Genomic DNA, 224,535 nt, shown 5'->3' on the forward strand with positions numbered 1-224,535 from the left:
ATCCCCCATGCTTTCTTTTGCTTTTTAAATGCTGCCTCGCAATTCTGATCCCACCATGGTTTCGGATGCTTTGGATATCTGGTTGATGTTTTCCCCATTGTTTTTTCAGCTGCCTGAATAATACTCGAAGTGACAACTTCGACTGCATCATTGATATCAGCAGTATTGACCATTTCCTCAGTGATGTTAGCCAAAGAGGAAAATGCAGGCCAATCTGCCGTTTCAAGTTTCCAGCGTGGTGGACGGGCTGTTTCACAGCTTTCTCTGCCTCGATATTTTAAAAATATTGGGAAGTGGTCACTGGAAAGTGGATTAGATCCAACCTCCCATGTAAACGCTGAAAACAAGTTTGGACTAGCTAATGATAAATCAATGGCAGTGAATGTTCTTGTTGGGGCATGGAAGTATGTCACTTCTCCAGTATTAAATAAATATAGTTGGTGATTACCTACGAATCTCTCAATGGCTCTGCCTCGACGGTTGATATCGTGACTGCCCCACATTGGATTGTGGCCATTGAAATCACCAAGTAAAAGGAAAGGAGTTGGCAGCTGTTCAACCAACGCATCCAATTCATCGTCATTGACTCTGACATCTGGTGGCAAGTATATGGAACAAACTGTGACAGTAACGCCAATAGATATTCTGACTGCCACAGCTTGCAGCTCTGTTGTTATTTGTACCGGTAAGGACGGGATGCGGTTTGAAACCAGTACAGCCACACCTCCACTGGCGCGGTTGTGGCTGTCATCATCCTTACGGTAGAGATCGAATCCTTTTAAAGAAATTTTTTCTCCAGGTTTTAGATGTGTTTCCTGGAGTGCCACGCAGAGAGATGTGGTAGATGATAAGTGTTTAACATCAGAGAAGTTGTTGCGGAAACCACGACAGTTCCATTGGATTATTTTGTAATCCATTATGTGTTTGTTGAGGCAGCATTCTTCGCAAAAGTGTCCCTCTTCAATTTCACAGAGGATTTTCCTTTTGGAGGTGAGGTTGGTTGTGTCACCTCCATATTAGTCTCTTCATCAGAGATATCAGAGAACTCACTCATAGATTGAGCCTCTGATTTTTTAGATTTAGAGAGAGCTGCTTTCACTCTCTGTTTGTTTAATGGGTTCTTACTAGCCTTTTTAGAACCCAGGTTTCTGGTTGTTACCCCTGATTTACTTACAGAGGTTTTAGTCTTTGTGTTCTCCTTTTCTTCTGACTGTGTATTTGCGATCAATAAGCATTTTGCATGTCGGGTAAGAGATTCACTTGGGGATACAGAAATATCTGTTTGAACCCCACATGTCTTAGTAGATTTCACCACGGCAGCAAATGTCTTTTGTTGCAAAGGTGCACTAGGAGTGACCATGCAACGAGCCTCTGGATATGAGATGTTTTTCACAGTTTTTACCCGTTGAATCTCTTTTTCTCTTTGCCATGCAGGGCATTTCCGAGAGTAGGCAGGATGGGCATCTTGCAGTTCACACAGTGTGGAGTACTTTTACATTCAGTACTGTCGTGACCTTCAGTTCCACACTGTGCACATAAGCTTTTGCCTCGGCAGGAGGTCTGGGAATGTCCAAATCGCTGGCATTTAAAGCAACGCAGCGGATTTGGAACATACGGACGAACTGGGCAGCGCAGATATCCTGCAGTAACGAAGGATGGTAATGTCGAGTTGTTGAATGTGAGAATCAAATGTTTTGTGAGTATCAACTTGCCGTCTCGACGAATTGAAATGCGTCGGACAGAAGTGACACCTTGGTCCGAGAGGCCAATCTGAATGTCTGATTCATCTTCAGACATCAGAGTCGAACTCAGATATCACACCACGTGATGAGTTCAAACTTCCGTGTGGTGTGACCGATATTCCCATGTCTCCAAGAGTCGTCATTGTCAAAAGCTTTGTTGTTTGTTGAGGAGAGGCTGTTTCTACTAGTAGATCCCTGACCTCAATTTTTGGATTTTTTTTAAATGCCCGATGGTTGATTCAAATAGCTTTTGAATCAAAAAAGGAGAACACTTAGCAAGAGGTTTTTCTCCAGTTGCATGCACTATTAAGTAAGCAGGCTGACTGGAGGTCTTTTCTTTGGTTGTTTCTTTTGGGTTTTTGGAATCCATGTTAAAAGAATTTATATTCGGCTCCTAGTGACCCCACCCACCATGGGGCCCAACAAGGGGATGCCGTCACATGGGAGACTCCCATAGACCGTCACACCAGGGTTTCCCAGGAGCTATACCCTCACAATACAGTCGAGAAGAGCACATCTTGTCTGACGTGTCCGCCCGGTCTGCATCGATCGGTTGACTCCAAGCCGAGGTCAACAATGACTCAACGACCAGCCGATTGACTCAAACGGAGCCTGATTTGAGCCTCCCGTTTATCCGAAGCAGGGGCCAAAGCAGTGTGTTGGGGACGTATGTTGCCCCTCAACTACCAGGATCCCCCTTTCCGGCATACGGGACACCACGCACGGCAAACACGTGGGTGGGCGTTCAGATCCCAGCGATGGTAAAGAAGAGTTACTAAACCATCTCTGGGAGGTCCCCTCACCATGGACAGGAACCCACATCGAGGGGACTTATCTTAGTCATCCAGAAGATTACAATGTTCTGTGTAAGTTGGTCTGTGATTAAACTCACAGACCAACTTACATTAACAAAAAAGGAAACATTTCTACAATTACTCAAATAAAAAAGATCAGATCAAGACTACATCAGATAATGTCAAGATACAGGATTAATTCTCAATGCAGAAATGCTACAATATATAAAGATTACTTATATTGTTCATCATTTGAAGAAGTTAAACACACAATCCTTAATTTAGACAGTAAATTACTATATATCTCGGGAGATAAGAGGACAGTTGAATCATAAAAAAAGGTCCCCAAAACTCCAGGGTCGTCTTATACAAAAAACTTACTGAAATTTATATAAATTAAAACCATTATAAAAAATGGACAAACCGTAATTATTTACCAGTAGAGAGTAGGGTATGTCCACAAAATAGAATAACCCATACACGTTTTTGTGAACAGTCAAGGTCATTACCCGAATGCCCGAATCAGTGCAAACGTTTGCAACAATAGCAAGGCAGAAAATAAAATTTGTTCATTCGAAAAATTACGAATAGGACATAATTCCGTATATGCTATACAGTATTATTATCCAGATGATGATCACTGATCTAAACTAAATTCATAGGGTATTGATAGTTTGGGGGTCATCTTATAGGACAGATATGTGCTAAAACTATGAAACTTCGATGAAAATTTATACCGCGTCTTATCTGCTGAGATATACGATAGTTCTACAAGAGTTTTAATATAAATCAAAATTTGTGCAAATCAAGACTAAGATTTAAACAGGAGATAGATATAAACTCACAAAGCTAGAACACCAGTTAATAACTTACACAAAAACCTCAGTACCTACTCCAGCACTCAATTTACTAATCACACAAATGTTTTAAGCCCAGTTTAGGGACCTTCAATTGGGCATTCCAGTGAACCCAACATATCCAGAATAACTTGAAAGTAAAAAGCATTCTGTAGGAACATTCCATTGGAGAAGTGATGTAAATATTTAAATTAAATATTTCTTTACAAATTTTCAAACATGAAATGAAAACGTAACCTACAAGAATGCCCCATCAGCAAAGTGATGTAAATTTAAATTTATGTCACTAATAATTTTTAGTGTAAATTGAGAATTAAGTGCAATCATATAAAGAACACAAACAGGCATGCATGCACACTTAGAGATATGAATAATTTATTTTATACATTTTATTAGAAATATAAATAATGTTTATAAAGAATAATTATTGTTTAAAATGTAAGAAAATTTAATAAGTAAAACAAACCTTGATTGTTTATTCTTTTTTGGATCTTCAACTGCAAAAATGTGTACTGTTCCATGATCACTTGATACACACAAAAGTGAAGAATTAAAATTGAAATTAATACTGTAAGTAGAAAGTACACATTAATATGATCTATTGTTACCCTAGCTTTAAACCCATCAAAAATGATGGGAAATATAAAACATATTTCAAATCTATTTAATGATATAATTTAATGTAATTTTTCATCTCATTAAACTAAAGAATATTACAATCCTTATTTTTTCTAGAAATTATTATTATAAAAAACCAAACCAATCTTTTGTGACAAAACAAAAAATAATGAGATTATCTCAGTAATAAGTGAACTAAATTCATTAATGCAAACCACACTTATTGTTACTTAGTTTGGAAATAATTTTCTCATGAAATGCATCTATTTCTAAAATACTGAACTCAAATATTTCTAGAATACTATTTAAAATATTCATATTCTTCAAATTATATATTATAAACAATATTTTAAATTTGCTTTTCAAGTTCAGAAAAGTTGTATGAGTACTAACTGATATGATGAATAATCTTTCATTCCAAATGTTCTTTTTCTCTTCAGTTATATCACAGGTCTAAATAGATTGGATAATTCACTATTGTGATATAAAACTAGTCCATATAATCTAGCAGTTCCAGTTCTTGTTTAAAGAATTATTAAAACACTATAATGATAATGCATACTATCATATCAATTATCTGAGAATTGTTTTCTGTAGTTGAAGTTAGACTGAAAATTTGAATCACTCTCTATATTATTATTCTTTTTAAAAAGTATCTTTACTGTTTGAAAACCTGTGCTTATCAAATCAAGATCATGTCTTCAAAAGATCCACTCTTCAGAAAAAGCATAATCTTATAATTAATTAACTAATGAATGAAATATTTATTCTATTCTATCATGCATACGATTCATTTTATTTTATCATCAAAAGTAGATTCAGCCATTTCGAATAAAAATTTCTAGCTTTTTTTCAAGTTTGATAATTTGTTCTAATATATTCTCAGAAATAGGATCAATTTATGTTTGATACTACTGTTAGAGTGGAATAACTGGAAAACCAAACCTAAATGTTTTTGTAATTAAAAAACAATTTTTTTCTATTGATGAATACCCAACATTTTCCTGCATTGTACACACTATACAGTACATGAATCACTCCATGATTCTTAATCTTATAAATCTCAATATTTCAAAAATTCATTTTTACACAAATGTGTATGCAAATATTTTTGAATCATTAAAAAAAAATTCAAAAATTTTATATTTTATCATCATAAAATAATTATTAGCAGCTAATTTGTACAATTATTCATAGTCACTAGAATGTAGACTCATTAGTGGTTAAATGAACACTGATAGCTGAAACTTCATGCAGTTACCTGACCAGCAGGATGACTGCATGAAGTTTTCCCAGTTTTCTTCATGTGTCTAGCATATAAATAGGAACCAGTTTTCCAAAGAAAATCCTCCCAGAAGACATGCCCTTGCATTGCATTGCTTTATCCTCATCAAATCAACCAATTATTCAAATGCAGAAAAAGAATTTATGCATGTTCATGCATTAATAAAAGTTCAAGCCTACTGTTAGCACTAGGCTGCAGTGACAGAGAATCAAAACATTTTGCCAATAGTATGAGAGAACTCATGTTATTGGAAAGATTTTATTATTCTCTTGGCAACAACTAATGAAAAGTAGGCTTTAAGAGTATTAAACACAAGATCATATTATTAAGCAATCACGTGGCTTCTTTTCCATCTTTATTTAATTTAATTTATATTCAATTAAATAAAGATGGAAAAGAAGCCACGTGATTGATTAATAACACGATCTTGTGTTTAATACTCTCAAAAATTCAGTATAACACGGTTTCAAAACAACACATAAAAGTAGGCTTTAAATTTTATTGTGTTTACAAAATTTTTCACAAAATATGTACAATTATTTGAAAACATTTATTTTCAAAGGTTAACTTTATTTCTAAATATTTTATAAACTGACAAAATCATATTATGCAATTTACAAACAGCTTTTGCAAACTAAAGTTAGATTGCTAACCAGAAATAGGAACAGTTAATCTAAATAATGCATTAAGTGTCAAGAAAATACATAAGTGAAAACTAAACATTATAATATAAATAGAAAATATGAATCATTTGAAATTAGAGAAAATAATAAATTTCACTAACTCAATTCATATCCATAGTACCATAATTAGAAGTTGCAATTACTTATTACATTCACGCCACAACAAACCATTATTAAAACTTAAAAGTTCATACTTTTAGAATACCAAATAATGCCATAAGTATGAGTATGGGCAATTTTGGTAATTAGGCTAAGTATGAATATGCTATTTTAAAAGTATATAAACTTGTTTTGATATGTTTTAACTAATGGTAAAAGCTTACTTAAGATAACTATTACAAATCAACAGTTTGACTGAATTAATATTCCAAGTCAAATATATCATCTCAAATTTAAAAAGTTAACTAGTGTAAGACATTTAACTAATAAAATTATCGTTTTTGACAAAGATAAGTAAAAAACTAAACACAATTCTTAGAATAAACAAAACATCAAATAAAAAGTCTATGACTTATTTTTACAAGCAAATTAAAAATGTAGAAATAACCAAAGTCAACATTAAACCATCCATAATTTTAAAAGCATATAGGGTTTTTTCTTAATTTAATTTTAAAAGCTGCCTAGGTATCTTTGTTCTTGTTAGTAGGTGTGTATCTAGGGTGGACCAAAAGTCACTTTACCATAGAAAGAGCTTGCCTTTGTGAAGAGAAAAATGGGGGTCATTTAAAAGATGTTATCTTTCATGTTTAGGCCAAAAAATCTCCAAGATGTGCAAGATGTGTACATTATAATAATTAAAAGAAACTTATAAAATAATTAAAAGTAAAAAGTTATTTCATTTTTACAAGGTAAAGTGACATTTGGCCTACACTATACTTGATTGCTTCTTGTTCCCTTTAAAATTGTTGAAAGTAAGTATAAAATTTGAAATAATGGAGACTTACATAAAAATATAATTTTGAAGTCTTTTAATTTTCCTGTTTTCACAGACCAATTCAGAAGTAACAGTTGAATAACTTGAAGAAATAAAAACCTTCTAAGACATCATGAAATAGATTATTAAAAATTATCACAATGTTAAAACTTGATCAAAATGCCAACCTTTTATTAGAGGTTATGGCATTTTTGCAATAAAATAATGATAAAAATTTTCACAATATCTACCATGTCTTGTAGCATATTTAACTGCTTCTAGCCCTCTTGTGGTCCTTTTAGCAGTTAAATATGCTATAAGACATGGTAGATATTGTGAAAAATTGTAATCATTGTTTTATTGTGAAAACTCCGTAGCCTCTAATAAAAGGTCAGCATTTTGATCAAGTTTTAACTTTGTGATAATTTTTAATAATCTATTTCATGATGTCTTAGAAGATTTTTATTTCTTCAAATTATTCAACTGTTACTTCTGAATTGGTCTGTGAAAACAGGAAAATTAAAAGACTTTAAAAATAATATTTTTATGTAAGTTCCATTACTTCTAATTGAAGAAACTCTTGGGAAATGTCATCTTTATGAGTATAAAATTGTTTTGGAAAACTTATCACACACAAACTCATACATGATTGATCAGAAAAATTTTATAATATATAAAAATGTAGGTCATTCTTATACCCCTCCATCCAACTACTTGTGAGTGAAGAACTTTCCCTGGTTAAGTTAGTGGTGTGCAGGGCTGTATATTCTCTTGCTAAGTTTAACCATTTAGTTAACCAGGTCAAAAGACATTATTTTCACAATCCACTTCATAAGAAGGAATTGGTCTTCATATCACCAGCCATCCCATATCTGGATCCCCTTCTCTACTTGTACACAGACTTTTCAGGAAATTTGGTTATATACTGCTTCTAGCTCCCCAGTCCAAGTTGCATAGAATCTTTTCAATAATCAAGACAAGATTACACTTTTTAGAAAAACCTGGAGTTTACCTTTACAAAACTTGCTAAATGGGTCTAAATTATTATATATAGGAGCCAGTGCCAGAATGTTATGCCTCCATCTTGCAGAGCATTGTTAAGATGTGCATAGCAGATGCACAACAGAACTAGCCAAAAAAGTCATAGAATGTAACTTTGATCCTCTTTGGTTGCAAATTTCACTGGTAAAATGCTATGGGGACAGGCAAACCTTGTTCATATGGGAATCATTGTTCATTACACTAATACTGCAGTGTAACTCTCCCACACTTGATATACTAAAGTTGTGGGTTGTGCTATTCAACCTTCTAAAATCATAGATTGTGCAGTTTGTGATAAAACATCACGATATCAATGGTACTCCAGTATACTTATTTATTGTTTAAATTATTGTTTATTTTGTTACCAGTTATTTTTTGTATATTAATTCTGTTAATTTTATTAGTAATAGTCATTGTATATCATATTTATTTCTGTAATATCATATAACTTTGTAATTTTATATTTGTAATTCTATGTTCATGCTCATGTGAGGAAAAAATTTGAGTGTTCTATCTCTATCATCATCTAAATGTGCTTAGATTTCTAGTATTCTGTTTGCCATATTGCCTGAAGAGGACACTTATAAACTGTCAAAAGTACTCATGAATTAAACATTCTTTTCCATAATGCCAATAGACAGTTGTTTGAATTATCTCTTATTATCAGAAAGACTTTATTAACTAAGAGAACATAAATGTATTTTGAGCTTATTTGCCCCTAATCAGTCCTATCTTTTACAGGTATTCTTTCTATCTTTTCTGTAAAAGATACAACAGATGAAGAGCAAATAAGTCCAAAATGCATTTCTGTTCTTTTACTTAATAAAGTCTGATCAATCACCTGAGTTCTTGTGTGTTAAGTTCTCCAAAGCAAGTTTATAGTCACTTTCAACAATCTGTATTTGTTTATTTCTTTCTTCTATGTAATACACCACCTTCCAAGCTGGTGACAGCCTCTCTGCATCCTTATGGTTGATGCATCATCTCTTATTGGCTGCTTTAAATATTTCTAATACTTCAAGAGTTCTAATGTGTTTATTTCTATAGTTGGTATGTATCATCTCTACATCATCTAAAAGTGCTTCGACCCTAGTTAAGTTGCAAACATGGCTAATATGGTGTTAATTTCTTTTTCTCAATAATATGCTTATGTTCCTTTCAATCTATATGACAATGACCTATAAGTTGATCCCATACCATATATTCTATTAAATACATCCTCCCAAACTCTATGATCCATTGTAGGAATTTGGTACAATTCCAGGACTATGTGCATTTATAGATCTTTATTATTTCATAAAATTTTGTATGCTGAAGGTCTGTATAAGTAGCTTCAAGTTACATTATTGTATTTCCAAGTTTCACACCATTAAGTTTTATATCATATTCTATTATAATGCAGCACAGCACCCCATTAATCTTGATGTCTATTTTGTATCTAATGGCAATATTCCTGTATAATCTGTAAAAATAATTGCTTAATTATTTTTTCAAGGGAACCATGCTCTGCAGCTATTTGTTCTATTTTTTTGCATTCTTTGAACTTGTTTAAGTTACTCAAATTGGGTGAATATACTTGAATATATTTCACTAATCCCCTAAAATCCCAAATGCTACTATTTTATAGTTATATGGATCATTGCAGTTGGCAAGGATGAAAAAAGGATTGATAGCCTTGCTTCACATATATATTGGTATTAATTTTGTTCTTCCTAATATACAGATGTATTGTCTTCCTGCTCTAATTTTAGCACCAGCTTGTTGCTAATCTTTGACAAAACCTTGATTTTCCAGATGATTAGTATATCATTGATTACAATTTATGTAAAATAATGTATGAGAGGATGTTAAAAATGTTTTTCTAGGGATCATATTACTAACTCATAAAGGTAACACGATAAAAGGCTGCAAATCAGTTTCTTCTATAATTAATTCTTCAAGGAACCTTGGTGTAGATATATTGTCCCAACAGGTAAGAGGAACAGCTTGTTTGTTTGAAGGCTGGCATATCTGATGACACAGTATCCATCTCATTATCTTAATGTACTTGTTGTGTAAATTTTACACAATTGTTTGTAAGATTTATTGTGTAAATAAGATTGATATGTTTTAACAGTGAGGCAAATGTTTGCCCAGCTCTCTTCACTCACTTGGCCCAAGCTTTGCTCCTTATTTCCATATAGACTATTCATAACAAAAAATTTTGTGATGACTCATCAATTCCCAGAGCTGGTATTTCCATTTTTCAAGTATATAGTGTATCTATTAATTTCATTGCACTTTTGTTTATATATATGTGGGGCTAGTGGTTGAGAAAGACCAAGTTGTCAGTTACTGAAAGGACATAGATAATTGCATATATAAAAAGATATTTTGGATTATACTATTTTTTTTAATAAAATTATGCAAAATTTAGCAGCTTTTTTAACAATAGTTAAAATATTAAGAATAAAATGGAAATATTTATTATCTTGATCATAAAATCAACTTTACATTTAAATGATTCAATAAAATAAATATTAGTTTAAATAAAACAGCAAAAGAAGCCAAATTTTAATATTTTAAAATGTTTTGAAAATACAAATTTTGTCATCAGAAAGTAATAATTCAAACACAAACTAAATCAATAAAAATTTAAAACTTGTTTCATATGATTATAAATTGTTCATACTCAAAAATAATTTATATTTATATTTATATATATATAAACCTTAAAAATATTTATTAAATAAAACAACACAATGTTAGAATGTTAATGGAAAATTAAAAGAAAAATATTTAACAATTAGCAATGACTAAAAAATAGAAAAGGTATTTTGTATTGTAATGAAAATATTTAGATGTCACTTTAGTAAATTTGAGTAACTCAAATTAAATAAAGTTTTCTTTTAGATCCCAATTTTTCTTGTAGATAATGTACAGCACATTTAATCTCAAATAATAATAATTTAACACTTATAAATTAATATTTATACAATTGAGAAATTAAAGTAACATAAAAAGATTTAGATAAATTTCTACACTGGAATACTTTATAATAAACATACCTCTCAGGAGCACACTGGTAAAAGGCAGTGAGGTACGTTTATTATAAAAAGATTTATTTCAAGTTATTTATAATAATGAAAGAAAAATTACTGACCAGTATATATTTGCACTATTTGCTCCTCTCCTTAGTTCATTCATCAAAAACCCATTGGATGTGTCAAACACTCGAATCAGCGTACCCTACAAAGTATTCATAATTTTAATTTATTTATTAATTTTTCTTTCTTTATTTTTAAGCTAAATATATATAGAATCATAAATTAAGTAAAAAATAAATTAATTTAAAAAAGCAAAAAGTAAATATAAATATATATCAAACTGATTTTAGATTAATTTCCAAACTTAGCAAATCTACCAAATTTTGATAAAAGTAATAAAATAGTTCAAAACAAAAATTCTAAATTTTTGTTGTCTTTTCATATAATACTATAAAATTAAAACATCTATAATCATTATTCAGCACTGACTAACTCCAAATCAACAGACTGTAAATGGATTCATACTGTTTTTACCATACATTTGCTAAAATTTACTTAAATCTATATAATTGTACAGAACTGAATTTTAAATTAGCCATACTAAACACTAATCAACTTTGTCAATATTAATTATTCAGAGAAGTAATAAGACTAATACATAGATAACATTAATTACTTTCTTAAATAAATTTTGACTATAATATCATTTCCTACATTTTAAATCTTTTGGTTCTTTCACACATTATCAAAACTTAAATAAAATTATAAAAAAAAACAAAAATATAATGATACTTGATATACATATCAATAAAGTGAGAAATATTATTATTAAAGTTTTGTATTTTAAATAAAATTTTCAAATATAAATAAGTTCAAATTATGATATCATTTATTGTTTTCAGATAAAGATATATGGCAACTTTACACGGATATCAAAATTTGGAAAACTCATCTAGGGAAATGTAACAGCTGCGTATCACAGTGGAAATTTAAAACTTGATTATCCAATATATCATGAAAAACTATTATTCTAGCTCAAAGACAAACTATGTTTTTTTATTCTTTACGGCAGTTATTGCTATTGATTTGATAGAACTAAATATTCTAAAACAATAACTTTGGCAACAATTAAAAAAATTGTTCTATGTCAACTCCATTTCCAGTTACATACTAAAAACCAAACCTTCTGTGTGTTACAATTATACAAGTGAAAAATTGAATAAAATGCTTGATGACATTAGCATAATAAAAAGTAGCAATTTTGAATATTTACAATGTATAAAATTAATAAAATAATTAATATAAAACTGATTTTAAAATTATACTAAGTATAAATTTAATCCTACCTTAAATATTATCATATGGCAATAACTACTTTTGGATTAAACAGAAATTTATTTTTGAATAGAATATTTCATACCTTTTCTGAAGCTGTGGCTAATTTATTACCAGGTAAATCCAAAGCTATACAACTCAGAGGTGCTTCATGTACAGAAATGTCTAAAGGAGCTTTTTCTGTATTTGCAAGATCAACTATCTGTACATGACCAGTTTTCCGTCCCGGAAAAGCCAATAAAGAGTTATCACTACTAGGACACAACACACACAATCCTATACAAAAATATCTTTCAGTAAATATTAATTTTATTAACAGTATTATTTTAAACTATTAAAATAGATAAAATTACATGTTTCAGTTTGAATTGATATATATCCTTGAAATACTAACATAAGTTTATATCAAAAAGTAATTGTTAAATAGTTTTAAAGTTATTATAATTCAGAAAAATCATCTCCAAGATTAGATACTTTAATCATTTCATATTTTAAATCAATTTGAAAAACCAAAAGTACATTTAAGAAATAAAGATAACTCAGTTTAAGTAAGATGTGAATAATGTCAATGATCCAACTCAATCACCTGAAGATTCTCTACTGATAACCAGAATCAAATTCAGTTTATCCATAAAACTTATAAATAACATTTTCAATACTAAAAAATTATCATCAATCAAATATCATTTTTTAATTTTTAATAATGTATTGAAGAGTAAAAAGAAACAACGTTTTGAACATGGAAAAAAAAACATATGTTAATATTTCTTAAAAGTATTTTATTTTGCTATAAATATTTCTTATAACAACTGATATCAAAACAACAGTGTGTTTAAATGACTACACATAAAATAAACACATAATTTACTGTATAAATATGAATGAATTTTTAAAAAATTAAGCAATCAAATATTCATGATTCATTCATTCACTAACCATTACAGTTATCTATGGTTTTTGTTATTTTAATGATAATTATTGATTTCAAAACTTGCTGATAATTAAAAACTATTATGAATTAAAAAGTTTCTACTAAATATATAAATATATACTATTATTTATACAGCTGATGCAATTTCAAATTTGACAGTATTACAACAGAAACTGATCTAAATATAGCTTCCTAAATATAAAATGAATTGTTTATTCAAGTATAAAAATTCAGTATTTTAAATTGTTTTGTCTTTTATACTCTAAAATAATTGATAAATTTTTATGCTTTCATTCTCTCTATTTTTAATGTTATTCAATACTGCATATTCAAGAAATTTTTTGCATTTATATATCAACATGCTTCAGAAAAATAACTATTACTAATTTTTTCCAATATTTTATAAAGCATATGTTTGACAAATCCAAACCTTATATTTTTAACATGTATACATTTCTTATAATTGTAAGCCATGCTGTGGTCCCAGATCCAAGGTTCCTAGCTGCCAACGATAGCCCGCCTCATTAGACTAGCTGCCAACAATAGCCCGCCTCATTAGACTATATGCAACGTCACTATATGCACACAGAAGAAAAGGGTATTGCCAAGTATATATATCTTATGTAAGCTTTCTCGGTCATCAATTGATCAAAGTGTTAGCCATTAGTTACCCTCAATATAGTCAAGTTATATTCTTAGTTTAGTATACCCTGTTATTATATATATCTGCCATGCTATGTATGTATGTATATATATATATATATAGTAGACCCTCCTATAACACAGGTTCATATAAAATGGATTCATATAACACAGAGGAAAAATTGCAATCATGTTCATATAACACGCTAAAAGAATGTGACAGATTATAATGGCCAACTCATGTCTCGACATGATTGGTCGAATCTGAACCAATAGTGAACATTGCACAAACCGCTGAGTTTAAACGAGCAGCGAACCTACTAAAAACATTTATTATTCAATGGCCATAAAAATTATATTTCTATTAATGATGTCTCCAAAGTTAAGTTATTCTTTCTACGAAAAATTCGCTGATCAGGAAACGTGTTTGCCATTTGATGAGCCACTCCATGATGAAAACAAGCTTAAGCAATGGCGTCTTTGAATAGTGCGCACTCCGTAAATATTCATACAATTTTTTGTTTATAGCATAGTTTATATGGATTATTCCCAAAAAATTATACATGATTTGGAAATGTTTGAGTCAAATTAGTCTAGAATTGATTAATTTTATGGAAGAAAACCTTTCAAACAGCTGTACCCCTAAACTGCACAAGTGCCGGGCTGTGAATGGCTCATGTATTTGTAAAATCTAAGTGACTCGTACAACATGGAATTCATATAACACGGAACGTATCTACCATATTATGGGGGGTCTACTGTATATATATATATATCTTATATGCTTAAAATTTTATATAAATAAATAGTTTAGTTCATAAAAGGGATTTGTCTGAGCCTCCATCAAGCAAATCAACACACCCCTCTGCTACATGACAATATGAATACAATTCTTTGTACTTAATATTTCCCGATTCATCTACTCAGAGTTGAGTTAAAGATTAATCCATTGTGTATCTTGTGAATTAAGTTGCAAATCTTATCTTAACTGGTGTCAGGAATCCTGATAAGATGAAAGACCTGACATATTTCAATCTTCTTATAACATAACATTAAGCTGTCCCGACAATTCTCGGGGCCATGTCCTCTGACCTTGAGCATTTGACCAGAGATATCTCATTACAATATTGGTACATTTTTGGAACTAGATGTTGCTAGTTGTTATATTTTTTAAATTAAAACTAACTTCCAAAATATATATATTTTTTGTTTTTATATTTATTAATATATCTATTTTGTTTGTGAAAAAAAAATAATAATAATTTCGGACAATACAATAGCCACGATTATTTTTTAAAAAACGTAAAATTTTCGTTAGACTTTACATCGACAAAAATTCAACATGGCGGCCACACACAATAGAGAAAAATTTCAACATGGGATAGGTTAAAGCCATCCTAGACAGTGGGCGGAGTCTCACTGACCCTGATCTCACAATTTATTGTTCTACCATATATAATAACACATTATGTATAAAGAATATAATAAAACAATATAATTCATTATATAACATTATACTATTCATTTCTGAATAAAAAAACTAAATCACACAATATATACGTGTGTGTGTTAAAATAAAGCTTAAAATAAAAAAGAAATTGCAATTTATAAATAATAAATTCCTACCTTTTGAATTTGTGCATGTTTCAAATATATGAAGTTGCTGTGGATTCTGAGTAAAAGTATAAACTTTTATCATTGTCTCCAGTACAACAACAATTCTGAAAATATTTATACAAATTTTAACAATAAAAAGCAAAGTTATTAAAATGCATTATTAAAAATTAAAATTTACCTGTCTCTTCTTAATTTAACAGCTTTCACATCACTTGAAAATTCTAATTCAATAACATGTTTTTTCTTCAAATCATCCCATACCATTACTGAAATTTAATAAAACAAAAACTTTTTGTAATTTTCATTGATTTGCCACACCTGATCAAATATCAATCCACAATAATAATAATTTTAAAAAAATCTCACTGGCATGAAATCATTGATAAATGTGTGATCCCATGTCAAGTGGACTAATTTGACAAATAGTCCCCTTGACAATCCTTAGAGGACATCTTATCATATAACTATTCATTTGTTTCCCAAAGGACAGCCTCTAAACTTATTTTGTTTATAAATTGTAATGACTTAAACATGGAACTTGAAATTTTACATATTGAGTTTGTCAACTTTTATTCATTATTATAAAGCAAAGTACTAAAGCCAGGCTGTTGAAATTTTGTTAGATAGTTGAAGACCAAAAGTTGTATCATAGTACCAGATCTTAGAATTTTATTCCTAATTATTTTGTTTTTATAGCTTGCAAAACTTGGGCATTTGGGCACTGGCAAAATTTTCTTGTGGAAACACCATTACCACTAGAAAATTTACACCAATCTACACATATTTAATTAATAATTTTACTAAAACATTTAAAATAAAAACAAATTTTTTATGAATTACTTTTCTCAAGTGTTTTAACAGTTTCATATTATTAACATGTTAATTGTTTGATCATTCAGAAGAAATTCACCAATATCTTTGTATTTGAAAAATGTCATCAGTAATATATATATATAATTATCATTCTGATTTACTTTGAGCTAGCGCCCAACATATTAAATTGAGTGTCTGATGAAAAACAAATTTGGATTTGGATGGCAAAAGTATTCACAAAATACTATTAAGAGTAAACATGTATGGTAAAACCTAATTGATTCATTAAATTTTTCATCATGTTAAACAGAAACTGAAATAAGTAAGTATAGCTTTTAATCAGTAATTCATACCTTTGTTTGGGGGATATCTAGGTCGTTTACCTCCACCAACTAAAGCTAAATAATTACATCTGAAGAGCATTTCAACATAACCAATACCACCATCAGCAAAATCTAAAAAATACAAAATAATTACATTTGTAAATATTAATATTTTTAGCTTAAGATATTTCTTATTGAATAAAAAAATATCAATAAATGAATACTTATTTTCATACAATGTAATTATGCCGAAAAAGCATAGACTGCCAGATTATGTTTAAATGAATGATTTAAACATAATAAATGAATGAATGGATGATTTATTAACATTTATGATGTATTTGTATAAAACTTTTTTGTTGTTTACAATATGATTCCAAAACATTTTAAATTTAGTCGCTGTCTTGTATTTTAAACGAAATATTTATTCTATACTGTTTATATAAATATGCTTTTTTTAAAAAATTAATAATGAAGTGATTACAAAGCTGAAGTTTTCATAATATGTTTATAAGTTCTTTAAAGTCACAATAAGAGTTCATAATCAAATGTCCTTAGAATTTAATTCACAAAAAGTACATTATTCCTGTTTTATATATAAATACTAAATGCACTGTACATATTTTGCACATTGTTGATGTGTTTTATTTTTAGTAAAAAAAATTCATAAAAATAACAAAGATCTTTAATATTTTTAATTTTGTAACTTTAATTTTATTTAACTACTTAATTTTTGTACTAAAAGTTTTTTCTTTTTATCAAATTACTTGCTAGTCTTGGATTACTCAGAATGCTGTCAATTTTTGGCTGACAAGAAATTATGTATGAACAATAAAAAAAAAAAAAAAAATATGACATTTTAAAATACTTTCTGTACATATATTTCTTAACAAAAAATTAAAAGATTAAAAATTTACAACCTTGTTTTTCTTTTTCTTTTAGTGGATCACAGTTATACACACGAAATCCATTTTCCATTCCACATGCAAAACACCCTGGAAATAAATTTTTACATTAAAAATTATATATTATTATTTTCAATTAATTATAATAGTGTTAATTTTTAGACTATTTCTTGTACAACAGATATGCACAACAGATAAGTGAGCAATCTAATATGATTATGGTATATTTTATATGCTTTCAAAGATAGAGTTAATGGATTGTCAACAGTTTACATCAAAATAATTTTGTAATAACTGTAAAGTAATTTAAACACTAGATCACAACCCACATTAATTGATGGCTGGATGGCTGAGTGGTCAAGGTGGCAGCTTACCACTCTAGGGAACCTGGGATTGAATCCAGATAGGTTGAATAATCCTCAGGAATTTTTCAAGATCATCCATCTGGATGTCAGCCCTGTCGCTCATCACCCAGCCATCCCATTGTGGACCTGGCCAAACCCATAACAAGCTTGCTAAAAGAGGCCCTCTTAGTAACCACAAGAGGGCAGAAAGAGATAATCCTTTGAGTCCTAACTCCAGCTTTATCTAATATTCCTTCTAGAATTGCAAGATTTGGTACTTTGCACCAAATTTGGCTATCCTGTTTTTAGTTTGGCATAAAAAAATATCATAAAATAATAAAATGGAGAAAACACTGAGATCGGCGTTATATGTACGTTTTCTTGTCGCAAGCACTTTTGACAAACCTATAGTCATCGTCATCAGGCGAATACAGAAATTTACTAAAAATTAAATGGAAATATTCTGATGAACAGAATGCTTAAAATTTAAATTAAAACTTTTGTCAAAACCATTAAGAACATGTAACAAGTATTCAAATGTGTTTGAAATTGAACGAGCTGTAAACTCCATGGTAAGTGAAGCAGCACATGCATGGATCTAGGTTCACGCTATACGTATACTGGAGGATGCTAATAATTGCTTAATCGCTTGTACAGTGTGACCCATTCATTGGGCAGGTCGAGGGTAGCAGTGTTGCATGTATCCAAGGTGGTAGTAAGAAGATATTCCCATATAAAAACGAGTTTCCAATTTTTACAGCTCGAGCATAATTGATTGGGACTATAGCGGGTTGTAACCCTGCTCAAGTACCTTTTTCGTAAGTTCTGTGGCGTGCCTACCCCTCACAACATCCTCTTGGCGCTCCGCAAGGTGGCTGGCAAGCATTCTAGTAGTGGCCTGATATACCTTGTGTTTACTCCTGTTGCAAAATTTTCCAATGGAACTGCATAGACCCCCCCAACTTCTCGAGATTAGAAAACTTGTCCGTATCATTGCAAATGAGCTTGCATAGGTTTGGAAGTGGGGATAGTGGTAGGACAAGGTTACACTACTTAAAAATATGGCAAATGCGTATAGAAAGGGGTCCAAGGTATAGCAACGATGTTTGGACCACAGAAAATTCCCTCTTACTGCATAGCAGAGGGCTTGGAAATAGTGATTTTTTTTACCATATTGAGCACATGCATAAATTTAGCATACAAAAAACTAGCAGTGCGTACCACCAAACTGATGTTGTCTCGTTCAATGTTTACCAGCGCTTGTGAAGATGATAGTAAGAAAGTCATTCTGATGAGGGCAGCAATGGCGGCATTAACATATTGTGAAGGTTGAACGGCCTCTGCTAGGATAATGTGTGGTGCCATGTTAGATTTGTAGTGAACCGAGAATTGTGGTTCTTCAGGAGATTTACATATGTGCAAATCTAAGAACATTATTGCAGCATCGTTTTCTTTCTCCCAAGTAAAATTGATGAAAGGATATATACTTGAGAGCATAAAGGTGAGAAACGTCTCATCTGTGTCTTCCCACACTATGAGAATATCATCAATGTAACAGAAATACAACTGCGGGTGGTGGATGACAAGCGGGGAATTGAATGTTCTGTGCTCAATCTCCCTCATAATGCATTCCGCTAGGATAGTGGAATTCATTATGAGAATGGAATCATATTTAGAATGGAAACATCTGAGGTTTCCAAGGACAAAGAAGTTCAAGATGACTCAGTCCACAAAAAAAGTCATGGTAACATTTTTCTAGGATAATATAGGCATTTTTATTGTTGATTTTCTGGAAGGAGAATCACTGGTAAATGCTATCTGTTCTTGTGAAACCTTGGACTGACTTAATCTCCACACAAGCTTCTTTGATTCCTCATTGCAGGTGTCATTCTTTCAACAATAATGTCCATTTTCACAGTCTCCAACAAACATATGCCAAATTTCAGATCTATGTTGTGAACACTGACCATCCACTATACAGCCCAATATGGCTTCCTAGCAACTTTCACCTCTTTCCCACATTGAACATTGGTGATCTTTCAAAGATCATTAATTTTCAATGAAATGGCTAAAGAAGCAGCATGACATTTCTTTGTATAGTGAGATTCTTATTCTATACAGAAAGGTTTGATAAATTAGTAAGAAGGTGGGACAAATGTCAGAACATTGAAAGGAAGTAGGTGAAGTAGGTTAAAATGTAGGTTACATTCACTGAAAAAATGTCACAAGTAAATAAATTTTTTGTTACATAAATATGAACACTAAAACATTTGAATTAATATTTAATACAGATAAATGTACTCATATTTGTCTAAGTGCTATTTTTATAATTAATAAATTTTTAATTTATCAGGCCCACAAAACTAACCTAATATCCTTCATTTAAAATAAATGTTTTTGAAATTTGATATTCCAATATTAGAGTCATTAAACTAAAGTATTTAAATTTGATAGATCTTATGCTGGCTTCTAAAAGCAAGCATTTTATTTTGTATCTAGGTTAAATAAAAATGGAGCAAATAAAGTCTGTAATTCTAAGTTTGCTTTAGGAAGATAAATTATCAACAAAATTGTAGGATAAAATATCTAAGTATAACTATATTAAAATGTCTAGTTTATTCAGTCATAATTTTAAAGTAAAGATAAATTAATAATTATTAAAATTAATTATATTTATGACAGTTATTTAATCGAATTTCCTCTGTTAGCAAGACATGCATAGGCAGTCAAAAACTTCCTGAAATTGCTCTCCTGACAGTGAAGGTGATTATTTGTGGAAGAGAAATTACAATGTATGTTCATAGCTACAATCGGTCCTGACATATTTCAGTGCATGGTGGTGTTACTGTTCTACTGTTCTGTTTCATTTAGATATGAGTATTTGTCTTTCAGCACCATGTGGCAATTCAAACAATGTGTGAACATCAAGTTCATATACATATATAAAACATAGGTTTATCCATATATTTTGTATCAACTGGATAGATTATAATCAAAAAAATTTATTAAATTTCATTGCTGGATTTTTTAAGGTGTGTTTTTTTTAATAAAACATAGGTTATTGAACTTAACTCAAAAATTAGTTTACGGATATATAGGTTATTTCACTTGACTACTTATAGCCAGTTTTTTTTTTTTTTAAATTAGACACAGTACTAGGAAGACATTTATGATTAGACATTTCATTGTTTAAAAATATTGTACTTTGGGAGCAGTTACAATTAATTCAATGCAACTAGTAATTTTTTTTTAAATTTAAATTGTCAGGTATACCATAAAAGCAATCTTAACATTTAGTGCCTAATTTAAAAAATTTGAATCCCAGGTAAAAAAATTTTTTGGGGTCCAATATTATAAAAATACAATCACATTTCTTAATGTTTTTACACTCTTTAGGACTGCATTACAAAGAAATTATTTACCATGCTTGTGCAACACAAAAACACTAAAACGTTAGTTATCAAGAAAGAATACTGTATTCACTAATCAAAACCTTGATAATACAAGTAAATAATTTAATGTAAATTCAACAAATGTTTTTGATCTTACACAAGATCATCTTCAGATCAACAACTAAATTAGAATGCTTAGAACTAATTTCAAAATGTTTTAAATTCTGGAGTAAAATATAAAGATATAAAACATAAAATTAAATAAATACAGATTAGGTTGTTTAATCTTTATTTATTCCTACTCCAAAATTTAAAAAATTTTGAAGTCAATTTGTGAAATATTCCAATTTAGAATATTGCTGACCTGAAGTAGCTCTTGTGTAAGATTGAAAATGTTTGTCGAATTTACATTAAATTATTTACTGGAATTATCAAGATTTTGATTACTGTACTTAGGTATAGCTATTGATCTAGTTAATGTCAAAAAGTTAAACAAAACTGCAAAGTCAAACATGAAAACAAAAAAATACAGTATATAAAGAAAAAATATGAGAATGTAATAACAACACATCCCAAAATAAAAGATCAGGATAATAGCCAAAAGGAGGTTAAACCTTTTGGACCTTTGAACTTTTCTTGTTTCGTTTTGACTTTTGGCTCTCTCATTTTTTGGAGACTTTGTGTCAAATAAGTGTTGTGGAAGTACTTTCAGTTGGAAACATAAGATTGACAAATAGTTAAAGAGCATCAAACAGACTATAAAACTGATTTAAAGGACAATCTTTTGTAGTTAAAAATGTTGAAAATCAGTATGTGAAAGAAATATACTTAGGGCTAGCACTAATCTTCTATATATCTTAGCCAGTATTGATTACAGAGTTCTAAATCTGGTTATATATTAGTAAATAACACCAACAAACCTTCAAAATTAAACCAGCAGATATACTTTAATATAAATATGCTACAACAAGTGCTTTTGATCCTAATTGGGATCTACTTCAGGTCAATCTGCTTTGATCCTAATTGGGAAGATTTAGAACTCCGTAAGCAATGCCGGCTAAGATATATATATAAGATTAGTGCTAACCCTGACAAGAGTCAAGGCTAAACTCAACTTCTTATTTGAAATATACTTATCTGATACTTAACAAAAAACTGAAGTGCTGAGTAGTTTTGACTCTGCAGTTAACAAAAACAATCTGTGAAAAGCATAGAATTGGCAAAACTCAGATTTATGATCTTTGTTCTAAAAAATAAGCCATCCAAAATTATAGGGGCAGATGCAGAGGGTGCATATGCACTCCCTGAAATCCTAAGTAGAAAAGAGTTTTCCATAATTTCCATAGTAAAACTACAGTACAAGGTATTGATATTGACATGAAGCACACCCAATAAATGTAATTTTTGTATCTGCCCTTGAATTAGCAAGTCAAAGTAAATCTACTCCCAGCAATACGAAGATCTGAACAACAATGTATGAGAATGATTCACAGTAATGAGAGTAAAAATCATTCTATTGTCAGGATCTATTTTATAACAAAAGCTTTCAAGCTTGCTTGTCAACAACAGTTGACAGATTTTAAGGCTTCTACAGGATAGTTGAAAAATTCAGAAACCAGAACTAGAATTCTTTTAAAAATGTGTGTGGAGAAGCTAGAAATGTTGATCCTAAAATTGTGACAAACTGAAAGGGAAAATTAAAGAAAATTGTTTTTGGATATGATTCTCGTGATTTGCAGAATCATGATGAGACAGCAATATTTTACAGAATTTTATCAAGCAAGTCCTTTGTACTAAGACACAAAACTGTTCAGGAGGAAAAATTTTTAAAGATGGACATTTTTTTCTATGTTGTAATATAAACAAATTTGAGAAACTATTTATTATAAAAAATCAGAATCACACAGTGTTTTGACAAAATAAATAAATAAAAGCTGCCAGCAATGCAGGAGTTTAATGCAAATTTCTGGACTATAGCCACAATAATAATGAACTGGCTATATAACTTCAATAGAAAAAAAATAAAAATGTTTTTTTATTTCTGGACAATGCTACAAACAATCCCTACATCACACTTATGAACATTAAATTAATGTTTTTTCCAATTAACGTTTCCTAACTCAATTTTGCAGCCCTTAGATTCCCTTACAGCCATAGGCTCTTTTGACTTTCAACTCTTTAGTTGATGATAATGAACTTTAAAACAATGTGTATGATTCCTAGGATCATGCACACAGTTAAAGCTCCTTATCATCAACTAGAGTTGAAAGTCAAGAGTCTACATGCCAAAAAAACCAAAACTATAGTAATTGTTGCAAAACAATCCATGTGAAACTATATATCTCTAGCTTTTCCAAAGCTAGACATATATATGGAAAAGCTACAGATATATAGGGCTTGTAAGAAAAATAAGACCATAAACTTCAAAGATAGCAACACCCTCCCTCTAGCGTGGTGATCACTATTTGAAGTCCAGCAATAAATATTACATGTAACATCTACAACCAATCAGATGACGACTCTTCTTCTAAATTACGACATTTAATTCACACCAGTTTTTTTTTTTTCAAACATATTTAACCCAATGATGATAGCTAGTTATCAAAAATGTTTATCATTAAATATTTTTCACTTTTTCTGAAGTTTTTGGTTTTTTGTTTTAAATACTATTAACTTTAAGCATTTTCTTAACTCATATGCTTGTTTAGATTTTTTTTATACCTTCCATAAAGGTGTGCTTATAAATGCTTTTTATATAAAATATTTAATACAATAATTTTTACTGGGAAAGGCAATGTTTAATAAAATTAGACAAAAACTTCTGATTGCAGCACCGGGGTGAAATTACTGCTATCTGGAACCTATAACCCCAGTGCATAACACGTATACACCATACAAATATAGTGCGGTTGACAAACGTTTTCGAGCTATCACTTCGCTCTTCCGCAGGCCAACTGGTTTCCTGAATGGAGTGTATGTCTCTTGGTGGGGTCAGGTGTCTTTCCAGTGAATTGTGTCCTCCCTGCCATGCGCGGTTGTGTGCTGGATGGGGGTTGTAGGGGGTTCGGCATCCAAAAGGGATTGCCATGCCTGCGATAAGGTCATCTCCTCCTTCTGGTTGACACAGGTGGCCACTCAGCCGATGTTGTAGATGGCTGTGACCTCCAGCCACGTGTTTCGGGCCTTCAAGCCCCTCATCAGCAGTAATACTGCTGATGAGGAGCTTGTAGGCCCGAAACACGTGTAATATGTGTACAGAGAAAATTACTACAAGTGATATAATGAAGAAAATTTGTTTTTTCTGAGCTAATTCTCATTCTTCTGTCAATTGGTGTAAAGTCCTAATACTCATTATTAGGACTTTCACCAGTGTAAAGTCCATGTAGACAATTAAAAACAACAGTTGCATTCATTTTATATAATAATTTTAATATTGTTTAGTACCTTTTCCTCTCCACAAATATTAGATGTATGAGGAGACAGAGATATTAAGCATTATAACATATCGTAAAATAAATTTGCTTTAGAATACTGTCAATCTTCCTTATAACTACATATTAAATCTTTTACAGTTTAGAAATAATTATTTGTAGCAAATTTTAGTTTGAGGAGAAACAGTAGTCTAATGAACAAGAAAGATCAGTGTTTTTCAAGCTTTTTTTTATCCCACAACACACTTGAACCTATAACTAAATTTTTGTGGAAAAAATCACATGATTTAAAGTTGTGTTTGTAAACATTCTATCACCATATTACTTGCCACTTAACTTAATTCTTTTTGACTTTTGTAAATTAAATAAAACAGTATTGTTGTTCCTTAAAATAGCAGCAGGTTACAACAATAGTTATTTAAATTAGTAATTTTCATTTGCATAACAAAAGCAATTAACATCAAGTCTTGATTTGCATTTAAAAGTGACATAATAATTGCCTTTAGAAACCTGCACAATGTGCTGCTATTTCTAAGTTAAAATAATTTGTCCTAAATATGGAGAATTACAGATACATTTTTGATTTAAAGAAAATTTCATTTTAAATGAAATAACCTGGTGTTATGCACATATAATTTTGTGCATGTAAGAAGCGATCAACGAGGTGATGGTGGAGATGGGAAAAGACTCAAACTCTTGATGTACCAAATGTGAGATCCACTAGTAAATCCACATTTGGTGATTGATACCACAGGTGGTAACAATCACCTCTTTATGCAGGATGGAAGTTTGGAAATATTTTTGAAAGACTGCTAACGTCTTGTAAACGTCAGAGTCCTAACCAGTTAGAATAGTTAGTTGCATTCTAACTCACAATGAATTTTGTATTAGTTTCTGACTTTCTCAGTGGTCTGAAAGTAGGAGATATACTCAACAGGTTTCATGAGTGCTTACTTGGGGAAGATGACGAAGTTAGACACTTAGATTAATTGTAATATTTATTAAAAGCTAAACAATACCTATACAAGATTAATAATAAGTAAAAATAACAATAATAAATGAATAATTATACAATCTCTTTGGAGAAGTTTCTATTCTATACTCTAACAATTCAATATGATTTGACAAGTGAGAGAGTTTACATAATAATATTAATTTGTTACCTGATACATAATATATCCTTGGAGATTGAAGTGTTGCAAGAACCTTACATCTTTGGAGACAAATGTGGAAAATTCTGTGGCGTAACAATTCAGCACTCGGTGAGGGCACCAAAATATGTGGGAATTAACACTCAGCTAGGGATCTCAGCTTAAATTAAGCAAGAGGCTAAAGGGCTGTTGATACTCAACCTAAGCCTAAGAACAGTGGTTATAGGGTTGCTGATACATGTCCTAAGCATTGGTTGAAGGTGATACTTCTCTTTTTATACCTATTAGTGGACCAATGAAATTGTCTGAAACTTTTGCAATGTTTCTGTCACTCAGGGAAATAAGGTGTCTCCAAGCCAATATCTAAGTGATGCATCTTAAAAATATTAATCAAATAAATTCATTCGAAAATTCTAAAATGTCCCTTTTCAAACTCCAGGTTCTCACAGAACAAAACAAGTCTGAACTTAATAGGTGGTAAATAAACAGTTAAAACTTAAGTCACAACTAATACAATAAAGATGATTAATTGACAAGTTACATGAGTCAAATAATAAATATTTTAGTGTCAGCAGATAAATGTATACAGTATTTCTTGAAATAAAACTAAGTCTGTCTGAAAAGTTTATCTTTTATATCTTCTACAATTGTTTATATAATAGCCAATTTTATTTAGATCAATTTTCAAAAATTTACTCAAATAAATGCTTAATCCTACATGCAATGAGCTCTCAATGTTTATTTAAGAATAATCTATAAAATTTCATAAATAAAGCAAAATTAATTTAATAAAAACTTTATTGATCTCCCAATTTCAGATGTTTGAACTCAGTCAAGATAACTGACATAATTTACACACATCAAAAAGCTTAGTATTAATTTAAATTTTTCTTTATTTAAGATCAGCCTTAAAACTAAATTAAACAATGCAAACTTCAGATATATTTATTTCTATAGTATAAATTAAAAAAGAAAAAAATTATTTGTACAAGGGGAGAGAGGGGAAAAAACCTATCTTACAACTACTGCTAATGCTCTTACACGAGTCTGTTTCTAATAATTCTTATCTGCAAACTGTTTACAGAGAATAAAATGTAAAGCAGAAAAAATGAAAGTTTGTAGATAACTTTTAAAAGATTGTCACATATTTCACTCTCTTATTTACTATCACAAATTTAATTAACTTTGTCTGTTAATAATATAAGCATAAAACCAAGTAACAATATAACCGATATCATCTTTGATAAATTTTCATCTTCCAGAAAAATTATAAGATTTATAGGCTCAATTAAATTCGTTCATAGCTTTATGAATATCCTTATTAGGTAAATGTTCACCTAGGTAGCCCGATGGCAGCACCTCCGTTAATGGGGTGCCAGTCATTTTCACCACTTTTTTAGCAAAATTGATGTTTTATTTCGTATTTTTTACATAAATCACACCAACCCACAATCGTCAACCCTTGGCATGATATTCGTCTCCGAAGATCAGTTTTTAACACATCAGTCTACTACTATCCTACACGCTTCGCACATAGACGTGCGCAGCTATCGCTTGCACCTCAATGCCTGGGTGGGGATGAGCCCCCACACCCCCTAAAACTACATAACATCAAGTACTCCATAAACAGTCAAGTGGACTAAATTGTTAAACACAATACTGCCATTAGGGCTACCTAGGTGAACATCTACCCATTATATTATTATTCAGAAAAATATAAAATGAATATTTTTTGTTTCCTTGTTAATACAACCTGACATTACCAAATTCCTAAATATATTATTTATTTTCAACCTCAGAAAACAACAAAAAAGAAAAATTTAAAGCTTAAATCAATTACTTTAAACATTTCAAAGAGAAGATTAAATCTTCATTTTCATCCTCCTTTCTTACATATAATGAAAACTTTAAAATATTGATTTTAAAGTCAAACGTCAATAGAACAGTATGCTGTTTCTTTTTTAAATTAATAACAGGAAAAATAATGAAAAAAATCAATAAATTGCACATTTTGGTGTCGTATCAAACGATAAAATTAAATTTCGCACGAAATACAACTGCCATCAAAACAGTAATTTGTACGAAAGAAAACAATTGTACGTTTTCAATTTTCGTCAATATTTTAAAATTTTTAACCGGCTTCAGAAGCTTATAAATGCTATCGGCTTCTGGAATATCTTAAATTAAAATTAATAACATGATGTCGTTTTGTTTTTTTTTTTAAGTCTGGTGAAAACTACCATTTAACTCTTTACCTTGATCCTGGTTAAAGCCAGCGTATAACAATCCATTTCCGTACGGGTTTGATAAACCCAAGTTCATGATTAACTACGCTATTATACAAATTCACAAAATAAATTGGATTTTTGATATTATAAACAACAATCTAGCATTTCGCATCAAACAAGTCCGCCATCACTGCCCCCAAACCTCTCGTGACATTAGCGTTGCCAGATGTGCTGGAAGTAAAAATCTTCTGTCGCTTAAGTTTCTTTTTTTTTCCCCCGCAATATTTCGCATATTTTCATCTAAACCGATTGTATTTATGTTTTAAGTTGAGATAAAAGTATTAAAATTATAAAGTTACTAAAATTGCTAAATTGAATGTTGCAAAAATAAAAATTGTAATTGTAATGTTTCGTGTTTTTAATTTGAATTACGTCAAAAGCGCGTCTTCTAAAAGAAGAATAAACGAAAACAATAATGGATTTTTAAAATAATTTAAAATTTAGGAAATAAACAATAATTCGAAAATATAAAAATAGTATCGGAATTTTAGTCGGAGACGGAAATGTCTGAGCTAAACTGTTATTGTTGAGATGCCCGGCTTTAAACCTTGTTCGGTTCCTTATATAGTCGGGTGATCGCCCCAGTGAAGACGGATGGCCAAATGGTCAAGGTGGCAGCCTACTGATCTGGGGGACCCGAAATCGAATCCGGACGGGTCGAAAAATCCCCAGGAATTTTTCAGGGGATTGGTCCGTCCGGATATGTCGGGTCCCGTCTCTCACCATCCGGCCGCCCTATTGTGGGCCTGGCCGAATCTATGATGAACTTGCTAAAAGAAGCCCCCTTAGTGTCCAGGTGGAAAGAGTTTTTTTTTAAAAAAAAAAAAGCAAACTGACGGGCGTGCACTACAGACACTAAAGGCGTACGTTTGTGAGGATAGATGGTGTATGGAAGTACGACACTTGCAGACATAGTCTACAATTCTTACCTGACTGTTTTTAATACAAATCGGAATATTTTTGGGTAGAAATAAACAAATTAGGACATTCTGAAGAAAATTTTCCAATCGGAACAAAGTATTCAAAATCGGGAAATAGGCTATTCACGACCGTAGTCACAATCATTAAATTACATAGAACTTCCTTTTGAGAGAAGGCAATATTCCGAAACTTATGTGTAAATATGAACTTGGAGTTCACTCAGATGACGACCAAAAGCTATTTTTCTTTTGTCAGAAATAATTAATTTTCTACGTAATACATGCAATAACAACTCCCTTTCCTCTGCCAAAACAATTGTCTTTCTTTGCTGATTTATACTTTGCAAACATGCGCACGACAGATACGAGTTTATTCTCATTGGCTGCCCGTTTCTGCAAAATTTCCACCATTTTATCCACTGCTACTATAAAATACAGAAGGATTTTTTTAATATATATATAGGTTTTATTATTCTTGTAAGCAGAGTTTAAAATCTGCTATTCATTAGCACCCCTCCCCATAAGCGGCCGGATGGCCGAGCGGTCAAGGTTAGCAGCCTACCGCCCTGGGGACCCGGGATCGAATCCGGACGGGTCGAGAAATCCCCAGGAATTTTTCGGGGGTGGTCCGTCCGGATATGTCGGTCCCCGTCCCTCACCACCCGGCCGCCCCATTGTGGGCCTGGCCGAACCCATAATGGGCTTGCTATAAGAGGCCCTCTTAGTGCCACAGGGCGGAAAGAATTACAAAAAAAAAAAAAAACCCTCCCCATTAACTCCACATCTGCGATGGTCAAGAATTCGGAGAACTGAGGGGTCACGAAGGGGAAGGAAAAGCTTGGACAGGGAGAGAGGAGAGAAAGGTCACCACTTTTTAGACCGGACATGTGTGTAACAGACGTTGAAGTCATCTGTTCTTGTGATCGCCTTACTTTTTAGTTTAATTATTATATTATTAAATTTTGTAATATTACAAATTGGCGCAGTCGACAGGATTTCAGTACCCAGCTGTATTTATATAGTAGAATCATGCTTTTTAAATTTTTGGTTCAGAAGACCGAAGACTCCTACATTATCTCCCGATATCAACTAGAAGGGGAAGACGAATGGACAGAAATCGACCAAGAATTTCAAGGAATCGAAAATCATCCCGCAATTTCGACCTCGTCGGTTTTTCAAACTGCTATCCGGACGATGACGAATTATCGAACACTATCTATTTCATTATCGGAGACAGAAGGTGAGCTCTATCTTAACAAAACTTTAATACGATCGGTCGCCTCGGACAGTTCGTCTGACCCGAAGTCGGATGTGTTGGCGCAAATGGTTCAGTTGCAAAAGCTGTACATGAGCCAACAAGCCGAGACGTTGAAGATTATGAACTCTTTTCGGCAAACCATCGAAAAAATGTCATTAAATTCATCTCGCGATACGATCAACATAGAAAAATATGATGGAAAATCGGAGGAAGCGCGTGTTTGGATAATTTCATACGAACACGCGTGTGCATCTCACAATTGGATTACAGACGAACAAAAGATTCGTAACCTTCGAAATTATTTGGAAGGAATTGCCGTGAAATGGTACAATTCTCGAGTATTAGATAAGGTCGGTGATAATTGGGAGGAATGGAAAAACTCTTTTCTTAGTGCGTTCGGACAGAATCGGATCCAACTTTCCATATTAGCGGATATGTGGGAATATCGTGGTGGTTCACTATTGGAATATTATTTTGAAAAACAACGGCGTATTCAACTTGCATATCCGGATATTGGGGAACAAAGCTTTATCACCATGGTAATACGTGGACTACCGGCGGATATGCAAGCTATTCTTCTTCAACACAATTTAAACGACAAAGAAAACTTACGTGTTGGATTGAGCAAATTGGTACCTACAAAAAACTCTGTACCGAGGAAAATTGAAAAAAGGAATAATATTCATGATAACCGAAGTTTTACCTCCGTGAATGAAATTGATAATGGTCCAAAAAACGAGTAAGGAAGGGTTTACCGATCCCTCAGACAAAATCGGATCATTGTCTAGTCACAGATCATAATGATCCCCGCGTGAAATCGAGGCCAGTCCACCAAATCGACAAACACAAGTGGAAAAAAACCAAGAATGGCCGGTTGATTGTCCCGAAAAATATTCAAAACAGCATTATGAAGCGGTATCATGACGATCCGGACAGTGGGGGTCATGATGGGTTTTGGAGGACTTATTACAAGTTAAGGGCACGGTTCTGGTGGCCTAACATGAGACAAAGTATCCAACGTTACGTGCAGACCTGTCCGATATGTCAATCCGTCAAGTTTAAATACCGACCCCGTCAAGACCAACTCTATTTGCCCCCACAATCGAAAATACCCTTCAATACAGTACACATTGATTTTGCGGAGCTTCAGAAACGCAGTGAAGGGGTAAGAATGACTAAATCATTTCTAGTGGTCATAGACGAAGCTACACGGATAACTTATGCTAAAGCTATGAAGGAGGATGTGCGTAGTGTCATCCGTTATTTGGATAATTTACCATTATTCAATAATGTAACTACTATCATCAGCGATTGCGGATCTACCTTTAAATCGGACAGTTTCAAGCAATGGGCCAGAGACAGGAATATCACATTAAAAACCACATCACCTTATCATGCTGCCGGGAACGGAGTGTGTGAGAGAAAGATACGGGATCTCAAGAAATTCCTTAATTGTTATCCAGATTTCAAAGGTGGGTGGAAAAATTGCTTGGATGCTGCAGTTCGCCACGAAAACCGAAGCTACAACTCTTTTTTAGGTTGCTCTCCATTATTCAAATGGCAACGAACAGTTGTTAAGCTGGAGGCTGACAGCGAATTCGGAATTATAGATTTACAATCGTATGAAAAGGAGCGAACCGAAGAACAACGAAAGAAATATAGAGAATCTATCAAAAAATATTATGATAGGAAGCATGCAGGACCATTGGTAAATATTAAAGTTGGATCCTGGATTTTAGTTCAGAGTGGTATGAGGGGAAAACATCCGAACATTAAAGGACCGTATCGTATCGATAAAATAATATACTACGACAACATTCCTAAAAATGTGATGTATAGAACGGAAAATGGAACTAAAAAGATAGCTCACCTTACCAATATAAAATTGTATCATCACAGGGGTGATGACAAGGCTAAGAAGGGGGGTGTAAGCAGAGTTTAAAATCTGCTATTCATTAGCACCCCTCCCCATTAACTCCACATCTGCGATGGTCAAGAATTCGGAGAACTGAGGGGTCACGAAGGGGAAGGAAAAGCTTGGACAGGGGAGAGAGGAGAGAAAGGTCACCACTTTTTAGACCGGACATGTGTGTAACAGACGTTGAAGTCATCTGTTCTTGTGATCGCCTTACTTTTTAGTTTAATTATTATATTATTAAATTTTGTAATATTACAATTCTGTTGAAAAGTTCCCGTAACTTTCTCATCGCCACAGTCTCAGAATCAAGATTAAAGCCGTCTTTATTAAGATTACGGTTATTTCGGCCGGCGAGTGGTTATTAACAGTGGTGATATTGGAAATAGTTAACAAAGGGTTCGCTAGCAAAAAATTTTTTCCTGACAATCACCAACAAACGAAATGAAAGTTTTGGCTAGAAATAAATACAATACCTTTTCTTGTGATATATCTAATAATCAGTGGCCTATTTAGAACGTAACAACCCTGGGCGAAGACCAGATAACAATAGCATGTTAGTGCTGTCGATTTTTTTTTTTTTTTTTTTTTTGCAGAGAAATTTTTCACCCCGAATGGCACTGCTGATAATAGACAGATGTCATCATCTATCGAAATACAATATCCTTTTTATTTCGCTCTCCATAGCCCGACACGTGTTCCACAGCCATCTTGTATTATCTCACGCGCGTGAGATTGTGGGACCTCTCGTATGACTGGATCTAGTTTCAAGAACTCTCTTGAATCGATTGTGATTAAACCTCGTTTCGGTCGAGATTAAAACGGTCGAGAGAGATCGCACCAAGACATAGTCCCCTGACCTTGCTCACAATCTAGATTGAAATGCTCGGTGCGAACGGAGTATAAGACTCTATAGTAGTATTACAGAGTTTAATACGTATATTTTAATATTTTAAAAAAAAACAAAAACAAAACCACCCTGAAAAAATGTACCATTGGTTTAACAAGGTTCGGAAAACTTGGAAATTTTAACAATGGGTTCGGGCGAACCCGTTCGGAAACCTGAAAATTTTAACAACAGGTTCGGCCGAACCTGTGCGAACCCGCTGAATATCACCGCTGGTTATTAATATTCTATCTCGACAATAGAGTAGACAAGCGACAAATCGAAAGAAATGAAAAAAAGATTAAGGAAGAACTTTACGGCAAACAGATGAATAATAAAAATATATTCGAACGTAATTTAAATCTAACAAACAATATGTTTTCAATATTCGTATTTATTAATATTTTATCTCGATACTTCGAAATCATTTTAAACTCTTTTACCACAAAACTTTATTAAATAAAACACAAAAGTGATATAGTACGGCTTTTTTTTTTTGTAATAATAAATTTTTAAAATAAATTTTTAATTTAATGTCATCTTACTATACAGGGGGATACGGTACCGAATTAATCTCTACCCCGAAAGCACAGTCAAGTTTACGTCGTCTGCCCGAAAGATGTTGAGAGCGAGGATAGCGATTGTGTGCTCTAGTTATGGCGTCGACCTGTAAGTATTTTGATGAAGATGCCGTGTTCAGAGTCAACAGAAGGGGACTTATAGATTTTGGATTAGTGATTGAAAACTCAGAGTTTATCAGCAGCGACGAGGAAGACTTAGATGAAGTAGAATTACCAGAATGGGAACGAATGAAGAGAGGGCACGTTCGAGTTGCTTGGCATCCCAAGGGCCAAGAGGAAGTTCTTCCAGAAAAGAAGGTTTGATCAATTTTTTTTCTTATTATGTTTAACTAGTAAATTGATGCATAATAATAATAATAAAATCTCGTTCGAATTCATTCGCTGTTCTAAAATGCATCATTGGAACGCGAAGATAGCCGATGAATGATAAATAGATGTTTTCTTTTAAACTGAAAATTTAATTGTAAAATCAGATTTAAAATGAATAAATATTATTAGAACAAAATATATTTGCATTTATGCGACGAAAAATAAGCATGTTTAAGTGCTTATTTATTTGCTTTCAATTTCACAATACAATTTGGTGTGTAATGGCTTTGCCTTTTAAAAAAGGAACAAGATAAATTACATTTTAGTGCAAGAAGTAGAATAACAAGTATCGAATGACTGTGGCTTTCACAAACAATTAAAATAGGAAATTGTATGCAACAAGAGTAAATTTATATTTAATTTCTGGTATTCTGAATCTTCACAAAGCTGGTTATAGACTATTAAATAACACCATAAAACCTTCAAAAAAAAAACAAAAAAATACCAGTACAAAAATAAATAAACTTTCACAACCTATTTATTTTTAAATATATTTTTGTGCTGATATTTTTTTGAAGTATGGTGTTATTCAATAATTTTATAGTGTTAGCGAGGTTGCAGCCAAAGTTTTCGTCTCTAAAACTTCAGCTGCAACCTCGCTATTCTTTATTAAAATCAAAAAAATTGTAAAAATATATTTGGTCCTGGATATTTTAGAATTTTTTCTTCTAGTATTCAATTTATTGTGAATATAAAGTGAAATTCATAAAAACTTTTAATTTATGAACATTTTTTGTTAGAAAGTTGAATTTTCTTTAATTTTTTTGATAAAGTTTAATAATGAATCTATTAGATTTGAATAATATTTTTTAAGATTGATTATTATATTAAATATCTAATGTAATGTGTAATTCCAGTTTTGAGAGCAAACGTGTCAAGAAATTTAAAATTAGTAAGATATGAACTCTGTTATATTCTTGTAATATTTGTTTAAAATTATTTTTCTTTATTATTAATTAAAAGATGTTTTATTAATTTAGCTTCAATTCAGCTGTATATTTATATTTGCATTAAGACTTTATTCTGTATTATAATTGTTGTTCAAATTTTGAAAGAAAAAATTACAATACATACATACATACATATAAAAAGAAGCAGCAATTAGGATGATTACAATTTTAATTACATTATTATATACTCCTGATACAATTCGAAATATTTTCAATTGTAAATTTAATGAATGATTTTCTTATTATTTAAGTGTTTTTATAGTTTATACATAATTTTTATCAGTTGTTTTTTGTTTATTAAACTTTATTAGTGTTAGATTATCATTATTATGTTGAAAATATTTACATGGGTTGTATTTAATATATTATGATAATTTTAACATATCACTATTAGTATTTCATTCATAAGATATACAGAACCTTACCTGTTTGAATTATTTTTCTTTGTTTATGTGAAAATAAATACTGAAAAAGTATTGTGTTTTTAAAATTATTAGCTGAGAATGAATCAAAAAATGTTCAAAAACATTTAATAAAATTTATGAACTGATAAATACCGTATTTACTCTCACATAAGACGATCTCGCATATAGGACGAGGTGTGACTTTAAAGGTCAACATAAAGAAAATTAGATTTATTAACACATAAAATATCAAATGCCTGTAAATGTATACATTATCTCACAAAAATTACTGGCATTTTAAACTTTAAGGAAAAATCTTGTAAAATCGACATAATTTGTTCATGTAAAGCTGGACAATTGGGAACCTTTTTTGCCAATACTTAATAGTCGAATCCACTCTCTATCTATTACACTTAAGAGTTCCTCCAAATTCTGATTTCCGATTAATCATGTTTTCATGTGGGAATGGATTAAAACTTATATTGGACTCCCATGTGATTTTGGAAGTTTAATCTGGAATTGAATTCAAAAGCTTTGCTTTTTCTATTACTATTCATCTTTACTCCTGACAGTACACAAAAACAATTTAAACAAGTCAGATAAAATACTTTTGTTTTTAAACACCAGTGTGTGAGCATATGATTAAAAGTGCAAATAAGCTGTTTACAAAAATTATTGCAAAAATGCAAAAATCCTTTGCTTGCGTGTATAGGATGACCTAGGTTTTTGAAGCAGTGAAAAATGAATAAAAACCTCATCTTATACACAAGTAAATATGGTATTTGAATTTAATTTTTTTTCTAGAAGAAACAATATGAATTTACTTTCAAGTACAAATATTTCTATGCATTTACATATTTTTTTTTAATAAATTGTTTAAAATATTTATAAATTGATAAGTTCAAAGCACTGTAATTTTAAACTATTAATTGCAACTTAATAATGAACTTTTTAAAAAGTTTTCAAAAATTAGCATACATAAACAAAAAATATAATATATGGCATATGTTTTTTTCTGTTTTTTAATTTTACATTATAAAATGAAAAAATAAAATTTAACAAAAATTTAAAAAAAAGATATGTAAGAAAATGTAAAAATAAATAATACATAAAAAATATACATAAAAGGAAATGACAGCTGAAGAATAAAATGAATAATAAGCTTTAAATATTAACTTAATCAGTAAGCTTCTTTGTGTATTTGAAATAAAAATTAAAATATCTTAAAACTTTCTGTTAAAATGATTTGTTTTTGTACTTATTAATAGCAAAAGATTATAATTTGTAATATAAGCTATAATGTTATCAAAATTTATCTTTCCTCTCTGGCTAAAAATAATTTCTTTTTCTTTAAATAGGTTTTTCTCTCCTGTATTAAAATTTTAACTTTATTCTAACTGCAAGCATATTCTGCTATAATTGAGTTGTGAAGAAAAAATCATTATTGATTTTTAATTTTAGATGGTTGACTTAAAAGTTGATTTTTTTTAGTTAAAATTTAATAAACAACATTGAATTAATTTGTAATAAACACCAATTCCAAGACTTTCTTTTATTATTACTAGTTCAGTATACCCCCTGGTGCAGCTTGGTCTAAGAAGCCCTTGTGCCATAAAAAGGCAATCAACCAAATGAGTAAACTTCCTTATTTTCTACAAATAAAGAAAAAATATATTTCTCTTTTAGACAATACATTACGAAATGTGTCTTTTTATCCAGAAGTCCTTTCTCACGCAGTTGAGGGATAAGACAATTCCACGGCGGAGTTGACCTTTTATTTGAGGCTTCTCGTCCGCCTCATGATGTAAAATAGTCCAATAATTCCCTCTAGCAGTGGCGACACAATTTAAAAAATAATTTACAATTTTTAAAAATAAGCCAAGACGATTGGTTACAAATAAAGAAAAAATATATTTCTCTTTATTTGTAACCAATCGTCCTGGCTTATTTTTAAAAATTCCTTATTTTCTGTTTCATCAACTGTTTAAGTTACTCATGGTTTGAGAATATTAAGCAAAAAATATTTTTAAATAATCCAAAAATTAGAACTCAAATTTTATGTACCCACCTGACTGGACTTTGTCAAAAATAGTCCCTTTCTCCAGTCTCATACAGTTAGTCATGCTGTAGCATCCACAGTGTAAACAATGTCTATGTTCACAGTATCTGTATAAATATCGTACAATGCTAAGTATAACTTATTTTGCTTAATATGGCTGTGTAATTTTTAAATTAAACTGTATCATAGGTACGTATGTACTGTACATAGGTAAAAATAAACATAGAGTTCAGTATTATCCACAGTTTCAAGCATCTGTGAGGATTTGGAACCTATCTCCTGCAGATATAGAGGAATATCATATATCATTGACATAATTGAACAAATATGTCACACTAACCTTGTATAGCTTTGCAGTTAATATTTATAATGTAACACTAACATTTTTGATTCATTCTGGGATCTTCTTTAGGTGTTCTATAAATTTTTCTGGTGCGATCTGAGTTTGATTCCAATTTTTAAACATTCCAGTCTCCAATGCTTCTATCTTTAAAATTTATTTTTTAAAATTTCAAAATTTAAATCTCCAAAAGACATGTGCCTGGCACTGACTGTTTATAGCACCGCATCATACATAACCTGCCATGCCTTTTTAAAAAATAAATTTCGAGGATAGACGCATTGGAGACTGGAACATTTAAAAATCAAAATCAAATTCAGATTACACCAGAAAAATTTATAGAACACCTGAAGAAGATCCTAGAATGGGTTGAAATTGTTAGTGTTATGTTCTAAATATCAACTGCAAAGCTATACAAGGTTAGTTTGACGTATTTGTATTTATTATCATTTTGTTCATTGGATGGATTTGATAACTGAACAAGTTATTGAAAGAATAAGGGATTGTCAATTTTTTTCTTATATGTAGAGATCCTACTTATTATTTACTTAAATAATTATTTATGGATATCTCTTCATTCTTATTTATAGTAACATTATCAAACATGTGAAGCTATTATCATTGATTAAAAATAGCATTTTAATGACAATATCATATCTAATGCAAAGTCATTTATTAAAATAGAACTCCAATAAACTTAACTGAAATTTTGTGTTTCAATCAAAATTTAAAATTTTAATATTGTTCAATTTAGAGCTATATTGACTTCTGCATTAGTTTATTTGGTTTGTCTTACAAGGTGAAACTAAAATACATATATTTTAAGATAAATTCACAGAAACTTTTTGAAGTACTGTAATTTCATGCAGATAATCTGTGGCATCTGTTGCCAGAAAATTGTCAGAATGGAAAGTCTTTGCATTATCTGTCCTACTAGGCTACCATATATTTTGTGCCTCTGAAACAGCTGTTGAAAGCATTACACTTATATATGTTTGAGATGGCACCTTCTAAACTGCAATGTTTTTCTATCATGCTTCATTGTAAATGTAATTATAAAACAAATGAAATGAATAAATGGAATACTGAGAGGAACCTTTAAACTTCATATGTTAAAGAAATGTCAACATAAATAAATAACGACTAACCCGTTACAAAGCTATACATCCACCAAAGCCGAATTATCGGGCTAGAGTCGGCTATAATAAATAAATAAGTAATATGACAAGTTTGGCATTAGAGCTTGGCGTTAGGTGCCATCTCTTACTAAACTTAATAATTAAAATTAAATTAAATGAATAATTTTAATAATTTGGAACTGGAGGAAAAGAAATTGGCCCGAAGCGGGACTCGAACTTGCAACTTCTGCTATCTGTGCAGACACGTTACCAGTTACGCTACCCGGACCTTCGGTCTGATCGCCTCCTCCAGTATATATAAGCTAACACGATGACCATCAATGGCCAAATTGTCATATTAATTATTTATTTATTATAGCCGACTCTAGCTCGATAATTCAGCTTTGGTGGATGTATAGCTTTGTAACGGGTTAGTCATTATTTATTTATATTTATACGTCTTGCTGGGGTTGCGATGGCCGGTTGAGTGCCTTGGGAGGACGTGGACACTTGACGTGTCCCCAGCCGGCATTGTAATGGCCGTTGATGGTCGTCGTGTTAGCTTATATATACCGGAGGAGGCGATCGGACCGAAGGTCGGGTAGCGTAACTGGTAACATGTCTGCACGGATAGCAGAAGTTGCAGGTTCGAGTCCTGCTTCGGGCCGATTTCTTTTCCTCCAGTTCCAAATTATTAAAATTATTTATTTAATTTAATTTAATTATTAAGTTTAGTAAGAGATGGCGCCTAACTAGGGATTGCAATCAGCAGTGTTTTGAATCCAGCTGGATTTTTGCTGGATTGAAATCATTCCAGCTGGATCCAGCGCGGATCCAGCATGGATGTATTTTTGGTGCAATAAAGTGTTATCTATCTATCTATCCTGCAATTTATGTTTTTTTAATGAAATAAAACATTTTAAAAAATACTTTAAAAGCTTTTATTATTTAGACTGGTCGCTATAAATCAGTAAAACTTCTTACACATTTAGGTAGTAAAATTAACTTTGGTTCGGTTTAACACTTGAGATAGAGATAATTAACTTTAAATGTTTAGTTAGATTATAATTATAATGTAATCTTTAAGTTAAATAATAGCAAAGGTAATTCTACTAATTAATTTATATTAATATATTATAATAATGTAAGGACGGATAATCAGTGGCTAAGTGGCTATCAGTCTTACCAGTTTTCATATATATAGGCTCTACATATTAGTCTGTAGTTATTTATAGGTATGTAAAACTATGTACTGGAAGTAGAATAAGTTAAATAAACTACACCTTTATCAATCCAGCAAAATTTAATAAAATAATAACGTTTTCAATCGTTTTTAACGATCTTCCTCGGTTACAAAAAAAATAGAACATTAAATATAGAACATAAAATGTGTTCGGAATAAATATGAAAATTAACGGAAAACGCCCAAACAGACAAAATATAGATAAATAAACAAAATAAATAGCGGAAAAAATATATACAGGGTGTTTTTTTTAAACTGACGGTACTCAGAAACATCTGTAGAGCAATCTAGCAGCCGGACTGTCGCCAAATTTGGGAGAGTGACTAAGGACGACATGGAAAAGAGATTCCGTGAAGAAAAAAGTAGTACCTAAATTCGCCGGTAGAGGAGGATTTGGCGCTGTTGTAGCGAAAAAGCTACCAGCACTTCACTGAAGAAAGGGTCATCAGTCGCTTTTTTCCACTTGCATGGCCGCCTCGCTCCCTGGATCTAACCCCATGTTACTTTTTCCTGTGGGGTTACTTAAAGTCCAAGGTCTATCTTGGTAGTGTCCCAAACTTGATGACTTTGAAGGACAACATTTCTCGAACTGTGATGAACATTCCTGCGGACATGTTACGTTCGGCCATAGAGAACACGGTGTTCAGGATGCAATGAGTTGTCCAGCAGGACGGTGATCACATTGAAGAAGGGAGAAGGTTATTTGCTGATTAATTAAACTTTCGTTATTACACTGAAACCTCTGTCTGATTATTCATTCGTGTGTTTGTTAATTGCAGCTGGATTTTATGCAGATTCTTAGCTGTTTTGCTACAACAGCGCCAAATCCACCCCTACCGGAAAATTTGGGTACTACTTTTTTCTTCGCGGAATCTCTTTCCCATGTCGTCCTTAGTCACTCTCCCAAATTTGGCGACAGTTCGGCTGTTAGATTGCTCTACAGATGTCTCTGAGTACCGTCAGTTTAAAAAAAAAACACCTTGTATATAAGATCCAATGAAACCAGCATTGTCCGTTAATAACATTAATTAATGTAAAAGGATCTCCACATGGTAGACAATGAGTCTGCATCTCTATGGTTTATACAACCAGTTGTCATGTGCGCCTTGCAGATTTCCAATCTCTCAAGATGTTTGACCGTTTGCCTATTTGTCGTCGTTTTTATAATTGCCGCTTGATCCCATTGGACGTTACCATCCTTCTGTCTTGCGTATGATGCCAGCGCAGTGTTGTCAAGATTCTTACTGATTGTATATTTGTGCTCTTGAGCCTTTGTTTTAAACTGCGCATCGTTGCACCCACATAAACAAGCTTGGAATTGAAACGTTGGTTGTGTAAAGGCACCGAATATATACCCGTTGTTGAATTCTGATCCTCTTTCTTTTTATCGTTTCTTAAAAGTTTGAAAACAGTGGGATTACGTCGGTATACAATACGAAAATTATTAGACCTGGCAGTACATCTATGTATCTTGTTTAAAAATGGGATGTAATTAAGCACTATTCTTTTTATATTTATTCCAAACACATTTTATGTTCTATAGTTAATGTTGTATTTTTTGTAACTGAGGAAGATAGTTAAAAGCGATTGAATACGTTATTATTTTATTAAATTTTGCTGGATTGATTAAGGTATAGTTTATTTATGAGTAATTTAATTATTAGTGTTAGTAAAGTAGTGAGTAAGTAATTAGTAGCAGTCTAGTAGTTAGCAAAGCGGCAACGCGACGACGTAGACTTTTTCGCAATTATTTAGAAAGTTAATTGAGTATTTGCGGATCCGCAGCGCTGGATCCAGCACCAAGTGCTGGATCCAGCAGGCCGAAGAATGCGCTGGATCCAGCTGGATTGCTGGATGAGGGATCCAGTAATTGCAATTCCTACACCTAACGCCAAGCTCTAATGCCAAATTGTCATATTAATTATTTATTTATTATAGCCGACTCTAGCCCGATAATTCGGCTTTGGTGGATGTATAGAAATGTCAACCAAATGGCAATGTTCTTATTGCTTCATTTGTTTTATTTATTTATATAATAACAAATAATAATTATTATTTGTTATTATTATATCTTAACAATAATTTAACAACTTAAATTATTAAAAATTATTATTATTATTATTATTATTATTATTAAGTTTTTAACACAAACTGACTACTTACATTGACATAACCAAATAGCAAACAATCTAAAGCTTGCACATAAACACAAACTACTACACACTCATGCTACAGATACACACCTCAGATGGTCATACAAATAACATATACAAAATATATTATGACTGAGCCATAATCACAGACAATGCAGTCCGTCACAATAGACCATACATCACATTCATTGACAAACAAAACAAAATCACATGCATTATAGATAGAGCTGTACCAAATATTCACAACTGAACAAAAATACATACACTGGAAAAATTAATAAATACAGTAGAGCATCGATTATCCGACCCCCGATTAACCGACTTATCGGTTAACCGACCGCATTCCAGTCGGCAAATTCAAATGTCCGCTAGTGATGTGGCGCTACAATATTTGGTTGTGTCTTGGCTACTTTAATATTATTTTTGTTAAATTTTTGCATGTTTTAGCTGGCAACACTGGCTCGACCATGAAAGGGAGGCTAGTATTTAAACCAGGCCTTAACACACTATACTAATAATGTATTTTTTCATACTTTTCGGTTATTCGACTTTTCAGTTATCCGACCAACCCCAGTCCCCAATTAAGTCGGATAATCGATGCTCTACTGTACTCAGAACTCATTTACAAAATAAAGTGCCTGTGAAGAATGGATAAGATACTTATTTTTTTAATACTTTTTGCACATGCTATCATACCACATACATTACACAAAAGTCTGGAAACATTAGGGCTTTACAACAACACATACATCACATTACAGAAAGCTGCCATTCTAAACATGTCATATAGGAAATTCTTAAACACAGATACATACATGAACAGCATGTAAACAAAACATTTTTTTTCTGTGGTTATTTCTTAATTTTTTCTGGCTTAGTATTAGTGCATATGCTTTGTAGAAAACACTCCACCAACATCACAGTAATAATAATAGTAATAATAGTAAAATAAATATAAACTCAGAAAAAAATTAAATAGAAAATAATTTTAACGTTCATAATATCTCATGATGTTAATCATGAGATGTTATGAATGTTCAAATCCCATTATAATGATATCCGATATTATAAAATCCCATTCAAGTTGATCACTTAATTGTTATTTGCTATGGATTATTCAGAGCTTAGTTCAAATAGACATTTGTTTTTGAAAACAAAAGCAGAATGCAAAAAAAGATTGCATATTTTTGCATAGTGAATTTGAATCTTGCTGCTATTTTACAAAATAATGGCAGAATGAGCAATCATATTTGATCCTCAGCAAACATCTTTAACACAAATTGTTTATGATTCCTTCATCTATTTATTTACTGAAAAGAAAATTCTAGAATTAATTATAATAATTACAAGAATAGAAATAGAAAATATATTCTTAGTTGCAGTGTTTAAATTTTTCTTTCTTACCTTTTTAGAAATATGCCATTTTGATTAGGGGACAATATTTTTTTCTAGTAGAATATTTCAATATACAGGGGAACCTCAGTTAATGATCACCTTACATAATGAGCACCTTACATAATGAGCAAAACAAATTGTAAAAAAATGACTTGCTTAACGAGTGACATTTCGTATAACAAGTGACTAGGAGAGGGGAAGTCCTCGATTGTGCCCATGCTCCATCAGTCTGTGTTTAGCACTCGTTCTGCTAGCACTTAGTGTCGTTTGTGATCACACATTTTTCCAAACCCGTGTTCAGACATATTAGAGAGGTTGAGGTGCAAGTACAAACATTAAACTTGTATGGCAAGCAGAAGTACACGTTTGATGTTTTAAGTCCAAGTAAAAGACTTTGCGGCACTTGTTCACAACATCACCTGACTCAGTGAATGTCACGCATTGACTCACGGGAAATTTGTTGAAAAAATGGCGGATACATTTAACATTGAGGGTTATCAGTGAAGGTAAATAAACAAATTAAACTGTTTAAAAGTAGTTATAGGATGTTTAATAACACTAAATAATTATTTTTAATTAGTGGTGTGTCTCCTACCATACAATTGGACGATAGGACTACCTCATACTTTTGTCGAGGGACGTAGTGGCTTATGTAAATTCAAAAGCAGCTCAGAAAATTACTTTTTAGAAAATTTACAAACGTATTATGCTGTTGATGGTAGATGATGCTGTGGAAGAACAAACCTACCTTAAGATAAGCTATTATGAAGACAAATACATGTCAAACCTGTCTTTATGCGCTCTTTCTATGTGCGATCTTTATTTGTGCGAAAAAATTGAATAATTAAATAATTTCTGGATTAAAATTGTCTGTTTCTTTACAATATTATTCATAAATGCTTAAATAATCATTATTTTAATAAAATATGTCATAATTTTAACCATAAACACAAAAAAATGAAGTTTAAGCCGTCTGTCTGCCGTTCACATTTTGGGCTGGATATGTGCACCTCGACCTCTATTATGTATAAACATAATATGTATTAAATTTAATGACCAATTTCAAATTAAATTTTAAAAATGTCTAAATTAAAAATTAATTATTTATAATTATTAAATTTAATAGGAGATGGTAACATAACTGCCTACATCTAGTCAAATTATTTAATTCCTGATATTTAATTATAGCCTTTATATAGTCCAAGAATTTGGTATATTGTTTGGCATGTTTATCAGACATACTATCTGTGATTTTTTTCTTGTTTTTTGCAAATAAAATTCACATTCCAGGTTGGTTCATTCCATGGTAGAAGAAAAGATGATGATGATTTGTGCTTTTTAACAATGTATATTGTATAATTTTCTTTGAATAAACATTATATGTAAAATATTTCAGTATTTTTTTTATCGTATTTTACATTAATTTATATGGGAAAAATTGTTTTGCTTAATGAGTGTTTTGCATTATGAGTAAGATTTTGGAACGAATTATGCTCGTTAAGCGAGGTTCCACTGTATTAAAATGTGATTGTAATTTGCAAAACAGAAAAACTTGCTAAAAAGGCCATCACTCTTTCTGCTTTTTACCAGTATTTTGCTTTATGAACTAAGCTTAAAATTAAGACATTAAAATTATTTTCTATTTAATTTTTTAAGAATTTTATTTTGATGATGATGATGATGATGATGATAACTCTCCCTTGGTCACCACCTAATCATGGTGAGAGAGTCCAGTAATTTTACTGATCTGTAGGGCAATGCAGGCTGGAGCACAAGCTCCTTGTAGGGACACCCATGCTAGTAAGGTCTACTAGGGAGAAATGAAGCTGAGAGTGACCACACTCACATTCTATGGAGATATTTACAGTAAGACCCCGCTTAATGTGGGAATATGTTCCTAGACGACAAAGCACTAAATGAAACAGCATTAAACAAGGTCATTATAACACAAAGTAAATAGGAAAAGAGGAATGCACAACCAAAAATAAACAATTTTATTTTAAGTTATTTTTATATTAATTTGCATAATAATATATGTTAAACTAGCAGGTAGGCCCGGCGTTGCTTGGGCAAAAGTAACGATAGCGAAGATTAAGATTATTACATTATAGTCACAAAAAAAGAGTAATTTCATCAACGAACTAAGTTTTTATAAAGAAAGGTCAAATTTGAAAATCAAATGTTCTAATATTGTTTGATTTTCACGACGTGTTCTGATTATATCCTTCGATTTTCATCGAATGTTCTAAAGAAAAAAGGTTGAAACAAACCGAACTAATCTGTTTAAATTTGAAAATTGAATATGTTCCAACATATTACTCTTTTTCTTTTTTCTTTTTTTTTTCCAGTGCCCGTAAATCTTGCACGTCGCTTTCTCTTGTTCTCCATTGTTACTTAACACTTTGGTACTTAAATCTGGTACCCTAACTGTGTACCAAATTTCAACTTTCAACTCCTAACCGTTTTAGTGAATATTAAGATTATTACGCTATAGTCAACCTTATCCGTTTTCACAGAATGCAAGAATTGGGTCCTCCCTGTTTCCAGATTAATTACAGAATATTTAGATAGGTCTAAAAATATGTTCGATTTCACGCAGAAACGAAAAAAAACTGCATCTGCATCTTGCACATCGCTTTCTCTTAACATTTCCGTTGTTATGTAACACTTTCATCAATGATGGAAGTGTTAAGACTTAATCTTGTCCCTCTCCCCTGTGGGGAGGAATTTTGAAAAATCCCTTCTTAAGTATGCGTTCTCGTGACGTACCCTAACTATGTACCAAATTTCAACTTTCAACTTCTAACCGTTTGGGCTCTGCGCTGATTATTATTATTATTATAAACTCGTCTCGATTATATATATAGATAACACACAAATATATGCACACAAAAATGTAAAGTTCATTTTTTGTGATAGAGTTGTGTAGTTTCATTTGTCACTTTCTTTTTCTTTCCTTAAGCAAATGTCAGTAGCAAGAAATTGCATCCAAAATGCCTCATCTTGCTTTTGCACTCCTTTCAAAATCTGGATCATTCGCTACAATTTGATCAATGATTTTGATTATTGTTACCAAACTTTTACTAAGGAAGTCTGTAGAGAAATTCTTTGGGTTCTGTTTTCAGAATCATTATTTTCCAGTTTTACATTAATTCTGTTCTGCCAGTTGTTGAAGGTTGTTGTTGGTAAGGCTCTCACCAGAAGCCTGTAGTAACTCCTCAATATCCTGCTCGTCTACATCTCCTAGTCCTGCTGTATTGATTAGGTTGATACAGAGATAGGCTGTTCTTATTAAGAATTTTTGGATACCTTCAGCCATAACTTCTTCCACACTCCGTTCATGCACTTATCAGTTAATTCTTGCCAAGCGAAATAGATATTGCGTATGGCATCCATAATGATATATTTTTTCCAAAATTGCACCAAACAAACATAGATTTAAGGGAAGTACAGCGCTACGACAAATTGCCACCTTTTGCTGATTGGTGCATGTTTGGAATAATTGTATTATATACGAATCAGTGAAATGCTAAGAGAATTTGAATCAGTGTAAAATTTGAGCTTTTATTTAGGCTTCGAGCAGACTGTGTTATATTGAATCAGCATTAATCAAGGTAGCGTTAAACGAGGTGTTACTGTATTATGGTAGTAACCAGTCCTAAGTGTGATACCGGCTTGGATGTTGCCCAGCTTAACAGGATAATGCATTTGTGGGTTAGGCAGAGGCTCACATTTGAAAAATAGGCCACAGTTTCCTTTGATTACTGGTGGTGAAAGCAGTGCCAGCCCAGGCATACAATTTTGTATCATTTAAGTTTTTGTAACTTGGCTGCATGTTTTTGTTTGAGAGTCAATGTATTCTTGTATTTGCATATCATGTTTGTGTTGTGTGTGTTAATTTTTTCGAATAATTTCCTAACTTCTTTCATTAAGTTTGGGTGTTGTGTTATGTTTTTAGTATATAATGTTATCCTGCCTAGTTGTTTAATTATTTACTTGTGTTTGTAGTCTTAGTTCTAGATAGGATTATGATTTGTGTGTATTGTGATGGTATCTGTGATCATGGTGTGCGACTAAAGTTACTGTACCACAATAAACTAATTTATATCTGAAAGTATTGATTTTAGTTAAGTGTGTTTTGACAATTTGTCTGTACTTAGATAATGTAAGGTTTTTCCTTAGTTGCATTGATGTGCATATTTTTGGATATTCATGGTCTTTGTATGAGGCTAATCTTGTATATTTAGTGACTGTTTCTTAGAATAAATTTGTATGTGTTAAAATGAATTCTATGACTAAAGTGTCACTGATTATAATTGCTCGATTTATATGCCTTTGTGTCCTTAACTTAATAATTTCAACTTAAATCGTCAACTAGGACTTAACTGTTATTAGGACTTATTATACTGGATAACTGGTTCTGCAAATTAAATAAACAAAGTCAGAAAAACAGTCTTTATTTATCACTTGTCTTTATTACCACAGGTGATAAATAAAGACTGTTTTTCTGACTTTGTTTATTTAATTTGCAGAACCAGTTATCCAGTATAATAAGTCCTAATAATAGTTAAGTCCTAGTTGATGATCTAAGTTGAAATGATTATAATTGCTATTTATATTTTCATTAGTGCATGTAATGCTGTATACTATTTTCATGATTGACTGTTATTGAGATGATATGAATGAGTGTCTGATCAGTTGATTTAGTGTTTCTGTATTGATATCTGTTCTGCAACTTGTTTGATATGTTTGAGTGTTGTTTGTGGAATGAGATTGTTGTGCATGGTTGTTCTTTTCTGGTCAACAACCCTTTGCCCTGTAACAGTGAGATGACTAATTTTGGTATGTAGTGTGTGTCTGTATGCTGTCATGTCTATTTCCAGTTTTTTGATAATATGATAGGTGCAGATTATGAATTTGTTTTTTGAGTCCACTCCATCTAACACTAGCTTAGGAAATCCTTGAAGTGAAGAGCTGTTACAAGCTCTCTAATTTGTCCAAATGTTTTACATGTCTACCAAATCATCATGCATAAACTAAACATGATTTCAAAATTCATTTATTCTGGCCCATGTTATAAAAAAGGTTGCCCACTGTAGACTAGATTTATAACTTAACCCAACCGATAGGAATTAACTGGCATGTTTTTATGATAGTTCTGTATAGTTGACAGGAGTTTTAAAAAAATCCATTAAAATATTTGATATATTTATTCTGCGTTTATTCTGCTCTCCTCATCTTATATTACTTACGGATTTCAATGTTAAACCGGTGATATTACGATTTAGTATGTCCCATCTGTAAGGGGATGAAGAAAAAACGTGTACAATTCTAGTACAGTGTTAAAAAATTAACTGTTACTTTGGCAGCATCATTTACAACCAAATTTAATGAATGAGACGTACAATGGTACAAAAAAAGCTGTAGAATTTATTTTCCTTAAATTTACGATTTATGTATCGGTTGTCATAAAAATTTCTTTCCACTTCTTTCCCAAGACTACAGATATCCAAGTACAAAGTAACTAGTTTCGACTTATTTCTATTTAAGAAGTAGTTAAATAATTAAGCGATTAGGGAATTAGAAACATAAATAAAACCCTGATGAAAGAGCCGAAATTTTACTTAAACAGAAGCTTAACCCAACCAATCTCTTGCCGAGTACAGTGGGGTCTGATCTCTTCATAATATTAGATGTAATAAAGACAGAAATTTTTCCAGTTCAATGAGAGTGACCGAAAAGTTGTAAATTTTGGAAATTTCCATGGACACTTGGTCCTAAAACGAATTAGTTAGAAAACGAACGACGGACAATCTGTTAAGTTTAACATATTTAGATTTTTACAGCTATGGTGAGAAAAATAAAATAAAACACTTACTGGAATATAAACAGAATGAAAACAAAACACCTTGGTATTTCCAGCAAACAAGTAAAATTTAATAAAATAAAAACGTTTTCGACTATTTTTAATAGTCCTCTTCAGTTAGACTCTTTAAATTGAAAATGGAACATAAAATAGAATGTTTCTTTAAAAAGAATTAGAACAAAAATAGAATGCCAGCAATAACATCATTTAAATTTAAAATAATAAAATAAAAATAACATGAAATAAAAGTAACATAAAAATAGTACAAATTAAACAGTAAAATAAAACAAAGTATTAATATACAGTAGAGACTCATAAATCGGAACCCCGGTAATCGGAATCGCCGGTAATCGGCACGATTTTCAGTCGGACTGTGTCGTGCTGAATCGAACGTTTTTGATACTAAATTTACTTCTAAAGTATAATTTTCATGTTTTTATATTCTTCAATATATTTATTTTGTTTGTACAAAATGCAGAAATAATTTTTAACGATACGATAGCCTCGATTATTATTATAAAAATTTTCGTTAGGCTTAAAATCGACGGAAATTCAACATGAAGCGACACGCAACGGAGAAAAATTCAACACGAAGCGACATGCAACGGAGAATAATTTGAACATTGGACAGGTTAATATATTTATTCGTACGTAATGGGTAATCGGAACAAATCCCTAATCTGAACAACCCCAGTCCCCAATTGATTCCGATTTTCGGTTCACTACTGTAATTAATTGTTGTAATAAAAAGATTTCCATGCACTAGAAAGACTATCAGCATCTCTATGGTTGATGCAACCTTTGGTATTATGCGCCTTGAAAATCTCGAGTTTTTCAATGTATTTAATAAGATGTTTGTTAGTGGCAGTCTTAATTATAGAAGCTTTATCTCAATAAATATTGATATCTTGTTCTTTTGTGAAGGATGCCAGTACAGTACTGTCCAAGTGTTTAGTAATTGAATATTTATGCTCCTGCAACCTCTGTTTTAAAGACCTCATGGTAGCACCAACATAAACTAACTCTGAATTAAAACGGCAGTCAGTTAATGGAATTGAATATACTCCTGATGTGTTGTTTCGATTGAGTTTCAACTTATCGTTCCGTAGAATTCTGTAAATCATAGGATTACGTCGATAGATCATTTTAACATTGTTCTTGTGAGCTATTTTCTTAAAGATGGAATGTAGGAAAGGAATATAGTTGAGAACTACCTTTCGGTCTTGGTTGGTGGTAGTAGGATGTTTATTTGTTGGATTACAAAATTTATCAATAAGAGCATTAATCTCCCGTAAATGATATCCCTGTTGTACAGCTATTGTGCGTATGTAATTTAGCTCTTTATATGTGTCGTAAATACTTGTACAGTGGGTATAGGCCCACTTTATCCAAGATCTAAAGGCTGCATGTTTAAAGTTGCTGGAATCGAATGAATTTTTTGGAATAATAATAGGAAGATAGCTAGGCTTTCGATAAATGTTCGTCCATATTTCACCAAATTTACAAATGATGGATAGATCCAGGAAGTTTACATTCAGGTCACTTTTTTGTTCCAATGATAGCGTCAAACCATATGGGTTGTTATTCATTTTGTTAAGGAACTCACTAGCGTTATTAATATTCCTCCAAATGATGAACACATCATCCACATATCTTGCATATAAAATTATGTCATTGTTGAAGATAGGCAGTACTTTATTTTCTAAACGTCGTAATACTAGTTCACATAATACTGGGGATATTGGGCTCCCCATTGGAACTCCTCGTTGTTGTAAATATGTGTTGCCTTCAAATGCAAAAAACGAAGTATAACAAATTAAAGAAGAGGAGGATTATTAAATAGTCTAAAACGTTTTTATTTTATTAAATTTTACTTGTTTGCTGGAAATACCAAGGTGTTTTGTTTTCATTATGGTGAGAAACGTTTAAAATCTACAACAACCCTGTTGCGTCCTTTGATATATACTAGTGATGCGACAAAAGAGGCATTTGACATTGACCGGTATTGACATCCTTGGGATTTGGCACGCACACACCTACCTGGACCGTCTCTGATTCCATTTATTAGCCACTCGTAGGGAGCTACAGTATTTCACTAAGTGGATTGTTTTAAGATTTAAAAAGTAAAGAATATTTTGTTATTTTTATGTACGTTTCTTCACAAAGTTATATTTAATTATAAGTTTCATTAAAAGTATATTCATACAATTGAAGAATTTTTTGTACTAGGTATGTGTATTCGTCACACATTTTGTTTTACCAAGTAAGTTTTTCTGATCATTTTAATTTTAGCCCTTATATCGTGGCTAGTGATTCAAAAATTTATTTTAAAAAAGTTTTGGCTCAAGACCATATAATGAAAAAGAAAACATTATTAAAAGAGAAAGACCAATGCCTAAATTAAATATAAATACGTCAACAAAAAATTTCGACATTTTGATGATAAAATTTATGACGAATGACGATTCTTTCGTAAAATTGAAGCATTTTGGAAATCAAAGAGGAATAGAATTTAACATTGGTAGACAATATAAAATAAATATTGAAAATTATAACGAGATAATTACGATTAATAGGTATATCTAAATTAATAGATGTTATATGTTTTTTCTCAAAGCACGAATTGGCATTTAGAGGGCATAGGAAATTTATTGAATCTAATAACGGAGGTAATTATATTGAACTTTCTTATTTATTAAGTACGTCAGATAATCTATTAAAAATACATTTAAAGAAGTATATGGTTTTTACTGGCTTATCGAACAAACGAATATGAACGGGCCCTGACGCGCAATTAATTGATTGCCCCTGAAAGTCGGCTTCTTACAGAAACACAGCTTCCTTATCATCAAATGTCACGGCACGCCACTGCATAAAACGTCTTTCCATACACAGAAAAGAAGGTGATACCTCATCGGTTGGTACACTCTGAGATATCTCCTTTCTTAGGAATTCTAACTATAGTGCCCCTTCTCCAATCCTCTGAGACTGCCTACATTGCCAGCATCTGTTAAACAATAACCTTAAACATGTCCAACATGGGCTGCCCTCCACGTTTCAAAATCTCAGCTGTAATTTCATCAAAACCAGCAATTCTTTAGGCTCTTAATCATAAGCTCCACTTCTTCAAGGGTAATATCACCAGTGTCCATTTGAAGCTCATTCTGTGTATCCTCAATATCGAAATTGTATATGATGGTCGGTTTTGTTTGATTAAATGTTCATCCATCTCTCGTTCTGCTCATCTTGAACAATCAGAAGCTTCCTGTTTTTGTCTTTTATTGGAACGCTAGAGTTACTCCTCATCTCAGTCAATTCATTGACTATTTGGTATAGGGTCTTGGAGTCATTCCGATCGGAAGCTTCCTGCACTTCAGCACCCTTTCATTCAAACCATTCCTTGTTTTTCAAAAGCTTTTCTTTACATGTCTATCCAACTCTGTTTATCTTTGGCTTAGTTCCACCATCTCAGTCATTGTTTTAGCCTGGTCCCTTTTAAGTTTTGCATCTTTTTTCTCATCAATCAACTTCCACAAGCAATCTTGGATCCACTGATCCTTTCATCTTCCTCAATGTCTTCCAATGATGTTTTGGGTGCACTCCATGGTAATGTCTCTGAGGTTCCCCCAGAGATCTTCTATATCTGTCATCTCTCCAAGAGGGGCGAAGTGACTTTGCAATTCCAGAGTAAATGCTTCGGCAATGATTGGATCATTTAATTTTTCTCTCACGAGTGGTCTTTTTAGCATGAACTACCTTTGATTACAAAGTTTGAGAGTAATATCCTTAACTAGGTAATGGTCAGATTTAATATCTGCACTTCTGTCAACCCTCACATCATGCAATGATGACCTCCACTTTTTATTAATACAAATAAAGTCTTATTTTATTAAAAGTGTGCCCATCTGGTGACTGCCAGGTCTTCTTATGGATAAGTTGATTCTGGAAGTAGGTGTTCCCAACACATAAACCATTGTGTTCACAAAATGATGTTAGCCTTTCTCCATTGTTACTCATATTAGCAGAGGATGCATGAGCACCAATCACAGTCTCAAATCCTTGACGATCACTGCCCAACTGGGCATTGAAGTCCTCGATCAGGACCCTCAGGTCATGATTCGGGATACCATCAAAGACATCTTGGAGCTGCTCATAAAATTCATCTTTTATTACGTCCTCCGCATCGTTTGTTGGCACATAAACCTGCACCACAGTCATGTCCATAAGTAAAGCGAGCTATAATAATCCAGTCACTGAGGGCCTCCATCCAAGTAGTGCTTTTATTACTTGTTTACTCAGAATAAGACCTACTCCATGTTCATGCCATTCTTCATGGCCTGCGTACAGAATGGTCTTGCCATCACTACTGATTCAGCCGTTTGTCGTCCATCTAACCTCACTGACACCAAGGATGTCCAACCAGTTTTCATCAAACGTCTGTAATAGCTGAGCGAGTCTTCCACTCTGATATAGAGTATGCGCATTCCATGTTCCAATTTTCATAATATTTCTGGAGGAAAAGATAGTTTCCAACATCAGACAACGTTGTCAGTTTCCTTCGATGTCATCACATTACTTGGAGCTGAAGTTCTGCTCATTTGATCAAAATTTCTGCTTATTCTTGCTGTTTCTGTAGCACTCATAATTTTTACAGGGACGGGTTGCTAACCCAACATCCAATTTTCCTCCTTTTGCATCCGAGCTCAAATAGTTATTAGCTAAGGAAGCCTAAAATTTTAACCTGCTAAAATTTAGATAAAATATGGCACTTAATGTCTATCTCTAGTACCATATTACTTAGTTTCTAATTATTAATTATAGCATAATATTAGTCCGATTAATTATGGCACAAGTTTGGATTTTTTTTTGTTATAAAATGATGTTTGTTAAATAGATATGTTGTTACTTTTTGATAGATATTTCTGAAAGTTTAATTTTTAATGAATGTGCATTTTGTTTATTGATTTTGACTGTTGATGTCCCTGAAGATATTTTAGGAATCTGAAAGCACTGGTATAATTTTCTGTTTTTTTTTTTTTAACAAATTATACCAGTAAACATTTCACTTTTTTAATTTGACATTTTTATTTTCAACTTTAATGAAGTTGTGTTTTAAGCATTTGATATTTTGAATTAAATTCTATTTATTCAATGAATATTAGTATAAAAATTGAAAATTTTCAGATTACTAGAATTTTTTTTTTTTTTTAAAGTCAAATGACTATTTTGATTTCTTGATAATGAAAAAGTTTTTGTATTAATAAGTAAAAATTATCAAATTTTTTCATAAATTAAAATGGATATAAACAATTAGAAGAATGTCTGTAAATTTAATGTAAAATTTATAATTTATTAATAAAAAAATAATAATCATAATTCTTATTTATAGGTTTTAATATCTAATGTTTTTTTAATTATGTTATATATACACAGTTTAGTTTTATAAGAGAAATTTTTATTATTATAATTTTTAATTTTATTTAGATATTTGAAAATATGTATTGCCAAATTTATTAATTTTTGTGATAAATTTAATTTTATTTTAACTTGATAATATATCTTAACTATAAGTTTTAATGTTTATGAACTTTCTGTATATCTGAAAAGTTTCAATTACAGGTAACCCCCATATAACACGGGAGTTACGTTCTAAAAAATTGCCGTGTTATACGAATCCATGTTATATGAAACAAAGAACTAGTGCGAAAAGGGGGGTTAGGTTCCAAAAATTAAAAAGCATGCTGTTAAATCATTCTTTAAATCGGATTTATTATTCACAAGTCGAAAGGCCCAATGCAGGCATTGGGGCATACAAAATTACAAATAAAAATAATAATATACTGAATATTTTACTGTAAAAATATAAAATAATTTATATTGTTAATTTAAATAATAGCTAGGGGTGCAGCTAGTGACTATTTTTGGCATACAGTGATAGAATCCTGTTTATCAGGTTTATATAGTAGATTTTTTCATGGGTAAAATACTTATTTATTATTTAAGTAAATATTTTACCAGAGGATTATTCATCCTATATGATGATCTCAGCTTGAGCATCATCAACTGGTAACAATTTTTATTACATTTCATGTTGTATGAAGGTTTTACCTAATTCCCAAACCGTGCTATAAAAATTAGAGTGAACCCATGCTATAAAAGCACCGTGTTATACGGGGTATGTTCCCAATTCTCGAACTGTGTTAGAGTGAATCCGTGCTATAAAAGTGCTGTGTTATATAGGGGTTACCTGTATCTATATTAAGTTTAGAAATAATTGTTTTGAATTTTTTTGAAAATGTTAAAAACGAATGTTTAGAATTGACTCCACTCTGAAGATGATTAATGTAGCTGAATGTTTTCTTAATTTTATATGTAGTCATTTTCAGCTGTAATAAATTTTTGATATTTTAAAAATTAAACATTCTTCTTTTTACAAGTAGTATTTGAATTAAAATGCAAATTATAAAATTTTATACAGTAAATACTAAAATTATAAAATTGTTTATCTTCAATGCAAAAATTTTTACTTGTATTTATGTATTATAAATTGCAGAATTTCAGTTTAAAAAGTATTAAATAAATTTTTATTAATAATTAAAATAGTAAAAAACAAAATTCTATATTTGGAATCATTGGATGAATCTTAGTTTTATAAAAAAAAAATTCTGTCAACAAATAAATTATCTGTGTTGGTTGATCATTGTTTATTTTTTAATTTAAATCTTAAACCTGTAATTTTATACTTTTTCAAGAAAGTGATCTGTGAAGATCAAATCATTTTATTATAAGTATTACAACAACAAATCATAATTTAAATATATCTTTGAAGAAGGAATATCATTTTTGATTCAAATATTAGTATAAACTTTTATAGTATTTTCTGAGTTATTGAAATATTAAAATATTTTAATTAAATTGCTTTCATTTTAATTATTTATAAATAGTAAATAACTTCTGTCATTTGAACCAACTGCCAAAGTTAGAATGTATTAAAATTTTTAAGAATTGTTAATTGTAAATATGAATAGCTTAATGAGAAAGTTTTAGTCACTTTATGTATTTTGTTAAGAAAAAATATTTGTTCTTGAAAAAATATCTATAGAAGTTAGTTTTATATGTAAGAATTTCTTGCTTGTGAGAAGTTAACATATAATCTAATTTTGATAGGTAAAGTTATATGATCGATCATTAATGCCAGGTGATGTAGTAAGAAGGTTAATCAAAGGAAAAGATACTCAATTGGGCTATTGTAGGAATACGCATGTTTTAGCTGCAGTACAGTTAATTGGAACAAAGCAAGTGATTCCAGATATAAATAGCAAAGACTTGATTCCACTTGAGGTAATGTAAATATCTAGTTTTATTATAATAATTATTTAAATTATAAATTTTACATTTTGCTGGAATTTTTTTCTTTTTAGGAATTCAGTGCAGATATTGCTGTTTTTCTTGATTCTTGGGTAGGAATGGTAAAAATAGTGAAGTCTGATATTACTGTACAATGTAATGATGGTTCAAGGTAATTAAAAAAATTGTTTTTATTATTCCAATAATACAATTGTAATTAAATAGTTTAATGTGATATTTTCCTAATATAAGCAAAAGAAATATTTTGTTATTTATCATAATATATTTAAAAGAAAGTATCTGAACAGATTTTTAAATTTTATATTCAAGAATTATTCTTTAATATAATTTCATATGAAAGGTAGTTGAAGTTTATTATCATTACATTTTCAAAATTAATTTAGCTGAATTATATAGGCTAATTATTTTGGATTTTATATTTATTGGGAATGGATGGGAATGAAGGAATAACAAAGGAAGTTAATGGTGAAAGCTCTTAATCTGTCATGTGTTTTTCCTGAATATTTTTGTGTTGACCTCATTTGACCTGACCCGTTGACCATGAACATATTTGTTTCATCAGAACATTTTATAAACATCAGCTGTCTCTACTTGTACGGAATTCCAAAATTAGTGACTCACATCAAAAGAATCATTTTGTTATCTAGTTTTCGCATAGCAAGATATTACAATTCTAGGAATAGTTGTTTACAAGAAATCACAAAGGAAAGTAGACCGTTAGTTCATCTCTGTTTCAACATGGCAATGACAAGTAGAAATAGCGCTCTGAATAAGTCAGAATTGATCAAATATTTATTTAATTTAGGTTCCAGTGAGTCTGAATTTTCAGACAGCAACAACAAGTACATACAAAATGAAAATGTAAGTGATGATAGTGGTGATATTGATCATGAAATACCAACTACAAGTGGATGCAGAGGCCGATCACACTGTAGTACTCGAGGAAATAATAGTGCAAAATGTTCGTGATTTAGTAGTGATGATGGTTGGATCCATATGAACTTCAGAAGCCCTGAAGTAAACAGTTTCACAGGACCAGCAGGAATCCAATGTAATTTACGGAGTGATATTATACCATTTGACTGTTTTAGTATATTTTTTGATGATGAACTTGTGGACAAGGTCATTAAAGAAACAAACAAGTATGGTGATAGTTTGATGAACTGTGACGATTTACGGGAAAATATTCATATAAAAAACTGAAAACCAACAACAAATCCAGAAATTAGAGAATTTATAGGACTTATAGTGGTCATGAGCATTATTAGAAAACTGTGCCAATGCATGTACCAATTGAAGATGTTTTTTCTACACCATTTTTTTTAAGTGCAATGTCAAGCAACAGCTTTTTGCTTTTATTGTCATTGCATTTTACAGACAATAATCAAGTCTCAGGTCGTGATGATAAACTGCATAAATTACACAGTGTTATTGATGATTTACGCCACAGGTTCAAATATGCTTACATCCAGATGAAAATGTCTGTGTAGATGAAAGTCTTATGTTATGGAAAGGCAGACTGGGATTTAGATGATATGTACTGAGCAAGTGTGCTTGTTTTTGCATAAAAAGCTTCAAAATTTGCTAGTCACGAACAGGATATGTTTGGGATTTAATAGTTTACACGAGAGCTACAATGAAATATGGAAATTTTGAAGGTGGCAAGATGAGAAAGTTGTGCTTACCTTATTAGAACTGTTGCTTGGTAAGAATCACAAGGATTTTTTAGATAGGTTTTTCACCTTACCGACCTTAGCAAAAATTCTTCTGGAGAAACAAACATATGCATGTGGAACCGTGAACAAAAATTGGATTGGAATGCCACACAGTTTTCCTGACTGTAAATTGAAGGGAGAGGAATTTATAACCTGTCAGAAAGATGAATTGTCTGTGTTTTGTTGGAAAGATAAAAGGGATGTGACAATTCTAAGTATGATGAGTAACAACGAATTCTCTGATTCTGGTAAATGTAATAGATCAGGAGATTTAATAATGAAGTCAAATTGCATTTTAGATTATAATCATAATATGGGTGGAATCGATCTGAGTGACAGAGTGATACATAATTATCCGTGCATGAGAAAAATGGTGAAATGGTGTAAAAAAGTGTTTTTTTATATGCTGGATATTACACTATATGATGCTTGTGTTTTGTATTGCCAACATATGAAAAAAATGATATAATTTCTTGATTTTAAAATATCTGTTATTAGAGAAGTGATGGAAAAGTTTCACACAAGCAGACATGTAGCTCGCTGCAGTTGACTGTCACATGAAAATCCATTACGTTTATCTGAACGGCATTTTTCCAGTTTTATACCACCAACAGAAAAAAAAATCCAACCAGAGTGTGTAAAGTCTGTTCGGCAAACAAAAAGCAAGTAGAATCACGCTATCAGTGTGTACAATGTTTCGTTCCACCGTGTGTTGTTTTTGCTTTGAGATTTATCATACTAAAACTAACTTCTGAAATAAAATTTTTTGTTTTTACATTTCCTAATATGTCTAATTTGTGTGTATAAAATATAAAGTAATTTGGAATGATACAATAGCCACAATTATTTTTCTAAAACGTGTGATCACGTTAGGCCTAACATTGAAAAAAATTCAACATGGAGTGACATGCGATGGAGAAAATATTCAACATGGAGTGACTAGGGATTACAATTGCTGGATCCCTCATCTAGCAATCCAGCTGGATCCAGCACATTCTTCAGCCTGCTGGATTCGCAAATACTCAGTTAACTTTCTAAATAATGGCGCAAAAGTCTACGTTGTCGTGTTGCCGCTTTGCTACGTGCACTATCGCTCAGCGGCGAGAATGACGTTGCCGTTCAGTGCAGCACATGCTACACCTCCTCTCTACACTGCACCGCCCGCCCTTTTGCCTCTGCTGATCTAATTGTTAGTTGACTTTCCGTTCTCACTAAATAAAGTGTATTCGCGCTAAATAAAGTAAGTAACTCCTTTCCTAGTCCTGGTGCATAATTCTAATTTACGGTCAATCGTTCTGTCAATGAATCACATGATGGAACGATTTATGATTATTTGATGACCCTGAAACCAACTAACGTAGAGGCAGAAAGGGCTTTCTTCGCAGTGGGATATATATGCAGTTCATTAAGAAGTAGGTTGGGAGACAACACCATTAATACTATTTGTTTCTTGAGATCCTACTTCCAGAAAAGTCAAAAAAATAACAGAAGTGATTGATTTAATTTTATTTAATCCTTTAAAATATTCTGTTCTAGACAAGATTAATATTTTATAACTTCTACTCTAATTGTATTAAGTAAGAGTTTTTAACTTTTATTCTATAAGTGGTTAGTGGGCTAGGCTAGGAAATTTTATTGTGAAAATTAGCGAGAAACTGAAACTACCTAGTTAGTTAAATAGTTAATTAAATTAATGAGTATCAGTATCTTAGATGTATGATGATATGAATGTATGTGATTCATGATTGTGATAATAATAACTAACTACTAGACTACTACTAATTACTTACTCACTACTTTACTAACACAAATAGTTAAATTAGTTATAAATAACTACAGACTGATATGTACAGCCGATATAAGAAAACTGATAAGACTGATAGCCACTTAGCCACTGATTATCTGTCCTTACATTATTATAATATATTAATATAAATTAATTAGTAGAATTACCTTTGTTATTATTTAACTTAAAGATTACATTATAATTATAATCTAACTAAACATTTAAAGTTAATTATTTCTATCTCAAGTGTTAAACCGAACCAAAGTTAAGTTTACTACCTAAATGTGTAAGAAGTTTTACTGATTTATAGTGACTAGTCTAAATAATAAAAGTTTTTTCTTAAGTATTTAAAAAAAAATGTTTTATTTCTTTAAAAAAGGACCATAAATTGCTGGATAGATAGATAGATAACGCTTTATTGCACCAAAAATACATCTGTGCTGGATCCAGCTGGAATGATGTTAGTCCAGCAAAAATCCAGCTGGATTGAAAACACTGCTGGATTGCAATCCCTAGGAGCGACATGCGACGGAGAAAATATTCAACATTGGATAGGTTAATGGTAGTTGAAAACTTGAGTGGGAAAGCCATAAAAATGCAAACCTAACTGTGCTTATTTGAATGAAAATAATAATGCACTTACTAAAGTCTACAAAGTGTCTCATGGTATCCAGTAAACCCAAAGGAAACTGGATGAACTTTGGAGAATTGTGATAAAAATCATCAAAGTTTATAAGTCAAAAACTTTTCAGAAATTAATCAAGTGAAGAAAACAGGAACATCATTTTGTAGTTCCTGAAATGGCAAATCAAATGATATAACATAAGCTACACTAAACCAGAAAATCCTTGTGAAAACTTCACAAAAATTGGGAGTCAAATTTTAATACACTTGAGTTCTGGAGACCATTGTTAACTCTTGCTTATCTTAATTATCTTAATTTTGTGTTATTGACTTTTACCTTCTGAGTTCATGAACTCCTGAAAACTTTCTATGGATCCCTGGTTAAGAACTGCTACTTTAGTTAATAGGTGAAATTTATGTTTATTCCTAGCAGACTTTGATTAATTTTTTATCATTTTATAAACATTGTATTGATAATGTTATGAACTAATAAATGAGTGAATCATTGAATTACTCAAATAGAATATTGGTAATTTTATATTTTTAGGTGTGTATTATCAGATGATGATGCTTTCAATTTAGATGATATTCTGGATAAAAGAGACAGAGTAAGTTAACTTTAATAAAATTTATACATATATATATATATAATATTAATGTTTATAGTATGATTATCAATTTTTTTAATAACAGTTTGTATTTTAAAAAAATTCTTTAAAAAGTATTTGAACGTAAGTTTCTTATTTTTATATTAATACTTAATGAATGCAAATTATTGAAGATGATATACTAGTCACTGAGATAACTTACTGGATAACTGGGGTAACAGTTAAATATGTCTAAATGAAAGTTTACTTTCTTTTCCACATTCACATACTCTTAAGACTCAACAACCTATCTTTGAATCCATTACTAAAAATAATAATAAATGCATAGTCTACCAATGCAACTTTATACCACCTCCTACAGAATGATAAAGATTCTACAAATGACAAATAGAGCAACAGAATGTAAATCATCCTGAACATAGACAAGGAGACTGAGACTGGCATCTGCACAGTATATGTTGGTTACACCTCAATCAGAGGCTCACTGGACATTAAAAGGGGCTCTCTCTATGCTGGAAAGTTGCAAAACTTCCCAGCACAGAGATAGATTGGCAGGCAATCAAAATAAACCAAACTGTTCCTCACCTCTTCCATGTCAGCATTGTGGTGAGATGAAAAATTTATAATCAATGTATTACCAATGTGTGCATAAACAGCAGGGACAAGGACTACCTTTCTCCTGCCTGGCAATGTTATCTCATTGTATCACATCAACTGTCACAGTTGTAAGCAGTCTTCCCTGCTTGTTTACTTTATCCAAATCTAGCCTTTCATCCTTCCATCAGTATTGGATGGAAGGATGATATACAGTATTTCATTTACAGATATACAGATATACAATACTAGTGCTTCATTTTTGACTTTTGACACTTGAGAGTGACCAGAGAACCAAAAATGCTAGTGTTCTTCTAAAATTCCAGAAAAGTGATTAAGTTTGAAAGTGCATTAAATGAATGATATCATTATTATAAATTAAAATTTGTTAAAACTACAGTTTAAATGACTATTATTATTCCATATGAAAAAGAAACTCTTGAAATATGTTTTTAAAACATTATATTTATTATTATAATAATTTAAAAATAAATTTGTTATATTTGTAATAATGGACTTACAAAGCCAAAGTCAGATGATCTGCCAAATCATCAGGCTACAATAAGATTAAGTTAAATTAAATTTTGTATCTAATTATTATCCTTATTATATTTTGATAATTTAGCAGATTGGCTTTAATCAAAAATTGGGTTTGTGAAATTCTTGTTTATACACAAAGCTAAATAATGTAAAGCTATTTTTTTTATTACAAATACAATAATTGGATTATATTGGATTTTATGTTCTGTCATGAAAAATATATTAAAAAAATTATTAGCATAATGATAAATATAATGATAGTAGTTCAGAGATTAGTTGGTTATCTTTGATCTTGAATGTTGGATAAATCAAACTGGTTCTGTTTTTTTCTTATCATGTTGTAACTTGTAACAAGTAAAAAATGGCATTTTATGTAACTTTCAAGGACCCTTAGCATTTTTGCTAAAATATTCCGTATTAACTTAACCATTTTAATTTTGTTTTGTTTTGAATTGTAATTTCTAATTTTGTTTTGTTTTTGCAGGATATTCTATTCTAAAACCATTTTTAATAATATAGTGTTATCTGTGAATGGAATTTGCTACTAAATTTATTTTTAATACAATTACATCATTTTCCAGCAAAGTAGTAATTTTTTTTAATCTAGAAATATCTTTTGTTTGATTATGAACATACTGATTCTGTTATTAATGTAAAATTAATAGAATATAAATTATTATAAAAATAATGTCAATAAGATAGAAGATTGTTGACAGTAATGTAAATAATGATTCTAAAATATAAAAGAAAATTCAAAGTGAAATTTTAATTTTTACATTAAACTCAGAAAAATCAACTTATATAAACCAATGTAAAAAATTTCAGATATAAACAACAATAAACAAATGATGAATCCTTTAAAGTTTAGCATATCATTAAGTTTCATAAGATAAAACATTTTTCAGGAATAAGTTGATTGGAGATAAACAGATTCAAATATTAACTTTTAAAAGTTCATTCTTTTCAAACTGGTTAAAGGTTTGGAAAGTTTAGTTAAAGTCCATATTCAAGTATGTTAATTTCTGACATTCTGACATATTTTCTTGTCCATTTATATATTAGTTTAGTTTATATTAGAGATCTTGTGATAAGAACAACTTAGTCTTGAAAAATGAATCTTACAGAATTTGATCATTACTTGTTTATTGTTGTTATTGATGGGGTTTTATGTGACAAGAGAGTTCATATTTAAACAAACATTAATAATGTTTTCAAGTCATTGAAATATTTATAAGAATTTTTTATAATATCACTATTCATATTGTAAAAATGAAACATTTGTAATAGTTAAGACTTGTTCCAGTTATAAATTCTTTTGGGAAAAGATGTGAATTTGAAAGATTAACCCTTTCTTCATGAGGGTACCAATCGGTCGGTACCCCCATTGTTAAGCAAAACCTCGAGGGTACCGATTCATAGGCACCCTAGTAAAAATTGATTTTTTAAAAAAAATTTATTGACAACAGATGTGAGCACTTGATGGTAGCATCTTGTCTATCGTCTTTTTTATGTATTTTTGTCCAGGTGGTGTTTTGTTGACTTAAAAAATTTTAATTAATGCTTTTTTTTTCTTAATTTATCTTTTTTCTCCTGATAATTTTTTATTTCATTTTTAGCATATTCATGCAATAATATTACTATAATAAGTTTATTCATGCTACAATAAGTCAATGTGTTATAAATATTCAAGTTGTGACCTCAGTTCTGACATTTTATATATTTTTTATTTTAATCTAAAATATCAGCAAATGTTACACTGTATTACTACTGGTAATCATATGTTTATTACAAAAATTTATATTCTTGTTTGATATGAAGTGAATAAAGTATATTAGTTCATTATTAATTCTTAGCAGAATAAAGTTTTGATTTCAAACAAATGTTTGATATAATGTGCAATAATTTCACAACAAATAAATGTACTGTACAAGCATAAGTGTTATATAGAGTTGTACAAAACAATATTCTGTCTTTCTGGCTCAGTGCCAGCAAAAAACTAGGTAACTAGACAATGTTAATTTTGACAAAAAGTTACAAATTATCAAGTTTAAATGTCAGTTCTGATATATATATATATATGAAGCGTGCAATGCCATAAGGTTGTAAATGCCAAAAAACAAATTTTTCAGGAGAGAGAAAAAACACTTTTTCTAATGAACAAACTTTAATCAAATGCTAGAAAAATTATTTTAACAATTTATAGTTTGGAATAAAACATTGGGTTTAATTTCAAACACCTACGAATAATAGTAAGGAAACAAAAAAAGTTTAAAAACAGGGTTAGAGCCATAACGTTGTAAATGCCAAAATTGTGCAAGTGCATAAAGTTGTAAATGCCAAAAACGATTGCAGTCATAAAATTAATGTTTCTACAGCTGAAAAACAGTTTTGAATACCAAAAACTTACATTTAAATTATTAAACACAATTTACAAATTCAATATCAATTTTAACATTAAAAACTGACAATAATCTATTAATGACTTGAACTGGGCTGTAATCTTTATCAATAAGGTATTAATTTAGTGTAATAAAAGTTAAAACGTATTTAAAAACTTCAAATTTGAAAGATTAATGGAAGTCCAAATATCATTTTGAAATATCAAATAATAAAGTGACAGGTTAACTATTAATAAACTGGCATTTAGTTATCCGGTTCTGCTAGCATCTCCTTGAAATAGGTTTGTGCTATTGGATTTAAAAATGGTATCATTTTACCAATGTCAGGTTTCTTCTTTTGAGGAATCCCAAAATGGGAGCGAGCAAGAGGAAGTGGAAGATTTTTGAAATCATCAATGCTAACTCCATCTTTCAGCACATTAAGCCCAGTGCACCATCTTGCTGCTTTACCTCCATCTTTAGCAATCATAACTTTACCAAAGTTATTTGATGAGAGTCTAATTTGGGATGCTGTTGAGATTCCCAGGTCTTTTGTATTCAAAAATGCGTGGGCAATCGATTTAAAGTCATGAAATTTCTCAAATACGATGCAGGTAAAAGGGTTTTTGGTCCCTGCACTTTTAATGATGTCCACAAGATCCTTTAGTGTGTAGGCTTTGCATTTTTTCCTCCGTTTTTCAATTAGAGCAAAGTCTCGATCACAGCTGAGAAATGTGTGACCCTTTACAGGGTATTTATGTGTTATTTCTGAAAATACATTATTGGCCAATAACACCAGATACATGGCTATCACGTATTGATTTTTGTTTTGACCAACACAATTGTCTGTCCACAAAGTCAGCTTCTTTCGGTCACCAATAGCAGCCTCAGTAGTAATATAATGGTATATACAGGATGATATTTCCAAAGACCCTCTTCCTCCAAAATTCTCACTCCACAAACACATGCATCCTTTCTCTTTAATTGAATCGTGAATTCCAAGGTTGTAGCATGCCAATTGTTGAGCATAATACATTTCAGTGTGTGTTAATTGTGGTATATACATTTGCTGCTGCAAGTCAAAAGATATAACATACGAATCTGAGGTTTTAGCATTTTTTGTGTCATCAGACATGTCTTTTGTGGTTACTTCAGCTCTGTAATGATGTAATTCCAGTTCTGTTTTTGCTGATGCATCACCAGCTTTTATTCGTACATCAAGGCGGTCACAAGTTGAGCAAGTGTCCATGCGAGGTCTTTGAAAAGACAGATTGAATTTGGTCAGGAAAATTTCATTGTACCATTGTCGAGTAACTGGGGCTTTGCTCCCAGCATACTGTTGACAATATTTCTCAAGGAAGGCTCTATACATTCTGCTAACATTGAGATCAGGTGATAAGTACATTTTATCTGTACTTTTGGCTCGAGCATAATGACTTTCTTCACTTGGAAAACTCTTAATGTGCTCAATTATTTTTTCCGTCCACAACTGCTTTTCAGTACATTTTCGCTGGCCTCCTCTTTGATCAGTAGCATCCATTTTTCCTTCCAAAATCTTTTCTCTAATCAACTGAATTCTTCTTGCAGTAACCCCGAATGTATTACACAAAGTCTTAAGACAAACTCTTATTTCACTTCCACCGGGAAGAAGCAAATGATAACTGAAAGAGTGTTGCCTTCTACTTCCAGAAGGATGGTGGTACTTCCCATATCGTCTCCTTTTTATCATCTGGGGATGAACAAGTCTTTGAAGATAACTCTGTTGCTTATTGTAGTCAGCCAGTTCATAAAATTGTTGGAAGAGTTCCTGACGGTAAGCCAACGTTACGTTTTTGCAAGCGAAGGAACACTTGCATGTCACCTGTAACGTAAACAAAAAGTTTGACAAACTTGTTGGAAACAGTCATATACAAGTTGTTCACCCATGCATAGACACAATAACTATCCATATCTTGCAAATCTCAAATCTACGTCTATATTTTTGAAGTATTAAGTCTTTTACTTACCCCTGTTGGTGGATCCTTTCTCGGATTAACTTTCTGTGATATGGGAGAAATGTACTCTAAGCCACTATTTTTTTGTTTCTTTCGAATGTTCTTCTTCCATTTTTCTGCACATTTCTTTCTTCTTTTAGGTATTTCATACTTTAAGGAATTCATTTCACTCGTAAAAAACTCACTGCGTTACAAATTGCAATAACAAAATGATGTAAAAGTAAACCGTAACATTTTACGCGCCAAAAGTCACGTGGCTTGCGCTTTGGCGCTTAAAACGTTATGGCTTGCACATAACGTCATCTTCAAAATATAGCCACTTAGAGCGCCACAATCGCCACAATATTTTTTTGTAGGAAAAAACATTGCATTTAAAATTCATTTCTTCAATAAAACAAATTTTGAGAAAAATGGCATTTACAACCTTATGGCATTGCATGCTTCATATATATTTTCTTATAAGTTTTTCTAATAAAATATGTTGAAAAATATGATATTTAAAACTAAAGATATTAATAAATGTACATAATTTTTTTCATATGAATATAATGATAATTTGATTTTTGGTGAATGTTTAAAATAATATTGCCTGACTTATCTATATTGCCATAGGACAGTTTACAAAATAAACGTAAACAAGATGGCAGTGATAAAGGGTTAATAAAACTTAACTTTTTACACTTATTTTGAATATCTGACTTATTGCCAAGCCTGTTTGGGTAGATTAAGTAGCAGTTATTTTTGATTCATAAAAAAGTTTGGAAATTGTTTTCTTTTTGAATTGTAGAAAATGAAAAATGATCAAGATTGACAGTTATTTTATGATAAAACTTTATGAAACTTATTGTACTTTAATATTTATTTAAAGTACAGATAAGTGTAAAAGATAAGAATGAAAATTATATAAATAGGAATTTAATGGTTAAAATCAAATGATGCATATTTTTAATGTGAAAATTTGTTTTAAATTCTCGACTCTTAAACAGTCAGTAATTTTGAAATTTTGAATTGTATATGATTGTTCTTTTATACAGGGAAATCCAAGTTATAGTGGTCAATGTTGCCAGGAAAGATAGTACAATAATCAAGAATTGACATATGGGAGATAGGAGATTGTTGTCAAGAATTTTCTAAAATTATGATTCAAACTTTATATATTAAAAATTACACTAGATATTTATTTACATTTGTACTTTAAAGGAAAGAGACAATAAATTAAATACTGCTTTGCTTTAAAATGTTGTTATTAAACAAAAAAAATGGGTTATGTTTTGGAAAAATAAAGTAGAATTTTTGTTTCAAGAATTTCTTCTTTTGGGTATATAATTCAATGACAGCAAATTATGTTTTGTATTTCTTGGTGCACTTTCATTGAATGTTCAACATTATGTTTTGCTTAAAATGAAAACTTTTATTTTGCACAAAAAACTGAAAAACTTGAAGTTATGATGCAATAATTGGGATTTTATTATCAAATCAATTTTCTTGTGTATATGTTGCTTTTGTATTTGAATATCTGTTATATAATTTTAAATTTAAAACTTCAGTTTATAAATATATATTTTTTTTTTCTATAGACTTCTGAATATAGAAAATACAGTTTTTATCCTGGCCAGCAATTATGGGGTCCTGTTCATTGCTTTGATAAGTGTAAATGGCTAACTCTGAATAAAGAAATGAGTGCTCTGTTGTCAAAACCAACAAAAAACATAAGAGTAACTGTTGAAGAAGTAAGTAATAAGGATATACTGTATTATAGTCATATATTTTGTAATTGTATTTGAAAATCACTACTAATTACCTTATTTATATAAAAACAATTTCATAATGTGTAATTTATTAGATAAATGACTTTGTTTATTAAAATTTGTGATATGCTAATGTTCTATTTAAAATTAGTTTTGTTTTACATAGGATTGATATATGCAAAAAGTGTAGAGGTAAAATTTACTTGATTACATAATCACATTATAATGAATTATTATGAACTTTGCAAAATGCTCATAATAAACAGAAACAGACAAAATGACATTTATTTTTCAAAATATAGAGAATATTTATATGATTAATCTTATATATTGTACTTGGTTTGTACTTTTAATACATAATATGGTAATATGATTTGTATTTTTATATACATGTATAATTACATATAAAACTGAAAAAAGTGTATTTTTTTAATTATCCCTTGATATATTTGCTAATCTGCCTATAATTTGTCACATTTTTAGTTTTGATCATTGATGGATTTATAGGGATTGTACAGTATACTGTATAGTAGAAATTGTGATATACTATGCATTCTTTCATTGTATCTTGTGGAGAGCATTTACAGAAGCTAAGATTATCCAGATTTCCCATCTTTTATTTTTCTGAATTATTTATACGATTAATATCTTTTTATTGGATTTGAAGTTTGATACCTTGACAAAATATTTTTGCTATTTAGCATTAGCGTTTTGCTGCTATATTATTTATTTTATTGTTTTCAGAATTGCTTATTTGATTTTTTTTCTTTCATCAAGTGAGTTAACATAGATGTTAACTTGCTCACTTAACTAAATAAAGATAGTTTATTTTAAGGTATATAGTGTTTACGTTTTTCTATATATATAAAGGATAGTGTATAAAAATTTAATATTATCTAAATTATATTCTCTATAAAAAGTATATTTGAACTAAAGTGAAGATTTGTATAGTTAGTGAGTTTTCTTGTTTTATTTTTTTGTTGCATATCATAAATATAAAAGTCAGAAGGAAAAAATTCATTTCTTACATATGTTTTTTTCCTGAGTTTATTATTATTACTTATATAATAAAAATTAAATTTTAATTTTTAATATTAATCAATAATATTAAAAGTTACATAATATTATGATCAAACTAAAAATATAAAATTTTTTTTAGGTTAAAGTTATTTCTATAGGTGTCCAATGGTTATGCCGTGCTTACTGTGAAGGAAATACAATATCTACAGAAATTGAACAACCAAAATTCCTTATTCAAGGAGAAGATTTATTAAGGTGAATTAACCTTGTCCATTTAAGAAAAAAGAATTATTTCCTAAAATTTACCAATAGTCATTATTTAAGAATTAAATTACATGAAAACTTATTGAATAAAAATTTTGCATTACATTCTAATATTTTAAATATAATATCACTCTGATTATCTGAGTTGGTGTGGACTGATGATAACTTGGATAACTGAAAGCTCAAATAATACAAATGATCAGAATCATTTCAGATTAAAAATTATGAATATAAAACATTTATTTGGTATATTACTTTTAAGCTCTTTTTATACTTTAGTGAATTTAATCATATATAAGAACAATAATTTTTACAATATATGTACAATAATTTAAGAATAAAAATGTGTATCATTATAGTAACATTTTAATATGAATGATTTATCTCACATTGAAGTTAAATGATAAAAAAGTAACAGAAACTAATTATTTTGTAATACATGTTATTGTCTTAAAATTTCTTTTATGAATTACAGTATAAGAAATTAGTACATTTACTTACAGGTTTGCCTTGGATAATCTGGGTTTTACAATGTAAAAAAAAACTTGAAAATTATTTGTTTGTAAAAAAATTTTAAAAATTATTTTTTAAACTGAGGGGGAAAAAAAAATCTTATTCGTACCAAATGTAGTAAATCCTAAAATAATTTATAGGATAATATCTGAAAACATAGAACATCAGTTATTTTTCTTTTTCTAATTTTAAATGAAAATATAATGTGTATAAATTAATAATATGTATACTTTATACATATTAAAATATTCATTTTATTTGCCATAGTAAATCTATACATATATTTTTGAACATGAGTTTGTTTGTCTGATATAGAAATTAAGGGAGAATTATTGTATATGTTGACAAATAAGCCAACTTTTTCAGCATTAAAACAACTTTTAATAGTTAGAAATTGACATATAGCAGATATAAAATGTAAACCTTTATCATAGAATGCAAACAAATAAGACAGTATTCTTAGCAATTGGTATATACTGCTTACCATTTTCCAAACAACCTTCATAAATACATGCAAAAATGCATGTATTTATGTAGAAAGTTTTATTGGTAAATGATTTCTTTTAAACAATTCTTTTTCCCTAATAAATAAGTATGCATTCTAATTTCACTCTTTAAAATCAGAATATAGTAAAAAAATTGGTGCTGCATGCAAAAGGCACAAGATGTTTTAAATACACTAAATATTTTTTCATAAATATTGTATGTTGAAATGGAGATGTCTTACATGCTATAAAATATTGTAGTTAAAATTTAAACATGGCATTATCATATGTTTTCAAAAGCATTTAAACAGATTAAATAAGTTTAACTACTTATAAAAATGTCCTAGAATTACTTTACTGTACAGTTAATTTAGAAATTGTTTGAAGTAATCTTTATAATATCACATATTAATACATTAATATAACTAAAATTAAATTTAATTGACATATCAGTACAAATTTTTATATTGAGAAGTTACATTTTACATTATATACAGGGTTTCTATGCACCTGGAAAGTCAGGAAAAACTAGGGATTTTCATTAGTGCTCAGAAAAGTCAGGGAATTTGCCACCTTGACTACCTTGTTGATTTTTTTTGCTCACATGTAGGTAGACCAAGTGTAGCTGTCTGCAGGCAGCAAAGTGTAATGTTATACAGTGCAACTTATCAAAAGGTATGCAGAATATTTTCAGGATCAAAAATTTCCCCAAAAATTATTTCAGACAAAATAAAACCATAATTTATGAACTGATTAATAATTATTATTACATAGTTTAGAAATTTCAAATTAAATTATACATATAAGTAAGTAGGCCTACCATACAATTTGCCATGCAACACTAAGCTGATAAGATAACATAAATATTTTAGATTAAAAAAAGTGCTTTAATTTAAGCTCATGTTTTCATCATCATAGGTTAGCATATACAATTATAAACTTGATGCAATATGTTGATTAATAAAAATAGAATTGAAGGCCATAAATGATTATTTTTAGTTTTTGCATAGACGGTAATTAATGGACTTTTTAACATCCAAAATACAAAATTTATTTATGACAATGACCTCAGGATGAATTTTTATAAGGCTTAAAATTTCAGTTAAGGATGAACTTCAAGTAATGAACACTAATAAATATTGTAAAAAGAAAAATTTTCATATTGGAATTATTTTTGCACTATGGCCATTTTGTTTAACTTCTAAAACACTCCTTTATATTATTTAGGTTAAATTATTTTAACTCAAGTTAATAGTTTAAAAAGTTAATAAGAAAAATTACATACGTTTACAATTTAAATAATTTCATTAAAACATTATAATTTTTTGAAATTATTTAAAATTTTAAAATAACGCAAGTTGGGTCTGTGCCATGGTAATTGATACTGTGTTGCTTATGTGCTTAGCCCCATCAATGTCTTAGTGGATAAAACACTGGTAGTTGGTTGCAGGTTTACATATCACCAATGGGCTGGCCACAGTTTTTCAGGTTTTATTCACAAATCTAACATGTAAATAGTCAGTTTCCTGTAGAAAGTCTTCCTGGGAGGCATCCCTCCTTGCAGGATTTCCAGATGTTGCATTGCTTCTCCCATAAATCTTCCATTCTGAGATACTTAACTGCTTGTTTTATTTGACATTATTGAAAGCATCATCTGAAAACACTGAAAATTTTTGCACAGTGTGTAGTGCTGAATAGTAGAAATTTTTTTGCCCAGGTGGTTGAGATAATTTGGATAGCAGATTTCTCAACAATGTGTGGTCCACAGATTCCTGTGGGTCTAGATAAATATACTGACGGGAAACTATGCAAATTAGGTAAATGACAAAATTTATTAAATAGGTCTACCAGAAGGTGAAGTTTGAGAAACACTAGGTTAATGCATGTCATTGGGGGTATTTTGTACTTAGAGATGTGTAGTTTTTCCAGTTTTTTCAAAATTTGTATGAAGTTTTTTTTTTACAATTTAAATAAAGATGATATTAATATTAAAAGTATTACAGTGAAATGGTGACTTAATCTTTTCCATGCTAGTATATGCCCTTAGGCATATGTCACATGACTTGCCCTTAATTGGTGATGTGAAATTTGCCTTTAGGCGTAATTAATCAAAAAATTCGATTAATTTGCATTATATTCGAGTTTTTCAATGATCTTAGCTTTGATTCACTCTTCTGTAAGTCGATTGACTTTGTTTAAGCTAATAATTGTTTTGTTACCACCTCAGCGTCATAAATATTTTGGTAAAAAGGACACCCTACCATTCTACAGCAAATCTTTGCAGTTAACTACACAGTTGACTGAAAACAATCAGAGGGAAATTCCTTCTACAGTTTTATTGGATATCTTCTGTTTTTGTTGACATTACTTTAACTAATCACAGACTTGTGAAAGGAAAAAATTGTCACAAAAAGCCCCACCTCCAACCTTCAAAATAAAATGTAAACAATCGCAATAAATTCGCTTTTTAAATCATTTTTTTTTAGCTCTAATTAACTAATTTAATGCACTTACACATTAAGTTAGCTAATTCGACAATATTTAAGCAAATAAATATATTTTTAAAACTATCTAGCAATAAATATTCCTGGGAAACTACATCTCCCTATAGTAAGTCTACAGAAGATGTTTGTGCTGTTAATTGGCTTTAAAATTTTTGTTTCTATGCCTATTACACTCTAATTGGTAATTTATATTATGACTGAATCAACTTCAACGAATGAGAGTTTTTTAGAACCATCTGGTTGGGATTTTCCCACGAAGAACCAATCCACGTGATTAAAGTCAGAATGTAAACAAATGTTAAAAAAATAGCTATATTCTTCACTTTAGAGCCAAAATTCTACTAGTTTTCATGTTATTTGACTTTACTTAGACAAGAAGATTTCTTATCAAAAGCATCTAGCTGAAAAATTTACTGGAAAACTCATTACTTCCGCATATTGCGTAATTGCAGGAAAAAATTAACTAATCGCTTATTTTAGTGTATTATTGTATAAGGCATTGAAAAATATATAAAAAGTGTCAAATATTCACTATTTCATGCAGAAATATATGATGATAAACTTTAACGTGTCGCTTTATGCAATCGACTCCTCTCCCCGCTACGTAATTAGGGACATAGTGTAAATAATGGAAATAACTTCTCCCCTGCTCTAGCTAGGGAGCTGCAGTTTGTTTTGTTTAAAAGAAGACAGATGTGTCTACCTAATAGATGCACAAAGTTCAGCAATTCTCTGTAAATTAATTTTTTTTTCTTTTGTTTGTAAACTTCAAATTTTAATATTATTTTAAATTTGTATTAAACTATAAATTAAACAATTGTAAACTGTAATATGCTTTTAATCAAACACAAAAAACAGATTAAACATAGCACGATTTTGAAGCAAAATATCGCAATTTAAAAAATTATCCAAAAAATGCAAAAAATGTGCCGCATGACAAATTCCACTCAAAAATGTTCTGTAGATTGCCAGCCAGGAAATGGTTAATATGTGGAGTGTGTATAATAGAAATGTAAAGAATGCACAAGTGCTATTCGTCAATTTTTATTTTTCGATACTATACCTAAAGACCAAGTTCAAAAGCAGTTCTTGAAACTTTACAAACCATATCAAATGAGTTAGTTTTAATTTTTACATCAAAATATAAATAAATAAAATATATCGAAGCTACAAAATTATCTTCGTGTTTTATAATTAAACAGAACACAAAAACAATTTTGTAGCTTTGAAAAAATATTATATATAATGAAGCGTGCAATGCCATAATGTTGTAAATGCCAAAAAACAAATTTTTCAGGAGAGAGAAAAAACACTTTTTCTAATGAACAAACTTTAATCAAATGCTATAAAAATTATTTTAACAATTTACACTTTGGAATAAAACATTGGGTTTAATTTCAAACACCTAAGTATGATAGTAAGGAAACAAAAAAAGTTTAAAAACAGGGTTAGAGCCATAATGTTGTAAATGCCAAAATTGTGCAAGTGCATAAAGTTGTAAATGCCAAAAACAATTGCAATCATAAAATTAAAGTTTCTACAGCTGAAAAACAGTTTTGAATACCAAAAACTTACATTTAAATTATTAAACACAATTTACAAATTCAATATCAATTTTAACATTAAAAACTGGCAATAATCTATTAGTGACTGCTTCCTGGCTTCAACAATGTTGGGCTCACAGTTTTGGCACTTGAACTGGGCTATAATCTTTATCAATTGTAATATAATTATGATAAATAAAGGAAAATATAAGCAATAAGGTATTAATTTAGTGTAATAAAAGTTAAAATGTATTTAAAAATTTCAAATTTGAAAGATTAATGGAAGTTCGAATATCATTTTGAAATATCAAATAATAAGGTGATACAGGTTAACTATTAATAAACTGGGATTCAGTTATCCGGTTCTGCGTAAAAAACTCACTGCGTTACAAATTGGAATAACAAAATGATGCAAATGTAAACCGTAGCATTTTACGTGCCAAAATTCACCTGGCTTGCACTTTGGCACTTAAAACGTTATGGCTTGCACATAAATTCATCTTCAAAATATAGCCACTTAGAGTGCCACTATTGCCACAATATTTTTTTGTAGGAAAATACATTGTATTTAAAATTCATTTCTTCAATAAAACGTATTTTGAGAAAAATGGCATTTACAACCTTATGGCATTGCACGCTTCATATATATATCTATAACATATACTCGAGGGGTCTGTCCCAAAAGTAAGTGTACTGATTTTTTATTTCAAAGTATTCAAAAGTTACATCAAACTACAAACAATCTCCTTCAAAGTACAACCCTTGGAGATCACACAATGGTTCCAAAGTTTTTCCACTAGTGGTAGCAGTACTTGAAATCGTTTTCCTTAAGGGTGTTTCATTCATCGGTTACAACTTTTTGATGTTTTCCACTATACCAAAATGATGACCTTTCAACTTTGATTTTATCTTAGGGAATAGATAGAAGTCACATGGAGCTAAGTCCAGGCTGTTGGGAGGTTGTGGGAGTGTGGGGATTTTTTCTTGGCCAAAAACACTCAAATTGATAGCACTGCATGAGCAGGTACGGTACTGTACATTATCATAGTGCAGCACCCAATCTTCTGCAATGTCCCTGCAGACTTGCTTGACCCATTTTTGAAGTTGTTCCAAGACATCTTTGTAGAAGGCATGATTAACTGTTAACAAAAATTTGAGTAGGAATCCTGTATATAAACAAATATATAGTATATGTAGGCAGTTATGTAATTTTAATAAATATTACATATATAGAATGTTTAATGGAAAGTATTTATTTATTTATTTAAAAAATGAAAATTATATAATTATTTAATGATTATTTAAAGCATAAATTTATTAAAATTTTGTTTTTAATTTTTAGAGTGAAAATGATGCATGTATTTGAACCTTGTGCTCTTCAAATAGGTGATAGAAACTTTTATGTTATTAAGGAAAGTGATAAAATTATAACATTGGAAGAGTGGAAACAGACACTTACAAAATCATTGTGTCCAGATAAAGTTTTAATTAATTCTTCTGCAAAAGAACCTGAAAATGCAGATACAGATATTGTTGAAGAAACTTCATCAGATGTCTTAAATATAGAACAACAAAATAACATCAATCAAAATGAATCTGATTTTGAAAGTGTTGATGAAGATGAGGAAGGAAATACATCAGATTCTGCTTCTCAAAGCAGCTATTCAACATCATCATCTGTAGATATTGGGAAAAAAGGTATATAATATTTGATATTAAGATATTGGCTAGCAATTTTTTTGGAAAATTATTTTATTAAGTTGTTTAAATTTAACAATTTAAAATTGTTAACTTGTTAGATCTGTTCATTTGGTTGGGATAATACACATTTCTGTGTTAATTTGACGTAATCTGATCAGTTTTAAATTCTGAAGAATGATGTCAAATTTATATTAAAATATGCATTATCTCATCCAATTGAACATACGTAACATGTAACAGCATATAATGTTGTTGTTTATCTTGGGCTTTGTGTGACCTGAGCCTTTTTACAATATGAACTATGTATAATAACAATAACCAAATTCTGATTAGAATAAGTGAAGTTTTATAATATATTTTAACTTACATAATGTATGGGACTATTTGATACAATGGGAAATTTTGATAATATTGACTGATTGATACTATTATTTGTGTTAATAATTAGAAATTAAATTTAATACAAGATAATGACTTAATCATCTATCTTTAGTCCAAATTAAATAGCATTTACATATTTAATTATCCAAAATGTAGCTTGATAATAAATTTGGCATGATCATTTAATCGATAATATGATTCAGGCTTAGTTTCTTATATAATTTTAAAAATTATAAGTATAGAACTAAAATTATTAAAATGATGATGATAACTATTTTTTAATAGATTATACTGGTATATGAATGTTAAGGATTTAATATTCTAATTTTCTAGGAAGTAAGTCTAAGTCAAGAAAAGGTCCATCGCTTGCTACAAAAATGCTGAAGAAAAAGAAATTAAAGAGAGCTCGAAAAAAGTTGCTTCAAGATCTTTTGCCTCTTAAAACTGGTGATCGTGTAGTAACTGAAACTTTAGTGACTAAAACTAATGCTGATGTTGTATGGCAGGTATATGTTATATACATTTCTAAAAATAGATAATATAGAGAGATACTTCATAAGAAAAAACTTCTAGAAATAGTTCTAAAAATAAATGTTTTGTAATATCCATCTGATTTTATGAGTAAAGATCTGGAAAAAATAATTTAACTAATAATAATTCGATATCTTGCCTTTTTTAATGAATTTTTTTGTTTAGTTTTTGAAGCATTTTTTGATATTCACAGTTATATTTTGCTCTTCGTATTTAACAGGTTAATTTGATTTACAGTTAATTTGATCTAAAAACATTTAAATGTTTTAACCTTTTTGGTAACATTTTTCTGACCTTCTAATAATATAAATTTAAATAACACATTCATTTGTATAACATTATTTCCTTTAAAAAATAATAACTTTGCTAATTTATTAATTAAATTTATTATTTTTCATAAATTTTAATTAAGAATAATGTGTAATTAAGAATAAAGGAACATATTATTTCAATGTTCCTCATTTGTTTCCAATTATTCTTAATTAAAATTTATGAAAAATAATAAATTTAATTAATAAATTAGCAAAGTTATTATTTTTTAAAGGAAATAATGTTATACAAATGAATGTGTTATTTGAATTTATATTATTAGAAGGTCAGAAAAATGTTACCAGAAAGGTTAAAACATTTAATTGTGACAAATTAAATAAAAATAGTAAAAGATATTTACTTAAATTCTTTGCGTATATTTTTAGCATATAAATTTTCATATATAATTATGAATAAATAGTGGAAATTAATTAAAAAATACAGTGAAACCTTGCTTAATGAGTATAATTCGTTCCAGAGTCTTACCCGTAATGTGAAACACTCGTTAAGCGAAACAATTTTTCCCATAGAAATTAATGTAAAATACGATAATGCGTTCCATGCCAAAAAAATGCTCAAATGTTTTATGTATAACGTTTACTCAAAAAAAATTGTACAATATACACTGTTAAGGAGCGTGAATCATCATCATCTTTTCTTCTAGCATGGAATGAACCATCCTGGAATGAGAATTCGATTTGCAGAAACAAAAAAAAAATCACAGCTAATATGTTTGATAAACACTCCAAACGATATGCCAAATTCTTGGGTTATGTAAATGCTATAATTAAATGTTAGAAATTAATTAATTTAACTAGAGGTAGGCAGTTATGTTTCCATCTCATATTAAATTTAATAATTATAAATAGTTAATTTTTAAATCAGACCTTTCTAAAATTTAATTTGGAATCGGTCATTAAATTTAATGACCCAAGAATTTGACATATTGTTTGGCGTGTTTATTATATAACAGGCTATGGTTGTTGATGTTTATAAATAATATGTGTGAACACAAGTTTGGAAAAATATGTGATCACAAGCAACACTAAGATGCTAGCAGAAGGAGTGCTAAACCCAGACTGATGGAGCATGCTGCATGCACACAATTCGGGACTTCCCCTCTCTTCTTCACTCGTTATGCGAAACATCGCTTGTTAAGCGAGGCAAATTTTTACAATTTGTTTTGCTCATTATGCAAAATACTCATTGTGAGAGGTGCTCGTTAAGCGAGGTTCCACTGTAAATGTTTAAATCACAAATAATTTAATCAATTTATTTTTGATTTTCTTAAATTCTAAAAATATTTTTAATTTTATAGTACATTGTGTATTTTTAATATGAAATATTTTCTATCAGGATGGTTCTATTGAAGAAGAAATTCCATCAGCTGCTTTATATCCAGTTCACCATTTAGATGGGCATGAATTTTTTCCTGGTGATTTTGTTATTGAAAACAAAGGTATGCTATTAATTAAAATAAAATTTAATTAAAATATAAATAGAAATACAGTCAAATCTCCATAAAGCATCTGTTATAAAGCACCAATAATAGTCAAATCTGATAAACTGCTCCCTGATAACATGCTATTTTTGCTGACTGCCAAAAGTAATAGAACATACTGAATAAAATGTAATATTTTTTGTAATTTGAAAATTATTACTTAAAAAAATAAAATAAATTTCCACTGCTTGTAGAAATATTAACTGAATTAACCACTTGTTGTCCGGACCCGAGTTAACTGGGGCAAGTTTCATAGCGTTACAAACAAAACGGTACTTTTGGCCCGGAAAAATTTTTTTTTTTTTTGCATCTTTGGAATGTTTTCTAAGTCTCCAAATTTTTTGAAAAATTTTTACCCGCGCGAAAAAATTTTATTGCGATTTTAATTAACCTTTAATGACGCACGATTAACGCTCAATTGTTTAAATATGAAATTTTTTTATAAAACTTCATTCATCCTTCTAAAGTTCTAGAGCGCCGATTTTACTTCGGTAAAGTTATTTAAAGCTATTTTCTGTTGTCAAAAACAACATCCAATAGTTTTTAATTTTTTTAATTAATAGATTTTATTATATATACGTTTAATTAAGTCGGGGGAATCGAAAATTTCAATTAAAATCGTAATTTTAAAAAAATATTTAGAAATATACTGCCATCTAGTATTCACCCTACTTTTTACCCTTCTCCTCCCGAGAGTTTCATGAGAATGTCCCGCGAAACACGACACCAGCTGTTCTCAAGGTCATCCAGCTGTGTAAACAATGACTCATCAGTGTCAAGTTTCGCACTAAGGCGAGAAAAAGGAAATTGTACTTTGAAGCTTTTTCTTCAAAATTAACACATTTCTTTCGTTTTTTTTCAGTTTTAAATATTTTTTATTGCTTTTAATATAAGGTTCTAAAAAAGTCTGCGTTAAGAGGTTAAGATTCAAAATGAAATTTATGATTGTTAATTATTGTGCAATTATAGTTTAATGTAAGTGAATTATAGAATAATTATTTAATTATAGATAGTCCTAGACCACATGAATATGGTGTTGTTAAGAAAGTTGATCATACTGGTCGTACTGCATTAGTTACTTGGATGAAAACATACTTAGCAGGTTCCGAGCCAGTGTAAGTAAATAAAGATTAAGTGAATGTAATTTACAGGTTTATTAATTTAAGCCTTGTGTTATAAATTATATAAAGTCGATAAAAAAATAATAAAAATACTGTCAAATCTTGGGTTTCAAATGCCTCATTTTTTGAACAATTCGGTTTACAAAAAAGTTTGAAGGCCATATTTGCTCCGGTTCCATACAACAATTTGGTTGCCAAACAAACTACTCAGCAAGAGCCAGCCACAGATTAGAGAGAGACAAACTGTCAACTCCATATACTTCCTGTGTTAAGGAAAGCTGATGGCCTGACCAATCTACAACAGGACTACTGATTCAAATGTCATAAGTTAGTCGTGTCCAGATCACCTTGTGGCATTAGACATCAGGACACAAACCATTGATGATAATGTTACTCACATTAGATTTTAATGTATACATTGAAAGCTAATGTTGATGAGTAACATTAACATTATCTTAATGTGAGTAACATTAACATTATCTTAATGTGAGTAACATTATCATGTGGGTAAGATACTACTACCATTTTTCAGTATCTTCACAATTGAATTTAAATCAAATTAATTAATAACACATTACAGACAGTCCTCTACTTTTGTACCTAATTGGTTCCTGAAATGTGTATGAAAGTTGAAACGTACGAAAGTAGAGCAATGTAAAAAAAAATATTAAAAGGGGTTTTCAAAATATTTATTTTTTATTGATTAGTATCTGGTGTTTTTTTATAAATTTGTCAAGAGATAATTGAATTGTACTCTTCTTTTTCTTTTCTTGATAGAGTTCTGTAACATACTGTGTCTTTTTCTATTGCCCTTTGTACACGAAATTATACATGTTTTGCTATATATGTTGATAAAACGAGAAAATACAAAATGTGCATGAAATAGTGAATTGTATGAAAGTAGAGGACCACCTTAATTAATAAAAATATGTTCTAACTCAATTACCAGTACTAATAACAACCATTAACAAACCTTTAAATTTGGTAAGAAAACATTTAATAAAACATCCAACGAATGCTTCCAAGGTTTGCTTCAGGTTAGAGAACTAATTAGTATTAATATTTGCATAATATAAATGACATCCATGAATTTGTGTTTAAAGGTGCTTAACTCAAATTAAATAACAAAAATTTATTAATATAATAATAATATTTAATATTTAAATTATTCCCAGAATGATTATCTTGTGGAAAAAATCACTGTTTGTTTGGACTTACCTTTGTATAGTATCTATCTGCTTGTACTGTTCTCAAATTTATGGGCTTAAGGAATAATTTTTAAAATAATAATTGAAAAATTTAGTTGATGACAACATGCTTAGACAATTTTTGTTCTTTTGTTTAAAATCTGATTCATGATTATTGAATTTTATTTGGTATTTTCTTTAGACCTGAAGAACTTAATAACCAAGAAGTTAGTGTATATGATATCAAAGATCATCCTGATTTTCGGTACAGGCCTGGTTCTTGTGTAATACGGGTAGCCAACTTTCAGGTTGGAGTACATTCTGTAATTATATTTTCATTTTAATAATTACTTATTATACAATTTTTACTTTAATTTTTTAATTAAAATTAATCGATAAATTGTTTAAAATTATTTAAAATTTTTATTTTGCTCTAGTATTATTTACTTATAATTCAGATATTACATATTAACTAATAAATGATACTGTTGGATATTACTTACCTGAAATATAGCTAATTAATTATAAAGATATTTTGTAACATGGATTAAAGGTAGACAATTAAGCTGCCATTTTGTGTTGAATTTAAATAGTTAGAAGTAAATAAATTCAGAATATTTTGGAAGAGATTGATCCAGAGTGATGTTTGGATGTTTAACTCCTGTTTACCATGCACCATCAATCCAGACTTCTGTCCAATCACTACTTCCAGACTAGTTTAAAAGATAACCATACAGGACAACTTACTACATCAAATTATGGGGAGAATTATACAAGGTGCGTCTGAAAAGTTCGGTGAATGGTCCCATAGTTGAATAACCGTGCTGGTTAGGATGTTGCGCTCATGCAGACGTAGTAAGAGACTTGCCAATTAATGCCCCCTAGCATCGAAATCACGACAGTTAAACGAAAGTGCACGCAACAAACAATGCAACGCAGTCAGTATGAGAAGGAGTGTCACTGCGAAATGGAGCAACGCGTGAACATCAAGTTTTGCTTCAAATTAGGCAAAATGGTGACGGAGACACATGAAATGTTAGTGAAAGTGTATGGTGTGGAAGCAGTGAGTAAAAAGTGTGTTTTTGAATGGTTTAAATGCTTCAGAGACAGAAAGGAAGATGTTGATTGCCTTTTTTTGACAGTAAGGGCTTGATCCATCATGAATTTTTACCCAACGATACAACCATCAACACAGAATTCTACGAGGGAGTTTTGAAACGGCTGCTGAAATGCATCCGGCGACTTCGGCCACAATTGTACCAGAGTAGACAGTGGACTCTGCTCCACGACAACGCCCGTCTGCACACTGTGAGCCACGTATGGCACTTCCTCACTACATGCCAGGTGACAGTTCAACAACACTCTCCATATTCTCCAGATCTGGCACCTGCAGATTTCTTCTTGTTTCCCCGCCTCAAAGGAGTCCTGAAGGGCCTATGCTTTTCCGACATTGCGCAGATCCAACGTGTGACAATGGTACTTCGTGCGATACCGAAAGAAGCATTTGCTCACAGCTTCCGGCAGCTGTACAACCAATGACAAATGTGTGTTGTCGCTAATGGCAATTACTTTAAATGCCAGTAAAGGTATTTTGTTTGTATCTCTTGTTTCCTTTATTTTATGAGACCATTCACCGAACTTTCGAGATACACCTTGTACATGCACTGCCTTTTATGACACTTAGCCAAGTTACACTTATATCTTCTAAATTGGCCTGAAAGCAAAAGATTGAATGGAAATCTGGCCAGCATAATTGGCAGTGCATCTTCACAGTAAGCAGGAGTTGAGTTCAGAGGTAAGAGTCCCATTTTGAATTACTGTAATTTTTTTCTCTAGACTGTTTTAATAATTAGAAATAAGTAAATAATTTAATTTAAATTTAACATAAAATGGTGACTTTTATCACCTACATTTAATCCAAATTACATAATATATTATTTATAATTAATTAACCAAATTATAGCCTGATTTTAAACCCAGTGTTATTTGTTTATTACTATATATTGGGCATGGTTAAGATGCAATTACAAGGACTGTTTAGAAATTAACCTCTGGTATGTTATAAAAAAACAAGAATAAAGACAAACTATATTTATTATACACAGAAAAATACATACATATGGTTGAAAAGAGATCATGGAAGAACACGATTGGTTGAATTTGAACTGGTAACACATGTGCCTCAGAAAAGAGATGGTTGAAGAAGACATCAGGCCACCAAGGCAGACCTGGGATAGAACTGAGATCAACAAAGTGGCTGATTGGTCAGTCATAGACCAGACGACAACTATACAAAGTTGACGTGGAAGCGGAAGTTTTGAGTTTGGATCTGTCTTGCTGTCTGAATTCTACGATAGCCAAAGAAAGTGTTATTGCTAGCCAATTGCTCATCTGTTGTAAGGTGCCTTCTTGACAAACAAGTTTGGGAGATACAAACTATTTGAACTTTATCTTGTGTTATTGGTGTACCAGAACAGATGCCAATTGTGAGCAGTTTTATTTTTAACATTACTTATATCTTAGCTACTTCTTGACATAAGTTCTGCCAGAATTCAGGCATTTGTCATAATGTGGCACTATTTTATGTATCCCCTCATTAAAGAAATTTGTTGTCTGGGAGTTCAGCCATCCATGAGTGCCATGAATTAGTTTCCAATTGGATTCAATTTGCTGCATTTCAGTCATGCTTTTCATTTTTGGGAACAAGTGAGTCATTTAGTGCATGTAAAATTGAGGCTGTAGGTGGTGTGATAAAACAACTTCCAATAAAAAGAAAGTAATACTAGTTTAAAAAGTTACATTATAACAGCAAAAGCAGTTGACAAAAGAGTTGATTGCCAGTCACATTGCTATACTCTAATCTTAGAAAGAATTGTATTGTATTGTAATTTTAAATGAATTACAATAAAGGTTCTTATGATTTTAAATTATCGTAGAGCTATATTTTTTATATCGTAATATTTCTAGTGTTTTACAGTTAAAGTAGAATTTCATAATAAAACTTTGATTATTTTGACAAAGTATTAATTCTTTAATTTATTATAAAAACATACTGTATTTCATACTTCACGAATGAAAATATATAAAATATGATTTTTAAATTTAACTATTGGATAAATAATTTCAGAAATTTAAAAAGGAAATACTTATAAATAAAAAAATTTGATATTTTTATATAGGATACTGATCCTTATTGTACAGCTGGTCAAGTTATAGATGTATATTCTTCTGGTCAAGTACAAGTGTCTTGGGTTAGTGGGCGAACTTCTCTTTGTTATCCTCAAGAATTGTATAGGGTGGGAGAATATGTAAGTATTACTAGATACATAATCCTTTTTCTCAAATTTTACTGTATTTTTAATAATTATACCTTTTGTATTGCTTTAACGGGTTAGCTGATGATGATTGTTTATAATAATTATACCATAAAATGGGGTGAATAAAAACACCTTTCTGTCTAAATGATTCTGTAACTCCAATAACATTAATGATGTGACTTCATAAGTTTCCTAAAATATTATTCTTACCCTCTTTAACAACTTCAGTAGATGATGTATGAATTCGTTGATATTTTTTTTTTACTTGATGATTTTTTTCACTTTGAGTTAGGATGAATAGGAACAGTAACTTAAAAGTCATATTTGCTTCTATTTATTTTACAACTAGAGAATTGAAGCGAAACACTTTTTCTTTGCAAAACTGTTTATTAGTTACTTAGATCTTACATTACATACATTAGAACTTACACAGAAAGAAAGCAGCTTTTACAACACTCTACTCAAGAGTGTTGTGAAGTCATTAAGAAAATTTGTTTTTGAAGCATACTGAAGAGCTGGTAATGGATATAGTCTCTTAACAACATTTCCATATTTAAGGTGAAATTCATGTCTCCAAAAATCCCATCATCTGTGTTCTTCTGTAAAAAGTTCTCACATATCTACATTCTTCAATTTGACAGACTGGCAAATTCAAGATTTTCTGTTACGTGGTTGCCAAAATATAAGCAATTGAAAAGTGCAAAAATAGCAAAAAAAGCTGTATTTTCTTCTTTTTCATCTCCTCTTCCCTTTTCTTCATCTGGCACTGCAGATACTTGTAGAGGGGAAAACTCAGTGACGTAGCATGGGTGTCAGCTGCCCAGGGTGGAGGAAAATTTCGCCACCCCCTTATTTAGGTATAAGTAATGAAAAATTCCATGCTCATTTCAATCAGTTTGAATCATAGGTGCGACAAAAATATGAAATAAAATGGTTCAAATTTTTTACAAGATGATGATATTTATTGTGAAATTTTGCTGTCCCCTAAAAGTGCTGCCTGGGGCGGGCCGCCCCTGCCGCCCCATTATGCTACGCCACTGGAAAAACTACTAGGTCTAGAAAGCTCGGATTTCAACCTGTCCCGTGTTGTTCCCGAATATTTTTGTGTTGACCTCATTTGACCTGTCTAGTTGACCCCAAACTTATTCGTTTTTGCATCAGAACGTTTTTGATACTAGATGGTGCCATCTGTCATAATTTTTATATTAAACAAACTTTGGAAATATAATTTTTTGTTTTTATATTTATTAATATATCTATTTTGTTTGTGAAAAATAAAAACATAATTTTTAATGCCATGATTATTTTTAAGAAAAATAATTTTTGTTAGGCTTAGCATCAACAAAAATTCAACATGGCAGCCACACGCAATGGAGAAAAATTTCAACATGGGATAGGTTAAACTTAAGTCTTTCTCATTATCAGTGAGGTATTCATGAAATTTCAGGGTCAATAGATCAAAGTTCATGGGGGTTTCCTATAGAACTAATTCAGTTTTACAGCTCAATTTTATGCTTATAAAGATAAAATTGCATGAAAACAAATGAATTTTATTCAAAGTGTTACTCATAATTACAAAAGCTCAAAATTCTGCAAATTAAAACTTTTTATAATGATTTTTCTAAACAGCATATTGAAAGTGTCTATTAGTGCTAACTGAAATGAATATTGAAAGTGTTCGATTGGCAGCATATTTGATTGGCGGTGTATTCAGTTGCCGAGTGCCAACCAAATTGTACATTGTCGTCTTATATTGTGACGTAATAATACAATTATTAAACGAAAACATCTGAGATGTAAAAAATTTGTCAGGTGAAAATTTATGACAATTTAGATGATGGTAAAAATTTTTCTTAACAGTTTTTTCTTGGTAAAGATAATCCTGATGCTTGGAAGTAGTACCCCAAGACTTATCTGTATTATTGTTTATACTTTTCATCTCCAAGTGCCAAGCTTATCTTTACCGAAGAAAAACTGCTAAGAAAAATTTTTACCATCATTTAAATTGTCATAAATTTTTACTTAACATAATTTTTTTATTTATGTCTCAGATGTTTTTGTTTGGATAATTACATTACATAAAGAGATCATTGATTATAAAAAAAACATTCAAAATATGAGTGATTTTAATGAAAATTTAATAAAATAGCACATTTTTTTTTAATGCAGTGAGTATTGTAATATGACACTTACCAATAAAGTTTGTCAAACATCAAGAATGTGTATACAACTGTCACAACATTCAGACAGACATCTAGAACAGTGTTGCCAGCTTAACAAAATGTATCCATATTTTGAAAAATAACATCCAAAGAGAAAGCATAGAAAAATTGATTTGTTGGCTAGTTTCTTTGTCAAAAACACAAACAATTTTTTTGAAGTTTTTGTTTCTAATCATCTGTTAATCAGCAGTTTCAAAGTGACTCCACTTTAAGCTGGGGTCACTTGGAAAATTAAAAAAGTCACTAACCATTTTTCCAGTTTAAAATTTTATTTATTTTATTTCAAATTATTTATTACCACCAGTTTTACTTTGTAATTAATACAGGCGCTGGTAGCCTTTTCAGGTTGGAGTTAAGAAACCAAAATTAACATGTTAAGCTATCACTTAGAAATTATTTTTGAATAATTCCAAATAACACAATGTTTAAACAATATTTCACATGTTCTGTCATGTCAAAACTTTCATCTTTTTTCATTAGACTAAACTATAAAATTGAAAATGATGTTATCCTAAAAAGTTTTCTAAATTTACTTCAGTTGATAAAAAAATTCCCAATCTGGAAATGCTGGGTACCATTACATGAAAACTGCCTTTGGTTTTCAATGTCACTTCCTGCTTTCCTGCCCAAACTTGCCACATGATATGACATTGCTAGGTGTGTGATGCATGGGCCTCCCATTGCATGGAAACTCGACATTGTGCTGTTTACAAGAAGCATGCTTTTTGGTTCAATTTCAAGCTGAATATCGAAATAAGTTGACTAGAATTTTATCGTCACTTTAATAAAAATATTCCACGATAATTTTGGCACTATGCAATGTGACCCCCATGTTCCAGTAATCAAAATAATTACCTTTTAATTTACTATTTTAGTTTTGATGAATTATTATTTCTTCATCTAATTTATATTGATCATGTGTTGAGATTAAACTATTAAAATTATCCACTATAGTTATTAATTTAATTTGAATGTAAAAATTTTAAACTTAAATTATAGTTATAATTGATACATTTTTTTATTTGATAATTTTTAAAAACATTAATTTTTGATGTGTAATTAACTCTATCTGATAAAATATTAAAAACAATGATTTGAATTATTATTTTAAATGTACACAGTATATCAATTGTACAACCTTTGCCATTATATTCTACAGTATTGTAAAATTAAATTTTTGCTTAAATCCTTTATTTAAAAAAGTAGTCTTTTTAGTATAATAATTTCTATTTCAAATTACTTTGAAAATATTAATAAGCTATTAAAATTTAGAGTGATAATTATTTATTTCAAAATTTATTTATGAAATATTTCAAAAAAAAATTTTTTATTTTTTAAGTCTAAAACATTTAAATAATTCTTATATATGCATTATTTTTAATGCCATGATTATTTTGGAAATTTTTTTACAGGATTCAGATGATCTCTGGGGAGATGATGAAAGTTTTGGTGATGAAGATAATGATAGTTGGGAAACAGAGTCTGAAGGTTCAATTTTTGGAGGGGAAGATGGGTAAATAAGTATATTGCAATGACATATTGTACTTTTAAAATATAAATCTAAAATTTAGTTTAGATTGCAGATTAATTCAAATTTATCAAATACAGTAATTGAAAATATTTAAATAATTCAATAAATTTATGAGATAGGTGAAGACAGTTAAAATATAATACAGCATTGTTAATATACTAGTAATTTTACGTGAAATTATTTTTATATTTTTATTATTTATAGTAAATTGTAATTATCCAAATGTAATATTTAGTGTAGTATATTTGATGAAAATTTATAATTATAAATTCTAAAGGGTTTTAATAAATTTTTATTTTTAATAGAGTAGATCTTGGTGGTTTGTCATTATTTTGATACAGTTGCTTAGTAAATTGATCTAAATTTTTAATTTACAGCCATTGGTATTTTTGACTTCTTGAAAGATTATTTTAATAAATTAATTTTTGTATTTATAATTAATGTAGAAATGTGTGGTAAAATTCTTTGAAATAATTGATTTTTTAAAAGTTTTTAATTAAACATTTTTGTATATATACAAAAAAAAAAAAAATCCAGCAACATGTTGGTGGATTAGTTTTAAATTTGGAGAGCTATTTTGGAGAAATTTTATAAGACAAAATTTTTATCATTTTAAAAGAGAAAAATTTTACTCATACGAGTTTTAAGAAGTCTTATTCTAGCTGAGATATGACTCATGACCCCCTTCTATCTCCCTACTCCCTTCAGTTCCATACTCCAAAATTTAATAGCATTTATGTCCCTTATGTACTGTACAAGATACTATGCCAAATTTAATTTTGTAATCTTGACTCTATCCCAAGGCATTAAACAAAATAGATGCATGCATGCACGCACACCTACAGACACACAAAGATATGTGTGGTTCAGAGGGTCTCAAGATGTTGAGATTTACAAGAAACTTAGAGGGTCAAATTTGACATGTTTACAATATTTTCCTGTGTTATAACAGCCAGGAAAGTAAAATTGGATATATTTGATTCTGGATATATTTACCATATTTTCATGGATTGTCTGGCATGTTGGTCTATCCAGGTGAGACCATGAAATCAGATACCCCATATGGTAAAATTCGGCATGCTGATTTATCCCATGGAAATGCCAACATGCCAATTTTATGTAAGGTTATATATCCCTTTCTAGAGGACATGTAAAAAACTAAATGAGTTACATCATGTGGCATCTCATAGATGCCAGTTTTTTATTCTGAAATTGTGAAGCTGTTCTCATTACACTAAAAACTATGATTATATGTTTAATTTCTGCATATTGTCTTTCTTCTAATGATGTAAAAATACTCATGGAATGTTCAAAGTGTTTGTTTATTTTATTATAATTTGATCCAAAATGCAAAACCAAACATATCAAATTTCAGAAACTTAGTGTAAGTTATCTCAATTTACAGGATTAACATCTGTTTTGTGTAAAATTTGAGAGGAAGGTGTTAGTTTTCAAGGTCAGGGTAGTACCAGTAAAACTATTACTTTTGTGGCAGATTCAGTGCAGTTTACACTGACTTACTACTACTACTACTACTACTACTACTACTAATGTCAATAAGTCCCTAATTGTTTTATTACCTTGTAAACAAAAACTGTCATAAATGAATCAAATTACAATGTTATTATTTTATTGTACTGGGAAGAATGTTTTTTTTTTAACATTTATTTTACAACTAGTTTTGTTAGATCTGATTAATTTTATTTTTAGCTGAAGTTTAATGGGTATTCCTGTAACCCAGGGTTTTTGGTATGCTGGTCTCCTCAGTTATATGCAGAATGCTGGTCAATCTGCAAAAATATGGTATATTCTTGGTTAATATGTATGAAAAGCTTATTCATAATTCATATATTGAAATAAATGAAAAGTAGTGTTTTTTTAAATAATAATTTATTGTAATAATAAACTAAGTTTTATTAATATAAAGTGTAAGTCAACAAATAGCAAGATATACTACATTTATTAGTATATTGACTATGTTATATATAATTACATTTATGCAGTGAGAAAGAAGGTGAAGATGACAAGAAAGCTGAGAAAGCAATAAAGACTGATAAGATTGAAGAAAAACCGCTTTCAACAGAAGATACCAAAACCTTAAGAGAGAAACTTTTGGCAAATATTGAAAAATTAAGGGCAGGAATGGCAAGATTAGAAGAAGTTTTTACTCAAAATCCCACCTTACAAACTTCAACTGTGATGAGAAAATTATTAGAATTGTATAAACATTGCAGGTAGTGTATGGTTTTTTTTTCATTGAAAAAGTGTTATTACATTTCTTTAACATTTAAAAAATAATTTTAGACTTTTAGATCAATTGCTTGGGACTTGTTATTTTCATGAAAGGCATCTTCAGTATTTAGTGGATCGTTTACGCCAGCGGGGAAGAATTAATAGTGCTCAACACGTTGCTGATCAAATTTCTCGCCTCTTTTCTGTTATAGATAGTGAAATCACTGATGAAAGTGGAATTGATGCAAGAGTTGAAAACTCTGTTAATCTAGATACAAATGATGCTATAAAAGACATACAACATGAACTAGAAAGTAAAATTAATATAGAAAAGGAAGAAATTGAAATAGAAAATGGTATAGATATGAAAAATAGAAATCAAAATGAACTTATTTCTCCAACTTCAGTTAACAGTAGTGAACCTAGGAATGTATGTAGACAGTTATGTTCTATATTAAAATCGCGTCTTTTAAAAGCTCATGAAGATGTGGAACAAAGATTTGGTATGTCAGCTAATAGTGCTAACAGTGCATTACTAGCAGTTAATGATGCACTTACAATTTCTGAAGAACAAGAGTTAAAGAAAGAAAGTCCACCTGAAGAACAAGAACTAGTTCAAGAACAACCAACAACAGTTAATGAAGATTCTGGAAAAGTTGTTGATAAATTAGAATTAATGGATACAGCTGGTCAAGGTTTGAAATTTTTATTTGAAAGAAAAATATACTATTGTTCAAAATTAAAATTCAAAAGCAATTTTTATTTAAAAAATAATAATAATCACTTAACCAAAACTTATGTATAATTATTTCACACATTGATTTTAATACTATAAATCTATTATTTTTTAGTTTTAATTTACAGATAAACATTGCAGTATTAAAATTAAATAACTTAATTCATTAGGGATAAGATACTTTCTAAGTATGTTTAAAAAATCTTTTGTCAATAAAAATCATTCACTTAGAAGCAAGTTGGATCATACTCTAGTGGTTAGGCTTAAATATTCATGCAAGAATGATTTTGAATTATGGAAATAATTTATGGAAACTAGTGAAGTATCAAGAAAACATGGGCAGATTTGTATAAGTAATAGATATGAACCTCAGTAATCCTATCTTCCTTATTAGTGAAACATAAGGAAGCTTACAGCTATAAATTTTTCTTTAAAGTTTGCTTCTGTCACATGAATAATAGACATTTAATTAGATAAATAAAACAACTCAAAGCAGAAATCATAGCATTATATTAAAATGTTAATGAGAATGGCCTTTATGTGAGACTGTTTGTCTTGTGTTTTCTTCATTCTCTTTTCCAGGAAACTTATTTGAACTATTGCAAACATCACTATAGTTCAAACTAGTATTCAGTATTGTTTTTACAAAGTAATTGATATTCAATTTATAAGTGTTTTTATTTAGAGATGTATACTAGGACAACTAATTGACAGATGATAAAAGTATTGTGAAGATCAAAATTTGTACCCAAGTTGGACCCCCAAAAATTTTATGGTTGATTTGACCAATACAGAATAGTCTTAAAGCCTGTATGCAGGCTTTAAGACTATTCTGTATTCAGTTTTATACTTCAGTAACTAAAAATGTACAAACTTTTAAACTAATAAATAATAATAATAATAACTAATAATAATAATACACTTCTTTAATTTCTGTTTTGGTTACTATGCCTTGACTTTGGTCCGGCATAGTACACAGCCACCGGTGTTAACCGAGTATATCTCACTTAACCCAACATAATAATAATAATAATAATAATAATTGAGAGACTGTTTTGAAGTTTATAATAATTTTATCAATATATAGAACTAATTTATCTTACCTTATTTATAAATCCCATTAGTGACTGTAAATTGTAACATTTGAGAAGAAAGTAAGTCATGCTTTGGCATGCTGAGTTAGCAGTTGTTATTTACTTTAATTCTACAAGCCAGAACATGTAGTTTACTTTCTCTATTGCCATTTGGAATCATCAATGGGATCTGTATAAAAAAATATAATATATTTCTACATTTATAAAATTATTACATAAAATTTACGTTCTTAAATATTACTTATTGCATGGGAACTCTGTCTTTGTAATTTTTCCAAGTGGAGATTTCTCAGAAATAGTAGTATTCCTCGCATCCCCTGAAATTAGGTCTTTGCACATCAGGTCTATAGTCATGGCTCTATTTGTTTTATAGTAGGCCTTTTGTTATCAATTTTCAATTTGGAAGTGAAACCTAGAATTATTTATTGAATATAATAGAACTGACAATATATTGACATGATCTCATTGCTTAAATTGTGATTATTTCCAGCTTTGTTTGTAAATGTTTTGCTCATACCAATGGATAGTTAAAGCAAAGTAAACTTGTTGGACTTGTTGAAAGAATTAGTTGACAATAAGTTTAGCAATAGCTTTTATTTTGTGCAGGTATCTTGTTCTCGATGTTTAAAACAAGATAAGATAGTCAGTTATGTTCAAGCCAATAAGTTTTTTTTAAATTGCATGCTGTATCATGTCTATTAACTGTTCTCTTTCCTTTTATTCTCTTGCAACAGGCACATGATGTTTTTGTTATCCTGCAGTGAATGAATTGATGCAATGGGGAAGTGTACAAGTATCAATAAATCAGATTGGTTCACCAAGACAGATGGCCAGGGAAGGAAGATTGATATGTGGACCGGAAAGGAAGATGATCATGTGTACTAGAAGACAATTAACATAGTGTCGAAAGAATTTCATGCTCTACTACAGCATTACTGACAGACTGCCCTGAAGCTAATTGGACTGAAAACATGGCTAAAAAGGGTATTCTGTCAAATTAGCAACAGTGAAACATCATCTGCCTACAAACCAACTGATTCAAACCAGCCACATGGCCAAATCTCATTTTCTGGGCTACCTCCTGCCACCATATGATTATGCAGTGTTCAACTGCTGAATTAATATGATTCATAACTATTCATAAAAGTAACTATTCATTTCCATCCTATGATGCTATTATTAACACTTTTGAAACTGTGTTTCCATCAAATGTAATTTCAGAGGGTGAGTTTGGGTCACATAAAGGCACAGTATCTCATAACCTATGCTATAGGTCCATATTTTGAAAAATTAGTCATGACTGATGTATAGAATTTTTTGCACATGGTAAATTATGATGAGATGATACAGTTCTGACAAGGAAGAGCTTCTGATCAGTCAGGTATTGGCCTGAAAAGCAACATTGTATTATTTCACAGCACTTTTGAACATTTTTTTATGGTGAGGGCTATAGCAGAAGACATATCACAAATTGCAGGAAGCACGCGATAAAAGTGGACTTTTGCTTAACCTGATGTTGATGCTGGGGAGTGATGATCTAAATGTAAATAAAAAAAAGTTGGTTGGTTGATGAATGAGGTGATAAAGCTCTGTTGAAAGAAATTTTTGCTTGATGTTGAAACATGTGTTATACGTATTGTTCACAATGCTTTTTAGAAAAGCATGAGAGAACTTGGAGAGGATGATTCCTACTTCATATTTTTTTTTCAATCACAAGTTTTTCCATGGGTAGCTGGAAAGATTAAATTTTGCTGAGATTCAAGAGAAATTATGGCCTCCTAAACATTTTTCTTAAGCAAGCATTCTCCATCTAGATGGCTGACAATTGAAAATATATCTGAGTGGATATTAGAACAGTGGGGTGCATTAACAGTTTATTTTCTCAGGCATATTCCTGCAGAGAACAAATTGTTGTCCAACAGTAATTTCTACAGAGCAATCTGTAGATCACTTAAGACAGTAACCATGGAAGTTGAACTATTATTCATTCCTTCAAGTGTAAAACTGTTCACAAGGTTTATTGGCACTTTTCAAAATGATGGTTCCTTAATGGTGTTTAAGGAACTGACAGCTAGAGTCTGAACACTGTGGAAACATGTCAAAAAAATCTTAAGAATATAGTCTGTGGAAATAGCATCATGGAAGAACAGCTTGCTTTCTTAAAGCAAATCCAGAATGGTTATATTAGTATAAATGAATACTTGCTTACTGGAATCCAAATTCAATAAAAACAAAAACCTTTCAAATGTTCAGCACAACTCTTTAATATCATAAAAATGTTTTCGAACGCATTAAGCAATCATCTTCAGTTATTCCCCTGAATGAGAAATTCGAAAAACTACACAAACAAAATTCAAATAAACAGTTATATGATATAACATTAACATGCGATATGTTATTAACAAAAGTAATAAATACAAAATAATCTGGCATGTTTTATTATTAATTTACTTTAAACATACTGGATTATTTTGTATTTATCACTTTTGTTAATAGCATATCGCATGTTAATGTTATATCGTATAACCGTTTATTTGAATTTTGTTTGTGTAGTTTTTCGAATTTCTCATTCGATTCAGGGGAATAACTGAAGATGATCGCTTAATGCGTTCAAAAATGTTTTTATGATATTAAAGAGTTGTGCTGGACATTTGAAAGGTTTTTGTTTTTATTGTTATATTAGTGCTTCTAAGCATATTATTGCAAAAGCACCTGTATCAAAGGTATCAAAGTCACATGTATTAAGAAACTTTAAATTTAATTAATTGTTCCATTACTGATTTCTGTGGATTTTTTTAAAAAACCTAAAGTTTTTGGCTTTTTTCCTTCAGTAACTTACAGTATCACACAAGTTATACTTATTGATATAGGCTTTATTAATGGAGGAAAACGTCCAGTCCCAACAGTAACCACTGGGCGGTGGACTGCTAGTCTGAAAACTTTAAAATTTTTTAAGAAATTTAAATTTTTTCAAACAAAACATGAACAAGAAGCCATAGCTTGTGATGTATTGTACTATCTCTAAAGTGTTTCCATTGAGAGATAAGAGGAATGGAAACTGCTGCAGCTTGAAAAAAGTGATGAAGGAAAACAAAGCAAACAAAATTAATGAATACTGGAAACAATTTTTCATTATGAAGACATCAACATAAAAACTAATATAAAATATCCTAATGTGAAAATTGTGAAGGCACTTGCTCATGGCAATGCTGATGTTGAAAGGTTTTCTAGTTTAAAAAAAGTGCTCTCAGAGGAATGTGCATCCATGTGTGAGAAGTTATTAAATGCCATTGGAACAACAAAAGATGGCCTTAGATTGTCTAACAACAAGTTCATCTTGTACTAGTGACAGAAGAACTGCTCAGTCTGGCAAAGACAGCCAGGAAGTTGCACATGGATTTTCTACAAGAGGATAAAAGGAAAAAGGGCATACAAAATAAAAACAAGAAGTGAATGGAAGGAAATGGAAAGGCTATAAAATAAAAGAAAACATACAGAAGAGCAGAAGTGATCTGTCTGTATGGTTATATCTAAATTAATAGCTCTAAAAGTTAAAGTCAAAGGTCTGGATAATGTAACTGGCAACACATCTGCACAGTAAGCAGAAGTTGCAGATTTGAGCTATGCTCCAGGCCAATTCTTTTCTTCCAGAAATTCTAAATTAAAAATTAATTTATTTTAATTATTAAATTATCTTAAGATGGTGTCCTAACCACTCACCTCTAGACAATAAGTTAATAATTAAATATGAAGTAATGTCTTGTTATAATCTGATAATTTGGCAGATTATATGGTTTTAAACTGTCAGGTTAGTGGACTTGTTTATTTATATAGAAGAACAGGCATGGACATTGAACAAAAGAATAGAGAAGAGAAAATGAAAATTAGCAAATGCATTGGTTATTCAGGCCAAGAAAAAATTAAAGAAAGCTGTAAAATCAAAAAATTTAGAGCAGGTAGAAGTTGCACTTGCAATATTACAAAAGGCATAACCATTAGATAAAAATGTATGACACAATAGAGTTATTGCAAAAAACTATTGAACAGAAAGAGACAACTCTCATCACATTACTTCTTGAATCTTTCATTCAGAAATAATCATTGAATACTGAATCACTTGTTGAGTATATTTAGCCCCTCTGTTTTGTCATATGTATTGAACTCTGTCAAGTGAAAGTGCTAGTTGTTGTCATAAAAAATATGAATGAGTGCAGTTGCAAATAAAGCTTATGAAAGCATAAGCTATATAAAAAAAAGTCTCCATTTAGTCTTTCTCTTAATGTTTCTTTTTTTTTACTTTTTAAATTTTCAGATAATGGGAAACCTGAATACAAGAACAAATGTAGACTTATTGTATTAGTCAATAAATAATTGATTTTCTCATGGAAATACAATCTATATGTTTATGCTATATTTATAACTAATAGCAGTAGAGTTAAAACTTTTCCACAGTATCAATAGAGATCAAAATCAGGGCCTAAAATGTTGAATAGGTGCATGCCACTGTCTATGTTTATAGGAGGCAAGGGATGAGTGTGATCTTTGAACTTTATATAAGGATTTTTTAAGATATTGAATTCTGGTTTTTTTTATGTATACAGGTAACCCCATATAACATGGCACTTCTATAGCATGGATTCACTCTAACACAATTTGAGAATTGGGACTATCCCCGTATAACACGGTACTTTTATAGCACGGATTCACTCTGACCCGGTTTGAAAATTGGGTAAAAACCCTCATACAACATGAAATGTAATAAATTTTTACACACTTAAGTACTAATAGTTCATGAAAATAATATTTTTTGTGAACTATTAGTACTTAAGTATGTAAATTTTTTGGTCATGATACACATGGTCCTTCTCGAAACTTGTTTCAATGTTCTCAATGCTTCTGCTTTTGATGTTGCCAGATGTTTTTCCCTTATTCCATACTTGCTTTATTCTTTATAAGTGCTTAGCACCATATAAGGAAATCTATAAAGATCTTTTAACTAAAAGTAAGCAATCTAAAATTATATACTTTTTGTAAAGCATGGATCTGAAGGTAATGCAGAAAAATGCTCAGAGGATAAGAATAACTTGCCAAAAAGAAAACACCCTTGGTTAATTGTGCTTAGTGATGATGAAGAAAACATTGTTTAATTTATATTAATATGTATCACTTAAGAAAATTTTAATAAAGATATTTACCTTAATTATAAAAATATAATAAGAATGTTTTTTAATTTTTGGAACCTAACCCCCCCTTTTCATACTAGTTTTTTGTTTCGTATAACATGGATTTGCATAACATGGCAATTTTTTGGAACGTAACTCCCGTGTTATATGGGGGTTACCTGTATTCACACAGAGCTTAGTTTATTAACAAATTTTTGAGAGAATGAGAATATTCAAAGAATCAATTTATCAGTTTGAATCTGATAACCCAATACTAGTTTCATATATTATTATTTTTTTAGTGACTCAGTACTTTTTGAGTTTTGTTTAAACATTGATAAATGAATCCATATTTTAAGTCTGTAGGTACAAGATGGTTTATAATTAAACTGACCCTACTCAGACATTACTGTGGTTGCCAATGAAACTTGTTATAGTCAGGTGAGGTAATTGTACCTTTCCATAATATCTCATCAGCCAATCAAAATTAAACTGATATCAATACATTGATTTATATCTCTTAAGTATAGGTATTGGTAGCATTCAAGCTAGTTTCAACACAGTGCCTCTATTTCAACAATGGTGTGAAAAGTCTGGATAAGTTTGATTTTTTTCTTCTGACAGGGTGCAGCTACAGTAATTTTTGTATTTAAAATCCTGTATTTGTGATTTTAAAATGCAATATGTAAAGTATCTGCAGCCATCATTCTACAATATTCATTTAAGTTGTGAGGCATTCTGCCCACATGCTTTGTCACAAGAAGCTAGGAATCATTTATCGCATGAAATTTTGATTATTGGTATAAGTGCATCTTATTTGTGTTCTGCATATAGATTTCTCGAGATAAGTTTGTGTATGGCAGAAGAAAGCACCACACTAGCATCTGATTATTCTGTCTTTGTGAAGTTTCCAACAAAGTCAAGTGTCCGACACTATATTAGACAGATTGTTGTTATTGACTTTGATAAATACAGAGTAAAGTTTATGTACTTTGTCAAGAAGAAATCTAGAGAGAACACTTGTGTTTTCTGGTGGCCATATGTGGAGGTTTGTGCAGTCATTCTAAGATATTGTAAAGTCTCTTGGCAAAAATGCCATGTTGCAATTTCAGGCTTTACTATAACCTGGAGTAAGATGGTTCAAAAATAGTCCTAGACTGTTTTTTCAAAAGAAAGTTATTCCCAGACACTTTGATCTTGTTTGTAAATCACTTTACATTTCTCTTGTAACTAGGCATATAAATTACAATAAATAATACTGATTTTACTGTTGGCTTTTAGTATGCCACATTACTTCATTTACCATGCCTGTATTTGCAATGGAGTGTGTCCCATCAAGAATTTTTGAAGTCTTGACCAGGGTGAAGTCTTAAGGGTGTCCCATTAAGACTTCATAAACTCTGCAAAGCGAGAATCCTTGCTTGGAATATATAAAAATAATTTAAAGAACCATATCTCTATGACCCATAGTTTTTGAGAAAAATGCGAAAGAAAAAGTATGATGTCTTGTTCAGTGCATGGAAACTAAGCTTTATTGGAAACATGAACATCAGTATTTGTATATGACATTATGCTTATGTAGGAAGATACTTAAAATGACCACTGCGCATATTGAGACATGCATGTGCATACTGTAGAATGGCTGATTGCACACGATCTTGGTTGCTTGTCTTTATGTGACATTAACTTTTGTGGACAACACAATGCTCAGTAGTGTGCAGTCAGCCATCTACAGCATGCAACTTAAGTTTCATCAATGTGTCCATTAGAACCAGCTTCAGAGAGTTCTAAATAGGGTCAGTTTAATTATAACCACCCTACTATATGTAATCTATATATATAAAAACGAATGTATGTGTGTGTGTGTGTGTGTGTGTGTGTTTGTCCTTCATGCATTACCACACCATTTATCTGATTGCCATGAAACTTTGGGAAGTTGTTTAATACATTCCCGCGAAGGTTTGTGGCATATGTGAAGATCACCATTTCCCCCCTTTCAAAAATATATTTATAATATGGATTAAGGCTTTTATGTCCAACAGATGGCGCTAACTTCCGACGACCTAAGTTTGCTTTTCTGTGAGGCATTATGCTTTTCTGTAAGAATGGACCTAAGCAGATCATTTTCTACCTATCTATATAAATAAAATACAACGTTTGTTTGTTCCTACTGATTCCTTTGAAATTTTGACACAACGTTGCATTCGAATATGCACGTGTTTTTATATAATATACATGTCGAAATTCCCCCTACGGGGGGAGATGGACGGGATTAAGGCTTACCGTGAAGAACTGGGCTTCTATTTATACTATTTTGCATGTGGTTTTTTGCGTTTTTAATTGCGTTTTAATAGGCTACGTCAACAGAATATACACTAAAAAGGGATTTTTCGATATTCCCCAGCGGGGAAAGGGACGGGATTAAGGCTTACTGTGAAGAACTCGGCTTCTATTTATACTATTTTACATGCAGTTTTTTGCGTTTTTAATTGCGTTTTAATAGGTGACGTCAACAGAATATACACTAAAAAGGGATTTTTTGAAATTTCCCCCACGGGGGAAGTGTTACACATTTATAATAGATACATTTTGAGCCACAACAACGCGTGGCCGGGTCAGCTAGTCTACAATAAAATTGTTTTTTCTTTCTTTGAAATTTTAAACCTGTTTTTTTTTTATTGTTAACCAGAACTTTTTTAAAACTAAAAATTGCAATTATTTTGACATCCTCATAATGCAGGGCTGTAATTTTTAATCATGTTTTAATTTTATTTTTTCTATTGTAAATTCCTAAGTTCTAGTTCATAAATGTTTTTGTAAGTATAACCTATGCATAAAATATATGAAATTATCTGTTATATGCATATGCTAAGAAAATTTCATTATATTTTTAAAACAAGCAAATGTTTAAGATTTTCTTGTTTTTTTTCCCATAAACTTATAAATTAAAAATGGCAAAGTTTTAATTTCTTTTTTAATCTGTTCTTATTTATATAAGTATTGCATCTTAATAATAAGTTCAAATAAGTTGTTATTGAGAAATAAATGAGTGTTTGAATTATTAATCCTTTAACTGGTTATGATAGATAAACTATCCAAACAAATTTTATATTATCTTCAGACGTTCTTAATATTTTTCTTGTATCAAATCCAAACTTGTCAAAAGTTGAAAATTAATTTGAAAATACGAGGACTGTTTCTTTTTCAACCTCCGATGGTCTATAAAACAAAGGCAAATGAATTTATTACTAAAAGTTAGGTACAATCATAGTTACTTTTTGACATAATCACCATGAAGATTGAAGCATTTGTCATATCTATCTGTGGACGAGCTTTGAAATTCCCTCTTTGTAGAATGTTGCCGCCAGTGATTTAAGATGGCCTTAACAATGTTGTTTTGAAGATCGTCATTAGTCTCAAACCTCTGCCCTCCTAGCCACATTTTCAGTTCAGGAAAGAGTTGGAAGTCTTCACACGTGAAAATGTTCCAAGCTGGGTGGAAGTCTTCACCACCTTTAAACACCCAGTGTATACTCCCGATTTAGCACCAAGCGATTTCCACTTCTTTCCTGAACTGAAAATGTGGCTAGGAGAGCAGAGGTTCGAGACTAATGACAATTTTCAAAACAACATTAGGCCCTATCTCAAGTTATTGGGGGCAACATTCTATGACAATGGGATGGAAAACCTCATCTGCAGAAATGACAAATACCTCAATCTTCACAGTGATTATGTTGAAAAGTAACTATATTTGTACCTAACTTTTGGTAATAAAGTCATTTTGTTATTTACATTTGTCTTTATTTTATGGACCATCAGAGGTTGAAAAAGAAACAGCCCTCATATTTTACTTTATTTCTTATAAATGATTCACTTTATTCATGAAAATAACTTATTTCCTTTATTAATTTAATGCAAGACAACATAGTTGCTGTGCAAAGCCTCTTCTCTTTTAAAATACATAAAAACTTAAAAAAAAAAAAAGAAAACATAAAATACATAAAAGTAAAGGAACATATAAAAATACTATAGAATAAATTTAAAATTTTACAGAATATTAATACATGTTATTTGTTTCAGGTATATTTTCATTATTAGATTCTGTGCCAGATTCTCATAAGTACAAATTAAGTATTCTTCAACCAACAGATCCTCGAGCATTTTTCAGAACAGTAAAGAAAGAGGTATTGATTAAATTATATTCTTATTTAAAATTTAAGCAAATAATGAAATTTTGATATTTTCTATTACTTTATTTTTTTATATTTGATTTTCCCTTAGAAAAAATGTTAACTTATTATTTTCATAGTAAATTTTACAATGAGATATGTTAACTAAATTTTATTAAATAACAAAACTATGAATTAATATAAAATTGGTAATAATATAATATTTATATTATGTAGCATATTAAAAACTTAAAACACTAATTACCATAAGCAACTAGATTTTTAATAATTAACTTTTTAAACATAAAATTAACTATTTCTGTAATAAATTTGTTACTAGAAATTATCTGAATTATGTTATTTCTGTATGAAGTTTTTTTTAAAATATAATTATTACCATAATGATTCTATTATTCATTCTTTATAATAAAATAATGTCTTACATAATACAAGATTGCAAATTTTTCTAGTGCTTGTTCTATTGTAAATTCCTAAGTCTAGTTTATAAAAGCACACTTTCTTACATGTATAAAATGACAAAAAATAAAAATTTTATGAAATTTGTGCAGTCTGTTTTTTGTTAATTTTACATTTCAGCAATTTGCATTTCAACTTTTTATTTTTGTAAGCTAGGGTTTCTGACATAAAATAAATTCCAAGCTTAACTTATTATTGCAAACAAGTTCTAACCTGAATTCAATAACTATAAGTAAAAAAATTCTTGCCAAAAAAAGATAAAATTGAATTATGTTAATTTTTCTGTGCTTCTGATTTCTGTATATCTAATTGATATTCTGAATCTAGTTTTTAAGTTTTAAAAAGTAATGTTTGTTACCATTATAGAATTGATAAATGGTTAAACCTTGATCTGTCATTTCTGGATGTATCACTTTCCCAGAAAAGTTGTTCAATTTCTACTGTTCCTGAACAAATCCTGTTTAAATTATATAAATTAAACTCATGTTGGTTGTTCCTCAATTTATCATTTTCCTGCATCTGTTGGTTAGAATGAAATCTTAGAAACTTTTAGTTTTGAGAATGTTAATTTCAGATTGACTATTTTTAAGAAAGAGAAGACCACACACACAAATGTTAGTACTCATTGACAATGATAACAGCAGTTGATTTTTTTTAATGTCTTGGAATAAAGTCAGAGGTTGTTTTGTTATCTGTTCAACCTTGCATGTGTCTTATCTAGACAACAGGCAGGAGAGGAAACAGTATTGCCACCTTTTCAAAATTGCTAACCTGGACATTTTAAAATTAGGATGTTATACTTAGAAATAAAAAAATTAGGTTTTTTTTTATTGTGAGTAGAAAATAAATTTTTTTTTTAATCAGAAGGTAAACATGTACGTGTTATATTATTAAAGTAATACAATAATCACATGTGGCATATCCAAAAATAATTAATAACAGTCCAACGTCCGTAACCATTTTTGAAATTCGTTTTGTGTCAGCAAATCTTTATTGAATTTACAAGTTCACTTCTGATTTTTTTGGGTTTTCAATTTCTTGAGTTGTCATATTAAATAATTAAAATAGAAATTATAAACTTGTAAACTGAAACTGTCACATTTGCTTTATAATAGGTTTGTTCCAACACAAGTTCCTCACTGGTTTGAATTTGAAACCGTACGAGGCATGTGCAATGTCATTTTACAGCTAAGAACTGAACAATGTATATGCCAGTTTTAAACCAGTTAGAGACTTGTGTTGGAACAAACCTAATATTTGCCAGAGATATTTGCAAGTTAGAATTTTAAAAGTACATTTTCTGTCACTTAGCCTAGATTGGGATAATTTCAGTGGGGGTGTGGAATTAAAGTCTTTAATCGTTAAAATAAAATACTCACAAATATTTTTATAGATTTATTTTGTTTCATCGCAATTTCACAATTTCTACAAAAACCGGACAAATTAATAATTAATCCGGACTATGAATTTAAAAACTGGCTTGTCCAGGTGAAAATCAGCCTGATGGCAACACTAAGAGGAAAGGAGGATGATGATGCCAAGTTTGCCAAGTTTACTGAAGCACTTTAAGTGTGCCTTCAAGTCCATGAGAATATTTTTATATGTTTCACTGAAATATTTATATGATATCACTGAAATAGACTGACAAGGGGACTATCAATCGTTGCCCTCCTTAAACTGTTTTTTTAAAAATATGCTATAGTACAGTGTTCCGCAACCGGTGTGCCGTCACATGGTGAAAGGTGACGTGAACTTTTACATATTCTGTTAATTTCAAGTTTTATTTATATATTTTTATCACAATTGTTGTGTTTCTTATGTATGTATTTCATTCTCTGCTGCAGCACTGATGAAATAAGATGATGTTTGTTTATTCTTTATTACAAGTCACTCATTTTTATGTATTCTATTCTAAAAAATTATATGTAAAATAAATTTGCTTACAGGTGTACAGGTGTTGATGTCTGTTTAATCATAATAATAATAGGTTAATGGCATTATGTAATTCTATTAATAGTATCATATCATACGTTTTTGAGGGTAATAACATTTTAGTGTGCCCTGTTGACTCATGGGTGTGCCGCAAGTAGAAAAAGGTTGCGGAACACTGCTATAGTACACTTATCCAACTAATACACAGTAAAGTAACTCCTGCCAATGCACAAGGGTTTGCAAGATATCAGCATTTAAAGTTTTCTGTTTTGGTTGTATATCAAATTTGTAAAAACAAATCATGATCAAGTAAATTTGCTGGTTGGAATATTGGATGTCTTGGCTTTATGCCTCTCTTATTTTGAATTTTTTTTATAAAGCAATATTTTCTTGTAATATGGAGTCCTGTGAATTATTATTATTATATATATATATATATGTATGTATGTATGTATGTATGTATGTATTAGGCCAAAAATATATAATTTTATAATTGCAAATAAATTTAATATTCTTTTAAGCTAACAATTGTAGAAAAAGTGCTAATTTATTATTCAATGGAAAAAATAAAAATTGTTCTAGAATTCTATAAGGAATTTTATTTGTGTATTATATAAAAATATATTGGCATTATAATTTTATCACTTGTTCCTCTTGGAATCTTGTTCTGAATGAAAATCTTTACACATATTTGGATGGTAAATATCAAAACAACATTTAAAACAAAACACCGATTGACACTACATGCATTTAATAAAAGCAATATCTTTACAAGATCATGGTTCCTTCTGTATTGTCAGAGAGAAGCAGATTTCATTGACATTTAAAAATACTGATCTGTTTGTCAGTCAGTTTTGATGCATACCCAGGGGCAGATCTACATAGGGACTAATAGAGTTTAATGTCTGGGAAGTCCTGAGGTTTGGACCACCATTCACTCCTCCACCTTCCATAAATTAGGCTGTAAGATCTAACATCCCAGATTTGGAGGTTCTGTTAAAGGACCTTTCTGATAGGCAGAAAAAATATTATAGATGGATGGCATCATTCAGAATTAAAAAGACTAGGGAATCAATGGAAGTTAGGGAGCTTAGAGAAAAGTTAAGGTGCACGAGTAGATGGATACGACTCAACAGAGTTACATCAGTCAGAGCAGACAAGGCCAAAGTCTTAGTTCTTATGAAATGTGAAACATTTGAGAGGTGCCTACGTGAATACCTCAACGTGACCCAATGCATGGAAGTAGAGGAGGGCTGGATAGATAAGTTGCATTCCAGAGTTAAACGTTTTGCCAATACAAAGCTAGCCAGCAAACTAGATATGAGAGGCATTGTTGTGGATGCTCCTGATGTCCCTAAATTATTTGCCTTTGTGAAGACACAAGCAAGGACAACAACTACGTCCAGTGTTTGACAAGGCTAGAGCTCCTACACGTAAGTTGGAGAAAGCCGCATATAATTTGCTTATTCTGCATCTGGATGGATATCAATTTGCCATCTCCAGCCCAGTAGAACTATTAGAGCAGCTCAAAGGGATTGCCTCCCCATGTATGTTACAGTGTTGGACTTCGGTCGTTATACCCATCAATAGAGCTACCTCCTTGTTTTTGTGCTCTCAGGGACTTCCTGTTTACAAGAGTGAACGGATACAGCAATGCAGCAACACATACTCGAATTGGCCCACTTGGTGTGTTATAATTCTATATTTCAATTTAATGGGATTGTATACACAGAGTGGAGGAGTTCCATGGGCAGTCTTGTTTCCAGGGACCTCCTCTGAATTGGTGGTCAGACAATTGGAAAACAGGACCCTACCTCACTTCTTCCACAACGTAATCCTGTACAAAATATACATAGACGACGACATTATTTTCTGGAGGACAACACTGAATATAAGAGTTTGTTGACGCGATGAATGACAATCCATACATGTTTCTTGACATAGAACAACACAGCCCCACCAGGGTTCACTTCTTGGACATAGATATCGCAATTGAAGGGTTAACATATGCATGTCTGTTTATCGTAAATTATGTGCTATCTCCACTTATATTCCAATTGGATCATATGATCCTTTTCCATACAAAAAAGCAGCATTCAGGGCCTTGGTAAGAAGAGCATTCGTACATTCATTCATTCCACAAGCGCTAGCACAGGAAGTAAGAAGTATAGAAGGGATAGCCAGGGCACATGGTTACAACAACTTTATACAAAGATTATGTGAATGCCACAGACGTATCCACTAGTTCAACTGAACTACTAAGAGATAAACAGGAAGATGATAAGGAGAGGATTCCCCTCACTTTTAACCCACATTTAAAATCCTTGTACACCACAATTGCCAAGAGATGTCTGGTCAGTATTGCCTACAGGAGATGACCATCCATTTTCAACATACTGCAGAATGAAAAGACCCCTCAATCCCAACAGACTATCGGGCATTTATAGTATCCCTATCAGAGACAGCAGATGGGATAGGGAAATGGTGTACATTGGCTTCACTAAATGTTCAATGGGGGTCAGGATACGGGAGCATAAATTTGACATACAACATAATAGATGTACAACTGTCCTCTCCACTTATGCGACAGACACACAGCGGACTTCATCAGAGCCCATATCATCCTTACCACCCTGCATCCAGAACACCTCAAATGATTGAAGGCGATCAAAATCTTTAAGGCTTGCTGCAGAACCACCTGCATCAATTTTAGGGAGGAAATGTGCCTTTTGATGGCATTGCATGCTCTACTAGACAATAATAATTAATTTTCAATCATATTTAAAGTGGAATGCAAAGTGGAGTGCATTCAAAATCATCATATTGTTCGATCTTATTTAAACATCTTAAGGGGAATGCATGCATGTATAGTATCCAAAATCTATTACCATTCGATTTATATTCAAATGTTAATGGCCAGCTTGTTTTGAATGAAAATGAAACCTGGGAAGAGCCCAGAAGGGACTATGAAAACGTTTACAAGTTTTAATCATATGCACACTGCTCAACTGGTTAATGTGAGTCGCACTGTTTACAATAATATAATAATAATGATAATTCATAGCATTGTTTGTTTTATTGTAATCAATTTAACGTAATTGGTCAGGTCACCACCAAGTTACAATTTTAAATCCACTGTCTCAAATTCAAATGCTATAAGGAGACTAATAATAATGGCAGCCTGCCTTATAAGGCAATGGCAATGCACCTCTTTGCAAGGAGAAAAAAGAAAAAAGGAAAGAGAGAAAAAGCTACAGAAAGGGTAAAATTACTTAGTGTAAGGGGCAAAAAATGGGACCCCATTGGTCTTCAATAAGCCCTAGGCTCTGAAAAACCTAGATCTGCTCCTGTGCATACCAGATATATCTTGTCTGTGGAAGGAAAACTGGTGCTTTCAATTGAAGAAGCAAGTGAATTTTAATTATGTTCTCTTAAGAGACTATATAAAATGATGTTTTTGGCCGTATATTTATAATAATTTACATGGCTGCATGTTACAGGAAGAGACTACTTTATAAAAACAAAAAATTTGAAAGAAGAAAGGTGGAAATCTATGACATTGAGCTTGCCAATCAGCCATCTTACTTACTTGACTACACTTGTCCATGATTTGTTTTTATGAACTCAGTATATAACCAAAACTGGAAACTTTAAACAATGGTATCTTTTGTACTTGGTTACCTTTTGTTCTCATTATAATTGTTAAGTAAGCACAAAATTGCTTGAGAGAATGATTGTTTATATAGTAGTTGGATAAGTGTACTATAACAATTTAAAAAATCAAATAATTCAAGAAGGGCAAGGGCTGATGGTCTCCTTGTAAGCAAGCATCATAAATATTGAAAATTAATCATTTAGTTTGAAAAAGAAAAGTGCTACTAAACAAATGAATATTAATGACTTTTTTTTAAAAAAAAAGAGAAGTAATGCAAAGTAAAAAAAATATTCTCTAGAGTTTAATAAATACATGTAATCAAATGTAAATACATATATGTAACCTTTAATATATGCAGATCTGTTCTGAGGAAAGTTCCATATTCAATATATTAAAGCTCAACTTGACAGAGCTCAAACCAGCAATGCTGAAATGATTCCTTTTTCATACTCCTCTTCACCATTAGTAGGAAAAAGAGAACTTTAACTTTCCTGGTGCACTGCTCTTATTTGGATAGTTTAATTTCTATTTCCAGATTTAGTACAATTTCTGCAAATCTTTCAATTTTTAAATTTTTACAGAAAACTTTATGAAAAAAGTAGGAAGCAACTGTGCAGACAATATGTGATGAAAGTTTTGTTTGATTTTTAAAATGTTTACTTCATATTATTATTTTTCAGGTTACTTTAATCATTAGTCTAAATCATATAATTAATCTTTAATGCTGTTTTCCATAATTTGTTTTTATCTTTATATGCAACTACATAGTACTTTGTCTGAATTCTTTAATTAATTAATAATTCTTCAATAAAGTTTTTTAAATTTTATTTTTTTATTTTCCATGTTTTTACTTTATCCAAGCAAATAAGCATAAAAATTTCTTAACAAAAATGATGAATTGAGGTGTCACTGTATTGTGATTCTTATTTCTCACAATAGCACATTAGTTTCCAAAATACAGGGTGGGCCAATGAAAACAAAACGGCAGAGTGTTCGTGTTCGTCCAAGCAAATCGCTCGGACAGGTTGATTTTATTCTCGAAGGGACATCTTTTGCAATAAAGTTTTTGCGATTCTGAATACAACAGACAACAAAAAATTTTAAAAACTCATTTATTTTGTATCAACTAAACAAACATTTATTTCGAAAAAAAATGTTTGTTTAGTTAATATTCAGATTTGCAAAAACTTTATTGCATAAGATGTCCCCTCGAGAATAAAATCGACCTGTCTGAGCGATTTGCTTGGACGAACACGAACACTCTGCCGTTTCGTTTTCGTTGGCCCACCCTGTATAAAAATTAACATTAAGGAACAACAACTAACTTTGTATGAGTTAGAGTAAAAAATTTTTGTAAAAAGCAACAGGTAAAATTTCCTGTAGGATTGGTGTAAATTATATTAAAATCAAATTTAGAAGTAATTTAATTTATATGTAGTTAGGTGTTCTGACATACAGTACCTCTATAAGTTGGTGTAGAAAAAGAACATTTTGTGGAAAGATTTATTTATTTTTTTTAAATTTGATTTTATTAATAAAATTTTGATTAGTTTATAATGTCTGTTATATTTATTATATTTTGTTTTATTCATTTTTTATAAATAAAAATATTTTATTGCTAAATTTCAATTATTTTATTTACAAAACAGATTGAACTATTTAAGACTTCTTTACCAGAGGGAATTATAGTCAAAAGTTTTGAGGATCGTATGGTAAGTAATTACTAAATTCAATAAAATTTTGTTTTTCTATAAAATATAAATATATGTGATATCTTCATACAATTATCTTTTTCTGTTTACTTCAACAAGTAAAATGCTGAAATGTAACAATTAAACTGACAACTAAATATGTTAAATACAGTTCTTCAGTACTAAAAATTCAAAATTATTTAGGTTAGCATTATCATATAAAAAGATAGCTAATAGATACAAGCAACACATAATCATATAAAAAGATAGCTAATAGATACAAGCAACACATATTACAAGCAACACATCTATTGAAAATTAATAAAATAAAAAAGATGAGAGAGAGGAATAAAATTTCTATATTGCATCAGAAAGATCAAATAAACATTTTCTTCTCAGTTCTTCAAAATTTAATATAGAGCAAAAAATTTCTAAATAAAGATTTTTTATTTCTAAATATGTATTTATTTTGCATTAAAAATTTGCCGGGACGAATTCACATTTAAGAAAAAATATAATTTCTTACAAGACTATACATTTACACAAGTCCTTATCCTTCCAGTCCCTTCACACGCTTTTTTAGAGGCAATAACAAGTCTAACAAGACTTGTTATTGCCTCTAAAATGTATTTATTTTGATGCCTCTTAAATGTATTTATTTTGATTTTATATATAAATAAATATTGTCTTTTTAGCCTTCTCAGAAATCTAATTGAAGAATCTATAATACTTAGATTATAGTGAAATATATTATAAAGCTTTATCAGTTTTTAAAATTATTTTAATATTTCTCAAGTTTTTAAAACTGATTGTTTTTCTTTTATGGTATCTTTTTTAGTCTTTAACTTTAGCAATTAATTAATGAATTAAAATAATATGTATTCTTGTTAATCATTGGTAAAATAAAGTACTATAAAAATTTTTCATTTAAATATTATTTTATTAATTTGCATTTGCATTATTAGGATTTATATTCTGTCCTTATTAAAGGACCTAAACGCACACCTTATGAAGATGGTATTTTTCTGTTTGATTTTCAACTTCCAGCTGACTATCCTAAAATTCCACCTCTTTGTCACTACATATCTTATTGTTCAGATAGGCTTAATCCTAATCTCTATGAAGGTGGTAAAGTTTGTGTCAGTTTGCTTGGTACTTGGGGAGGAAAGGTAAGCTTTCAGCTAAGCTATAAATATTTTTTAATGTTTAAAATGTGTGTTAATAATCTTTACTAGTAAATATTGTAATTATTTATTAATTTAAATTAAATATCATATTATTAAACATATACTGTTGTCACATTTAATCTAAATAGTTGATGTGATTTCTTTGATTTTACAAATATTTGATGAAAAGTGAACAGGCTGACATGCAATTTTATGTATTAAGACAGGGGTCACCAAACTTTTTTACAGCGGGCCACATAACTGAGAGAATGACAAGCGCAGTCCGCATAACCATTTTGTTCAATATTGTATACTGAATACAGAAAAAAATAAAGAAAACCAACATATTTATTTACCAATACACAAACACAATTGCTGCAGTAAGCTCGTAATTGCTTTTCTTAGAAACTTCGTTGCAGGTACTTACACAAAAAGTGCTCTGATATCCAAAGTCTCAAAAAGTTGCTGAATTTTCATTTCACTGATTTTTCTAAAATTTATATTACTGTCAAATGCAAAAATCAGATTGGACCAATTCTGACATTTTTACTTACACTTATTTTAGTATGTTCATCTACAATCTATGATATTTCCATATAAATAATTATATTTTAACTCATTTGTGGCATAGTGTGACAGCGGGCTGGATGAATTGACCTCGTAGGCTGTAGTTTGGTGACCTTTGTATTAAGACACTATTTTTAAAATATTGTATACTTATGTCAAGAAATGTAGATTTATATACAAAAATATATAAAGTACAGATTTAAAATCAATTTTATAAGGTAATGAAAATTTTTACATTTAAATTATCCCAAAATAATTTTAGCATTTTAAATTGAAATTTTTGTAAGTATTGGGGATGGAATCTTAAATTCATTTTTTAAGTGTTATAAGCTGAAGTAGTATTTTTTATTGGTAATATTTTATAAAATAAATTATTTTCCCACAAATGAATACTCTTGATTTTTAAATTAAAATTAATTTACATGAAATTTAGGTAAAACTTTCAAATGAACATAAAAATAAATATAAAATTATTAAATAAACTATAAAATAGTTTACAGAAATTTTTTATAATAATTATGTTTTATTTTAATGATAAAAACAAATATTACTTTTTATCATTAAAATAAAATTTGTAAACCATTTTTATTTTGTCTGTGTTAAAATTTATTAACTACATTATTAAATCTGAAATTAATTGTTTAATAGGGTACTGAGATGTGGTGTTCATCTACATCTAGTCTCCTTCAAGTTATAATATCTATCCAAGGTTTGCTATTTTTTGAATTTTAACAAACTTTCACTTAGATGTTTATAAAAATAATGTTACTGTATCTTTATTTATGTTAAATAAAGATACAGTAGCATTATTCTTATATGATAACATTTAATTTAAATTACATGGTGTGATCAAAAAGAAACCAGACTGTTATCATTATTTGGCAATAGGGAAGTTGTCTTTTACCACCAAGCCTTAGACATTTGAGCATCAGTCTGCTAAGTGACATTGAGTTTTCCAAACTGGAATGCCTACTACATGTAGTTTTGAAGCATTGTCTGCAATTTGGAAATGAACTTGAAAATTGAACAAATTTTGCATTAAATTTGAGAAATCTGCCAGAGAGATTTGAAATATTTTGGGAGGCCTATGACAACTAAATAGTAGGTGTGACCACACTCTGAGATCCAAGAAGGCAAGGAATGTCAGGAACAAGACAAAAGAGCATGTTAATTGTTTTTTTTTTTTTTTTCAATTCTAAGGGAATTGTGTATCAGAAATTTGTTCCTCCTGCTCAGAGAATGAGTTAAGACTTTCATTGCAACACTTTGAGATGATTGCATGAGGATGTTTATTGCAAAAGATCAGAACTGTAGCACAGCCAAACCTGGCTACATCTTGACAATGTTTGCACTTACAATTTTCAAAAGATAAGTTTTTGGCAAAAATAGCATAAATCTTTCCCCACCCTTCTCATTCACTGGATTTACTTTCTTGTGACTTCTTTTTATTCTCTATAGTAAAACCAAAACACAAGGGATGGCATTTTTATGTGGTTGAGGAGATCCATTCCAATCACAACAGGTGCCTTGAAATTTTCAAAATAATGACTTCCAAGGATTGGTTGAGGTTTGACAGAAGTTTGATTGCTCTATAAATATATGAGGAACTACTTTAAAAGGGACTTAAATTAGTTAAGTATAAAATCTTTATAGACAAAATCCAGTTTTTTTTTGATTGCACCTCATATATAAAATGATGGTTGATTGCATATAAACCATTTAAAAATAGTAAGTGTAGTTATACTCATTAAACATAAATATAGAATTTTACTGTGCTAATTAATCATTATTTTATTTATTCAGGTTTAATTTTGGTCTCAGAACCTTATTTTAATGAAGCTGGTTATGAAAGGCAACGGGGTACCCAGTTAGGGAGAGAAAATAGTCGTATGTACAATGAAATGGTGGTATTAAAATTAATCCAGGTTTGTTGAAAAAATATGTTAATATTATGGAAAATTATCAGGACATTAGAATTTTTTGCTTAGATGAAATGAATTTGTAAGAAAAATTGTTTGTTTCTTAGTCTATGAGTAAATTAATCCAGAATCCACCAGAAAGTTTCCAGCAAGAAATATTAGAACATTTCAGTCAACATTCTTTAAGGTATATATGTTTTTTAATAGATGGTGTAATTTAAAATGAAATATACTATCAATATTACAGAATAACTAGACCTGTTGTTTGTAAAATAAATATAAATGAGAAATAACACTAACAAATAATGTAAGATTATATTATTTTCTAATACCATTTGCAGATATGGAAAAATAATATGTTGCATATACACATTATTTGTACTTAGGTGAAACATCAGAACATGTAATAAGAGATCTTGTCTTTGAATAAATTTTTCTAAAATTAGTTAAATCATTATCAAGTAGCCAAAAAGTATTTTAATCAAAATATTTTCAGGATTTATCATACCATCTTAGATTTAAACCTGAATTTGTTCCATATTCCAAAGAATAAGACAGTTATCTAATAATGAATATCATCAACAGCTTTTATAATACTGTAAAAAGAAAACATTATTTTTTTGAATAAGTGAAAAAATAAAAGTTTAAATTGTTGATGATTAAATGATAAATCCAAAAATATTTCTGTTGAAATAATTTTAGGCTTCTTGATGAAGGTTTAAATTGTTAGAAAGTTCATAAATCTTGAAATAATTTCTTGAAAAAATGAATATAATGATGATCTTATTCAATGAATAGTGAACTCTCTGCTTTCTTAGTATAAAATAAATGAAACAATGTATGTAGTATGCATATGATTTATCTCTAGCAGGAGTGAATTGAGAAAAATTAAAAAATAATTCTTTAGAATTAAGCACAAAATTTCTATAGAGAACTTATAACACAGGAAACTTTTGTTGATGGAAAAAGCAGACTTTATTTTGTATTTTTTTTTTACGAAAGGAAATGTGTTTTGGGTTATTGTCCTTTATCAGTCCATAATGTATAATGTGGTAAACCTGGAATGATATCTAATAGTGACCTTTGGAATAACTCAGTATTAAAAAAAATGTAGGGGTAAAACAAGTGAAACTGTAAAACTAAAAAAGGTAAAAACTTGCTAACATATAGAAAAGTTGGCAAATAAAAGGGTAAAAACAAAAACTTTAAAATAAAACAATAAAAAATGGCTAAAATAAAAGATGCTTCAATAAAGAACTCTAGGGTGCTAAAGAAAAAATGCTTCAATATACATTTATCAGGTGGCATAGTGCTACCTGATATAAACATCAGAAACTCAAAAGACTTGAGTAGAAAAACTCAAGATTTTTTCCTACATTACTAATAATGATTTCCAAAATAGTAGAAAAAAATCTTTATTAAAACTTTTTAAAAATATTTATTGTCTCTAGATGGTTTTTAAATTTTTTTTTTTTTTTGAAATTTAATAAAAAAAATATATTTTCAAACATTTGATATAAAGCTATGTAAACTGGCTTGTATGATGTTTACTTGCTATATTATAATATTAATCACTGAATTATACTACTAACAGTTTCTAATAGTATAAAATAATTATTACGTTACCAAATTACTGTAAATCCTCTTGCACATGCTAAGTTTTTAAGAGGTTATGGATTAATTTATTGATATCAAAATATTAATTCTTTTTAAGGTTAATATGTTCTTTAGCAAGTTGTTCTTTTATTAAATGTTTTTATTTTTACATTGATTTAACTAAATACACTGTATATTCAATAGAATAGAAGATAATACTTTATTTTGCTTATTTATAAAAATTTTTACTTTCAGATTAGTCAATCGGTTAGAACATTGGTTGGAAATATCTGATAATTGGAATATAGATCATCCCACATCTCCCACTTCACCTACACTCTTTAAAGAAATGTACAGTAAAAATGAAAGTAGGTGAAAATTTAATTTTTATATGTAAAATAATGTTTACACTAGAATTGCAGCTACTTTGTACTACCTAGGACTGTAGACAATCATTTTAATCAGTTCTCATAAATATTCTGTAAAACTAATGCAAAACTTTCTTTGTGAAACTGTTATTGAATACATTAATTTTACTTAAAATATTATATAACTTAATATCGAAATGTTTCAATTTCAAATGTTTGTATATTTTTTTTAATGTTTTTACACTTAATACAGAGTAAAGTATTTACTTTTGACAAAGCACCCTTTCCATGCTTAATTTTTTTTATCTTTATTACATGTTATCAAAGTTGTATTTTCTTATTTAGTCATTTGTCACATGTCTTTCCTACCATTTTTAAATATCTAATATATTAATGTATACTGATACAAACAATGCATAAAGTGACAATCTTTAATCTGTCTTTACTGAGAAGTTTCTTACTATTTGATCCAAGATTTTATCTTTATACTCATACTGTTATAAAATAATAGTATTTCAGGTCTTTCTGTTTTTTTTTGTGTCTGGCTCAAAATCTTTTAATAGAACATTTCCAGAAAGTTACTGGATATTTGATTATATTTCATAATTTACAAAAATAAAAACATTTTAGAAACTTATTTAGAATTTATTTCAATAGCAACCTAAAACTCAATTTTTAAATATAATATTGCCATGTACTGAGTAAATTGACATCTTGATTTAGTAGGAAACATTTACTTAGTTTTCAGATGTATCTCTTTTGGATATATAAAATTATTTTTCAATGAGAAAGCGAAACAAATTTATGCTTTTTTTAATTAATTAACATCAGATTTAATATTTTCAATCTTTCAAAATCTGTTGTGAAATATAGTTTCTTTGAAAGAAAGTATATTGTAAAAAATAGATTACAAGTAATCTACTTCTAACTTCCTATGTTTGCTACTTACAATAACAAAGATACTATTATACTTGAAAAAGTTTTAGTTACCGTTATATCCATTGAGAACCATTAGTAATATTATTAGAAAAATTAAAAGATATAAAAGATGAGCTAGTAACAAATATATTTGTGACAAAATTTTTATACAAATTTAATTATATGATATACATTATATATGTCAAAATTGTTTTCATTTTCTGATTCAGAAATATTTTTTTCTATTACAATTGACATTTGCATATATCAGAAGCCGATATTTACTCTCACATCTAGATTTTTTCATCCAGTAATGTTTTTTCCAAAACATTTAAGGTCTTTTGAAATATAAGTTTTTTTCTTAAGCTTCCAAATTTTTCTAAAATTCATTATCTTTTAATATACACATCAAAAAATATTAGTTTTTTTCTGTATAAAGAAATTTGTGGATTTTACTTTTAGGTAAGCTTTTATTAGCTACTTCTAGTCAAATTGATTGGTATGGTGGTTTTTAGGTATAGTAACATCTAACATTTCAGAATATCAAAGAAATGGAGGAAAAAACATAATTTTGGTTTTAAACTATCATCTGAAAAATCAAAAAGGATCATATTTGTAAAAAACAATATTAAAAACTACAGTAATTTGAAAAACTGGACTGATAAATATGATCTGTCTGGCAATTCTAGTGTTAAGACAAAAGAACATAAACTGAAGTGATATTGCAGCAATTATTGAATTCTAACTATGGAGGGGTTCATATATATTAACTTCATTACTTTTAATCAAAGTTTTTCTGAACTGAATTATTAGTATTTTTCTGAACTGAATATAGAACTATATATATATATATATAATATATATAGTTTCTATGTGATGTGTGTGTATATTATATATATATATATATATATATATATATACACACACACACACACACACACACACATACATACAGGTAGGGTTTCCAAATTCTTAATGTTTTGGAATTGAGAACAGGAAATTGTATTTTTCGAGAATTCCTGAAATAATCTTTTATTTAATTTTCATTGATGATTTGTAGTAATGGCTAAGCTTCTTTCATATATTATTTTTCAGGTCTTGCTTTTAATGTAATTTGGTTATGTTTTCGTTAAGTAAATGCCAACTGAACATTTTTTTTTTAACGAAATAGCTTAAATTACTAACTCTTAGTATTAATGCATTTGTAAACGAATGGGTGAAATTATATAAGATAATGGCATAATTTTATTTGAAAATTACAAAAAACTTTGATTCAAAAAAGAGTTTGGCTAATTTGAATCTGGATAATTTGAAGTATTTTTTGTTTTTTTTCTTTTTTTATGTCCCTTGAGTTTAAAATAATGATTTTATTGACATCACAATTGTCAGCCGCAAACAAACTGATCGAATGTGGTTGGTAGTATTGGCCATCACTTTCTGAAAACAATTCATCATGGAGAACAAACAGTTTGTGTTCACATGGAGAAATATCTGTTTTCACAACCCAGGATTTGACTACAACATCATATTAAGGTAAGCTGCCTTAGATTTCTTTAGTTAGTTTACCTGAAGATGACTTTGTAGTGAAATCCTGGGTTGTAAAAATAAATATCTTTTTGTGTAAATACAAGCTGTTTTCTGTTCTCCGTGATCAAATGTGCTTGATTTACAAGAGCTAAAATTAACTGGTCATGTGTTATCTGATTCTGGTTTACAAGTGATTTCTGGTTGCATATAATATTGTAACGCAATGTAAGTTTACATAGTGATAAATAGGAAAAATATTTAAAAGATACATTATGAGTAATATGTTGATTTCCCATTATGGGTATTACTGGATTCTAGGAATCAATTTTCTTGCTTTTCTGACTAACTTTTCTCAGGATTTGGGAACAGGAAAATGAAGAAATTCCCAAGAACAGGTAAAAATTTCTTTCCACCTAGATGACTTACATACAGGATATAGACAAAATTATTGCACCTGACTATATACCTGACTTCTACTACATAGTAACTAACTTAAATGCATTGAACTGGAGTATAGGTAATTAGTAGTGGACTATTTGTTGGTTTGGTTGGTTTTTTGCCATGCATTCCCAATTCCAACTTTGAATGGGGGGGTAAATACTATCTTTGGTTCTGTCAAACATAATGTTGTAGTTTAAACTAGTCATAAAGCATTTTAAGATCAGTACAAAACATTTTTTGTTGGTTAAAATCCTCAAAGGGGAAGCAACTGGATGATGTCAAAAAAGTGCAATAAAGCCATGTTAGACTTGGATGCTCAAGGCTGTGAAATGCTCTCCAACTTTGTAATTTAAACTCTTATTATGTGTTTGTAGAACTTAAAAGGCCTACAAAACATAAATTTAAATGTAATTATGATGGGGGTTCATTTAGCTTAGCTACAGGAAAGTTTATCTGGATCAAACAGTCATTTCCAAGAAAATGTGTGTTGTAAGTTGATGTTTGTTATTTGTGGAATTATTTAATCAAAATGGAACTTTTTTAAACTTACTGAATTCTTAAAATTAAGGAAATGATGAAGCCAGTTTTTAAATTTTTGTTATTATTCAAAATTGTTTTGCTATTTGGTTGTCATTATTATAAAACACTTTCTATATAATTCTTTTATGTATAAAATAATGTTTAAACTTACTGATTAAATGTATTGCTAGTTAATTTAGAATATTAATAATACTTGTAATTAAAACAATTTAAAATTTTGATTTCTTTTTGCAGCTTTCCAACACACTCAAGTGAATCTTCCAGAGTTTCCATTAATTCCTGCATCAAAAGGATTTTGTCTCACACTTAAAAAATCATTGTCAAGTTTTAAAGAAATACTGTCTTCTGCAGGAATCAAACTTAGTTAGTTCACATAAGTTTTATTTCTTACATTGATGATTACCAACTGTATTTATCGGTCTAAAATTTATTATAGATCTTCACTTTTGCACTCAAAATTTCATCAGTTGGAGAAATAAAATGTGTATAAAAATATATGTTTAAACTTTTTTTAAGTAAAATTTTTGTGAACTGTTTTTCAATATGTAGATTCTTGTTTATAAAAAAAATTAATGTTGTACAATCTTCAAAATGAATGTACATAAAATATATATATGAACAACATAATTCTACATGGATAGTTGTTGAAATTTCCTCGGAATATCTTTTCACATATTTCATTCAAATCAATTAATCTTTGTCCCTCCCTTATGTAATAGGTGAAACTACATTCTTGATTTTAAGCACTCACAGAATATATATTTGATAATTTACATTGATTTATCATTATTTCTTAAGTCATTCTGTTTTATGTCCCACTCATTCTTGACAGATTGTTATGAAATATGCAAAATACTATACCTTTATAGCAATTTTATATTCTTGGAAAAAAAGCGGGTGGGTAGACTGTTAATCGTATATAAAGTTTGTTCTGTAATATGTTGAAAACTGCAGTTAGATATTTTTAGATTGAAAATCTATTCTGTATGTATTGTGAAATTCGAGTAAATTATTTTTATTTATGCTTTATCTATAATGCCTGTAAAATTAATTTTAAAAAATTATTATTCTATTTTCCAATAAAAAAAAAAACTACAGGATTGTAAATAAGAGTGTTAAAATGCATTCCTTTATTTATAACTTAAATAAAATTTTCCTGAGTAATTATAAGTTAAGCATGATTATTACATCTAGTACAGGTTATAAATTTCTAGAATGCATTTTCAATACAACATTTTAATACTATAAATTTAAAAACACAATGAACAAATTTGATAAAAAATATACATAAAAAACACTCAGCACCATATTAATGCAGCAAAAATGATTTATTTAAAATTTAATTATACTAACATAAAACAGATATAAATAACATTTCTTTTTGTTTATCTTTCATACAAATATGCACCTTGGGGCTGAGACATAGGTTCCAAAAATTGTGGTGTAAGCCCCCTTTTGAACAGACCAGTGGTATTCTAATCTTGTGCTCAAAAAACATGAAGTGGCTCCTATGCACTGTGTTCTAAAATGGTTACCTCGAAAGGGAGTTCTGAATGTGTCTTGAGAGTCTGTCATTCCTTAACTGATTGTAATTTGCATGGTAGGATTTCTCCCATAACATTATTCTGGTCTTGTCTGTTTTGATTTTCTCCTGATGTATACCTTTGGATTATTAACTGTGGATTGAAGTTTATTACTCTCACCATGCAGTGGCGTGCCGTCCTTGGAAGCAGGCTTCCCTTGTATTTTCTAAAATAAATAAATACTGCGCGATTATTTTCATATTTGAACGTACTTTGAATTAATTAAAAATTATATTTTATTATAACCCCATTATGTATCATATTACAAATTTCTATACATGTGAAAAAAACGATAAGATTGGTATTGTATATTCGAATATAAATTCGTAAATGCATATTTCCAATGGAAGCGCTGTATTGTCGAATACGGGACAGCTTCCATGGCCAAAATGTAAAGCAGCCAGATTATAGGCATTTGCGCATGCGCTTTACAGAGCACCAACCTGGCGGTTTAGCTGGTGGAAGCTATACACCAAAATGTAGTATAACGCTTTCAATGATTTTATCCAGGACTGGTTGTGGGCTGTTAGCCGCCTGTCTGATAAATATTTGGCCGCCCTCGCCCATTATGTGAATCGCCAGTAGATTTATAACTAAACCCAACCGATAGGAGTTTACTGGTATGTCTATCCGTTGCCATAAAAATTTGTCTTTCCACTTCTTTCCCAAGACTACAAATATTCAAGTACAAAGTAACCGGTTTTGACTTATTTCTGCTTAACAAGTAGTAAAATAATTAAGAGATTAGGGAATTACGGACATAAATAAAAACCCTGCTGTAAAAGAGCCGAAATTTTACTTAAAAGCTTAACCGAACCAATCTAGCTGAGTACAGTGAGGACTGATTTCTTCGTAATATTAGATGTAATAAAGACTGAAATTTTTCCAGTTCAATGAGGGTGACCGAAAAGTTGTAAAGTTTGGAGATTTCCATGGACACCTGGTCCTAAAACGAATTAATTAGAAAACAAATGACGGACAATCTATTAAGTTTAACATACGAGTCCGCGTAAGTCGTATAACTGGACGCCATCGGTTAAGTAGTCAGTTTTCTGTGGTCCCACCGACTTATGCATTAGATGTTAAAAAAAACTCTGGTTTACTCGTCACCACTGGATAAATCGACATACTTTTGCTGTCCCGCACTCGTTTAGACGTCTGATAAGTGACTCCCCTCCTGAAGAAAATGAATTCACACTGCACAGTAAAACTGTGTGGTGTGAACTCATTTTCTTCAGGAGGGGAGTCAACTTATTTATTAATATATTATAAGGCATTTTTATTAATATGTATAACATTTTATGTATTTTTATATATAAAGAATAATAACAGATAAAAGAAAATATACAATTACATCAACGTCACAGCAGAATCCGATTTTGCATTTTTTCACGTCATTCGTTATTTGCAGCAAGTGTTTCACATTTCTGCTAGAAAGTGTCCCAAAGCCAACAACGCTTATGCTGAAGAAAAAATACGAAGTTGTGTCTGAATTTGAATGTAAGAAAAATTCGCAAGCCGAATTTGCAAAACAAAAAAACCTTCCAAGAACAACATTGGTGGGAATCCTGAAGAAAAAAGAGGAAATTAAGAAAACTTTTTCTTGGATTTTCGTCGCGGCCAAAGTCGCCGTACAAAGATGTCGAAAATGCCTGGTACTGTACACCATTTCGTTCACGACGCGTTTTAGCAACTTAACCACTTGTGTCTCACATCTCAGTGCTTCATTCGATGGGATTTCATGAAATGTAACTTTTAATCCTTCAGAAGTTTTAGTTTCAGAAGTTTTCCTTTCAGAAGTTTAGATCCAGCATACGATGTGCAGAAAATGAACGCAACAATTTTTAGGCATAATGTTTGAACTACACAATGAATGTATTGTACAAGGTGCGTCTGAAAAGTTCGGTGAATGGTCCCATAGTTCAATAACCGTGCTGGTTAGGATGTTGCTCTCACGCAGACGTAGTGAGAGACTTACCAACTAGCGCCCCCTAGCGTCGAAATCACGACAGTTAAACAGAAGTGCGCACAACAAACAATGCAACGCAGTCAGTGTGAGAAGGAGTGTCACTGCGAAATGGAGCAACGTGTGAACATTATGGCACTTCCTTGCTACACACCAGGTGACAGTTCTTCAACACTCTCCATATTCTCCAGATCTGGCACCTGCAGATTTCTTCTTGTTCCTCGCCTGAAAGGCCTACGCTTTTCTGACATTGCGCAGATCCAATAACGTGTGACAACGGTGTTTCGTGCAATACCGAAAGAAGTGTTTGCTGACAGCTTCCAGCAGCTGTACAACCAATGTCAAATGTGTGTTGTCGCTGATGGCAATTACTTTGATAATGCCAGTAAAAGTACACCCATACCTCGCTTTACGGCCTAGATACGTTCCACGAAACTTGGCCGCAAAGCGAAAAGCCGTATAAGGAATCAATTATTCTAATACAAATTCAATGGGATCGGTTCCAAATTTGTTAAATATATAACATGGTTTATCATTCAAAATGCATTTTATCTTTTTATTTCATTTAAATCAAAAATACATACATAACAAGTACATACATTTGTACATAAAATAATAACAGACTCCAAAAACCAACAATAATCTATAAACAAAAATGAAACAACTTCATGTTACATAAAATATGTGTATGTTTACATACATATTTTTTTTTAAAAATGGCTTTAATCTGAAGACGATGAAAAAATGGTAACCTGCAGATCACTGTCGTCATCATTTTTCGCTGGTAAGGATGGGCCTGGCTTACAAAAATTGTCCAACGTTGTCTGTCTTGCCTTCTTGTCTATTTCGTTCTTCAGTGATTTATAATAGCTAATGGCTAAATTAATTCCTCGAGAAACTTTAGCGCTACGTTCGACGTCAGGATCGTTTTCAAGGAGGATGTTTATTCCTTGTTCGAAACTGGAAAAAGCTTTCGACAAATTTTTTGATGTTAGCTGTTTGGATACAACAGGCTCTCTCTCTTCATCAAATGCCGGTTCTGCTTGCAACTGAATAAGTTCCTCATATGAAAGGGGTTCCCTATCAGCTTCAAGTAGATCAAGCAGATCACGTTCGTTCAAACCTTCAAAGCCGAGATCATGTGCTAGATTAAAAATTTTTAATTTGTACTTACATACACATGTACAGTACTTACGTACCAAAAATGTCCCTAATTGTTTCCAATTTTTCCAGTTAATGTGTAACAATCAGTAATAAATATGTATATAAAACACTCACAGACAAGTCTAAACCAGCCGCTTTATGAGCACACACTGAATAAGGCTCGTAAACAAGAGGAAATAGCAAAAAGTGTGCATCGAAATTGCGCTTGCGCAAGATTGGCAACATGTAGATATATCGACATCGAAAAAAAGTTTTTTTTGCCGTTATAGCGAAACATTTTAGGCCGTAAATCGAAAACGTGCCTTAATTGAAGAGGGCCGTTATAGCGAAATGCCGTATAAAGAGCGGCCGTATAGCGAGGTATGGGTGTATTTTGTTTGTATCTCTTGTTTCCTTTATTTTATGAGACCATTCACTGAACTTTTCAGACACACCTTGTATTTATATCTATACAACAAGCTGCCGTTGAAGAGAAAGTCCCATCAACTGTATATAACTCGCGAATAAGTATAGCTATATCTGCACACGAAACGACCCATTTATTCAACACTATTTTCACCGATAACTAGCGCCAAAATCTTTTGCAGCGGCGAAAAATGAAAACAGTACGGCAATTTTCCTTACGGCGGACGGCCTTAAGGAGGATGCACACATGCGGCGCGGCAAGGAAAAGCGGTGACGCAAACGCGTCTTCGCCGCGCGGCAGCACGACCACACAAGCGGCAATCCGTTTACATTTCGGCGCATGCGTTCAGTATTCAAGATGGCGAACGATATCGACGCTCCGCTATCCACGTGTTTACAAATTTTGTTTTGTACGGCTCGTTTTATTTAGCTAGAAGATTTCGTCGAAGATTCGAATGAATATTTTGGATTAGAAATATCGTATTGGAAGAATCTTGCCGAGATATTTTGTTGGATCGACAAAGAACTGATGTACAAAATAGGCTTATTCTTCGATTAAGATCTCTTGATAAAGAATATTTTTTTTTTTTAACTCTTTCCGCCCTGTGGGCACTAAGAGGGCCTCTTATAGTAGGCCCATTATGGGTTCGGCCAGGCCCACAATGGGGCGACCGGGTGGTGAGGGACGGGGCCGATAAAGAATACTATTTCGAGTAAGATTCGGTTGTTTTGTTCTTTGAATTAAATTATATATGATTATTTGTGTTAAATTTATTATTCTTTCCTCTTTATTCTGATGTTAGTTATCTCGGTTAACCGCGTCGAACTTTCCGCCATTAAAACACCACGTGATTGTATTTTCTCACGTGACTGCCAGACGAAATGTTATTGGCTGATAGAAACGCGTCTTGGCGGCGGCCGCCGCGAAAGATAGAATTTGACCAACTTTCGCGGCATGAGAAAAGCGGCACGAAATAGACCTTTGCGGCGAGAAAAAGTGACGTCATTCTGCCGCTTTTCCTTGCCACGCCGCATGTGTGCATCCGGCTTTACTATCGAAGCGATCAAGCGGCCTTGACTATACAAACAAACACAAACTATAATCATGGTTTTCGTTTTAAAAAAATTAATAACTCACAAACTATTTACAGTAAGATGATGCTGTTTTTCTCAGAAATACTTTCAAAGAAGCGAGATTTTTTAAAATGTAATAAAAATTATAGTACCAAAATAGTTACGTTTCTTGCCATAGATGGCACTTGATAACAAGTTTTGAAGTTGTTACTAAAGCTTAAACTAAGAACAGTTTTATCTTTTTGTTCTTTTTTTTTATCAAATTTACAAAGGATTTGTTTTTTACACCGCCATCTATGGCAAGAAATGTAACTATTTTGGTACTAAAATTTTTATTACATTTTAAAAAATCTCGCTTCTTTGAAAGTATTTCTGAGAAAAACAGCATCATCTTACTGTAAATAGTTTGTGAGTTATTAATTTTTTTAAATTTCTGTGACTTGTATCACCCCGTATCTTCAAATTATAATCCGCAAGATAAGCTGCTTAATTTTAAATTGAACGTGAAAGAAATAATTTAGCGTTTGTATATCAAATGCGGTTAAAACGATACGCATGAGATTACTTTTGCTCTTTTGTTCTCTCGTATTTATGCGGGTACCATTTTATTCGGATATAACAAAAATTTTCTAATCGCACACATCTACCTAATTTTAACGTTTTTAAATATACAAGTAAAAAGAGATATTTGAAGTTAAGAGCGTTATTCACAATTTCAGATAATTTGGCAATCCGATTCGGACTCTCATGACGTTCACAGTGCGAAGTTAGAAACGATATTCCCACCCTTTAATCGTAATAGCTAATCTTACGGGTCCGACTTGCCAATAAAGGGCAAAAATTGGATTGACCAAAAGTTAAATTTTGCGCACTTAATTACAATTAATATTGTTACATAATACAGTAATTTAAATAAATTATTTCCAGCTAATTCATATAATTTTTCGAGAACTTCCGAGAAATTGAAAAAAAATCCAGTTTAGAGTAAATTTACTTTTTTACCAATACAATTTTTTTTTTATTTGAAATCAGCGAGAAGCAGCTAGGCTGTTGTAAGCTCTAAAACTGGGCAATGTTCAGCCTCGCAGAATTCTTGCTAGGACTAGTTTTTCTGCAAGGCTGAACTCGTTTCTTACTACTTCTTGAATCTTACACCACTGCTAGAATTCTAACTAGTTCAGTCAGCTTGTTTTGTCTATGCTAACTTTCTCCTAATGACGTCAATGTTTTTGTCTCGTCAGAATTTGCAAGACAGCTGATCGTGCTGAACTATTTTTTTAAAAAATAATCACCATAAAATTATGATAATTATACATCTGCCATTTTAAAACACGATCAATCTAACTTGCTAACACAAATATTCAAAGATACTCAGATCACTTCTTAGCTCTGGTTTGAAATACCTGCTGTATCAAACCAGTGACCAAAACCATTGAACACTAATAGTTGGTCCCAGTTCGTGACTGACCAATGTGATGGCCGCATGAAGTTTTCTTCGCGTGCCTCAACACCCTTGTTGCATTGCCAAATCCAATCAAACCGATTTTAACAATGTTTAATAACCCTGCGTCAGATGCGCGGGGGGTTAACACGGTGGGAGCAAGGAGTGTACCTGCACCCCATGCGACTAAAGTTGTTACTGTAAAAATCAAAATTTTTTCGCGGTTTTTTTGTTTTTGATGTTAGTGGAGTTGTGTTTCTGATATATTTTTAGTAGTATTTTTGATTAATACATCATTTTTGTTTATTTATAGCGAAAACAAAAAAGTATTACGTTTCGGGAATTTTTCAGGGAAAAAATCAACTTCAAAAGTCTATTGCTATCTAATCGTTGAATCGTCTTTCCGTATGTTTTTTTTTTTTTTTTTTTAAGTGTTCCAACCATTAAATGCTTTGTCACAAACCCCGGGCCAAAAATATTTCAGTATTTTCAAAAATACACCCCGTAAAACTCTACAGCAACTAGAGATAAAAAGGCAGATTATTGGCAGATAACATCGATAGTTATCTTCTTTTACATTGTAATTGGTTACTTTCTTTGTTTGTTATTAGATCCACCAGTAAAAACAATTGTCGGTAAAATTCCCGCGAAATGCCACGCCTCCGCAGACTACCACTTTGACTTATGTAAACAGTCGCTATAAAATCGCTTGTTTTAATCGTTTTTTCACTTCTAATTTGCTAACGAGAAGTTGTTTGACGTTATTTAGACAAATAAACATGTTTTCAAGACAATTTAGCAATAAATATTCCCAGAAAACTCCACCTTTCAAACTTTCAATGCTAAGTCTATGGGACACCTTTTTTCCGTTAATTGGCCTTATAAATCTTGTTTAGGCCTATACACCTTCTATGCTCTCATTCGTCATTTATATTATGACTGATTCGTTATCAGGCAATGACCGTTTTTTCAGTACACTAACTCGGCTCCACCCTCTCCAGTGGTCGCGCTAATAAAACTTCCTCTGTTAGGCGCGCGGGGTGCAGATGCACCCCATGCATTTCGGTGTGGCTTCCTATAAAAATTTTTTTTCGCAGGAAATTGAAACTTTTTCAGTGCAATCTTCAGTACTTTGAATGAAGGTACTGAGAGCATCACTTTTAAGCATTAATTACAGTAAAAAATACACGTATTTAAAAGTGTTTGGGGTGCAGGGACACCTCGCGCGCCTAACGCATACATACTCCCATGTATGGTCCATAAATTTTTAATTTAAAAGTTTTTTTTATGTCTTTCAATATATTAATTTGTACACTATTTTAATATTTATAAGATTTATATGCAAGTATAAAAGAAAACTTAGCCTAACTATATTTCAGTAATGGAGTCTATTTTAATTTATTATAATTATTTACTGAAATTTTGAAACAGATTAATGAAATATTTTATAGAAAAAAATAAAATCTAAATCTGACATTATTTCAGAATTAAAAATTACAAAACATTTGTATAAACTACAAACTACATTAAATATACAAAATGAAATAATATAATTGGAAAATTTAATTAAAACTTTTTCTAAGAATAATTTATTAAGTAGATTGAAATTGCTATCCAATCCTAACCTGTACAAAACTTATTTGTTTTTTATAAATGTGTTAACATTTGACCAACAAACCATTGTGTCAATAATTTTCTGCAACATTTTAGTAGACTTAGATAATTATAATCTTTCATAGTACAAAATTACATCTATATTGTATAAAACTAAATTAAATTCTTTTTTTTTTAATCAATGGACTAAATTACAAAAATGACTCCAGAATATAACATGTGCCCATTAGTTTGCTAAAATCAATAAATTCTATTAGAAAAACAATACATTAACATTGAACTACTAACATCCTTACATACAATTTGTTTGTTTATCACAAAATATGTATTATATTCATCCATATATATATATATAATATATATATGTATATATATGTACAGTACACATTTAACACAAATAATCTGCAATGTTAATTTCTTTGATTTAAATACTGTATCCGAATAATTCACAATTATAAACTTTTTTATGAATGAAGACTAGAATATTTTAATAACAAACTATAACTTAAAACTAACGAGATGATGACTATTGATAATTAATAAGTAAAATGAGTAATGAATAAATTAATAAGTAAATCGTTATAAGTTAATTATAAACTCGGATTAAAACATATATATTTTTTAAAAAAATAAAGTATTAATTACTAGTTATTAGATTGATTGATTTATTTTTTTACAAATAATTTTATTCCTATCTAAATATGTTAATAATATGAGTGATTTAACTCAGAGAATGAGATCTATTATTATTTTTTAAGGTACCTTTATAGGAAATTTAAAACTTTATAGCTATTAGTAATTCTAATCTTTCCAATTTTGACAAAATATTTTTTAAGAGAGATGATAATATGTATAAAGAAAAAATATATGAAGTTTAATTGAATCTTTTGTAGATGTAATTCAGAAATATTCATTTATGTGTATCTACATATGAATGTATATATACAGTTTATTTGTATATACATACATAATGTGTATATGTGCATGTGTCTTTTTTAGATATGCCAGCCTTATAATTTCTAAACAAGTTTGCTTATAAAGTACATATAATATCAATAATTACTTTGAAAACATACGATAATCGCTTAAGTAATTTCACAATCAAAGCAATTATATACTATATTTGATTATTAAAAAATAAAGAATACTAAATACACTTTTCAACCAATTAATATTTTAATTACAACTTAATTAACATGCAATTAATATATAGACTAATGTTTTCAGTATTGGTACTTTTCTATTATTAATCATGATGACAGAATCTACAAAAACATTACTCTCTACATTTATTGTATAGTAAATAAATTGTAATTAAAATATATGCCGGTTAAAATTACTTAGCATTCTTTGTAATAAATTATTAAACTAAGTTAATAACATATTCTTAAAATATATCAAATACATAAGTTAAGAAGTTGTGCAAGTGAAAAAAAATTATAAAAAATTTTTTGATATCAAATAATCTTATTTTTATATTATGGAAGAGCATATTGCATTTGATCTAGCTTTCATTTTTCAACTATAATTCCTACTTAAAATTAATAAGTTTCATATTACTACAGAATTTCATGTAAATAAAATTTAAAATATTTAAATTAATCAACATTAAAATAACAGCAAAAAGGAAATGATAAAGCTGTTGATATTATCTAATAATTCTTTCATAATTATTTCTGAACTTTAAGAACAGAATGATAGAAATATTTTTGATTCTTCAAAGAGATATTTCTAAGAGATCACTAAGAAAAAATTTCCTAATTAATTTTAATAATTTTTCATACAGTAAAAGTTGATCATAATGCTTTATGATGCAGCTTGCAATAAAATTTTGTTTTGACGAAAACCATATTATCCATGTTTTAGAAGACAAACTATTTATTTATTTGAACACTTTTTAAGACTTATTTTTAACTTTAGAAACAAAATATATGAAATTAAGTAGAGATAAAACTCACACTAAGAAACAGACTAAGTAATATACTGAATCTTACATCAAGGATACAGAATTTCCACTTCAATTTTTAATACAACTTTCAATAATTTTTCTTCTTTTCAATTTTTTATGTATTTTAATTGTTTCTAAAGGTGAAAACAAGATTCCTAAAAATATGTAAATAAATAAAAAGAACTTGACTTCTAAAAAGCTAATTATTATGTTCTTTACTATTAAGGATTTGCAAGAAACTTTGGAATTTTTTCTTAATGAAGTTTATCAATTCATGATTATTTCTTTAAAAAATAAATTTTTATATAACACAAAGATCAAAGATATTTGTAACAATGCATATTAGCTGGCTTATCTTCATTTTTAGTAGTATTTTAATATATTTTTTATATGCTTGTTTGTTTATAAGTTATAAGGTAGGAACATTAAAAAAATCCTGTATATACACATATATGCAATTGAAAATGTCTCTACTAAATAACAATATATATATATGAATGTGTATATAATGTGTATATATATATACACATACACACAACATTGCAGGTACTCTTTTTATGAATTCAGTTTTAAAACTGAATGTTTTCTGCCCATTTATTACTGGCCCAAAAAAAAATTCCTCAAAATTAAAATTTGAGGATTTTGATTATATTGTGAAAAGATCATTTCTTAAATAAAGTTACCAAAATTTATAGTTCAGAAAAAAGAAGTGAGGTCTGTTCCGTAGAATAATCTGTAGGAGATTTAATTAAATGACTATTGCCATTTCTTTCACTTTCTGAAGTGGGACTAGTTTTAGAAATGATAGGTAATGTGTGCATTTCTAAATTTTTTGAAGCACTTGATTCATTTGGTTCTTGTACTACATTAATTACTGATGCTTCACTTGCTGCTTCCAAATTTCCAGTACTGTTCACTCTGTGTGTATTGCATACCCGTTTTGTTAAACTATTACTTGATGATGTAAAATTTGGCGTATGAGATAAAGTTGCTACTTCAACACTGGCACGTCTAGATGGATTATCTTGAGTTGAATTACAAAGTCTAGAATTAAATATTGGCTCTGGAATGTTTAAATTTGGGCCAACAGTTAATTTTGCAGACTTCACTGGAAGATTTGAAGAAGTATGAACTGAATTACACTGATCTGAATTATTAGAGACTTGTGGTTGAGAAATATTTAAATCATTTTCCCAAGCATTCTGAAATGGATCTTCGAGAGTTGGATCAAAATTTTTTTGTCTTTCCATAAGTGTTGCACGAAATGCTGCCAAATATACTGATCGAGGAATTTTCATGCATAGCATATCTGACATTGCTGTCACTGTATAATCTGGATTAAAAAAGAATTTTGAATTTGGCATATCTGGACTATGAAGTATACTTGGAGTAGATCCTTGGGATTGTAGATTTGGTTCAACTAGAAAATAAATTATTAAATATTCAATTAAAGATAAATTATAAAAAGCACAAAATTATAAAAATGCTAATAATATACTTTCAGAACTTCAATAATAAGAATACACGAAATATTAATGAAAATTAGTTTTGTTTTAGTATACCATACATATATATTATCCACATATTAATAATATACATGTTAGTTTATATCATTTTTTTATTATCTTACAATAATATCTGACTATATATTTATTTAAAATCAATCTATATTGTAGTGCTACGCAACTATGTATTATTGTTATTATTATTATTATTAATTATTTTCTCGGTTTCCTTTTTGTATGTATCGGGTTTTCTTGGTTTGTACCGTGTCGCGTGGAATTTTCTTATGATGTCACCTTAGGATACGTGAGAAGCTTTCTGATTGGTCCAGAGTGGGACAATAAGTGAAGCGGACTTCCAGAGAGCGGGAAATATAAATTGAGGGACTCTCACGATTGAGGACACTTTTTGGCTGTTTTTGGATTCGTCGAGGAAGGTTGCCGAGGAAGGGTCAGCAAGGACGTCGGAGTTAGACCGGGAGAACAGGAGTCTAGAAAGGGCGACCACTTTCAGTCGGGAAGCACAATCCGTTTCCATCGTAGTGTAATTGAGAAGTATCAACGAGGGACGTACTTCTGGTGACGTAAATTACGTTCAGGTATCGGAAAGAACTATTAGTTTTGTGAATTAACGTAAAGAAAAGGAACTCTTGGAACTCGAGATCGTGTTGCATTCACTTAACATAATACCGTGATTCGTCGAAGGCTAATATATGCAATTATTGTATAGAAGGAAAATGTGTATGTATATATGTATATAGAGTATTGTAAATTTCGTTAGTTTTAAGTCGTGTATTGTGTAAACTTGAGGGTTAGGAAGCATCTCGCGGTTATTGTACTGTTAGAATAAATTACTGTTGTTTCGCCAAATTCGTGCATGTGTAATTGGTCATTACTTGAGTCCTTAATATACATCCTTATTACATCCGTGGACTTCGATCCATCGGATAATCAACAATATTAACTGAAAAATTACTAAGGTATTCTGTAATGTTACAATTCAGCCTACAATTCAATATTCAATCTTTATGGAGTAATCTTTGTTAAACAGAAAGAAACACAAGCAATTTATTTAAGGTAATCAAAATTGGATTCTATTGGAAATGTTTTCAACCTATGGCTTGGCTAGCATCAACAAAGTGTGCACAACTAAAATAAAGTGTCTTCAAATAATAAATATAAATTCCAAAATAAAATAATAGAAATAAAAAGTATTTATGATATACATATATTATAATATACAGTATATAATATATATAATATAATGAATATGACGGAAATCATATATATATATATATATATTTCTTTGATGTATGTAAAACTTCATTATTTCTTTTATTGTTTTTTTATGAACTGAATTGTTTTATTGGATTGAAAAGAATTAAATCTTGTAGAAATCATTTTTGATTTAGATGCAATGATAGAATGTTTTCCCATATTCTGCCAGCATAGTTTGATTCATATATATACTATATTTCAAAAGATAGACATTCTTAGCAAATTCATGGCTTAATAGTTTTGATATCAAATGCACACAAATGTTTTCCAGAAATACATATTTTCACAAGTAAAAATATCATTACTATCAATGCATGGTAAGTTCATGATAAAGGTATGCCTATCATCAAGCATCAAAATCTATATTATCATAATATCATTCATAAATCAAATTCTCTTATTTTCTATTAAAAAATTTCATTGAAGAAATAAATAAATTGAATAAACAAGGATCATTAATACAGATAAATAAAAAAAATACACCGAAGTGCTGATAATCTGAAAAACTGATTAACTGAAATCAACTTCAGAGAGTACTTTTTTTAAAAATTTCAGTTTTTTATATAATAACAATTGTCAGTGATCTTCCATAGGCTTGATACTGAGCTATCTTCTTATCAACACTAGTGTTAGCTTTTATTTATTAAATTACAAGTATAAATGCATCAAATGCTTCATTGTGCATAGCTATAGTGAAGCATTTGATACTTTAGAAACAGCAGAGACATGGTTAGAAATGCAATCTGAAACAGATTTTTCCACTCTCATGACTATCAAGTAAGCTAGGGATTTAACAGCATTAAAAAAACTATGTAATAAGTGACTCTTTTTTACAAAAAGAACTGTAATAAATCATTTTTATGTGAGTATTGTACTTACTATTGACTTAATATTAATTTTACTAACACATATTTTTTACCTTGAATTCAAAGTTTCATCAGTGCATTGTAGATTGCAATAAAAGACTAATGCTTGTTTTTAATAAATTAGGCAATTTTTTGTTATTTTTTATCATTCATATATATTAAATTTCTATACTTTAACCTCTTACTATTATACATACAGGAATAAAAATTAAATACCATAAATAAAGTAAAAATATTATCTTCATTCTTTTCCTGTCAAGTGCAATCAGTTATCTAAAATAATCTTGCTCTGATTATTTCTGACAATCAACATGCTACTGAATACAATTAAAAAAAATATATTCTCATATTTATTAAAAAAAAAAATTTCTAAATTGAATGAATAAAATTATTTTTTAGAAACTACAATATTTTAAATTATTGAAAATACAGTATTTAATACTTAATTACTGTGTTAGTGTCTATAGAAATGTTTAAGGTGATGTCAGAGGATACATGAGTAATTTAGTAGTAATTATTACTTATATTTATTTAACCATTGCTGATTATCTCATCATTCATTTATATGTATACTAGGTACAAAAAAATATATATACAAAAAATTTGTTGTGTTTGTGTTTGTTAAAAAAAATTGTGTTTCATTGAGAATTAGAAGATAATTCTTTAATTTCATTTTGTTTAACATAATGCTGAATGTGAATTTGTTCACTTTGTTGGTAGATTTTAGCAAAACATTCTTCTGCGTTCAATAGTGAAAATTCAGATCTAATATCTGTTGTTAGAACTAACTCATAGTAATGCAATTCCAGTTTTAAAGTTCCTTGAAAATTTTTATCAAATAAAACTAGTAACAATTAATCATTTATAGACTGTAAATGATTAAGTATAGTGATTAGTTTAAACTATCACTATAATTAAAGTGCATTTAATATTCATACAGAATTAAATGACTTTGTAAAAGATTTAAACCAATTATTAATACTAGGATCATTAAAGAACATACATACATATTATATTAACTATTATATTATAATTATAATATAACTAACTTCTAATATTGTCACACATATGTAGCTGACATGGCCTCTCGGTAAATTAAGTAACTTACTAAGCCACATCAGCCATATGGATGTGACACAAAAAAAGCCATTTTTTATGAAATCAAATGAAAAAATATCATAAATCATCAAGTAGGATACTTATTTATATGTTATCATTCAAATTAACAAAAAATTGGCTCAGGAGGAAGTTTTAACACAAACTAGCATGGCGATCAACATGTTAAATATAATTATTAAATTTAATAAAAGATGGCACCTAATGCCTACCTCTAGTGACAAATTATTTTGGTATTTAATAATTATTAGTAATGGTAATGTACCCAATTTAATCTGGTAATCATTTGGCTTTAACATAATTATCGGGCTTTGAGATGTTTACGTATGTTAGCTATACAGAAAAATCAAGTCAAGTAAATACCTTTTTGTTGCTTTTTATAATATTATAGCTATAGATAGTGAATACATTTATCTTTCAATTCTCAACAAAGCATAACCTTGTAACAGGTGATACAAGTTCTTGGGTCAAGTTCCATGTCTCTCTACTCTTAAAGTACAGTACATGAAATCTGTTTCCTCCTGAAGGTTTTTTCCTCCCCTCATTATATTAATAGAACTTAGAGAGACTATTTACTATGCATAACCCATTAGTAATAACTCCTATAGAGGTCTTTGCTCCTCCATCAATCCTTCAGTCTCTTCCAACTATATATGACATGGTACACTATCTGTTCCTGGGTCTTCTGCCTTCAATCTTCCCAACAGTACTCTATGTAGAAGTTGAAATAATACCTCTCTACAACTGGGATTGAAGTTCTACTTTCAGCGGCTTTCTTGAAAAAGTTTCTCCATTTTATATGCAATGAACAAATCAAACCCCTCAAAGTTTTATCACTGAAAAGTATTTCAGATATTAGCCAAACATGATATCCACAACTTGATTCGACATTTCAGAAGGAATTCTTGCTGGCAATGAATTTGTTCACAAGAAATCTTCCCTCATCCAGGAGAAAATGCAACTTCAGAGCTGTTATTCTGAACAAAAAAATCTCTCTTCTACAGTCTATCCCAATTTTTTTCTATCAACATGCCATCAGACTCTGAGGTAGATGGCTCTTAGCAGTAGCTGACATGTAAAAAATACTTGAATGAGCTACACTAGTGACATTCATCCTTTACTTAAATACAAACTGACATTTCAAGTTGACTAGTGATGTTTCATCTCAATGCCAAGGTAGGTTCTGCAGATAGTGTTGCATTTAATATACAGCTAAAGGGAGGAGTGATAATCTTCTCATGTAGTCTTTTATGCTGTTAGCCTTTATATAACTTTGGAAATTGTTGTCTATCATCAACAACAGTGGCCTTGATTATAGCCAAAAAAGACACCTTGTCCTCATGATCACTGAATTTGGCTCAAGCGATAAAACTGCAGGGGTTGATAAAAACATCTGACCACTGAGTAAAGAAAACTCCTTAAAAAAATTGGAAAATACAACCTTGAACACTAATAAATCCAGAACTACTGACCACATGGAAATCCACACAATGAACAGGCAGATTGGGTTGCCTTAATCTTACCCATGAGTGTATCACTATGCTACTTAACTGTCTCAATAATTCCTGAGAATATGCTATGATTGTTCACATATTCATCCTTTTTCTTACTAGCCCTATCTTTGTCACTCATGGGCTTTTCCTGATCACTGGTGCTGACAACCACTTGCTGCTCTGTGGGAAATGCAGTCCCCTTCCATTTCTGTATAATCTTGTCCTTCATACATACATCTAAGAAATGACTTGAGTGATTTAATCCAACCTCCAATAGATTGCCTTCATCACCTTGATTCCTATATGGGACTTCAAATATACCTGTCTGAAGCACAACATATTCATTGGATTAAGAAATATATATCACAATGTGCTATTCAGTAGTCTATTGACCCATTAGTAATACCTAGTGTTAAAGGAAAAATAAGTGCCAGCACTTCCATATTAAACAAAAAAGAAGCAATTAGAAAATTCTTGAGAATTCTGTAATCCTGCATCTGTAGGTGTGCAGGAATGCTACTGGTAATTCAACTATCCAAACTACGGCTTAATTATGTTTATTTTGGTTGATTACATACATAACTAGATGCATCTCAGGCCAATTTAAATTTTATAGCCCTCATCAGTAACTAAAACTATTAAGAACTAAGTATAAATACAAAATTAATTAAACATAAAACTGATAATTTAAAATTTAATAGTAAATTATTCAATGGGATTGGTTACTTATTTAAAATGAATAAAAATTTACTATATTTCTGAAAATTTAAAAAGATTAAAATATAGAATACAGTTAAAATACTCAATCAACAATGACTGAGGTAACAAATTACGACTTGAAACAGTTAAACCATAAAAAAGATGTTATATAAATAGTTTTTACGAAAAATATAAAAGTACATTTAATGATCTTTCTACACTTATCATTACATCTCAAAAAAATAGGTTATCAAATTCATTACATTTTATTTATAATAAAGAAAAAAAAATCAGCAGCTGGACATAGCAGTAGTAGTATATAAACTTTCATGTATGTGTTCCCAACCAAAGTGCTACATAGGCAAAACAAAATGAAAGTTGGAAAAAGACTAAAAGAGCATGAAGCTGCAATATGATTAAACTATAAAGAATGTCCTTGGTTCCAACATTGTAATAAATATTATTGTAAAATTAATAGAAATAATGTAAAAATATTGTAAAAAGAAAATAATATTGTTAAATGTTGTGTTAAAGAACACTTCAATATACTAAAATATGTAAATAATATAAATTTAAATAGTGGAGTGTCATTAGATGGATGCTGGAAATTGGTGTCAATTGAGTATTTTAACTTGACTTCATTCTATTTTTTTTTTTCTTTCTTTAATTTTTAGAAATATGGTAACTTTTTATTCTTTTATATAAAACTGATAATAAAACATAATAAACATCTTACTTTGTATTGAATCAATTGTCACCTTAAGAAAACTAAAGTATGCAGACATGATATGGGGCATATTTCACCAATACATACAGTAAATGATACAGACTAATACAGTGCTACATAATCTGATACATAATCTAATGTACTGTATCAGTCCATATCATTTGTATCGATGAAATATGTCCCATATCATGTCCGCATACTTTTGTTTTTTATAAGGTAATGGTTAGGTAAGGTGTTTATTATGTTTTATAATCAGATTTATATTTAATTAATTCTGTCCTTATACCTAGTGCTTAAGAATTTTAGTTACTGATAAGAAGCCATAAAATATAAGTCGGCCCAAAATGCATCTAGTGTTGTATGTAATCAACCAAAATAAACGCAATTAAATTGTAGTTTTGATTGTTGAATTACAAGTAACATTCCTATACACCTGAAGACACAGGATTACAGAATTCTCAAAAATATTTTAATTGGAATATAGCTAGTATCCCAACAAGAAAGGAAAAGAAGAAGCAAATAATTAAAATATCATAAAATTTCTACAGATTGGAGTTGCTGTACAATATCCACTTGAGAACTAAAATACTTGAAATCTATAGCAATCAAACATGGTTACAGGGAGAACATGATTTATAATTTAGCACACACTCATATCAACAGTAATAACCACATATCCAACCCTAAGGGAAATGAGATTCTCTAACATGAATGATAACCATGGCAACAACACCAACACCAACATTATATTGGAATATAACCACATCATGAATAAGTTATATAAGGAAATAGCTCATCAAAAAAATACAAAACTAATCCCTCTATCTATAGCCTACTACGAAACAGCAAGGACACCAGTGATCATCAACATCTATTGAGGTATCTGTATACCTCAATAGATGTAATAAGTCAAAGATTTCTATATAACATAGGGTACATTGATTACACCACATACTCCATAAAAAAGAGGATAGAAGAGCATGCGTACAATATTAATAACAAAACATACACAATCTCCCTGTCTTTTCATGAATCCAACAAAGACATATGTGTGGATTTCCTGAACATCACCCTCATTGGATGGGTATGACAATGTAGTAACATCAGAGCTGGGAAGCACTAAAAATTTTTAAGGCAAAAGCAAAGGAGAAATGTATAAACTTTAAAAAGAAAAACATATTTCATATGCATGGCAGATATTTCTTCTATAGTGTCCACCTAACACAATTTTCTTGCAAATGTGAGACACGATGGGGAATGTGATTTCATTTAACCTTTCAATCACTATGCACATGCTCCATCTAGTTCATTTAATCAGAATTTAATAAGCTATGTGAATATTCTATGAGAAGAATGTGCAGTATGATAATTTTGAATTTAAAATTTTTAAAAATATTCCATAAAAAGAATATACATTTGGAACTTCTTAATATGTTCATTTTAGATTCATAATCTTCCAAGAAAAACTGGAGCTGAGGAAGATCCGAAAAGAAAGGATCAAAAAGAAAGGAGTTACGCAAGGGTTCTCAAGTGGATATTATTAAGCAATTTATTACGATTTCTATAATTAATTTTTCTAATTCTTTGTAGAAGAATTCCTGTTTAATTATTTTCCTATTATTTTCATATAAAAAATATCCATATTAAGTAGATAGAATTCAATTAATTTAGAAATTTAAAATTCTTATGATAACAGGCATATGATTTCAGGAAAATAATTATGAATTATTTTTATTTCATGATTATAAAAAACATGAATCAGCAAATTTATTGCTGTTTATTTATTAGTTACTTTTATTTTCATTATTATATCACTATGTTTACTTATTTGTTTATTTTAACTTATAAATATGGATTTATTATTCAGATTTTGAATAACATGAAGTATCTTCTTAATGTTAATGTGATTTCTTAATTCTTAATCTTATTCTTAATTCTTAATGTTAAAAACATTAACTAAATTTAAAAATAAGTAAATAAATACCTGGATTAACACCAGTCAAAAGTGCTGGAATACCAAAATATGTAAAAGGTCCAACATCAAATGTAAGATTCTCTTGTCCAACAGTAACTTTAGCACGTCCTTCAATTATTAAAATAAAATAATCAGCAGGTGTGCCAGCACGATAAATTTCTGTATCTTGAGAATTAGATTCATCTCCACTACGTACTTTAATGGTAAAAAATATTTTTTGTCCCATTAAACGACGTAGAACTGCTTCAGAAATATAATTTTTTTTGAATGGTTCCACAGCTAAAAAATAAAAACAAAACATTTCTTTTACAAATATGTTATCAAAATAATTCTAAATTAAAATCAATATAATATAAAATAATTTGTATTTTCATTAAAAGCAATTTATCATCAAATCTATAGAAAATTATACAAATAATAACTTTCTGAATTTTAATCTCATTAATCAAACTAAAGTGTTCAGAAAGTGCTTAATTTCTCTTTAGTGAATTTTAACACAAAGTATAATAATACAAATACTATATTAACATTTTTCAAATTTAAACTATAAATCAATGATATCCTACAGTATTTATCCCTTGCTATTGTAAATGTGATAAATTATACGAATAAAAGTAGTTGTCATTGCAAGCGTTAAAATTAAAAATAATAATATTCCATAAACCTAACACAACAACCAAAAATGAAGATCTAAAAATTTATTTTATAAATATGCCAAGTTAAAATAAAATTATAGATAATTTATTTTGATTCAATGTATTGGTTTACAGATTATTATCCTTTTTAATCTTACTTGTTAGTTGATAAATTATTGTATTGAATTTTATATTATAAATAATATTAAAAATTCAAATTTATATAAGATTATTTATCATCACATGGTGAAATTATCATTTAATAGTATAGTCATAGATTAATAAATACTGAAGACAGTACAAGTCCAAACTTTGTTTTTATTTCATTTCAATTTCATAAATATTTATCACCATTACTTTTTGGAGGTTAATTTTTTAAAAAGCAATAAGAGTTAACTAAAAATATTTTTAATATATTACTAAACAGTAACATAATATATTTTAAAAATATAATATTTACAGGTCAATAAATATTGGAATGTTGCTAATGCCAGCTGTGATGAAATAATATGTTTTCCCTGCTGCTCACTTCCAAGTTTAGCGAAGTCGGAGAAATCTTGCTTCAATTGCGTTTCTTTCCTTCGTTGTTTTCTTCTATTATCAGCTGTAAAAGTCACATTAATTACTAAATATTTATCCTTTATATTTCAAAATATATTTTTTATATATAAATTCTATTTAATATAAATTATCTATTTTCTTTCTAAAGCAATTACAGAATGCAGATCAGAAGATTGGCATACTGAATTTCAAAATTTAAAATATAGATATTGTTCATTTGATGTATTTGTATTTTGATTTATTGAAAATGGTTTATAAATAATTTAGTGATATATTATTTTCTTTAATTTATTTTTAATTTTAAAAAAATTATATAATAAAAAATTAAAAAGTTTGAATATTGGTTGTTGTTAAATTTAAATAATTATACTAAAACTTATTATTTTATTTATATTTACTTAATGAAATATATGTAAATAAACTATATGAAAATATTATATGTGATAATTTTTCATATATATAACAAAATGTTTGCATTTTTAATAACATATAATTAGTCTATTTTTATAAAAATATTATTTATTTGACCATGTATTATTTAACTGATCAAATAAATAATCATACTATTATATTCATTCAAAATATTACATTTACATTTGGTAATAGACATAATGAAAATTTTATACTAGTCACAATCAAATTAGTGAAATGATAAAATTAGAAAAGAAACAAAATATATATACCAGTTTTATTTCCTTTGCACATACCCATTTGATGTCAATCATTAATAAAGTATTTAAATATTTATTCATGAAAATTTTGATTTTTATAGCAAATTTTACTTGAAATAGCAACAGCTACACGTATAATGACTGTTTCTAAATACCAGTAATAAGAAAATAATTAAAAACTACATTGTAAATTTCATATTTCATTTTCTATTAAAGTTTGTTTGTTAAATAAATATGGTACCTATCTACAGTAGTTTATAGTATTTATTAATTTTAAATTGTTTTCCTAAGTTTTCAGAAATTCTTTAGTAGTAGACACAGCTACTATTTGAGAGTAGTGATTATTTCCAATAAAACTGGAACAACAAAGCTGATTTTCCATAACATCTTTGTAATTCATAAAATAATTCCTCAATAGAATTCAATTATTGTATGCATAAATGTTGTTATCAGCTGTATAATGTTACTGGGATTAGCATATCTCAAAAAATAATTTAAAATACACTTATAAAACTTCATTTATTATAATCAGAGGTTATAGTTATTATTGCCTAGTAAATAGGGATTTTTAAGCAGTCTTAACATAACTTATAATGACTGAGAAACTGGAGAAATTACTGAGGAACTGGAGAAAGAACATCAAGACAAAAAACTTGCCACTTAAATTATTTCAACAATTATTATTTACTGGGCAAGAGTGTTTTCAACCTATTTGAATGGCCTTCATTGGGTGTTGAATACTCAACAGTCATTGAACATACAAACATTTCAACAGGTTTAGTAAGGAGTTGGAATACATAGGGAGTGATTTCCTAATCCCTTAAGGTAAGAATTAAAAAACATAGATCCACAATAGAAAAGAGACAACCAGATATAACTTTAATGGTGTTTGACTTGGAACAAGATGTGGAATTGAACCTGAACAATGCTAAGATTATACAACCAGTATGTGATAGTTTTAGCCTGAAACAAAGGAATTAGATATACAGGTATACCTTGAGTTACGTCGTTCTCGATTATACGTCGCTTGTCAAAAAAGTATATGGAAAAATAAAAATCAAGTTTAAGTCATTTTATTCAACTTTACATCCGTCCACCACAAATATTGAAGTCGCAATATCACTAGAAAAGCGTTAAAAGCACATAAAATCATATTAAAATATGTACATTTACAGTAAATGTTAATATAATCATCATAAATCCTAGAGAACGAAACATGAAAACATCTGTGTTTCTGTGTTGTCGTCTTATTTAGCGGTCTTTAAGTGCTCATTATTGGCGTTTTCCACCGTAGTTTTGACTTATGCCGCCTCTCCTGGAACCAATTACCAACGTAAGGCGAGGTATACCTGTATATATATAAATCTTCACATGTGGGTAAATCAGTAAACTATGAAGGACTATTGGATCATATGTAAGGCATGGAAACCATGGTATAAAGTCCCATAACCTGAAGAAAATCTGTTCATACAAGGCTGTCCTACTTATATCATTTTATTTTTCTTCTCATTTTTATTTTAATATAATATAATTTAATCAGTCAGGAACAATACTTAAATAGCATAGTTTTATATCATATGCATATTAGAATGATTTTGAATGCTATTAATCAAAAAGTGTTCTATAATTTTGAATATACATTTAGCATATGTTCTTATTCCATTTCATTGAAAACTTCAATGCAGACAAAACAGCTGGAGACCCTTGAAAAGAGGTGAAAATATTAGCAGTAATAAAATTGATGTGCTGGAGTGGAGGTATAATATGTAATTATTGGAACTGTAAACTAAAGCAATTAAACAGCACCGAATGAATTAATATTAATATTATAATTAAACTGCAGGTTATAATTTTTTAATTGTTTTAATAAATCTTCTTAAGGATCAATAAAATTATAATTTCTACTAACTATAGTCTTATTTACTTACCATACTTAATTTTATCAGTCATTTATTATTATTAGTATAAGCAAGTCCCAAACTGATTAGAATAAGCAGAGTTTTTTTTTATATTTTAGATATCTTGGTTCAATTTTTCTCTACAATGGCATATTTATTTCCACTGTTAAAAGTTCTAGTCAGACTGGAAATCTGAGTAAAATGAGTGTTTATCCTTTGAATTTAAATGATTAGCTCTGTCTTTTAGTTTAGAAAATAAAATATTTTACATCATTAAAAACTGTATTAATTAAAAAAACAATTATTATTTAATTTGTGTAATTGTATTTAAAACTGCTTATTAACTATTATAACATGTAAATTATAAATTTTATGTAATTTATTTATTACAAGTTTTAAATCATGCTTCAATTATTATTAACTAAACAACTAAACATGTGATCACAATATAAATACATAAAAATACAAGCACAAGTTATCTTAAGAATCAAATGAGAGAGATCCAGATTAATTATCAGGCTAATACCTGTCTAATTAATTATACAGATATTATATAACAGTTGGCTAAATGTTGTCACAATAGGAGCCATATATCGCCTATACAGAAACATGCAAAAGCTGCATATTCTATTGAAATAGTAATATTTTATACTGTGTACAGTTCAAATATTACGGTTATCATTGTTCTATAGTAAATATCACTGTTATGTTAGGTTAAAAATGCATATGTTTGGGTAGCAAAGTAAGAAAGGCTATCTAAAAAATGAGAAAATAGGTTTATTATAAATTAATTTCTTCTTTTTATGGTATGTAAATATATATCAATATTTACTGATAGAAGATATGTGGGTTTGTAGTTGAGATGTTAACTGTTTAAAATTTGATTCATACAAATATACCACTTGCTTTCAGTTGTCTGTTCAAGTTGCAAGTTATGCTTACAATCAGTGCGTATATCATGCAGTATTAGTCAACAAACTTACAAAATTTGTTTACATTTGTTTAAGTAGTATATATCAAGTTTATAAAGAAAAATTGTTTAAGTATACAGGAGCTACAGTAAGGTCTAGAAAAGTTAGGTCTAACTGCAGCTTCTGAGTTGCAGTTAGACCTAACTTTCTGGACCTAACAATGTGGTTATTAGACTAAAGATAAGTGGTTATACTATCATGTTGTATTAAATAAAATAATTAGAAATAAATTAATTTTAGTTAATAAATTAATTAGAAAATTTACATCTAATTTTTAATTTATCCAAAAACAAAAAAACATTTTAATAATTGATTCAATTTCTTCAAAACTATATTTAACAAAATTATAGTATTCCTATTGTCAATGATGGCAACACTATCATATATAAACTGTTATCTGCTGTGGCATGTAATTGTTCAACTGTGCACAAACAGTTGAACTATGTACATGAATTCAAGGCTGTTTCTTACTGTAAATGATTGTTTATGTTACTGGCTACAGTAAACTTTATATTTATATTGGCTTGTAAACTTTGTATTTTCCAAAATCTAATTATATTAAACAACAGTGATACTACACCAGAGTAAAGTAAACAAACATACCACTGAGCCTGTTACCAGTGTGCATCTAATTATATTGATAAGGGGTCTAGTCTACCAAAAATCAATAAAGAATTTAAATATGAAACAAAAAATAATTTAGTTATATTTGTATGCAAAAATAAAATATTGGTTAATTATTCATAACATAGCATTAATGCATATAAACATTATATTTGAATTATTTAAGAATTTAAAAAAAATCAATTTAGAATGATGATTAGATAAAAAATTCATAAAAATAGTTTATTAGAAATTCAAATTGAAAAACATGAATTAAATTATTGTTTTAAAATATATCCTATAGAAAAAAGTAGCATTTAATAAAAAATAAATCCAGCCACTGACAGTGCTAGGGTGGGTGCAAACCCTCTATAATATCTTTTCGTCCACCCATCCTTTACCTAGAAGTAATTTATTCAAGACTACCTGTACTGGCTATTACTGTGGTTTTATTTAAAATATGAATTGATTGTTCACTGAGTAATTACACATTCTCACTAAACTTTTCCTGTTTATTTGTCTTACTGAAATCAATCACTAAATTTTAAAAATTAGTTTGTTTGACAATAGGAAGTGCAGATAACACCTGCCTAATAAAATAATGTTTTGCCTCACCATTACCCTCCCAGAATGAAAATCCTCATGCCCACTGAATCCAGCATACTATTTTCTTTTAAACAAAATAGTAAAAGCTATATTACTATAAAACTATATGTAATGTACATAGAAATTAAGGCTAAACAAGATATATTTCAAATGCTTTGTTATATTTACATAAATGCATTTTAGAAATTTTTTACTGATTACATTGATTAACTGACGAAACAAATAAATAATATATCAGGAAAGAGGTTAAATAAATTTCTAGAATAAACATCATTTCTTTAATTATATTCTAGATAAGTAATTGCATTAATTACATTTAGTTTTCCAACTTATATCCACATTGGTAATATATGAATCATGAATCTTATATATCTGGCCATCCTATTATATATATACATACTAATATTAAAAAATTAAATATCTGAAAATTTTATTATTTAAATTAAAAAAGTGAATATCAGATTATAAAACAAAAGTTATTATAAACTTGACATTTCTACATAATTTTTTTATCATTATATATATAAATAATAATGACATAAAAATAATTGTTGACATTAATGGCTATTTTCACTAATTGGCTAACATTTCTTTTGATGTTAAATTTTTTCTAGCATAGCTTTCACTTCCCTGAAAAAAAAAAATTAACTTGGAAGATTGCATAATTGCTGTAGTGCCAACTGGAAATAACTATCTTACTGTTTTACTTCACAATTGAAAAATAATTTTATAATTTAATTAATGTCACTATAATTAATCAAATAATTATAGTGACATTAATTAACTGATTCGAAAATTTAATTAATTTAAATTATTTATTAGTGAATATTATTATTTAAAACAATTGGTACTCTTTAAAACAATAAGTATACTGTACATCATACTGAAATAACAAAATAATTTTTCTTTTTTTAAATTTCTTGTTTCTTTAATTGTTTTAATAATTTCAAATTTTATCATCATCAATCCATCCATCAAATGTGACACTGAAAATTAAATGACTTGATTCTTTTATACATTGTTTATTATAATAAGTAAACGTGATTAATTTGCCAGTGGATTATGATAATGATTTTAAAAAACTGATTATTTGACTAATATTTAAGACTGACTTAAATATTAAAAAAAAATTTGAAGTAAAAAATAATAATTTATTTTTATATAGTTTTTTAATTTTGGAAATATAATATTTTAAATACTGTAATATAAAATAATGTATGCAAGATAATATGCAACCATAATTACTTTAAGAAAAATATTAGAAAGATTTATTTCTATATTATAATAACAAATTTTTTTCAATTATAAGAATTTTTAATGATTTGAGTAAAATAATATAATCATCTCACAAAATACAGATATTTATAAGAAATTTTCAGGATAAAAATTTTATAGAGTTAGTTTACATTGACTTAAGTCTGGAGAAATTAATTGTACAAAGGCTAGTACTAAAGTTATCAACCTGAATTAAATGCATTAACAGATACAAAATAAAGTATTGAAATAAAATTTACCATTTGGTATTAATAATTTAAGTTTGAATACTCAAAATTCTTTTATGAAGTAGCATATCTAATTAAGAGTGAAAATTTCAAACTACATATATCCTTACACAAATAATCTAAAAAACTCTACAATGTTTCAAAAAATAGCAATTCGAATGTTTTATTCTGAATTACTTTGTACAAAAATAATCTTCTAATTGTTTTCAAGCCTCTTGGCTCATTTTCAGGGAGAAAGAAAAAAAAATCCATAAATTCACAAATTCTAGATCTAATTTTAGAATGCATTTAAACATTAATTAGACGATTATTGGATAAGCTAAGATAACTGGAAAAAAAAATAATCGATTTGAAATTATTAGTAAAATTAAAATTGTAAATAATTATAAAATTAATAAGTTACATAAAATTTCCATCCAAATATTCTATAATGAGTCTGTTATTTCCATCCAAATATTCTGTAAGTCTGTTGTGTACAATTTTTTTTGTTCTAAATATTTTAGACAATGAAAGGATTAGTCTTAGCCAAGTAGAAACGATACGCCTATCTAAAAGAATTAGTTAAATATTAAACAATTCCATTTATTAAGAAATTCTTTTACAAAAATAAATAAATGTTTTCAACATTTTATATCAGAGCTTGCAATTTTTTTTAAATTATCAAAACAATCTGAATCGAGAAATTAGATATCTAAAACATTAATTATTTTTAAAAACACTAACCCACAAAATCTTCAAGAGGATTTTAAGAAAATTTCTCATAGCTTTTCATTATATAATCTAAATATTAATTTGTCCAAAACATTTACTATATGCTACTCATTAGCCAGAAACCTACTAAATTTTGTTTTTTTAGTAATTGTTTTCAAATTAAATATGAAGGCTGTTTCTTTTTCAACCTCCAATGGTCCATAAAACAAAGACAAGTGTGAATACCAAAATGAATTTATTACCAAAAGTTAGGTACAAACATTGTACTTTTCGACATAATCACCACAGAAGATTGAGGCATTTGTCATATCTGTGGACGAGCTTTTCCATCCCCTCTTCATAGAATGTTGCTGCCAGTGAATTGAGATGGCCTTAACAATGTTGTTTTGAAAATCTTCATTAGTCTCAAACCTCTGCCCTCCTAGCCATGTTTTCAATTCAGGAAAGAGGTGGAAGTCTTCACACATTAAAAAGTTTCAAACTGGGTGGAAGTCTTCACCACCTTTAAACACCCAGTGTATAGCCCCAATTTAGTGCCGAGCGATTTCCATCTCTTTCCTGAACTGAAAACGTGGCTAGGAGGGCAGAAGTTCAAGACTAATGACGATCTTCAAAACGTTAAGGCCCATCTCAAGTCATTGGAAGCAACATTCTATGAAGAGGAGATGGAAAAGCTCATCTACAGATAGACAAATGCCTCAATCTTCATGGTGATTATGTCGAAAAGTAACCATGTTTGTACCTAACTTTTGGAAATAAATTCATTTTGTTATTTACACTTGTCTTTGTTTTATGGACCATCAGAGGTTGAAAAAGAAACAGCACTTGTATGTTCATTTGGTCAGTGATTTGGGCATTATATTTGACAAAAACTTACTTTTAAATCTCATATTGTTAAAATTACTAAAAGCCTTGCCATTCAAAGAGGTATACTGTAGGGACACTGCAGCACCATTTCTTCAAGAGTTGTCTTTAGTTCTTTATTTTTTTGCAAATTTCCAGTCCTTTATCAATTATTGCTAACTTCTACAATTCCACAAAATATTCTATGGACTAAACAAGATTTATGTTCTGAGAGGTTACAAAATAGAATATTTTGTAACCTCTCTTACAAACAAAATAGAATATTTTGTAACCTCTCTTTAACTAGTTCCATTTCTGATATGAGAAAAAGGAAGGGTTTTCCAATACTCAAGCAGCACATTCCATTTTTCAATTATGTTCTTTTTACTTTCCTGGCTGTTATATACTAGGTATTTTCTAGAAAAAGGAAACTCAGCTCTGTAGCATAATTTTTCTGTTTTGGCCTTACACAAACACAAATATGGTGATATGCTTCTAACATTCTCTATAAAGCAGTTTAAATCCACAGGTATTGGGGAACATGCATGTCCATTGTCATAGCTGACAAAAATGTCAAGAAATGTTTAAAACACCCATCCATATGTGCAGGAAGCAGCCTACCAATCCAGTGACTGGTTAAAACATGCACACAATGCAACGTTAGACACACATGTGCAAGTTTTCAAAAGTTAATTTTGTCATGACATGGTGTATGTTAAATGACTATAGTAAAGATAAAAATAAAAAGTTGTCATAGAGATCAATGTAAATTAAAGCAATCATAAACTTAATTGAGATTTTGTGTGCAATGAGCTTACAACTGGTAACCCACCCATACAGTTTACATGGAGAAATTTGACCTGGAATATCTCAGCCCGTAGATTGAATTTCAAAATTAAAACTTCATCATTGACGTTGGCCTTGTTCAGTTGTACATATTTGAAATAATCATGCTTAATGATCTACAGTTGCTTTAAACTTTGATCACAGACAAAACACTTTCTGACTTATGAAGAACCCCGCTCAATAAGAAAGGAAAAGTATGGCAATTGGTCAAACAATGACCCTCTAAGATTTTTGCATTTTCAGACTCGGGACTTTGAAGCATCAAAAATTGCAAAAATAAGTTGGGGTGTTTTCTGTATGTATGGACATTAGTATGTGTTACTTTGAAGCTATTAGCTTCAAAGTAACACATACTAACGTCCTAAACAGCTCCACTTTAAAGCTAATAGCTTCAAAGTGGAGCTGTTTCTGTTTACATTCAAAAATTTTTTAAATAAACAAAAAATGTTACTTTAGAGCAGTGGTCAGCAACTGGTGGTCCATGAACCATTGATGGTCTGCGAAAAAATTTGGATGGTCTGTGGAGAAATTTGAACATTGATCAACTGAAGGTTACATGAAGGATTATGAAAGAAATGCAAAATGCTTAGTTGCTTTTTTCACTCATTGGGGGTTTTTATTCAAATCTAAAACCAAATATGAAGTGACTGTTATCAATAAATAATGAACAATAAACAATATTGTGAGTGCGATTGTCGTCCTTTGTGGAAAGCGCTAAGAATCCATAAACTTATTTCAAACAAGCAGCAATAAACTGTAGGCTTGCATTAATTTGTTATAATTAAACACACGAGTTTCATATTAATATAGTAAAATTGAACTTTTATCATCATTATTCTACAGATTTTGTATCGTTTAAAAAAATTCATGATAGTGGTCTGCGGGATTCAAAATTGTGAGTTTAGTGGTCCGTGAGGTCAGAAAGGTTGTAGATTGCTGCTTTAGAGAGTTTGTTCCTGAAATATTCATGTTTTTCTTTGAATTTACCTTTCTATCCTTTTTAATTTTTAGCTTTAGTTTGCAAGTATGATTCTTTACAATTTCTATTATTAAACAAAGAATGACTGATGAAATATTCATATTCTGCATTATAAGATTTATTTAATCAGATCATTAAAAATATTTAAAATTTTACTTTTATCTATCTTTTTGTATTTAAATCTACTTTAAGTTATAATAATAGGAAATGCATTTAAATAGAATTCTTAGAATTCTTTTATAAAATAGCCTGATGTGGTCTGTCTGGAATGATTTTCTTATGAGAGCAGTGATCTCTAAGTCGGTCTGTATATCTGGGTCTGTGGCATATATTGACAGGGCAGTGGTGTGCTTTCCATTGTTGATGTCATAATAATTTAATAAATTTATAGCAATAATAGCCCGATTAATTATGATGAAAGTTTGGATTATTATCAATACATTGGGCTTTGGAATGTTGATATATATACTTTATTTGGTTAGATGAAAATGGACATCTTTTTGAACATTTGTTAACAAACTGATAAAATAAAAATAAATTAGCATTTGTTAGCTAAAATAAATTAGCATTAAAAAAGTTGCATTTTTATTGGACTATTATCTTTTAAAACATGTAAATACATATGCTCATATCTTTTAAAATTATTATTTTTTTAAAAATTTTCTCAATAAAAGTTTATTATTTTCGATAGAGAATACAAGAATATAAAAAAATTGGGGAATTCTATTTGAAGTTTCAAAGTTTCCCCGTCCCACCCAGGAAGATGGTCCAAGCTTTACTTTTATGGTATAAAAAGGCCTCTCACAACTATTAAACATTTATTCTTATCAATTTTTTTTATTAGAAGCATATTTTCCAAATTATTAACTCAAAACACCTTACTTGAAATATCCTGTATAAAAAGAAATTGCTAATACCATAATATCAGATAGACAACCCACAATGGTGTATACTCTGCAGAAAATTGCAAGGACTAAAATAAAACCTTCATATAATCTACCCCCACTGTACAGTACACTCTGTGCCTCTAGGGCAGCCACTGAAAGCAAGATATTACTGGTATGCTGTTTAGAAGTCACTATCTTAAGCATCAAAGTATTTTTCTATTTTATTTCTGCTAACAAATCATTATAGTTATATATAAACAACCAAGCCCAAATATTCTATAATAGCTGTAATAATTTCCAGATTATTTGTACTACAGTTTGGCTAACTATTAATAACTAATATAAAATTTTTTCTATAGATAAGCTAAAATTAACCAATAATTGCAATTATTTTTTGAATTAAATTTAATACTTTTATTTAATTTTTATTTAATAATTAGTAAATTTAATTCAAAATAATAATTAACAAAATCAAAACTAAAGATAACATTACCTTTTTACTTTATTTTTTAAACTCTGTAATGTATAAATCCACTTTACTTTAATTAACCTAACATTTGTATAAAATTTCAAATATTAAATAATTTTCAATCTGAGCATGCATTAGCAAGAAATTCACCTTTGTATTTACTGGCCACTCTTGTAATTTGATTATAGGTGTTTATGAACTGTCTCAATTATGTAAATTAAGTGTGAAAATGATAAATACAATTTATCATTTTTATTTCATGATTCATTTCCTTTTTTCAAAAATAATAATATAATAAACTTAAAACATTTACCACTTTCTTTCATTCTTCATAGTTATTCAAACTTAGAATTGAAAATTTTTTAATTTAGAAAGTATTAAACTTATATAATTAATTGTGTGATAATATCAATATTATATTTCTAAGAGTTAAAGCTTTTTTAATATTAAATAATTATTGTATAAACATTTAATTATTTTTGGCTTCTTGTATTTTATATTAGACTAAAGATTAATCTGTATTTTAATTGCAAATATTTATTAAAAATTGAATCTTAATCCATCAAAAGAAATCAGGGTTGTAAAAACAGTGAGAGCATACTGTCGTTTAAATACTTTTTGGTGTCTTATTGTTAATTGTTTACTTGGACTTTACTTATTAATAGGACTTTATACTGTAGTACTACAGGTGATATAATAAAGAAATTTTGTTTTTTCCTGAACTAACTCTCATTACTGTGCCAATCTTTAAACACCAGTATAAAGTCCTATTAATAAGTAAAGTCCAAGTAGACAATTAACAATAATATTCAAATTAAGGACAGTAAGGCTTTTACAATTACTTGTTGGTGTCATTTCTCACAAACATATGAATAGATATATATATATAAATATCACAATTACTATATGTGTATATGTGCATTTATCTAATTCACAGGCTTTAGCTGTAATATATACAGGGGTTGGACAAAAATATGGAAACACCAAAAAGAAACCTATTACTAAGCACTAATACGGTGTAGGAAAACCGTTGGCATTCAAAACAGCCTGCAGTCTTCTTGGAATGGATAAATACAGGTCCTGTATGGTTTTCAAAGGAATCTTGTACCATTCATCCTGCAAAATAGTGACAAGTTCAGGTAACGATGATGGGAGGTGGATAGTGATCAGGCACCTGTCTCTCCAAAGTAGACCACAAAGGCTCAATAATATTGATGTCTGGTGACTGGTGGCCAGAGGAGATGCGACAAATCACCCTCGTGCTCACAAAACCACTCTTGGACGATGTGAGCTGTGTGAACAGGCGCCCTGTCGTCTTGGAACACAGCATCACCATTGGGGAACAAACATTGTACCATGGGATGGACACAATCTCCCAAAATGGTTACATAATCTTAGGCAGTAATGTGACCTTGCAGAGTAATCATGGGGCCCATGAAATTTTGAACTTGATATTAATTTTGAACTTTAATCATCCATATTAAGTGGTTTTTTTTTTTAAATTTTAAAGTCACAAATAGATAAAGCCAAAAATGGATAAATGAAGCAAGAATAAAATTTAAAATTCAGACCTTATCCAGATAATCTGAAAGTCTATCCATCACTTTTTTGGATAGAGCTGAATATAGATGTTACTTTTTTATGGGCATATGCATTTTATTTTATTAGACACTACAGATTACCAGGTCTGGTAATTTATTGCCACATTTCAAGCCAATTGGCATAGGATGACAATTTTTTAAATTGCAATTTTTTATGCCTACAATAAAGTACTTAAAAATACACTTGTAAACCCCAGGATTACATTATATTAATAAATACAATGAAAGACAAATAAAAAAATAGGTTTCTTAAAACTTTTTATACACATACAAGATCACATAAAAATCATTCTGAGTATTTTTTCATGTGATCTTGTGTGTATTCAAAAAACATTTAAGATATCTATTTTTGTATTTGTCTTCAACTGTATTTATTAAAACACTTAAAAACTTTAATTAAGCCAATTAAAACATTAAAAGTCTTTCATGTTTTCTCAATTATATTTATTATAGAGATGAATGAATGCTATCCACAAGTATTTGAATACTTGTGGATAGCATACTAAGAAGTATTCAAGATCTCTAATATTATGATGATGAAAAATAACTTTGAATACTACAAATACTTCCACAACATCATGCCATATGTACAGTCACAATGGCAGATCCAGAAATATCCAAAGGAAAACAAACTCAAAAATATAAAATACTAGTAGATGAGCCCAGTGTTGCTCGGGCAGAAAGTAATGGTAGCAAAGATTAAAATTATTAGATTATAGCCAATTTTACCTGTTTTCACCGGTGCAAGAACTATGATAACCTTACTTGAATAAAATTATTAATTTTAAATTCTAAAATCTGAGAAAACTTGTTTGGAACATTATATTTCAAATTTTTCAAATTTGAAACAAATTCAAATATTCATTCAAATTTGTTTATTTTGGATTTATTGTTTTTGTGTTACCTGAACAGTGGAAATAATTAAAATATTTATTAATTTCCAAAATGTACACTACATGTGCCACTATTTGCTTTCCTTCTTTATTATTTACACTTTATACTGACTAAAACTAACTCTCTCCTTCTTTTCCCTGGGAGAGCTGAATTTTCAAAAATCCCTTCTTAATGTGCATTGTCATAGCATACCCTACTAAAACGCAGTCAAAAACGCAAAAAACCGCATCCAAAATAGTACAGTAGAAGCTGACGTTCTTTACAGTGTAATCCTTAATCCTCTCCCTCTCCCCCACAGGGGAAATTTCAAAAAATCCTTCCTTAGTGTGCATTCTTGTGATGTACCCTAACTGTGTACCAAATTTCAACTTTCAACTCCTAACTGTTTGGGCTCAGCGCTTATTATTATTATTATCATCAACTCATCTCGATTATATTATAAGATTTGAATAATTAAGAAGTACCTTTTATTACCATATGTTTGATGATCATATTGTAGATGGTCTGATAAACTATATTTGATATCATAAATGTTTTTAAATGTTTTGAAGTTCAAACAATAAATAATTTTTTGTGTCAATGGTGTCCTCTTATATCTGCCACTGCATATAGACAGAGCTTCTTCAGTACCTCTATATTAATTTATGATAAAAACAGAAACAGACTAGATCCTGATAATATTCAAATTGTGCTTTGTTAAATAAATATCTGCAGTAGGTGTAAATGAGAACAATTATCTGTTAATTTATTATAGTTAAGATTAGAATATCTAAAAAAACTACTTTAAAACTCAGAGTCAAAATTAAAAGTTTAAAGTTCATTTCTTAAAATTTAATAAATTGTTTTTCTTTTTACTTTTTGTTTTACTTAATTAATTAATTAATTAATATATTAAGTAACTAAAACAAATTAAATAATAAATATTCAATAAATTATTAACTAAATAAGTTATATAAGGTAATTAAGTTCACTAAGTATTTGGAGTATCCAAGTATTTGAGAATTTCAAGATCTGGTTAATAATCAAATCCAAGAAAAGTGATATTCAGCCATTTCTAATTTATTACTATATTCACCCCTTGGTATACACACCATTTAAGATCTACAGTATGTACATATTTGGTATTCTGTAAATCAAAGTACTTCTTTGTTACTTTAAAGCTAAATCATAACTTTTAGCTTTAAAGCTACAATTTTTTAACTAAATCTGGTGATATTTTGGTAAAATAATTGGCAACATTTATTTTGTTCACTTCATTTTTATGCAATAGAAAAATTATATATTCTAGTTGATTTAAAAAACAAAATTCCTTCTTTTTTCTTTATCTTTATCCACCAATCTGCACTGGAAAGAGTGCAGATTACCTGGCTAAAGTAAAAATATAAATTTTCTCCTCACTTTTTCCAAAATAGGGTAGATAAAGATAGAATTTTAAGTTTTGTTGTTACTTCATCCATCCATTTTTGAATAATGTCAGTTTTATCTACTCAAAACTTGGATAAAGTTTAAAATTAATAAATTGTTTCTTGCTTTATTTAACCAACAGACTTAAATAAAGCTAGCAGTAGCCAGTTAATTTTAGCTTTATTCATTTTACCAGCTTAGCCATAACATATAATAATGAAATGCCATAATTAAAACAAAACAAAAAATGAACTTTCACTTTATTATATTTTTATTATTATTTTGGGCTTTATTTATATTTTTATCTTTTTTTTATTTAGTGTGTATGTACTACATTTTTTTTTTCTTTTAATTTATCTTTTATTTTTTTTGTAAAATATAAAGGTAAATTAATTGCAGTGCTCTACTGAGTTTCAAGACCTAAAAAGTAGGAAAAATAAAACTTTCTGAAAAAAAGCTTAAACACAGAACAAGTAGGACACCACTTAAAAATAATCAACACCACCACTTGGAGGATGATGTTCAATAAAATATCGTACAAAAGCAGTCTACAGTATATTTACTTAATAAAAGATCGTCTCTTTAACAAGAAGAGCAAAGAATTAATTTAAGTATTAAAGAATTAATATACAGTATCTCAATCTTATTTATTTTTTTATTTTTTTATGTGAAAAATTCATATCAAAAAGATTGTCATTAATTAGTTTAATACTATAATAATGATCCTGGATAAGCTATGGTCTTTATTTTCAATAACATTTACAATTAGTAAGTGAAAATAACTAAAACAAAAGTACAAAATATCATCAAAAATGTTAATTATGATATCAAATATACAACAAATGAAACCCGATAACATAAGCAAATACACCCACAACTGCTGTAAATGATTGGGTTAAATTATTTATTTCTATAAGCAGTTATTCAAAATTAACCCGATCGTTTACGGCAGTTGTGGGTGTATTTGCTTATAATATCAAATTAAAAACTTAATAATATATTGTGTAAAATGCAAGCAATCAATTTTTTATAATTTTTTAAGCATGAGTTGCTTTAAATATATAGTCTACATTGTTTTGTTTTTCTATTTGTTTCTGTTCTGTGCCTTTTTGTAACATTGAATCAACCACATTGAAATTATAAAAAAGAGAATAGATTTGCAGATTAGAATTTAAAAGAGTGAGTAAGCATCTGCTCTCCAAAATAGGAAGAGCTGCTAAGTTTTCTACTATTCCTCTAAGAAGTAAAAATTAAATTTGAGGCCCAAAAGTTGCTCACTGTAGCTTCTATCAGCTGATTATTCATATTTTATAGTAATTATTGTTAATATTTTTTAAAAATAACTAGCTTTTAATTCTAATATTTATACTATCTCTGAGATAGTAAACTATTTTCATAACATTTTTTTGTTATTTAACAATTCTTTACTTTTATGCATAAAAATTAAAAGATTCATGTAACATTTATTGATATCCTTTCCAAAAATTTTGATACATTACCTATTCTTATAGAACATTTGTCAAAAATTATATATTTTTAACTTAGGATAAGTCATTTCTATTATCAAATTGTTTCTATACTATTCCAAATCATATTTTTAAGAATTTAATTCTGTATATCTAAAATTAAATTATATAAATATGGAAATTAAATGTTTTATGTATCACACAAGAAATAATGTAACCTATTATTAACATTGCATAAAAATGCTTAATAATATTAACACAGACAGGAAATAAATTTATTAAGTAGAATTATATATCTAAGTCTATGCTTAAATATAAAAATTATATCTTACTCAAAATGTCTGTTTCATCTACAATTTCTGATTGTAGTAATTCTTCTAGTACATCTTCTAATGTCACTACTCCACTCATTTCATAAAATGGATCAAGATCACTTTCATTATTAACACGACGTACAAGGGCCATATGACAATTACCTAAAATAAAATTTGTTATTTAGATTATAATGATCAAAACTGTTGTGTAGATTATTAAATAGCAAATCATATAAATAATAGTTTTATGAATTTTATTATTATTAACAGATGTATCAACTTAATATATCTGTTAATTATAAGCTTTATCAAATTCAGACAATAAATCTGCTCTTAAAAAGAATCTTTTAAAAAAAAACACATGTATTAATTCAGCACAGTAGACTGCATCATCTGGCCTAATCAGATAAGGAAAAAGCCAGATAGAATGAAGATTGATGATAAGCCATTAACTAAACAGTCAAGCATGTCAGCATGTCCCATATGTGGTTTATTTTTTACCTGTAATTTTTATGGTACACGTAATAATATTTTAATACAAAATTTTCAGCAAAAGTTAGCTGACAACAAATCTACAATGACCATGATGTATTATCTATAGGATAACTGTATGTTTTATGAAAATGTTTGTGATCACACCATATCACAATATTATTACTTAATAATACTATTGTATAGACCAGTGTTTCTCAAACTTTTTGGACCGCGATCCCCCTTCTGCACTTAAAATTTCAAAGGACCCTGAAAAATGAGTATGTGTCGAAAAACATCCCGGAGGGAGGGGGTTAGGCTCGTATTTAAATATTTATATTGTTTTTATTATTTATATGTGCAATTTATTAAGTAAAAATTATTTTATATACTTTTTATTTCTATTATTTCTAAACATGAATCCATAGTAAATTTATAAAATATTTGAAAAAAATTGATCTGCATCAATTTTTCAGCGACCCCCCAAATATTTTTCACGACCCCGAAGGGGTCGTGACCCCCACTTTGAGAATCACTGGTATAGACTATACTACAATCCCCTGCAAAAAGTATTAGACCACCCTTCAAAAATATTGATTTTATAGTTTTGATTGCATACAACTATTTTCAGTTATGTTTTAAGAATTTCCTATATTTTTTCTCAGAATTCAATATTTATTTAACAAAAAAAAAATTCACACAATAGAATGCATTTTAACATTAGAAAAACTTAAATCATTTGTATGTGTGAGACAAAACTTTTAGACCAGCAAAATTTCTCAACAAAAATATTAGACCACACTTGTTTAAAAATCTTGTAGAACCAGATATAACTTTCATTAAACCTGCAATTTGATTTGGCATTTGATCTACAAGATATTGACACTCATTTAATGTAATTTCATTCCCATCATCTGTTTATAGCCAATTTCATTTCCTCCTTGTTGCATGATTTTGTTTTAAATATTTTTTCTTCAATAAACACCAAAAATTTTCAATTGGATTCATATCAGGACTGTTTGATGGCCAGTCTATAGTCCTGATATTATTTTGTAACAACCATTTCTTTAACTGATTTGCTTAGGTGACAAAAACATTGTTATATTGAAATCATCTTGTCATTCACAGTCTCCAAATATTTTCTCAATAGATGGAATCAAAAAGTAATTTAAAATATCTTGATAAATGTCACTGTTTACAGTACCATCTAAAATGCAAACTTATCCTTCTCCAATTGCTAACATGCAGCCCCATATATTATGCTAAGCGGAAATTTCACATTTAACTTTAGGCATACTTTGCTAAACTTTTCTTCTGATTACCTCCATACTTTTGTGCCAATATTATCATGATATCCCAAACAAATCTGACTTTCATCTGAGAAAACTACCTTCTTCCAATCATCAGGTTTCCAGTCTTTATATTTTTTGGTCCAATTTAGTCACAGTTTCATTTATTGAAGTGTAATCATTGGTTTAGTTTTACTTTTCTGGAATGGTAACCAAACATCTAATAACTATTCTTTTAGACATTTGGACTCCAAATATCTCCCACTGTTTTACAAATTTTCTGGAGGGTTTTGTCATCAGGTTTCAAACACTAGGATTCGAATCCCAGTGTTTGAAACCTGATGAAGACCAAATAAGTTTGAAAATGTTCGTTTCTTTGTTTTTTCAATTAAATAGTGTACTGGATATTCAAAGGTTTTTGTGAGTCAGTTGTATACTTTACCAGTATCCTTAGAAGCAGGTGATTAACCTTGTCGCAAAGTTACAAATAAATTTATTTTACTGGAAATTACTATTTTTCCTTTACACATTTCTAACTATATTTGTTAGTTAGAACTAGAAATATATTATGAAATTTTCAGCCTTCTTTTTCTTATAGTACTCTTATTCTCTTTTTCTTTTAAATAAATAATACTATTTATTTAAACTCATAGCCAATCAGAGAAAAGCTGTGTTAATTGCAACATGTACTATATTGCAAGAGATGTTTCTGAATTAGAATTAAGCTATCAAAATGTAGTCACTGAGCTTCAAATTTGTAACTGACACTTCGGTCCATAATTTGAGATTCAGAGGTTTTGGAAGAAAATAATTTTGAGATAAACATGGAAATTATATTGAATTTCGGCTGACAATGCAAGGAAAAAAATAAATTTTGAGATAAAGAAGTTTTTGAGATAAATATGTTTTAAATAGACAGGTTCAACTGTATTTCTGTTCAAATATTTTATTTTTTATATTGGTTAAAACCGATTATATATTATTAATATCTTATTTGGGATCAATTTTGTACCAAATCTGACTGCTGCTAACAATTTCTTTTTTTATATAGATAGAATTCTTCTTATTTTATAACAGTTTTTAACATGTCATCCTAATATAGTATGACAACATTTTTTAAAATGTTTTTTTTTAATGTCATATCATTTCACTAAAAAAACACAAAATTCATTTTTTTAAAAATTATTATTATTATTATTTAACAAAAATCAGAATAACTTATTTATAATATATTGATTTATTAAGAAACTTTCCATTTTCTTATTCACTATGCTGATGTTTCATTTGTGCACTTTCATTATAAATTAAAAAATTAAAAGTTTTTTTAATTCAACTCATAGAAACTTGTATATAATGTTTAATATTGTTCCATTCCTAAATGAAAAATAATTAGAAGAGTTTTACAATTTTAAATATCAAAACAAGTTTCAAATATCAAATTATCCAAAATATTTTTTGTAAAATATATACACATGTATATAATGTACACATGTAGAGTTTTCTTTAATAACTCATTTAACAATGAAAATACTATGGATTATAAATTTAAATATGACTGGTTTAATCTTAAAAACTTTCAATCAATATAATGTTAAAAATAAAATGCTTATCAATAAAATATATAGTATTTCTGCATTTTGCAATTAATGATTCCCAATACAAAACTCAATGTAAGTTCATTAATTGCGATCAAAAATCTTATAAATCAATCTGAACACTAAACTTAAACTTTTCTTTTAATTTCAAAATTAATACTTAAATTTAAAAGAAATCTGTGATAAATTTTATGTATAGAAGTAATATAATTTTATTATAAATTTGTATTTATTTCATAATATGCAGTTTACATATAAATTTTTACATATTACCATATTACCAAATATTATTAAGGAAATAAAATAAATTAACATATACATTTTAAGCTAAACTGGTTAATATGATTTGAATATTTTAAAATGATATTTAAAACAATTTATTCCACTATAAATGAAAAAATAAATTCATTTAAGATAATTTTGATAACAAAACTGTATTATTATTATTATTTTTTTTTATTTTCAAACAATAATAATTATTGCTTTTCAAAATAATCCAAAATCAGAAAAAGACAAGTTACACTTTAAATTCACCTTGTATCTAAATTTATAGGAAATTGTGTCAGATATTAGCTCATTCAAATAATAAAAATATTTTTCTAAATCATTCAACCATAGTAAAATGAATGAATATTCAAAATTTTTAGGACAGAATTTCAGATTTGTTATTAATCTATAGTTTTAAAAATCTTTATTAATAATTTTGAAACTTTCTGTAATAATCTGTATTTTAATTATATTAATGAATAAGCTTACTTAATGTAAGATATATTATTATTTATAATCACAAAATTATGCTAAAAATGAAATGCTTTTCAATAATATTCACTACATAATAATCAAAATTATATATCAATTGAGGTATTCTACAAGAATATTAATTATTATAAATATGTAAATTTTAAAGCAAAAATAAAAATATAAAAATCTTTATTTTTGATATAACAAAGAACTGTACATTTGATAAATTTTTTGTGAATTTGCAGTTTTCCTACAGAAAAGTCATAAAAATTTGGAAATACAATATTTTTCTTTATAACAAATGTTTTATAGATTATTCCTGATATTTTTAGAAAAGTTATTTAAAAAATATAATTGACTTCATTGACAAATATCTATAAATTGGATTATTTTATATTATAATTAATTAAGTTAAAACATCTCAAATAATCAGGCATGTAGATGTTAGAAAATTGGGCTTTGGTTGTTGTTTATAATTGTTTTAAATGTATTTTTTTATTAATAAACTCCTAAAAAAAACAGCAGATTATAAATAAATCTTCAACCAAAAACCTAATAACCGGTGCAAGTCCAATTAAATTTTATGGCAAACATTTTCGGACACCTCACTGTGACCTTTCTCAAGCCTTTTTGTCTTCTTAAAATGATTTTTGAACAATCGAACTCTTATTTCCACTACGCACGTGCCAACCGAATAAATTGAAAAATCGAAAAACTCAAATTCAAACCGTTCAACTATCTTCCGTAGAATTCCAAACAAATAAAGCTTCAACCGAAAACACTAATCTTTTGCTATTTACAAATTCCTAAACTGCTCCACCCTTCCTCTAAAAAGCGATCACGCAAGCAGTTCTATGTCGATGCCATACGCTGCAAATTTTACAAACTTCAAAGAAATGCTCCTCCATTCCTTCAATAAAAAGATCTTCAGCCACTCTCCTTTCTTTTACTCCGTCCCGTTTTTTTGCAGTAAGGCCTGCCAAGCCATCGATAAAAGATGGGACGGAGTAAAAGAAAGGAGAGTGGCTGAAGATCTTTTTATTGAAGGAATGGAGGAGCATTTCTTTGAAGTTTGTAAAATTTGCAGCATATGGCATCGACATAGAACTGCTTGCGTGATCACTTTTTAGAGGAAGGGTGGAGCAGTTTAGGAATTTGTAAATAGCAAAAGATTAGTGTTTTCGGTTGAAGCTTTATTTGTTTGGAATTCTACGGAAGATAGTTGAACGGTTTGAATTTGAGTTTTTCGATTTTTCAATTTATTCGGTTGGCACGTGCGTAGTGGAAATAAGAGTTCGATTGTTCAAAAATCATTTTAAGAAGACAAGAAGGCTTGAGAAAGGTCACAGTGAGGTGTCCGAAAATGTTTGCCATAAAATTTAATTGGACTCGCACCGGTTATTAGGTTTTTGGTTGAAGATGTATTTTTTTATGATAATTTTGTTAATTTTTTTGATAAAACAGAAATTTATAAATATTTAAATATTAAAATTAATATATAATGCTGTATAGTTTATGATAAATTATCATGTCAATTACTTTTCATGTTACTATATTTACGTCAAAACATTCATTTGAATCAATCTGATTACAAATAATTTTTCAAACAATGATGATAATTATTATTATATAACCTTATATTATTACAATGCATTGTAAAATCATTTTCAAATTGAAAAAATCTTATATTATATAAAAACAAATTCATACTTAATAAGCATCTTACCTTTTTTAAATTCATCAAGCATAGTATCTAATGTTTCATCTTCAAACACATAGGTAATGGGATGATTATAAAATTCACAAACTGTTCTTAATGGAGTATTGTCATCAGGATCAATAAATGCTAAATCTTTGGTAAAAAGAAGAGCAACTATATTATTTTTATTTGATTCATATACAGGAATTCGAGTATATCCTTGCTTCATTATCTCAGACATTGTTTCAAAGTCTAAAATAGCATCATGTGAAATCATAAAAACGTCTTCAACTTTTGTCATCACATCAGCAACTGTTTTATTTTTTAAACCTAGAGCACCTGAAATTATATTAACCTCTTCATTTTCTAATTGATTATAGTCTTTTGTAACCTTTATAAATTCCATCAATCTTTCTCTATCATATACATTTCCTATTTCTTCTCCTAAAACGAAATCTAATATTTTACTTATTGGAAATGATAAAGGAAATGTTGCTATCATAAAAAATTTTGTAATAAATACTGTTTGAGCACCAATAGCAAGACCATGTCTTGAACAAATTGCTTGTGGAATTATTTCTCCAAATAAAACAATACTAATTGTAGAGCCAATTACAGCTATAAGTCCTGAAGTTAAATCATCAAGTAATATTGTTAAAGTGCTATTTACAAGCACGTTTCCTAATAAAAGTGAACATAATAAATAATTCCCTCTTTTTCTTAATGGTGATATAGTTCTGGCATATTTTTTTTCTGTTTCAGTACCACAGTTTTCTATAACACGCAATTCATTTTTATCAAGAGCCATAAGACCCAAATTAAGTCCACTGAATAATCCAGATAACAACAACAATAGAATAATTAAAACAATCTGTACCCATAATGGAAGGATTCTTCCCTGAACTTCAATTAACAACCAAGGATCTTTTCCTTGATGTATCCAGTTTATAGAGTCTTTAGAATTCTGTCCTTCCTTAACACAAAAATAGTAATATTTACCAGGCGATATTCGTAATTTCACTTTTAATTTTACAACATTTTCATTTATAAAATTTGTTTTATCAATATGTCTGATTTCTTCTATAGGCATTTCATTGCATCTGTTTCCACGAACAGCTGCAGTAGTAGTCAATGCTACTGAAGTATATGTAGTAAAGTTTCTTCCAAATAATCTAATTAAAGTGTCTGTATTTTCTTGAATTATCACTGTTCCTTCGGAAGAAAGTGAAACTTTATTCCCTTCAGCACGAATACCATAAATCTCAGCAGTCACATTTTCAGCATGTATGCCATAGTTATCACTATCAGAAAAAGTATAAAAACAATTTAATATATTTTTTAAATTATTAAATATATCTATAATCAAAAATCAATAAAACAGTAAAATTATAATGTTATAATTACATTCTTCAGACTATTCAACATAGACTTTAAATAGTCTCTGATCCTAATACTACTAAAAGAAATAAGTTGTAATGAACCAACAGATATTATAGAAATGTCAAATCTCTACTGAACATTGTTTTATTATATTTTTGGATATTTTATGTTTATTTACTGTTATTTTATCCTTGTGTAAATTCTTTTGTTTGGCCAAATATACTTATATAAACATTCTTTAACAATATATTTTATCTCTGCATTATTTATTGGTACAGATGCTTTACTTTCTCTTTACAGGTAAATGAAAATCAGATAAAAAATGCATAATTATACATGGGCCAGAAATATCTGTAATTTTTGTACTTTAGCTGTTAAATATACAAAATACTTCAAAATAATTTAACAAACATTTTCTCACACAGTAAAACCTTGTTTAGTGCTTAAGATGTGTTCCTAGACAACAAAGCACTAAATGAAATAGCGAGGTCATTTTAACCCATAGTAAATAAGGAAAGGGAACATGCAACTAAAAATAAACAAATTTTACTTTAATTTTAAGTTATTTTTATATTAACTTGCATAATAATGTGTGTTACATAACACAAAAACATGTGCTCAGAGAAATATAAAGTTCATTTTTGTGATGAGGGTCTTGGCTCTTCTGAAATTCTTTTTTTTTTTTTTTTTGCAATGAAGTCTTCTAGTGTCATTTGTCATTTTCTTTCTCTCTCATTAAGCAAACGTTGGTATCAGGAAATCACATCTAAAACACCTCGCCTTGCTTTTGCCCTCCTTTCAAAATCTGAATCATTTGCTAAAATTTGATCAACAATTTCAGTTACTGTTACCAAACTTTACTAAGGAAATCTGTAGCAAGTTCTTTTGGTTCTTTGTTTTCAGAATCACTATTTTTCAGTTCTGTATGAATTCCTTGTTCTTACAGTTCTTGAAGGTTGTTGTTACTGCAGGTTTCTGGTGAGAGCCTTACTAACTCCTCTACTAACTCCTCAATATCCTGTTCATCTACATCTCCTAGTCTTGCTGTATTGATTAGGTTGACAATTTGGTCAACAATAGGCTCAATGAGAATCTTTGGATACCTCCAGCCATACCTTCTTCCACACTCCGTTTATGCATTTATCAGTATTCTTGCAAAGTGAAGTCAATATTTCTTATGGCATCCATAATGTTATATTTTTTCCAAAACTGCATAATTGATTCTTTATTTTTGCCATCTGTTTTATCAATAAGTTGATAAAATGGATAAAATGTGCAACAAAGATAATATGCCTTAAAATTTGATATGACTCCCTGATCCATCTGCTGAATTAATGATGTAGTGTTGGGTGGTAAAAAAAACTACTTCAATCGCAATGCAAGTGTTTAAGTCAGACAAGTTGGTGAGATGGCTTGGAGCATTCATTATCCATCAGTAATAGAGCCTTTGGTTCAATTTTTTAAAATTCACAGTAACATTTTACGGATGGACAAAAATATGTGGTAAACCAATTTTGAAAAATGTCTCTAGTGATCCAAGATTTCTTATTAAATTCCCAAATCACAGATAAACTAGATTTTAAAATTCATTTCATAGCTCTCAGCATTTTGTAATGATATACAAGCAGTGATTTTAATTTAAAATCACCATTGATGTTACCACCCAGAAGAAGGGTAAAACAGTCTTTTGAAGCTTTGAATCCCAATGCTCACTTTCGTCTGTATGATATAAATGTGCACTTTCACATTTTCTTCCAGAAAAGTCCTGTATCAACATTAAAAACTAGTTCCAGAGGATAATTCCCTTGTTCAATTATGGCTTTTAAAATTGCTGGAAAAGTTGAAGGTGATTCAAATGTTATGGAGGTTGCTTCATTTTTAAATTTATCAAACCAACCTCTTCTAGCTGCAAAGTTTTTGCTTATATCCCCTCTTTGATTTTGAATGTGATTAAAAATACTTATGATCTTTTGCATGATTATTGCCCGACTTAGTGGCATGGTGCATTCAATTTCATCATCAATCCAAATGCAAAAATGTTTTCCCATTTTTTCTAAAACATTGTTTCTGGATCGGGTTATCTTTGTTGCAGAAAACATTGTGGTTGTGGTTGCTGACAACTTAATTTTGTCCTTGTTTTTTAAAATGGTTTGTATAGTAGAAATAGATAAATTTAAAGCAGTTCCAATGTTGACTTGACATTCACCATTTTTTAACACCTCAGCACCTGCACTTTAATGCCAAGTTAAATGCTTTTTAGTGTCAATTTTGTTTTAACTGTATTATCTTTACACCTACTCATTTTAAATAATCTAAAAAATTACAATAAATTACAAATATATTAATGAAATTGAACTAAATTGAATATATATTAAAATTTGTATAAGGATTAATTTTTAATGAACAAACAGAATTTTTATTGATTTTTCTTACACGATAATGTCAATGAGTACAGCACATAAATTAATAATGTTTTATGCAGCACTCCAAATCGTTTTGATAGCATGGAAACTGTTTCACTGCTAATGACATACAAAAAAAAAAAAAAATGCACCAAACATACATAGATTTAGGAGAAGTACAGTGCTATGACAAACTGCCACATTTTGCTGATTGGTTCATGTTCGGGAATAATCGTATTATATACAAATCAATGAAATGCCGTGATAATTTGAATCAGTGTAAATTTTGATATCTTTTTTTAGGCTTCGAGAAGACTGTGTTATATTGAATTACAGTTAATCGAGGATATGCTAAACAAGGTCTTACTGTATGTAGATATCCATAGAGATGGGCAATAGTTAACTATTCTTAATACAATTAATTACTAGTTATAATTACTGTCCCAATTTAGTAATCAAACTACTAGTTAACTACAAATATAGTTTCAAGTACTCTAACTAGTTTTCCTTTTAATTCACTAATGTTACCTTTGGAATGATTTGCTGTATTTAGCAGAGCAACATCTGCGCAACCGCAAAAATCTTTCCGTTCTCTTGCTTTTGTAAATTTGAATTATTAGTTTCATTCTTTTTATTTTTTGTTCTATTAACTGAAGAAGGCTGATCAAATCAGTTGAAAATGTTTTTATACGATTAAATTTGTTGCTGGAAATTTGTGAAAGGTGTTGTTTTCATTTTAGCAGAGCAAACATATCTCAATTTTTATGAAGATAAATTCAACTTTTGTCAATGTTAGTAAGTTTGGTTCAAGATTTTTACTCATTTTTGAGCAACTGTAATGTTTGAAATCTTTATATTACCAATTAATAAAAGTCAAATACAAACAAAAAGATTATTGTTCTTCTTCTCGATATTGGTTTTATGCTCCCGGAGGCGTTTGAGCGATCTTCTCATGGAACTGATATATACCAGATCTCTATCCGCTCAGGGATGATAGATTTGATAGAGATCTGGTAAAAATAAAAACAACCAATCAGATTTTACTATATTTTGCCATGCACATATATAACAAGTAGAGGATTTGATCCCGGGATCCCAAAAATCGGATCCCGACCACCTTTTTGTCCCAAAATTTTCAGGATTAAGTTTTCCTGATCCTGAGATTTTTGGGATTGACATCATTTTAAAAAAGTTGCAAAATAGACTGCATGAAGCGAAATGTTCAGTGCCAGTGCTCTTAACAGAATTGCTTGCCTATCATTTTAATATAAAACTTCTTGTATTTTGAACTAATATGATAGGCAAGCAGTTCTCACTGAGTTACCTGGTAATATACTTCATTTTTGTATTTTTGCGGGCACCAATCGATTTTCTGGCACAGTCGAGAGCACTTTTGGTTGGCTGTAGAGTTCTAACATAAACCTTCAAAAATTCTAATAAGCCATTCAATGAAGGAATATCATCACCCTTAAGTGAGCACTCCCACCAGCCTCTGGTTGTTGCATCCAATTTAAATTGAATAATGAACATAAATAATATGCTCGAGAACTCATCTATATTAAAATTTAGAGCTTCTAAGGATTGAATACACTCTGTAGTCGATTAAACAAAATTGTAACATGTGTCAGGTGTGTTTATGTTATCTAGCATTGATGTACAGTCCACAGCTCTGTCACACGTGTGTATATATGTGACAGAGCTGTGGTGCATATATGTTGATATATGCACAACAGCATATATCAGCATATATATATATATATGTGCAACAAATTGAGAAGCAGACTTGGTGATGAGACACTGGATGCGTTATTATTTCTCAGATCATATTTTCGCAATTCAAATTAGAATGTTCCTGTTAGATTAGTTTTCTTTATATTTAAGAAAAATGTGACTGATTATAATATTATTTTTAAATACTTTTTGCTAAAAAACTTATTTCACTACCTACTTACTAGGTTGTTACATGAAAGTCGTCTATTTAGTCAATGTTAAGAGAGATTTTTGTTAATTTTCAATGTTTATTTGCATAGTTTGTTACATAAAGGTTTTTCAATTTATGTAAGTTTAAAGAGATCTCACTGATGCTTGAAAAAGAATAACTTTAACATGAAGACAGTGATTTTAACTCTGGTTAGTCTGACTCTAAGTCTGATTAGTTAGAGTAATTAGATTAGCTAAATGTATACTGTAAAATACGTTAATTTTTGTCTAAATTTTGATTTGTTGATTAAAGAGCTGATTTCTCTCTTCTTCAGGATTTTTCAGAAGTAATTATTAATTAATTACTAAATACCCAATTAATAAGTCAATTATCATCATATGTTAATGCAAAATTGTAGCATTGTAACTGTAGAGAGCCCTGAGCCTATTAACCTCAATCTGGTTTGGAGGCTATTCTAAGACTGTTGTTCTGACAGCCTCCCACTTCTTCAAAACATCTTTAATAGCAGATATCAGCATTAATCCTTTTTTCAGAAGAAAACATATCGCCAAGTATCTTGGTGTTCTTCATTCAAGAGTTCTTGGCATTCTTCTGTCATCATATCAGTTTCAGGTTCCATTATGAGTTCTTCAATGTTCTTTATTTCTCAGTTGTGATTTCCATTACTCCTTTAGCTGCTTGAGTCTTCTTGATTATACTGTATCTTTTGTAGACAGGATTGAACTGCGGCCTACAGTAGACCTGTTTGAGCCATACTGCCGAGCAACAACAAACATCTGCCCACTCTCTACCTATGCTATTATACTCTCACCTTTTGAAAATAAAAACCAATGCAAAACTTAACGAGTGCCCACCTGACAGTCTCACAAATACTATAAAAGAATTGTTTGCCAGAAAAATAAAAGGCTGGAATTACAACGGAGAGTTTCAAAGTTTGGAGGAATACTATCCGATCAGTATATCGACCGGATTGAGTGTTGATGTCAACATCTTCAGTTCTCCAAAAAGTTTCGAATTGTTGCCTGAAGACAAGGGAAGACCAATCGGTATTCATTATTTTATGTTGTTTCTTCTTGTGTATGTTCGTTGTCTGAACATAAAAATCTTTTGCGAAAGTGTTTATTATCCGATTTGTTTGTTAACTGATCACCCACTGTACTTTCTTGGAATCAGTTAATTTATTTAATACAATGGATATTTCTGTAATTCTTGTCTTAAAAAAGTTTTAAAAATACTGCTTAAAAATTCAAAAACTACGAATTCAAAATATGATGATAAAAATAATTCCAATACACTCAAACCTGTTTTTGTGTGGTCTTTTTTTGTGTGATTTTTTATTTGTGCGATTTGTTTTATTTGTGCAATTTTTTTTGCGTGGTATATCAATTTGATTGAAATTCATATACCGCACAAAAAAACGCACAAATAAAAAATCACACAAAAACAGGTTTGAGTGTACAATAGCTATAAAATTAGGATTTCTAAGTACATCTTCTTAACTGTTTTTTCCCCAATTAATAAGTCAATTATCATCATATGTTAATGCAAAAACAGAAAAAATTCATTCAAAATTGTTTCATAATGCCTTTATAAATCAAAACACATTGTAATGTATTTAAATTATTAGATTTAGAACACAGTCTAATGTATTTAGATTATGGTATTTAGTGTTTGCTAGGAAAGCTAATAAACTTATTCATTTTGTATTAACTTTCCAAAAAATTGTCATAGTCATTTTTAAGCAAAATATGCATGATAGCACTAATAATACAATATGTTGTCATTATGAAATAATGTCAAGAAATGTTTTTTTGTGGAATAATTTACAAAATATAAATATATTTTTTATCAATGATTAAAATTAAAGTTACAGATTTTTTAATTTGTAACTATTATAAATAATTTTAAACAAAATTCCTTCTATTTTTGCATTAAAAAATGAATAAGGAATAATGTTCTAATTGAGAAAACAACTTGACTATTAAAATATGAAAGTTAAAAATCATAATATTGCAATCATTGTTTAACTTATTTTAATTATCACATTCTAAGTTCATATTTTTCAAATGCCTATATATTTTCAAAAAATTTCTTAAGTCAAATCTTTGTGAAAAAGTGATTGATTAAGTTATCTTATAAATTATCACTATATATAACCATAAGATTAATTGATAATCTAAATCAATATTTGTCTAAAATCCATTATAAATTATAAGGATAGTAAAATGACCTGTTACATATAGTATATATAAAATAAAATAAATTTACACAAAAACATTCAGACATTGACAATGGCACCAGGGTCATGTTCAGTAATGCAGAAATACTAAGTAAAAAATCTAATTGTCTAGGAGGGCAGAGGTAAGAAGTGTTCTGAGTATCCTTGAATAGTATGCTGAGTTAGCAATTTACATTGATTGTGTGTAAAAATGGCAGATGACATAATCATTATAACTTTATAACCATTATAAAAAAATATATTTAGTCCAGCACAAGGAGCTATGCAACTTGTACAAAAAGATAAAAACAATGACTTCACCAGTAGAAAGTTAGCATGTACAAACAAGCTGACTGAACCTAGTTAGAATTCTAGCAATAAAAGGAGACTAGTTGGAAATGAATTCATCAATTCATCATTGCAGCTTAATTAGACATAGCAAGAATTCTGTGATACTGAAAAAAACTCAGTTATTGGTAAATGCACAATACATAATAACTTTTTATAGCCTCAGAATCCAGCAATTAAAATTTAGCCATTAAAGATGAAAAAGACTTGGATGTTGTTTATATTTATATATATTGACAATAAAGCTTATTATTTTAAAGAATAAAAAAATTTGACAATTTTCTTTAAATATTTTATTTATTTTTTAATATTCAAAAATGCATATTGTCAAAATTTAAGTCATTTATTATAAAATTAATTTGAACAATAATTCAATTTATCAATTCAAGTTTTAAACATTTTTTGTATAAACTTGTTTTATTATCCTTGATGACATTTAAAAAAATTTCCATTCTGCAAAGATTGAAAAAAGTATTAATTAGAGAAGAATAAAATGTTTCAATGATTATAATATTACAAAAATATAAAAACTTTAAAATTTCAAAATATTACAAAGAAATAAATGAATGAAGCATTAACCATTTGGCTGTCTGTTTAATTGTATTATAAGGAAAAATTAAAATAATGAATTTATTAATTTTTGAAAAATTTGAATTTAGATTAGTTCAATCATTTTTAAGAGGTTCACCTGAATATGAAGGGCTCATCCCTCACCACTTGGTCATCCCAAAAATAAAATATGTATAAAACTTGTGCTAAAAGTTTTGGCTACATAAATTTTACTTCTAAATAAATGTGTTGAAAAGAAAATACCACATATTATAATCTATGTACTTTTACTTACTTTTCTACAAATATCTATTCTGACTGATGCACAATTATCATTATTGTGGGTTTGAAAATTCTCTTAAAAATCTATTTCAATCTAACACAATGAATAGCAGTTCAGTCCACTGCTTTGTAGTTTTCATTGTGTTGACTTTGTATCCAAAGTCAAACATACAATTATATGAAGGAATCAGTTCTGGGCTGTGTAGATCAGTTTAATTTCTGATCATCAAACAGTAACAAAAGAATTTAATGGAAACAAATTTTGTGCTATCTCAAACTCTTCATGATCTCATGCATTGCTTAGTACTGCTTAGTGACCGATTCCAAATGTACTACAATTTCTCTACTGATTTCTTATACAAAAGACCAGTCTCATAAGCATTAAATACAGTAAATCTCTGCTAACTCAGACTAATAGGGGGTGAAAGTAATCTGAGTTAGCAGTGTGTATTCTCCAACAACATGGAAAATGACTATATTGTACAGTAATTTATTACAACCAGCTCTATATAAAAGTTTTAACATTATACTGTTAAATTTATTATTATGGGAAATGAGCTCAAAAAATTTTACGACAGTACAGTATAAAGCTATATATAGCTTTCAGTAACATACCAACCACAGTAAAATAATGTATGATATTGCAGACTTCAACATATTAAAAACATTCATTAATTATAATTTTTCTATTGTCAAGAAATTTTAAATTACTGTACAATTTTTTGAAAAGATTTGTCCAAGTTATGTAAAGTTTTTGTTGACAGGGTCAGAGTTAACAAGGATTTACTGGTACTTGTTGAGAAACAATCTTTGTCTTATACAAATTCTAAGAATTCAGACATGAAACACAATTGACTCACAATTCAATGAACTAATAGGGACAGTGTGTCTGCAGTTTCCAGCAGATGTCTAGTTAATGATAAATACAAAAATCAAAAGAAAAACCAACAAATTATTATAAAAATGATAAAATTACTCTGTGTATATGATTTAAAACAAACATTTCAGGCAACTTCAGAAAAATAATTGCTCTTTTTTTATTGAAGAACTACCAATAATACTGATTTTAAAATCCAAAAAATTTATCACAATCAGATAATATATAGGCAATATACACTATTAGGCTTTATGCCTTAATACATTAAATTGCAAAAGTCAGAATTTCAAATATTTGCAATACAATAAGAAAATCTTTTAAATTCAGATTCTGAAAAAGAAACACCTCATATAATATACAAATAAAATATTTATTTGTGCATTGACAACCATTAGGTATTTGTATATGTAATAAATTTCAGGATAAGGATTTCAATAAATGAATTACTTTCTGAATACAATAATGGATTAAATATAAGAACAATAAAAATAAAAAAAGAGTTCATGCTTTAAAAAAAGTGATACATGAATTACTTTGGTAAAACAATGAATACAGTATTGAGCAAATGACAAACAATTATCAAGATTCCATATTTTACACCTAATATAGTAATTGAGCAAAAACATTGGTCATACAATGAAAGAAGCCAGTTTGATTTCAGCCACATCTGCCTATAAATCATCATGGAAATAATTTATAACTTATGATTTTAAAATATTTATATAATATTTTTATCAACACTTATTCTTTATTGAATACAGTATTAAAAATTTAAATTAAATTCTATTTAAATCCATTCAAATGAAAATAAAAAATATGATGAAAACAAAGATTTGTTTATTTGGCTACAAATTAAAATGTGTGAAAATTTTTGTTGTTTTATTTTTTATCATATTTTCTTTCATAAAAATATTATTTTAAAAATCATAATGCATTAATTGCTTTGTCATGTTTTTATATTTAGTATTTTCTTTTTGTAATAATGCAGCTGCAAATGTTTTAAAAATACTTCATCTTCAGCCAATGAAACTATATAAAAATCTTGAAATTATTATAATTATTTTTACAAAAATTAAACACATATATATATATCAATTTTTAGTTCTTCAAATCAGGCAAATATGATATCAATATCATTTATATTAAATAGAAGTAGCATAACTATAAAGAATGTAAGACTAAAAAACAAATAATTAACCAGTATATTAAAATTTTATTCATTTAGCATTAGTTCTTATCAGGAAGAGAAATTTTAACTCAATTCCTCTTTATTAGTAGCCAACTTCAAAGCATAGAAAATAAACAAATTATATAGAAATTATTCATATACAGTATTCAAGTGGAACATGTAAACACAAAAACATATGTAAACAACATAGTTGAATAATTTTTAAAACTATGAAGAAAATCAACAATGAATTCTTTGATTTTTTTCAAAAGCTTTATAAAAGTTTGATAACTATTAATCAAGCAAATATAAATGATGTTTATAAAGCACAAAATTCCATATTTTCATTTCATATAATTAAACATTAAAATAAATAATAGAAAATACAAATATTATTCTATTCTGGCATAAAAAAAGATTGTTAAAAATCTGATATTTGAATATATTCTTTTCTATTGTAAATATAATTATACAACTTATAAGAAAAGTGTCATTTTTCAGATACATATTTTTTATAAATCAGATGGAAATTTTACTGATAATTATGTTCTGCATCAATGGCAAAGAATTTTTTTAAAATCAAGTTCAGTACTGATAGAATAATAGAAATGAATACAACTAAGCTATATAATATTAACAGTAATTAATTATCTATTCCTTGCATACATAACAATATAAATTTAATGTTTCTAAAAAGCTTTTTACTGATATTTCAATTAGAAAAGTTACAAAAATTCTATAAAAGGACAATACATTAAAAACACCTTTACATTGTGTCCTTTCTACATACCTCAGGAAATAAGTCTGAAATTTTTGTAAATTTTCTAAGTGTATACTTATTGTCCCAGACATTTTATCAATTAACTACAATGATCATTAATCATGAAATTCTGATCGGAAAGATTCTTCTAAATATAATTTCTGAATAATCAATAGAAGAAATTAAATTGATACCATTAAAAATAGTATAGTATCTTTCATTTCTAACAACATTTAACAATAAATTTACAGAAGTAGTCAATTAATCTTTTATAAAATTAAATAACGATGAAAATATCAAAATAGTCATATTACATTTAAAAATAAAAAATTTGAATAAATTTAAAACATGTTTCAAAAATGTTAAAAAGTAAAAATAATCATTAGAATAATTAAAAATATAACAAAAATTATGATTAAAGAGACTAACAAACAAAAAACAAAATAAATAAAGGCAGATTAAGTTTGTTATTATTGTAAATTAAATAAATGATGAAAACAAAATCAATTATTATTTTTGCGATTAATCCTATCTACTTTCATAATTACCATGTGTGCAATAAAGTATTATAAATTTAAAAAGTCACAAATATGACATAATAAAGTATTAGGTCATATTTGTGACTATTATAAATAATTTTTAGAAAATGAAATATTCAAATATTTATTCTTTTTATTCAGTTAATTCAGAATAAAGTATTTTGAACATTCTATAAAACATAAGAAAATATTTTATTTAAAGTTACAGTTTTGTATATCAAAAACTTCTACATACTACGAAATATGAAATAGCACACTAGTACTGTACTTTGAACATTTTCCATATAATTTTATTTGTAAAATTTTTAATCATATTAAGTAATATTTATAATATAAATCTATAAATTCTTAATTTTTCTATAGTTTAAAAAATGATAAATCCGACAAAATTACAATAATAAATACAAGAAAATGTTTATTCGTTTATTAGAAATCTAATAGTTCTCCGACCTACGGCCCTCAAAGCACATTTATCCAGCTCGCATAGTTTGTTTTAACCCACACGTTTTATCATTGACATTTGAACTAGTCAAAAGCATTTAGTATAAACTTTTGAAAAGTCAACTAGAATTCATAGATCTTGTTACAAATGATTTTTAAAGACCTATTTAAACAACCTATTTAAAAAAGTTTGTTAAATTTTTACAAATTTCCATCATAAGAGAATTTTAAGTTCACACGAGGAATATTTTCTACGTCTGCATACAAACCTTTTCTAAAATAAAATATATAAAACAAAACTCAAACATCGCCGTCCAACAAATATTCAAAGATTTTAATATTGGGTGCCACAAAATTTATTCCAAGTTTCGACATTCTTTTGAAAAAGCAATTTTGCAAACTTTGCATGGGTCCGTTATTTAAAAATTAAAAAAACCTTAATCTTCGATTATACGTTACGTACCTGGCCCCCCAACTTGCCTTTTACGGTTTACACGGCCTTTTTCGCAGAAAGGCTCACAGACAAAGGTCTGGAGCCTTTCTACAAGAAAGGCACCACACCAATACGAACATTAAGAAATAATATATAGTAGATCTGCAATCAATATTACTATGCCATATCATTTTACGATAAAAAACATTTAATTTTAAAAAGTAACAAAATTCAGAAGTACAAGTCAGACAATAATAGAATCTAACAAGGAAATGACAAAGATAAAGTCTTATATATTTCAAAAATATTAAAAAATGGGTTAGAGAAATTGGAAGCTAAACAACCAACAATTTATTTAATCAGTTTTTTGTATTTTATCAGACTTTACATGCCTAAAAAAACTATTCCCATCAAAAATCATCGACAAAGCATTAAGTTATCAAGCTAGCAACTTCATTCGGCACAGTTAAGCCTTTAATTACTCGGAAGCAAAGTATGCTCGTGGACAAAAACATTATAACACGTAAACAATATATTTGCAGCATATTATAGTAAATAGAAAAATAAAAATAACCATAAAATAACAAAGTAAGAATATTAAAACAAAGAAACCGATCGACTCTTTTAACACGATCAGCTATTAAAAATCTACGTCTTTGGCCATCGGCATCCGTAAGCACATTTATAATTTAATTTCCCCGTGTCGTATTTAAAACGGCAAATGCCGCAGTCGTAGAAATCGGTCTAAAAATCTCCATCTATAATCGAAACAATAAAAGCCACGGGATATTTTCTACAATCATTCGGCACTAAATATTAGTAGTATTTTATTTCACAAACCTTATTATTATTTACCATTTAAAAAGTTTATCAAAAGTGAATTTATAACACAATCTCCTATTGAAACTTAGCATAAATCTAAACACACATTCTCCTGTGCAATTTGAAGCATGTGTAGGTAAATGAATGAAAATTGTAAACTGGAAAGAATAATTTCACAACTTTTGAAATATCAGATGTACTTAATAGAAAAGTCGAGACAGAAGTAATATTTTAAACATGTGTGTGCTGCTTGTTAAATACACGAATAATATTTCTTGGATGTCGTTTGTCTGTTTAAGTGAAATGGAGTGTATTTATGAGGATCTTACCTGATTTCCTCGGAGAAAGTTCTTATTTTGACAACGGATCCTTGATGAATCCAGGGATTAGCTTCTTTAACGAAGCCAGCAGACGATACGGGAGGGTTTTTGACACACAAATAGTAGTAAGTGCCGGGTGGAAGAAGCGGTAACGATACTTCCAATTCGGTCTCCGTGTCTTTAGCGGAATTCGACAACCTTCTATTCTTGGCAAATAAATGTCGATCATCGTCGACGCATTCTTCTCCCAGTTTTTCCAGGTAGAGAGGTAAAGGCGAACTTAGTCCGGTCGCCGAACCCCTTACCGTAAAGATACAAAACAACCGTTCGATCGGCTGGAATTGATAAGACCGAATGCCAAGAAGAATTGGCCGAATGATTAGAAGTAGTTATATTTACGACTCGAGTCTCTTCATCCAATTTTCCCGATATTTGAGGTAAGAAATGAAATGCGATGCAGACGACCAAGCCTGCAACGACGCCAGACGCCATATTATGAATGTCGCTCTCGCGCGATTGGAGTTCGTCAATCGAGTCATACGCTTTTCCTCTCGTCTATATCCCTGTTTCTGCACTCGACCAACTCGCACTCGCTTTCTTGATAATTTTTCCTTTCTTAATCGCACTCTTCTATAACAAAGCCAATAAATACGGCTTACTGCGCTTAAATATATTCCGGTCAATTCATTTTTTCACTCATAAAAAATAATAATAATAATAAAACAAACTTTTATCTTCCAAGTCAACGGATTCTTATGTATTAACCAACTCCTTTCGAAAAAGTCAAACTATCTGCACTCGATTGGTCTCTATCAACGACATCAAACACAAATAAACACGCGGAAAAACTAAACAAAATGTTAGAGATGGTCGCATAAACACCGTGTCATTAAAACTGATAAAATGTGTTTATCTCCGGATCTTTCTTATCACTTTTGAATATTTTAAATTAACTATTTAAAAAGCATTGCATTCGGATACTCTAATTAAATTTAATTACCACAGATTCGTCTAAAGCAGCGATTCCCAACCCGGGGGTACGCGATGGTTGTTTAGGGGTACGGAAAAAAGTTAGTTATTATGGCAGAAAAAATAATATATTATGTACACAAATTAACAGTATTAAAAAAATGATTAGGTAAAAAATGTTCCTTGCAACAATCACGAACTTTATTATACATTTCAAAATGCAAAAATAGAAATAAAAACTTATGCTGCCGATTGTACAATGCAACAGATCAATAAATGTTGCGCAGTTGGTCAGTGGTAGTGGGGATACCATTATGTCTGATTAGTGACTATGCTACAGACTTTTCATAGTGGGGTGTGTTACCCTTATTATTATTATCTCTCAAGAACATCCCCACGTATTGTTTGAAAAAAGTATTTTTTTTTTTGTTTATAAAAAAGTACTTTTTATTGTTAGCAAGGAAAAGGACATAGCTAGTTTCTCCAGATTTTCTCTACAAGCGTTAATTTTTTTCATTATTTATTCAGTATTTTTATTAAATTTTATTGACAAGACTATGTCTTGTTTATAAAATCGTACTGCCTGCTGTGTTACCAGCTTAGAGGTATGAAGGAATACACGTTAGAAGTTGCAATTTGGCACAGAGTATTAGGTGCCCAAATCATGCGCGCATAAAAAAAACCAGACTTGTAGGTACTCGGGACCGAGAACCGAGTCAAAATAAGATTCAAAATGGCGACACTCTGTACAAACAGACAGTGCGAGATTTGCTCATGCGTTGCTCGTTGGGAAGTTGGAAATGCCACGGGGGTACGCTAATGAAAAAAGTTTGGTAATCGCTGGTATAAAGTAATTTATAGTTTTAGCCACGATTCTATATTTAGTTTTTTATTTGTAATATGCGATCGTGATGAGCTACTGATACAGTTTGTTTCTTTAATGAAAAATTATTTCTGTTCTGAGGCTGTTAAATTTGCAGACTCATTTTTAATTGTTTTGCTGATTGAATTATTTTCTAGATCCAGAAAAAGTTCTTGAAAATATTTGATTTTTCTGTTACATTTTGTCATCGATCTGATTTTCATGTTATTGTTCTTTCCGTTATGAAATTACATAATACCTGGATATTGTACAGTTTCATAAAAAAAGTAATTAGGGATTACGTTTAGAAAATTATATTTAATACTTTGGCTTCTATTTTCTTCGGTACATCAACTTTTCAAACAACTATAAGCATATTATCTACTCCAATAAACCATTATATTATTTTTCATCATATCCATTATACTATTATAATCTAAGAGTTTCTTTGTTTTTGGTGATTATCATACTTTGCAACTCTGCGAGGAACTCGTAGTAAGATTCGAGCTTATGTATTAAATATGGATATAATTCGCAAAAAAATAAGAAATAAAATATTATAGCTGATATAATTTGAAGAAAAAAAACTATAGATAAAGTGTTTTAATAATCGTTTATCTACAGCTTTAGAGATTAAACCCACTCCATTCAGTATAATAACAATTTACAGTCTTATCCTACCCGAATCCTTACAATTTTGTCGGTTATCGCCGAGATAAATTTTTTACATTCGCTGACTATTTACACAAATAGTGAAATTGTTACTTTTTGCAAAAAATATACCAAGAAATAAACTATAATTCACCTAGTAAATTATTAAAGATATATACATTATAATAATAATTGTTGTTTACAGAAATTTTCAAGTGCATATTTCAAATCGCTTAAAATTTTTTAATTCCAAAGTGCAAAATAACTAAAATTACAATTTTAGTCACAAAAAGAAAACATTAAATGCATCTTTAGTTTATAAAGTGATACATATTAAACTTGGTATTACAATTTAAAAATATCTTATTTTTATATATATTTTTTTAGCTTTATTCGTTACAGAAAGATAAATAAGCCTAGACAATGGCTGATAAAAGGTGAATTGCGCTTATCATCATAAAATAAGTATCCTTCATTTATTATCTGCTTCTTTGTTTTTGAAGGATTACTAAAATTATTTGAATGAATTCAAAAATAATTTCTAAAAGTCAATTTGTCGATAGAATTTTAATTAAGTTTTAATCGTGAAATAGTAAACAATATTCATTTTAAAAATGTTTCTCTTCATTCCTAAAATATTTCTTTTTATTTAAATTATTTTTCTTTCATTCCAACATTCCGCTATACAATAAATTGTATTTATCAGAATAATTATAGAATATAAATATGATCAGCTGTACTATTTACAAATAAATATGTTCATTATAAATCAAACATTTTAAAAAATAAAAATATAATATATTATTATATTATATTCTATTTTTTTATTTCATACTGATATCTAATTAGAACAGTACAATACACATTTACTTATTTAATTAGGGCCATGTGTCTTACTTTGAGAGTAATAATGCCTATTTATATGCATGAAATAAAACTGATTTGGGCAAGCTAACGGAATTTTTATTCATTATCTTTTTACTTGTTCAATATCATAAATTAAATAAGGTTACAAAACATACAAGTATGTAATTATATAACTTAATAAAAATAATTTATACGTTATATAACTGTAGAAACCGTGTTGAAATTTCCTTTATTTAAGAAACAATAGTACACCTACATTGTGCAGTGCAATACTTACTTTGTATTTTATAAATAAAATTTGAAATTATTTATTTATTTATAAAAGAAAATAATTCGCGTTCTACTTCGTCATTCAATAAGTCATTTGAATAGTCATAAAATAACTAAATAGTATATATAGTAGTATATATATATATATAGTATATATATATATATAGTATATATATATAGTCTATATAGTATATAATAATAGTCTATAGAGTAATAATAGTTATAGTCGTATATATACGACTATAACTATTATTCAAGCATGTTTAAATATACAATTCCAGATTAATAGTACCTATACTTAAAAACAAGCTGTACCTTTGTGATACAACAAAAAGTAAATTGATGGTCAGTGAATTCATAACTTCAATTTCTATTCTATCAAGTCAAATTCTTGATGCAAATATTCCATTTTGTTCATTTTTCCAATGAGATAAATAAAAATATTTTATCACTGAAAAATAAAATATCATCAGTATTTCGTCATCTTAAAATTTTCCTATTGTTTAAATTTAAAACATTTCTTTTTGTTTTGTCATCTCGAGACAGTGTCATTTCATTACATGCAAATTCTTATATGAACCATACCAATATCTGTCTAAAAATAACAAACGTAAGTCTACGTATTAATTTGGTAAGCCTTAAATACTTCGTTCGAGAGAACGGCTGAGAGTACAAACATCATTCAGGTATCAAATTAAAGCTCTTGTCCTGTGGATGATGCCGCCGAAGAGAGATATCAGAAAGGTGCAGTGGTTCAGGTATTGCGGAGTGTTCTAATGGTTCTTTTAACCATTACAACAACCCATTGCCGTATCCCCTGCTCTGAATTCCTGCTTTTATTGCTACTTTTAAAAAGGCTTTTTGCATTACATTTTTAACATTAATAAAGTTAAACACATATTATCTATTTAAATAAAATAAAATTAAGAATTATTTTTACGTTTGAACTAAACTATTTTTAATTTTTTAGAATCTTTAATAAAAAAGGTATGTATTATTAAAATAAACTCGTGAGCTCATTCATTGTTTTTTATTCCAATAAAACCATCGATTTCGACTGGTTCCTGCTAGTATACTTATGCAAGGTTGAGATTGTGGTTAGTAGAGGAATGAGGCCCAGCGGGTAATGGGGCCCACCTATTTTTCGGTTAAACGGTTCAGAATTTTTAATCCCAACAGATGCTGCAGAGCCAACTTCGAATTCTGAATATGGTGGCTGTTCTGTGCACATTCTTGATTGTGTGAGAAAAAAACAGTTTTGTGCATCTCTCTTCTAATTGAAACACTATCATTTGTTCGACTGTATACAACTTATTGTTTTCAATAATATATATTAATGCTAACTATTCCCTCAGCTATTAAAATACATATGAAGAAAAGATTTCAATTTATCCCTTTGTGTCTAGTCAAGGTTAGAAACATAAAATGGCGTAAAGGGATAATGGGGTTCAGTGGAATGTTTGTTTTTTTATTTTTTTATCATTAAGACAATACGGAGAGAAATACTCAAGTTTTGATACATGCATTTTATTTTTTAGAGTACACTGCTTGTATCATTAAAATAACTTCTCATAATATTGTTAAGTTTTCTTAGTAATATGCAAAATACCTTAGGTAGGCCCTATTTCCCAACTTTCCTCTACTTTCCTCAACGACGATTTTGCTGAATTAGTAGAAATCGTTGCTGCTCTATTAATTTGGGACAATTTTGTAACGGTGCTTAAAGCCGTCAACTACACTATGCTGACTTGACAAAACCGCCCAGTTTGGCGAATGTAGCCTACTCATTAACAAGAACGTAATCATAATTTCTAAATTTACTTTTAAAGAGTTTACGCATTGGTATTTTCCGTTATAAAATGCTTCTTCATAACCTTTTGAATAGTCAAAACTTTATTAGTACAGAGAAATCTCTCGTCATGTGCATATGTTATATGTAGCGAAACGTTGACTTCACTTTATTAAATTTGTCAACTAGAAAAAGAAATTTCAAATTGTTATTCGTTAATAGTCTTTCAGCGTTGAAAAATCGAAATTCCTTTTCTTGTAGCCATGTTTGATAATATCAAAGTAGTTGCATCAGAACTTTGCTAAATTTTGTTAAGAGTGGTCGAGAACGTTGAACACCGTCAACAATTTCGATTTCAAAATATAACATTATAGTATAACGAGTTCAACAAGCTTAAACACTATCTATGATGTTCAACGTTAGAATATTTTAAACTTACAAGCATAATGGAAAATAATAATGTGCAAACTCACTATTACTTAATATTGCAAGGCTATATTAAAAGTATATTTTGTATAAATATTATGCTTTATCACTAAGGTCCGAATTTTTGGGTGCATTTTTTAGAATGGATTAGGTGCTCGTTTGAGTGCTAGTTTTGGTGATTTTAAATGCTGTATTATTAAGACAAAAACCAACAAGACGTACTATATTTACAAACTACATAATTACATTATTATTGCATTTAAACTACATTATTAAACTACATTATTGCAAATTGCAATTTAGACATAAGGATGAGCATTGTAATTTACAACAGTAACCATTTCAGTGTTCTTAAAAGTGAAGTTTTCTCGTTTGGAGGATAGAATGTCTTTATATAAAGAAAAAGATTTTTCTACGTCGACCGAGACTAAGTGGGGCATGTTTCATTTTTACTCGGAATTCTAGTTCAGTGCAATCCAAAATATTTTTCAAATAGGGATTTTTTGATAAACTAGATCAGAGTTTGTCCAGGGCAAAACCGTCCAGTACATCAAGCGCCTGACTTACAACATTTCACTGATCCCCGCATTTCAGTTCCACGTCTTTCCAGCTCGTTGATTTTATCCACCAATAACTTGTACGAATGCACGGAGTAGAGCTCTGTGGTAACTACTGGATCAGCGGCCAGTTTCTTGACACCGTCGACGGCCGCAGAATCGCCGGGAGGAAGTTCGTTAATAAACGCATTAATTTTCTCGAAGTTCTCGCAGTAGAATACCACACTGTTTATCCAAGACCCCCAACAGGTGACCACTGTACTGGGTGGTAATGGCAGTCTAGTTACGTCTTGGTACAAGCGCTCCCGACTTGGTCACTTGAGAAGAACCATTTTCATTTTCGAAATGAAGTCGTTGGCCTTGCTATATTCTACACGAATACGTTCATATACTCGGTGTAGGGCATGGGCAAGACAAATCACATATTTTAGGTTGTTGTAGATGCACTTCAAATTTCAGAATGCTGACAACATGTAAGATGCTTTATCTGTAACGACAAGCCAAACCTTTTCGTACTGGACACCATTTGGCCACAACTTGACGCAAACATCATTGAAAGCTTGGGACACTGTAGTTGAGTTCGTATTTTCAAGTTGGTACGTTTTGAACAACATTGGTTGTACATAGCATCCGGTCAGTGGTGCAACAAGAACGTCCAGCACGTACCGTTTTGTGGAATCCGTTGTTTCGTCCAGTATAAACACTACAGGATTGTCTCCGACAACGTCTAGGATTTTAGATATTGTTTGATCATAAACTGGTTTCACGTAGTTTTTCTGAGTGCTCTCGTCAGGGACAAGCTTTCCTGTATATTTCTGGAGAAATGTCTTAAAGGCTGGATTGTTTATCTTATATAAGGATATATTTGCCTGCAGAAGAGCGGTCATTAAATCTGCATAAAACGTGCCTTCTGAGATTTTTCTCCTCTGAAATGCGGCCCCTATAAATGTCTGCTCGAAATTCTTCCTTTTCTGTGCTTTCCCGAACTCATATGTCGCCTGATTTTCTTTTCTTGGTATTTCACATCAACCGAAATCACATAACCGCAAATGGAACAGCAAAGAACTTTTCCGTCTGTGCATACGCCTTTATCTTTAAACTTATTTCGTATTTGCTAAAATGTTCAGTTTAGATGCGGACAATTTTGCCATTTTCTAATGTCGCCGACACCGAACAAAGGAAATTGGAACTGTTGCGCTCACAAGTCAGGGTAAGGTGACCTCAATACAGAATTTCCTAGATTGTTCTTTTCTTAGAAAAGAAAACACGTGTTGCAGATTTTCAGTGATTCTGTTTACATTCTTAGAACCACCTTAAGGCTTAGTTGTTTAGTCCAGAAAATTCCGCTTTACTTCCTTTTCTCTCAACAAAAGAAGAGAGTAAACTAATTATTGTATTTTTTCCTCAGCATACGTGGTCCGGTTTAACGAATTTGTTTTTTTCCTCTCAAGTGACTGAATAAAAACCATCAAAAAAGAGATAATTGTCGACATATTCTTCGAAAATGTAAAAAAGGGAGAAACTGGGTGCAAAATATATAGTTTAGGTGCTAGTCACCTTTTTGGGACAGGTTTGCGATTTAGGTGCTAAACAATTTGGCAATGAGTGTCAGTTTTAGTGGGCCTACTGCACTAAAACTGACGTAGTTTCTCTTTTTACACTCTGCCCCTTTCAAAAACCGAGTGGGGTCGGCACCAAAAAATCCGGACCTTATTTTTCACGTTAACTTCATAGATTTGAAAATTAGTTTGTTGTAATTTTCATTTCAAGAGATTTAATTTCATTTAAAGCTATATAATATCTGATTACTCTGATTGGGCTGCAATTTTAAAAAATAGTAGACCTATAAATTCCCACTGTTGTCCGTCCGTCCGTCCGTCTTTCCTTAATCTCAAGAACGGAATTAGATAGGTAAAATACGAATCTAGATATGGAAACCCTGCGGGCAGAAGGCCCCAATTAACTATAGAAGGACGTCCAACGCAAAACAGAAGTCACGTTATTTCAATTCAAAAATTTTCCCCCGTAAGGTGTTATTATAGATAGATGACCGGCACGACTCTATTATTAAAGGAAAAGTATGATGTACAGGGAAGGACAAGTTTTCAATAAATTCAAGAAAAAACAGAATGAATATTGTTACAAATCAATAAAAGAAATTAGGAAAAAGTCTCAAATACATTTTCGATATCTTATCTGTTTTAAATTAATGTTTATTCAAATATTGGGGTAATTTATTAATGTAAATGGTGATGAACATTTATGTTTTATCGGTCTCCTCGATTAACAACGATAAGTACTGTGGAATATGAAGCAGAACTTTTCATCATTGTCTATAAATCAAAAGGGAATTGAAATTTGTCGTGTAACGCATGAAGTGTTGCTCACCAAACCAATTAAATTAACGACAGCCGAGGCAGCTAAAACATCATCCTACCGTTCTGAGAGACCCGGATCGAACTTGGGCGAGCAACCCAAGTTTATGGGTGGTCTGTCCCATTTAGAAATCGTACCCCATCTGGCATCCCTCAGCACTCTACCGCTATAGTGAACCTGTCTGATTTGAACTCATCAGGGTATAGTTAAAAGTCCCATTAGTGCCTATCGGACGAAAAGAGTTAAAAAAAACAAGTTCAGAATAACATTATATCCTCTACTCTTCCATTTTAACCAATTGATTTGCCTTTATTCTTTCTACTTTCTCAGAAAATTTATAAAGCCATAAATATTATTTTAAGAAAAACTTTTACCTAGCAATTTATATTTCGCAATTTTTATAGAAATGAAATCAAAATAAAACAGAAATTTGTTTTACGAAAATCAAGTGAAGGTTTGTTTTTATGTTTAAGCTGCTTGCTTGGACTCTATCATAACATCAATTCTCTCCTTCGTTTAATAATAAAAAACATTTTTATTAAAATAATTTTAATTTATTTAATTTTAATCTATCGAAAATATTAAGTCGATTAAATTAATAAAACATTTCTGAAATAATTTTTAGGTTTTAATTGCAGAATTTCGAAGTAGAAGAATATATTATAAGGAATTTTTTTTTTTAAATATCTGAATATTCATTATCCAGATACTGTTATGATATACGTAAATATATTTTCCAACAAAAATAAATTAAACAATAATTTATAGAGCGCACGTGTTGGCTACACTTCCTGTTTTCGCAAATTGTTTTGTTTTCACATAATTATAAATTAAATTTTAATTAGGACAATGATTTATGATATTAAAATTATCGGGAGTAATTGCTTTATTTATAAAATATATAGTTAAATTAATTATTTCCTATATAATATAATTGTATCTAAAACTTTAAATTTATTTGTGTAAAATATTAAATAATAATAAAAAATTACGCTAAATACTTAAACATATAGATTCCTTTATATAAATAATAAAAAATAGACATAGTTGCGTACATTTTTCTCTTCTATATACAGAAAATTACCTGTACAATAAGAACAAATTTTGTCTTAAGCTTAAGGAATAAATTAGACTTTACGTGTCTTAATTGACACGCAATTTTGTTCTTATAAGGAACATATAAAGAATGAAACATACACGAACCTTATAAAATCACACGTGACAAACTTTTGGCATTTTCTTTGAATAATTTATTATATTTACAGCGTAGATTGATGAATTATATACAGTCCATAGTTATTAAATAGTTTAGAAACGTTTTTTTAATTTGATTATGAATTGAATTATTGCAAATAAAACAGCAATATGTAGAAAAATAGACTAACATGCACTAATTTTTTATTTTATTTACTGTAATTAAAATAATATTAATAACAGTAAATTAAAGTAAAAAAAAAAAAAAAAATATTGAACGAAAGTTAAAAATGTAGGAATTTTCATTGCATAAAATATAATAAAGTATTTCATTCTTCATCTTCATTTTATAGTATTGTCGAAAATATTTCTTTTACCTTTCAAAAATATATATTTGTAAATTTTTTTAAAAATGTTTCGCATGACTTATTTCGGTTGTGCATTTTATGCGTCTGAGGAAAAACTTACAGTTAAAATCTTTGCATGAATAAAAGCGCGTAATCATCTTATATCTTACAACGTCAAGGTCACTTTCATTCTTAATTGCTTTTTATGAATTTTGAAAATTGCCTTAACTTTATCCTTTATTGTTTCAGAAATTTTTAAATGCATTTCTATTTTTACTTTCTGTTTTCTCTTCGGTAAATCTTTATTTTATTTTATTTTAATAACAGAAAAATTCAGTTTGAAAATAGACTCAATTTTATTTATTAAAACATATATTTTATCAGAGCTTTGATTTAATTATTTAAAATAAAAAATACATTATTGTAGTGTTGCCCAAAAATCAATTAAGTGAAAATTATTTTATGATAATAACGAGGTTGAGGCCGAAGTTTTAAACGCGAAAACGTGTACGTCGGACGTTCGGCGCCGCTTTCCTGTAAGCCAGAAGTTTGACAATGGCGTTTGGAATGTCGAACGTGATTCCACTGACTTTCCAAACGTCATTGTCAAACTTCTAGGCTTACAGGAAAGCGGCGCTGAACGTCCGACTTACACGTTTTCGCGTTTAAAACTTCGGCCTCAACCTCGCTAATAACTAGTATTAGTAATAGTTATAGTACTGTTTCAAAACTCGGTTTACTCATTTCTATTCAAATAACATTCCATGGTGCTTCATTTTTTATTATTATTTATAACATGGTTGTAAAATATGAATTGTAAATTTTGCTTACATTAACGTGTGTTTATCTTGCAAAATCTATGGAAATATAACAAAAACTATGCAATAATGAAAGAAATATTTACTGAACTGTGTTCTGGCTGTTGAACCACTCACTTACCAAGTGATTTACATATTAAAGATATAGAAATAAAACAGAAACAGTGAAAGACTCACCGTTAACGCGATCGAAAACTGCAATAATTGATAATTTGCAGCAATATTAGAATGCTGTAAATTTGAATTGAATGTGAAAGAGTTCATTTTAAATCGTTTTTATAAGCTTCGTTATTAGAAACTATATTAAAGCCCTCTCTACTTTAAAACTGTTACGGCTAACTGAGTTACGGCCAGCATGCTTAATTACACATAGCAATTTTTTTACAAAGAATAAAATGATATTGGCTAACTTAAAAATCGCAATGGAAATTCCGGTAATAAAAAAAAAATTAGCAATAAATAATTGTCATTATAGTCAAATATAATTGTACTCTGTAATAGAAAAATTCCCAAGCAAATGAAAGGCTTTCTTCATATATATTGTTTTAATGTAGGGTGAAATTTCTAAAGTTGCAGCTGAAGATTTTTTAAAAAACCCATGAAAAGTTGTTTGTCATTGATATAATTAAATAAAGTACAAATGCTAACGTAATGATGATAACATTACGATATTTAAATAATTTATCGAAAGTATTTCAAAGTTATAATAAAATATCTTTTAAAAATAGCCTAATTTTCTAAAGCTGAATGTTTGATTAATAACATATTACAGTTAAATTACTTCTATTTATTCAAACTTCCAATAAAAATGCATATAAATTATTTACAATTACTTCAGAATGTTTAATTTTTATATCGTATATTGTTATGTTACTAAATTTGTTGAAATAAAATTAATATTAAACATTATCTTTTATAATGACAAAGGTTGCTTCAAAGAAACGAAACAAAAAAATAATAATAATAATAAAATCTTCATCTATTCGCTTTTATTTATGCACTAAAAATTCTGTTTCATCCAAAAACAGCACTTCTATTCGAGAAAATTAACTACAAAAATCGTTTTGTGAACATTTTTTTTTCAATTAGGAGTACTATTTTTGCATAAAACACGCATGAAATTATGATGATTAAGAGGATTGATGCTATTAAATTTTGGTGGTTAAAGGTCGAAGGGATGGAGAGATAAAGGGGGCTCGTATGTCATATCTCGAGTAGGGTCGGACTTAATGACGATTTTAATCGTTATTAACATTTACAATTTGATTAAAACTTATCCTTACCTTCAAAATTAAGCTTTTTGCCTTTTTATAATAATTAAAAATATAAAGTTTTTAAAATAAAATATCATAAAACAGATGGCGCTACCAAAATTTTAAATGTTGCCGGAAAAGTCAAGCAACTCGTTGCTGGATGTTTCAATCAAAATTATTATACAATACTTACATTGTTAGTCTGAGAAGACGGAAACATTTTCTTTTAGAATTTTATTTTTACATATGTTATAGAATAAGTTCTGCTTTATAGAAATGAAGTAGTAAAAAATCCAATATTAATTTTTAATTTTCGTTTATTTTTAGAAAATTTGTAAAAATTTAGAGTAAATTTAATCACTTGTTATCAATAGAATTCATGTAAAATTACCAGTATCATTTTATCAATCTTAATTACAGACAATTAAGGATTACCCCCTTCATTAGGGGATTAGTTATATTTAAATACAACAAAAATGTAACAATACGGAAATTTATAAAATTAAAAAATAAATAAATAAAATAATAATATTTCTAGTACTGAAAGGTGCAATCCTAGCAGAAATTATATATTTTTTTTCTTCAATACGTAAAATTAGCATTAGAAAAAAAAAGAAAACGAGCAATTTACTTGTAAAATTGAAGACATTTTTTAAAATATATTTAAATATTATTTAAATTAATTTATGTTATAATTTTGCGTTGAAATATCGTAATAACTTTTTTCAATTGATACAAGGTGTAAGATGATATACTTTCCATTACAGCTCTGCTAGTATCACGTATACTGTATTCCCCATAACCTCGGAGAGTAGGTTTCAAGCATCTTGAAACCTTGGATAATACCAAACCCTATATACAATAATATATATTTTTAATATACTACTTACGATACAGTTTAATTTAAAAATTATGCAACCATATTACGCAAAATAAGTTATATAAAGCACAATAAAGTATTCATAGCGATACCGCAAGTGTGGGATTATTTATACCATGGATGCTACAGAGTGACTGAAAACGCTGTCCGAGCAGGCAGGCGGAATTTATTAACTCATATTTACGAGTTTCTATATTTGGTTTTTTTATTTAATATTTTTAAATCTCGAATAAATGAAATAACAGTTGATGAAGCCGCGGATAAGGAGGGTAGGTCTATACTGTGATAATATCTCCTATATGTTGAGTTCATAAAGCAAATTTAAACCTTCGTCAGATTTAAATAATTATCCAACTATCTGTTGCTAAATTTATCTCTGATATAAAGCCTTTATCTTTATCTGTTTGCTTAATATTTCACTAAAATTAGAATATTTACAAAATGATTCAAAATTATCATTAACAGAATTTAAATTATTTCAATTGTATAGTTATTTTGATTTAATATGCCAACATATTAATCTATTTTCTTTGTAAATTAGAATATTATAACTTTAGAAAAACTAGATGTTAAATTCATTACGAGCTTATAAAATTATCCAATTTTAAATTTTAGGTTTTATGGATTTATTCTAAAGAATGTGAAGAACAGAAATTGGATGGTGCTGGGATGAGTAAGGTCAGAAATGGGATGCAATTTTTATATTATTACAGTTTTTTTTATAGTAAAAGGTTGCAAACATTTGAATTCTTGTTTATGATAATAATTATTAATAAATAAAATCAACATTTAAAATTATTAGGAATAATAGCGAGGTTGAGGCCGAAGTTTTAAACGCGAAAACGTGTACGTCGGACGTTCAGCGCCGCTCTTCTGTAAGCCTAGAAGTTTGACAATGACGTTTGGAAAGTCAGCGGAATCATGCTCGACGTTCCAAACGCCATTGCCAAACTTCTAGGCTTACAGGAAAGCGGCGCCGAACGTCCGACGTACACGTTTTCACGTTTAAAACTTCGGCCTCAACTTCGCTAATAAAAGAAATTCTGTAGAAAATGTGTTAAAGATATCAAATTCTGTTTACATAAATCAAAATTTGAGTTTATTACTCTTGATTTTACTTTGTGTAAACTTCAAATAAGTAATTTGTTATTTACATGATAAGATACACAAAAAAGCAGGCCTTTATACTTTAGAAGCTATTTCAATAATTTTTAAAAAGTTAAAGTAATAAATTATGATGCTTTAAAATAAAATAACTTTTAAAAATGTTTGTTGAGAATTCATTTTATAAAATATTCTATTTTATAAATAATTCAGACAGATGACATTTTAAAATTTTACTGTTTTGAGATGTTTCATAAATATTGAAAATAATTTGAAAAATGTATACTTTAATAAAAGTATAGTGTCGTGGCCAAGAATTGAGTTTGACAGTGGTTAAAAAATAACTTAAATTATTTTATTTTATTAATACGAACGTCAAAACAACAAATAATTCGTATCAACATTATATTTAAATCGAACTTGGCAAAAAAAGAAAATTTAATTTGAATTTTTTTTTGTATTTAAATTATTATTTTTAAATGATTAAAGCTCTCGAAGGCGATAAAAGTGTTAGTCTACTGCTGTGGAAGATCCAAACTCGAGACTAGGGATTGCAATCCAGCAGTGTTTTTAATCCAGCTGGATTTTTGCCGGATTAAGATCATTCCAGCTGGATCCAGCGAGAATCCAGCGCAGATGTATTTTTGGTGCAATAAAATGTTATATATCTATCTATCTATCTATCCAGCAATTTATGGTTTTTTTAAAGAAATAAAACATTTTTTAAAATACTTAAGCAACTTTTATTATTTAGACTGGTCACTATAAATCAGTGAAACTACTTACACATTTAGGTACTAAACTTAACTTTGGTTCGGTTTAACACTTCAGATAGAAATAATTAACTTTAAATGTTTAGTTAGATTATAATTATAATGCAATCTTTAAGTTAAATAATAACATAGGTAATTCTAATTAATTTATGTTAATATATTATAATAATGTAAGGGCAGATAATCAGTGGCTAAGTGGCTACAGTCTTACCAATTTTCTTATATAGGCTCTACATATCAGTCTGTAGTTATTTATAACTAATTTAATTATTCGTGTTAGTAAAATAGTGATTAAGTAATTAGAAGTAATCTAGTAGTTAGTTATTATTATCACAATCATGAATCACATATATTCATATCATATCTAAGATACTAATAATCATTAATTTATTTAACTAACTAAGTAGTCTCGTTTCTCACTAATTTTCACAATAAAATTGCCTTGCCTAGCCCACTAACCGCTTATTGAATAAAAGTTAAAAACTCTAACTTAATAGAATTAGAGTAGAAGTTATAAAATATTAGTCTTGACCGACCGTAAATTAGAATTATGCACCAGGACTAGGAGAGAAACTACTTATTTTATTTAGCGTGGAGACACTTTATTTAGTGAGAGCGGAAAGTCAACTGGCAATTAGATCAGCAGAGGCAAAAGAGCGGGTGGTGTGGTGTCGAGAGGGGGTGTAGCCAGTGCCGTCTTTTAGGGGAGGGCCTACGGGCCCGGGCCCGTAGGCCTCCCCTAAAAAGACGGCACTGGCTATACCCCCTGGTTACATTATCTGAAAGTAATAAAGTTACAAAGAAAACAAATAGGTTACTTGAAATTATTAATAATACGATTGAAATTACTCCTCCAACACGTAGTGTGAAGTGTTGAGTACAGGGTGAAAAATTTCACTGGCTAAAAAAAACAATAAAAAATAAGGTCAACAGATTTTCTGGGATATGTTAAAAGGATATGTTAAAAGGATAGCACGATATCCGTAAGCGGTCTCGCCCGTGCTAGCTACACCAGCGACCCCTAGGTCTATAAACTAGTATTGATTCTGTTTCTTCATGGGGGCTCCCAACATTCTTCTGGCCCAGGGCTCCTTACGCACTGGGCCAGAAGAACGACGTCAACTCTCGCCGTCGAGCGTTAGCGCACGTAGCAAAGCAGCAACGCCGACAACGTAGACTTTTGCGCCATTATTTAGAAAGTTAATTGAGTATTTGCGAATCCGCAGCGCTGGATCCAGCACCAGGTGTTGGATCCAGCAGGCAGAAAAATGCGCTGGATCCAGCTGGATTGCTGGATGAGGGATCCAGCAATTGCAATCCCTACTCGAGACCTGATCAGCGACTCAGAAATTTATGAGAAGTCTGTTCTCACTACCAAGCCACACCATTATGAGTCTAGCCAAACTCATATTGGTTGTGTAAAAATACTCTCTTGTGTATCCAAAGAACGGAAAAGGGGGAGGAGTGATGAAACCTCTTGGAACCAAAATATATATAGGCCTATACATTCATTGGCGAGTGTATAAATCGATTCTAATTTGTCCCCTTTAAGCAAATTTTGATTTTTTTTTCTTCACTGAAAATATTGGGAAAAAATTGTTTACTCTTGGGATGATTAATATTATATAATAGAAAATAAATTTTTATAATAGCCAATTATTATCTTAATCCTATCAATATATCAAATGAAACTGTCATTTAATCAATATATTTAGTGCTATAGATTATATGTAATCTATAAAATTAAATACACTGATTTGATAATACTTAAAAATTACTTATATTTATATCTATTCTATGTTATTTTAAGTAATATTGTCAAAAATTGATTCTTTTGTTTGTAAAAATAATACTACTTCTGTTCCATATTCAGTAGCGCGTCGGCCCACCAGTGGCCAAGCGGTTTCGTTCCCTGAACACTGGGAGTTCTGTCGTGAGGTCGCGCCTCACCTGGGCTGGCCATGTGGAGTTTTCCAGGTTTTCTCCACGTCTGTAATGCCTGAATAGGGGCCAGTTACCTTTAAAAGACCTCCCGGGAGGCATCCCCCAGGTAGATCCGCCCACGTATAACTAAACAAATAAACAGTAACGCGTTATAGCTCCATGAGGCTCAGGAAAACTTGAATTAAGGGCACTATGTATAGTGTTGACTTCAGACATTTTTGAGGAAATTGTTTCTTATAAAAGATTAATTTGGGGCCCCAGACAACTGCTCTTTTTGCCCATAGGATAACGCGCCATTGCCCATATTACTGTATGCTATACATTTCAGTTAATATTGCAACGAATAGTATATTCGGCCCAGTGGCGTAGCGTAGTGGGGGCGGCAGGGGCGGCCCGCCCCGGGCGGCACTTTAAGGGGCGGCAAAATTTCACAATAAATAATAATCATACCTAAATAAGGGGGCGGCGAAATTTTCCTCCGCCCCGGGGCAGCTGACACCCACGCTACGCCACTGATTCGGCCTCAGGTCGAATACCGAATATTCGGCCAGGAGCGTGGCCGAATAGCCGAATATTCGGCCAAACTATTCGGCTCGATTAACGCACGTACGAAAATTGGCGCGCAAACCGCATTATGGCAAGGACCCTGCTCTCTATAGGCCCGCTGTCACTACGCTTCGCCAATCGCGTTAATTCTTGACAGTTGTAGCGGACAGACATGAGCTTCATGGCAGTATGTGATAAGTGATTATATCAAATGTGGATAACAATGAAATGACCTATACGTGTAAATACCGGAAAAAGAACTGAAAAGGACCGCGAAGTGAAAATGTGAAAATAAATATGAAATTGAGTTGATAACATAATCGAACAAGCGAGGCAGCTTATTGGCGCGAAATTCGCAGCCGTCAATGCCAAATAATTGTTCTCATAGATCGTCGAGATCTCATAGATCACCTATTCGTTCGAGAATCGTCGCACATCCGAGGGTCTGACCCTGTCTATCCTTTTTTTTTTAAGCGCTCGTCTTTGCTCTTCCCTTTCTCTTTCCTCTATCGCTCTAGTCCACGAATGCCTATGCATACATCATAATGTGCGTGCACGATACTTTCGATTCGTCACTTTTCCGTCGTAGATTTTCCATTTTACAATTACGTGACTCGTAGCCTGGTGATAACGGAGAAAAGAGACAGATAGGACGTCGGTATAGTCACAGTTATGATTTCATGCATAGGCATTCGTGGACTAGAGCGATAGAGGAAAGAGAAAGGGAAGAGCAAAGACGAGCGCTTAAAAAAAAAAAGAATAGACAGGGTCAGACTCTCGGATGTGCGACGATTCTCGAACGAATAGGTGTATACGTGTGCTGATCTTTGTAATTATAAATTGTGAATACATGTGACTAATATTATTTTGTTTGTTATTTTGTGCAGGTTATAAGTTATAAATAAATATAAACAAACAACACTAACCCGATAACATTAAATCTAAATACCAAAATGATTAATTTACTGTGTTTTTGTTATTTCTTACTCCTGATTTTAGGTATTCGGTATTCGGTATTCGGCCGAATAGCGAATAGTAACCGAATATTCGTTGCATAACTAATTCTAGTATTATTTCTCGTTTCAAATTATAGTTTACATAATGCTCTTGTATGTGAAACGACAATCGACTGCGAGAGTTTCAAACAATGAAATTAATACATAATTTAAAATTAAAATTAAACCATAGATTAAAACACTTTTTATTTTCTTCGAAAGTCAATAATCAAACAAGTTTTAATGAAATGTCTGCCATAATAATTATGGAAAGTTAAAATTACTAATAATTTAACTAATGTCAACATTTAAAAATTTAAATATTTGGTACTATCAATTGTAATTTTCTATTAATTTTTCTTTAACTTAATTACTTTAATTCTTTCTTCTATTGCTAACAGATTTTCAGATTTTCTAAGGCGTCAAATACTCTCTACTATTGGATTTTGGTATAATAGTAATTCTAACTCTAGTATAGTATTACAGATATAGTTTAGTTATACTAAAACTTTTGGATAAAGAATCACATTGCGTAATAAGCAAAATTCAATTATATAGCTTCAATTTTGCTACACTGTACGCAAGTGCTTTATAAGAAAGAGTTGAATTCAAATTTCTTTTTATATCCTTGTCTACTTAGACCTTTTTTATTAATAGGACTTATTACATTGGTGTAGTTTCCGATTAGCAAATAGAGGAAATCTTAGTCAAAAAGACAAAACAAAAATTGATAATAGTAAGGGCATAGAGGTGAAAAGAATTTAAATTTAGATATTGTCAAATTTCAAAGTATTATTTTCTTGTTAAAACTGTCAAATTCAGAAATGGTTCCAGATTTTAATAAGCATATTCCATGCAGACTATATTTCATAAGTTTAATCTATGAGAAATACAGTATAAAAATAATGAATCATTTCATTATTTATTTCTACGGAACTGGTCAGTGGTGTAAATAACGAGCTTGAACTGAAATTTTATTGGATCTAATATCTGGATACGAGGGGGCCCGAAGCCAGATCTAACAACATTTTTGCAGAATTCTTGGAATAACCTTTAGCAAAATTCTTTTGGATGGTTATGTCTTTAGAATTGTTACATTATTTCTATAGCCTATTACGGGTATTTCTACTAAATAGCTAAGGAAAACACTGGCAGTTAGTTAAACATATGCATCTTTCTCATAATCCAGGAATTATAAACGCATTGCGATCGCTGGTGCATTATTGAATTTCCGGCAACTGATAGTCCGGCAGTTCTTTTAATCCGGACAAAATTACGATAGGGAATTTGAAATTCCCGCTTCACTAATCTAGTTTACTGGCTGCGCTTATTTACATTATTTAGGCCTACTCTTCACTCGTCGTTGGGGGTGATACAGGAGTTTTGTTATTAATATATTCTTAGTTTATTTTTGCTTAATATGATGTGAAACGTAAACGCCACTTTCTAAAATTTTCCGCTCTGGGAGCAATATTGCTACAGCATTCTTTGCAGGTACAGAAATTAATAAATTTGCTTACAGTTTTTGTTAAATCATCTTTGTATTAATGTACACAAGATGTATACATTAGTTCACTAATGTATTAATGTTCAAGTACAGTTTCTGTATTTCATTTATTTATTTAATTCATTTAATTTAAGTTTCTAGCAGTCCGTGGTATACTTTAGACACATGGGAAGTGCGTAATTAGTGAACTAGAGGTGTGTTAATGAATTATTATTATACGTGACCGCGATTGGTTCGGAAAAATGATTAATCCGTCAAAGCTTTGGAATCAAGAATGTCGGAAATTCGGTGGTGTATCTGTATTTAAAGAAAGCCTACAGCAGCTTAAACCATTAATTATCCGTCTTCGTATTTCTTTATTATTTTTAATTGCTTGTTGCATAAAAACATTTGTATCATCTCTTCCACGTTATATGGTATTAATCATTTAGCATTGAACGACTCATCCGTATTGCTTCATTTTTCAATTTTCTAGCGAATTTTTGCGAAATATTTACTGCTAAAAAAGTATTTTAATATTCGATTCATTGCTGACTTGCATTATGTTTATCTTCCGTAGTCTATTCTTAATTGTTTCTATTGCAATTATTTGACAGAAATTCTTATATCATTTCAGTAATAATTGAAATTTATTATTACAAAACGATTTTGAACACTTTTAATTTTCTGATTCTCTGCTTATTCTCTATTACTTTTATAATTTCTAAATATTATAAAGTATGAAAATTATGGTGTGAAGTAACATGGATCTCTAGTAACTTGTTTCAGTCTATATCAGGGGTTCCCAAATTGTGTATATATTAAAACCAAAATGTTCTGTCGCCATAATACGTAACACAATAACGTAAATTTGTGTTAAATTTTGTCGTGTCTGACTATCATTATTTACATATCTTAAAATTATCACAGAAGTAGAATTTTACTGACGACTAATGTAATGCTTTTAATGCTGTTCTGTATTTTTAATGTATTGGATACTTCAAAAAAGTAAATGGCTAAGGCTCTAATTGTCAAGAGTGGAGTAAATTTTTATAACCATTGCATATATATATCTGAATAAAATGAGTGCCGTTTAATTATTCGCAGAATTTATAACAAAGGTAAATTTCTGTATCAATTACTATTTTACTCTTTCAGGTTTATTTTTCAAAATTGACAGTAAAATAATATTTTATTCTCATTATTTTAAATTATTATTTAAGTTGAACACAATTATTAAGTGAGAATTTCGGAATAATTTTCAATAAAACATTTAAACCAATCTTATTTAACAAATAATATATACTGTATTTTCCCAATTAAATCCAGGGATATTTATTTTTAAAACATGTATTCCTCGGGATTTATTTCCTTGCAACAGGAAACGAGTAAATAAAATTGAAAGAAATACCTTAGTTACTCGTACATTTATTGACTCTGTTTATAGATTACAGATACAACATTTGAAAAAATTAATGTTTTCATTGTTACCATCATCCAATCATGGAGGTCCAGCATCTTCCAATTTGATTATTACGTTGTAATTCCTGTCGCTTTGTCGTTGTAAAAATTATGAGCTACCATCTTCCTTCTTAAACTTATCCCTTTTGGAAAGAGATGGCGAGTTTAAACCAGAGTTTTCCTAATTACCCTATGTTTTCTATGCTTCTAAACCTAAGATTTGTTTGAGATCGGGGTCTTATTTTTAACATATTTATTTCCTGAAGTTTGTGCGAGTTCTGGGGATTTAATCGAGGAGATAAAGTAGTTTATATTTAAAATTTTAATTTAAAATTGTTATTAAAATAATCAAATAATTTTCTCTAAACTATGGCATAAGATGAGGCGTTTTGAATTAAGCGATCGAAGTAAGAAAACCACTGTTGCACATCTGATTTGCACTGATCGGTCGTCATTACGAATGAAATTGTTTGTAGAAAAGTCATACACACAGAACAAGAGGATTTATTCTTCGTTTTCTGTCCTTCAACTCTCACACATTCACCTAAAAGAAGCTGAGACAAATGGCGATTATTTTTCAATGTGACACATGTATTAAGTGATTACACTATAAGGTTTACTCTCTATAATTTTCAGATCTAATCTAAAATCTATTTATAGCGAATTCTGTAAAAACTACTACCACAAATAACAAGACAGTTAGTGAAGTATTTTTGAAATTAGCGATAGTGATATTGAATTAATTTAGAAACATATGGAGCTATAGGAATTATTTTTCGCGGGCCTATTTAAATCGAAGCATGATATTGATTATATACGAAATTATTTAGTCTATTTTAATGATAGTTCTAATGCTAAAATTATTAGGTAATAATTTTAACATTATTTTTTAAATTGTTGAAAGATATTTTTCACAACAAAATTAAAACTAAGGATTTGGTGTAAGTTAACTTTTGAAATGAAGACTCTTCATCGGAGCTCGAGTCTGATGAAGAAAAAGTGCTTTGTATGATTTCTGCGATCTTGATCCAAAACCAATCAAGCATTGGATAAAATATGAAAAAGTGTGAAGTGTGAACCACGCAATCTGCATAGGAGATGCAAGCCGCAAACAGTTTCGCTACGGTAAGTGTATCTAAATAATGGAAAGAACCTAAGAAATCATTTCATTAAGTTTTAAGTAATATTTTTTTTGGTGATTCAAATAACCCCATAATTTTTAAACTTTCCTATTTTTTATACCACTTATAATTGCTTTTCTATTTTTAATAAAAAGACGTTTTAAAACCAATATCACCATCATTTATTACCTATAACTATAGACTTTTCAATCGAAGTAAGTATACATCTGATAAAACAATATTCCCTGTCCGTACGGCAAGCCTGATTTTGAAATGATCCGAATAGCCCCATCTTGCCCTACTATACAAATATACTAATAATAAGAAGTATACTGTAGTATAACTTATCCAAGATTTCATGTAAGAGTAGAATTTTCTGTTTTCTTTAAAATTTAAAAATACTAATGACTGTTTTCTGTATTTTAACCAAATTAGTAATATTAATATCAATCAGATACTTTTATGTCTATCTTACATACAATAATAGTTACAGTTTTAGTATTTATTTTACAGGTTATTTTTTTAAATTAAGTTTCATAGAGGAAAACTTATTTTATATTTTGTTCATTCTTCTTTCATACTGCTAAAATATTCTGGAAAACATTGGAGTTATGTGTACATTTTTGATCATCTTAATGAAATAATTTATCCTTGTTACATCACTTCCTCATTATTTTCAGTAAACATGTTTTAAGCTTTACTCTTTTGTTTTCCTGATAAAATCTCCTTTTTATTATGACAAATTAATTTTTCTCGTATGTATAATGTATAATTGTTTGTAAGTCACGTTCATACAATCAGCTTACGAATTATTTGACTAAAAGTATTAGTTACCAAAATGGAAGTGAAGAATAAATATGTATAGATAAGGAAGTATTTTTAGTTTTTAATCTTTTGCAGGAAAATAATATTTATGAAGACCTTAAGCGTTTTTATGGATATCTTATTGATATGTGGTGTCATGTCGCTTGTCTCTGTTCCTTGTCTGCTAGTACAGGATTAGCACCCAAGAATCCTAAATGAACGAATACTTTAGATTTCCACGGTCTTCAGATGATTCCTTGGTCAACCTTATAGGTAAACCCGCTTCTGTCAGATAGCATTTTAAGAATTATTATACTAAACTAATATTCTAATCTTTTATTACAGAAAAATTAATTAATTAAACTTGTTTATATTGAATTTTTTATTAGTTGATTTACGCGAATGCTTAATACAACTTCGTGATTCATACATTTATGAATAAAAAAAACTGATGAAGAACACAGAAACTTGGACATTTATTTTTATGTAAAATAAATTGTTCTTGTGAAACTATTATATAGTATAACTGTATAAATATAACTAAATTATTGAAATCAATGTAATATAATATAACAAGAAATTACGTTTTTTTTTTTTTTTTTTGCCTTTTTTGCTCCTTGAATACTAAGAGGGCCTTTTTTTCCATGTCAATTGTACGTTTTGGCAAGCCCACAATGGGGACAACTGGATGATGAGGGACGGGGCCCAACATATCCGGGACGGACCGCCATTAAAAAATTTCTGGGGTTACTCACCCTGATCTGGGAGACTCAAAAGTTTAGGTCCATTCCATTCAACTAAGCGAACAAAACACAAACACATCTAAAGAAACCAACACATACATTTATTCGTGTAGTAGCAGAGACACGTAAAAATAATACATCATTAAATTAGCATATTATTAAATGACTGTAAATGTATGAACACACAAAGTGAGATAATCCATGTGTTGCAAAAGTTCAGTTCCACCACATCCCCAGGAGAAATAATGATATGAACCTGCAAGTTAAACGTTACAAACTATTTCATACATGTTAAGAGTGAAATTGTCATACTGCTGCAACTTTGAGTTGTGTGATTTGTTTGATAGAACGTTTATGGAAACATGGGCCGTGGCAAGGTGTTATTCGCCTATGAGAGAAGCAAGATTTATGCATTAAAGTAGCAAGGAACGCCCAACAGGGCCCTAGCAAAACAGATTAATCGATCACATAACGTGGTAAATAATTATGTACGTAATTAAGAGGATTACAACCAAAAACCCCGTTCGGGACGTCCTCGGGCATTTAGTGAACGACAAGTTCGACGGGTCGTAAACACCCTAAAACAATCAGGATCATCACTCGGACAGTTGGCACGTGATCCAATTGTTAACGTTCATAAATATGCCCTATCAAGAACTGTAAAGCGCAACGGATGACTGCTGTACAAGAAGAAGAAACGTCAACCCAGATTAACGCCAGATCATAAGATAGCACGGGTAAAAAGAGCTAGAGTACATTCAAGTTGGAGTACAGAATGAAGACGAGTAGCGACGAAAAAAAAAATTAATTTAGATGGTCCATCTGGGAGGAGGATCAGTAATGGTCTGAACCGGATTTGGATACAACGAGAAGACTAACATCGCACTTCTGAGTGGGCGTATGAAGACCAGAAACTACCAGGAACTGTTAGATGTACAGTACACCTCACGGCATTTGGAGAGAGAGTTGGAGGATCATTCTGGACATTCCAACAGGAGAACGCACCAATCCATGTAGCACACACTACATGGAAGTGGTTCTTAGACAATGGTGTGCATGTAATGGAGTGGCCTGCTAATTCCCATAACCTTAACCTCATGGAGAACATCTGGGGAATCCTCGCATGCCAACGAACGTCAGTTTTCAACTGTTGCAGAACTGCAGACAGCCATTATCTCTGTATGAGATAAGATAAGTCAAGATGTGCTCCAATGACTTTTAGACAGCATGCCTCATCGTGTTTTTGACATTGGAGTGTAAAAAGAGGATTTCTGGGAAGATAATTCTGTATGTAATTTTAAACGGTGGAACTAAACTTTTGCAACACATGGATTATCTCACTTTATGTGTTTATACATTTACAGTTGTCTAATAATGTGCTAGTTTAATGTTGATGTATTATTTTTACATGTTTCTGCTACCCACACAAATAAATGTGTGTTGGTTTTTTAGATGTGTTTGTGTTGTATTTGCTTAACTGAATGGAGCGGACCTAAACTTTTGCAACGCACCTTAATTGTAATCGTATCGAAGGCTAAGGCGTAATTCATTATAAAAATCTTAAATCGACGTCTATATTTTATTATAGAATTCATAGAGCTTATTGTTGTATATCTGTAATACACTCAAGATAAAGAATGTTTCCATAAATATACTATAATTTTAATATAAAAAGATAACTAATTATTATTTACATCTAAGATGTACTCATTTTCTCAGAATATTAAAACTTTTAAGTTTAATTTGTCGTCATATTTATAATGAGAAAGCGTAAAATGACGTCAAATTGACGTAAAAGCGTATATATTTCTGATGGATCGAATATTCTAGTGAAGAGCAAAAACAATTATCTTTATATAATTTCAATATATTCAAGAAAATGCATATCATTCCATGATTTACATAATGTAAAATTCAGTTTTTATACAATATTTACTAGATTTTTTGGTGTAAATTAGAATTTTTAATTGATTTCATATCATTTAATATATATCAATCAATCAATTAATATATATACTGTATATATTAATTGATATAATTGATATATATGAATTATATCAATTATATTCGTATCTATTTTCTTATTATGTTATATATTATATAGTGGAACCGCTTATTATGGTCAATTTGAGACTTGCGACTTTTAATATCAATGACCGGTTTATAACATTAAATAGAGGATTAAAAAGTTTCATTATTGAACTAATTTATTACAAACAATTATAGTACTAATATGCAGTATATATATTCATCACAAACTGTACACTTAATACAACAATTACATATGGTACATTTCTTATAAGCAACTGTTTTTACTCAACAGATCCCAAAATTAAACTAAAGAAATCGCAACAGGAATGTTTATCCCCAAAGGTACGCTTCAAGTAAAGATCTTCAGTATTCTCTTATAACAGTATAAAGCACACTTCAATTAAAAGAATTTTCTAAGAAATCGTTCGTTTCCAAGCGTAATTATCACAATTGATAACAATAGCCGAAATTTGAGTATAATAAGCGTATTATTTTTATCTAATTTTATTTAGAGTTGAGACCGGTCGATTACGATAACAATAGCCGGTCGAAAACATTTTCCGTGATTATAATAACCGGATTCCACTGTACATGTCATGTATTTAAAAGAACATTTGCTGTATTTTGTGTAATCAATTCTTATCATTAATTATCACAACTGTTCAGTTCATAAGCAGTTAGAACGAAACGACCCGTTAAATATTTTGTGCTATTTTATTACTTCTTTCTATTTTATGTAAGTTACTTATAAGCGTATATGTATTAATAAAAATAGGCCAACAAATAATAATAGCATTCTCGACAAAAATCTTCATTTTAAATTGTATCAAAAAACGAATTTTTGTTCTCTTTTCGAGCGTAAGTATGACTCTTACTTAGAAAATTTTATAGTAGTTACTAAACTTATGTTTAGCTATTGGAGAAACAAGTAACGTGACACTCCATCAACATTTTTTTTGTCTGTTTACTGTTACAACTACTTACGGTTTGGAATGAAGCCAATATACATTTAGATGTATATATACAATATACATGTGCTGTATATTAATATAGAATACAGAAATAATCGATTTGGGAACATAATTCAAAGTAGAAATTTCTCGAATCAAATGAATTAAAGATTGCACTCGGTGAATTTCCCAATTATATAAAACACTATTCTTAATTTTATTGAATATCATAATGCTATCTGCTAGAGGCTAATTAAAAGTTGTTATTCTTTTTATAGTAAAACATTGATAATTCCTTTTGTGACTCAATTAAATCGGTAATTTTTTAAAGAATTCAAATCCGGATTCGACTTACGAAATGTATAAGACTACCAAACTACAACTCATACTTTTTATGAGATTTAAGCGGGGAAGTTCAATACTAGTTTAATCGCTAGCTATCGTTTTGTAGAGATAGATTAGATACATGAATTGTGGTATAAAAATTAAATTTCCTCTCCAATTATTTCACTACTAGTTAATATGACTTTATATCATGGTAAGATGTGAACAAATTTATTCGCACTAAGATGATTTCATATACTTTGTTCCCATTATATGAGTGTTTTCCAAGTTTACCAGCTTCCTTTTCTAAATCGCAGCGACATAAAATATGTTTTTCTGCGATCACGCTTTAACTCTTACCGTCCTGAAGGCATTAAGGGTTTTTTCCCATGAGTTTGGTAGGTCCACAATACCGAGTAACGGGGGATGGCACCTGATACATCAGAGTCGACTCAACCCAAGAAAATTGGAATATCGTACATTCCACTTATTATTATTTCGACTATGTCAATGGTTTTCGACCTAGTGTACGCAACACTCAAGTTTCTATGGGTGACGTAAGATTCGCCGTATTTAATAATTTATTTAAATTGTGAGGTCAGCCCAACGCGACACCAATGAATTCACACGCGTTGGGAAACATGTGACTTTTATTGAATTTGAGAAGTAAACATAACCTTAGTGTTTACGGTATACAAGAGGAAGAAAGTGTGTCATAGTAAACCGTGAAGTTCGATTTACACGAAGCGAAGGCATTCAACATCTGTCACACGAAACTACCGCTAGCGACTAAAACCCTTGGCGTAAGCGATCGCGCTTCCATCTAGCGACATGCAGCCGCATATGCGCGAACGGATATACGCGATGCGGAGGTTGCGTGATCGACGTCCCTTCTGATATAAAATTTATCAGCTAAAAAGTTTATACAAATAATATGATTGTAAACATGGAAACTATTATAATAAAAAAGGAGAAAGGCGCTTACGAATGCTAGTCGAGAAAATTAGATAAACTATTTTAAAGATAATGAAAATTTGTTTAAAATAGGGTATAAGTGATCAGTTTGCTTTAGTTTTATTATATAGGCTTTTTTTTTTATTTATATTTGGTTTTGGTAACGCAACACGTGGACCATCTGCCTCCCGAGAGGGCTTTTAAGGGAAATTGACCCCTATTTAGGTATTACTAACGTAAAGAAATCCCGGAAAACTCCACGCGAATCTACAACCTCACCAGTATTCGGTGGTTTTATCCACTCGGCCACTGGCGGGCCTTTTTTATTTATATAGTAGAGCGCATAAAGTTAACATTAAATTATCTCGGAGATCAAACTTTGACTGTTACTTTCGAACAGTTGGGGGAGAAGTTCGAATTCGCTCGAGTACATTTCGCGTAAGTGGTTAAGTGACCCACAACGCGGGTTTACACGCGAGAGACACAATGTCAGCTACTTATGCTTCGAGTAAACCTTTGGTTTAACCGTAAATCCTGGCGCAATATTTTTGTAATGTCGATTGTTGGATGCGGATTGGAATTGTAATCGGATTCTCGTGAAAATGGTTAAAACAATAGTGTAATAAGTGGGGGAGAGAGTGAGAAAACGTTTCTTGGATGGTGGAGGCAATTCCGGAGTAATCGTTGTAAACACTTTCCGGTGACAATTCGAAGGCCCTCGAGGGGAAAAGCTGGAAAAAGAAAACACTCGGACGGAGAGAACAGAACCGTACACACGTTTTTTTTTTTTTTTTTTTTTATACTTTTGTGAGTGTCCGTTCTCTCGGTCTCTTCCGTTTTCCTTCGTCCAGCCCGAAATTCACTACTATACAGATATTTATCAATCTCCCGTCCATCATCAGAACTCGCATTCTCTCTGTCGGCGTTACGCTTTAAAATGCATTAACCATTTATTCTTATAAGATATGAAGAGATCGGTCTGAAACCGGAAACTGTGAAATATTTCATATAAGAAAATTAATGAATTAATTAATATAAAAAATGATTTATATCGACATAAGACTAAGTAAAGGACTCCTTGGAGTTACTGAACATCCTATTTTAAAGATATTTGGCAACAATAACTCGTTATGCCATTCGGTAATCCATACTTCGCTTTGTTTTTTTTTGTCACACAACTAACTTTTCTAAATATATCCATTATTGGCGCAAATGATAGTATATTATAAAATAATTTTTTTTATAAATTTAACAGCACTATTCTATTATTTGCAAATAACGCTTAAGAAAGATTGTCTAATGGAATAATAACCATATTAGAAATATAAAATAGGCTAATTATAGTTGATTAGTTCGTGTATTAGTGTCCGTTCTGAGCACGCGCATCTTACATTCTGCCATGTTGGAACCTTTCGCACACGTGATTGTGACAGTGAGGCGTGAACTAAGCTATGTTCGCTGTATAATGATAGGATACAATTCCAACTCTATGACACATAATGACTTCCTTGAAAATAAAAATAAAAATAAAAAAAAGCAGCAAGTGGTTAAATACAAAACACGTAACAAGACACTGGACCAAATATCCGGCTTCTCGAAAACAGGATATTTTTGAAACCGATTAGTGTTGAATTTGGCGGGATGAAGTACAACTGTAGTTGGACGAGCGGTGGCTTTGCTACGGTTACCATTACGTACAGTACGTGTCTCGCAAGGCCAGTTCCGATGTGACTTGTGTTGCGTACAGGTGATCCTCTCACAACTCACTGCTTATTTGTCGAAATTTATTATAATTTTTTATGTATAACCGTGTCTTAAAGATCAAATTAATAATGATCAAACGGACTCTGCTTTAGAACTGTATTAATTTGAATCTGTTAAATCAATTTCGTTCTTTGCTTCCCATTGTTTATTTTACTTTTATAATTTACGTATATATTTGGCCTGTGTACAGGAATCCAGATGTTAACTGATTATTTAAAACATTCTAAAACATAGTACCAGAGTACCTTTTTGACCTATTGAATGCCTAAACTTGAGGAGAATATAAGCCAACATTTGCTTTTTGAAAGTAATTCTGTCACTCCAGAATCTATCTTTTGATTCATTTCAGTTTATATATTCATTTTTTCGAAGTTTTTCTTATGAAAATATTAACAAGGACTATATATAAGATATTTATAAAGTCTATCCTATAGACTGGATAAGATCTTATATGTAAGTTATTTAGTTGCGAAACTCTAAATTTCTATACCATTGATCGACCGGCAGTTTCGATTGACATAAAACCAAATATAAATCTCGTAGTATTTTTGTTTAGAAGATGCCAAAACAATTCTACAATTCCTGTAAACCTGGATATTAATTTACATAAACTATCTACATAGGAAATCCAATTAATATCATCATAAAATATGCCTCCTAGATATTTTATCTTATCCATAAATTGAATCTCTATGCTATCCATTTTATGTTTATATTTAAATCGACATATGAATTATTTCAATTTAATAATTAATTTCCATTCTAAACAGCTAATTTTATACGATCCACGACGGAGGAGTTTCGATCATGTGGCGCGACGTCAGTGAAAAAGGTCCATAAAAATCTTTAAAGTGTTTCAAGGTCATTTATGAATGGTCTCTTATTTTAAAATATATTTTGAGGTAGAGCGAGCAGACGTAATCTCATTCTCCTGTTTTCTGACTGTCAAAAATAAATGTAGAACAGATGCGGTAAGTTTAATAATGATTTATTGTTTTACATTGTATTATAGGACTTTGGTTCGACTAAATTCCCTCGTAATTTACAAAATTAAACATATAAAACTTTATTTTTCTTTGATAAGAATCCGAGATAAAGTGTACCTATTTATTTTTAACAATTTTTAAAAATGGCGAATTTCTTCGTATAGATACACTTTATTATAATTATTTATTATAAAATATTTTTAAAAAATAAATACAAGTTTGTGACATATATTATTCGTAATTGAACTTTTTTTCGACACTTTTTATGTGCAAATATTCCTTTTCCACTGCAAAAATTCTATTTATGCAATAAAATTATTTAGTAAATTAAATTTCTAATTATGTTTCATCTTTAAAATACTGTAATTAGAAGTGATGTAAATGCCATAATTATCTTTAAAATAAGAGATGAAATCATTACTTCTTTATCTTTTTTCTTTATTTTTTAATTATAAGCAGAAGTGTTGAGATGAACTCTAAATGATAAGATAAATATGATGAATGCGCTAATAAAAATTTATAAAAATAAACATTTCGTTTTATGGATTTATCTTTCTTACGATCAGTAAAGAGGATATTTAACAAATCGTGTGCATTAATTGAACACTTAATAACTAATAACTATCAATCGTCTATTTATTTACTGTAAATAAACATTTAAAAGATTTTCTTAAATATAATAAATGAATAAAATTATAAACTGAACTTACTAAGAATTAATTTTGGTAAATTAGCCTCTGTTCTTAACTACTGAGAAGTTATGGCATAATTAAGAATAGTTATATCCAAGAAAGTAATTACGGAGGTTTCGAGTTTTCAGTTCTCAAAAATACGATCAGATAAATCGATTGGTGGGGAGAATTATTGTAGATTTTATCTCTCTTTTGGCTCCATCGCGACAATATAGCGATGTTATATACCGTAGAATTTAGACTGCTATGATTATCAATTAACATTTAAATATGCCAAAAAATTAGAATGAATTTTAGAATGGAAAGAAATACTTTTTTACAGCCCATGCTATGTTTGAGAATGACCTGAAAATAGTCTTGTTAATTACTTGTCTCTATATATTTCTTCCTCTTAATTCTTCCTTGTTTTATATGGAGGCGTGGCTACCGGCTATATTTTTAAGGCTAAGCTATAACAAAGACCTCGTTTACGTTAGTCAAGTTTCAATTATAAGTAACTTGAATCAAGAATATATTTAAAATGGCATCAAATATTTCATTTTATTTTGAAACATTTTATAATAATTTAAAAAATAAAGAGTCAAAAAACTTAATTTTGAGAGAAGGCATGAGTTTAAATGCTGATAACGAGTAAAATCGTCATTAAGTCCGACACTACCGGTGATACACACGATCCCCATTATCTTCCTACCCCTTGACCTTTAATCACCAAAATTTGATAGCAATAATCCTCCTAATACACAAACCTCCCTGCAAAATTTCAGAAATTTTCGACAGAAAGCGCAGGAGTTATTAAGCTTCAAACAGGGTGAACAAAATTGTGCACTTCGTACGCACTAACATCCATACAGAAAAAAGCGCCAAATTTTTTTGTATTTCTCGATGTTAAGGTCCTAAGTCCAAAAATGTAAAAAGTTTTTGACTTATCGCCATACCGGGAAAGTAACAACGAGATTACTGTCGGTAAAGAAGTAGGTATGGGAAATTTGAGTTGTGTTGTATCGCTTTGGTCGCGATGTATTTTTGAAAGTTGAGATTAGTACCGAAATGCCGAAAGATAAAACAAATATCAGCATCCATCTTTGAAGGTGAATCTGGAGACGACTGTTTTATAAGACTCGAAAATGGTTATTGCCAACCAAGTGAGAAAAAATTTTCAGCTCGACTGGAACACATGGTGAGAATGTCATTCTTACAAACGAAACAAGCTTTATTGACTGAAAGTATTCCTCCCATAACTATTAAATTTTATGAAGATTATTATAATTTTAAATCTAAGAATATCGAATCACAGATGAATCTTGTCTATATGATTAGTAAGCGTCATTACTCTTAAAGGTTTACCATAACTCTTAAAGGTTTAAAGGTAATACACAAAATAATGAACGTCTTAAAAGTAAAAAACCTTGGAAAAAGTAATGCAAAATGTAAAAAGAGCATAAAATTTGTATAAATCAATATAATTTTTCACAAATTAATATAATTGAGAAGAAAATAATTGAGAATATAAATCGATTTTAGTAGTATAAGTCGTGATTATAAACTAAATAAAACAATATAGGCCTAATTCTTAATACCGAGATTTATTATATTAATTTAATATCAAGCAAATATCGTAAATCTTTATTGCATTGTACCGTTTCGTTTTTCCTTCCTAAAACTTACTAAATTAAACTTATTTAAACTTATCGATATAATCAGTTTAGAAGCGGCACGATCATTGAAAATTCGCTTGATTTATTTTCATTTAGTTTAGAAGATCAGAATTTAATTTTGTATAATGGAAAAAGTAGAATATTTTTCTGGATGAAGCATTACAGGTTCTGAATATTAACAATGGCAATTAAATGGGAGAAGGTAAAGTACTTAAATGCGCTTTGTAGTCTCTCTGCGAGTCACAGGTTAAGATACAGTTCATAATCGAGTTTATTCAACGGGAAGGAAGTCAAATCCATCAGACTCTATTGTCAATGCAAAGAGAAGCCGATAATCCTAAGCTGTGTTTATTCAAACAGAATTCGGATCGAGTTTGTCGAACAAAGAATGGGAATCGGGGACACCAGAACAACTCTGTTCACTATATAGATCTTTAGTCGATCGAGTGGATTAAGACTTCCCCTTACAAACAATACTCTTCACTCCGCAGCTGCTGACAGTTACCAGTATTTCAGAAATTTGATTTATCTACTGCAATTCAAAATTTATTTTCTATGTTTATTAATAAAAGGCGTTTAAAATTATCATCTAATGATTCTAATTTAGATCTATCGCGCCCGTACCCATTGGCGATAAATAAAACAATTCTTATTTTACATTCTGTATCTCGCTTAATTTTTAAAGATTGCGCTGTCACTTTTTTAATTGTTTTATAGTGGTATAACTTTTTTAAATATTTAATTTTAAATTTAAAGGAAAAAAAGGGGGAACTCCGGATGATCGGTGCCTCCTAACCAATAGGAAACGAGAAACGAGGAGAGGTCAGAGCTGTAAAATGTTTCCCCTCCAATTGAAGAATGGTTTTAGAAAAGATGAGGACGAAAGAATGCTTTGCAGTTTCCAGTTCAACTTCGTCTTTTCTCATCAAAGATATTTTAGCAATTAATTCAAAAAATGAAGCCGGTAAGTGACCAATTTTTCGTTATAGACGATGCCCGCTCTTTCTTTGAAACGTTTGGCACTTTTCTGTACCTTCACACGGCGCCTTTGAACATTACGAAAATCTAAAGAATTTCATTTCTTTTTAAAAGCGGGAATGTGTAACGAAGATTTTAAAACTGAAAAAACACAAACTGCTCCTTTTTTGAAGTGTAGAAAACCCAGGAAAGCCAGAACGTCATTCACCGATTATCAGTTACAGGTTGGCAAAATTAAGATTTGTAATTTTGTTCGTACGGTTTATAAAATGTACACAATTAATTTAAACCGTATAATTAATTTTTTCAGATATTGGAAAAAAGTTTTCATCAACAGAAATATTTAAGTGTTCAGGAAAGAACGGAATTAGCTAAAAAACTAAACTTGACAGATACACAAGTGAAGACTTGGTTTCAAAACAGGAGGTTAGATTATTTTTATATCAAATAACTTAATAATATCGGGGGGTTTTTCTGCTCAATATAAACAGAAGAGAAATAAAACAGGTTGTTTGTTGTGGCTTAAATTCCAGGCAAATCAATATAACCCTTAAAAAACTCTAGAGAACTTAAATACTTCTATCTTCCGTTCTCTGGCGTAAATAGCCATCGAGCCTACATTCCGCCAATCTTAACTCTATTTACAGAAATATTAAATAGTAAATTTAATAAATTTTTTTACTTTCTGCGCCGAAACAAAGTGTTCCGGTGAAAAAGAAATTACCCATTTCTACAGTATCACCGCGTGAGACGACTGGCAGATATCTATAGTTAAATATCAAAATATTCCGTTATAAAATTCAGAAAACTTGCCATTTTATGCCTTATCGTTATTGTTCTACATTTGTTATTATTATATTTAAATTAAAACAATAACTTCCAACAAGTTTGGTCCGATGATTTTCGACCCGACTTTCTCGACATCCCATAATATCGCAACAAGCTTCTAAAGACGTAGCAAGATTCCGACACCCAATAATTCATTTAAAATACTTGACTATCGGTTATTTCGCACTAAAGCCAGCCAATTAGGACGGAGAATTAAAATAAAAAATCTCCTTTGCTCTTTTAACCGTTTTCGGTACAACGTACTGTACTACTGTCAGCTTCAAAATTTGAACCTCGAGAGAATCAGTAATGTAATTTTTAGCGACGTTTTTATTATAGTGGTTTACAGTGGTGTGTATTGTTATAGTCAAATAAAGTTTTCTTAACATAGTTTCACTAGTTTCATTTCGGTGGCACGCGGAGTGCCCAATACTAGATAATAATAATTGTGTGTGTAGGTTGCCGCCACTGGCCTATAACGTAACTTATCCGTTCACCGGGAAGAGAACAAATGTCCAAAAGATATCATATTTTCATTAATGTAAAATGCGATGTTTACTCAAAATGTGTTAAATCTAAAATTAATAATAATAAATTATATTTTAAAATTATTATTCCATTTAAGGAAACTCGAATAGTTTCTTATTATTTTAGGACTAAATGGAAGAGACAAACGGCAGTGGGCCTGGAGCTTTTGAAGGAAACTGGAAACTACGTGGCGGTCCAAAAAATGCTAGAAAATTCGCCATATTGGTTAAATCGACATCTTTGGAATTCTCTCGACTGTCAAAATAAAATTGTCCATATTAGCTTGTAATTTTGAGCCATTTTTTAAATAATGTTATCACTTTAATGCATATTTTGAGATTGTTTGCTCAATGTAGTTATTTTCTCAATAAACTTGCACAATTTATTTTATATATTTTTTTAAAATTTAGTCTTTATTAAGATTTTAATTATAGCCGTAGATATTTTTAGTGTAATTTCGTTAAACGGTATATAAGGATATAGTTGTAAATTAAATTTTAATATTTACTACCGTATTTTACGGACTATAAGACGCACTTTTTTCTTCGAAAAATTGCCTCCAAAATTCACGTGCGTCTTATAGTCCGTAAAATACGGTATGATGTTCGATAAAACGTAATTTTAATAAGAAGTTTAACTGTAAAAAAAGTTTCTGTGCATGGTATTATTAAATAAGTTAAAATTTAACCGAATTGACGTTAAAAGTATACTCGGGAGATCAAATATAGTAAAATTATCTAAATAATATCCGAAATTTAAGAAAGTATAAATGAGGATCGAGAAACAATTTTTAATTCGCCCCCTCGAGATTTGCTCCTATAGTCTATTTATCGTAACTTGGCACCTACCGTAAATTAAAGTGGCTAGAAAATATAGTGTCAAAAGCGCTTAAATTCCTCTATTATAACAATTCGGTCCATACATCGAGGTGAGTGACGTCACAGAAAAGCGTAGTGCTACTTTCTCTTTGGCTACATAATATCTTTTCATACAACATTACAAATACAAATTTAATCGCTTTCAAAGTAAATAAATCCATACATAGTAAATAAATAAATTGTGAAAATTGTTTTAACGTATTGCTTGAGTCTAATGTTCCTAACTCTGAAAATACACTAGCAGAATTTACAAGAAAATTTGATAAAGGTGGTCTATCATATTCCACCAAAGAACTACAGCTCTTAATGATGAAACTAGAAGATAACTATACTTTTTCATTTAGTGTAAGAGAACTGCACAAGAATTCTGTACAAGATGTTTTAAATGATTGATACGTTTCATTTAAATTAAATCTAGTTGACTTCAGTGAACATAGACAAATTGTCACTAAATATATTGTAAAATTTCACTTACTGACTAGATTACATTTCCTCATAAAGGGTCTGAATAAATCTAAAAAATACACTAGAAAACAAAAATTCTACTTAAAACAGAGGAAAATCACATAGCTATCGTACTGCAACTGCAGAATTAGGCTAACAATAAACGATTTCATCCAAGTTTCTTCTGACCTAATTTTAATTTTACTGATTTGTGTATTTTTAATTTATAGATATTATTCCACTGTAATTTTTAATTCCTTTCTTTTTCTTGAAAAAGGTGAGAAATCTACATGCATATTAATCTAATTTTTAAGAGAGATTTTTCAAATATGCAGTGTATGAGTAGTAGCATGAATTTTGTACCGTTTTCGAGAAACAGCTGCACATTAAAAAGTTTAGTTTACATGCGTGGGTACTTGGCAGTAGGCTAATAATCGTTTATTTGTTACATAATTAATTTTGTAATTTTATATTGGAACAATAAAGTAACATTCTGCCTTTATATTTTATATACTGTGTAGAATATAAATGTAATTTTAATATTGCTTTATACTATGTTACATAATCCTGTATGAACAGTATACAGTATTATGTAACTAATGGCATTTGCCTAATAAATTCTATTCTAAGCCATCACCAAAGTGAAAGAGGTTCACAAAACCATATAAAAGCTACATTTTATTATTAAAAATATGATAAATTCTGTATTTTTTAGTAGATATGAATAAACCTTGTTGGTAATAACAAGAGTAGATTACTATTGTTCTCTAAATAATACTTATTTGTACAGTACTCAACTGTTGTAATGTAAAAATAGACAATATAGTGTAGGCTATTTGATTTAAAAAGAATCTTAATTAGCATTAATAAAATCGAATTCCTTCACGTATAAATGTTAATAAAATAATGCTATATAATAATTGATTGCTTGTGATATGATTTATTATCGATCTAAATTCTTTTACTTAGCTATGGCACATTACTCCACTTAAAACCAATATAAACATAGGATGATACAGCCGGTGTAGCACAACGATTGACAGTAGCGCCTCTTGCGGCAACCTCCAATAAAAGGACAGAAAATAATTCCGATACTATATTTTCTAGCCACTTTACTATAAATATTTTGTCGTATTAATCCGCCGGAGATTTTCATTGGTCAAATCACAATCGGAAGTAGCTAGACACGTGTTGACCAGTTAAGCCCCTCTCTCTGCACGTGTTAAAGTACACAACAATTTAAAAGTTACCGAGATAATACTTTAAAAAGTTATAGCCTACTTTCACATTTTTACGTAGCCGTTTAAATTATTTCCACCGTTTAAATATAGTTTGTCAAAAATTATTATTAAATATATATTATTAAGACTTAACAAAACATATTTATAATTATGTAGTTGAACATTTATCTACACAACTATTTTATTAAATAGATATAAAACAGAACAAAAACAATTTTCCGGCAATCCTTAAAAATCATACGCAAACCTCTAAAGCAGGGATGAGCAACACGCGGCCCGCGGGCCGCTTGCGGCCCGTTAAACATGTTTATGCGGCCCGCCAAGCATTTCTATAATTGAATTTATTTTATCGACTTTCTCCCATCAATATATTGTTATAAAATTAATTATAATAAAATGGTAGTACATACTAAACCGAAACAATTTTTTGTGACGAGTTACTCACTTGTCGGCGACTTGTTCAAACATGCAATACGAACGCGCCGCGTCTGTGCTTGTTTGTGTTTGCTTCTGTCACACAATCAGTCAGACTGGTAAGCTGTTAACTAGCAATTTTAGCAATTCTTGTGTTTCTTGAAAGGCGTGAGTACAATATTATTGTCAAAAAGGTAATATTAGAGTTTTTTTTTATTCAAAATTAAGTTTTCCTACAAATTTTTTTAACTTTCAAATTTTTAATCCATAATAGCATGTCGGAAAAGCAAACAAAAAAACGGAAAGTTGCAGATAAGCACAGGCATTTCCAAAAAAAGTGGAAATTTGATTATTTTTTCACTTTCGTCAAAGATAAAGCTGTATGCTTAATATGCTCAGAGACTGTGTCGACATTAAAAGAATATAACATAAAAAGGCATTGCGATACAAAACATGAACAACAATATAAAAACTTAACAGGACAACTCCGGATAGATAAGTTTAATCAAATGGAGAAAAACTTGTGAAACCAACAGGCTATTTTTAAAAATCAAGCTATTTTATCAAAGTTTTGTTAGGCAAGTTTTGTTGTCAAGTCAAGTACTGGCAAAAAAATGAAACCCTTTGCGGATGGAGAGATGGTAAAAGAATGTCTGACTGCTGTTGCAGAAATAGCATTTCCTGATAAAATAAATATTATTTCAAACATTAGTTTATCAAGATTCACCATTGCAAGGAGAATTGAAGACTTGTCCGAGAACATAGCAACAACGCTTCGTGAACGCATTGCAAAATTCGAATACTGTTCTTTGGCACTTGATGAGAGTTGCGATATTAGCGATACAGCACAACTGGCTATATTTATACGTGGTATTGACACCAAATTTAATATTACCGAAGAATTGTGTTCACTGAATCCAATGCAAGGGACTACAACCGGCAAAGACCTGTACGATGAACTAAAGTTTGTGTTGGAAAATTTTTCAATTTTATTAGAAAAGATTATTGGTATATCGACAGATGGAGCACAGGCAATGTCAAGCATGGAGGTAGGAGTATCGGAAAGGCTATTTCAAGACATTAAGGTCACAGGAAGGGAAATATTCGTTAACCACTGCATAATTCACCAGGAAAATTTGTGTGCGAAAAGATTGAGTTTGCCAAATGTCACAGTACCAATAATTAAACTAATCAATTTTATAAAGTCGCGCTTTAAATCACCGTGAATTTAAAGAATTCCTGAAAGATTTAGAAACTGAATATGGCGACGTGGTTTTTAATACCGAAGTACGTTGGCTTAGTAGAGGTGCAATGCTAAAAAGAGTATACAACTTAAAAAGCGAAATACAATTGTTCTTAGATATGAAGGGATATGCCTTTCCTCATTTTGGTAATAAAGAATGGATGTGCGATTTTGGGTTTCTTATCGACATGACTCAGCATCTCAATGATCTTAATGTGGAACTTCGAGGCAAAGGACAGTTTATTCACAATTTGTATGATAAAATTCAGGGCTTTGAGCGCAAATTAAAATTGTGGAAACAGCATCTTTTGCAGAATAATGTGTCTCACTTTCCACATTTAGAAAAAGAAAACGTTACTACTACTCAAAAATACGCACAATATATAGACATTTTAATGAACGAATTTCAATTACGATTCCAAATGTTCAAAGCTGAGAAGACAGCGGTTTCCATGAAAATGTTTTCCTCGCCATTTAATATCGATGTGGATACAGTTCCCGAAGACTTTCAAATGGAAGTGATTGACATGCAGAGTAATACCGATTTAAAAAATGTATTTTTCTCAGTAAACATCGAAAATTTTTATAAATCTTATGTGAGTCCTGAGAAATTTCCGCTTTTGAAGAAAAATGCAAAGCAAATGATGTCTCTGTTCGGAAGTACGTATGTTTGCGAACAATTATTTTCAACCATGAAATTAATCAAAAATGACCACCGATCAAGACTGAGTGATGCACGATTAGAAAGCTGCGTACGTGTAGCTACCTCATCAATTCCGGCTGATATTGATCAGCTTGTATCGAAAAAACAGTGCCAAATTTCTCATTAAAAATTTCAAGTAAATTCGTTTTTCTGTTCTTTTCTTGTTTGTTTTTATTTTGCACTAAAATTTGTATATGAAATCTTTACTTTTTTTAAATTTTATGTTTTTTTATTCTAATGTTTATTATAAATAAAGTTTTGTAAATTATTAATAAGTGTTACTTTATGTGCGGCCCGCCAAAAATTTTTAGAATTTAAATTGGCCCGTTGATTAAAAAGGTTGCTCACCCCTGCTCTAAAGGAAAACGTTACTGTAATGTATGAATTTATCTATGTGATATTTATATAATTAAAAATTTTTTAAAATAATTACAGATGATTAATAAGGTAAGTTTACACTATATCAGAAGATAGTTGCTCAAAGTAAACATTTATATCGCTTTCGTCACTACTTGTGTTCGACTGAATAATCAGTTTTTCTACAACAGTTCCCCACATTCGTTGTTCTTTTTCTCTATGTTCGATACATTTTCTCCATCGTTCTTCAGTTATTTGTTCGATAGCTTTATTCATTAAAATTCGCACATCCGACAGTTTGAATGTTGTATTGTGACGTGCGATGTAATCTTTCATATCTGCCCATATCAATTCAATAAGATTTAAATTACAATGATACAGAGGTAAACGTAACACATTAACCCCTATTTCTTTGGCCATTTCGTCAATAATATATTTATGGTATTTATGTTTTTCTTTTTTAACAATATCCAAAAGTTCTATTTTTAACATTTTGTTGTTATGACACTCCCTATTTTTTTCCAACCAAGAAATTATGTCAGCTTTTATCCAACTACAATTCGGAACTTTCTCAATATTAGCTGTCATGGACAACGCTCCGTATCACTCAGCTAAAATTGAGAAGGTTCCGAATTGTAGTTGGATCATCCAGACATAAAAGCTTCGCGATATGACGAAATTGAACAATCCTTCCATACTTTATTCTTGGTATGGCCTGCATTAATCCACGTTTTGTCCAAATAGTAAATCTTACGGCCTAAAGAACGCATTTCTGTTATTTTTCTTAGATATTGTCTTCGCCATAAAATGATATCGTCTTTTTCAATTAATTCAGTAATTCGCAGCGGCGTAGCGTGGGTGTTAGCCGCCCACTTATTTAGGTATTTTTGCAAGATATTATTGTGAAATTTTGCCGCCCCTGCTGCGCCCACTACCCTACGCCACTCGTAATTCGACAACACACGGTTTGAAATAATGATAGTTATTGTAATGAATAGAAAACGAAACCAAGACATTATAGTGCGCATGACCGGAAAACGTTTATTTTTAGTGATTCAGAATGTGCAAACATTCATTAAATAACAATTTAACAAATATGAAATAATTACATTTGTAATCATTACTAAGTGACTAGTATTTCATTAATGATTTTATAAATAACGAAGAACTATTTTCTGCGGACGAATGAGATGCAACGTGGTTTCTAATTGATGGACGTGGGTTTAAACCGACAAACAAAGGGACGTGTGCTTTAGTTTGTTTACAGTAGGTAGGCCCTACCAAGTTACGATAAATAGACTATAGAACAATGTATAAAAGCTTTATTGCTTTAGTAATTACTTAAAATAAACACTATATGATCTTGTGACGTAAAAATGTAACAAAATTGAAAGTGGTGATTAAAATAATGAAGCTGGCGTTAGTAATAAAAAAGTTTAAATGGAGATTAATCGCTCCGTTGTCTCTTCTACGGAAATACAAAATTCTGGCCAAAAGAAAAGACGTGTTTTTCAGTGTATATTTGTAAAGCATAATTGTTAATTTCTTTACTGAATTTAGATATAAAGTATAGAAAAAAAGTCTTTATTTGAATATCAGTTAACAGATTCACTTTTTTTAGTATAAAATAATAGAAAGAATTAAATAGGGAAGAGTCATTTGGCACGAATGGTTCCTATGTAGTCTTCGTAATTTTTAGATCCCAGAGCAAAATCTTAATTACGCCATTGCAATCGGAATAAAGAAAAATTAAGCGTTTCTTTCCCCTCGCTGCCTACAAATGAGCCCCCCTCACTTCTAAAACAATCCCCACTTACGTGATAAAATGAATTCTGTTATCAATCGCTTATATTACAAGAAATTAAATAGTTCATTGATATTGAATTTATTAATAGAATGTAATTTTAGATTTGTTATTTAAAATTAATTTTTTAAGTTTAAATTTTATTCCTAAAGCCTCTGGAGGAATCCAACACCCACATCACTCCCCAAAAGTAGGCCTACACCACAATCTGTGACCCTGTGTAATATCACAATTATTACAAAGAACCAAAGACTAAATTCTGGGTCCCGTATTTATCGTATACCGTGATATTGAAAGTGCCAAACGAGGCAGAATCAGTGGCGCCTTATAGCTTCGTGGGCACCCAGGCAAATTTGAATTAGGGGACTTCGTGTACAGTGTAGACTTCGGACATTTTTCTTCGGGGAAATTTTGGGGGAAAATATTTTCTTATAAAAGACCGTTTTGGGTCCCCCCCGCTGGCGGAGGACCCAAGCAATTGCCCTTTTTGCCCGTAGGATAACGCGCCACTGTGTTTATGGTTCGCTGTTGTCGTCTTCGTTTCCTCCCTCAGAAATAATAGCTTTAGCCAAAAAGACTTTCTGAAAATTATGCCTGATGAGTTTATCATTATTGAATACTTTTACGTTAATAACACTAAATGTTTGCTAATTAGGTAAATAATTAATTATCAAGATAAAAAACTAACTCTTTCTAAATCAAAAATAAAAAGGCATACTAATGATACTTACTAGACCATTCTTATTTCCTCAATATGGTGCCACAAGAATTAAAAGTTAAGATTGAAATAAGTTGAGTAACATTACCAAAGATTTCATCTATCCGTAGTGTAAGATATATTACTACATTTTTTCTTTAGATTTTAAACGTCCTGATTCAGAATCGTTTGTTTGGCAATATTTTATAATGAAGACAATACAAAATCTAAAGTGTTTTTTTTTAATTACTATACCACTGGTGGATCTCGAGTAAGTTAATTCGTGTATTTACAAAAGAAAAAGCACTCAATATATAAATTGATTAGATAAATAGTAAAAGGTCGTAAAGCAGGTGTAAAGAAATTGAGAGCGGTTAGTGAAGACCATCCCCAACTAATTCTGCACATTAGAAGAGAAGGAAAGTCAAATTATGCAATCTATAACAGCAGTAGACAAACTTGAAACAGCAACGTGATCGAAGACATTGCAGCAGGTTTATCATGAGTTCATTCTTGTTAGTGATAATATTAATACAGTAATTTGTTTCCTTAAGCTACTTTTTAAAAAATTCACTGCCTCTAAATATTTTGAATGTAAATATGTAAATTATTTTGTAATAAAAGTATTTTTATTCTTTCACATGAAAATGTACTTTAATTATATTTAAATATATAACATTTTGGGTTTTTTGTTTGTTTTCCTCAAATGATTAAAATAATTAGTGAATTTACATAACAGTGAAGACTTAAATATATTAAATAAATTCAAATAATAAATTACATACTTTTTATTATCACAAAAATAATTAACATTTTCTATTGTTTTACCCAGATACATAGACCAATAGATTAAGAAAAACTCAGCAGAATTAGACACTGTATCGACCACAAAAACAATTTTATAAAATCAAAATAATACAGAATATTTTCTAATATTAGAAATTACTAAATTATACAAAAAGACAACTGTAAGAAAAACAATATCTACTAAAGAATTTCTAATATATAGCTTTTCATGTAATGAAATAAATGATAAGCATGGATCATTTTGTATAATTTGTAGTGAAACTTTAGCAAACTAGAAATTGAAATTTGCAATACTTTTTAATGCGGCAGGATTCAAACTTTTAAAAATGCTTGAAATAATTCATCTAATCTATTGTACTTCAAAAATTACATTTCATTTTTTAAAAGAAATCCAACTAAATTTCTTAAATTTGGCAGATGCGAGATCACTCAACATGACTGAATAAGGTAATAAAGCAAAGTAAATCAATAAACCCCAATATGTGCACAGTTTGTTGCATGAACAATGTCTGACCTGTATTTATTTGAACTCTGAGTGTTCCCGATCGTGTCAATTGGAACTGTCCCAATTGCCTGTGTTATGTGTTCCTTCGATTATTCTACCTCGATACCTTTTTTCCATATGCCCAATCTTCGACATACTCCAACTGGAAAAAATCGAGAGACGTTGGATTGGGTATGTGGGAAGGTCGTGCGATGGAACCTCCTCAAACTATCCATGATCTGGGAAAGTTGTGTCGAGGTAACACCAGACTTCCTTTGCACGGTGTGGGGATGCCCGTCCTGTTGGAAAATTACATTTGCTTGTGGGTCTTCTGGTTACAGAAGAGTAAATAATCAAAGCATATTGAGATAACTGCTGCTTATCACCATATTTTGGCAAAGAAAAATGGGCCAAAACACACTATTGTTTGTCATGGCATGTCAGAATTCAACTTTAGAGCTGTCGCACTGGGTTCCAGAAATGCATGCAAATTCTCACAACCTTACATGTAACAGTTATATCTGTGGACTTTTCCAGACATGTGAAAAGTGGTTTCGTCAGCAAAGACAAAGCTCTTGATGAAGTGGTCACTGTCATCCATCCACTTTGGACAGAATGGTAATAGCAAAATCCTTTCTTTTCGGTTGGTCATCGGGCATCACCTGCTGAACAATCTACAATTTATATGCATGCATCCTCAACTTCTTAGGCACAATAATGTGGATCATAGGTCTTGGAAGATTCAGTTCCAAACTTGCACAAATGGATTTTTGAGGACTTCATTGAAACAATGTGTGAACCCAGTTGACATATTCATTTGCTGTTTTCGGCCTACCTGCACCTGCTCAACACTATCATTCCTGTGGTTCAGAATTATTGTAACCATCACTATCAACTGTTTCATCAGTGGATCCTTCTTGAATTCACGTCTAGACTGTTGCAGAACAAACTGGACTCTTTGTTTCTCAAAGCCAAAGTACACACATTGCTTTCTTTGTGAGTCTCACCATTTTCTGGCAATGAATGCTGGGAAATGTTGGAATGCAGTGTTGCCAACACAAAGAAAATATTGTTTCTCTCTCTATCATCTGCAGCAATTGCTTTTTTCCATTTCTTCTGGTGTAATTTTTATAAACATACATAACAGAGTGAATAATTTTCAAACACCTAATTTAATGAATGAAATAATAAAAATACACAAACCCTATAAGACGACAATCACAATTCAAACAAAATAAATCAAATATAATTGAAACTACTATACTGTATGACTACTACCAAACAA

At 29.8% G+C, this 224,535-nt stretch overlaps 4 protein-coding genes across 5 annotated transcripts; 2 read left to right on the forward strand and 2 right to left on the reverse strand.

Annotated features, from left to right (window-relative positions):
* Positions 1-3,859: 3,859 nt before the first annotated feature.
* On the reverse strand, positions 3,860-28,285 carry LOC136972935 (WD repeat domain phosphoinositide-interacting protein 3; the record flags this gene model as incomplete). The annotated part of the gene is made up of 8 exons (XM_067267594.1): positions 28,099-28,285; positions 17,541-17,615; positions 16,651-16,752; positions 15,663-15,750; positions 15,494-15,588; positions 12,380-12,570; positions 11,076-11,161; positions 3,860-3,961 (listed from the first exon to the last, which is right to left on the reverse strand). Coding segments are annotated over exons 1-8 (806 nt in total), but the record flags the coding sequence as incomplete, so codon positions are not given.
* A 5,398-nt stretch (positions 28,286-33,683) lies between these two features.
* LOC136972931 ((E3-independent) E2 ubiquitin-conjugating enzyme) lies at positions 33,684-120,350 on the forward strand. Of its 2 annotated transcripts, none has more exons than XM_067267590.1 (23): positions 33,684-33,988; positions 56,756-56,929; positions 57,010-57,107; positions 61,629-61,689; positions 68,773-68,925; positions 70,103-70,218; positions 76,616-76,971; positions 77,689-77,861; positions 79,552-79,654; positions 80,706-80,811; positions 82,207-82,327; positions 85,184-85,312; positions 88,956-89,056; positions 91,078-91,308; positions 91,379-92,001; positions 102,379-102,482; positions 110,181-110,243; positions 111,188-111,391; positions 112,604-112,664; positions 113,759-113,880; positions 113,982-114,061; positions 115,726-115,838; positions 119,499-120,350. In XM_067267590.1, exons 1-23 carry the CDS (start codon positions 33,767-33,769, stop codon positions 119,630-119,632), a joined length of 3,648 nt encoding a protein of 1,215 aa, XP_067123691.1. In that variant the 5' UTR covers positions 33,684-33,766; the 3' UTR covers positions 119,633-120,350. The 2 variants fall into 2 exon arrangements, with proteins under 2 accessions (XP_067123691.1, XP_067123692.1); XM_067267591.1 differs by having other exon boundaries at positions 82,207-82,312.
* A 10,623-nt stretch (positions 120,351-130,973) lies between these two features.
* uex (metal transporter uex) lies at positions 130,974-178,641 on the reverse strand (the record flags this gene model as incomplete). Its single annotated transcript, XM_067267593.1, has 6 exons — positions 130,974-131,879; positions 140,125-140,394; positions 141,211-141,354; positions 157,995-158,138; positions 163,799-165,072; positions 178,262-178,641. Coding segments are annotated over 6 exons (2,943 nt in total), but the record flags the coding sequence as incomplete, so codon positions are not given.
* A 30,783-nt stretch (positions 178,642-209,424) lies between these two features.
* LOC136972936 (barH-like 1 homeobox protein) lies at positions 209,425-214,568 on the forward strand. Its single transcript, XM_067267595.1, has 5 exons — positions 209,425-209,482; positions 212,601-212,808; positions 212,937-213,046; positions 213,133-213,248; positions 214,305-214,568. Exons 2-5 carry the CDS (start codon positions 212,703-212,705, stop codon positions 214,465-214,467), a joined length of 495 nt encoding a protein of 164 aa, XP_067123696.1. The 5' UTR covers positions 209,425-209,482; positions 212,601-212,702; the 3' UTR covers positions 214,468-214,568.
* Positions 214,569-224,535: the final 9,967 nt, after the last annotated feature.

This window comes from Centruroides vittatus, unplaced genomic scaffold (assembly GCF_030686945.1).
Source record: "Centruroides vittatus isolate TY-2023 unplaced genomic scaffold, ASM3068694v2 contig_3066, whole genome shotgun sequence".
NCBI lineage: Eukaryota > Metazoa > Arthropoda > Arachnida > Scorpiones > Buthidae > Centruroides > Centruroides vittatus.

Coding starts and splice junctions, on each gene's coding strand:
- LOC136972931 (XM_067267590.1), top strand. CDS start 33,767: ATGGCGTCGACCTGTAAGTATTTTGATGAAGATGCCGTGTTCAGAGTC. Junction 82,328..85,183: donor TTCAGGTTGGAGTACATTCT/GTAATTATATTT, acceptor ATTTTTATATAG/GATACTGATCCTTATTGTAC. Junction 91,309..91,378: donor GAATTGTATAAACATTGCAG/GTAGTGTATGGT, acceptor AAATAATTTTAG/ACTTTTAGATCAATTGCTTG.
- LOC136972936 (XM_067267595.1), top strand. CDS start 212,703: ATGGTTTTAGAAAAGATGAGGACGAAAGAATGCTTTGCAGTTTCCAGT. Junction 212,809..212,936: donor TAATTCAAAAAATGAAGCCG/GTAAGTGACCAA, acceptor TCTTTTTAAAAG/CGGGAATGTGTAACGAAGAT. Junction 213,249..214,304: donor ACTTGGTTTCAAAACAGGAG/GTTAGATTATTT, acceptor TTATTATTTTAG/GACTAAATGGAAGAGACAAA.